This window comes from Oreochromis niloticus, linkage group LG2 (assembly GCF_001858045.2).
Source record: "Oreochromis niloticus isolate F11D_XX linkage group LG2, O_niloticus_UMD_NMBU, whole genome shotgun sequence".
Classification (NCBI taxonomy): Eukaryota; Metazoa; Chordata; class Actinopteri; order Cichliformes; family Cichlidae; genus Oreochromis; species Oreochromis niloticus.
This window is the reverse complement of record NC_031966.2, coordinates 30,196,779-30,485,136: the sequence shown is the minus strand read 5'-3', so window position 1 is coordinate 30,485,136 and position 288,358 is coordinate 30,196,779. Positions and strand designations below refer to the sequence as shown.

Here is a 288,358-nt window from a genome sequence, read left to right as displayed (position 1 = left end):
TACTAAAGTATAGTAGTATTGTAGTATTACTACATTCTGTAAAATACAGTCTGTAAAAATAAGTAAAAGTACAAATGGTCTGCATTAAAATTAACTTCAAACTCTACATAATTGTTAAGTCATTAAAGTGTACACCACAGCTGGAGATAATTCACTGTAACTAAATGAAATCATAATTTATTAGGTGATTTATTATTTATATTCATCTAATTCTGCTAAATAGGATTAGAGTAAAATGGAGTTCATTGTGAAGTATTTGCCTTTGTATAGGTAATTTTCTTTAAGAGTAAATCAAAAATCACTATGAAAGAGTTTTCAAAATAATGAACAAAAGGCAAATATTAATATTATTGTTGTTAGTAGTGGTGGAAATATTTAATTTGAAGAAGAAGTCACTTTCAGCTGCTCCCTTTATTCACACGGGAATGCCACAGCGGGTAGCTCTGCACGTCTGATTTGGCAGATTTTTACACTGGATACACTTCCTAATGCAACCCCAAAGGGATTTGTGCATTCATTTTAAGGACTAATGCTAACATTTCCTAAGCAGCTAGGCCTTCATTTGTTTGTATAAATGGCCAGAGGCATTTCTAACTTTGTTTGTAAAAAATATGAACAAATTTGGATGCGGAAATATTGATAAATCGCTCATATGTGCATGAAATCTTCATACACGCGATTTACAGCCATGTTTAACCATGAGTTGGGCTCAAAGAGCAGACTCAGACAACTGAAAGCAGTTTTATGGAAATTATTGCAAACGAGGAATGAATCAGCAAACAGATACGTGACACAGGAAGCAGTTTTCACTACTGGAACGGGACCACAGAGACGTTAGAAAAGTCCAAGATGAGTTTGATTTTGTAGTATTTGCAATCAGCCCTGAGATTGTACTTGACGGTATCTTGAACAGGAGATTTAGAGGTACAACTGCATCCCAGTCAGTGGATGAATGCGTTGACGAGCGATCAGCTGGAGGGCTCAAGGAACAAGGAAAACAGGAAGTATTCGTGAAATGCCTCAAGGCAACAGGAATCTGGGAACACAGATAACGCCACCATAATGGCAACAAAAAAAGCAGCACAAGCTGGTGTTTAAACACCATGAGCTTATGAAACTCTAGCCATGGGCAGACCAGCAAAGAAACGCCAGTCCACAGCTCCACCAGCGAGAGGGAAAGAAAGAGAGACCACAGAGAAAAAGAGAGGCAAGGACACAAACATGGTCTTGTGTAGGTTTTTGTTCTTTCTCAAGTTGGTAATTGACATTCATTGGATGTCCTTGAGTGTAAAATTATGATGAGAAGGGGTTCTTGACCAAACATCAGCATGAGACAAATTGGGAGTGAGAATGTGTTACATTAGGAGTTAGTTCATCGCTAACAGCTAAAGGCACAAATTCTCCAGTCATGTGCAATTAGATTATCACAAAAGAGGAAGGTGTAAGATGACATGATTAAAACTGTACCAAGCATTTACAGAGCATTTTCACACCAGTCAAACATTAAAACTGTCTCTCTTTTGTTCTTTCCTCTTTTTTTCCTCAGGTTTTCAGATTTTTAACATTTCCACTTAGATTAATTTCTACAAAACTGCAGGTGCTGGTACAGTAGAAAAATAATAGAATCAAATGTAATCACGTCTCACCATAAACTAAATTCAAATCATGTTAGGCAGTCCATTATAAATGTGAAAGTAAGAACAGTGTGTGTTAGCAGGGGCACGACATAGACGTACTTTATACTGTTGTTTAATTTGATGATGTCTCTGTGAGAGATGTGGGTGTACTGCAGCACAGTATACATAAAGTCAAAGACCCAAGTTTCACACGCTCCAAGCTCCCTATATAGTTAAAGTCTGCAAGACTGAATTATACTGAAATTTCATTAAAGTCATGTCAGTTCAGATCTAAAGGTGAATTATACTTTTAATTGATTTCACAGGATGAGCAGTACTGGCACGACTAATTAACTGAGAATTTACAATTCGAGCATTGCCCCCTTAGAAATGCTGCACTTAGTGTATTTGCTTCCTTTATCAAGGCCCAAACTAATGTAATGTAGCAAAATTACACCAAAAAGCTATCAAGACAAATTTCTTTCTATCCACCCAGCCCTTCCAGGAGAAATCTGCATTAAAAATGGTTGAAAACAGCTTTTCAGCTTTAAAACATGTAGGATTTTTGCCAGGTGAAAAGAAGGGGTTTGTAAATTACTATATAAAACAATTTTGGTGAGCAGAATAAAAGTTTTGTCAACATCACATCTAAGTTCTTCCTCTCCATCTGTGAAACAGATGGAGAAAAAAGTTTTTCCAGGTAAAAAAAAAAAGTTTCTCAAGTTTGGGCAGGTGTTTAAGTAAAATTAGTTTTGCCTGTAAGAGTTTTTAAAGGTATACATACGTACACACATACAACCCAAGAAGCATTCTGACTTTGAATAGCCATTATCTGATGGTGTTTTCTTGATGAATGCTGGGACATTTGAATATCTCTTGAATGCTGTCTTGATATCAATGTTGGTCTTCTTAAATAAAAGAGTTTAAGAATTATTTTATATGATCTTTTATCTAATTAGGACAAAACAAACAAAACATGGTTAATTAAAAGAACCTTTTAAGAAAAAGAAAAAACTTCAGGGGCAGAGAACCTATTTTCTTCCGTGATCCAGGCTTGCAGACCTTGAGCCTGTTTTAGCTGTTTTGGGGCAAAAGGTAGGATACACCCTAGACCAGTCGCCAGTCTGGTCTGACATAGAGAACCAAACAGAAGACATTCATACATATATTCACACCCATGGCCAATGTACTCTTCTTTGGATTGAGGGAAGAAGCCAGACAACCCAGAGCAAAGAAGTGTCATTTAAGAGTCTTTAACACAAAAATGTTACACAAATCAATTCATTTCTATGTTTGGCTTAAAAAGTGAAAACATCTGTGTTTTGTGAGAACCAGTTAAAATGTTATTTGACATCACCTACTTTCCTCTGGCACTGGGATGAACCCCTTATTAAATGAGGCAGGGCATTTTACCGTTCTATGGATTGCATTACCACTTTAAGGTTGCTTACAATGACAAATACAGAGAGAGGTAAATGAATTCAGGTGTTCCAATCACTTTCACGGCCACAGGTGTATAAATCAAGTCAGTGGTACTTCCCAACTTTCTGCAGAGTCAATCGCTACAGACCTTTGCTCAAGATCAGTGAGTAGAGAGCTTCATGGAATTGGTTTCCATGGCCAAGCAGCTGCATCCAAGCATTACATCACCAAATGCAATGCAAAGCATCAGGTGCAGTGTGTGACGCACACCACCACTGGACCCTAGAGCAGTGAAGACATGTTCTCTGGAGACAAATCACACTTCTTCATCTTGGAATCTGATCGACGACTCTGGGTTTGCCCATGAGAACGATACGTGTCTGACTGCACTGTGCCAAGTGTGAAGTTTGGTGGAGGGGGGATTATGGTGCGGGGTGGTTTTTCGGGAGCTGGGCTCAGTTCCTTCGTTCCAGTGAAAGGAACTCTTAATGGTTCAGGATACCGAGACAATTTGGACAATTTCATGGTCCCAACTTTGTGGAGACAGTTCGGGGAGGGTTCCTACCTGTACCAAAAGTCTGCCTGTAGTGACTGGAGAGGAGATGTTACTTTAAACAATTTACCTTATTTGCTAGATGATAAAGGTTCAAATGTTTTTCAAAAAGCAGTTGCAGTATGTTTAAGGTATACAGAGTTGAAAGGTATAATTCAGGTTAGCTGTTGAACCCCATCAATGGATACCAAACAGGATCAAAATTCCACCAATTTTCCATGTTTGAAACCATCTTAAGTTCAGGCAACACTGCTGTATGACACGTATTACTCATTCATGACAGACATTGCTCGCTTAATGACATTACATCAATAACTGACAGGAATTTACAAATGCACAAAGTGTATATTGATGTTATTTGAATCCTTGCAAGTGAAGTGGGTCTAGTTAACGTATCCGAGGGGATTTATAATTCATTAATTCTCTGTAGCTCCAGTGATTGAGGCTTAGTATTAAGGATGTGCCAGGAGAAAGCAACAGAGAGAGACAGAAAGACGGAGAGCACGGAGTCAAAGGTCAATCCACAGAGGCATAATATAACATGCACAAATGAATGATCTCTCTCTCTTTTAGAAGCTTGGATGGATTTCTTTAATCAGGGGGATCAGAGGGACTTGCGAATGTCCACTACTTTAAACAGTGTGCTGTGTGTGTGCAGATGAGCTAGGCCTTTTCTTTGGCTTGGCTTGTAGGGTTATGTGTGTAACACTGTCCAATTAAATGGCACAATGCCTGCTACAGGTTACATTATTAATTTGAGGTATCTGCAGTCTTATTAAATGGCCATGAGTATTCATCCTGTCTGCATACCTTTGTGTATTTGGGGATTTTGTTTTCATAATTTGGGCAAAGCCACTTACGCCAATTAGAAGATATTGTGGCTCTATGTTAAATTTGAATTCTAAGTCCTTATTCTAGAGGTCCAGCGAAATGAGGACTCGTGCAAAAGAGCATAACGCATATCAGGACAGGCAGCAGGCTTTCCACGTGAGCACAACAGACTGTAAACTCTTAGAATGGCCTCTGTGACTTTTACCAAGCCAATTTGCACTGCAGCTCTGATCTTTTTTAAACATTACCCAAAGGAGGTAAATGTAAGTATGTCAATTTATGCTCTCAGTCATCCAGGCCATGGTCATCTGAGGAGCTTAAAAAAGGCAACTGGAGTTCTTTAAGTTAAAGTTTAAAAAAAGTCCAGTCGCCTTGCAAATGGATGCAAATGTTCGATGCACTCAGGATATTAAACTGTCACTAACATGCCATGTCCATGTGATGCCCTACGGCACCTAATATGTGAAAATAGTGCAGTTAATTATCAGTGAATTCAAAACGAGTGATTATGCTTCATGTGTCCAACCCCCTGCAGATACCAGGCAGCATGCATGTGAAGCATACCATCTCCTGTTGTGCGATACATGGCAGAGGACAGCTTCTGAAAAATATCTTGATTTTCATCGTGTTGATGTTGTACCCAGTTTGCATGTGAAAATGGCATGAGACTGCAGGTGCTTTTCCATTTATCATTTGTTAATGATAGATAAATAGTATTAAGCAAGTGCCTGCAAGTATTCAAACTGCAAAAACATACTTTAAAAAATTGCTGTATGTGTACCAAATACAGCAACAGTCATTTACTGTACTGATGATATAAGCAGGTCAAGGCCTCAATGTTCAATTTCCATTTTTGGAAGGACGGTCCTTGTTGGAAAAGTGTGTGAGGACAGCGATATCCCAAGAGCTCTTATCAGCCCCCCTTCTAGCTGATAGACACTGACATACTTGCAGGCATACACACAGATAGACACATTATTATCCACAAGAATTGCCTTGGGTGAGATTTCCAAAAAAAAGGGGGGGGGGAGAAAAAGCTGTCTTTATGCTGCCTAGTCCACTGATGCCACATCATTTGACATACCCTGGATTTGGGTTCAAGTACACACTCTCATACTTAAATGCAGACAGATACAAACACTTGAACACAAATGCAGACCGGCACACACTCACAGGTTGGTGTTCAAAATGATGCAACATGCAGGTGAAAAAGTGAAAGAAAAGAGATAAGTGTACAGCTACCACTGGCTGCCACTTCTTCAAATCCACTTTTCTTAAAGTCGCTGAAAGCTTTATTTAGTGACTTTTGCTGAACAGCTGATATGTCGCTTTTACTTCGGTGTTGCATGGGGCGGCTATCCATTCAACAAGATGCTGGAAAACCTTCCTTACAGATTTTTGTCCATATTGACATCATAGGATCAGCAAGTCACTGCAGATTTGCTGACTGCACATCCACAATGCCAATCTCCCATTTCACCTGTGCTCTCTAGGATAAGGTGAGAGCAACTCTTGTGACTCTGGAGCTTAATGGAGATTCTGCCTATGGCGGCTGAATTATAGGTCTAAAGGGTGAAGAAGATGCAAAGAACACTGTGCTGATTGCTGTACTGATAGGATAACAGCTTTTGTTGGAGGCAGTGTGATGGTGTGAGGTCACCCTCACTGGGAAAACAAGACTTGTCATCAATGGAGGCAAGCCCAGTGCGGAGAGATATCAAGATGAGATTCTGCAACTAGTGGAGATTCCATATGTCCACGGTGTGGGACCAAACCCTATCCCCCATGATGACTTGCAATCACAGAGCGGAGTTTATCAGACACTACCTCCAGAATTTAAGAGTGGAGAGGATGGAATGGCATGCCTGCAGTCCTGACCTCAGCCCCACTGAACACTTCAAGCAAGACCACATTAGCTGACTTGCAACAAATGCTTGAAGAATGGGATGCCATCGCCCAGGAGTGTGACAAAGCTCGTGACCAGCATGAGTAGGAAGTGCCAGGCTGTTATGCCTGTGTATGGTCCTTGCACATATTACTGAAGGCCCAGTTTGTTAAATTAATAAATCGTTCAATTTATTAAAGTTTGATGAGCTTTGGGGTTAAAGGCGAGCATAGAGCAAATTCTGGACCACATGCTGGTGTGAGACTGCAAAGCAGCCAGAGACTAGAGAGAAAATAGAAGCAGTATTTGATATTTAATTGGAATTGATCCTGTGGAGCAGCTGAAAATTTTAACAGTAGCCAAATCCATAGATTTCAGGTGAGGGGGCAAAAGTGTGCACCTGCATGTGGTAAGACAAGGACCCCTGAAACAGAGAATGGAAAAAGAAAGCACAACCTTGGTGAACCACACATCAGAGGAAGGCAGACAAGCAGAGGGTCATGAAAATCTGTAAAAGGAAAAGAAAAGTGGGAAGAGAGGCAACATGGAATCAGAGCAGACGGGTGGGAGGGAAGAAAACAACAGACAAGTTTTAATTTTTCTTCAGAGATGATTTATTTATCCACCTTATGGCAACACCACCCATCTGGACCAAAGAAACTGACAAAGTTCTTAATAATGGAGGCAATGGAGGCAAAGTGAAGAGATGATGTGAAGAAAAAGAAAACGTGCACTGCAGCATAGGCCACGTGTTTTTCTACAGTATATGACGATATATTAGGAACAGCAGCATTTCACTAACTTTGCACTCTTCACCTCTGTTGTAGAGATCTGGCTAAACAAAGATACACATGAAATGGGATTTGTAGAGTTTGTGTCAGCCTGAAGTTATCCCTAATGCAAAGTTTCCATTCCAGACGGCTAATTTCTGTGTATACTTCAGGTAAGACTTGAAAACAAATCAGACAATTTGGGGGTTTTTTTTGGAAAGCTCTGGAAAGCTTACACTATAGCCACCTTAAAATGAGCTGTTTACACTGCCATGCTGTTTTTGTTTCCCAAAACCTGTACAGGCTAAATTGGAAAAAAGCAAAGTTAGCATGACCCATAGAGTCAGAATATACCCATTAATGGGAAATATACATGATAAAAATAAACCATATTTGTCCTTCAACTGCTCATCTGAGATGCACATGAAAGCATCAGTGAAATATGAGAGAATTTGTGCATTTTGAAGCGTTGTAACAGAAAACCCAGCAGTTTGGCAAAAAAGAAGCATTAATTGGCCCAGATGAGAGGAAAACATAAAAGGAGGAGGGATACATTGCAGAGTGTGCGGAAAGGGAAATGTGCATGACGTCCCATTCCTTCCCACCTCTATCCTTGTCTAAGTGCTCACATGTCAGCATATATGAATGTTCGCACAGATGCCAACACAAACACAGGCGCACAAACAAAACAGGGAAAGCCAATGCCTAAAGACAAAAGCTGCGCCGCGGAACAAAAGACGACCAAAAAAGCCATCAAGACACCCGCAGCAGGCACCCATTGTGATTAATGAAAACAAATATTGGGAGAGAGTGGGGCACAGGCACAGAGAAACAGCACAAACAATGGAGCAGACAGCATAATGCATTCAGGGTTCACTGACGGCCCTCTAGTGCAGAATGAGAATAATAGGAGGAGAGAGGGTGTGGGATAGAGGGACAAGAGAGAGAGGGAAGGAGGGGAGAAAAAGGAAACAAGGGCACTAATGCAAAATCCATTCTCCCTAAAAACATCCAAATACATACACACACACACACACACACACACACACACACACACACACACGCACACACACGACCATACCAGCCAGCTTTCAAACCCACAGTGCTGTCAGCGCGTCTGTGCTTACACCTGCTACACTGAGCAGTCTCGGTGCAACTGTCTTTTCTACTATAAGAGTGGGTGCGCACACACACACACACACACACACACACACCACACACACACACACACACACATACACACACACACACACACACACACACACCAGCTACACATCTCTGAATGCATTCAAGGGAGTTTAAACTGGTTAAATATTGCTATGGCATGTTTGTGAGTGCTGAGTTCTCTTTGCCATGGATTACTGTGATACTGAGCCATTCACTGCATAAACTGGATGCATAAACTTGCATATATGCATCCAGTATGACTGCTTCTTTTAGGATAATAAGGTCAGATGAACTTTGGTCCTAAAGAATAATCAGATTAGTGAACAGGTTGGTACACGAAGAAAAGTTTCTGCTTTTCATAAGAGACCACCGAGTCCACAGATCTCACGCTCAGCGGGAGAGAGTCTCAGAGCTTAGGGGCCACTGTTGCAGATGCTCTGTCACCTTCAGTTCTCAGCCTTCTGTGATGCACAGCCAGCAGGCCCTCATTGCATGACAACGTGATGTGATGTCCCGGAAATCTTTAGTTCTGATATTCACACATCTAAACATTGTTGCAGAAGAGCCACATCTCTGACTGGGTTGAGCATCAGAATGTGTGGAAAAAAAAGCTCCAGAGGCCCCACCCTGCAACCCAGAGGCCCCAAATGATACACTGCCAACAAGATATGCTGCCTGTGGTGCCAGACACGACAGGACACCCTCAGTGGTCCCGCGTCTATGTCCCGATGGAGCTGTTTTAGCATTTAGCCTTGTGGGAGGATTCTAGAGAGCAGACCGATTTATTCACTTGTCTTCATCAGCATCCAGTTTTCTCAGTCCCCATAGAGCTGCTAATAGTGACTAAAAACGAACATTTTTGAGCACATGCAGAACTTCCAGGCAGCTGTAAATGTGTAAACTTGAGGTTTCTCTTTTCCCACATCTTTAAAAAGTCCAGAGTGAGTCAAAGGTGATTTGAGAGCGTCTAGAAGGAACTGTCAGGCTTCAAGAACATGTCTGTTCTTCTTCCGTATGTCAGTGACCTCACCTTTGTCTGAAAAATATTCTGGGGCATTTAGCTTTTATGATCTGAAAAAAAAGGGTTAAGGGTTACTCCTGGCAGTGATTTACCAAATATAAAGTGAGATCAGCTGTTTGCTTCATCTTCAGAAAGTTCCTTAAAGACATACAATGCATTATGTGCCTTGTATTTTTCTAAGATGAGCTATAGTGGTGACAAACATTTTTTCTCAGTAAAAGTAAAACCACACCTTTGCTTGCTTCTCTGCAGTGAATTAGACCTTTGCTGATTAGATTCTCCTCTTCAACCTTGCGTTCCTCGAAATGTACGGACAAAATCTCGCGATCCCACATGGCTTCTATTAGCCTGGGATGATGAAACGCCAACTGATGTTAGACGTGATTGTTTTGCTTTGAAAGTCAACATTTGGCTTCCACTGCTTAAATTTTCCCTACTTGAAGCAGGTCTGCGTGATAATACAAACACAGGGCGTCCGGGGGGGGGGTTCGACTGCCCACTGGGAATCGGCGCAACTTATTTTCTTTCATCTGTGGTCGCTAAACAAACAGAGCCAGCAGGACAGGGATGGAGGAACAAATTTATGTTGTGAAACAAAGAGAAATGGAAGTAACAGTCAGGACTGGCTGAAGCCGGAGGCTTCCTTTGGTGGTCTGTGTTATTCCCATCTGGCTTCATTACAGACTTATCTCTAGGTGAGCCACACAGCCAGCCAGAGAACGGACCAGAGCATCACCGCAAAGTTGTGGATCCGACACACCTGCCACCTCAGATAAAATAAACATTAGAATTAGGACGCAATTTAGGCCCCTGATTCCCGGTGTTTTCCAGTCGCTTTGTTCTCTCTAACCCGGCTTCTTTGTTGATTAATCCCTCTCTCCCTCTGTTTGTCTCTGTTGTGTTTCCTTTCCCCCACCCTTTGCCCCACCCTTTGCCTTTCTCTCCAGTCCTTCCTGACAGTGCTGCGATAATGGGACAGTAAATTAGGACAATCCCGTTTCCCACCGTACCTTCCTCTCAGCGGTTGATGTGATCTCTCACCTGCGAGGTCAAAGGCTAATCGCTGTAAACCAGTCAGTGCCACGGTAGGAATAATCAATCACTCCATTCTGCGATATTGCAGATTCCTGCAGACGGCTGTAAACATCACAGGGAAATCCTGCTAACACAAACACACCTGCTGCTTCTTTGTGTATTTAAAAAAGAAGAAACCAAGCAGCAGGTTTCACTCAGTGACACAAAGACTGAACGATAGCCACATTTAATGCAATTAACAGGCATTAATTTTGCAACCTATTTCAAGACCAGCCACAGTAACTGCACTGCCAAATATTTCTTATTTCCCAGTCAAAAGCTCCTTCTGTGATTGTTGCAAGTGTTTATATGATTATTTTTTTTTGCCTTTCACGTTCCATGCTTTGGTGGAAAATCTAATCGCTCTCACAGGTTTCACTTAATCACATGAAAAACAAAACCTGAACTATTGAGTCTCTTTAATCCACTTTGTGAATACATATTGGAGAACACAGCTTTCAAATTCCAAAAGGGATTAGTTCTAAACGGCAGAGACAGAGAGGCCTTTGAGGGGAGCTAAAATTACAGGTGGAGTGATCCCTTCTAAAATTATCCAACTCTTTTATATTGCGCCTCTGAAGAATTCATGCTCATGTTTAATTCCCAAGCTCTGATAACGAATGTCTCCTCCAAGCACCTGAAGATTAATAGACTTTTACCAGGTGCTCTCTGTCTTTTTATAACACACTCCAGCTATTTAAACGCTCAGCTGTCTGGCTGTCAGCTTACAGCATGAGGTCATTTAGAGGAAGTCTTAACCCATGGATACACTTATAGGGTGGTATGGCAAATACCATCTGACACAAGGGGAGAGGAAAGTAAACTCAGTTACAAAAACAGCTTTGATTTTTTGAGTGTTTGCAAGTGCGCCGGTATGAAAAAAGTCATTTGAATAAAACCGAGACTCTACTGTTGCCTCACAGCAAGAGCGTCCTGGGTTTGAATCTACTGGTGGTTTCCACCAGCTGGAGTTTGCCAGTTCGCATATTCTTCTGGCGCTTGTGTGGGTTCTCTCTGGTTACCACCCACAATCCAAAGACATGCATGTTAGGTTAACTGGCTATTCTAAATTGGCTGTAGATGGGAGTGTGGTTGTCTGCCTTTGTATGTTAGCCCTACAACAGGCTAGCAGCCTGTCCATTGTGTATGCTAACTTTATGTATTATGACAGCTCGGATCTGGAACCCTAAACTGAATCAACCTGATGGATGGATGGATGGATGGATGGATGGACGGACGGACGGACGGACGGACGGACGGACGGATGGATGGACAGCCACACTAGTATCATTGTAGCTATTTTCAGGACATTGTCCACAGTAACCCTTTCTAACTTGTATTACACAAGACGAGATAGGTCTGATACACTCTCACAATGGAAATACTGGAATGGAAGCAGGCATGGTACATGACACATGATATGAACTTTCTTAGAATTTACTGGACAGTTATTCTCACATGTGGAAAACTGTACATCTTATGGACTTTGTACCCGGTAGCTGGCAGGTTAAAGGCTCCCTAATCTGAGTTGAAGATGATTTGGACATTTGCATTTAGCTCCTTTAGGGAATATCTAGAAAAGTTCAAGGCTGTGGTCACAGAGGTGTTTTAAGGTAAATTTCACCTCATTGAAACTGTCATTGCTCACATACTGATGTTTAGATGATCTAATGTTTACCATAGTCATCATCTTAGCTTACTGAACCACCATACTAATATTTGTGAACTGAGGATCGAGGGTGATGAGGCTGTTAGATAAAAAGCTGCAGATCTTCAAAATTGAGGGGATTTGCTGAGGGTGTTGCTCAGATTTGTGGCTTTGAGGATTTGTAGTTTAAACCTACCTCAAGGTGCCACTTGAAGGAAAAGACATTTATTATGTGATGAAACAGTTTCATCAAAAAATATAATCAGGAGTAGACTTTTCAAATAAGAGTGAACGATCCAGATCCTCAGTTAGAGTTCCTGTGTCTTGTAGAATCAATACCAAGTTGCATTTCTAAAATTTAATTGTTTTTCCCATAGATGTTGAAATATTTTAAGAGAACCAAAATCAGCATTTTAGCCTCTAGTTACAATTGATATCTAGGAAAAATACTTGCAAGACTATAAGTTCAGACCGAAAAGGTCAACCAACAGTGTCTTTCCTAGAGCCTAAAAACTTGAAACTAATAAGAGACCATCAGTTCAAACTTCCAGCTACGAACATCATAAAACCAAACACTTTGCTCCTACTGCTGCACCTCTTCCACCAACACAAGGCAAAGTTTGAGTGATGAAAAAGCATATTCAGATTTCACACTCCAATAACAACAAGTAATCAAGGCCAGTGGTAGAGCCGTGCCGACAGAGGCAGCAGACCGAGACAGAGTGACGCTGCCGCAGCCCTCAGTCACATCTAAACACCTGTCTCCAAATGGACACATCAATCCCTATTTCACAGCCCGCCTAGCCTCCTACACTTACACACATAAATGTACACACGTGTGGCATACATTATGGATGTGAGCGTACGCATTTTCACATATCTGTCCCAGCAGATGTTTTTGGATTTGTTTGTTTTTTTAAGTCAACAGTGGGTAAAGACTTTTTGGACAAATTTATTTACAGGGAATAGAAGACGAGACACCAGAAGGATGTTGAGTGGGGTGGGGGAGATGGGATGGAAAGCAGCAAAGAAGAAATCAATCCGTTGCAATGCAGCATACGGTAATCTCTCTCTTCTGCAGGAAGGACTGATTCACAGCCCCGGAGTGGTGAGGGATAGGTGTGGCATGTGAGAAAATGGTCCTGGACCGAAAAGAGGGTAGTGAGAAGCACTTAGCACCTGGTCTGGGATAATACCCATTCTCTCTCTTTCTCTTTCCATCTCTCTCAATCACACACACGCACACACACACACATACACACACAAGCACTTTGCCTAATAGAGTAGCAGCAGTAGTCAGCGTTTCCCATGGCAGGCTGTAATCGCATGGCTGGACTCAGTGATGGATTTTGGGTTAGAGGCAGCATCAGCACCACTGCAATAAACACACACACACTAAGGCACACATACTATTCACATGTGCATAACACTTAGGTATTTGCAGAAAGGGTTCTGTGTACAAAGGATTAATGCTGATATGTGAAAGTTAAATGGATGCGGCCCATGTAGGTAATGGTTTTTTGGGGGGATGTTTTTTTTATCTCCTCCATACACTTCAGGTGAATTTCTTCAGTATGATAATGATCAAAACTCTGAAATTTGCATGTACAGGTTTTTTCCTGTAAATGCAAGCGTGTTAACAATGCAAAGAGATGCTGCCTTCCTTTATTTACGCATATTTGAATAAAAAAAATAACAAACCGATGAATTATTTATAATCATGTGATTGCTTTGAATGGGAGTCCTTTATTAAATCTTTACAACAAGTATCCAATGTTACAGTTTACTGACAGAGGTGAGCTTCAATTTCCCCTCAAAATAAAAAGCTGTTTATCACTGAAAAAACATGCTAACAGTGCTAAGTTTTACTGTGGAGGTATTTCAAGAATATTTTAAGAAGGAATTCCCTTTCCACCAGATAAGCTTTATTATAGGTTAAATTATGCAACAACACAGTAAAAAAGTTACAGCATGATATTATGTTTTAAATTTACAACCCTTTTGTTTCTCTTTTTATGTTTGTCTCTTGTGAATACAGTATCTTTTGAGAGCGCAGCATTTTCTAAGCGAACATAACTGGGGGTCAGTAAACCTGTCATAACCGTGGATAGGCTGATTGTCAAATGGCTCGATTTCCCTTTCTGCACATTAGATTCAATTCAGATTCCAATTTAACTGTCAAAAATCATTTTAACACTGTGATTAAAATGGAAAATTTCCATTCATCAGATGATGCAAGAATATGTAAAGAGTGATTCTGAGGTGAAGAAACTAAGATGTATACCATCTGGTTTCTGGTGCAGTGAGAGGGGAAGATAACATGTGTTTGCTTAGTGAGCTCTATGACCAGAGATGGCTCACAGACAACTGAATTATTCACAGACCAGCAAAAGGAAATCCAGACAATCAAAATACAGTTCACAGATGGATGCACAATTCCAATTAGATGTGTCTGGAACACGCTTTATATAAAAGTTGGACTTGATTTTGGAGATGTCATCGGTGGTTTTGGGTTTGTGGACTGCTGTTTTGATGCTTCGAGTTTAGCATTATTAGCATTTAGCACCTACCAAGAGACTGACCATCTGATAACCAGCGGTCATGAGGAAAAAAATGTCTGTTCTGTGAGCAGTTGCGAGGGCGTACTGTAGGTTGCTGGTGTTTTAAGTAAAATTGATTTCTTAAGCCACATTCACACAGGCTAAGAGAGCAGTCAGTGACTTTCTGGTTAACTATGTGTTGCTAGGGAAAAGTGTGTGTGCAAGGTTCACTGGTTTGTGAACCTTGCAGGAGATTGCTAAAAGCTGCTACCGTTAAATTGTTTGCAAAAAGGTATACAGTACTGTTGCTTTGGTTGCCAACAGTTTGCATGTCAGACACCGAGTTGTCTGCAAACTCTTTGTCAAGGGGTAGTGGAACATGTAATGCAAACCTAAAACAGAGAATGTTAACTTTCAGTGTAAAAGTTGTGCCTTTTGAATTGTGTTGGTTGCAGCTATAAGGCACAACTTTTGCTTTGAACATACTCCAGTTATGATTTGCTTCACACTTTTTCTATTTTCCCTACAGCTCAGAGAGTAAATGGTGAGCTTTTTGAACACACGTACTCCAGGCAGTTCCATGACACTCACCACAGTGAGCTTTTTAATAAAATGTCCTCTTTGTGTCCAGCAAACCCTACCAGCCCCTCACAACCAGTTGGGCAATACACATTTTCCATTGCAACTGGAGGTTGGTAAAGGGTTACCTGCCAGTCTCTGGGCCTGTGTGACTCATCCCTAACTTTGGAACTAGCCAACTAGTTTGATTAATAAAGTGCATCTTTAATTCATCGTTACATTCACATGTAAAGAACAGGCAAGGTTTTACCTACAGAAGTAATGGAACAGCCGATGCCTTTTTGGTACATTTTTGTTTTTTTGATAAATTAAACAGTGTTTAAACATAGACTAATGCCCTCTTTGGTGCTGTGTCAGTTTGGGGATCTGCCAACTCCTACCCACTATGACAACCACTTTGTATCAAGGGACTACACTACACTACATGCAGTGCTTTAGTCTGAAGAGCTTTAAAAGTGTTGTCATGAACAGGAAACTACCTAAATATCTGTACACACCAAAGCCAGACTGTGCTGTAAATCAAGTGTTTCTTGTTGAAAACTGCAACTTTTTAACACTGAAGCCTATTAGGATTGACTCACTTTTGGATCCAGCCTCATTAAAGTGGCCATAAAAGGAACTGCAGTTTTCAGTACGTCACCATTTGCTGAGTTTTCAGCCCTGGTGATTGGAGTTTGGTCTGGAACAACACACATACAGTATGGTATGAATTAAATTTTGATATTAAAAAAAAAAAAGAATGAGAGCATGCTGAGAGCACCATCATCTTTGGGCAGATGAACAATTTTAAAGAATTCAACTAAAGTCATTTTGGTGTCTGAGCTCCTGGAGTATTGCAATGGTCCATAAATACTGGGCGAGGGTGACGATGTGAAAACCGGTTATGATATAAAAAAAAAAGAGGTCATAAAAACGACAAACAGAAGCAGTCATCTCCATCTTATTCACTCTCACTTCCATTAGTGTGACAATTTCATTAAACAAACATAATGTACAAAATCATTTCCTCGACTTGGCTGGCTCCGAGAAATTAACAGCAACATGGAAGTCATGCATAATGAATGTGAACATTTGCCATCTACAAGTCTCCCACAGTCAAACATTAATTCAACCTCGCGCAGGGTGTGGAAAGGGAGAAGGAGGACAAATGGTGCACAGGGAGGTGGAGAGTGAAAGTGAAACCTGTGGTGGTGGTCTGACCAACAAGATACATATATATACTGCTGGGCTAAAGTTACCCAAGTCTGGATTGATTACACTGCTGCCTTGTTAAAAACATGAAGGCTAAAAAGACATAAATTGACTGGAAATGTGTGGTTATGTCTAAATTACTCAGTTTATTAACATTAAAAATAAGCCATTATGCTTGCCTCTAAAAGTTAAGCTCTGGACACTGATAGGAATGAAAACCTCAGAGACAGGAGAAAACTGCTTTCTGTCGCAGCCATTAGATTGTGTAATGCCCTGTCTAAAGTGCGTCAGCAAGACCAATATTACAGTTCGTATAGGATAAAAAAAAAAAAAAGACAAATAACAAATAATTAAATCCAACTTGACAGGGAGTTAAAAGTACATGTCAAGTCAAATGAAGTCAACTTACTGCTCTTTTCTCATTGATCAAAAGCTGGAGAGTTTGACATGACTCTCATGACCGTGCCAGAAACACTTGGCATCATCTAATTCTCTTTGCATAAATCTTGCAATCATTTATCGAGACACAACACAACAAAATGCTAATGGTAACATTTTAGGGAGGGGAGCTTGAGGAAAAAAAAAAGAAACTCTCATCCTTCACAAGGAGTGATTTATTACCCAGTACAGCGGGGTCACACATTAATTTTGCTCTTTATATAAAAGGCCCGTTATTTCTTGCATGCATAAATAAAACACTCGGATATACACACATAAACCAAGCACGCGCACCGCGATGCGCATTTGCATCCTTCACACTTAGCTTGCATTGAGGAAAATGTCACAGTGTCTAGAGGATGTTTATCTTGAGGGGACAGAATTGATGGCTTTGCTGGGCTTGCTGCGGCTCCGTTCCCGTGTTCGTGATGCAATGTTACAAGCGCGTATGTATTTTTGATTGTGATGTGTGTTGTCTTTGACTGACGCCAGACTATCGGAGATGCTAGTGTACGGGCGCCGCGCTTAACCAGACGCGCATCGGATGTGACACTGCCGAGCCAGCGGTGTGACAGGCATGTGACAGGGCAGAGCTGGTCCTAAATAACTTCTTAGGCTCCATTACCCTGCCAAAATACTGGACACGCCATCTCCCATTTCCCGTTTCCCCTTCATGGTCACAGAGTCCTTTACTATTCGCAAATGGAGCGGTGATTGCACCCTACCTTTTGCTCAGTAGATTAATCACACATAGATGCAAGCTTGCACGCATCCAGATAAGACAACACACACCCCCACCTGCTGCAAATAAAGGAGAGAAGCAAGAGTGAGTGCTAGGAGCAGGCCAGCAGCGGTGGTGATTATCCTGAAGAGAAGCATCGGTTGTTGGTATTTACACTGCCACTCCACCCAGACGTTTTTGACACCGGCGGCCTCTAGAAAGTGAGAGCATCTGTCAAGAACTGCTTTGAGAGGCCGGGTGTTGAAGGTGACCGAAGATGAACGCGTCATTAGCCAAGACAAAAATTAGTAAAGGGGGCGGAGGGGGGGGGGCTCTGCAGCTCTGACACGATGTGGATGTAATTTTTTTGAAAAAAGATAAGAAAAAAAAGACAAAACAATTCTGCCACTGTGCAAAAAAAAATGACGCTATAAAAGCCTAACACAAATGCAGTGACACCCTAATCCTAGACAAAGCTCGAGTGACATGCTGGAAAAGGAGTACCATAAGGAAACCTGATCTTTCTTTTAAAATGCATGACCCTCACCAGTACGCACTCTTTGATGTCAGAAAAGAGATGAAAAAAACACACCATCTATCACTTAATATGGTCATGAGAGTTTATGATCTGATTTTTACCCTTACCCAATCACTATATCACAACAGACTTTGATGTCTTGCCAATTTGCCCGGCGAAAATGTTCGCATTAGCCGCCCCCTAATGAGGAGCGCGAAGTGTACGTTGAAAAAACCCGGATTGCCTGTTAGTCTGTTTATCTGGCAGGGAGAGTTCTTGTCAGCCGGTTTAGCTCGTTCGAGTGTGGTGACATTTCTGCCTGTTTCCTCCCAGGCTATCCCGCGATGCTAGTAATTGCGGTCTTATATAAAACAGCCGCATCACATTTAAAGTGGCGAGGACGAGCAAACAAGGATATGAGTTCCGCCATCAGATGCAAAGACACATGAATCATTTATGGCGACAAAATATTTGCAGACATGTGTAAAGGGTGGATAAGATCTCGGAGATGTGCGGGCTTGTTGACAGAACGGAGCCCTTTCTCTCGATTAGTGGATGATGTGTGATAACTAGCAAACAGGGACTATGAGAGAGGAATTAATAAGGAGGTTGAAGACAGAGATAAAGACAGGCAGACAGAAGAAAGTGCGTGGGGGGGTAATTCTTTAAACTGTTTTTGGGTTATTCTCTCTAGTCTGATGTAGCAGCACTCCTGCCACATTGTTTAGAATGAGTTCTGGCTGCCGTGAATGAAAATGAGATTTCACTGTATCCCGTCCGCTCAACAATGCATGAGTCTCAATAAACACCAAAGCTCCTCTCATTTCATGCTTCCCAATGTGTGGCGGCAGACAGCAACACCGCGGCAAGCAATCACAAATTCAAATGAAAAGGGAGAGGGAGGAATTTCTCCTTCACAGCCTTGTTTAATTTGCCGCCTCCTGGGCAATTGAAACGTGCCTCTGCTGTGCTGTTGTCTGAAGGTGTGCGAAGCTCGGAAGAGGATGCCTTACAGGTATTTAGGGGGCTGAGGAGAAGGAGAAAAGAAAGAAGCCGAAAAAGAAGACAAATTGGATAAACTTGCTTGGTTTTGTACCTGGAGCATCGCGCCGAAGTTGAAACACACGCCCACACATGTAGACCCCTCCGCACACAAGCCGAGACTGAGCGGCGTGCGTTAATGCCTGGAGCTCTCCAGCCGTGCACTGGCCCCAGGGGAGACGTCCCCGATAACACAAACTAACTCTGAGCTCACGGTCCCAATGGATGGAAAAACAAAAGGCGAGGTTTTATCTACTTTTATCTCATTAAACAGTCTATAACTTCCCTAATTGTTTACGGAGGGATTTGCAAGAATATCCCACCCAAGGTTTATGACTTTGGTGTGCTTGAACCCACACATGTTAAGGGGGTGCATTTGTGATTCATTGTTGCCGAGACTTAAGATGGGTTTTAATTAGGATGTGAGTGGATGTGCAGCCTAATAAGATATAGCAAGAGATTGGGAGACAAAAGGACCGCATTTTAATTCCCCTTCACTCCATCCATCACTTCGTGTTTGCTGTAATGGAAACAGTGTTAAATTTGCAAAGGCCTAGCGCGCACATCTGGCTCCGAAACAGAGGCAGGCCTCTAAAATGTTTCATAATTCAAACATGATATTTTCCCCTTTTGCAGCTGAATCATGTAAACCCCCTTAGTAACAACCCCCCCCCACTCCACCTCTCTTTCCCGCTTTTTTTTCTGCTTGTTAGATATTCAGCCAGCAGCACCCTCCTCTGCCTTCCCCGACCCCGTGCTTTTCAATCTCTCCATCGTAACACTTGAGCTTTGATCTTCTCACCCAGGCCTACTCGTCGCAGCCCTGCAGCACCACTTGCTCCCTCCCTCCTAACTGTGCTCATCTTTAATACCTCCTATATCCATCTCCATCCCTCGTAGCCCTCACCCCGTTTCTCCGCTCCCTCCATCATCTTTCGCACCGGCTCCACTCTCCTTGCATACGACAACGCACGTGCAATGGCTATTGCTCCCAGGGCACTTGCTAATGCAGCGCTTTTAATTACAGTTTGCACATTGATCAATTGTTGCATTACTAGTTGGTCCCCGTCGACCAGTTACCATAGTGATGGATCACCTGCGAGGTTCCGCGGTGGTCATCTGTGACACTCAGATGCAGATTGTTGGGAGTCCCAGGAAAGCCTAGCTCATCTATGATGGCGACAGCGCCGGCTTTAGAGTTTAATGAACAGTGTACATAGAAAAAAGTGTGGGGTGGAGACAAGAAGGAGCAAAAGACACAACCCTGTTTGCTAACAAGACCAAGCCATCCACTCCACCATCTGTGTTGCTGCTGCATTCCCATAGTTCATTTGAAACGCGCTGATCTGCATTAATGAGAGATAATCTGGGTGCCTTTGAAGTTTTATTCTGTCCCCTGGGAGCAGGGGAGAAGCTTGCTTACGCACATATACGCCAGGCTGCTGGATCTGATATCTTTGCACAGCATGCAGAATATAAGCTGTGGAACATACTGCCACGCACCCCCACCTCCACTCCCAGCTGAATCCTGCTATAGTCTGACCCCCCACCTACCACCACAAAATTAGGATCCCTTTCTTCATTTATTCAAGTGCACACACGCACACACACACACACACACACACACATAGTCTCTCTGCATTTGGAATATGTTTAGCAACTAGAAACTAGTTTCCTAAAGTCTCTCTGCACTGCATTCTCCTCGAAGTATGTATACAAATGCATGCAGAAGTGTGACAAATTAAAGGAAAAGTTTGAACTCTTGACCCCGTGCAGTGCAGGTACTCTATATGTTTGAACCAATTTAACAGAAGGCTCTATTCAAATCAATGCAGCATTACCGAGTGATCAACTTTACCCTACGCTGAAACATTTCTATCCTGATGGGAGTGTTCTCATCCAGGATGACAAAGCTCTCATGCAAACAGCAAGCGGGGTCACTAAATGGTTTAATGAGTATGAAAAATGTGTGTTTCATATGCTGTGGCTTTCTCATTTATCACGTTTCAACCCAGCTGAACACAGCACCTATGGGAAACTTCAAACCAGCAGCGCTCTCCACCACCACCATCATCAAAACGACAAATGAGAGAAAATCTTTTGAACGCACACTGATCCACACCCCCTGCTAGAGTTCCAGAGACGTGTAGGATAAATGCAAAGCGATGCATATACATATATTAACCAGATGGTGGGGCGCACATTGGGATCAAACAGTTCAGGTGCTGATGAATGATGAAAAGGCAAATCCTAGTTGACAGCTGTGGTTTGATTATTCTAGTGGTCTGATGGTAGCAACCTTCTCTACCAATAAACCATAGCGACAGTGAGCTCGGGTGAAACATACGGAGTACTTTATTGAGTCTAATTATTTGGGATTAAATAAAGGACACCATGTGTTATTGTTTTGTTTTGTGGTATTTCTTTCTGTCATCTGAATCAGCTATTCTGACTCACCTTATTCTCCCTCACAACACACAGAGACAAATTATGCATGCCCATCCAGATAAAAATAAGTCAGAAGCAGTGAGCCTCATGTCTTGAGCCAACCCCCGTCTATCAAAGCAACGTGGATTATCGCGGAGTTCATTAACATGCAGAAAAGAGCCAGGAGTCGGATGCATGGAGAGACAGGAAACTTTAAGAGTCTCAGGAAGATGAGACTGGGGAAAGTTATAACAACACATCAAAGTAGCACTCAGAGTGATCCTCTCTTCAACTGAGACACGTCAAGAAAGTGCCACAGGTAACCAGCAGCCCCTTTTAGAGAGTGGGGCGTGATGTAATAGTAGTGCGCGGGCTATGTTTTTGTACTCAGCCAACTCATTTGAATGTCCTTCCAAAAGCTTACAAAGGCAGAGTAGGGGAGGCTTCCCCCTCCCACCTATGCAAACTTAACTACATGCAGTGCTTTAGTCTGAGTGTAATCTCATTACCTCTCTTGTTGTCTAACCCAGCCCATGACGCTGTGATGAGCTGGCATTACTTTGATTAAAGCAGGTGGGGAGGGAAAGCTGTGTGGAGAGAAGCAAAGAGGAGAAGTTGTGGACAGAGTTAACAAAAATGTGTGTGTGTGTGTGAGTGTGTGTGTGAGTGTGTGTGTGTGTGTCAGAGGTCGCAGGAATGACATAAGCACTTATTGGTATTAAAGGGTAAACTTTCAAAGGCATCCATCTCCAGTGTCGAGCAGACTTTCAATTCAAAGTTATTCCCGTCTTTGACTTTGATGTGCCGGTGACAAACGATCCAACAGGAAAAATGACTGTTTTTTAAAATGATTTATTTCTTCTTCTTTTTTTCCAAGGAAAAAAAATGGCCCTTTAGCTTGAACCTGAGGTCAATAAGAAGCAAATAAATAAACACAGAAAGTTTGCATATTGGAAAGCTGTCAGCTTCAGGCCAGCGTCTGCTCACTTCCAGCTTGATGGAGAACCTTCTTTCCCGGGCAAGCCCCCGGACTCAGGGTCAATGAATCAGCACAAGTGGACACATTGGCAGTTGTCATGTAATGATATTGCCTGAATGTTACTTGTGGTCGAAACAGCAACACACATGCATGTCACACCAACGGATGCTGTCATACTGTAGTAACACACAAAGTACACACGCTTACCAGAAGTGCTGAGACGAGGCTTCAGCTATTGCAGATCTGACTGCATACACGCAGAATTTAAAATTACCTAAGGTGTAAATCCTAAATATTTCTATTTTAGCGACAGCTATTCACAGAATGGCCTTTTCTGATGCTTTTTAGTTTTATTTTTAGTAATCAGATCAGGATTTTCTGCCCAAAATCCAAAAGGTATTCAGATGTTTAAAATTATATCTCATTGAGTTTTTCCTATATTGCTGCTGGAACACAGGATGGCTTTGTTTATAACATGCTGAAAACAGGATAACAGTGATCTTTCTCAAATTTTCTCTAGTATACATCGCCCTTTTTAAAAAAAATTTTTTTCTGTGCTTCAGAAGTGAAATAGAAATTGAAAATTTCATGACTGACACCCTAATTTCCATCAGTCAATAATAATAAAATATGATCGGTGGAATGATGGTCAGCATGATAGCATTAATGATGTTTGTTTTTTTGTTTACTTTTCCTGCAAAAAAATATATTCAAAATATAATTATATTATATATTATATTCATTCATCTTAGTTTAGCTTCACTCTGTCCCAGCTGCAGTTCTTTTATTCCCCACCAGTGGAGATACCTCACACTTTGAGAACCACTCATTTCGATAGTGGATTATCACATCACACCCGATTTTCACCTAAATTAAAATAGCTCAAGCTGTTGGTTTTAGTATTTATCGTCACACAAAATTTGATACCTTGAAAATTGGATGCAAGACTGCTAGCAAACAGACAGACAGACAAGCAAATGGAACCAATTGCACAGTCCCTCCCTTTGGGTGGACAAATACTGCATAAACAGTCTAACTCACGCACCAATGAGTCATTACACAAAGAGTTGTAACGAGTAGCTTGCATATCTAAAAATCAAGGAAATTTTTATGCTGCTTTCATGACTTGCAGAAGACTGTGAAATCCTAATATCATAACAATATTGCAGCTATTTTTGAGTGACATTTTGCTAGAATGACAGTAATTAGAAATAATGACAGAATTAGCCCAGATTGGTGACCTGTCCAGGGTGTACCCCGCCTCTCGCTCTATGGTAGCTGGGATAAGCTCCAGCTCCCCCACGACCATGATAAGCAGAAGAGAGTGGATAGATGGACACTACTGTCTGGCTGTGCTGTCAACTGGTGTGCCCGTTGTTCTTTGGACATATTTCTGACAGAGGAGAGGCTCAAATAGCTGTGTACATATTTTGGTTTGTGACTTATCACTGGTATTTGTGAACTATGAACAGCTGTTGTAGTGACAAAACCCTTGGATGACATGTTGAATTGAGAATATGGAATATTATTATTGATGTATTCAGTTAATTATTATCATTTCTAGTTTGCTTGCTTAAAAATCAAATTGCCCAGAGAATAAATTCCAATACAGAACTAGAAAATGATGGCGTTATAATGTTCTTGCCTTAACGTACCCAACAGTGTACTAAAGAAGGCAATTTATGGCAGACTAGAAATAAAAATGAATGTAATTTTGCACAATTTTGTAACATTTTGACATCTAAAGGTGATTTCAGTTCTATCTATTTTCTGTCCTTATCATGTAATTACAAGCCATCACTGAGTCACTAAAGTGGTTTGGTCTGACAAGGCAAAAATACGATGGTGTAGTAACATACATTACGTTCTTTTGAAAAATGGCCCATGCAAATGTATGCACACTCACCATGTGTCTGCAGACACAAACACACACGCACATGCGTGAGGAGGAGTGATCTGTCCCATCCTGTTAAGTCTAGCTTTGAGTTGTCGTGATGACCAATTTCTGACGCACATCACTTCCAGTATCATCCCTCTTCTTTGACAAGATGAATTATAAATGAGTACACAGAGACATACTGTACATATGGCACAGACTCGCACTTGCTCCACTTCTCAGATGAGTCTGTTGTACGTGTAAACTGTTTATACGTCTAAATGTAAAGCAAAAATAAATCATGTATTTGAGGCAGTGGTGAATGGTACTGCATCAGACCGAGTCAGACTGCTATCAGTCTACAACTGAATGGGGTCAAATTAGTAATTACATGCAGTCTGTTTCTGATAATACAGTAATTAACTGTGATTAACCACCAAAAGTCACATATCTGTTGCTATAGAACTATTATATTTGCATTCAGCAACCTTCCTCTTCTATAGGAATATAACCAGAATACAAGCAGCTGTCAGCCAGCTGAGTCGAGTCCCCCCGAGTTGTGCTCATTGACAGACTCATTCAGACTGATGGCAACATGTTGGCAATCTGTCTGCATTTATGAATTTGATTGCAAATATTTGCAAACCTTCCAACAATCTCAGACAGCAATTGCAGTCAGTCCAAGTCAGACTGCAACCTCCTTTCAGGCGACCTGTGCAACCGCCTTGTGATCAGAAGTGTTCGTGAGTGTGCAACACCCTCAAACTCTGGGCAACAAGTCTTTGCAAGTTGCAATGTGAAAAAAGTTCAGTCTAATCACCAGGCAGCACCGATTTGCTTTGTGGATACCTGGAGGTTGCTTCCTAATTTTACTCTTTAGACTGAGTGATTGCTCTGCATTAGAAGTAGCTCTAATTGTGTTGAACTGTTCTGCAGTTGAGCTGATTTAAAATAAGTTTGCTAAACTAACATTATCTCAGGATGGTGTTGCATGAGATAACTGCTCTTGCTTATTCTATTCCCAGAGTATTTTAACGTATTTGACAAAATACTCATATTTGGTGCCCCTGTCTCGATACAATATTGCCATACAAAACACTGTGATAGTATGACCAGGAAGCACCAAGGCTGCCATGAAATATAAACTGCTGGAATATCAGTGTCACAGTCCACAGTGAAGTGAGTTTTTATATCACCATAAACTGAGAGGGTGCCAACTAAGAAAAACATCCTTGTTCCAAAATTCACACCTTCAAGCTCGACTGTAATTTGCAGCTGCCCACATAGACAAGCCAACTGCCTTCTTGAGAAAATTTGTATGTTGATTTGAGAAAGATATTTGGCAACAAAGGCAAGAGGTAAGTTTGGAGGAGTAAAGGCTTTCAAAGTTAAATACCAACTGTTAAGCATAAGATAGCAACATAATCTGGGGCTGTTTTTCTGGAGGTAATACTGTTATATTGCACAAAGTAACTGAGTATGAGGACTACCTCTCAACTCTTCAACTTCATCTCAGCAGCTGGATGGTTGAAACTTGCACATAATTGGGTATAGGTCAATGAACAATGGTCTCAAACACACATCAAAACTGGTTTTGGAATGGATAAAACAGGCTAACATTTAGCTTCTGGAATGGCCTTCCCAAAGCACTGGCCTCAGCCGTCTTGAAAATTGGTAGAGTATGCTTAAAAGCAGAGTATTTGCCCCAAAACCAACCAATTTAAAGGAACTCTACCAGTTCTGCTAAGTAAAGTGGTCAAATGTTGTTGATGGCTATCTAAGGATCTGGTCGAAGATCCCGAAATTACCATTATATTCACGCCCATGGTGAACGTGAGTGAATTTTTTTCAACGTTTTTACAGGTTATGATGTATAGCAATACGCGACTGTTGCCAGAAAGTGGTAACATTGCACCTACAACATGTTTTCAAACAACAAAATGAAAAGGAAAAAGCACTACTAACTAGGTAACAAAAATGGCTCCAGCATTAAAATACCAATGACAATTCACATCAAAAGGGACTGAGAGCTGAACGCAACAGATCTGGGGAAAAGACAATTAATGAGGAGCTTGCAGAATGACAAAACCAACCTTTTTAAGCTTTCTTCATGCACTGATTAAATAAACATTCTGGACTGGCAGCTGTTGAAGGTGCAACCCTGAAGTATCTGCAGGTATATTTGGGGTAAAATGAGAAGGAATTGACTTTGCTGTTTTAACAGTCAACTCAGGTTTGATGGAGTGCAGTGAATTTGAAATTAGTTCAATGTGTGTAAAGAGCTTAATGCCTTTAAAAACCCAGCACAAGGATATATGGCCTAGCCATCTATCATGTGTGTGTATTTGGGTATGTGTGCTTGCTGTTAGGACAAAGTATGTGTGTGTGTGTTTGTGTGTGTGTGTGTTAGAGAGACAGAGAGATAGAGTTCATGAAAATGCGTTAACCTAGAGTATGGCAATATAAGTGCATGAGCACATATACACAGACACACTGGTGCACACATACCAGACACCCACACATGCACACACACACACACTCCTTCAGCAGACCAATATATCACAGCACTCACAGACCAAATGAGGCAATCGCTCAAAATTATTTGCATATAAACTAATGAAATATTACTGGGTGAAACTCAGTTGAATGTTAATTACAAAGGTAATGCACTATTTGCTGATTAATGGATCGTCTCTCTTTTGGGCAAGAGATGCGACGAGAAAGTGGATGATCAGTGTGGGGTTAAAAAAAAGAAGAAAATGAAAAAAGGTTTCCAGTCAGTGAAAGTGTGCAGGTATGGAAGATGCACTGCTAGGATGTGGGGAAATCTACAAGAGGGGGAATCATAAGAGGAGGTGAGACAACCCATTGTTGGGAGGCAAACAGTTGTTTTAAGTTGAGTGGACATAGTCACCCTTCACAAAATCTTGTTTCGCTGGAGTGGGTGAAATGAAAATGCATTATTCATTTATAGATCATTAATTATGAATCCACCAAAAACCAGGATGGGAGGCTGAGGTGTGAAGTGCTCAAGTCGAAGCAATTTTGCTGAGGATACACGTTACATATTTCATCTCGCCGTTTGACCTCTGAGTTTGGAACAAGCTCCTTGTGATTCCAGGACATTATGACAGAAGAAACAACTTACTAACTGCAGACTTGAGCGCAGTTTACAAAAAGCTGGGACAGGACACAATGTGAAACATCAGTGAAATGAATCCCTTTTTTTTGTAACTCGATATTTAATTGATAATAGTACAAAACCAACTAACAAGCAACACTTTTGTCCTGCACTCTAAGTTATGCTTTTCTTGTTCCCATGTTTTGCTTACTGATTACTGCAGTTGTTAACTGGTTTTATGTGTACTGACCTTTTTTAAAATTGACTGTAATTTTGATTTTTTTTCCTCCCTTTTTTTGCTTCTGAGTCATTTGAGTCCTTGATTGCCTTTGCCAGTCGCTACACATATAAAGTGCTCAAAATGAGAAATTTACAGTGTTTTGTTTAGCAATACACCCTTAATAAGCCCATCCTTACAAAGACTCAGGATCTCTGGGATTCCACTACTAACCTGTTGCCAATAAACCTAATTGGTTGTGAGTTTTTCTGCCAGCTATTTTTTCAGCATTAAACATATTTGAAGCATCTTGTTGCTCCCCAATTTTTGAAAAATAAGATATTAGTCTGTAAACAATTCAGAATATGGGAAAGACATTCAGATTGTTATCCCTCCAAAACATTCACAAGTCTGTAATTAAAGTAAACCTCAGGGAGGAAAAAAGGAAGCAAAACTGACGTCACAGTGCAAGTAATGCCTTTTAATTTTAGTTTACTTTTTCTGCAGGGACCGCTCTAATCGTCTTCTGAGCTGTACAAAAGGTAAAAGACCTTCAGTTATGGACTGTCATCCTGAACAGAGGAACAAAGAAAACACAAGGGAAAATCCTCTGATGGTCTGCTATCTGCCAGTCAAGATAGCTGCTCGTCGCTCCATCGGAAAGATGAACCCTCTCATGCAGCTGCTGTCTTCCAGTTAGCATCACCAAACCTTAACGATTTCTAAACTTACCAAAGGTGCTTCAGAGCGCTACACAAACGTATGCATGTGAAATGAGCAGCTCATCTCCCTTTTCAGAATAACAGACTATGCATAATGCATAGACCCAGTTGGAGTGACTGAAAGATTGATAGGTTGATTGATTGATGATGACAGTTATGACTAATTCATTAAAAAGCTAAAGCTGGCTGTGCATGTCACTCATTTGGGTTGAGATAGTCCACTGGCCATACACAATCTGTGTGTGTGTGCGTGAGTGAGTGTGTGTGTAGTCAAGTGAAACGTTGTTTTGATTTAGGGTGGGCAAACTTTGGTTTAATGCTGACCACCACACTCTTTCTCTTGACAGAATATGCAGCCCACTTATGAACAAAGCCACAAGCTACTCTCAGAATCAGCAGCAATTATACCAAAAAATAACACAAAAAACACAAACCTATACAGCTGCCATGTACATGCAACTGAGTGTGATTTTACTCTGTGGGGCTCAGTAAAGCGCTAAGCGCTGTTTGCACAGAAACCACAAGACAACACACAAGCAGTACTAATGTGTTCATCCCACAGAGATCCAGCGTGTCTCAGTAGTGTAAATTCATAGAGTAACTGAGACATATTTGAGCATGACAGCACGGGTATGCTTGCATATGCATCATTATAGACATCCCTATAGCGGGATGTGTACAAAGGAGCACTGTACAGTTCTGCTGTGAGCAAATATTGCATCAGACGCTGCCATGTTTTATTCCACTTACATTTATGCATGCAACAGCGTTCACACAGAGGTGTTTTTCTCTGTTTTGTCTGGGTCTTCTCCGTGACCAGTAATTTCCTTGCGTGCCCGCAAGTTGCCTGGCAACTGTTTTCCCCTTGTTATAATGCAACTGGTGGTTGATTAAAGTGCACATAAGAGCAGTGTCAATCTTCTTGCATCAGTGAAAACCAAAGTAACATTTTTCTTTTTTGTTCTCTTTGCTTTAAGGTTTGGAGAATATTGTGAGTTTGACCAAACTGTCATTAAAAAGCAGACAGGTCAGAGCGTTCAGTCGCAACGTTTTCAATATTTTACGCGGGATGCAATCTTTCCCTAAGCCATGCGTCCGAATAGAAATATTTTTCAAAAACTGTTTCATGCTGCAAAAAGTAGACAAAGACGAGGAAAAGAAAAAGTATGACTAATATATAAAATAAAAGTAACTTTTAGAGATGGATTTTATACCAACTTTTAATTACTTTTCTGACTATGTAAATGAACTATTTTAGATAAATAAAAATATAGCCCAGACAGTGTTATTTCCATCAAAACATATTTACTTTTCCAAATTAGAACACAAAAATCATTTCTAGAGCAGTATTAATACATGGCTCCTCAGCGAAATAACTTTGAACTATAAGCCATCTGGAAAATTAGATGTGTGACCAACAGGCGGCTTCTTTGACATTCACTCTGTGTGAGGCTAAACCTGTAACGCGCACAGTCTTCACTCCTCCACACACACATATACCAAAGCTTTGTCCATGTCTGCAGACTGCTAACTAGCTCAACTGTTTGCCAATAAATCAAAGTGTGTCTTTGTCAGTTGAGTAGTTACACACTAAACACACACCCATGGCTAGAAGCGGCTGGCAGCTTCACACACAATTAGGAAGCCAGCAACGGGATGCCTTCAGGTTAAAAGCATCAACTGGCGCACTCGTGGCACGATTTGGAATTCTCTTTAAGTACAAAAACATCTGCATAAAAGAAGGATGTGTTTGTTTACGTGCATGCGCGCTTGCACATTTGCATGGAAAGGTTTCTTCTGCTGCCTTCAAAGGAGGGACTGCAACAAAGCAGAGCATACCTAGAGGGAGCAAAAGAGCTGCAGTGTACCAGCCCTTCAAGCCTGCTCTGCATGCTTTTTGTGTCCGACGGTAACAATATGTATGCATTCCCACATTCAAAGAGACCAGTGAATATTTGAATAAATTGCTAACTGACAGACCTTGCTTCTGAGAATCAGAATGAATAATGTGCAAGGGATTTCATTCTTGATAAGTTCAGCTTGTTCTATAAGATTTCTTTATTTATTTTTTGGGTTTAAAATGAAGACAGGAGACGCAAGTAGAGCACAAATGTACGAAACATGTGGAAGAGAAAAACGCTGAATAATGAATTAAAACCAAGGAGAACGTATTAATATAATAAACAAGGTCAGTAGTGTGTTTATCTGCTGAATGAATGCATTCAACTAAAAATCACAACAAAAGCTGTACTACAGACTGAACATTAAAAAAAATCTATATATAAGGTTGGCTCTCCCTGAGTATGTCAGATGAAATATGTGGTGATGCATTAGTATCACAGACAGCTTTTCTGCTTGATAGCTCCAGACATATCAGTGAAACCTTGCCTCCAGCTAGATGGAGAGAGAGCAGAATCTAACCGCCCGATCTGCTGAGCCTCTCCAGGTGAGCCGAGCTCTGGAAACCTGCCTCACTGTTGTCTGAGTCACCGGCTGTTGCGTTCGCGCACACAGCTGAATCTATCAGACACAGAACTGCTGCCTGCTGCTTCAAAGACCTTCTTCAAAATGTTCCCCTCCGCCTCTCCATCTCCAGCGATCTCCCTGCCACTTTGTACCTGCAACAGTAGGCTGAAAGCTCTCCCTCTGCCTTGTCAAATGAAGAGAATGAGCTTTGAGATCGGATCTCGCTTAACGCACAGTATTCTGAATGTAACACAAAAAGGGTGGAATATATAGAACGAGGTTTTGTTACTTAGACGGGGGTGAATTGCATTCACGTGCAGTCTAGTGTTTAGTTTTAACTGATGATGATTAGGAAGAGTGACATTTAGTTTGGTAAACGCCAGAATTAAGGACAGCTACTGATATCTGGTGTGAAGCTGTCACCGACTTAGTGTGAAGACATCAGAGAGATGGCAGGAGGACTGCCGGGTTAGGTGCAGTGGAAGGCAAAGATCCTGGCACCTAAAAGCTCTAATGATGTGCCCACTGTTTCCTTTTTGCCCCCCATTCCTCTTTCATTCCTATTAGTTTACTATTTGTGACCTCCTTTTTAAAAAGCTGACTTCCCACCATCAACCTCCTCCGTCTTCGCATTTCCTTCCATTCGGACTAGGCCCCCCCTCCCCCATCATCCAATCGTTTCCTCCCCCAGTCGCACTCCAGCATAAATCACCTCTCTGCGATAGTTTTAATGGCTTTTTAATGAGCCTAATGTTTTCTGTTTTAATGAACTTCTTACGTCAGCTTTAATCATTTTAGGGGGATGAAAAATGATTGAGAAATGGCCTACATTAATTTAATTTACTGTTCAATCTGCACAGTCCTCTTTACAATCCTGGGAAGGCCGAGACAGGAAGGAATGAGGGGAAGGAGGAGGAGGAATCACGAAGGAGTTGAAGCCGGTCCTATCACTGAGAGCAAGAAAACAGATTCAAGAGTTATAAAGACGAAGATGGGTGCAGAAACCAAAGAGCGAGGAGCAACGATGCTTTGTATAAAGAGGTAAATTGTATTTCAGATTGGGTTTCATTGCAGAGAATAAAAGAAAGAAAGAAAGAAAGAAAAGAAATGGGCTGGGTAGTAGGAGCTGTAATTTATGAGGCCAAGCTATAGGCTTGTTGTTCAGGCTTATCTCCAATTAGGCTGCATTGTTGAGGCCTGCCAATGGTGGTTTCTACCACTCTGTGAGACCAGCAGATTTACACAGCCATTAACACAGCAGGACGTGAATAAATGAGAGCAATATTCAGCATCTGTTGCTTTACGCCAGAGTTTCCTATCTGGCTTCTGTTGATTTTTGCTCATTGCTACCCAACTTTTCCTTTCTTTCCCCATCGGTCTTTCTCACGAACAACATTCCGCGCTGTCATTTTGCCAACTCCAAATTAACAAATCCATAAACTAAGTGGCAAGGCCTTATAATCCAGGCATGGAATGACATCTCCTTCTGTCTGCAGTTTGTACACTGGTTTACCCAAGGACACCTTACCTTGCCAGCACACTGTAAGAGTCAGCCCCCCATTTCACTGTGTTGATAGTAAAAGGCTGCGAATATGCCAAGGCTGGCTGCCAAGATTGCTTTGCACTACCTGAGCTAAGTCGTCCTTTACGGTTTGTGTGTGTGTGTGTGTGTGAGTGCGTGAGGGAGCGTATGGCTTGTCTGTCCTCAAGGCTGGAAGCATTACCATGCATCACTGATTATATGAAAAATCACAGCTGTGCCTGATAAGTGCTGATGTGTTTAATGATCCATTGTTGGATTTGTGTGAGGGTGGACACAGGTCTTGGTGGGATTGAGAATGTTAATGTTGAAACGAAACATTTACCATTCTATCAAAATCAGATTGCTGTCACTGGTGACGTTTTTCTCTTTTTTTAGCATATGGATGTGTATTTCCTTGTGTTGTGTCTGACAAACGCACATGTTGACCCTCTGCCTTGAGACTAATTGAAAAATTAGATGGGATGCAGTCCTATCCCACCCTTAGGATACAGACCAACTATATGTCTCCTTGTCTGCTTAAGATACTCCACAGGCAGAGCTTCCACAGTCCACTGCCTTCACACCAATCTTGCATTTGTATCCACTTGTCTCAGATCAACAATCACTCTGCTATTTTTTCCATCCCTTAGCCGTCAATCTCCTCTCTTCTGTCCTTCAATCACTTTCTCTTATAATTTGCTTTTGCTGTCACCTCCCAGCATTATTTCTTAACCTGCTTTTTTTTTCTTTTTGTTGACGCTCACTTCAGAGTGAAATAAAAGTATCTTTTAGAGGCATGCTATCATTGTTATAAAATGAGCTATGATTTTGAGCGACTAAAAGATTTGACAAAGAAAAATTCTGATTAAAAAAAAGTTTCATCGTCACCGAGCAGGAGGTTTATTGTTTTTCACGTTCATATATTGTGTTGTTTTTGTTGGTATTCTTTTGTTGTTTTTGTCTTTTTTTTATGTGATCTGAAAGCAAGTGGAATTGTTTAAGATTGAATTACCTGCGTTTCAAAGTAGGTAAGTGATGCAGCGCTTCTCAAAATGCTTGAAACATTTCATGAGTGGTGGCCTGGAACAGACTGTGTGAGATGTTGTGAGCAAATGTTTCATAGTTTTATCATGTAGCTAGGTGCATTTTGAAGGTTATGACTGTAATTGGTTGCAATTGTCTAGATATGTGATGTGACTTCTGTAGTTTTTTTGATATTCAGCAGGTGGCCAATGGCAAAAACAGGTACTAACCGCCAACGCTTAACTGCCTGAAAATTATGCTATTTACGTGTCTGTGCAGCGGTGTTCAAATTAGTGCTGAATGTAACCAAGGGCATTACCACAACATTTTTTAACACCTATCTACACACATACCACAACATTTCACAGCTGCCTCAAGCTGGCCTAAGCTGATTTATCCATGTCATCAGGCTCAAAATGAAACCACTGGCCGCAGGCGGGGGCGTTGGCAGACTATTAGCATTGCACGGCCCCGGGCACTTGTATGACACTTTTGATTTAGAGCTCCAAAGGATCACAGTGCTGTCAGAGCGCTAAATTGCTCCAAAATGTTAGAAAACAGTTTGTTATTGTTTTAATGTCTATAAGCCATATGCACAGTAAATATGCTTCAGATGGTGAGAACACAGAATTTGTTTGCTTGCTTGTACAAATTAGGCTCATGCATTTCCTAGGGAAAAGGTTTCTTCGTTGTTTAGCCCGCTACCCTATACAGCAGGGGCTGCCATAAAATTAAGTACAGATATTTGTCATTCCTACAGAATGAATTGCAATCCCTTTAGTGACTCCTTATCCAGGAAAGGCTGACACATGAAAAAGTAAACAAAAACTATGAACTTTCTTTGGACCTTATCCCAAAAGTTATATTTTAAAAAGTGCTGGATAAAACCTTGGGGATGTAATAATCTTAATCTATTCCTACCTTTCAGTCACATGACAGACATAGAGACCCGAGGAGCAATGTCCATAGACACTTCCTCTTGTGTGCCTCAGTCCTGGGGCCTGTGATTCATTCTCTTAAACCTATAAAGTTATGGAAACAGATTACAGAAGACCAAACGTCAGCTTTAAACACTACAAGTTCTACCAATGGTTGCATAAAATGAAGTTAAGATGATTGGTATGGAGTATTACAACAAGCAGTCTCTCAACACAACATGCTACACATCATGTACGGACATGAATGCTGGGGTAAGAGCTGTTAACACCGGCTGTGACAGAGCTATGCGAAGCTATAAATAAGAATGGAGAATGTCTTGTTGTATTCTGCCTAGACAAAAACTGTGTTATTGCTGGCACCATCATCCCACACATCGACAACATCTGCAAGCACACATAGGAATCTCCTCGTGGTTACACCGTCAGTTATATCAACCACATCTTGACTGGAAAGTTGGGCTGGTCTCTTCTAGAGTTTGCCATAGTGCTACTGTCGACAGTGACACCCGCCTAGTTACTTAGTCCATCAATTCGAAACTCAGACAAGGGGTCAAGTAGAGTGAGTGCAACTAAATTGCCCAAACACCAACAAAGAGTTTACAACGGAATAGACAAATTGTTTTGATGGTCTGGCTGATTAATTCCGAGGCATTCAGTGAACTCCCTTTTCCCAACTTCGAGACCTGCTGATGCTGATAACCTAACCTTTCTCCCTTGAAAAATACATCACTTGCAGTTGACAACTGACAAGCTGAACAATTGTCAGTTGTCAACAAGCTTAAATATCAGAGGTGAAAATATCAGCAGCACTCCTAAACCAGTGATGTGCATAAATGCCAACCCATGTTCACCCATTGCAATAATCCACTTGACTACGTCCAGGACATCACCTTCTTTGGCAGGTTTGTCAGCCAGAACAATGCAGCACACAAGGGCATCAGTGCAAGGCTTGGGAAGGCACTTGGAGTATTTGCAAGACTCCAGTCCATCTGGGAGTCAAAGCAATATAACCTGAAAACAAAGGTCAGAGTTAATAACTGCCATGTCAAGCCTGGTCTCCTTCATCGCTCAGAGTGCTGGCATATAGTAAAAGGGGATATGAATAGGATCATTGCTTTTCAGGATGGGTGTCTCAAAAAAATATGCTGCATCTTCTGGCCTAAACAATCTCAAATGAAGAACTCTATGAGAAGACCACAGTGCCACAGAGTACAGTGGCTTGGACATGTCCTTAGAATGGACAAAAGTCACATACAGTACCAAAGACCACTTCGAAAATGCAAAGAAGACCCCAAAAAACATGGCAGCAAACTGTGATGAACAGGCTGAAAGGTATGGATCTGACATGGAAAGACAAAGAGGACCTATTAACTATCCATATACAGCAACTACAGTCAAATTTCAATCACTAAACACAGCAAAGTGCTCCGGAGCTCCATTTTGGTTTATATAATGCATGTCTTTTGGAAATTACCTCTGTTTTCAGTGCCACTGGGATAAAAGCATACAAAAGTAAAGGAAGTCTCAATCTATATGCATCAATAATGCTGCCGTTTGTAAAGTGAAGAGCAAGAAATTCTTCACTCTTAAATTAAATATGGGTGCTGACAGTATATACAGGCTTTACAGCAACATACTTTTTCTGGGAAGTCCCTGAATATTTCACCTAAAAAATATTAAACTGCGTGCTGCATCTATTATAACAGCATGGCTTCATACCAGAAGAGCCCAGATGCTGAACTGGTCAGCTGGGTTTGTACATAAATTACTCATCAGTTTTTACTGCACTGTTGCTGATAGCAAAGTAAAGGAAAACCACCTCCCTATAGGCCAATTCAATGCCCATAATGTCAGGTTTATGTACACAGTATTCCCCTAAATGTGTAAAACCTGTCATGTTCATCAACTTGTTGTCTTCTTGAAGACATCACCCTCACATTTGGCTCTCCTCTCATGTAAAAATTTTCAGACCTGGGCATGAGCCCTGACCCATCAGTCAATCTCCAGACCTTAAAACGGACTCATTATGTAACCATCTCCACATAGACAGGCAGACCAGACATGTCACAATCAATCCACTCCCTCAAGACTATAACAAGCTAAAGTGGATGGACAGGCCATTTCATAGACTGACCCGCCTGCACTCCACCAAAAAGAAAGCAGCTCTGGACAGGCTTGTGTGTGCATCTTTGTGCATGCGTGTGTGTTTTGAGTGCCCACATCTGTGTGTATTCATGCCTGCGCACATACTGTATGTGCAAACACACTGATCTCTCCTCTGCCTTAGGACACTTACATAAGACTGTCAGAGCAAAGCTAGTGATGAGATGGTGGAAAGGGCAGAAAGCAAGGTAAAAGACTGTGAGAAAGTATGTCTGTGCTCGTGTGTGATGTATACGTGTTTGTGTGCACACCGGTATGTCTGTCTAAGTATGTGGGTTGCTGGAGGGTAATTAAATATATTTTTGTCAGCTAACCAATGGCTCCCGTATCAGACACGGGAAACCACAGAAGTAGAAAGAAAGCAGATGGGTAATGGCCAACAGGGGTGTTTGAGTGTGTGAATTTATGTGCAGGTGGGTGGGAGTGAGAGAAAATGAGATAGCTCTAATTCCCAGACACCACCCCTTGGGGGGTTGGAGGTGGAATTGAACATAGTCTGGAAGGAACAGCTTTGACAGCTTCCCTAAATATGCCTAGTAATGTTTTCACCACGCTGGACTGAGAGGGATCTAATCTTAGCCAGGGTGCACATTACTGGCCCGAAAGCCCTCACAATCTTTGTGATTATCAAACCCGAGAAGAGTTGTTGTTTTTCCGAAGCCGTCCTGCATTGAACAAAGGAACATGTTCACAGATAAAGCAGATTTACAGTTTGAGAATGTGCTCAAAGTATTGCAGGCAGTATCTCACCACATCCTTTTTCACCTGGTTTAGTCAGCACAATTTGTGGCAAACAAAAGGAAACTGATGTGATACATGAAATTTTTGCCCCTAAAAACTTTGCGATTTGTAATTCACCCTCTGTCCTTCCATTTCTTTGTTTTTAGATTGTGCTGTGGCTGTCATAACTAACAATAATGTATTTTCAGCAAGTATATGTTTCAAGGAACATGTTAACAGAAGTTAGAGGAGCTTGATTGTAATCAGTCCAGCATTTACCCAATGTAGCTATTCAGGACAACTCTGTCAACAGTTTATTGTAACATCTTCTGGACTCATCACAAGCAAGAATACAACCACAGCAGCAAATATTTGTTTATTTATACCCAAGCACAAACCCCAGTGCTTTACTTCAAGTCTCATATTAAAGTGAAACCTTGCTAGCCTAATGTGGGCAAATCTAAGTGACAGCTAAGTAAGCTGACTATCTAAACTTTTGAGTTACCAGGAGTTGCATTACTTCATTGACAGTTGAGGGTGATTGCCTACCCTCAGCTTTTACTGTTAAGTGCCTTGCACCTTTGAAACTGATTTCAACCATCCATTAAACTCCCGATAAGAGAGAGAAACAAGTCAACCCCCAAATTGCTGAAGCAATGGAGCATTACCGGGATTAGTATCTGTAATGTAATTACTGAATTTCAAATTGAAATCCCTTGTTGTTAAGTGTTTTTTATTTATTTATTGGAATGTGGGGCGGGGGCTTGGTTAGTATTTGGTGATAATTCTAGTTATAGCAAATAGGTGGGTATGTATATTTTAGGGACCCCTTTGAGGGGAAAATCCTAGTGATAAGGAAAACCCCCACTTTTGTGGAGTAGTACAGAGTAGTAGCAGTCTATAACAATTTTAAATTACTCAGAGTTGAAACAGAATCCAGTCATACTATTCTTCAGACTGCACCCAACCTAAAAATGTGATTCGCACCTACCTCAAACACCTTTGTGGCTGTATCTCAGTGCAAAGCCTTTTTAAGTGGGGCACACTGATATCAACACCAGCCACTGCTTTAAAGCTGGCAGAACCAGAGTCATCATTAATGCTTGTTGTTGGAGACTTACTAATTAAGGAAGTTAAGAGCAAACTTAGAAATGAGCCAAGCGTCATAGTTTGTGACTCAGCCCAGAAAATGATGCTGAACCATCTGGGCATCAGAAATATCATCATTCAAATGTGAACTAATGACATTTCAGTGACTCAGTCGCCTCTGATGAGGAGTTTGGAGCTATGTCCTTTCAGTGATCATGAGCTCTAGAGCAGAAGCTTCATCTTGGTACTGGCACTGCAATTAATTCTAAAAGAAGACTGGCACTGCTTATGACTTTGCTGTTAAAAGAGAATAGTTAAAGGAGGTACACAGCCCTTTCCTTATATGCAAGATCTGTGGTTGTCAGACTGTTGTCGGTAATGTACCGCCTCAAAACCTTTTTTTTTTTCAGTATTCTCCAATCAACAAAACCTATTTAGGTGAAGAAATATTCATATTTAAAATGCACTGATCCATCACTGTCCAATTTATTAAACAACAAGCTTGATATTTAAAACAACAGCATGCTATATTTCAAAGATGACGCTGTGCTCACTCGTTTTGATAAATTAGGATTAGGGTTTAGTCAAAAACATGGCCTTATGCTTCATTGAGGATCTTTGTCATTCATGATGGCAGCTGTGCAAGTACAGTAATCAAACTCTTTTCCAGGTTCAGTCTTTTTTATTGACTTGTTTTAATCAGAACAATGACGGCCTTAAGCACACACAGAAGTCAAACTGTGGTTGAGACAGAGAAAAACAGTTGGAGTCAGCCTGTTCAAGATAAATCAGGGTTCAAAAACACACGTTGCCTTACCTAAAAGAGCTAAATGCGCCAGAGTGTAATCGTGCAAGTCTGATACATCTTTAGAGGAAATTTTATAAGCACCAAGCCCAGCGTTGATGAAACCTCATACAGCCTGGTGTAAAAACCACTTTTTCATTCATGAAACTGACCGATCAGCATGTTGAAACATATTTTGCAGGACTGAGCAATTAATTTTCCCAAGAGGCCACATGAGAAATTGAGCTGTGGTGGAGGGCCATACCAATGAGCTGAACTCAGTTCTGCTCTATACTAATTTTATTTCTTTATGAATTAATGCAGCTAAGCGTTGATGACATACATTAGACATTAGACATACATTTAGCTAATAGCTATTGCTATTTTGCTTGTAGCTGACGTCATCTGCAGTTTTTCAGTTCTTTTTTCTTCTACAGCGAGAGAAACCTAGTCTGTTATTGGGGCTTGAACACGTGCATTGAAGTCAGGTTCAGTGTGGTGAGAAATGCAAAGTTTAGCTACATCTACAGCAAATGCAAGATCTGCCTTTCCGCATCTGAGAGCTCCGTAATGTCCTTGCCTTTGTCATCACAAGACTCTTGGATTTCCGCTCTCAGGTCCCAAACTCTTTTTATCACTTTGCAATAGCTGAGCCACCTGACAGATGTGTGGTAGCCTATGTAGGCATACTCAGGCTCGTGCTTCATCAAAAGTGCAACAAACTGTCTGTGATTCGGTGTTCTTGCCCTGAAGAAGTTAACTATTTCAATTACATCATCAGCAACATGCTTCATTTTTAGCACTGACTAAAAACAACGCCCCCTGGTGTATAAACAATGTAAAATATGAATTCCAGTTCTGGGTTTATTTCGGTCACTCTAATTTTTTTTTCTCGGTCATATTTGGACAGTCATCAGTTTTAACACCAGCCAGTTTATCTATCCCATTTCAGCCCCAGTCTATCCGGCATGCCCTAACCCTTACAAACAAGTCACTCACTGTGGTATTCCCTTTCACTGAGTGAAGGTCCTCCATAATCTCAAAACTCTTTTGTTATCGCACATACAAAGGTGAGTAACTGGGCTCTGTTGCAGACATCACAGCTCTTGTCAAGAGCCAAAGAGAAAAAGTCAAAATTGTCAACAATGTTTTGGAAATGAAGCTTTGGCCGGGATGTCTGTTTCCGCTCTTCATCAGTCAGGAAATTCTCTGCTTGTTTAGGTGATTCAAACTGTAATCCTATACACAGCCATCTGCTCTCCACAAACCAAGCAACGCTTTACCTCTGACTTCATTAAATAAATATGTGGGAGTCCATGTCTTCTTAAAAAACAACAACTCTACACTCAGCATCAGATGTTCTTATTTCTTTTTTTAATGTAAGCTGACATGTAAATTCACATTTCTTATGAATACTGGTTCTGGCACATTCACAGTGAAGCTGCATTCACTTGCACACACATCTCTCACTCTTTCTTAGCATCTTCCCAGCTGCGTGGCTCTGCCTTCTCCATTTGGATCGGTCTTGGGTGTCCTCTGGGGCGAGATCCACTTGTCTTCAGTGATTGTATCCATCCACCGCTTCTTCGGTCTTCCTCGTGGTCGGCGGCCTCCAGGGTCAAGTCAGAGGGCTGTTCTTGACACCGAATTCTCCTCACTGCCCATGACGTGTCCATAAAACCGTAGGTGCGCTTCCCTCCTTTCCCTTTTGATTGGGGCAACTCCGAGTCATTTTCGAACGCCTTCATTTGTCACACGATCCAGGCGGGTTAAGCCCACCATCCACCTGAACATCTTCATACACACACATCTGTATGTTAATTATAAAAGTAAAAGATAAATAGACACCCCCTTTAAAATAAAAGCAACAAAACTGTATTGTAATTTAACACAAAACTGCAAAAACCTGTAAGCTAATCTCTGATGGGAAAGAGTGTTTGGTGGCCGGGTATTTCAGTCAAACTGGATGATGTATACTTGTATGTCTCTGAATCCTAATTTCCCATTGACCTCACGCAGGCCCTGAAATGCCAGATTTGACCTGGAGGCCATACAAAGTGTAGGTGTGCTATAGAGAGAGGTACCCCAGCACAAAAATGCTCAAAAACATGAAAAATTATTCATAACCTGGCACAGCAGTCACATAACACCACACATGTGCACACCCTTGGGCACACACACAGAGAAAGAGTGAGGGTGGCAGACTCAGCAACGCCGGACAAATTGGAATTGTGCCTACGTTACAAAATTTGTACCCAGAAATAATATTTATCTTTACTGTCTGCCTAAAAACCACTGCTCAAGCCCCATTAAAAAAAAAAAAATAGTGATAATTTTTCTAAATGCATGGTTTCAGATTAGGGGCTTCCTTTGCCATTCGAGGAGTCACATATGGACAGTCGTTCTTACTTAACAGTGACACTTGTTGAGCAGAATCTGGTAAATGAGTAGGTCTCGCAGATGAGAAAAATGGAGGCTGAGCTTGTGCTGAATTCCTTTCATCTTCTTTCTCAAGACATCATTTAATGAATTATAGGTCTTTGTTTCACCATGATTTTCATCTTGACATAAAGTCGGCTTTTGTTTCTCACAGGAAAGCGCAGCTGTTCAAGAGGAGGTGCAGCTCGCAATCTGGCATTTGTGAAATGAGCTGCCACTCAAAAAAATACAAATATTGACCTATGATCATGTGGTAAAGAAGAAAAATTCTTTTTATTTTTAATTAAGCCTCTTATTGAATATATATTTAATAATTGCATACCATCCATAGAAACATCCTAGCTGAGAAAAAACCTTCCAACGGGAAAGTGCAGTGGTGGAGGGGACAAAACTTGCACTTGTTTTGTGTGTGTGTGACGCATGCACCTTGCAGTCACTGAATTGATCATGTTTTTTCTACCCTCAGTGTTCGGTGCATGTATCACTCTGGTCGATTTAACTAAATTTACAATAGTTTGAATGATACAGCTTTAAGCAGAGCATGAGTTCATTGCACTTCAGCTCACGAGCACTGTAACATCAAAAGGCTTGCAATATGTATATAATCTTTTTATTAATGTGGTTATACTTGATATTTTTATGCTAAGAACTGCAATAATATATAAAGATTCATTCTATACCTCATACATTTATACATAGCAATATAGGCTTTAATATATCTCGTGCAATTCACATCTATACTGTTACCTAATATTGTTTTTCATACCTGTATCTCATATTGTTTTTAGTTGCATACCATGGGCCAGGGGAAACAACATTTTAACCCTCTGAATGTCATGTACATACTGTGGAATTGACAATTAAGGTGACTTTGACTTGACTTTGATATAATTCATTCTCTGCAGAGAATGAATTATATCAAAGTCAAGTCAAATGGGCCAAAAGCATGATTGCAAATTCCTAATAGGGATTTTTTGTCTACTCAGTCCCCTGATTAGATCACAGTGGTCCAGCTATTAGTTGGCAATAACATACTTTATCAATATTTTTTCCTTTTTAATTGACTTGTTCTGCAGTAAAATTGAGTTTAAAAGACCTCTCTATTCCATATCCTCTCTTTCACATCGCTGTGCTTTAGAACTGCCAGATTTCTTATAAATTAATGACTCCATTTTCTCCTTCTATGTATTTTAGGGGCACTGAAAGTTGAACAAAAAATGTATAATGCAAAACTGTCTTCATAGAAATCAGCTATATGCCCGCATTATTCAACATCCAATCTGACTGACGTTCACCTGAGCTTGTACATGTGCATGCGTGGGTAGATGTGTGCTTCCTGCTATTGCCTGTCAAGTATTAATGAAAGGAGAATATTGAGTTCAGCACCGACTGTCTGGCCATATTAAAACAATATTCCAAAAAGCTTTAAAATGGAAATTTAAAAAATTTGTAACATTTGTAAGGCGGCTTTTTAAGTTTGTGAGTGCTAACGCACCTTCGGTTCCAAAATTCAAACAAACTCTAAGGCACCACTGGGAATTAAAAGTGGCCCAGATTCTATTCGTTTCAGTAAAATGATTGCGGTTCTCCCAGTTGTTACAATAAAATTTACCATACAGCACTGGCATGTGGCTAGCTGACATATAATGATGTGTTACCTGGTGGCTAGCTATGGGCCTGTATGGGACTAATATAAACACATTACCACAAGGCGGATGTATATTGAGTTAAACTGTTCTCAAATATCTAAAAGTTCAACTTGAGGGACCCTGATGGGAGAGACAAACACCATCATATGGCAGGAAGAATGTGCCTGAAAACTGACCAAACTTCAGGAAAGAGAACGTCTGAGATGATCCCATCGACAGCACAAGGTTAGTCCTATGTTGCTACACATTTGGTGACTGGGACCACTGTGAGCTCAAGAGTTATAGCTTATGGAGATCATAAAAACTTAGCTTAAAGAAAAGCTGCACACGAATAGCTGCAGTGGCTGAAAATGTCCAATGATTGTTCCTGGGGAATTGTGATTCCACTTTATAGACACAAAAGCATTACAAAACATTAAAAATGCTTGGATCCGAATATATATATATATATATATATATATATATATATATATATATATATATAGTTGCATTTCTAGACTATATATAGACTATACATGGTCTAGAAATGCAACTGACATTTCAAGCCTACACATGGTGTATGTAGTGAAGTTCTTAAAGGAATTCGGGCCATAATGATTACTGTCCAGCCAAATGTGAAATTTGCTCATTGTGTCTTCTTCTGTTTCTTTGAATAATGGCCAAAAAAGTTTGTGTTTGTTTGTTTGGTTTTGGTTTTTGCAGAACATTATGACTGCAGCTGAACCTGAACTTTAACCATACTGTAATAATTTTGTCCTTCTACACATTCATTGGAGATATTGTCAGAGTTAATGAGTTCATTCTTGAGGTCCTAGTGTTTTGTTTGTCCTTGAGTCAAGGCCTCAGTTCTTAGAATCAGATCAGCGGACAACTCGAAAACATAATGCCGGCTAAGGATTTTTGACACAGTGATATAAAAACACGTGCCATAATATGTTTGGGTGTAAAAAGAGCAACCATGAGAGCCTAAAACTTCCTGTAGTAAAGACACAGACAGACACTCTGAAAATCTGCAGATAGTCACACAATTTTCGAATATCACGTTTGAAAATTCATTTTTCTATGTACAATTATAAAGATTGCTCTCTACAAGGGCCCAAGCTGAAAGTCAAATCTGCCTGGACTCAAAAACATTTCCCAAAAAATCTGCCTGTTCAAAGAACAACAACAAAAAAAGATAAAATATCCAGAAATGTGTCGATGTCTTCTGGGCCACAGCTCATTTAAAATAGACTGAATTGAAGAAAAACCATCCAGGAGTCTGAACAATCTGAAAATCTTTTTAGAAATCAGGGACACTGTGTGCTGTGGGCTAAAGAACAGAACAGCTATGCAGCTATGAATATGCACACAGTTTAAAAGCCAGGATCTGTAACGATATCTGTGAGTAAATGCACATTACGTAGGTAACTTGCATATCAGTAAGTGCATCTTTAATGATGATCAGTATATACAGGTTTTGAAGCACCATGTTGCCATGTCTTTTTTGGGGAAGGTCTTATTTGAGCAGGATAATGCAAAACCAAGTTATTCATTACTTATTACAACAACATATCTCTGTAGTGAAAGAATCTGAGTGCCAGTCTAAAGGAAAAAGACAGAAATGACAGAAAACTGAATTTAAATAAGTGCTGAATAAATTTGCACCAGGATCTGCCTTTTCAGGGACCATTTTTACAAGCTTTTCTCATTTCCACAACGTCACGTACTTAGTATGGACCCAAAGGCATCGGATTGTAACACACAACCTCTTGTTTAATTTTCCAACATGCAGGGAAGTCCGGTAACGTTATTGGGAATCCATTAACATCTGAAACAGACACCACGGAGCAAAGTGCTCTGCTGATGTCATAGTCATAGGATACGAAGCCATGGTAACCAATGATGTGCAAATGTCATAACCAAGCAAATGTCAGAAAAATTGTGAAAAGGTTTTTTCTGCCTGAACTTAAATAGCAACAGAAAATGATAAGTCAAAAATTTAAATAAAAAAAAACTTGTTAGAGCCATCCATGCAACTGTGTGTGTTTTGCAGATCTGAAGGTTGTACCCTTGAATTAAAGCAGACATGAAGGAGTTCCTGATGAGCATCAGTATTTCAGCAGCTGGCAGTAACAACGTGTTGTTCTTTAGTGAAAGGCTAAAGCTAACTGCAAAAAACTATATCCAGCACATAACAAATAAATATTTTACCATAAAACTACCACATTTTAGGACTAATCCTTGAGTCATTTTAGATTTTACTCCAGGATATATTGATTTGACTTTTGCATTGCATTCACTGGCACAGTGGGTAAGAAAAGACAGTAATACAGTAGAAACCTTGAACTAAGAATCAGTGCATAAGTATTTTTCTTTCCCAATTCACCTATTAATGTCCCGTTGTCAAGGCTGTGAATTGTTTCTGGGCGGTGTACGACCACAGATGGATCCACTGTGGGGTTCTGCTGATGATTCATATTAATGGACCTGACCCCAATCCCTGATTCCTTTTTCTTCCTCCAATCTTTCTACCCCCTGCTCCTCCCACTGTTCACTCTCTTTCTCATCCTTTCCAAACACCTAGGAGACAGATGGACCAACACTCAACTTCACACCATTTAGCTTTTCAAGGCTGCAAAAATAATGTGTGTGAAGGGGTGGAGTGAGCGAGTCGGGCAAAAAAGGATGCGTGCGCTTGTCGATGTGTTTGTGTGTGTGTGTCAGACAGACAGAAAACGACGTGAACAGACACGCTTCCTTCATAAAACACGTCTGTGTGGTTGCACGGTGTGTTTTGTGCATGAAGTTGTGTATTTGAGAGCATGTTTTTGTGCACAGGAGGTCACTGACGTGAGGCTGGCAGACAGGGGAACGCGGGGAGTAAATGAAGGACTTAGTGCTCTACACGGCTGACTGGTCAAATCTATGATGCTACCTTGAGCTTCTTTGGCTCAAGTCAGCCAGTCCTGCTCTTCCAGTAATAGAGACTGAGTGCTGTTCTCTATCAAGCCAGAAACCAGCACTGCATAGTGAAGTACACTGTTTTAGTGCTCTTGTTTTTTGGGATTATTACAACCTCAAAATTACATTTCCTTTATAAATATAGGCAGACCTTTGTCACAGCAGACATTTACTCTGTCATATCACAGAAAATCATAGGTGGCACTAGAATAACTAATCATGCATCTGTTCTATGAAATTATCCCAGTAACCTGTAACCATATGAATGAAAGTGACCAGTCAAACAGAAGCAGCTTTTTTATGTGTGTGCTGTAGTTACCTTATGCACCAGTTGGCAAATGGTTGCTGAAGGATGTTAACAGTCGCAGTTTGGTCAGTAGCAGGCTGCCGTGGTTGCCAGTAGTTTGCGTGGAAGACGCTGACTTGTCTGTAAACACTGGCTTAACAAGTGCTGGTGAAATTGTGATGCAAGCCAGAAACAGAGGTCTGGTGGAGCCAGCACCATCTTTGCAACTAATTTCAACTGGCAACAGAAAGCAACCTCCAGCAACCTCTAGCAACCTCTAGCAACCTCTAGCAACCTCTAGCGACTAGAGGTTGCCATGAGATTGACTACAGCTCTAGGACTGTCACACAGGCCACACATACACAGGTATGTTGGTAAATACACCTTTTTCTAGGAGTTTGGCCTTTTTTCCACACATAAAGAGTGTTTTGGATCACTGTAAAGTGACCTTTTTAAAAAAAATCCTTCCAGGGTGAAGATGTTGTCATTTTTTGATGTGTTGTGTTATTGTTTGTATGGTTTTGATTGGCCAGCATTTGGCAGCGCAAAGTCACTGAACAAAAGTTCATAAAAACATCTTTCAGTATGTCATGTTAGCAAACGTTCAATGCTCTAAACTGACCTCAATTTTAATTTAAATGCTGAAGAGACTTTATGGTGGCTTTACAACCTTTTCTCTTTTTTTCTACCGCTATCGATGTCAGAGCTGAGCTCAGACTTTAAGCAAACATGGATAAAAGGCCCTGAAGATGGAGAGAAAAATGTATTTGATCATCGGTCTACTCCAACAGCTCTAAACTCTTTCTGCCTAAGAACGTGATAGGATTAGAACCTAGAGAACACCTATAGACATGTTGTTGCAATGTGGCTGTTATGTTGTAAATTTCAGTGTTCTAACAGAGTGCAGGATAAGGATCAGTTTGTGACTATTTCAGTAATAACTTGTGTAATCGTGTTTTTGCTTTCATGCACTCCCGACTGCACTTTCACCTTCAAGGTGGATGACGTCACTGAATCCTGTGACTGATGTAAGAAAAATAAGAAGTATATAATGCCATAATTCCAACCTAAAATCACTGAAATGAAGAGTAAACCTTGCATTGTCTGTTACATGGTGAGTGTGTCTATGTGGAGATGATGTCCCTGTTCTATGATATATGACATCACGATTGTCTCCTTGAAATAGATGATGAAACTGACTGTCACTCCTGTGCATAGTAACAGAGCAGCTGTACAGGGCCACTGTGACGAGGGGGCCGAGCCACAAAACCAAACTTTAAATTTTTTTCTAAATTCTTTGATCTGGCCCTCACCCTGTGGTCGTGTGTTTTCAGGAAGAGAGATTAAGATTCTGGACACGAAAACTCGAAATTAGTTTTATCCGGGACCTGAGAGTACAGCAGGTGAGGTGAATCAGTGACTTGGCAAAAGCACCTACTGGGACTGGTGCCTTGGGTGTGAACAGACCATGGGTGACTGCTGGGAAGCGACCACCTGGGCAGAACAGGACATGCTCGAGGAGCTGCATGTTCCATCTGGTGTAGAAGTGTGTGTGGCCACCCAGAGAGCAGCTGAAAGAAGTTTGTTATCTGTTATCATTTTGATACTAAAGTGACAAAGCAGATGGCTCAGAGGACGACTTCACTGCTGCTCCTAAACTCAAAGCCGTGTAGATGTTACAAGGAACATGTACAGCTGGTTTTCTTTTCTTTTCTACAATGCATTTAAGGACTTCACTGCAATGTTAATAACTTTGATACTGAATACCCCCTAAAACCCCTGAATAGATGTGACAATTCTCATGCAGTCTCTAGCTATCATTTAAAAGTGCAAGTCACAAATTGTGAATTTTAAAAAAAAAATTATTGTCTTTACTTCGCTTTTTTAAAAATTTATGGTCCAAACTGTAACATCTAAGGGTATCTGCATCCTAGCTGACGTTTTTTCCTTTTCTTTTAACCAAAATTAGAAGTCCATAGGAGTTAACTGAAATAAGAAAAACATTTAAAAATATTCATATTCATTTTCCCCATCCTTCTTTTCCAGAGAGCAGCTTTCACTGATGACAGACCACCTTATTGCGAATCTATCGGTGCAAGGTGCTGTAGCAGCATTATAGTGGTAAAGTAGCGACACAACATTAAAGGAAGATTTTAAGTAACATATAACATAATTATGACATAACTGCTTGATGCTTTAAATGTTTTACAATATCCTTCAACTCTTCAGGAGCTGCACAATATTTTCACATATTAAAATTGAACCTATGGGTTATTGTATGTTGTATGCTGGACTATGCTTTTGAACTTGTTCCTTAAAGCCCTGTTTTATCAGCATGTAACTACATCAGTAGTTTCCACCCACTGTCTAATCTCCTTTTCATATATAGTGTAACTAGCGAGTGCCCAGTAATGCTCTGATGAGTCATTTATTTACTTTTGGGTCTCACATCACCACCTGCGTGTATCTCCTCCTTGTATGCCTTCATAACTTAGTGTTAGGGTATGGACAGACTGGTGCTGGTCGGTTGTTGTTGTTTTTCTCCTGTAAGCAGGTGTTTCCTGGGTGGAGCAGCCACAGGTGAGGCCGTCTCCCAGTCGTCCTGGATTGGCTTCATCAGCATTCTTAAGAAGAGATTGCTCTACTTCTGTGGTAACACTTGGTCGTGTTAAATTAGTTACTTACAGTCTTCATTTTGCTCTTGCTCTCAGACATGTTTGGGCTTGTGTCTTTGTTGTGCATGCTAGGAAACATAAACACATCGCTATATCATTGATATTGTAAGATGACACTTTTCATCCGGCAAACATTTATGCTGGTATTAGTAAGGACAGCCCCAATTTGGAGGTTTGCTTTTTGTTTTCACAAAGTCTCTTTTGTGGTTTTCTGAAGAGTAAAGTTTCAGCTCAACGTCTGTCTCTAAATTATTAAAAGAAATGCTGCTAGTAACAGAAATGTTAACCACACTGTGCCTGAGCCCAGTTCCTGACTCAATAGGCAAACAGCTGGCATCTTCCCAGAATAGGTTTTTACCACAGCCAGAGGTAGGGTAGCCTTTAACCCAGACATGACCAAGCACTCGGTATTTTAGAATCTGTGCAACTTCACAGTACGTACAAGAGGGAAGATATGAAATCCATAGATCCAGGCAAAGCTTTAACCTATGTTAACAGCCTTGTCAGGGGGGTTATCAGGGTAGGAAAGTCAGCCAGAAATTCAACAGCTTTGCCTTGATACTCAGCTCTCTCGCTACAATGACAGACTCATACAGCATCAGCATTACTACATACGTAGCACTGACCAATCTGTCAGTCTCCACTCTTCCCTCGATCGTGCTGAGTAATTATTTTTTAAAAGACAGAAGAAAAAGTTTAATTTTTTCTAGTATTAACTTTAAAATGTTTCATTTTATTTGACCACACTGTATTTTTGTATTTCCTGTCTGTACTTGTTTCATTTTTCTTTTACTGCGTTTTTATTTATGTGTATATTTTCATTGTTTTCTCTTGGTAAAGCACTTTGAGTTGCCCCAGTAGTAAGCAAAGCTATACAAAAACGCTGCCTTGCTTATTTTCATTATTCATAAACACACACACACACACACACACACACACACACACACACACAGTCTGAGACTAATACAGGCATACAGTTGATACCCATAAGGGGCTGATTAAAGAAAAAGTGTGATGCCCATTTCTCAATTCCAGGGTCAATGAATACCAATGAGCGACAGATACTTTATACAAGTCTGTAGGTGTGTGTGTGCGCGTGTGTGTAAATAACAAAGAGGAAAAAATAAGAACTTTCCCTTTGATGCATCCTGGCAGCACTGCATACGCAGCTTTGTGGATTTATTTTCATCCTTTTTATCTTCCAGGTTCATATGTTTCAATGACATCTGGATCTTTATTGTTCCCAGTCCATAGATCACTTATTAAACCAAGTAATGAGGAGGTCATGCATAATTTCATTTGCTCTAGCGGTACCTGGGGACATTTTCTTACTTCACTAAAATCTATGATAGTTTCCTTTTGAAGGGCCATAACTCTCCTTCAGTAGTAGGCATCGGGGTCACAGATGCTAAATGGGCCATTTATAGATTCCTGGTGGAAGGAGAATATTGTGTTGAGTCATTTCAAACCTCTTATTGAGGCTATTTGACTTCACGTGGTTTAATTTGCTCCCGGTGATATATCTGATAAAGGACCAGGCTTTCAAATCATTCTTGTAGCATTGCCTCCTATACACACACACTTTTCCATACCGAGTGCAAAGCAGGGCATAAAGGATGTTATTTAAGAAGAGAGACTTCAGTTAGGCAAATCGAATATCAATATTATTGTCCAATAGATATTCTTACCAGCAGGGCCCCATGGGGATTTGTAATGATTACTGGTAAATACAATTATGTCCCGAGCAACAGGACTTCAGTCAGCGCACAATTTTGATCACAGCAGTCCTGTGTTTGGATTTGCAGTTCAATAGTCACAATTTAAACCCATTTCCATTTTCATAAGACATCTGCAGGCATTATTATTTAGCCATTGCATTAACTACCGCCAACTGCATTGTTTACATTGGAGAGAAAAACATTCATTAGATATTATTTCTCTTCGTTTCCCTTCTCTTTATTCTGCTTTGTTTATGTATATATAATGCTCACGATAACCACAAGTCGCTTGCAGACACACACCCCCACAGACTTTCATATGGAGAAATATCAAATCGCTACAAACAAATAACATCAGCGCAGCATTTGTGAAAAATTAATGTCCTTGGAGGCGGCTCATGTATGACAATCTGAGACTTTGAAAGATAGGGAAGGCTGCCCGAGTGATGCGGCGCATGTTTTTCTCCCTGCCCTTCGCAGCTTGAGAAGTGTGCCACCACTGGTCAGCTGTCCTGCAGGGACGGTTGCCAAGCTTATCGGCCTGTTACAAATCAGGCAGAGAAATTGCAGCAGGAACATCTCTCCCTTTTCTCTCTGCTCTCGCTCACCAGGATCACTCGAGGGGATTGAAGCGCTAAGAACACAGCACAAATCTTTACTTCTCTCTTTGGCTTGCATCTACCTCTGACTTTTTTCTACTTTTCTGTCCCTGCGCTTGAGAAAAGTTACATTTTGTAATAAACTGTTCCAGTATATGACTAAAGTGTATGATCTAGCATAGAGTGCTGTGAAAAGATATTTGCTCCCTTCCTGATTTCTTCTGAGTGTTGGGCACATTTGTCACATTTACATGTTTCAGATCGTCAAACAAATTTTAATATGAGACAAAGATAATCAGAGTAAATACAAAATGATGTTTTTTTTAAATGAATATTTAATTTACTTAGGGAAAAAACTATTCAAACCTATCTGTGTGAAAAAGTAGTTCTCCTGAACCTAATAACTGTCTGTGCTACCCTTGGCAGCAACAATAACTGGCAATGAGTCTTTCACATCTCTGTGGAGGAATTTGTGCTACTCTTATTTGCAGAATTGTTTTAATTTAGCCACATTGGAGGGTTTTTCGAGTGTGAACAACCTGCTGAAGGCCACGCCGAACCATCTGAGTCTGATTTATGTTCAGGCTTTCACCAGACAACTCCAAAACCGTAATTTTGTGCTTTTGAAGCATTCAGAGATGGACCTGCTGGTGTGTTTCAGATCATTAACCTGCTCATTAACCCAAGTGCTCTTGAGCTTCACAGCAAAAACTGATCTCTGGAATTTACATTTCCATCAACTGCAGCAAGTCGTTCTGAAGCAACCATCACACTACCACCACCATGTTTGACTGTTGGTACAATGTCTTTTTTTTTAATGTAAATACTGTGTTAGTTTCACACCAGGTGTAACCAAAATCAAACCTTCCAAAAAGTTCAGCTTTTGTCTCATCAGGGCACAAAATGTTTTCCCCAAAGTCTTTGCGATCATCAAAATATATTCTGGCAAATATGAGGCGAGCCTTTTTGATCAGCAGATGTTTCCACCTTGGAACGCTCCCATGGATGCCATTTTTGCCCAGTTTCTTCTTCACTGTTAAATTGTGAATTCTGACTGAGGAAAGTGAGCCCCGCAGTTCTTTAAATGTTGTTCTGGGTTCTTCTGTGACCTCCTAGATAAGTCGTGGATGCACTCGTGGAGTAGGTTTGGTAGATAATAGCTGTCACCCTGGAGCGCAGGAGTCCCCAAGCCTTAAAAATTGATTTTTGAACCCTTTCCTGACTAATAGATGTCAGTGATTTTGTTTGTCAGCTGTTGTTGCTTTTTGAGATCTTTTAGCCTACTTCACTTTGTCAGACAGGTTCCATTTAAGTGATTTGTTGATTCATCAGGTCTGGTAGTAACCACGTATGAGTGTGACTAGTGAAACTGAACTCAGCTTTCCAAAAAATGTTGTTAATAACATTCAATTCATGTTTTAAAAATAGGGTAATTGCTTTTTTAAAAACTTTTTTATTATTTATTTTTCAGGGTCACCGAGGTTTGGATAGCTTTTTTCACTTAATAAATGAAATCATCATTTAAAAAATGAATTTTGGATTTACTCTGTGTAATATTAAAGTCGGTAGTCTGGAGTCCATGTTTCACAAATTTCAATTCGTCTTACCACAGAACAGTTTTCTACTTTGACTTTATCACTTTTAAATGTGCTTTGGCCCAGAGAAGTCTGCAGCATTTCTGGATCACGTTCACATATGGCTTCTCCTTTGCATGATCGAGCTTTAACCTGCATTTGTGGATGGCATGGTGAGCTGTGTTCACAGACAGTGATTTCTGGGAGTGTTCCTGAGCCCATGCGGTGACTTCCATGACAGAATTGTGCCTGTTTTTAATGCAGTGCCACATGAGGAGTTTCAGCCTTGTCTTTTGTGCACAAAGATTCCCAGAATCTTTTGATGATATTATGTCCTGTAGATGATGAAAGATTTAAAGTCATGATTTCATGTTGGAGAACATTATTCTGATATTGTTCAAAAATTCGTAGACAGCCTCTGCCCATCTTTACTTCGGGAAAACTTTGCCTCTCTAAGATGCTCTTTTTAAAAGTTGTTGCTTGCTGAGTTGTTGGTAGTTAGTTACAAAATTTACAAAACTGTTTCTTTTAGTACCACTTAATCTGCCATTTGTGACGTGAGTGAGTTGGTGTGTGGAACCATGAGGTGGAGTACAAGTGTGAGAGAGCCTTTCCCTTTCCCGGACTTCCCTTTCGGACCCTTGGAACGCCGCATTTCCCCCACTTGTATCACACCTGGTGTCTGTGTAAATAAAAATCTGTATTGAACTGTGAATCCCGGCCTGCGCCTGAGTCCACTCCACTGCCCGTGACATTTTATCAATTTAAATATTTGATTTGTCTTCTATGTTTGTGACCACAACATTAGTTACATGGCATTCTGATTTTATTTCCATTTTACACAGCGTCCCCACTTTTCTGCAATTGGATTTGTATTTTCAGAACTGCACTGAGTTTACAAATAGCATGTTTTATGAGTGTGGGTGTAGCTTTCACTCAAATATACCTGAAAATATGATGAAAGAAAGCCCGAAACATTTAATAAGGTTGGGCAAAAACAGCTCTTGGGGATTTAACTTGCATTCATGGGTCAAATTTGTTTAATGATGTATTTTCCTTTTTCATGTGGATAATTGGCTGCATGAAAGAGGCAGATAACAGGCAGATACCAATTTCGCCACTGACAGTAGCCTCAGTAGACCATAAAGCAGTCACATGCAATGTTATATTTTGTGTTAAAGGAAGGAAAAAACGGCTGGATGGCCATTCCCTGCTGACAGATATCATTATTTATAATTGCATAAACATATTTTATGAAATAGAAGAAGTCGTCATTGGTGTGATATATTTTTTAAAAAGTGACAAAAGTCACAGACAGGTGATAGTTTGGGCTAGAGCATCACAATGTATTAACCAATATATATGTTTTATAATTGTGTTTTAAAATAGATATTCTCTCAGACTGTTAGGTCTAGTGATACTACAGTAATTGTACCTGTAAGGAACTATATTTAAAATCAACCTGGGAATATCACAGGGTTCCCCAAAAACCATCTTGCAAATTAATCTCCTCTTTTGTGTCAGACCATGCAGATTGCATGCAGAGATGGATCGAGGTAGGGAGAGAAATGGGTCATACGTGACACAAAAACCTGATTTTGTTTCATAATTGAATAAATTCATCTGATATTCTGCTGTCTCATAAGGGATAACTAGCAGTTTAAGTTTAGCAGGGTTCCCTGTACTCAACTATGGACCGAGGTGGGAAGAATACTTTGTTAATGTACTTAAGTAGAATTTTCATGTATTTGTACTTTACTTGAGTAGTTCTGACAGCTTTTTACTTTTACTTCCTACATTTTTAAACAAATATCTGAACTTTCTACTCCTTACATTTTCAAATCTTTTGGTTTAAGGCATTTGAGAGGACTTATTTCACATCACTGCATTCCTTCAAACATCAAACCGATTTGAGCCTAAACACAAACACATGGGTGGAGCTCTCAATAGAATTTTTTGTCAGTTGTAATACTTTTCTCCATGCTGAGCTATTACAGCTGATTTTAGGGTTCGCCCACCTGCTGAATCCCACGTTAACCTCTTCCATACTCATTTTCCTGTCACGCTCTACAATGGATGCAACTAAAAATAGAGCTTTTTTTTATTTTCCTTGTTTTTCTCTGCTCACGTTCTGCTTACCTGTTTCAAACTAAATGCTTTTGATATAAATAAAGTTTAAAGTATCCCTATCTACCAATATAATAATGTTATTACATTATTGTAGCACAAGGTTCAGTTAACTTTGCATGAAAATAAGTGGTAAAAATGTTCTTCAAGGAGTTACTTTTACTTTCTTACTCTGAGTACATTTCAGAGCCAGTACTTTTTCATTTTTACTTCATTAAAGAAGAGGAATCGGTACTTCAACTTTTACTCAAGTATTTTTTAACACTAGTATATATACTTCTACTTAAGTACAGAATGTCTATACTTTGACACCTCTGACTACAGAACTAAAAACGGTTCTCCAAAATTCGCAAAGTCGCAGTTACACAGTCAATCAATCGGTCCTTTTGAACATCACGAATATCCACAGAATCTTTAGCCCACAAAAGTAATGGAAACACCAACATGTTGCAAAATGATCCGAAGAATTATACAAGTTAAAACTTTGTAGCAGAAAAATAACACACATGATGGCAAAAGCTATTCCGAATGGAAAAACAAAGGTGATGTTTTTATGTCACGCAAGGGAACGTGATCAAAATCTGGGGCTACAAGCACACAACTGCTGCAAAATGTATGAAGGGATCTAACTGGGATAAAAGAGGTCTTGAGTGCCTGTGTCTTTTTCTTCTGAAGCGCTCCTGCTACATCTAAAATATGAAACCGAATGTCAGTTATTCATCGTTAGAATGCAACGCTAATTATGCCAATGTGTTGCACAGTGACATAAATAAGTGGATTGCAAACATGGCATTTCAGGCGGCTCAGCAACAGTGCTTTCTGCAAGTGGAAAAATAACTTGGTCTCTGAGTTACAGTCTGATCATTATTTGTTTTTAATTTGTAAATTAGTCTCCTTTTGCAGTATTGTGCCGTTCCTATATTTGATTGAGACACGCGGAGGAGTGCACTTGCAGAAAAGTTCTACTGTCATCTTCATCTCGCATACAAAAGTTTATTATACTTCAAAGGCAGTCTATAAAATCACATCTATCATAGACCTTTTATAATATGTTACTACCATTTGGTGTTTGCAACTCTGAAGCCACAGAGCTCATTTTTGGATAACTGGGAACTATCAAAACTGCTATAGGGGAATCCTAAAATGAAAAATGTTTCCTGGAAGTGCAAATAGTATGTCCCTTTAAGGCTTTATCCCACTCATACACAACCGATATAAAGACAGAGTTCATACTTCGTCTTTTCTGCTGCTGCAGGTGGTAGTGGTGATGGTGATGGGGGGGCTTAAGAACCAGCAGCATTTCATATTTCTGATTCTGGTAATGCACTGCCATGCTATTAACAAATTACCCCAACGCCACACAGGCAGTTAAGTGAGTGAATTAGCTGGTGTTTGAAAATGGTGGCATTAGCACTCCTTCTGCTCAGAAAGTACGTGCATGTGTAAATGTGTGTGTGTGCAAGGGCCTCTGTGCTTGTTTTTGCTAACTTTTCCACCTCCTCGCATGTGCCACGAAGACACATTTCAGCTTACATTTGCGGTATTGAATTCATAATTGCCTGTTGGCCGTATAAATTTCTGCATAATGAAATGCTTTCATAATAATCAATAAAGTAAATAGAGCGGGTCCATTTAAAATGTTGTAGCGAGAGGAATAAAAAGGATCGAGCTGCTTTCGGTGCTGCAGTGTGTTACCGTATCGCTGCTTGTAGCACGTAGAAGAGAAGCCGCGTGGATTCCAGTTTGGAAAAAAATCCCCACTTGGATGCTGCTATCTTTCTTTCTTGGGTGATGACATGCAGGAGGCGAGGAAGGATGGATGTCTGTCTGTGGTGTTGGAACCAGTCCTGGCACTTAGGTGCCCCCACCCCCCACCCCAGTTGTCCATTCTTTCTAGCCAGCTCATAGTGGATTGTGCTTACTCTCATTTAGTCAGGCCTATTTGTCTTTCCTCTAAAGCCCAACCTGCTCCAAAGATGTAATTCCATAAAAGCATTCAATCAATACACCAGAAACTGTACTCATCTATCATTTGTGGAGAAAAAAAAAACAAATAGGGAAAATTGTGTGTGTCTGTGTATTTGCAAGTGCATGTATGATGATGTCTGTGTCCAACCCAAATATTTCAAATCAGCCAAAACAGGATTGGTCAAATGTGCTGGCTCAGTCATGAGTGCTGTAACACACAGGTGCACAAGGGAAGTGCGTCCACTGGATGGCACTGTTATGAGTTTGGAGGATTTCTGGGGGGGGGGTTGCTTTTTACAAAGCTGAGGCAACAATCAATTGATGTGTGGTATTCTGTGTCAAAAATGAGGAAATATTAATTTCTTTGCTCCTGGAAACCTTAACATTTCCAGGAAAGATATAAATACAATATCCACACCGACACACACACACACACAATCACCCACATGGGCTTCATTAATCTCCTCTGTAACAGGACTCTATCCTCTGGCTTCAATATTACAGTAAATGGTGATGCTTATCTGCAAGCAGTCCTGCCCTTGAAATAGGTGCTGTTCCATTCCCGGCTAATTCCACAGCCATTAAATGGCTGGCACATTTTTCACAGGTATATAAATTGCTTTAAGCTGCGGCTTACTCTCAGCACATTGAAATACAAACACGGATGTTCTCCCCTTTTTATCTCACTCTGCCCTCTGTCTCCTTAATACTTCCAAACCCCGCCGCAGCCACCACCTTCCCATCCTTCTTCTTCTTCTCACCCCTCCCATCTCCTTACAAGTGAAATGAGCATGGATTGACTTCTAGCTTGCAGCAAGGTTGAGGTAATAGCTTATTAGCAGCCAATAAACATCAGTCATTTCCATTTAAGCTAACACTCCAGTCTTGTTCATAATCACCAAGACATGAATTGGGCTGGAAATCAATACCACATTTTAGCAGGGTGTCCCCACATAGTGTTTGATCTTACCTGATCAAAGATGGGGTGGGTTTTTTCGTCACGTGAGTGTATGCAGACGCATTAATAAAAATAACAACTAACCCTCGCAGGGAACATCTGTAAGGCATAAGGCAAATACACTGTACTTATTTGAATTTGCTGCACCTCATTCATCTGCAGGTGCACTGTATTAATCTACTGTAATTTTTGGACCCGGCCCGCTATCATGCTCTGCAGCCAATAAATCTGAATCTACAAAACAAGCTGAAGGTGGCCTCTGTTTCAAAAGATGGGCTGCGGATCAGACATTCAAATCACTAGCCTGCCCATCCAGACCTGACAGCAGGACACCTGCAGCCTCACTGATGAGGGGATGAAACACTCCACCCCTTTGTACTCTCACATTCTCTCATCCATCCATCTTATAATTCTCTCTCCCCGTTGTGCCCACAGCCACCGAGCAGCTGGCGAGTCATTTGTGACCTGCCAGTCTGCGGGTGTAACAAGGTTTCGGCACAATTAAGAATACATTTCCAAGGTAGCAATGCAACAAATCACAGACTTGAGTCCCTCGATACACACACACACACACACACACACACACACACACACACATCCAAACTTTGCCTCAGTAGCCTCACAAATCAAACAGTACACAAATGGCAACATTAAATAACTAATCATTGTTGGAGAAGAAAAGGCAATTATTGGTAGATTCCATTTGTGTAGGACTGAAAGGGATGCAAACAGTCCCATTCTTTAGGGGAAATATTTGCAGTGGCGGCACAGCTTGGCTAGTGTAATCACCACCTATTATGTGTGCTGATTTGAAAGTAAGAAGCAAAGTGTTCGAATGCATCACAGCCAGTTATTACTGTGTCAATTCGCAGACAGTAAAACAATCCATTGCATGCAATAAATCAGAAACGTGCAGCGAGCAGGGCGAACATGTTGATTTTTACAGCCCCAGCAGAGGCAGGTGAGAAGAATGTGCTCCGGTTTAACAGGGAAATGGTACACTGTCATATCAGAATTACAGCCTGGTGTTTCCTGTCCGGGCTGTTCTTAAAGCCCAGGTGCAGTAAAAGGCAAACAAGCCGAGGTGGAGGATAATTTACGATTATTAGGGTGTCATTTCTTTTTTCTTTTTCAGGGAAGTTTGACCACCTTCCATTTTTTATTATCCCTGTTTATTTGAAGTTTCGCTTGAATTCGGCCTGATCACTCGCAGCTTCGCAGGATTCATTTGAACTGGTTCATTTTTCATTTACTCAGCCCTGTCCGCTAAACTCGCTAAACTCTTGTCTTTTTTCCCCCTTGCACGTCAAGATGAATAAACAGCAACCTTCACGGATCCGTCTTTAAAGAGCTGAGCAGTTAAAATAATGATAAACGATGATATTATTTTTAATTCAAAAAACGGCCCATCCCTTATTATCACATTTACCATGCTATCTTTTTTTTTTTTTTTTTTTTTTAATTTTAAATGCAATGCTTCCAGATGAGTTATTCAGGCCAAACAGTTGTTTGTCTGCTGTGATCTGAAGTATGACTCCATTAATTAGTGGTCAACGCCAGACACAAGTTGTAAACTTAAGAGTCAGTCATGTGTCATATATCTTATTTCACTGGCATACTTATTATTAATGTGTCTGTCTGGAGCTAATCACTTAGCATACAAGTGTATAGGCATCTGAATATCAAATTCAGCCGCTGTCAGCACAGAGGAGTAATCAATACAAGCACTAATGATGACGCACAGAAAAGCTTGTCAGATTACTAAAAAAAATCCATAAAAATCAATACGCATTCCATCATATGCGTAGTCCAAATAGCAGATGTGCTACGACGCGTTTTAACTGACGCCGATGCTCGTGTGCTGTCAAGTCGTAATTAGCTGTGCGCCGAGGAAACTCTGATGGATTGGAGATATATCTTTCTTTTTTAGTCAACGGTTTCCTGGTCTGCAATTTTTTGGGGGGGGGGATCTTGCTTTTATCGCTGATAAGAAAACGCACGCTAAACTTTGAAAATTTCACAGCTTGAAGTGAAAGATCCCTCTGATTACTGATTACACATTGTGCATCATGCAATTTACAACTTAAAGTTTCCCCTGGTTCTGTTTATTTATCTTTTAATATGTACTGCTGCAGGGCAGGGATGTAAATTCTGAGAATACACATACCCATCAGCTACAGCATAAAAATTCACCTCCCTGATACAGTGAAGGTCCCCAACTTCATTCACCCATTGTGACATAGACACAGGACCTCTGAGACTACCCTGTGGTGTCTCGATGCTGACACTAGTGGCGGATTCCTTGATTTCTGTGGATTGTGGGATGGGGCCTCTATAATTCAGACGTGTTTAGGTGCAATCCCTGACATGCTTGACTGGATCTGGAACTGTAGAGTTTGGACGATGGGTCAGTTTCTTGTGTTCTTTATTGTGTTCTTGAAGCAGTTTTTGTTAATGTCCTGTTCAGGGAGGCTCGGGGAGAGCTGGTCTGCAAAGGTGCTTAGCTAGTATTAAAGTCCCTGCGAATGCCAGGGCCCAAGGTTATCATGCAGAACACTGAATTCTTACTATGTAATCACTTGTGAGCGGTTTTAATGTTGTGGCTTAAAGCTCACAAAGACTGATGGGGCGAAGGTGTTGGAGTGCATCTCTCCTGCTCTTCAATCCCTTCTTTTCCAGACTATTCTAAGCAACACAGTTATCTCTGCCTGATGTGGTCTCACTGTAAGGAGCACACAATAAACCACCATGCACCATTTGTGTGGGCGTGTGCTGTGTGCATTCACAACATGTGTGTCTTTTTCACAGTGTGGGCATGACGCAGAGACAGAGGAGAGAGGGGGGCTGAGTTCGACATCTGCAAATTGAATTCTGCCCAAACGTGACAGTGATGAAGTGTTGTTCATAGCAGCAGTGATTGTCTCTATCTTCACTCCTGTCCATGGGCATTACACCAGGCCTGCCCGATCCACAGGCCTCAGCCCCAGCCCCGGCTAGCTCATCTATTAATGACAGCATTGGAAAATCAAATTCATACAAGATACATGTTTTATCAGACGGAGCTGGCTGGAGAGAGGGTTGGTGTTTTTAGTGTGCCTCTGTCTGTCTTTCTGTGTGATTTTCTCCCCTCCCGTTTCTTCTTGTAAGATCAGGTCTCCTTAGCCCTCAGGCCAGCTTTTAATAATAGGATAAGGTGCGGAAAATTGATCTGGCTTCACAGGCGCAAGCTTTTAGGATTATGTCAATAATAAAACAAAGTTTGGCCTTTCCCCATCCTGCATTTCTCTTCAGGCAAGCTGAGGAACTCTGTGTTGCACTATGACTCTCTTTGTGGCTCATACCTTTCAAAAGGAGCGAACAGGCGGGGGAGGACAGAGGAGAAGAAGGAGGAGAGGGTGTGGTTACCTAGGGAGATTAAAGAATTTAGAAAAGTAGCCGAAACTCGGGCATCTCAGCGGAGACGCCTGTCTCCTGCGGGGTCTGAAAGAGTGGCAGGTAAGCAAAGTAACCTTAGGGGGAAGAAGTCAAGAGTAAAGAGGGATGCGGGAGTACAGTCCTGGAGAGATAAGTGGAACAAAAGCTCAGAATAGAGGTCGTGCTGTACCGATTGATCAGATGTAGGGAAGTAAAGAACGGAAGCATAGGACGCTTGGTTAGATGCTTGGCTTACATATGTTCAGCCGTAGAGCTGGATGCCCTCCAGGTGTGCTGGAAATAGTGCAGCAGAGGAAGAATTTCAATACCCGCTCTTCAAACAAACACTTGAAAAGGTAAGTGGAAAAATGTGGCTCCCCATATCCAGTTCCTCGAAAATCAAAGCTCTCTTATGTTTGGGTAGCAACAAATAGTATAGTTCTCGATACAAGCATATGGGAGACTCTTCTTCCTCTGTTCTCAGCTGCCATTCTTGATTTTATTTATTTTTTGGAGTGTTTGGGTTGGTTTTTTTGGTTGGTTTTCTGGACATAGAAACACTCGGGCCTCAGCTCCCTCCTGTGATATGCATTGTACTCCTCTGGTTCTTTTTTCCTCTGTGCCTCCACAGCTCACTAAATGGCAGGCGAACACAGACAAGACTCAGCTGCCTGACTGACTCCTTCAGCTCACAATAACACGTCGTGCGGTCGATGGATACAGCCCCCCCACAAACCAAGAATGATTTCTTTCCTCCTCTTGTTCCCTCTCTCCATACATTGCTTCCTTTTTCTCTCTTAGCAGAGAGCAATGCTGCTGTCAGAGTTGGAGTGATGTAAGGGTGAACTCGCACTGACCTCTCTTCTGGTAATAAGGATAGAGTGACAGAGCCTTCATCATGACACAAGCCGACAGTGAAGGAAAGGGAGATAGACTGAAAATGGGTGGCGGGAGCGGTCCCTACATCATAGTTTATGAAGGTTAAGCAACAATGTCTCTAAATTTCATCATTCGCAGTAAGAACATAAGAGGCCAAAACAAAGAGAAATAAACCTCTCAGCAGCTGGAAACTATTGGCAAAGAAGGAACACCAGAGTAACTGGACATCCAGGGTAAACGAGTACAGTTGCATTGGTCAAGTCCAGCAATTTTATCTTGTTGCTACGCCTGACATAGAGCACATGGAGCTTCCCAGTAGGGTTGGGTGGGGGCTTTTAATTCTCAAGGGCTTTCATTTCTGTGAGGCCTCGACTTTTTTTTCTCTGCCTTTCACCTTAATTTGGCTGTAGCAGCATTCTGTTATTTGTGGAAAGGCTCGGAACAAACATAGCGAGTACAGACCGGTAAGCACGGGAGCTAAGCATTAGGGTTGGCTAACAACATTTTCACATGTTTTTAAATCTGCTCCAGAGAGCTCCCCCTCTAAAGACTAAGAGCCATTAGAGACAAATGAATGGGCACATCAGAAACAGCACTTTGTCTTTTGGATTCATTTTAATGATTACATGCAAACATAACACTAATCATATCCTCGCATGATACAGGTATATAAAAGAAAGTACATATTGCTGTATCTTTATTTTTAAAAAGCAGTCATTTAGTTTGGAGAATTTGAAGCTGATGTTATCTTATAGAAAGCCAAGCTTGGTTTTTTATAACATTTGGCTTGCCACAATAGCTGTCAAATGGTTGGTTTTTTAAATTGATTTTCAGTCATTACTATATGTTTCTATTTTTAAGTTTTTTTATTCCTCTACTTATCAAGATTTGGGCAAAGAAATAATAACAAAAATGTATCCATCACCATATACTGAACTGTATCCTATTATTTTATGCTTTTTTGATTCATCCCCTCAACTGATTATTTTTATTTACTAGGTCACATTTATAGGAAATTGAGCTTAGCCTAAAAATTAAATACAGAAAATTGGGATTTTACTGGGAAAATATTGCTTTCCAGATGTATAGTATTGCACTTGATGGTACTTTTTTGTTCTCATAATTCCCTCAAGATCTCCAACAGCACTGGCTTAAAAGCAGCTCCATGCCATGACAGAGCCTCCGCCATGTTTTACTAATGGCTGTAGACACTCACTGTTGTAATTCTCTTCTGACCTCCTCTGTACTTACCGATGACAGTTTGAACCATACATCCATCCATTATCTTCCACTTATCCTTGTAAGGGTCACGCCAAAAATTGTTGCCAGTTTTGTGTAATTTGGCATACCTCAGCCTTTTCTCTTTTTTAAGAATGCCTTCTTGACAGCCACCCATCCACTGAGACCGTTTCTGATGAGGCTTCAATCAATAGCAGATGAATTAAGTGAAGGGCCAGATCTCTCAGGTCTGGGTCATCTCTTGTAGATAATTTTCTAGGTCTGCAACTTCTTCTTTTGTCCTCCACTTATCCAGTTTACTCGAAGTTAGGAACACATTGTGCACCGTTCCTATATATGGCAAGTTTTGAGCCTATTTACACTCATCCTCCTAAGACCCGAACTCTTTCATGGCATGCATTTTTAATTTCTCGTTGCCATTTGTGCTGATTAGGACCTGATGAATGTAAAAACAAAGAATTATCTTTTTACCTGATTCTGCTCTACAAGGGCCTGATATCCACATATGAGGACATTCATTTTAAATTTCTATAGAACAGTGGCAGTATAATGTCCTCGTAAGTGGATATCAGGCCCTTGGAGAGCAAAATTTAGTATTGTGGTCTAGACAACCCAAAATGTGAGGTCCACATATTTGGAGCCACGTCCTGGGAGGCTATTTATAGGTCAGTGTTCCTTCAAAAGAAAAAAACCCCACAATCCTCTGAAAATGGTCCAGTACATGGACTGGATCAAACATTGATTAAAAAGCAGCCAGTGTCCAATGAAAAACATACAAAAAGACCTTCAGAAGGCCAGGAGACCTACTGCTCAAGAACACTTCTTTTAAAAAAAAAAAAAAAAAAAAAAAGTCAGGCTCCTTGGAAGCAAAATATAAGGCATTGGAGGGTAGCTCAAGACTTTTGCACAGTACAAGTAAAGCCACTGGAGAATTGCTTCAGACCTACAGTGGCCAGCAGAGGGTGATTCCCCTGGTTGTAAAATAACGTGGATTGAATGGAAGTCTAATTAGAGAAAATTACCCTGCTTTACACATGATTTATGACCTCACTGAGCACTTTTCTGATGAGTTTGTGGTCACGATCTTTAGTTTCAAGTCTTATTTAATAAATCATGATTTTCATTTTTTAAATGAGGTCCCATTTGAAGCAAAAATAGACAATGAAGCAGATTACGCTGTAGGGCGTGAGTACCCTGTAATTGACTTTATAATGTCCACAGTTTCTTAGTTAGATCGACCGCTCACTTGTTAACAGTGGTTTAGAAAAAAAGAGTCTGGATGGAACCTCACAGTTCAATGTATGATGCCACGTGACTACTTCCATCTTTTATCTACAGTCTCTTCCAAAAAGCTACTGGGAAAGCAACTGAACAGCCACATTCACAGTAGCTTAACATCAGTCAGGTAGAAGTATTAGGATGAACTGACTGATGAAAACAGTTTTGATGTTAGACAGAGAAAAGCATCTCAAAACTAAGAGGAAAAGTGGCATCAGTCATTTTATCTAATTTCCTGAGAGAACACGATTAAGAACATTTCTCCTAAATTTTCAGTCATCTCTTTAAGACTCATTGACCATAAAAGTGTCACCAATAGCTGATGAATGTCTCTGGTCTTTATTAGTGGAAAAAGTGCTTGTTGTTGTTGTTACTGCTGTTGTGACTTCGAGCTGACTTGTCCCTATGTCCAACTCTTGCTCCGCTGAAAGCAGCTGGAATGGCTCCTCCACATACACACACAGAGCCATAATCACAAACACATGAAAGCTTTTATCGCACACTCCCACAGGTCAGCAGTAAAGAGAGTGAATGTGGGGGACTGACCTTTACAGACACACTAAATACCTGTGGCTTGCCTATGCACATGCTTGTGTCCCTACTTGTGCGACTGCACTCCGGGAATGAAGGAAAAGGAGGGCGAAGGAGAGACAGAGAGAGAGGACAAAGTTTTCACCAGTGGAGCAGCTATCAGCACCAATACGCATCAAACCTAAAGCAGCCGAGCCCTGATGTCATGGATGACCTTTAGAAGATCAGACCTGCCACTTTAGTTACAGATAAGTCCGTGAAGAAGCACAGACACACACCTATGCTGCTTTCCATTCTGTCTTTTCCCCCTCTCTTTAATTTTCTAGTATGCCCCAGCTGTTAGTGTTGTATGTTTGTATTTGTTTCAAAGCAAAGATCCTCTAGCTGGCTCTCTGATTTTGAAGTGACAGCTTTATGAATTTATTGAATAGCTCTCTCATCGTTCCTTTACACCTGTAGCAAGTGCTCGCACGGGTACTTGAAGAGAACTGGATTCGCGCACTTGTCATTAAGGGCGGTCAGGACTAAGAACACTTTTAAGGGCGGGTACGTTTTGACAAAGCTGCAGGTTTTGCCTTAAACGCAGGTTACACAATCGAGGTTTTATCCAGCACACAATTTTGCTCAAGCAGCTCTCAAAACTCTGCAACTACAGAGGAGCACCGCTTTGAGGTATCTTCCAGGGAGCTTTCTGTGATGCTCCTAAGAGATACAAGTTGGGTCTGTTGTGTTGACGAGAGAGTATGGTATAGCTGCAACAAGTCTTGCAACACTGCCTAGCCTACGGGGGATAAGAGAGCCAAGATGAAAAGAGGTGGAAATCAGAAGGAGGAAAGAGTTTGCAACTTTGCTTCCATCTGAAAATTGCTTGTGTGAGTGAGTGAGTGACACAGTGGCCTTTGAGTTGAGGATACACCTCTTCCACCCGCCCCACCCTCTGAGAGTGAGAGAAGACAGGAAAGGAGGTAGGGGAGGATCAGAGGAGGATGTAGCTGTGCACCGCAGCCTAGCTTGTTGACAGGTCACTGCCTCGGCAGGCTCAGAGATGCATTGTTTCATCCCCATTTAAGCTTAATCACAAAGATCCAGACAGCTGATTCCATTCTTCTCATCTCCAAAAATCTTGGGAGGGAAACAAAGCCCGATTTTCACTATATCTTTTCTCTTTTTAGTCGGAGGCCGACCTAGCACAGACTGAAAATCCTATTAGAATTTCTACAGCCTGCAAACTTTCAAAGAGGCATGAAAGCAAGAGACCTTGTTAATGGTGTGAGATTGCAGGCCTATTTAATCATAATGATGAGAGATTATGAAACAACAGTTTTCTTGGGATGCACATAGCACACGATGGCAATTACAAGCTGTTTTTTTAGAAATTCACAGAGGCATGTTAGATCGTTACCACAATCCTCTCCATTATGAAGCAGTTTTCCTTGAGGTCTTTTCTAATGTATTGCAACATAATCCTATGTGGCCGATGCTGGATCTCAAGGGCAAATTTATTTGGGAACTTCCACCACAGGATGTTATCTTCTAAGAACCATCTCTCTTCTGTCCCCCTCCTCTGTCATTAGCATAAGCTATGCACAGCAGTGTTTGCCGCATATGACATCAGCTGCGATAGCAGTGAAGCTGATAGCTCTGTATTAGGTTCCTCTGGGTAATTTCTGTGACTTTCTGCGGTTGATTTTGATGAAGTGGTTGCTGTCTGGTCCAGGGGATGACAGCTGCAGAATATAGAATAGCTAACTGGTGACCTGCCTCACATAGAGTGGATGTGAACTTTTATTTAATAAAGTGCAAACCAGTAGAAGGTTCTAATTGGCACATGGAGTATGTAAGACTGACCATTTGTGGATGCTGTCATGTTTTCAAATTGTGACTTAAATTGCCTTTTCCCCCCTATTTTCTTAAAGCTGGGCATTATTTTTACACAGCATAAAAATATAATACATTATTTATCTGTTATAGTTTTAACTTGTTGTAATAACATATCTTAAAACTGCAATCTTGGTTTCATTTTTACACTACACAGTGGTATTTTTGAGCTGTTTCTGTGTCCACCTCCACTGCTTTTTCACTCTTGTCTTATCTCCCCTAACTCCAGAAGATAGTATCTTGCTGTGAAATAATGTAACTTCATCTAGATTCAGTGAAATCATCCAGCTTTTCCATGGATAAAAATGATGTTGAGAACTTGGGAAATGAGATGAAACAAATTCTTAGCTGTGAAACCAAAACACGGAGCTTCCAAAAAATTCAAACACTTCGATTAGCTGAAAAGAACAAGGCCTTCACCCATAATAACCTAAGCTTCGGGGTTTTGTTCACCAAACTGCGTGTCCTCACATAACTTCTGCTTTTTAATTTGGTGCCACAACTTTAGTTCCAAATCATAAGGTGAAGCATTTTGTTTCTTTTTAACTGCCTGTAGCTGGTCTGTTTAATAGTGTTTTAATGGAAGTTGTGTTTTTTTCCTACCTTATATCAATACTCATTTAGACATGCCTTGTATTAATAGGAAATTCACTATTTTATACACGATGAAAATGGTTTATATGTTGTTTTGTGGGGTGGGGAGTTGTGTGTCCATGAAGTCTTTGAAAATACTACCAAATTGTTTTTGACATGTCCAAAACTGACTGAATTTACTTATGAAGCCATATTTGTGGGAAATTAAGATCAGCCCCAAAAAATAATAAAATAAAAATTAAAAATTAAACACAAAAATAAATTAAGCAAATAAAAGTTTGACCTGGAATGAATCAAACAGGAGCGCTACAGTGATGTGAAAATGTTTTGAGCCACCTCTCAATAATTTATATTTTACTGGGAAAAGCGAAAATCAGTACAGCGATTTCTTGTAATCCTAAAAAAACAAAGCTCAGACTGGTTTTTTTGCTGAGGTTACAGGAGAGGGACTGAAAGTGAGCAGGCAAAGGGTTACAAGTGTGCGGTGGAGAGTGGACAGGCAGGTCCGATCCAGGTGATTTATTGCCTTCAAAGGTAAGTAGCTTTCTAGAAGAAGCTTCGGTCCAGCTGTGGCTGGTACTTCCAGAGGAAAGAAAGATTGATCTATATTGATAGTGAACAGAAACTTCAGGAAACCACTGGGAAAGACTGACGCAGAAATTCGAGGTACTTTACATGAACTGTGCAAAGACTTAGTCATACAAAGGTTGGTGAGGTTACCACTGTAGTGGAGACAACAATCTGGCGGAGAATTGCTGCCAAAGCAGCTCCTTAAATATCCAGTCTTGTTGAGGTAAAAAGAGAAACAGATGCACAGCTCCTCACTTCTTTGCTTACTTGTCTTTTATGTGTAGACAACACTGGTTCATCCCTTGAGTTTGGTACGTTTTTGAGCTTCAGTGATACATAGGTCAGCGTTAAGTTAACAAACTACATTTCTCTGACAATTGTCAGGTCCAAGAACTGGACTAAAACTGAAAAAAAAAGAAAAAAAAAAAAAAAAAAAACAGCCAATGCCCAAAAGAAAAACTTAGACCTTCATAAATCCTGAAGAGCTATTGCTCAAGACCATTTTAAAAAATTACAAGAAAGTCAGGGTGAAATGAGGGGTGGATCAAGACTTTTGCACAGTACTGTACAAATATTTTACAGATGGGGCCAGGCCACATTCCCTGGATGAGGCGGAGCGGGGTTGGATTAAGGTGTAACTGAAAAATTCAACTTAAGCAAGATATTTATTAAAAATTCCACATAACAGCACCTCGCTGCCGCAGCTGCAGCAGCCACCCTAAATATTTTATCAACTATAAAAGTCAGTCAGCCGGTGGCTGGTAATGTGTTTGTTTCTTTATTCACTAAACCCAAAGGATTGCTCATAAAAAAGGAAGGAAAAACAAGATGAAATAAAAACTCAAACTAAACTTTTGAGCATCCTTTTTCATTATCTGCCAGCATTGCTGTTTTTTTAAATTTTATAGTACAGATGAAACATATTTCATAAACAGCAGTGTACATGTTTTTTTGTTTTTTTTAAAAATGCCAGCAAATCCCAAGCATGCCAAGCCACATCCATAACTCTAACTTCATGCAAATGAGCTGACAGTGAGCTGAATTTTCTGAAAGATGCACACAAAATAAAAGTAGACACAAAAAGCCATTAGCGCAGCCGACACTACAGGGTAAACAATTTTACAGTGTGTACATAACTTTATTTTAACATTTCACAATCATGCCGTGTCCTGAGGACAAAGTCTGTTTGTAGCAGAAACAGAATTTAGAAAAATGATGATGATGGTTGTCCTTCTGCATGACTCATCGTGGCCTAACACACTTTAGCACCTCTTGAAAACTGTTATGTGAATTTTAGATGGTTGCACATTAATCATTTAGGGAAATGTCCCTCTCTTCCTGTTTGCTTGTGTGTGCGTCTTTGCCAAGGGTGCTGTTAGACCTCATTTAATGGGCAGCTGCGATATATAGTTTTTGTCCCAGAAAGAAAGTAAGTAAACAAATAAATAAATTGTCACTGAAACAAAATCCCTTCTGATTGAAGGCGCAGGGTGAAGAGGAGTGGCAGTGCTGAGTAACAGGGCAGGTGCACACTGGACATCTGAAACACTGCGAGTTTTCTCAATGAGTCCAGCAGCACTAGAAAATCTCTTTGGTAGTCTTGCCGTAGGCTGGCCTGCCAGCTCCAGTGTTTGTGTGTGTGTTGTGCATGTGGTGGAAACATAAATTCATCACATACTTTGTTGACATTTTTTCTTCTTACACCAGCTTAGATTTCTGTGAACTGATCTGTTTTTTCCTCACTGAGAATTGTACAAAAACTGACCTGGACAGAAATGTCCTTCAAAGTGCTCCAGAATTTTGAGTTGTATCTCAAATGAAAACATATATAATAATAGTACATTGCTGGCAGAGCCTAGGAGACATCCATGTAAACACAAATGCAGACTGGGTGTTTTTCTTTGTATCTTTCGAAGCAGGGATTATACTTTCTGTCTATGAATAGTCATTTCTGTCATACTTCTTTGTCTGTCACTCAGGGAATATGTAGTTGGTTCATTGTAATGTAAAGTCTCCACGGACGAGTCCATGTTGTCACAAAAGCAGACGTCATGCAAACATCTGCATGGAACATTAGACTAACTGTCTGATGACAAAATTTACATCATTGGGACCTGATTGGAACCTAACAGAGTTGAAGACTAGAGGCGGGAAGATTGATCCAAATATCGATAATATCAGTACCAACATTGGTATAACTATCAACAATTAGTAGCACAATAACATCAATACTTTGTTTTTGTTTTCTAAGTTCAGTATGTAGCCCAATGAATTGTGTTCGACACATTATTTTCTTGGAAATGAAAAACTATGCCTCAAACATGTACCAAACCTCACACTACATGTCTGAACCTTTTGTGTTTAGAACAAAATCATCTTTGTAATATTGTGTAGCGGTCATGTTGTTTGTCAATAAAATCTATGTCTTCATCTCTTTCTGCTTTTCTGAGTTGTTTTTTTTTTTAAATTGCAAGGAACATTATGTTACATTTAAGTGTTAGGACCAAAAAAAAAGACAGATTTTTTTTCAATACCATTGATCATTTTGAGAATTAAGTTTAAATATTGAGATTAAACTTGAAACGCAATTGTGAGAATAATGTTGAAATGTGGAGATTAAAATCTGGTTTCAAGTCAAAATACTGCCACAGGATCTATAACCTCCGGGAAAGCCTTTAGATAGGTTAGTGAAATAACTTGATGAGCTATCTTATTGCATCCTGTAATATAGCATACACCCGCTGTACCGCAGGAGGGTGTAACCACCATGGAACCATCAGTATCCTTGCATCTGTCTACTGCAACTATATCACTTTGCCCAATTCTGGCCAACTCTTCCAAGTCTGGGCTTTTGCTTCTTATCAGATGTAGCTGTCTGCATCATCTCTCCAGTGTCCCTATACTTGTCGCGACAGTGTGTTTATGTGCTAAAAGAGAAATAATTACCTTGTTACTATAACACAAAACAGGCATTTCTGGCAACCAGCTGCATTCAGGCTCCTCCTGCAACAAGATGCATCGCAGACGAGTGGCGCTCAGCAGCACAGACTGACTCAGGTTGCCTGCAAAGTTTTCGCAGTCTGTTTGTGTTTTCAAGAGAGACTGCAGCTATTTGCAAACCTTTGAGAATCAATGAGAGAGATGGCAGTTGGACAGAGTGATACCACAACTGTCTAGTGGCCTCCCACCAGGTTACCTGTGCAACTGTCCTGCAGTGGAAGAGGTCACCCAAAATTTGAAGGTGTTTCACTCTCGACCTCAACTGGGTGACCAGTTGGTTGCCGCAACTACCTGCAATCAGTCAGCTGCTCCTTTGTGTGTTTAACTGTGTTTGCAAGCTAATTAGTATGTGCGAGCACCTGCGCTAGCTTGTCTTCCTATTGCTCCTCCTCAATTGCACAGCAGGGCAGCTGTGATTTAGAATGAGCAGTAGGACCCATGCCTCATCTTTTTGCTTATTGCCAGTATTAGTGGCTAGTTGTTGTCTGACACTAAGGTTAAAATTGAGTATACCTAAAAATAGGGTGGCCATATTTTGATTTCCAAAGAAGAGGACACTTAGCTCAGTCATGAAGAACTTGCTTAAAGAAACATATTTAACATATTTAAACGATGCCTTCTCTGTGCGGTTAATGAATTGTGAAATAAAATATGTCATATACGCTTTTACAAGTCAACAAGTGCAAAAAAATAACTTAAAAACCTCGGGAATTAAATAATGGTACAGAAATAATGCCTCATCTGCATAAGAAAAATTACCAGTACTGGGTCGGTATGAGGGCTGGACTGGGACAAAAAATGGGCCCGGGCATTTTGACTAGAGACCGGCCCACCAGGTATTATAGGAAAAGCCATAAAGCCTTTGAATGAAAACAAACACTGTTGTGACAGTGATGTACACTGTCTTGTTGGTATATGTATGATTTCTATACATTTTACATTCAGATAATTATTTATTAAAGCTAGACATTTTAAATGAGAATAAGAAAGAAAAGTATTTCTTTGTGCCCCCCTCTCCCTGTTAATGCCCTACCTGGCCCCCTGGCAAAACTTTGCTAGACCCACCCCTGCACAGTTACCAGCTGTCAGCCACTTAGAAAAGGACCCTGGTGTTATTTGTCTCTCAGAAACAGCTCATAACTTCCCTTCAACTCATTTACGGTTCAAAAGAGGACGGTTGGTCACCCTACCTAAAAAGCTTTGTGTTCTGCATGATGTGTGTGCACTTGCTTGATTTTCCTTCTGATTGAGATTCCCTCCAAATCCTGGCTGGGCCGAGATATAAGTAACCTTACATCTCTTACTTACTTTCGGAGTTTTGGGGCTTAGGGGTACTATTCCTGTCTGTAATTGTTGTTGCTATTCTTGTTTTTAGGCAGGCAAGACATGTTTTTTTTAAACCACAAGTACTACATTTTTTAGTAAAGTAGCACCTGGCACCAGGGTAGCATTCTGTTTTTTCATTTACACATGCATGAAAAAATAAAAAACCTACTCATTAAACTTGTTAATTCTCTCAATCTTTGGCTGACGTTGCTTCCTTGAAGGAAGCTGGAGTGCTAACAGTTAGTCCAATATTCACTTTCCTTTCAGCTAAATCTTTCAGGCTCCACCACCTCCAGACAAAAATATCATCGTTGCAGCTGTTAAATGTTTCACTGTTTTATCCTCACAGTCTGGGTAGGTAGGGTTATTGTGGATTAATGAGAGCTTTTCTGCTGGAAACTTTGATCTGCTGCTACTGATGAAAACTTTGAAACAGTTAAAGCAGATATTTCTGAGCATTACTGAGCAGAATTTTCCCTCACAGGACACAGCATGAAGTATATATTTTGTTTTGTGCTCTTTAAATATTTCAAGTATGTGTAGTTTGTGTGGTTCGCAACTCAGGCATTGATTGTGTAAGAGTCAAACGATGTGTGCAGTGCGCGGGCAACATTAACACAATCAAAAGCCAAAATAACTTTGATCTGTCAGATTAGCTAGAATGGTCATCACATTAAAAAAAAAGCTGCTAGTTATAGCTGTCCAAAAAGCCCAAAATGTATAAGATCTATTACAATTAAGTGTAATTAAAAACAGAAACTAAAGTCGCAGTGTTGTGAACACAGAGACAAATCAAATTAAAGACATGTTGGGGTTTCCATCTGTCTGCATAATGCTGTGTGCCTTACAGTGTAAAGAGCATAGTTTACAATGCGAGTTAGATGACAGCATTACGGTTTGTGTGTTTCCAGAGAGAAAATTACCGCTGCGATATTCAGAGAGAATCCAAACATTGTACAAAGCTGCAGTTATGAAACAACCACATGCTCATATTTTATGTATGCAGGTGTATGGATTTTAAACAATGTGCTTGGAAGTACAACTGTTGCGTGCACTCGGTCAATACGGAGAGTGAAAGCACTGCATCGTCAATAGCAGATATGTTAGTATTTATGTGCGCGTGTCAATGTGCATGTGCTGTATGTAAACGTATGTGATTTATGAGGGCGTGCATACGTTTGTGTGTGCATATTGAACCCATGCATGCAAGGTGCGCAGACTACAGAGTGGGCCTAGGAGCGGGTAATTACTGCACTGTGGTGAAACATCATTATTCACTCATCTGCCCACTAGCACCATCTGTCCGGCTGAGAACCACCTCATATACAATCAGCACCATACCAAGGACAGCTCCACCCACCCACACACACACACACACACATACACTCACTCACACTCACACACATACCATCCATCCATCTCCTCAAGCACTGGCTTATAGGACAGCACTCCTCACCTCACCTTTCCCTCCATCTATCCTTGATCATGCTCTATTTTTCCATACTCCATCTTTCTCCCAGCCATGCGTGATGTTAGCAGGTTATTCTGGTTCTCATTAAGTAATTGAATTTGGAAATGATCTTGCAGGGTTTCATGTATCAGCCTGACATTAATAGCAAGACAAAAAAAACACGTTTCATTGTGCAGATGAGCCTTTCTGGATGCATAAGTCATGACGAGATCATGAACAATCAGCTTGTTAACATGCTGATTGTTGTACTCCAGCTAGTGTTGGTTAACTCTTGTGAAAAATAATTTCACAAGAAAATAAGACGTAGGAATGAGGAGGAGGGGGAGAGACAGCAAGCCGTGACAAAGTCAGAGCAGGCAGCGAGGTAAGTTAAAACAAAGCTGGAGCGATGACTTCAAAAGAAAAGTTGAAAGCCGGAGGAAAACCACACCTCACACTCTGATACTCTAGCATGCGTAGGAAAATTTGAGGCTTCAATTAAAACCATGAATTGACAGAATCTATCCTAATGATCTGCCTTATTATGAGTGTCCATTACTCTCCACTTGCTCTCCTTGCTCAAGTAGAAAAAAAGGAACTTTAATAGCAATTTGCAGTAATGCACCATGCCGTAATTCTGACTCTGTCTGCTCGCTGCATCGATGGCTGGGTGTAATTGCCGTTTTACTCAGAGCTGATGGATTAGAACATAAAGTAACAAGAGAGGAACAATCATGTCAAGGAGATGGATGGATGGGCTCACAGGAGTGAGTGAGTGAGTGAGTGTGTGTGCGTGCGCGAGTGTTTTTGTGTGTGTTTGACTGCTTGTAGGGGGACGGGGTGGTAGACAGTTGGATAGATAAATGCAAGAGGCATTGAGCTGAAGATGCGGATTGCTTCTGGGAATTTAGCCCATTTCCCAACCTTTCTAGCCCTGTGTCATACTGGTGTGCAGTGTGAACAAACACACAGAGCGCACACAGACACACACGAGCACATACACACAAAATAATTCCTTCAACATCAGAAAGAAAATCTAACTTAAACAGATTTTATAATTTTTCAGTTAATCAAATCGCTTTTCAAAGCCAGCGTGGTCGGCAAGATCAAGGAGACGACACTTTTCTAAAGTGTGTTTCGTAGGTATTCAAGTGTCTCCCATTCTTTCTCGCACTCAGAGCCTTGAACTAAAGGCTAGTCTGCGGCAGAGCTTTTAAGTTGCTTCCCTGTCAAATAAATTTGATTACCAAGGCCTTCCTGCTTTGCTGTTTCCCCGAGGTCATAACTGGAAAAAAAAAAAATGTCAATGCAGCCATAAAATGCCATCAAGGCCTCATAAGCTGCAATATTCAGTATTTTTCCGAAAAAAAAGTCTAGCTGCACAAAGCGTTGATAATAAGACAGCTATGCAGAGGCCAGTCATTCATCACTGCCAGAGATTATAAAACGCCGTAGCAGTTCAGTAAGAAAAGACCCTGAAGCCTTAAAGAAGATTGTTTTGAAACAATTATTTTACTCTTTTTTTAGAATATGCTTTGAATATTTTGCCTCCGTAATGTGCAGCTAACCACCTTGATCACATCGCAGCGCGGTTACTTTCCTCTTGCAACATCTAACTGAACAATCTCCAGATTCTCTGGAGCAAATCTGGACTAACACCCAGCCCCGTCGATCCCCTCTCTGACTCACTGAGACGATTAATGCTGTTTTAAAATCTACGGCTAGGTAAATAAATAAGAGGCCGGGGTAAATTAAAACTCTGATGCAATTACACCACCACTTCCAGTTAACCCCCTGGCAATTAACAAGCTGTCAGCTGGGATGGATAAGAGTGTGCATGGCAACACGGGAAATGTGTGCTTGCTGCCGTGTGCGCATGTTTGTTTGGGTGTGTATGTGTGTGCGTGCGCGTTTCCAGCTGGCCATATAACACCCTGCTGCTGATGCAAACTCAATACGCTTAATTAAACTGCACAGAAACTTTATCAGCATACTGAGAAGAAGCAGTGGGGTGCTGCCACAAGTGAAAAGCGCTCTTTCTACAAAGGTCAAAAGGTCATGATTTAAGCATATTTTACATGATTAAAAACAAAAAGAATTATGAACACACTCTGATAGAAATGCACCTTGAATGGGACAAATCGACACATTTGGAAGACTAACTGGACTAGAGGGAACAATAAAAAGAGCCATGAAATTTCAACTAGAGCCAAGAAGAAGCTGGAATCACAGAATAACACTGATGCTCTAGCAATAGTCCTTTGCAGTACATCAAAGGCTCCAGCTATTTGGCTACAGATAGGAAGAGAATGAGCATGGGTGAAATAAAGAGAGGGGAGATGAGAGCAGTGTTTTGGCTCAGTTTCAGACACCCTGCAGTTTTTGTGTGGACGTATAAGCGTGTATGTGTATACCCTTCCCTGGGGCCTGGCTTTAAGGAGCCTTTAAAAGCCAGATACAAGCAAGAGTGACCTCCTTGCACTCTTAACGATTTTTGATACCAGTGGAAAAAAAAGCTAAACATATTATACCCCCCTCACAGCCATATTGCTATCATAGCACTTTAATGAAAAAGAATGCAGGGTAGTGTCCCAGGGGTGCCAGACAGATAGAAAGGTTAGAGTCTAAAGTTTAAGGGGAATTAGGAGAGGGAAAGGCTCACAGGACTGATGACACAGGACAGCATCAGCTTCCTCAGGGAAGTCCCAGGCAACATTTGACCTCCTAGGGCCAATATTTAACACTGTTCAAATGTCATTCGGCGCACATGCCCGTAAAAGGTGTATGCACACAAATCCGCATGCGATCGATATCAGCACAATCATGCAAGGAGTAGCAAATCAGTCCGCAACTCAAGTGCAAGCACGGGCGATTCTCAAAACTCTGCGGCGTGGAGGCCAGCCAAATATAATAAGTATGTTTTCTATTGTAACGTGCGTGCAGATGTGCAAAAGGGCACAGGCACAAACACACACATATACACACAAACACACATTCTCTGAACTCAGTCTCCCGTCCAATCAAAGCAAAGCTAATTACTGTGTTTCAGTGGTGTTATTCCAGCGTGGAAGTAGCTTGCCTGTTGATGGCGTCTAGGCTTAAATTACTGCTTTAATTACTGATGCTAATGTTTTCCCTGCTATTAAACATTTATGCAAAGTGGCATCCGGAGATGTTCAATCCTTATCTACCCAAATCCCCAGGGGATGACGAGGCTGAAGGGGAGGGGAGGGAGGGCTGAGGGACCGAGGTGGAAAGTGCCACCGCTGCAGTTCTGCTCATTCGGCTCATTGTAAAACACCAGAGCTGGCCATGGTATTTTACAACCACATGGGGTACATACTCTCAGTAGCACCATGGGAGTTAGACGCCAGGGGTGGGAGGGCAAAGAGGTTCTGTGGGTTGTCAAGACAAAGGGCAAAGAAAGAACGTGAGGTGGGAGGCAAAGTACAGAGAGGAAGTAGATTAGTACTTACTGTAGGCTACGTTACGTCGGCAGAAAGGAGCTGTTGAGGAGGACACAGAAGACAGCGAGAGAAACCAAAACATAATTACAGTAAGCCTGCTATTACAGTAAATGCTAATCAGAGTTTTAAAGACGACTTATCTTGGCCGTAGGTCTCCCGTAGTGATACTCTGACTAAATCAATAACTCTGGGATTCAATTACTGTCCCCTACTGCTTACTGTACTCATCCACTTCTCTCCCTCTCTGTCTGTCTCTGCATAAGAAATGCAGACAATTAATTCATCAGGGGTGACATTGCAGCTCAGCGAGAACACCAAGGGGGGGGAAAAAGAAAACACCCGTGGAGTGCCGTGGCAAGTTTGACAAACTTGATAAATGCATGCAGACACTTAAATTCTCTGGATATCTCCAAAAACATAGTTTGCAGCATATTCATTTCTGATTCCTGTCTGCGTAAAAGCCAAAACAAAAACAGTCAGGGTTGTCTTATTGTGAATAAAATATGAGAACTCCCCTGGTCAAACTACTTGCTGTTAGGAAAAAGAATGCAATGAATCAATGTCCTCGTGGTAACCTTTCCATTGTTTCATTCTATCTGGATCAGTTTTAGAAAGAATCCATTTATTTTTTTCCATAGTTCACGCCGTGTAGTCTGTGGTGAATACGCTTTATGTTTGCAAGGTTCTTTGCTTTCAAAGTACCGTGGGATGCTTATCATTTGGTATGAATGCTATAAAAAAAGATAATGTTATATATTAAAAAAGATAGAGCCGTATGTATGATACAAAATGTTTCAAAGCATATGCACTGCTTTACATTTGGCTCTAGCAGCTGTAATGACAGTTGCTAGGTCCACTACACAAAATAAAACTGAAATACCTCTTAGATCAGTTACATAATTTTAACAAAACATTTAGTGACATCACTGGGTCATAATTTGAATTTCAAATGGAAAGCCTGATCGGTGGAAGAGCACAATTTATTGGAATACTTTTGATGTGAGAGGCCATTACACCCCACCCCCGTTCCTGTCTTTCTTCACCATCTTCCTTATGAGAGACGACAGCTAATAAGCTGCTACAGTTTAACAGTTTTGTAGTATTTGCTTGCAGTTACGTCCCCGTGTCACTGAACATGAAACATGACATTTCATTTAATTGTATTAAATAATACTTTAGCAGCGCACATTGTGCTTTTTGTGTGTCATTCCGTGCATTTTAGTACCCAGTGAAGAGATGAGCTGTCATTACCAGTTTGGCAGCAGTAGCTTAGGTGGTAGAGTGGTTTGCCTTGGGAAGAAAATGTTTAATAGTTCACTCCCTGGCCACAACATTCATCCATCCTCCCACACTTCTATATATATATATATATATATATATATATATATATATATATATATATATATATATATATATATATATATATATATATATATATATATATATATATATATATATATATATATATATATTATATATATATATATATATATATATATATATATATATATATATATATATATATGTGAGTCTGGCACCCTTGCATTACATCGTTAAATGTTCTGCTCAGTACGCCAAAGTTGGCTTTTGACCTTCAAATACAAGATGCTGCCTTAATTAGAAGTCCAGGCGAGCAATTATCAAATCATGTAAATCTAAAATATTTAACAGTATTTCATTCCGCTCACTACTGGGAAGGTTCAAACAGCTACGCCGAGAAATCTCTTAAATTCAGCCAGCCTGCCTCTCAATCACCCGCCCTCCCCGAGCCGTTAATGCTTCTTCTCTGTCCAAAGAGCAGGATCCCTCCAAGTGTCCCTGTTTGCTCTTTCTCAATTGAGAATGCATTCATTTTATGGAACATATCTCCACCTCACTCAATGTGTACACTTACAAAGACGCGAGCACAAATGTGCGCTGAGCGACATGATAGATAATAGAACTCCACTCTGTGCTTTGTGTGTGTATCCATTCAAGGGCTTTTTCAAACCCAACAAAGAGAATTATGCTGACAGAAAGGAAATCTCCTTTGTGTTTGAGTGCCACAAAGTTTGTTTCCACGTTGCACTGGGTATTGCTGAGCTCAGAAAACAAGGAGCCTCTTTAGATGGCCTCCAGCACGCATAACCGGCATCCTACCTGTCTGCATCAATTTCTTCTTTCCTCGGATTGTGCATGTGGAAGCAACTGCAACACTCCAAGGGGGGATCCAGTCCAGTCTGGTCCTGTCCAGCCTTATGTGGCTTGGCAAAAACAGCCACACTCTTCTCAGCTCTGCACAGCTTGGCAAAGAAATTCTGCTCCCTCACTCTGTGTCAGCAGTGCTGGGTCAGAATACAGTAGGTTTGCATGCAGATGAGGAGAATTTGAAATTGTGCAGATTGAGTGAAATTGCGTTTATGAGCAGGAATTTCTCTGCTCCCGATTGTAACTCTTTTGCTCGCAGGTACACGATTTGCATATACGTGTGGGCAGAGGGTGCGGTAAATTAGGTTGTTCTGAATGGTAGTTTATCTTCTATCACTACCTGCAAAATCTATTACTTCTGTTTTCTTTATTGCATTTTACCCGTGTCACTGTTTTCCTGCCTAGCTCTATCAATTACCCCCCAGGTATGATTAAATTGGATTGCACTGTGATATTACATTATGTCCTAGTGTTGTTTCATGTTGTGTCATTAAATGATTGGTGATCCGCTGCAGTCCTCAGTTACCACTTATGAATCTGCACCGAGCCTCAGGTCTGGTCAGCTGAGACCTGGATCGCTGGAGAAGAGAGAGAAGAAAAGAAATAACTTTACGCCAGTGGTACATGATCAGAATACTTCTGTCCTCTGTCTACTGTTTCTGAGTGAGCCAATGAGGTTGCTTTCTTATGAATCCATTTGCATCTGTGAAATGTAAAGGTTGGCTTTTCTTTTTATCCAGGGACTCCCTTATCACAATGCAGCATACTATGGCAAACCTCACTAAGTCCCACGTCAGTGGATGCTCTGAGAGGATGTATTGTTGCCAAAAGTGAGTATAGCAAATAGTAGATCTCTATTCTAAATCCCTTCCCTGGTGCTCTTTACCTGTCAGCTACAAACGCGAGGACAACCACACACACACACACACACACACACACACACACACAATGTGTGTGGAGGCCCTGTGCTTGCATTTACTGTATATTTCTGTGCGTGGCGCCGTGATTTTCGTGCTGTCGCCCCCGTCTAGTTGTGTTTTGAAGAAACAGTCTCTCAGGAGAACTCAGAAGTTCACCAAAGCATCTGCAAATAAAAGCGCTCCCAGTCTTCCAACTTGAACACAAAAGATAACAGAGACATGGGACACGTTAAACTGAATAGGACCTTAAATGAGGAGAAACACAAACAGAGTAGGTTGTAAATTTCACTATGTGCACCCTTCAAGAGCAGGATTTCAAAACTTTTTTTCCCACGAGACAGTTTTCATCAAAATAGACCAGATTTACTTCAGACGGCACTTTCGCTCCATGCACCCACCCACATGGCTGTTAAGCTATACAGCCCGGCGGAGTACTAAAGCTAGAGTCAAGTCTGTTATCCCCCTTCCCATTCAGAACTTATGAAACTGGCCTTAACTAATGATTTCTGCTAACCCCAAGTAAATGTCACCAGGGAGTGGACTTCTTTTAGCGACAGCTGGATCCATATTGGTGTTAAATGTCAGGAAAGGTACAACCGTACACATGAGGGTAAATGTGAATGTGTGTGCTTGTGTGTTGGCGTGTGTGCATGCTCTGTAAGACAGTGACCTCCTGCAGCCCTGAGCTGAAAGTGCATCCTCAGCAGAAGCCCAAGAATGCCGCAAGAAGCCGAGTCTGCAGAATGCTCATAGTTTACACACACACACATTTGGGCTCAAGATTTAGAGCATTAAATAACACACGGGCGCACACACCAGCGTACACGTGCAGGCCTGCATTCACACACACACACACACACACACACACACCAATATACTGTTGAAAGCCCTGTGTTTTACATTTTCTCAGCAACATTTATCTCTGCTTTATTTCAGGTGATAAAGCCCCTGATATAACTCAAAGGGGCAGACTCTAGGACAGCATGTAAATGCAGCCATGAAAATGAAAACTGGGCTTCTGCACAATTTCAACTGCCCCCAAAAGAATTGAGGTGCTCTGCCGCAAAGAGATATATAACTGCCGCTCTTCTAAGTCAGCCTCTGCCAGCTTGGTTATGCAAAATGCATGCAAATAGCCACAGTTACTGGATGGTCTTTAAAAAAAAGTGCTAATTGAGCATTAACAGCGGACGACTGGTGTTGACTCATCGTTTTGACTTTCAGAGAGAGCACTTTTGTACGGACCAGCATGGCTTGGTGCCACCATGTGGCTTGTCAGGTTTGGGATGAAGTTCCTCGGGACTCGGTGTTTGTTTCCAGCAGCATATGTCACTTTGTCAACGGGAAAATGTAAAATCATGCAGCCATTGAGCTCATAAAAGCCTGCCCCCACAGGTGTTCTATAAAGTTGTTGTTGCAGAGGCTGAGCGTTTTATACCAGGAGATAACCTTCCATCAAGACATTAACAGTCCCCCTGAGAATCACAAGGACGAGGAGGTCACAAGATGAGCCAATAAACACTGTCTTATCTTCAGGCGAATGCGCCAATAAAATCTGTTCAGCTGCACAGATTTTTGAGATTTCATGAGGTCGCGACCTGTGTGTTTACACTTAAAAACCAGTTCATATTCCTGATTGGTTATAGGCTCTTATTTTAAAGTACTCAATTATCTGGGCAGATTATGTGCAGTTTTGCAATATATCCGCCTTTCTCTCTGACCTTTGGCTACAGGATTTACTAAATAAACTACTCAGTTGCATAATGACAGGGTCCAATAAAGCTAATCAAGCTCATTTAATGCACACACTACCAGGAAGTGTAACAAGCTGATCCGAGCCTTTTCCATTTAACTCTTTCTAACCTTGTGGCTGCTGTCAGCATAATGATGTAAGGATGAAGTAAGCTTATGAGTCGGAGCCATGCTTGTGAGCAGATGGCATCACCAGACGAATTAGGATTAAATTGTGAGGTTTTCAACTAACTTGCTTTCAAAGGGTCACAAATTTCTAGGTTCAAATAGCGAAGGGACTGTGGCTTTTTGCTACCTAAATCTACACTCTTAAAAATGAGAATAAAACAAATATTACAGGTACTGAACCATGTTGCTTATCACATATCTCTACAGCTCCCTTCAACTCCACAAGCTCGTTTCCTGTTTGCTAACAGATATAAGGGAAAATAGTTAGTCATGTTAAAATGTCCAATTTTGCAGCAGAAATAAACATGTTAAAGGCCTGTTTTTGGTGTCTATAGCTAGTTTAACTGTTCAATAAAGCTCTACTGGAGTGATTTTTAATGTTACCTGTCACAATGTGTTCTTCTGGACTATTGTTAATGCATTTAAATAGTATGGTTTACACCAATATTGTACGAACAGCCAGTCCATTAAGTCTGTGCTCCAGTTTTTGTGAGTTCTAGCTCATCCCTCTCAGGGTCGCCACAGTGGATAATTTGTCTTTTCTTTACCTCCTGCCTGGCAGCTCCATCTTCAGCATCCTTTGTCCAGTATGTGTCACAGTCCCTGAGTTGTGGAGCTTTGGGGGTTTTTCGCATTCTGTTTTGGGTATCTTTGTGTTATAGTCTGTTCTCCTGTTCTATAGTTTGTTTGTGTTTTGATTCTAAGTTATGTCTTCTGCTTTTTCTTTTGTCCCAAGTGCCCCTAAGTTTCATTATCTCTATTTCTGGCTCATGGTTTCTTGTTTGATTATGTTAGTTTGCCTTTTTTTCCAGTCGGTGTTCCCTATTAGGTTAGGCAGTGTTTAGTTATCATCTTTTCTGTTCCCTTTGTCTCCTCCAGTCAGTCATGTCTTTGTGTGTTTATTCTTCAGTCACTCTGTTGAGTACACGTCTTATGTCTCATTATTTCTGTGTCTCTTCCTGTTTTATTTTGACAGTCTCTCATCCTGTATTCAGTGTGTTTAGTTTTGCTTCCCCTGTCCTGTTTGTCTGTATTAGTTCCAGCTGTGTGCCCTCCTGTTTCCCATCCTCTCATTATCCAGTGTATATTTAAGTCCGCTGTCTGTTTTCATGATCTCTCTCATGGTATGGCTCTGACGTTCTGTGTGCCTTGTGTCAGATTAGTTCCTGTTTTCTTGCTTCACCTGTTCCAGCAAATAAAGCTGTGGTTTGGAAATTAAACCTCTGTCCGATGAATCCAGCATCTGGGTTGACCCTCTTCCTGCCACATTCATGTTCCTTGACAGAATGTCCACTATCCTTCCTCTTCACATGGCCAAACCATCTCAACCTCGCCTCTCTAACTTTCTCCCCAAACCGCTCAGCCTGAGCTCTGCCTCTGATGTACTCATTTCTAATTCTGTCCATTCTGGTCACTCTTAGTGAAAATCTTCAACTCTGCCACCTGTCTTTTTTATCAGTACCACGGTCTCCAAACCATATGTAACAGGCCCTGTTACGGAGGCGTGAAGACAGATTACAATCCTGTAAAACAGGAGAGATAATGAACAGAGGAAACACGCTGCGGTTCGCCTGGTCAGCCTTACCAGAACTTATTCCCATAAACACAAACATGTCTGCTTCTTTTTTTGTCACCTAATTTCACCACAACTGACTGCTTCTTCATCAGTATATTTTTACTGTCAATCAACAGCATTGACATAGAGGGGAAAAAAAGTTCAAACAAAGTTCAAATATTTGAACCAAATGAAAAATGCACCTTTTTCCACGAAAAAAAAAAAAAGAAAAAACTATCCGCAATGTCATGTTAGTGTGTTATTATGGAAGAAGAACTCTATATTCAGTTCTACTGTACTTGCAAACATTTGTGTTTGGCAATACTCATATTAGCTTTCTGGCTTTGTATGTTTTCAGACAAGCTAGCTTCTGACAGCATTACAATGGAGACAAAGTTACCCAATTATACAGGAACTGAAAACATAACTCAATCAGAGCTTGATGTCCTCTGGAAGCGGGAATATATGCTAAAGGACAAAAGCATCCACCATTACTCAGGCACGTAGCATTCTTATTCAGTGTGGCAGAGCTGGAGTAGCTCAAGTAAATACAGTGAATTACACTGCATTGTTTTCGCTCCTCCACACCTGATGGTGGCATTGTTCATTTTCGCTCCTGTTTTTTGCTTATGTAAGTTCCAGGTGGAGGCTGACCATGTAGTCAGTGTCAGAGGTTGACCATCTCCTTGGTCCTCCTAATGACCTGCGTGTGTCTGATGTATACCTCGATCATGGCTAACCAGCATATCAGTCGCCATGACCTGTTGAAGAGGGACCTGCAAAGTGCTTCAGTAAGGTCTCCTAGCAGCCTGCAGTGTTCGCCAAATGTGTTGGCTCAAAAAACTCCTGGCAGTGAAATAGGACTATATTTTGAGGGAACTGAGCCAACTTCTTTCAGTGTTTTGGACCCATTGAGAAGGTGTTGGCAGATTCCACAGGCTATTCCTAATCATTACTATGGTATGTGGTGAGTAGTATATTTAAAATTTGGTGGTGCAATGACCAAGCAGGTATAATTGATTAATTGGTTTACTCATTGCAATGTGTAGGACCCTCTGTAACAAACCACGGGTTTGTATTTATGGGAGGGCGTGTTACGGCCCTAGCAGGTCTTCCTATGAATTTGACCCTGTATGGGCGTGTCCTGCCTTAGGTGCTACCCTTTTTGTACAGCTGACTCTTATCAGCAATTAAAAGTACTTAGCTGATAGCGGATCTCTTTTACTTTAATTAGTAACAGAAATATTGATAACAACCTTTAATTTAACAGTTTTGCCTTCCTGTCTCCTTTTTTCTCTGCTTTTACACTGTTTGTTACTTTCCACATCCCCTGGACCTTTTAGGGGAACATAACAGTAGCCAAAGTGATGAGCCAAAGAAATGACACCCTATTTCTATAATGATAAGCTAGCAAGCTGTGTCTGTACAGCATGACATGCATATGCAGCAAAATTGTGCCTGTACCGCTGTACTGAATGCAAGGTTAAATCAAATGTATTTATTTTCTTTTTTTTGTATAAAAACCCATCATGCACTTTAATGGACACACAGGAGAATAATTAAGATCCACCACATATGCTGTGCAAAATCTCAGATTTCTGCATCTCCTGAAATACTTGTTAGAATGAACTGATAATGGATTTTCACTTTTAATGGGATTCATTGATAACTGGAAAGATTTTTGCTCTGTGTCAAGGCATTTAAAGTTTGCGTTCACAGTTCCGGTTCACAAACAAAGATGCCCTTGGTTGACTTTGAGAGAGAGTTGCCAATAAGCCATTCAATTATCAAACGCTAAACTTTTAATGTTTCTCCTTACTATGATACTAAGATATCCCCCACACACCCTGCTCGCATAAATTGATATTTGCTTAGGCGGGAGGGATCCATCTCCTGCGGAAAATGGCCTTGTATTCTTTAATTCATCTGTCAGACTAATTGTCTACTAAGACAGCCAGGAGCATAATGCATCAAACTGTTTTTTTCTTTTTTTTCCCCTGGCATAACATTACTTTGGCAAGTCCAACAGAGAAGGCAAAATAAAAGTCACAATTTACATTAATAGGGATATCAATTGTGTCCTTTCCAAATTTTAAAGCTCATTTGCCTGAGATTACTCTTGCTGTTTTATCACTGGATTGTTAAAATGAAAAGCTAGACGAACAAGGAAATTATTAGTTGCTCGACAATCATCTGTTTTACAGTGAAAGTTTGCATCTGAAGACAAATGTGTGGCCAAACTAGCTACATAAGCCTACAGGGAGAAAAAAAATAATAAAAGCTTTCCTTTTATGTTGAACGTGGTCATTATATCATGAAAACTTGCATCAATTGTCATCTCCCAAAAACATCTAAGTGCCAAAATGAGATGTTTTGCTTCTCTCGTTTGATGAGTCCTCCATCCAAGTGCTGCTATAGCGTCTGCATTGTTGCACATTACACGGTGCACAGACAAATGCATGCATGCGCACAAACACACACAAATTGCATCTCGAAAATTACATCACTTCCCCGCCGTTGTCTGAAAATTACATCTGTCCCCCACCGTTACACCAATCACTCCCTGGGTCTCCTTTTTTTCCCCCTCCCCTCTTACCCCCTCTTTCGCCTTTCCTCACTATTTTAGGCTTTTTCCTCCACTTTACTCGGCCCTAAATTGCCAGGCCTGAATTGCCCTATGAACAGCGTGGGGTGGACAGGCCAGCAGGAGGTGTGTGTGAATGCATGAGTCTCTGTGTTATCACCATCTCTTTTCATTTTCTTCTCCAAGTGATGCTGTCAGGAGCCAAACAAGATATCACTCTCCAGCCATCCCCCCCCAACCCCCTCGACAGGGAGTCACAACACAACGTTGAGGAACTGGAATAAAAGAATAAAGACAAAGGTAAACAAAATGGTTGCCTTCCAGACTTTGGCACCTCTACCGTACAAAACTAATCCCATGATTCTCTTTGTTCCTTAATCCCATCAGCCACCGGGGTCCTGCATGGCTCTCTGGGTGCAGATAATGGCGCCATGCTGTGTGTCTTGATGAAGTTCAGGACCTTATTAAAGAGAATTTGCTCACATGTGTAAATGCAGGCACACTCACAAAAAGAAAAAGCGCCTCATGATCCCGAGATGAGAGCACGGAGCTTTCTAACCTTTCTCCGCACGATTCTGCAATCGCGCATTTCCAATTTTGCCAATATCAGCGACAACAACTTTACTGCTTATCTTGGTTTCCTTCTGTGTCACTGAATATTTTATTCAGATCAAATAACTCGCCTGCTCTTTGTTTTTCGGGTAACATCATATAAACGCGACAACGTCTGATGGTTAACGGTTACGGTCTGTCTTTGTCGCTTAAATAAACCTGGTGGGGGGGGTGTGACCATTACATTTGCCCGCACTATGAATCAATGTGTTTAGTCCTCTGAGTCATGTTATAGCAGCAGTCTTACACAACAAAAAACAGCCTTATACATAAAAGGCACAAGGGATTTGTACTTTAATAACTCCGTCTACTGCAAATCCAAATCCAATGTCCAGTAGCAGCATTGTGCTTAGAGATGATTCAGGTGATGCATTCCTCCAATTATAAAGAATGTCATCTTCTTCAGTCTGGTGTGTCAGGGTGGGATGCTTATAAAAGTGTGTGATTTAAGCTGACTGCTACATCTATCAAGGTTGTGACAATCTGAGCTAGTAACAGCTTCTATTCAGCATCAGGGAGTTTAAATGAGGGCACAGCGATGCACAGGCAGATCCACTGAGCAGGTCTCGTCTCACTTGGGAGCCCACCCAGAAAGAGAAAAGAGAAAAAAATCCAGCATTTTCAGAGGGAAATAAAAAGATATGTCACAATGAAAATGGCTGCATTCATTATTTTTGATAAAGAATCTGCACAAAAATGGCAAGCTGGTGCATTTATATATAGACTCAGACAGACGCCGTTGTGTACTGTAATCGCAGCTGCCCCTGTTCCATGAAGTTGTAAAAGCCATTGTAAGTAAAAGCGTGATAGGTTTGTCACTGAGGCGGCAGCAGTGTTGACATGTGTATTTTGGGAACAATGGTTTTGGAGACCTCCAAGTGCCGGCAGTAGGTTAGAAAATCAGAAGCTTTCTGGTGCCACAAACAGCTTGAGTGGTGTAATTTTCATGCTCAGAGCAAATAAAAACATTTCTGAAATCAGCACCACCATCTACTAATGCCTCTGACTTGGCACGCCATTTGCAGATGAGCAAACAGTCTCCATAGTATAGTAAAAGCCACTGAACAAGCTCTTATGCTATGTTCTGTATTTATAGGGGTGCAAATGGTCCGGTGCTTGACTGGCCACCTAAGTCTGGGACATTTGCGATGACCTTCAGAGCGTTCCGGTCGTGCATTCACACACAAAGCAGATTAGGCCTCCGGGTTCTTTAGCTTTGTAAAGACACATGTTACATGGATGCACATACAGATGTGCAACCTCGAGCGCTCTCGCTGCTTTCTTAAGGCAGCATCCATCTCTGTAACTCAGTGCGCAGAGGTTACCTTAGGGGCAACCTGCTCATTACTCCCAAGTGTTGTTACACAAAGTATACACGCAGCAATTCATCAGCACACACCAATTTGTCAGAGCCACTCACTTCTGCTTGTTAGCAGAGTACTTCATGTCTGAGAGTTTGCTAACTCTAGTGCGTATGCAAATTTACTTCACGTGTGTGCGTGTGTGTCTAAGCATGTGAACGTGTACATGAATGCCTCCCGTGGCTGCCACAGTGTGTGTTTTCTTTTCTTGTGTGTGTATGAGTGTGTTGTTGTGAAGAGGGTTAGGGAAAAAAATACCAATCTGTGTGACTTTACATCTGCAGCTCAGTGCTTCAGCCTTTGTCCTTCTGTAATTCTGTCTGTCAGGTCTGGCGATTTTCAGCAGCACAAAATCTACCCGCAGGAAATAATGTGTGGCCATACGTGGAGACTCCCTAATCTGTTGCAGCAGAGCTACGGTGGAGGGGGCAGCAGAGGATATCCTTTATCGGACTGATTAGAGTGGAGGAGAGGAGCGATGGATGGTAAGGGGGGGAAGACAAGAAGGACTGGATGGGGAAGGGAGTGGGGGATACAGCCTTCTCAGGTAAACACACCCCAGGCGCCGTTCGATTCCAGCATTTAAACACACACATGCTCAAAGCTGCAATCCAATTATTCACCACGAAATCCCGCTTTCAACAAGCTCTAACCCCATTTAAGAGGTCCACTCACCCAAAGGATTCTTTTTAATAAACAGTAGTAAACAAGTGTTCAACAAACCATCGCTCTGTGCTTTCACTTTTACCTACTTTAATTAATCAAGCGCCTCGGCAATAAGGACCTGAAGTCCATTCATCAAACTAACTATTTAGGAGGCAATGTGACAAAATAAAATAAAACAAAAAAGGAAAAAGAAGAAATGTGCAGATTATTAAGTATAAACCGTGATTTACTTTTGTTTTATATGGGGACTTTTTTTGCCTTTATTTGATAGGACATGATCGGACATTTAGGAGACTAGACAAGAAAGTAGAGTTGGGGGGGCAACAAGCAGGAAGTGATCTGGGCTGCTGTGGTACCCATGGGTGCATGGGTTGACCGCTAAAAAAAGGGTTATTTTTGCAATAAATACACAATTAATCCTTTGCATAATAATATTGTAGCCATTCCCAAAGTCATGAGTGCTGTGGCCCACTTAAAAAACATTGGGCCCACCCAATCTTAAATCTTCAAAGTACAAGAGAAAGTCATGTATTACCTTTAAAATTGTATTCAAAGAATACAAACCACACAGGCTGTTGGCTATGAATTGCTAATGCTAGCAAGTCATATGTAAAGTGTTTAGGTGTGTGACCCAGCTGCCACTGAGACACCAACTTCAACAGAAGAGTAGTAAATTTAGGTCAATGTAATGAATAATATCACAAACTAACCACCACATATCATACTTTTATTTATATAGCACTAAAACAGTTGCCTCAAGGCACTTTATATTATAAGTTAAGGCCCTACAATATTACAGAGAAAACCCCAACAATCAGACGAACCCTCTATGACCAAACACTTGGCTCATAAACAACTATTAATCAAAATACAAGATAAAAGGATGTATTTCCTTGGAAATTTTATATTAAAGAATAAATCACACAGACTGTTAGCTACAAAACGCTAATGCCACCCAGTCAAGGCCAATGAGTGAAATAAATACATTTACATAAATATGTAACTGTATATACTTGTGAGGCTAATTTCAGACCAAATTTCTATTATTACTGCGTCCACCTGCAGTACCTTCGTGGCCCACGCTTTGGGAATCACTGTGATAGTGAGTGTGGGTAAATGCGCCTAAGCTAACACCTTGCATGCTATCATTGTTCCTTAAAAAAGAAGATTCATGTATCAGATGTGATTGAAAAACAATACTTTCTTAATCCTTTTCCTTTTGTCGAGTATATAAATAGCATCCGCTGAGGCCAGACAGAGGCAGAGTAGCGAGTCGGCTCTCATTTACATAAACACTTACTGTTCAATACACAGAGCAGGCAGGCGCAAGTAGATTGACTCTCATGTACCCATCCTATTAAACATTTATTAAACATAGTTAAAAGGGAGATGGGTTCATCGTGGGAAAGCAGAGTTAAAAAGCCATACAGAGAAACTGGAACAGGCGCAAAAAAAAAAGAAAAAGAAGAAAAAATGAATGTGAGTCTATTTTCGAAAAGTGGAGAGAATTGAATTTCATCAACCTCTACTTGCATCACACTTGCTGATATGTTGACAAGTAGTAAATAGCAGTAGTGTTTAGGCCTCTCCAATTTCTCTCGTCTTTTTTTTTCTTCCCCTTTTATGCCCTTTGCTTGCCAACAGCTCTCCTGTAAACTATGGCATTGTCAAGCCAGGGCCAGAGGCCAGTCATCATCTTGTCATTATCTGATGGGAGCAGCGATAACTTCCTTACTGCTTCCTTGTTGGGGTGAGGAGGGTCAAGAAGTCGGCCCGTGTCAGAAATGGAAGAGGAAACTGTAGAGCTCCAGCTGTGAGATATTGAAGGCACCGACATATGTAGCAGACTGTGATTTGAATTCACAAATCCTCATTATAGCCCGAGCCTGTCTGAGGACAGCATTATTAACATAGAGAGAGACACACGAGCCCCCATGAATACTAAAGTCCTGTTTGCCTTCAGTGGAGGATTTTCTCCCAAATCGATTAGGAAAATATGTACTCTGCATCAGTATGAGTTTGAGAACTTGACAGCAGTGTTTTTCACCTACTCAGCACATTAGCAAAAACGCTAAACTCAAGGTTAACATATTCATATAGGCAATCCTTTTACTTAGTCAATGATTTATCACCTTAATTTTTTTATTTTTTTTTGATCAGTCTATTCTGACTTGAGGTCTGTCAAAGATCATGATATTTTACACCAAATGATAATCCAAGAGTGACTTTGAGTCAGCAAAGTTTCACTCATCACTGTCTAATTTAGAGGGATGTCATTATGCATGCGCACGCACCCGTTCACAGACACACTCAACCCTGTGATCTCCTGCTTTGGATTGCCCTTGCTTCTCTCAGTGTTTGCAAACAGAGCTGCCCTAGAAGCCTCTGGCTGGCCTCTCCACTGCTAATCAGAGCTCCCACACACTGGCCTCTCTGATTCTGCAGCTGCCGCAAACACAAGTGCAGTATCCGGTATTAAAACAGACAACCTTTCCAAAAAGCTTTTGTTTGTTGTTGTTTTCGGTCAGTTGTGCCGTGTCCCGTCGTTTCATATTGCATAGATGGCTGTTTTAATCAGTGCTGGAATATGTGTGCCTCACAGAGTAAAGGAATAATGGGGTTTTTCTTATTGTTTTGTCTAGAAGGCATAAACCACCATGTGTATATCTATCTATCTATCCATATATATATATATCTATCCATATATATATATATATATATAAAAATTCCCCTCTCTCCCTGCAGGTGGTCATTATCCTTCAAGTTCAGGTTCTGCACCAGTGGCCTGGAAGCTTGAGCATCCTGCACAGTATCTTTGCCTTTCCTAGCACTGGACAGAGATCTCAAGTGCTTTTCCTGGGATCTGCTGGAGCCACTGCACCACCAATTACCACTGGGACCACTGTTACCTTCACCCTCCACATCTCAAGCTATTCATGTTCCTTTTTCCTGATGTTGCTATCATATCATATATCATATTTAGCTACATCTATCACTACGGCCATCTTCCTCTGCATGTCCATGACTACTGGCTTGTTCTCAACGACCCATGGGGTCATGTCCCATATTGACCTTGGGACTTCCAGTCTACACTAGTTACAAATGTTCCTATATGTACATACAGTATATATAAAATCAAAAATGAAGAAACTGTCCTGGCTCTGTCCAAAGGTAGTGCACAACACTTGCAGAAAACCCACCCAAATCACACAGAAAGGCCACAGCAGACCTTCTGCCCACTGCCATCTTGTTGTGAGGCAGTGCTAGCCGCTGCACCATTTTGACACCCCCAAAGATAATCCAAGGATACAATTTCCCTTTGTGCGAGTGTGTTGCGAGTGTGTAGACTTGCAGGTCTCTGTATGATCTGTTGCCCTCTGGGCTGTAATTAATTAGAGCTGCAACATGGTCTGATCAGGATTCCTCTGTGATTCACAACCTCAGCGACCTTTCCATTCAGCCTGCAGAAGCGATCCTGACCTGATGCAATTGCTTCTATTTTATGTATTGAATATGTGTGAAACTCAATTAGCTGCTTGTCAAACATGCACCGTACAACCTATGGGTATACAGTAGGCATGGAGACATTACTGGGAACGCAGACTAGATGCTATTTAAAAGAGCACGACTTTCTAAAAATAAGTATAAAAGGAAAAACATGAGCATGACTCATTCAGGAGTGTTGCTGTGGTTTAATAGGTACCAGGTTTACTAATGTGATTTAGCAAAAAGCAGTAAATCACATTTTAGCGTAAAGCTGCCACTGAGAATATCTTGAACACCACAGCCTCTTGTCCTTGGTCACTAAGGATTACCACTACTAGCCTCCCATTAAAATAGTTTCTTTTGATGTCGCTTTTCCAAATTAGGATTGTAATTCGGACGATGAAAAATTAATTACTAGTTTCCAGGGTTTCAAAGAGAACTGGGCATGACTAGATTCACACACGAGTGGTGTTAAACACGTCAAGGCTTTCTTTTCATTCTTGGGAAGGTTTTGTCGGTTGGTCAGGGTGCTGACTGTTGCATTTGCAGCTACCCTGTCTGTGTAAAAGTCTATCAAATACCAACCCTATGCTGTTACTGTTAGCTGTGTTTCACTCGTCCAGCTAAATCTGAACAATTTGCAGACTGGCCGGTCCTGCTGTTACATTGGAGCGTGGGATTTTTTTATGTATAAAAATGCAAAGCGTGTTGTTGGCAAAGAGGGAGAACACGGTCACAGTATCTGTCATAATGGTTTTTTTTCCTCCTTAGCATTGGAAGGATACACTCAGCAGTCCATGTTACTCACGGAATCTTAACATCTTCATATCACCCTGCTCTGACGGGGAGGAAAGAGACACTCTTTTCATACAGAAACAGACTCGGATATGGCGCGACTCCTAACATCCGGTAAAGTGATGAAGAAATTATATGACAGGCTGATTAGCATTTACAACCACATGAGCACAGTGCACCTATCTGTGGGGCCATGTCTTTCAGACAGCTGCACAAGAACATATGAATGGGCCTAATTGTACAATTTTTATCCATTATTGATGGAGCTGTTAATTTAAGTGCTCTCGTTTGATCTGAAAGACCAAAGTTTTGCTCGGCTCAAAAGCTTTGATCACAAGCATATGCCTTTACCCTTCACTGTATCCTTCAGACAACTGCTCTTATTGTTCTTGCTAATTAATGATGTTTCATTCAGCATTTCATTTATATGACAAATGAAGTGTCTTTCTGTCTGGACTGATTGCCAAGTCTTTAACTTCTTTGTCTATTTCAATAAGCAATATTTAGGTATGTAATTAATTTCTTTTGCTGGAAACACAATTGATTCATTAAAAAGAGAGGATTCTCCTTATCATTTTCCCAGAAGGTTTGCACACGCAATTTCCTGTTTCATTTCAAGCATATAAACTGTTCAGTCGAGGCCAATCCCAATCAGGACACATTTAATGATAATGGTGGACTCCGGCTAAGCTATTCAAAGTTAGCTGACCTTACGAAATTGAAATGAAAGGAAATTAATTTTCATTGAAATTAACAATATGCTTAACAACCAATGGCAATTTAGCAAAGCTTGAAAGGTTTTCCATCACCTTATGTATGAATATTTTGACACAATGGACTTATTCACACTGAGGTGTATATTCCTTGATTAATGCAGCCAGCGAAGAAGCCTGCATTTGATTGTGGGGTGTTTCAGTACACAGAACCTTATTATTTTAGATATGCGAGTGAATAAACATGCTTTGTCCTAGAAATGATCCATTGCTTGTTGTGTCAGAGTATGATAGCTTGAGGTTTTGAGGTTGGAGGGTTTGAAATAAAGGGAAAGAGAGAGATTCTTGTCTCTTTTCTGCAGCCATTACTGGACAATAGATATTGATCCCCGCTGCATCATTGGAGTACTCTATGGTGATCCATTTATCTGTTAATCTGTCTGCGACCAGAGGTGGAGAGCCAAAACGGACGAGAGCCAATACACCAAAGTCTACACAACATTTTATAAACTAATTAATCAACGTTGGGCCTCGGCAGAGGCCAGGAAACCCGCAGGAGAACTGCAGAAGAGCAACACTGCCACCTACTGTGGCTCTGCTCCAGTTCATCAAAAAAAATAAGTATGAGCTCTCTGGCACCCACAGTGGCATTAAGATGAGGACGCGGGCTTTGCCAAATACTGTCATATTGTGTTTTCTGGTTAAAAGAGACGACCACTGATTCAGCTGCTGTGAAGCCTAGGGAGATGAGCATATGGCCGTATTAACGAATACAGGACTTGTCGGCAATGTTAATTATAATTTACAGATTTAATAGAGATGAAATGTTTGGCTCGAGCAACATTCAAGGTTAGAGCATGATTTATGCAGGATGCATGGATTAAGTCCTGTGGACGGTAAGGCTGGAATCAATTGCCAGCAGCCTTTACAGCAATCTGTTAGTAGAATTACTAGAAGAGTTAGACATATTCTTTTTCCCAGGGAAAAAAACAGACATTAAACCAATTTAAATATATGGATATGCAACATATTGGACTGAGCTCATTAGTCAGTTTTCAGGTACAATTTTTAAAAGATCTCGTTGTGTTGTTTTCTCTATGTAATTTCTATAAAGCTGCCATTATTTTGTGGTGCTTTTCTAATCTGCTGAAGCAGTTTCTGAATATTTCCCATTTGCCCTAGTTGCACAGCACCTAGAATGAAAACCGCTGAACTTTAAAGGAAAGTTTTATTATTACTGAAGCATTCCATTAAAGTTTCATTCAGTCCTTGTCTTGATCAAATTAAAACAGAGTTCCACCATTATCAAACAAAAGCTCGCTTTTAACAATGTGGTAACTACTCAGTATTCCCCGACATATTTCAGAGACTATACGCCAGGAAATCCCAATGAAGGAATCATTCAAAGAGGTCCATCTCCAAAGGTAAATATGTCAGACATTAAAAGCTTCTTTTGAAGTGAAATGAAAGTGAATTTTAATGCGGCGCCATCCTCCACCTATTTCTGCACCTTATTGCGGGATAAATTGATTAAAGATCAGTGGGAACTTTATGTGTACTTCATGTGCCTCTCGAGGCTCGAGGGAACTTCAGTAAAATGTCACACATCTTTATCAACAATAATGATATGATTACCCCCAAATCCTCAAAGCATTTGTTGATGTTTACAGCAGTGTGTCATCATAATACTAACAAACCAATAAAATATGTTTAGCTTATCCTCAGTCCTGGCAAAGGTTCACGTATCTCTATCATACCACCCAGGCCATTGGAAGGAGTTTATGTCCTACAGCATCCAGCACTGATTAAACGGTAAATTGCTCTAAATTAAAGAAGGTCACTTAAGTTTACATATTTATGTATAGATTAAAGATGTCTTATAAACTATAAGTTCAGGTTGTAAAGTTACTTCGCATTTCCTTATGCCACACCCCCCCGCACAGCCACCGTCGCTCTTGCTAAATGGTGATAAAGCTGTTTATAACAGGTTTTGGCTTTGCTTTATTCCCACCTGTTATTATGCATGCACTGAAAGTGAATTACTTCTTCAGCACACCTTATAATGCCCAACTTTAAAAGGTACTTGGTATTCATTATTTGTAGACTGCACTAGTTCGGGGATCTGGCCACATGCTGATCCTGGAGCCTGTTGCATCTGCTGTTTTTCACATTATAGTCTCTTAAATACAAATGTATCTCCGTGTGCATTAAGTGTATATACTGAAGATGTGTTTCACATCCAGATTTAGAAAAGAATGACATTTAACAAGGTCGCTGCTTACTGCGAGAAAGCGTACTTAGTGTGACTTCCTCTTATTACTTAAGACTTTCTATGAGTTTTAATAGTTCATCCCTGATTCAATAAATCAACTTGTCTGAAGCTGGTATATACTTAAAGACTTCGCACACATAATCCACAGTGGATTTATAAGAAGCCGGTGCAACCCAATTCACGACTGGCTGGGCTACAATAACTGCCGCACTTCTTGGCATAAGAGCAACTCTGGAACTACTTCTGGCACATTTTTCTTATAGTACAGTAATGGCTTTGTTTTATAGATATCATTGTTACAATCCCCTGTAGGTGAGAAAGAAACCACACAGAATGATTCCAGACAGATCCCCGTGGCCCAGTCTACCCCGTTCATTTCCTCTGGCTTGAGGCGCTGGTCTGTAAGTGGTGTATAAATGTCCTGTCTAATAACTTTGCCCGGCAGAAAACTGAAGATACTGAAATGCTCACTGTGTCTTAAATGCTCTGCTTTTTGTTTTCCAATGGCTGAGGAGACGTGCGCATGGGAAGTGGCTTAGTATTTATTATGTGTCAACAAGGGTTAATTGGTTAATAGACACCTCACTTTGCTAGCTTTGCATAAGAGTGATTAATGAGTTTTTAATCATTATTTTCAAAACCAGTGGAGAGTGTTATCATAAAAAGGAAAGTAAGATATTAACGACTTCTTGGTGGAGCTTTGTTGTGCCAGCTTAAATGAACGAAAGAACACAAATTAAACAGCTGAATATTTAAAGAGACTAAGCACTTGCTAAACTACTGCAGAAGTACTTGAGAACATTTTAAGGCGCTATAGGTTAGATTTTAAACTACAGTACTGTGCAAAAGTCTCATTTAGGATTCAACAATCCAGATCGACTTGTAGAAGTTATTATAAATGGTCTTAGGCAAAAGTTCTCTGGGCTTACTGAAGGTCATACATTTTTTTAACCACTTAACTCTGACCTGAACTGTTCAAGCATTAAAAAGACACCTAACATAAGGAACCAGTGTTGCATCTACACATAACAGGCAACTTCAAATCTACTTTATTACTAGCACAGTGTGACAGGCATAACATAGCATTTTGCATCATCATGGTGATTCCCAAAGAGCTATTAGCCAAAAGCATGCATGGTGTGCATTCTTAGAAAATTTGACAAATGTCAGATCTAAAAAACAATACAGACACCAGATGAACATTATCTGAACGTCATGTCCTTGAGAAATGGGGTGTAAAAAAAGTCCAGCAAAGACCTGACACAGATGAAGGGCGTCTGGCTCTTCAGCTGCTCTGTGTGCTTTTTACCTGCTACAGTAGCCTTAACTCATTCTTGGGAATCAGGGAAGGGGATCAGATGGGGAAAAAGGCCGATATGATATCTCAAATTAAACAAGAACTAGACTGTTGATGGCAACTGGTCTTATTAAGTGCAAATCCAAAACTGAAATTCTTTTGGGAAAAATCATCTGCATGGTTTGGAGTTCCATTTCAGACAGCAATGTTGGGGGTTTTGACAAAAGTGATGGAACTATAAATGCAAAAAAAAAGTACCAGAAGACTCTGATCCACCATGCAGTACCATCTGGAAAGCATCTGACTGGCAACAGTTTTTTTTTCAGTCAATCCAGTAAAAGCACACCTGAATAGAAAAAACACAAACAATATAACACTATAAGTCATGGATTTGCCTCCCCAGAGCTCTGACATCAACATCATTGAAGCAGTGTGTGCTGAGAGCAGGTGATTTAGTAATCAGAAGGATGGTGGTTCGATCCCTGAAGCTCCATTCTGCATGCCAAATATCCTTTGACAAGATACTAACCCTCCGATGTATCCACTGGAGAGCAAATATGTATGAATGTTCCAACAGAAAGCACTTTAGTAGAAAAAGCATTGAAAAAAAAAAAAGTGCTTGTGTGAATGAGGCAAGTTGTATAAAGTGCTTTGAGTGCTTGGGTAGAAAACCACTGTATAAGAACCAGTCCATTTTCCATTCATTAGAGGTGTACAAACTCAGCTTTCCATGCATGTTTGCAAGTTTTTAAAAAATCTCTTCACCTATTTCACATTTTCCTAGCAAGACATAAAGAAATGAGGTGTGGCTCAAGACTTTTTTTTAACTTCATCTACGCTTAAGGAAATAAATTATTGCAGTTTGCACCGTCTTACACATCTGTTAATTATGAAGCAACTCCTCAAAGGAGGATGTAAAGCTGCTTTAAAGCCCATGCCTACTTTTCGGATATTTCAGATCATCAAACAAGTTTAGATATTAGACAAAGATAACACAAAATTCAAGCCTACGTGGCTCTGAGTGAAAAAGTGATTGCCCCCTAAACCTAATAAATGGTTGGGCCACCCTTAGCAGCATCAACTGCAGTCACGTGTTAAATGGCAATGAGTCTTTCACAGCACTGTGGAGGAATTCTGTCCCACTCATCTTTGCAGAATTGTTGAAATTCAGCCACATTGGAGGGGTTTTGAGCATGAACAGCCGTTTTAATGTCATACCACAGCATCTCAATCAGATTCAGGTCAGGTCTTTGACTAGGCCACTCTAAATTCTTCATTTTGTCTTTCTTAAGCTATAGAGAGGTGGACTTGCTGGCGTGTTTTGGATCATTGTCCTGCTGTCCCTTGTCACTTCAGCTTGGTATCACTAATAGATGGCTGGACCTTCTCCTTCAGCACGTTTTGGTAGACAGCAGAATTCATGGTTCTATTGACCACAGCAAGTCTTCCAGGTCCTGAGGCAGGAAACAGCCCCAAACCATCACACACAGTTTCTGTGTTCCTTTTATGCCAGATATAATGGGACACACATGTTCCAAAAAGTTCAACTTTTGTCTCGTCAGTCCACAGAGTATTTTCCCAAAAGTCTTGGGGAATCATCAAGATGTTTTCTGGCAAAACTGAGATGAGATTTTATGTTCCTTTTGCTCAGCAGTGGTTTTCGTCTTGGAACTCTGCCATGCAACCCATTTTTGCCCAGTTTCTCTTATGGTGGAGTCATGAACACTGACCTGGCCTGCAGTTCTTTGGATGTTATTCTGGGGTCTTTTGTATAAGTCGTTGCTGTGCTCTTGGGGTCATTTTGGTCAGTTGACCACTCCTGGGAAGGTTCATCACTGCATTTTTACACAGATGAGAAATTATACACATTTTCAATTATTCTATTTCTATTATTTGATCTTAGGCATTGCTTAGGGATTACTACACTGGTACACACTTTGTCACTTTTATTTGACTTTCCATGGAGGGTTTAAAGCAAGGCTTCCCACAACTTCAACCACATTTCATAGGAACTCTTTATTTGCACAGGGCAGGTTCTTTTTAAATTCTGTCAGTGGAATTCAAACTAATTTCCACCATCACTGGACCTGGTGAAGTGAAAAATAAATGAAGCTTCTGTGTAAGTTTAAAAAGGAAGCTCTGTAGTCACTCATCTGTCTACTTCCCAGGTGTTGGCAGCTAATCTAAGCTTTACATCACTTCCACTTTCCCACGCTGTCAAGCTGATTGCGACATCATGCATCTAGTCCAATCAGCTATCTGCTGGCCTTCTTCAGGCCAATCAACCTTCACTCCGTGTATTTTAAATCTCCCTCCACATCTTTCATTCTTCCTTGCATTCGTCATTGTGCAACATCTTTATCTCCACCACCAGTGTCTAGACTCCAGGGGGTCCTGCCCTAATGCCCATCACTGCTGGGATTCCATTCTGCTGTGTTGGGCCATCGGGGTCTAACCACAAAATACCTCAAATTATATTCTGTACATCAATAAATCATGTTCTATTCCTTCTAATCATCTCTCCTTATTGAAATGAATTTCATGATAACAACCATAGTTTCTAATTGAGACCAACTTTATATTCTGATTGGTTCTGTGTGATCTTCACTATACTTGCCATTGTTCACCTTGTTCCTTAGACTTTCCAGTGTCACCATCTTGCTCATCATCCTTCTAATGATCGCCATTGACACTTTCATCATGTCAATGGAGGTCATCATTCTTCATGACCAAGCACCTACCTGCTTTCCCACTATACACTGCCTTCTAGGCCCCAATCCCAGTGCTCCTTTACTCCCTGCTGTTTGACCTGCACCGCCTGCACTCTCCTGCTGCCCTTTAATCACCTCCAGAGGCTTAGTTTTAAAATAAAAACACAATTTAAACCTATCATAACATAACAAGATATATTATACAGTTTATTTATAGATTCCTCTCCCTCCATCCCAAATGTAATATCTGACATCAGAGGGAAGATATTTTTACAATCTAAGTAACACTCTTGGTACAGAGGGTTTGTCAGTACTGTAACATATACTAACAAGAAGTTTACTTCGAATGACCAGTTAACGTCTGTCTGTGATGTTTTAAAAGTCTTTATCTGTTGAGTTCCGGGATTTATGATCAATTTTACTCATGAGCACAACTGCAACAGGAGGAACCAAATAACAAATAATCTCAGGTTATACAGACCTACTAAAGGTAAAGGCACGTTGATTTCCAGCCAGTTTACTTATCCATTTATCTGATGTCACAGGTTGGGCTTTTCTCATTTCTCAGTTGTGTGCCTTCTCTCTTTTCTGAGTCTTGAGACCCAAAAGAAATGTGTCCGTTGGCATCTTACAGAATGTCTCTTTTCCTACAATAAATCTGGAGGACATAAGAGAAACTGGTGTTTGTTCCTGTTAGTAGTTTTACATGTGCTGTATAGAAGAAAACAAAAAGTTGGAATACACAAATCATGAGGACTCAGCATTTCTTTGTATTCTTAAATTTTAGTTATTTAAGATGATCAGGTACGTGATCTAACTTTCTGCCTTTCACCATTTGTAAGTGTGGCAGAAATACAATGGTTACATATATGTTGTTCAGACTGAAAAGCCCTGAGTGGCTATAGCCGAAGTACATAAAGCCGACCTCCAGTTTCGCCCTGTTTTGGCTGAAATAGACTTCAGATAGATGAGCTGACTTGTCTGGACTCTTAGTTATAGCAGCATGTGAAAGAATCCATGAATTTTTCAGGAATGTACAAGTTTCAATGAATTGCCTTTGTTCCTGATTACTCTTCTCTGTATAGGGTAAACTATGTACTATAGCTCAATATCATTGACTAATAATACTATGAAGTTAATAATCTTAAATAGGATTTCCAGCAGAAGAAATATGTGCACTTTAATATTTTAAAGTGTTTTCTGTAAGCATTCACCAAATAGAATATGCTGCAGCCTGAGTACGTAGCAGCAAAATGAAACATTAAAAGTCAGGCTGGTTGGAAAGGAAATTAAGCTTCAGATTTGGTAATGTACCAGAAACTGCTGTATGTGTGTGGGTTTGTATTCTCTCGTCTTTGTGTGGGGTGGGGTGTAATGAATCGGATGCCATTTTGAGAGATGCTGTTTATGAGTGTTGGAGGCGACAAGGGAATGCGGGGAATTAAGGAAGCAGTATGAGCTACACTTAACACAATGTGACAGGCACAAAATGACAGGTTTTGGCCCAGGAATCGGGATGCCATGTTGCTTGCGCGCTCGCTCGCTTACACACATAATCTTCAAAACACACACATACACCATCCGGCATGGGAAAGTAGGTGAAGGCATGAGGGGACAATTTGATCTGTTCCACCAAACACAAATCAATGTCTGTGTGGCTCAATTTTCATCGCACACACAAATCGCTCTACTTCTATCTTTGTGAGGACCCTTGTAGCACTTTTTCCTATATATTACAACAAAATGTAGAACACCATTTCAAGTCTAAGCCACACCTGATGCATAAAAGATCTGTAACCAAAGGCAGGGCGGGGTGAAGGACAAAACATCCCATACTTTAAAAGTCAAACTGGTCTTCACTCAGACAGGGAAAAGTCATCTGAACCAGGAAAGTGACTATTTTACCTGGTTGTGACAGTGAGAATGGCTGCTATTAGACAGATTAACCTAAGGGAGTTCTGACCAGCCTCTACTACCAGGCAAGGACAAAGCTTTTTCCATCTTTTTAATGGCATAGTGGCAGTTTAGTGCCATCACCTTTGGTCACAATAGATATTTTTACCATGAACAAAAGAAAAAAGCTGAAAAGTTTTTTCACAATAGTTTAATAGTTTTGTTATTTTCTTATATTTGAAGTCACACATTACATTAAACATTAGATGACTGTAGAAGTCAGTAACCTCATGAACAAACACATTTAAATTGTCTTTGTTTTCGGACACCTGCTGATACCATTTCACATGCAATATTATTAATTTCAGATACTTTTTTTATATTGTTTATTTCTTCTGCTGCTGGAGCGATTTGGCTACAGTCCAAAATACTGGGAATGCCAATAAGGTCATAAGTGTCTCCCACATCTGGGGATTGGGAATACTCCCTCAGTCTGTTGGCAAGCATTGCATTAATTCAACACAACATAACTAACTGCTAGCAAGTCGTTTGTTTTGCAGTTAATACGTGTGGTAGAATCTGTGTTTTACCAAATTTGTTAGTTTTGTGTTGAGTTTGCTGCGATAGATAGTTATCTGTCAAAATGAAATCACAGTGCCCTAATACTGTTGAGGTCCAGCCTCCAAGGAGGCCGATCCATGACTGAGAGTGCTCCATTATGTGTTTTTCTATCCAGGTAAGCTTTTACTGCATTGGTAATGTGTTTGGGATCGTTTTCATGCTGAAAAATAAAGGAGGTTGCCAATCAGACGCTTTTCAGATGACATTGCATGGTGGCTCAAAATCTGATGGCGCTTGTCTTACAATCATAATTTAATACATTTTGACAAGATCCCCGTTTTACAGATTCTTTCTTGTACTTTTCCTGCTTTTGTCCTTCACTTTTGAAGGACACACTACTTATTAAGCGTAGGTCCGTGTATCTGTGTGTGCTTTACTTAGAGGTCTTTGGGAATCACCTTGTTGGTGGAAAAATACCATTTTGTGCCTGTCAAACTGTGTTATCTTTGGCACTTTTTGTAGATTAAGCTCAAGAAATGGGAACAAATAAAGCTGTGTAGACAGCACACAGGTGCATTCCTTGAGTTAGGTGCCTATAAAGTGTTACCCACCAGTGTTAGAAAAAACGAAGAACTGTATAATAGCAAGGCTGTGCTGCATTAAGGGATCTGACTCACAGTTAAAAAGCACTGTATATGTAGGACAACCTAGGCCAGCCTAGGCCAGCCACTATTGTAATGCCAGAAGTAGAGTCATGGGTAAGATTTAAAGAACATCTCACAGCACCTATTTCTGGATATCTTAACAACAACCACCCGTAACCACAAAGCCAAAAATCCAGTGAAACTTGTTTCTTATATAAACACAGAAGAAAGTATTGGTTGGCACATAGCAACCACTCTTAAAAAGAGAGGAGATATTCATTCAGAGATAAGCCTCTGCTTCTTCCTACTGCCTGTCTGAGTCAGTCAAAATAATGGCTAGAGCTGAGTCATTTCCCACAAGCTGAACATGCCTGTTGTGACACATTGAATGTAAGGCAATGCATCTGAAAAACAGAACCAAAGGTAAGTAAATATCTCTTCACTGGGATTTTAAAAAGGGGTAAAAAGACTTGAAGAGACGTATGATGCTTCCCAACATAAATATGTAGTTGTGAATAAGTAATAAGGGTTCACAAAAAAGAAACAAGCGGAGAAAGACAAATAAGAAGAGGAGAGGGAAAAGGTGAAGTGCAGCAGGATGACAGTGACATATGAGAGGCAGAGCTGACAGAGTGCTCAGTAATGGCAGTTTATCAGCATCTGGTCAGCGGGGTCACTTCAGCTTCTGGGCTCCAATTCTCATCTGTCTCCATCGCTCTCCTCCTGCATCTTCTCACTCTACTTCCCCCTCCTTCCACGCTTCCTCCCTCACTTCCTCTGTCTTAAACTGACAGTTCTGACAGAAAACCAAAATGTGCAAGCAGTTTTTTCCCTTTCATACACCCACATATACAACCCAGACTGTAAGTTTTTGCAGTTTCACATTCTGTTGTTCAGAGTCTGTGTCTCAGTACATTTAGTCCTAAATAAAACACAAAACTGCATTAAGGTGCCAAGTATGGTATGCAGTCCTATAGAAAGCAGTATGTGTGTGGGAAAAAAAGCCTGTTTAACAAACCCACTCAGAGTACAAAAGTAACTGGACACATTGCCGTTATAATTATAAAATTGTAGATTAATACCGAAATACCAGTTCCTGATTTGTAATTTTGTTAATTAAGTCAATAGAACTGGATCCCTAAACTATATCAGTTTCCTTTTCTCCATTTATGAAAGTTAATGTATCTGGCCTTCTCTGTCTCTAAAGTTATGGGGTTTAATTATGTTTTGGAACCTGACATTTAACTGACAAATTGCAAAACAAAAACAGTTACATCTTAAGAAATACCAGCCAGACTGCAAAACCCCTGAGCAGGAACGTGCCAGTGCTTTAACCTGCAGGATAAAACCGACATATACTCTGTCTACTTACTTTTGAACAATTGCAGTCGGGTCTACATGAGTAAAAAGGTCTTTATTTCACACACAGTATTTCAATATTGATGCAAGCTTACTAAATTAAAGCTGCGACTTGGCACTTTAATGCAATATCCATTATTTCATTTCAAAATGAATGCACAAACGAAGGCTTTAGTGTACTGGGTGGTACTTAACACACAGCAAGCATTGTGTCCACAAAGGCATATCCACACACCAATTAAGACAAAGAAATACCACTAACAATCTAATAATAGTTGTCAATAACCTCAGCAATAGATTAAGCAAAGACTTTATTGCTTTGACATTAACATATTTAAAATGCCAGCCGCCTTGTGTGAGTCCAGTGGATTTATGCTGACATCCCCAGTCGGATTAAATGTGATGTTTCAGGGTAAAATACAGCCTTGGTGAAAGGAAGAGGAGAAAGTCAGGGGAGGCCAGGCTCACACTGCATGTGTACGACATCTTAATTGCATCAATGATTATCCCTCCACATTTACGCTTTCCCTACTCATATTTATAGTTGTGTCCAATTTTCATTATGCTCTTCATTATGGAGCATAAATAACCTGCGTAAATGTGCCGGCACACTACGACACACCCTATAACATTGCCAAGTGATATCCATCTTGTCCCCCAGTGATCCAACATTACCTGGCTGAATTATGTCTATTAGCTGCATGTAGCCCCTCCCACTCCATCAAGACAGCAGTCTGCAGATGACAGCATTAACTTTTAAGGCTTTATAGCATCTTCTTTACCCAACACATACCATTAATCCGCTTAATGGCCACCATGACCCCTTTCAATGTGTTTCATAAAATAAAAATATGAATAAAGCCCATTACAGTCTCTATTGTGGAGAGTTTCAGCAATAAATCATAGCGGTTCTATTAGAAGGATTGCCTCTGTGGCAAGTCAGGTTGCCTTCTTAAATTATCAGTGCTGTTTGCGTTATTTTTGCATGTTATAATGCCTAAATCAGAGAAGTGTAACTTTCTATTCAAATCTCTTTCTGGCCTTCAGTTGTTAGTGTGAGGACTAAAATTTAGTGTTTTTTACCTCTCTTGACTTTCACATTCTTTGCTTGCATAAGAAACCTTTTTCTTTACATCCAATGAAGCAGAAGATGTTAAATCTGAATTACGCTGAAATTTTAATCATGTAAAAAAAAAAATAAATACAAAAATACAAAAAAAAAAAAAAAAAAAAAAAAACATATTATGTGATTTTTTTTTTTACTACAAACTTTTGGCAAATTTCTTCCATTAAATTTTGGATCAAATTAGGAATTTTTAAAAGCTGATTTAAATTTTTTTTTTAAAATAACAATACATGTAATGACTATGTCCTTATCAAAGAATACTTCCCAGTTCATCAGTTTAAATCCATGTATAACTACAGTGCATAACGCATTCATTAGACCACCACCCACTGTAAGCTGCGCTAAATTAGACTTTGGTAATTACCCGTGCTATTTCTGAATCAGTTTCTCTAATGGTTAATCCATCCGTATGTTCAAGCTCTTTAACTGAAATTATTTTTAATGCTAAAGTACATCATTTCTGATATTTTTGAATTTTCAAATGTACACCAAAAAACAAAAAAATCGTAAAGGACTTTAAAATTACACTTATTACACTTCTGACTTCTCAGGGAAGTCCAGTGTGCTGGCTAAAACTGTAGGTATAAATATATGGATTGCGTCTAAAATTCCTCACTCCTGTTCAAAAAATGTGAAATGTAGAGAACTCACTGAAAAGGAAAGAGTCTGCAATAAAGCACTTTGTGATGATGGATGATCTTTGAGACAATCTGAGCAAGACTAAAAGTGTTCTCACAGTGTGGTCATGCTTTGGAGTCAATTGCTGAGACTGGTACTTACAAAATGTGCCAAGGAAGAGGCAGAATATGAAAGCTGATCACAAACACTGAGCTGTAGATAACTGGAAAAAGGTACTTTGGACAGACAAGTACAAATTTCAGCTCTTCGGTCAGTAATATTGTGTTTGTCCACAGAAAAGCTGGAGAATGTTAGATGGATTGCAAAGTGAAAAAGGGGCAAGATTCCTTTATGGTATAGTTATTATAGAAGCGGCATGGACACATTAGTGAAGAAGGTGGTCTACCACAACATCTTGGATCCACCAAAAAGTTGGAATCCCTCCTGAACCACCCATCCGACCCCTCCATCCATCTATCTTCTTCCACTTACCAGGGGCCGGGTCAGCCTTAGTAGAGAAGCCCAAGTGGCTAGGGACCTCCCTCTCTCTAGCCACCTCTTCCACCTTTTCTGGGGGAACACCGAAGCATTCGCAGGGTAACAAAGAGATATAATCTCTCCAGCTTGTCCTGGGTCTGCCCGGGACCTCCGTCCAGTGGGATATGCCCAGAACACCTCACCCAGGAGGTGCATGAAGGAGTAGCGACCCTACTCGGAGCCCTTCTTGAACTCCTTACCCTATCTCAAAGGAAGCGGCTAGCTACCCTTTCAAGGAAGCTCCTTTCCGTCACTTGTATCCGCAATCTTGTTATTTCTTCACTTCACCCTTTTCAGCTGAGAACCATGGCCTCAGACTTGGAGGTGCTGATTCTCATTCCTGTCGCTTCACACTCACCTGCAAACCGCTCCAGTACAAACTGGAGGCCATCGCCTAATGAAGCCAACTGAACCACATCATTTGCGAAAAGCAGAGATGAGATTCTGAGACTACCGAAGTGCAAGCCTCTGCCACTTGGCTACACCTAGAAACTCTGTCCATAAAAACTATGAACATTCTGAAGTAGAGCTGGGCGATATGACCCAAAATTCATATCTCGATATTTTTTAGCTGGATGGCGATATAAGATATATATCTCGATATTTTTTAAAGCCATAAAGTAAGAACAAAAAGAGAGTTCTTAGTCAAAGCTGTGTCCCAGATGTCACACAGGCACGTTTATTAACATACAGCATAGATGTACATGAAAAAAACTACTCAAAAATAAATTATGAGCATTTATTAAATAATGATGCTCCATAAATAAAAGAAAACTATGTTGTTTTTGTGCATAACAAAGAGCTCACAATTGTGCAGTCAAAATGTAAACTAACAGACGCTGAGCATAATAACAAAGACAGATTTCACAGCTGCTCTGTTCCCAACTTCTACTGCGTGACTGACAGCCTGGAGTTTGAAATCCGCTTCGTAACCATGTCTCTGAACAGGTGCCATTTATGGTCCTTATACACACACAATACGGTAATATTACGTTGAAGCACAGTACGTATCACCCCGCGAGGCTCCTCGGTAGCCGTAATGCTCCGACAATCCATCAAGAGGTGCAGCTCCGTAGCTTACCAAAGTCGTACTAAAACATTTTTTGACAGATTGCTGAGCGCTGTGTATCACATAAAATCGGTTCGGGGTCATCAAGCACAACCAGAATTCATACAAAAGGCGCGCAGTCAACTTTTGAGAGAATGAAAGGATTATAGGCCGATTTCTAAGCTTCCATTCCTGTCTAAAATACTGGAGAGGATCGTTCTTTCACAACTCCAGCCATATTTGGATACGAATGCCATCTATGATAAATTTCAGTCTGCTTACAAACCCTGGTATAGCACTGAAACGGCCTTGCTCAGAGTCCTCAATGATCTCCTTCTGATTGCCGACTCCAGACGCTCTTCAGTCTTGGTCCTACTAGATCTATCCTCGGCCTTTGATATGGTAGATCATAACATCCTATTAGCGAGGCTTGAGCACACAGTTGGCATTGGAGGTGCCGCCTTAGATTGGTTTAAGTCATACCTCTCTAATAGGTCCTTCTCGATTAATTTTGGCCCTTATTTCTCCTCTGCTGCACCTGTCTCCTGCGGCGTGCCTCAAGGATCTGTCCTTGGCCCCCTGCTCTTCTCATTGTATATGCTGCCCTTAGGCACAATCTTTGAGAAGTATAACATTGCACATCACTGTTATGCCGACGATATACAGATATATTTCGAGCTAACTGATGATCCCTCTATGTCTCTCCATGGCTTCTTCGAGTGCATGCGTGAGGTCAAAAATTGGCTCGCAGGTAACTCTCTTATTCTAAACGACAGGAAAACGGAAATTATTGTGTTTGACAGTAGAGTCCCCCGTGGCCAACTTTGTGACGCCCTCGGTTCCTTTAACAGTTTCCTCACCGACACTGTTAGTGACCTGGGTGTATTTTTGGATAGCTCGTTTAAGTTCAATAAACAAGTGTCTTCTGTTGTTAAATCTTGTTTCCATCAATTGCGTCTTATTAGCAAGGCCAGACATTATATTCCACATAGTGACCTTGGAAAGCTTATCCATGCCTTTGTGACATCTAGGTTGGATTATTGCAATTCACTTTACTTCGGTCTTAACTCTACTCTCCTCCATAGACTTCAAATTGTTCAGAACGCAGCTGCTCGTCTCCTTACTAGTAGTGGGCGGCGTGTCTCTATTACCCCTGTCCTTGCTGATCTGCATTGGCTTCCCGTTAAGTACCGCATTCAATTCAAAATCTTGCTGCTTACTTACTGAATTGCCAACAATATAGCACCAAGCTACCTTACCGAGCTACTTAGATCATACACCCCTACTAGAGCGTTAAGATCATCTTCCCAGTCACTCTTGGTACTCCCGAGATCCCGGTTGAAGACTAGAGGTGACCGCGCGTTTGCCTTGGCTGCACCCGTTTTATGGAATAACCTCCCCATCGCTATACGCGAGTCTGATTCCATCCATTCCTTTAAATCGCGGTTAAAAACCCACCTATTTAGCCTCGCCTTTTCTACCAGTTAGTCCTTGCTTGATAGTCAGCCTAACGCTTTTCTTATCTTCGGCTTATTCTTAATTATTTTAAATTCATTTTTAATTTTGACTGTTTTATCCTTCACATTTTGTTTTGCTTTCTTTTATGCTTTTATATGCAATTCTTTTGCCTTGTGTGTTTTAATGCCATTCAACCTGCCAGCTCGTTTTGGTACCTTACCATAGTCCTCATTCTCCCTGTTATTTCATCTCACCCTTTTGAATGTTAAGCACTTTGGAACACCACTGGTTTTTAAATGTGCTATATAAATAAAGTTTGTTGTTGTTGTTGTTCAGGCCGTGCATAGCGTTAGCGTGGCTAGCTCGTTAGCGTGGCTAGCTCGTTAGCACGTTGACGCCGTCCAGCCCCACGCACGGGGCGATGCGCAGTAACTCATTAACGGAGATTTGCCGTGTCCATCTTGTCGCTGCCTGCAGGTGAAGCGATGGGGGAGGAGGGGAGTTGTGTTCAGTGAAGGAGAGGCGAGGTCGAGTAACGTTGCGGAAAGACAAAAGTGGACGAAAGAGAGGCAAACTTGCGGCTCCGCAACTATAATTATAACGTAACATAGACTATATCGATATAAAGGATATTGTCACATCTTATATCTCGTATAAAAATATATCGATATTTTTTTAAAAAATCGATATATCGCCCAGCTCTATTCTGAAGCAAAACTGATTAATTGTGTGTTTAACAAGACAATGGGCCCCAAGCAAATTTCAAAGCTGTGCAGAGACTGTTTGACCAGGAAAAGGGAATCTGGAGTACTGGAACTGATGGACTGGCCAAGTCAAAGTCTGGGCTTGAATCAAAGTGATTTGGGATTTAGTGGAATCAAAGGCACAAGAATTTAATTCAAATCAGCTCTCTGGGAACAGCTAGAGGAGCATTAGTTATGCAGCCTAACTTTATATTTCAGTGGTAATGGACGTGCTACAGAGAATACAGTCAAAAACTGTTGCTTTCCCAGTGGTGCACCTGAATGAAAGTACCCTGTATAAATGCATTACCTCAAGTAACTACCCCCTACAATCCAAATGTCAAAAAGTACAAACAAAAGGAGTAAAGCCTCTCCACCCACTAATTGTTAAAATAACAACTCTGACAAAAATAACAAGTAGTGAACATGTAGGTGTTCTTTGCTGTTGACTCACAGTGATTTTCAGAAGTGTTTCTGGAACCCTCTTTACTTTTACTAGACAATCTTGACTGCTTTAAAGAAGTGCAAAGTGGGGCCCTAAGGTTCAGTGAGATTCAGCATTGGTTTTTGATCTTGTCAATCACAGAGAGGGAATTCTCTGATAGTGTATGTAACATTGTATTGTTGAATTATTTCCACAAAGTAGCACATTTCTTTGAAGTTAACCAATCAGTTTACAGACCTGTTGCTAGCTAATTATGCAGCCATCAATCATCCATTATCTTCTGCTTATCCAAAATTGTCTAGCAGTGGCAGTAGGCTAAGCAGGGTACTCCAGATGTCCTTCTCCCCAGCAGCAATTTCCAGCTGCTCCTGGAGGAAGCCCAAGGCATTCCCAAACCAGATAAGATATATAATCTCTCCAGCAGCTTCTGGAGATACCCTGAGGTCTCTTCCAAGTTGGACTTGCCTGGTAAACCTCCATAGGGAGGCACCCAGGAGGCATCTTATCCAGATGCCCGAAACGCCTCAACTGGCTCCTTTCAACACAGAGGAGCAGCAGGTCTACTCCCAGCTCTCTCCAGATGTCACCCTATCTCTGTGGAAGAAAGTCATCTCAGCCACTTTGCAATCAAGGCTACAACAGCCACATTACTGCTGACACCTCACCAACGAAGCAAGTTACTTAATTAGCTCATATATTATACCATGTATTCATGTTCACCCAATAAAAAGCTGCAATTAAAGAACCATACATTTTAGGTAATAGAGGACCTTAAAAACAAACAGAAAAACAAAAATAGAACAAAAAGGTGAATAAATATGATCCTAAATATATCTTCTGTTTTGCTCAGTGGTTAACACTATTGCAAACGGGCATGCTATATCATTGTTTTTTGTTGTTTTACACCGGTGACGTGTTTTTATCTTTTAATCACGTAGCCACAAAATGTGTTTAAAATTACATCAATAAAAACTAAAGTGTCAGCATTTAAGGTGTTCTGTGAAGTTTTACTGTAGATAAAAGCTGTTTTCATTTTGTGTAGCACTCACTGCATTTCTTTCCTCGAGAAACATTTCCAAAGTTAATTTCTCTTAAAGTTGAATCCCACTTTTTTTTTTTTCTTTATCGCTTTGCTCTTTGGCTTGGTTTTCACATTACTGTGCAGCTGCTGTCCAATAGTGTGAAACCACTTGGTGTACTTTTCATCTGAATTCCACTGTATATTTACGTGCATGCATAAGACAAAAAAAGAAACAAAAAGTAAATATTTGAGCCTAAATTGCTCTACAGCTCAACTGGAGATCAAACACACTGAATATCTTTCTGTTTGCATGTTTTTGGTTCTTGTTTTTGTAAATGTAACAAAAGGTAAAATAATCATTTCATGTTCGCATTGGCTGAAAAGTTCTGCTTCTTGAAATTCGTACAATTAACTCTTGGTTTAATCACCAGAGACCCTTCAAATGTAGTGCTGAGTTAAAAAGGAAGCCCTTTAACCTCATCCAAAGGCATAACTGCCAGACTCTATTAGCAATGTCTATATTTTATTATATTTGCGGTCCAGCATGCAGAATCTGCATTCAGAACGGCTCACATCTCGAGGCAACCATCTTCTGAGCCAGGGCAAAGGCCAAGAAAGGTGATCGTGCTTGTGCATGTGTGTATAGTGGAAATATTGAGTGGATGAGAAACTAAGGTCCAGATAGTGTTGAATTTATGAGCAACCCCTGCCTGGATAAAATTAAGTATGCTTGTGTGGTTTCAACAAAACCGAAAACAGAGTCTTCTGCTTCACCTTTCTCCATTCCCGTCCTGCCTTCTGTTTCTTGAAATTCTTCTTTGTGGAGACCTCTGCTTCCACTTCAAAGAATTATCTGTTTTCTTTCTACTTCTTTAACACTGGCTTTAAGAAGGAAAAAAAAACAACTTCCATTAATGAGTAACAACCCTTGTGATTGAGCGTCACATATAATTTGTTGTTTGGGTAATACAAACCAGTTTGTGGTAGGACACAGTAATGATAAATGGAATTATCCTTAACAAAAACGCTATCACTGGCGGTGGTACAAAGGCCTTTCAGTAAATTCTCAATTTGAGGATCTAACACTGCCCTTGAATTGTTTAGGCACAACTGGGACGGGTGGAGGAATTAATTTCCGATATTACCAAACAGCGGGGTACACAGCTCCCAGGGCACCGCAGACAAAATCTTTCATCCCTGTTAAAAAAAAATTGAATGGGGATTTAAGGAGAACACAGATAATTCAATCTTTATCAGCGGCAAGCCACAATGAAATGTTAAGTTTCCATGGGATCCTCTTACCTCAAAGGAGGACTCCGGAATGAAAGGACAACACATCTGAAGCATCTCCCTCCTGCTCTTGAGCAAAAGAGTAAAACACATGCACAGACACACACACACAGTCTCTCTGAGACACAAACACGCAACATAAAAGGTTCTCATCAACATATCAAAGCTCGTACTTCCTGTTCAACATGCTATATGTGAACCCAGTGGATGCCAACGAGTCAACGTAGCTACACATCATTTTTTTTAATATATATATATATATATATATATATATATATATATATATATTATATATATATATATATATATATATATATATATATATATATTATAATATATATATATATATATATATATATATATGTGTTGCACTGACAGCTCCTGCAAAAAGAAGACAGTAACAGATCGAGATAACTCTCAAGTGTCAGATATACATGCACATACACACAAACGTGGACATGTTTGGCATTCTGCTATGTAAGCAACCACCTCTCTCTCTCTTTCTCCCTATCTCTCTCAGCCACATATTTGAGAGAAAGTTTTAAAGGAAGCGATAGCGCAGAAAGGAGTGAAACGAACAACTCTGGCTTAGTAATGTCAACTCAAACTCCACGAGATACCCAATAACGGCACATAGATACTCTTGCAGAAAAGCTCCACTCCAGCATTAAAGGTGTCAACACATACTAATCCACCAGTTTGGGGACTGTTACAATGGGTCAATATGCAATTTGAGGCAGGTTGACAGAGAACATTGGATTGATTGATTTTGACCTTTTCCTTGACAGTACCTGCTGTACACATTCTCTACAAAATAATGAAAAGTGTTGAAATCCTTATATCTTTAGCTTTTGCCTCTTTTCTTCTCCCAAATAAGCGCCTGTTGTTAATCCCACTCATACGTCTGGCTGGAGGTCTGCTCTCTCTGCTTTATCTCTAAGAGCAAGGAGACAGACTCAGGGGGGGTGATACCAACCGTATCGATTTGTGCAAACATGCAGACACACATGCACACACATACACACTCTTAACCATTTGTAGAGGCTGTGAACAACATGGCTATAATCAAAAAGCTATTCCTCCATCTAGTCTACTCCGCAAAGTGATATTACTCTCAGCTACATACTAGTTCTAAACTTGGTCATTGTAAAGATTCAACAGACTCCAATGAATTTTAGTTAAAATGTGGTTAAAAGTGGAGTCCCACATGATGGACTCTACTGACTTTTGTTGATCTTTTTACTTCAAACTTGTGGCTTTGCGTCAAAACAACTCTCAAAACAGCTGTTTAATGGAATACCATGAAATCTGATGCAGACTTTTATGTTTGATTCTGACAGAAGTTATGTGAAGGCTTTATGGGGACTTCTTCTATTTTGCAGATGCTAAGCTAAAGGGTAGCATAAAACAAGAAGAGCCACCTTACAGGATGTTCCCTGTCTTTTTGACATTGGTTGTGATGACACTACACAGCTACAGCGTGGGCATTATCTTTGAGCTTATCACCAAGCTAAACTGCTAAAGACAGACATGTGCTAATTTAACCGGTGTGTTCCTGCGTTGTGTCTGAGAGGATGCGATCAGCCAAGACGCAGCCTGCAGCCACACCCGTCTAGTGCCCGGCAGGTGCCTGCGCAACTACTGTTTCTGCGACTTGCTAAGCCGGGAGCAGTGGAGGGGCCGGGCGGTCATCACCCTGTCGCTGGACCTGGGGCTGGGGGTGCTGACAGTCCAGGCCAATTCCCTCTCCCGCCCACAGGGTGAGGGGAGTAGGTTTGGCGATATGGCTCCCCAGCCTCAGTTGGGTGATGGGGGTACGTAGCGGGACGTGGTCTGCGGTGCCGTGCAGGGAAGTTGGACGCACCTGCACGGCACCTGCAATCGTGCCCAGTCTTAAAATCTGTACTGGGTCCTGACTTGAGCGTTGTTGTTGGAGTGTTCGGCTGAGCTGGGAAGCTGCAGCCGTGTGTGTCTGTGAACAGCCACTGAGTGTGTAAATAAAAGTTAATGCTGAAAAGCATGTATGTGTCGTCGGGTCTGCTGTGGGTTCTTTACACACACAAAAACAACTTGCAATGTCACTGTATTCTCACACATCATGACTTCCGTGTCTTTTAACCTGTTGAACCCCAATGCCACCAGTACTGGGGGCGAGAAGGAGAACAGGTGGTTTAACAGGATGTACTGCCAGATCTGTTATTCAAATTTGGACGTGTGCTATCCACAGAAAAGTCAGAATCTCAGTTAAAAGCTCACAAAACCATTTCAACAACCACCAAAAAGCTAAAACACCAAACAATTGAAGAGCAGGTAAGCAGATTCTGCAACAAGATGTAAACACAAAGCACATGTAACCAGAGCTTCTACGTACCCTCCAGTTGACCAGTTCTAGACTCGTGAGGTAGTGTTAAAGGGAGAATCATTTGCAGGAGACAGGTGAGTTGAGGAGAACACTGTATTACCACACAGATGATAACACTGCAACATAGACACCACTATAGCCGGCAAAACAATTTATAACTTAAACAATCACACATATATAATCTGCATTAAGTGTCTCTGAGTCTCCGCATGGGTATGGTGTCAGTGATCCAAAGTCTAAAGTCAAGGGTCAGAAGAGTAAGTCAAGTCAAGCTCGCTTCTTCTTGGAGAAGAAGACGAGAAAAAAAAAAAATAAGAAAGATGATTTACTGGGTGCACCCTTATTTCTTTTTCTACTGTCAGCGCTGTTATGTGGTCTGGGGGGGGGGTTCAACCAAACCATGAATCTCCAAAGGAACAAAGGATGATGGCTCGCCATCTCCTCGTGGAGGAGAGTTCCAACATCAAAAGTCAATGAATAACCATCAATGGGATGGGAAAAAAACCCAGTCTGCATGACAATGAAAACCCTTATTGCATACAGCTTTGGAATTCATCTCACACACACACACACACACACTTGTGTATTCAAGTATGTTTAACATATGAACATTGCATTATTTCAATCCTTATGCAAAATGCAAACACACCATTGAACTAAGGAAATAGTACAAGTCTGCATTGAAAAACACATAACAGAGGACTTTTCTTTTCCAAAATGAAAGAATGGATTAAGATTTAACCATTGCTTATGAAGTCTGATCATCTTTAACCAGAAAGTTATCAAGTTTTTCTGAAACAACTTGAACTCACCTTACATAAGTTTTAATCAACATTTATCATTAGAATGTTTTTATGTACAAAACCATATTTTTATCTCTTTGAAATCAACCTCTGAAACAATAGAAACAATCTGCATAACACTCTTTATACAACTACCTAACTCCAATCACATTTTACACATTGCCCGCAGCAGCAGTAACCTTCGCAAGTGAATAAAGAGGAATAAAAGTGGAATAAAGAGCATTGGCTCAAGCAGGACTATCACACTGTTAACTTGAACCTAAAATATATTCTTACAATATTAATAAGAACAACTAAATACTCCAAAACGCTATTTTGAAAACTTCATCGGTGCCTGCCCGACACACCCACACACCGATAGAGTTGGGAAGCAGGTACCATGCTCGCTACTTCAATGCTAACTTTTACGACACTCACCAAGACACTCGGAAGTACTATAATTCCTGTAGAAACAACATCCGGTCTTCTTGGTGATTCCGTTCTGCTCCTCCTCAACCAAATCCCGGTTACAGGCTGTTACCTTTTCCACTGCAGAAAGTACTTTTCCTGACTAATCAGGATTTCTTGCTCTAGCATTTGACCCTTGCTACTAGCATGCGCTGTAGCCTCACCTGCATTACACGCGTGAAATCTCCCTCAGTCAGCATGAGGAGGCGGAATCTACTTCTCCTAACCAATCACAGGCAAGCATGTATGGTTTAAGCCAATAAAGTGAAAGATGGCAGAATAAACTTGATAGGGATGCAGTTGCGCCAATAGAAAATAGGTTTAGCAAAAAAGAGCAAATAAACTATAGTTAATTATATATATATATATATATATATATAAAAAAAAGATTAGGCAGAAAAGAAAAAAATAACTATGGAAGCTCAATTCCACTGGGCTACACACAGATCACCTGACGGCAAGTACACAGCGACCAAATCTTAGTGTCTCTCAACACTGGAAAACCTACACATTACATCTGCAGAACTACATGAGCTACTGGGCCATGGAGACCCATGCCATAAAGGCCCCAGTCCACAGTTTTTATGCAGATGTTAATAACAGAGGAAGTTTGGAACTTTGCAATTGCTGATTCAGCAGAGCATTAGGAACTTGTAGGTACCTCAGCACTCAGTACCCCCACTTTGCCTATTACAGTATAACACTCAAATTCAGTAAGATCTTTAGAATGTATTTTTGTCTACAGAGGCTAGCAGACCCTAAACTGATATCAGCATGTTGGCATTGCCACTGTGCTGATAATAATATGTTTCTAAAGCTTGGAGAACATCATGTTGGATCATTTTTAAGTCCATGTTATGGTACTGCTTCAACTCTGGTGCCTTGTTGGTGTCTTGTAAGCCTATTTGGGACATTTGGCTTCTTGCATGAGCCTCACACTAACATGGCCGTAAACATAAGACAGATGCGACCTCAAAAATGGTTCCGAATGCTGTCAGCACCAACAAGATAAAAACTACACCCTGCCAATCCCTAGCTGAAGTGACCCCCCTGCTTTGTTGAGAAATGTGAGCGATCAAGCACATTTCAAGCTGATGCTACCTCTTATTGGTGCATTGAAGGGTATAATACCCATTTGGGAGGGTCACAATTCAAAAAGTCACAACATCCTTTTCCCTTCAGATTTGATAAGGGGAGAAAAAATCCCTTCAGAGAAGAAGCAGAAGCTCCCATATCAATCCATCAAACCAAAAAGTAGTAAAATGGCACTCCTAAATGAAATTCTCTTGTCTTGCGCTGAGCTCAACTTGAAAAGGCCAGTCACATGAGGGTTTAAATAGATATCTATTTTCTGGGCTGAAAATCAAACTGGCCATCATTCTGTCCTGCATCACCTCTCTCTTGGGGGCTTGTCACATTTATAACATGTAGTCATTTTCTCAGCTGTCAAACCATGCTCTTACCAAGCTCGGTCCCCCAACCCATGCTGTCAGCTCCTAATTCTAATCGGCTCAAACGTCTGTGTGTGCACAAGTATAGTTTTTGAGAAATGTCTTTGGAATTGTAAGGGGATTCATTTCTTTTTTTTCTTTTTTAATATTTCGTGTGAGTGTGTGCACTTGAGTGTGTGTAATGTAAGGATCTGGACAAAGGTGGCATAGCAAAGTAGGTCATGACAGAGGTTAGTACTGCATTAGCAACTGTCACCGGCACGACATGAGAGTTCAGACACCAGGGCAGCCCTCACCCTCTCACTCACAGTATAGACACACACACACACACACTCCAACCAAGGATTTTTGAAACTCTGTGGCGTTCTGTCATGGATCTGAGCCAGCAGGCCGTGACACACATGGAGGGCAGTGTCTGGAACAGGAGGACGTGTCCAGTCTGTCTTTTGTGTGTCTGCACACACATGCATGACACAATGTTTGGATATGACAGGGGCTTTTGACCTGCCAGAATCCAAACTCTTTGCCCTTGCCAAACATTCAAAAAAAGAAATTCTCAACTTTTTTTTTTGGACACTTCTTTGATGTTTTCCTTATTTGGCCTGGAGTCGTTTTAAATAGAAGTTGTTCAATATTCAAAGATTTGCTCCATTAAAGCACAGATGAATCCTCGCGAAAGGCTTTGCGTCAGTATCTGCTTCTCAGGGTTGACTTATGGAAATCTCTCTCATTACTTCTGCCTTCTATGGTTCAAAATCTCACATAAAAATATAATGATCCAAGCTGTTTCTGTTGTCTGCTGTGTCAGTCAACGATTTTTTAATGTTCTAAGTCTCTTCAGTTTCTATCCTCAGAAAGTCTGGGATAATTATGGGAGTAAAAAGGCTCCCTATCAGAGCAGATTAACAACATCTCACTAGCCTGAACTCCTCACTCCCTTTTATCTCCTCAAACACAGTAGAAGAGAAGAGGAGTTACGTAACTCCCACCTTAGGGACCCAGCCGACTTTCCACCCAACTTTTGTCTGTCTCTGCATGTCTAGGGCGTCTGCTAGTTCTCAGCTGTTTGATGTGCATGTTTGAAGCAGCCATGCGATTGGGGAGGAAAGGATGTGTCTGTTGTTCGCAGCTCTTGCCGCTTTGCTCTGATCCCTCAAGGAACGAGTTTCAAAGCATGGCAAAGTTGGACCTTTCCTGGTTCTGCATTTAACACCTTCTCGATTTGCAGAGCTAAGGTGCTGTATAGCTTCCCTCCTAACCCACTGTGTAAGCATTCCTCAAAAGACCCTCCCTTCTTTAATGTCATTTAGTTATAACGCCTCTTTTGTTGAAATCTGTTTCAAATTATTTCTGAGGTCCCTAAAAGCCGTGTTAACACACGGAACCCTTAATGTGAGGTTCTTTTACTGATTAAAAGAATATTAGATCATGTCAGCCATGAAAAAAAATTAATTATATATTCAAAATGGTAAAAACCGACAAGATTATTTCTGTCTACTCATTAGAAACAGCTTTCATTCCCCTTGTGGAAAATAAATGAACAACAAGTTGAACTTTGGGTTAATTAGTCTCTGGCAGTTGGTGAAAAACATGTAGAAGAATTTCCAGGCTGTAGCTGTCTTGCTTGTTTCTATTAAAACACAAGTATAGGCCATATGAATCAGCGGTCAAATGTGAGCATAAACTGTGTTTGTGCGAATGGAAATTAAATTATAACATTTCTACCATGCAAACAGTTCTTAATCTTGCTTTTCCCTTGTTTGGTACAGTACAATAGCTAATAAGAGATCATTCCTGTTTTTATAATTTCCATAAGGAGCTCCGGCTCCTTCTGCTATTCATAAGGGAAAAGCAGCACAGAACTCCTTTAAATAAAAATAACGAAAGCAAAGATGAAATCTTTGATTGAACACATGTGCTTTCAGGATAAAAACTAATTACCAGCATCAGATTTACCTAACATGAATCAATTAGATTTACACAGAGAAGAAATACTAAGACTTATGGATGCTCTTTTGAGTGGAATGAGAAATCACTGCACATTAAATAACATGATTAAGCATCTTTTGTGGGATTGATCTATGGAGAAACATTAATAGAGGACAAATTCTGCTTCGGTTGTCACTGTTGTATTTGTTGTGTTTGTGTATGCTTTAGGACTATAGCATTAATAACATAAGCATAAATGCCCATGGCCCATTAGAGCTGGAAACATAATGTATAAATCTGTCTTTGGAACTGCAAAAGAATAGTTACAAAAGGCTTAAATAAGTAACAATGTTACAAAAAAAATTGTACAGATATTGCTGTTAAGAATATTTATTTATTTTAACAAGGCAAGACATGTGAAGGAAACAGTGTCGGAAGTGCTACCAGGTATCTTTTATTCATAAATCCCATTTTACATTGTACATTTAGGCACTTTGTTGCTAGCAGCCTATCACAAAAATACATAAATTGTTCCCATTTCTTTAAAATACCAAAGGTATCGCGTAAAGTTGGCAAAGTGATTCCTAAAACTCGGCAATGCCAACACTCTCAGTCATGGATTGGCCGCCCCAGAGCCTGGACATCAACATAATTGAAGCAGTGTGGGTTCCTCTTGACAGAAAACAGAACAAAAGACAGCCAACATCCAAAAAAGAGCTTTGAATGTCCTTCAAGAAGCCTGGAGAACTATTCCCAAAGACTAATTAAAGAAATTATGTTTCCCTAAGAGTGTTCTGGCTGTGTTGAAGAATAAAGGTGGTCATACTAAATATTGACTTTCAATAGAATGGTACGTCTGTAAATGTTTCATTAGGAAATGTTTTGTATAACCCCATCAAGTGTTAAATAAAAATATGAAACTACATTGTTGAAGAATTGGAGACCCCTTTTTTAGATCGTTCCTCTATTTCCAGATGCTTGTTAAAGTCCCCCACTGCTTATGCAATCGTCTCGTCAAGTTCAAAAAACACACAAAGCTTTGAAGCTGCAGATTCCTCAGCTGCACGGAATAATTTCTGAAGGTTGATGCTACATCATAAGTCATACACTCAAATAATGCTAATTCTTGAATAGAATTGGGAAACAGTATTAAATGTTAGGTTAACTGCAAGATCAGTAATGTAATAAAAAAAAGAAAATATTTCCAGTCCATATCACACAAAGACGAGTTCATATGATATCATAGAAAAGCTATATAATAATGTAACTACTATGAACTGTAACTAGATTAACAAAACTAATGATGAATATATTTACTGGTTGCACGCAGTGAATGGTAAACATGATTTTACATTATGAGAATTACTTGTCTTTTTATGGGTCCAAGCAGTAAAGCTGTAGGAACACAAATGCAATTTGTTCATTTTGTGTTATCATTATTATTCCTCAATAAAAGCGCAACAACACTGATAAGACCTGGAAAGATAAAAGTTTGTGACATGGTGCCAAATTCCCTCCTAAACCTAGAAACCGTAACCATAGCTGGTACTGTAATAACCAGGTTCATGCTTTTAGCAGTCATCTTATAAATATCTGCATCTCTTTGCAAGTTTTTCTAGTGTCCTTTTAAAAATACATTTTCTGAGTCCACATCATCTACAGCATTTGCTGAGTGTAAGTTGTTTAAGAAAATGTCAGCAAACTATTAATCCACATGTCCACAACATCTAGAAATGTGACAACATTTCTAATTCATAATTAGTTTCATAAAATACATTTGGACAAAATTTGATTGGAGTATTTTGAGTATTTTATCATTTAGAGCAGTGGTTCTTAACCTTGTTGGAGGTACCGAACCCCACCAGTTTCATATTCGCATTCACTGAACCCCTCTTTAGTGAAAAATAAAATATGATTTTTTTTTTCAAATTCAAAACATAGACCTTTTTTTCTCCTGGTGCACAAAATGAGCCGTGCATGTCATGGCGGAGGCTCTGCTGAACCCCTGAGACCGACTCACCGAACCCCTAGGGTTCGATCGAACACAGGTTAAGAACCACTGATTTAGAGTATATTTATTATTATTATAAATTTCATAAATCTATAATATATTTATATATATGTGTGTGTGTGTGTGTACTGTATATATACATATATATATATATATATACATATATATATACATATACATATATATATACATATACATATATACATATACATATATATATACATACATATATGTGTATATATATGTAATATATATATGTATATATATATATATACATATATATACACATATATGTATATATATATATATATAAAACCTCTTTGCTCAAAGTGACATCATTAGCACATTGTTATTTTTTGATTAGATGCCAAAATTGCTAGTATTCAGCTTTTAGTAGTAGTCAGTCATTTTTATTTTTCAAGTTTTTAAGAGATTTCTATAATATTTGTGTGTGTGTGTGTGTGTGTGTGTGTCTTTTACATTGTGATATGGGGATAAAGACACGATATAATACGATATAACTTTTTTCTTGACTAAATAAAAACATCCATATGGACTTGCATATATACATCTGTAACTTGGACTTGAATGACACAAACATTATTCTCATGAGTCCTATGTGACAGTACCTAAAAACACCAGCAGTGGTCACTGGCAAACTTGGAAGTCCATGGCTCTTGTGATCAGAACATGACATATGGTGTTTGTCTGTCATCCTGTTACCAGAGCAAGTCAGGACAACACACAGCGGGGGTTGAGTTGGGCATCACTGGATGTCTGCCTTCTCAACTATATCCCGTTATTGCAGGTCCACACTCAGTTAAATGACGTAGTGCGACTGAAGAGCAGATCAGCATGCTTACAGGTCAGGGTGTTAATGAGAGGACCTTAGGGTTTTCCGCTGAGGCTGACAAAAGCCAGGTGGAGAGTTATAAAGGGGCAAAGGTAGCCAAGTAGAGATGTTCTCTACCAGTATAGCCCTATAGGCCTAGGCCCTTTTCATCTTTAACTACCAGCTGCTCTGCTGCACTCAGGCCTCAAACACAGGTAAGCAAGTTTCTCTGTATTCCCTCAAGATTTCCGCTGTTAAAATTTATGTGTATAATAACCAGGATGAAAATAAAGTGTGGGCAGAATCTATAATTCAACCCATCTACTGTGCCAAGGAGCCTGGCACAAGGCCAAGAGGGATAGAGGAGTGGCGGACCCGATAGAGTGCTCTGCCAATGCTGTAATGTCTGGCACAGGTGCATTGTTAAAGACACTGTTAAAATGATTTATTTTCAATCCAATAATCTGCAGTACATTATATGATGTCCACAAAAGGTCTATATAGTTTCTAAATGACTGCTAAATATGTTTTTCACCTTGAAACAGAAGCTGAACTTCAAACGTGCAAGAATATCCATCACAAATGGGATTTAACTAATATCACTTCTGTAATACTGGACAAATCATCTCCACTCTTGAGCACTGTAACTGCTAAGCTGGACAGCAAGGTGTGGGCTGACCTTGAGGATACACTGACAGTATCCACATTGGTGATTCTGGGGCATATTCTTTCTAGCTTTGATGGGGCCATCATAAAATCTGGCTCAACTGGGGATAAAAGTAAAGCAAACGGACTGAGAACAAAATCAATTTTCAATCTACTTCAACAGAGGCTGTGCAGAAGTAACATTAGGCTCAACTTTGGGTGACTGAAATCTAAAAAAACTAAAAAGAAAAAAAAATACCTATGAAATGTAGAACATTACAAAAATATTACATTTTTAGGGATGATTTTCTATTTATCACTATATGTTGCATTAGCCTTGTGAAAAACAGAGTAAAGACCAAGTGTGTCATCAAGATGTAACATTTGGAATGACTGAAAATTTGGAGAATACGACTCTTCCACAGACCTTCTTTTTCACATGACATTTCCATCAAAGAATGCCGTATTTGCTTTTTTCCCCCCTCTCTCCTTTATAAATTTTGAGTTGGGGTATTGCATGTGCCTCATCTTTGCAGCTATTAGGTAGAATCTCACAAGAAGTTATTAACAGAAAATGCCAGGAAAAGTCATCATTCGGCATCACTTCATCTCTAACTTTCACTCTTCCCAACCTTGAGACGTTATGTATTGATAACTGAATTCAGTTTTACACTTTTCTTTGAAACCCAACACAATAAAAATCTGAATAGCTTTCAAATGTTTGTGTATGAAGTCCTCTTTTTGTCCTTTGTTCAAGCGGTCTCCCTCGTATGGCCAGGGTATCATGGGCGGTGTCCATGCTGTTACTGCTGATGCTCTGCTCTCCAGGGGGGTCTTCGGTCCCCCTCAAGCATCTGTGTGGTTCCCACCTGGTGGACGCCCTCTACTTTGTGTGTGGAGAAAGGGGCTTTTTCTACAATCCGAGCCGGACCCACAAGCGGGATGTGGAACATCTGCTCGGTAAGACCACTGTTCTGCCTCTTTTTTGTTTGACTTGTGTAAAATAAGCTCTAATTGTCCCCTTGATGGTGGGAGTTCAGAAAGGAACAGCATGACATCACCCCAAGACCCCAGTCGTGCTTTGTGTGTCTAGTCTCTGAACACAGTGTTCAAAGTTCAGACTCAGTCTAATGAAAATGCCAAATTGGATGCTAGCTGGAAGAAAAATGTTTAGGGACAACATGCTGAAAACTTTACAGAACTATATCAATGTATTGAGTCATCATTAGTGTGCAAAGCCTAACTCCAGGCTCCTTTGAGTTCAGTGGTGTGGCCAGGCTTGTGGTTTGTAGCTTTCAACATCTATGCTGTGACAAAACCAGTTGATCAAAATTGTGAAATCCCTAAATTATTCATTATGTTATATTCTAGAAACTTTTTTGGATCTTCCGCATCAAACGCTCTATTGATGTTTCGACGTTAACATTAGGGGTGTAAGCTATGATATGCCTCCGTTAGCGCTCCATCATATCTCCTCTTGAAGTACAGACTAACAAGACTAAATGGATTGGGGAGATCAGATTAACTAGCCATTAAGTCTCCATTAAAGTGTGAACAGTAAATGGTATTTTGCGGAACTGGAGATTTGCACAGCAGCATCAGGACTTAACACAGGGCTGTGGAAACTTTCTCCACTTCAAAGGGTTCCTGTCTAAAAGGGCCAGACAGGACCAGCGACTGTGGAGGGCTTTGTCGGGCCGCGACGAGCCCAAAGTGAAGAGAGGGATCGTGGAGCAGTGCTGCCACAAGCCGTGCAGCATTTACCACCTGGAGGGCTACTGCGACTGACTCGCCACTTCACAACGAGCACCACTCATAGCCTGTAAAAAGGTCCCGAAGTCAATTTCTGGCCTGATACTTGCTGGCTATGTCTTATCAACTGAAGGAAATAAAGCTTCCTGACCCATAACCCAAGGCTCTTTTCTGCAAAGATGTGAATTTGTGTTTTCTTTTGTCGCTTATATATAGTGCAGCTGAAACATGGGCTGCGGTAGCCTTTTGCTGTACTCCAACCTGTGGCTGCAGTCCTAGAGTGCTCTCTTCTGGCTGAGGATAGACATGGCCAAAATCATCCAAATGAGAGAAAAAAAGAAAGAAAAAAAAAAAAGTCTCCTTATAAAGCATTTTTACACCTAGCATGTGAATAAATCTCAAGAACCATTGGGTGCAAGAAGAGTATTAAAATTTGTCTTTATTTACAGAATAAGTCAGATTTATTAAGAGCTTTTCCCCATGAGATAATTACTACAACCCTAAGAATAATTAAAAAGATTAAAATTCAGTTAACAAAATCCACCTTAGATTTTAAGCCAGTTAGACTTTTGATCTCCAATTGTTAGCATCTAAGACCTTATTCCATCTTTTACCTCATTAAGTTTACACAGTTTTTGTAAGAAAAATAAAAATAAACATAAAAACAAAAAATCCAAACACAAAATGTACACATTAAAACAATCTATTAAAACAAAAGGCTGTAAAACCTCAGTTTACACTCTCATAACCCACAGATACTAGATCGCAGAAAGTCTCTTGGCAGCGCTGCTAGCAGAGTCCTAAAGCCTAAAGTCCATAATGGTTTCCTAACAAAACAAACAGAGAATCAGAGTTTTAAAAACACTTTAGGAGTTACATAAAAATGAGACTCATCCACAAAAATTCAATTCTTATTTCATCTCATCATTCCTTCAAAGTTCTGGCTAGATGAAAGTGCTTACCGTCTTTAAGCGGCTCAGATGTTTCAGTTTGCCTGTTCTCCTTATCGTGTTGGAAAGCTTTGCTGGGGTCAAACCTGCGGCGAGGAGCACCAGGGAGCTTTGACTTCACTTGCTCCAGATCAGTCTTTAGCCGGCTCACCTGAGAGCGAAGCTTAGACACCTCCTACACACACACGAAAAGAAGGGAAAATAAATAAATAAAAAGAAGGTGGGGAGGGTGTAGGGTAGAGGCGTGTTAGCTTGAGATGATGTCTGCGTTTTGGAAGGCAGGCGATTCTGCGTCACATTTTACCTGTTTTAGAGAGATGTTCTCATCCTTCAGCTTCACCACGTGTTTGATCTTCTGCTTCTGGTTCTGGTGTCCCAAGAGGCGAGCGTAAGCGTCAGCCAGTTTGTTTAATTCCTCCTGGTTTGCCCCGTTCTCATTAAGTAGTGCATTTCGCTCTGCTGCAAAGGCATTGAGCTGTTCCTGCAGACACACATTAATTAGTTTTCACTATGAATGTGATAACTGTGTGTTCACAGAAATGTTATGACTTCAACATTCATTTCGATTTGACCACTTGATGAATACACATCTCTCTACTCTTCAAATCTTCACCAACTTCTGGGGGGGAAAAAAGTGTCTTGCCTTTTAGTTGCTTAAAAGCACTTGGAGCAATCGGTAAGACTAGAAAAGTACTGTGCAAGTACTACTCCATTCACCGCTAAAAGCCTCCACTTTTTCCCCCCCAATCACTTTCTTCACTAACTGTGTCTATGAGCCATTTGATGCTGGGTGAATAGAGTAAAGTGGGATTATTAGAACTCTGGAGCTCCAAAGAGAGTGTGTAGAAGGACTGAAGCTGTTAATTGAGCTGGAAGACACGACTGAAAGATGGCCTGAACAGCAGAGGTGGGTGAGAACTGTCTGCGGGTTCATATGTGGCAGTTTTATTTTGCTGGTAGGATAAACATAATGTGCATGCACCCTGTCAACTAAACCAATTAAACGCGGAAGGGTTTTGCCATTATTAATCTAAAAATACTAATTAATGCAGCTTTAATGAAAACACGTGTGGGTTTCTATGAGTTGTCATTTAAATAAATCACAGACCTGGAAGGGCTTGACTTTGGCAAACAGCTCCTCATATTGTTTCTTCCAGTGCTCGGTCTCTGAACTTGAAGAGCTTAAAAGAAAATGTAGGATGAGTTAAAAATGCACAAATTTTAACAGCAGAAACCTCAAGAGGACACAAAAAGATCAACCTCTCTCACCTGTTCTCTTGCGCTTCAGTTATTTGTCTTTGCAGTTCCTGCCGCTGCTCCTCCAACTCCCACTGCAGTGTAACCTTCTCCTGAGTCAGTACTTCTACCTGCTCTCTCAGAGCTCGTCCGTCTTGTCGCACCTCGTCCAACTCGCGCTGCAGGGCTTGTGTTTTCTCCTCTGCGAGGCCTAATTGGACCTGGAAGCTCTCGCTTTCTTGCTCAACCTCATCCAGGCGAGACTGAAGCAGATTTCTGGCCTGCTCGGCTGTGCTAAGTTGATTTTCAAGATCCACCTTAGATTGGTCTCTGAGCTCTACCTGAGACAGTAGACCTTTCCTTTCCTCCTTTAATCTCTCGAGCTCAGTCTGTAGTCTGATCACCTCTGACCTTAGCCGCTGGTGGTCTTTCCTTTCAACCTCATATGCTTCCTTCTCGTCCTGAAGGGCGATCTGAATTTTAACCTTCTCCTCTCTTTCTTGTTTGAGTTGTGTCATCATTTCCCCCTTTTCCTCACTGATCTCCTCCAGCAGTTTCTGGGCTTTTTCCCTCTCTTTTTGGAGCTGAGCTACACTCTGACCTCTCTCTACCCCCAGTTGTCCCAGTGCGTCTTCTTTCTCCTTTTTCTGCAGCTGTACCTCCTGCTGTAGCTGACTGATCTGAACAGTGTGGCTCGCCTCCGCGGCCTTCATCTCATCATCTTTTTGTGCGAGGCAAGCCTGCACCTCCAGCAACATTCTACAAAGTCAAAGAGAAAGGTAGAGAAGTGACAATTATTTTAACACAGATACAAAAAAAAGAAAAAAAAAAAAAAACGTGCTTTTTTTGAGGATACCTCAAAATCTGCTTGCTGGCTTTCACTCCAGCTAACTGTATCTCCTGCTGCTCTTTTAACCACTCCCTGACTCTCTTGATCTCCTCCTCCTTCTGTTGAAACCCTGTGAGCATCACCTCCTTAATTTCAAGTTCTAGCTCTCTCTGCCTTTCCTTTGCTTCCCTTAAAGCCTCTCTGGTACTGAAAATTAAAACGAGCATCCCGTGAAACCCACGCTGTGGCAGAATTCTACGTTTAAAGCAAGCACAAATCAAACTGGCTTTTCAAGAGACACATCCAAGAACCACAGACGCTCGAGCGCTCACCTTTCCAGCTCCGTGACAGTTTCTGCCATCTTGCTCAGGGAGTTTCTGTGCGCCTCTTCAAGCACTCTCACAACCGCTAAATGCTCCTCTTTCACAGCTGTCACGTCATTGCTTTTACTTAAAAACAAACAAAACAAAAAAAGACACATCTTGAGCTTACGTTCCTAAAACACCCAATCCATTGTAACAGTTGACAGAAGTATCAAAAAATATACAAAATCAATCAGTGGTCACATAATGCATCAAGTAACACTGCATTTAGAAAAATAGATGAGACAGTTTTTTAAACTTTTTCTTCCTCAACTTGCTAAAAACATTAATAAATTAATAATACTGTATCTTTGGGTTTGGATTTTTTTTTTTGTTTTTTTTTTGTTTACACACCAATAAATAAATAATAATACTGGAAAATATAATGGAATAACTGTGCTTGCAACAATAGCAGTGCAAACTTTTTGATTTTATACATCTACAGTCTACGTAACAAGGTGATTTGGGGTGAATACTTCAACTTCCATAAAATATTCGCTTCATGTTGCCTCGTGAAAACCCGTCCGCTGGGATTTCCTCCTGATGCCACTGACTATCAAAACTGGAGGAAGAGCTTACTGATGCTATTTGAAGAGAACTGCAGCTCTATGGTTTAACTTCACTTTTATGTAGTGTTACGGAGTGAACGTATTGAATAATAGGACTTTCTGTTTACTCATGAAACTGCTTCTTTAATTTCATTCCAATTATCTTCTCGACTGCGGCGAATATTCTCGTGTTACCAAACTTTTATTTGTGTTTGGTGCAAACATACCATAAGAGAATTAGACTATGGTATGGAATAACCTTGAGTCGTAATAAAATCCTCGCTTGCAGCCCTAACTACAAGGTGCACATCATCAATATTATAGTGACATGGCCCTCCAAACCTCTTACATTTACCAGACTCTCAAAAAAACATGGTCACCAAGTGCCCTCCTTCCTTTATACACCAAGGATGAAGTCAGTACATTTGGAAACTTTAAATTGGTCAAAAACAGAAATAGACAGTGACCCACTGACTCTGTCACGCTTGTGATGGACTGATGCACAGCAATTATTTTCTCCCCGCTTTATTTACAGTGCATGCCAGGACATGCTGCCAGTCTAGTGGGTCTAAATAGTAACACATGGGCAGTGACATCCATCAGTTTGCTTGCCCTTTGGTTGCTCACCTCTCCAAAAGTGTTTTTGTATCACTCAGCTGTCTCTCCAGCTCCTCATTTTCCTCCTGCAGCCTTCGGAGGGTCTCCCGACTCTCTGTCATTTCCTGATTCTTCTGCTCCTGTTCTTCCATAAGGGCAAGCTCTCCCAGGACCTCCTCCATCTCTTCCTTTAGCTGTCTGAACCGATTCTCAGAATCCTCTCGCTCCTGCTCCACTAGCACAGATAGGGAGTCCACTAATGACTGCAGGGAGAGGTGAAAAGAAAAAAAAAGAAACAATAAGTTACAGCTTAAAAGTTACTGCACTGAGTTTTGGTTAACAAAAAACAACAGCAAACCCAACAGACAGGAAAAAGTTTGTCTCACCCTTTCCTTTGCCAGTTCCTCAGTAAGCTTGGCATGTTCTTCCTGGAGCTCAGTGAATCTCTTTGTCTCCTCTTTTTTAGCCTCCTTTAGCAATCCCAGCTCCTTCTTCAACTCTTCCACCCTCCTTAGTCCCTCCTCCTGAGTCTTGCCTAAGATATATAAAAACAAGAATTTCACAAACCTGGAATTATTTTCTGTACCTTGAATAGCCAAAGCCACTGGCTCAGGATGGACATACTTCTCTCTTCCTCGGAGAACAGACACCTCTGTTCAAGATGCGCCACTCGCTCATCCAGCTCCCTCTCCGTTCTCCGGAGCACCTCCCTCAGTCTAGAAAGCTCTGCTTCCTGTTGGCGTACTGTCGCTTGAGATTCTTGAACATCTTGGTTGGCTAAATTTATTTGCTCCTCCATGGTACTCATAGAAGACTTCAGCTCCTGCTCTTGTTTCTCCAACTTCTTTTCCATTTCCCATAAAGCATCCTTTGTTGACTGCAGATCTTGCTGGAGTTTGCATACCTCCTCCTCTTTTTGCCGCAGCGCATCTTGAGTGGTTTCAAGCTCAGAAACACGCCGCTCTAGTTCGGACTCCAGCTGCCTGTGGAAAAATGACAAATGAACACATAAGACACGCAGTAAAGATAAATCTAATTAGATATACATTAAGCGTTTGCTCACTTTAGTTTCTCCACTTGGGAACCAGCAACAGTGTACTGTGTCTTCTCTTGAATCTTCAAGCGGAGCTCCTATGGCCACAAAGAAGGATTAAATATGACTTTCACAATTTATGAATAAAAGATGGAGGAAGTAAAATTAATAAATACATATTTGCAGCATGTGGTAATGTAAACCTAGTGTATACCTGGTTTTCATCATTGGCTGCATCCAGGTATCCCTGCACTACACGGATCTCCTCCCTGAGCTCCCGTATCACAGCTGGCAGAGAATGCAACCAAAGCATTAAAAAGAAACACAGTAAAGATGATGCTACTTGCTTACTAATGTTATTCCCAAGTCAAAGATGGTGAAAACGTGCATTTGCCCTCCACTTCAACTCAACACACTTTGTGAAAAATCCAAAAGAAAACTCACCATGTAATCGAGCGTTTTCATTTTCCAGCTCTTCATTCTGACTTTTTGTCACCTGATGGAGGTCCTCTAGAGAAAGGTAACATCCCTAGTTAGTTCACCTACACATTCTACATATGTAACAGATAGATATATAGTCATAAATCTTACCCAAGTCTTTATTCCTGTCCTTTAAAGCTGCGAGTGTAGCCCTTGCAGCTTGTAGGTCAGTTTCTAAAACTTTTATTTGGCCTTCAGTGTTAATCTGAAGTACACTAAATTCCTGAAGACACACAGATGGACACAAACATTAAGGATAAGTACAGTTTCCTTCAGTTTAAAATAATACATTTATTATTGCACATGGGTTAATATTAAGATAGGATTTAACAAACTGAATGAATCATACCTGGTTTTTAACATCCAAAGTGTTCCTAGCTTCCATCAGCTCCATGGTAAGGGAATTGATTCTCTTTTTTGTTGTATCAGCAGACACCTTGAAAATAAATAAATAAATAAATAAAACACCCAGCATTCAAGTCCAAACACATTCATGACGGTATTTCTAAATACAGTAAAGCCTAGATATCGTCACACCTTGTTTTTTAGGAACTCGTTGACTTTCTTGAGTTCAGCTCGCTGTCTCTCAAGTGTGGTAACACTGGCAGTGAGCCCGGTCCTTTCCCTGATTGCAGCCAACAGCTTGGCTTCTACCTTCTTTAGCTCTTCTTCCAGGGAGAGTAGTCGACGATCCTGCTCCCCACGCTGTTGCACCAAGGACCGGATCTGGGAAGAATCAAAACTCAAACTATCTTTCTGGTACAGGCGCCAACAGGATGAACAGCAGCTTGAACACTTACTGGTGCACCAGTTCCACAGTAATAACTAAGGACACAAGCTGCTGATTACAGAGGACTATCAATCTTTGAGGTGTACCTCCTTCTCCAGTAGTTTCTGCTGCTTTCTCTCCGCAGTCATGCCATTCCTATCCTTCTTTGCACTTGACCCTTCAGGCTAGTTTTTGACAAGGGAAAGACAAAGGAAAGAAATGTTGTATATCTCAAGCAGCTCTATGATCAGCAGGCTCTGCAGAGTGGCGTTAACAATAACATTAAACTCACAAGGACATCAAGCGACAGAGTCCTGCGGACAGGAGAAACTAAGGTATTTCTGGAAGGCGATGGTGGTGGCGGCGGCATTGCAGCTCCATCAGCTGAAGACACAAAAGAAAAACAGTGGTACTAACGTTGTGTTACCAGTTACACCATTTCCTGTAGCATTATATGTAGCAGAGCCACTCACCCGCTTTAGGAGGTTTGAATCGATCAGATTTGTCAAAGGATGCCGCTCCTTTCAGGTCCCCAGTTTTAATCTCATAGGACCCCGGAGGAGGGGCGCAACCTTCGAACAACAAGAAGACGTTAGCTGTAATGTCGATCACCACAATCAACAGCGGTATCATGAACACCATCAGGCCTTTGTTATGTAAACAAATAACCACCCGTGGCTATGTTTTATTAATTTATATACGTTAAACAAGAAAGCCAGCTAACCAAATGTGCCTTAACGCTTGCTTAGCTTTAGTTACGTACGCCAGCTAACATAAGCTATTTAACGTTAGGTGGTTGAAATTGGCAGCATGCTACAGCCGTTAGCTTTTTCTTACCAACGTGTTCGTTGAATCTCTTCAAAGGAGCTCGTGAAAAAGACATTGTTTCCTACTGTATGTGACCAACTTTGAATTTCTAGAAGTGTCGCAAAGGCTGCAGTGCAGCTCTCACTGACAAGCAACGCTCCGCCGCTGAAATTTCAAAATAACGTCATGCGTAGATTTATCTGCCCGTGGCCAATAGGAATCCAGACCCCATGACGCAGTTCCGGATATCGCGAGCGTCTTCTTCTCACAACAAATTCAAATAGCCCTCAAGTTTACTTACAAAGTGTAGTTTCGGATTTTGTGTAAATCCGTTACTGCAGAAATTATATATTTTACTTCTTTCATCGGTGTACACCTGTACAGACCTAACATACTCGTTTTTGATTTGTTTTGTTTTTTTGTTTTTTTGGGGAGGGGCTTCCCCGGGTCTTTTTAAATGGCCTACCATGGACGCTTGTTTCTCCATAGCTCGACTTTTTTAAAATAACTAAAAGTCCAAAAATAATTCAAAACAGTTTAACTGGCATAAATTGCTAAGTAAAATAATTCTGTTTAATAGAATAGCAAAAGTCTAGTTTGGCTTTGGTCGCTAACCCAGTTAATTTTTAAATACATTCAGAAAGCATTCCAACCTTTGTTATATTGCAGTTTATCTCAAAATGATTTTTTTCTCTTTAATATGTACAGATGTGCTCCACAGTGAGACAAAAAAAATGTTTTTTAAAATGCTTGGTATCTATTTTTTCTATTGTTCTGCAATATGATAATATTGTTACATAAGTGTTCAGAACCATCTACTTAATATTTTGTTCAATCATCTTGTCTTGTAGGGTTATGGTCCTACAATATTGACAACATATTATTTTGTAATTTTCTATCATTCTTGACAGAATCCAACCCAGATAGGGTTGGATGAGAAGAATGGGTGCAAAGACAATTTTTGTTTTATTTTTATTTTTTTCCACAGATACATTAGGATAAATCCTGGTTAAGGCAGTGCAGCACATTTAATTTTTCCATTTAAGAATAACAGAGGTTACCATGCTCTTGGTCACTTTAGGAGGAGAAAATATTTTCCTGAATCCTTTCCCTGATCTTTGTCTTAATACAATTATGTCATAAGTCTACAGACATTTCTCTTTGTCTCATGGTTAGTATGCCACTGATATACACCCACCAAACACACTATCCTTGATAATATTGTGTTGGGCAAAAGTTTCTCTTCAAAACTGCCTTAATTCTTGATACCATAAATTCAACAAGGTGGTATAAATCATCGTCAGAGACTTTGGTCCCTATTTACATGGCAGCATCACCAAAGTGGCAGAGTTGTTGACTGCACATTCATGACACAAATATCCCTTCCACCATACCCCAAAAGTGCTCTATTACATTGAGATCTAGTGCCTGTTGTCCATTATCTTTTTGTAAGTAAGCAAGAAGATGAATGCACTGTAGTCCTAAAGGGATGGAAATGCTTTCACTCAGGCTGTAGCATTTAAATGATGCTCAACTGGTAATAAGAGTCCCAAAATCAACCAAGAAAATTTCCCCACACCATTACACCACCATCGTCAGCCTCAACCATTTATACAAGGCAGGATGAATCCATGCTTTCATGTTTTTATGCCAAATTTTGAAGCTATCATACAAAATGTTTCAGCAGAAATCAAACTCTTTCAAACCAGACATCTTCAACCAATCTTCTGTTGTCCAAATTTGGTGAGTCCATGTGAAATGTAGCCTGAGTTTCTAGTTCTTAGCCGACAGGAGTGGCACCCTGTGTGCCCTTCTGCTGCTTTTGCCCATCTGCTTTAAGGTTCAACATGTTGTGTCAACAGATCTGCTCTTCTGCATACCTTAGTTGTAACTAGTTTTTCTTTTTTTTCTTTTTTAAAATTACTGGTCCCTTCCTATCAGCTCACAGCAGACGGGCAATTCTTTCACGTCTGACATCAATAAGACATTTCAGCCTGGACAACTGCTGCTAAGTGAATATTTTCTCTTTTCCGGGCAATTATCTGTAATCCTTGGGAAGGTTGTTCTGAAATACTCAACAACTTTGCCACATCCAAAGTCACTTAAATCACCTTTTTCATTGAGGTTGATGCTTGATTTGAACTTTACCATGTCTAAATGAACTAACTTGCTGTTATGTGATTGGCTCGCAAGAAATTTGCACTAAGGAGGTGTTGAACAGGTGTGCCTAATGAAGTGGCCGGTGAGTACACATTGTGTCTTTGTATAGGCACAATCTGACATCATGTTGGTGTTGTTCCTTGATCAACACAACTAACATTGGGCCAGTATCAGCATTGCAAGTGACCAGTCACATTGTTGTGATGTCATAGTTTTGTGAGCACCCTAACACTGTAACCTTAGCCACATCCCTAACTATAGCCCCAAACCCTAACCGCCCCCTTTTTTGGATTTTTTCCCCCTTGAGTGAATGTGGACAATTTTTTTTTCCAAGTCGCAAAGGTATGACATAACAATGTGATTGAGATGCTACGTTGATCCAGGTACAACACCAACACGAGGATATGAGAGACCCTTCCTATAGGCCACCTTGCATATGTAACAGATGTAGTATGTACACAAGCTTCATTCTACAAGATTCTTAAAACAAACAAATTTGGAAAACTCAAATCTGAAAACATCCTGGATGTGCAGGTGTAAATGGTAAATGGTCTGTATTTGTATAGCGCTTTTACTAGTCCCTAACGACCCCAAAGCACTTTACACAACCAGTCATCCACCCATTCACACACACACACACACACATTCACACACCGGTGATGGCAAGCTACATTGTAGCCACAGCCACCCTGGGGCGCACTGACAGAGGTAATACGGGATGCTGCAAGTAAATGGCAGAACCCACCGAAAAGCAAACATGCTAAATACAACTTCTTTTTTTTCAGTTAAACATTTTTTATTTCATGGAAATACAACATAATTTCAAATCCTTTGCAGGAACATTGTTGTACATTTTATATTCTTTTTCTCCACTTTTTTTTTTGTACTTCAAAACATGGTCACTTGTACAACAATATCATAAACAAAGCCTCATGTCACAAATGGAGCCATTGATGACAATAAATTACATTTGCCATGCTAAGGTTTCGAGATGACGCGCCGGTACCCTTCATTTTGACGAGATCAACCTTTAAATGAACCGCAAGTCAGACTTGAATAAATACGCTAAAAAGACACCGGAGTTACAAAAGAAACTTTCTTCATTCAAAACGGAGCAGAAAAAAGAAGGCTGCTTTGAGGAGGGTTACTTCATAATCATTTGTCTTTCTTCATAAGAAAAAAATAGGGACTAATTTTTTGCATATTTTGATAACACTGCTAAATCTAAAGCAAAGAGTCCCACAATAGTAAATACTGACTATATTTAGGAAACTGCCCTTTAATCATAACTGACATTTTAGTTTATTACTTCTTTTTTTAATTATTTGTTCCTTCGCTGTATGAGGAGAATATTTCATCTTCACCCATTCACACTCAAAACAGGTTAATCTAGTACAGCACTGTCTTTATACAACCTAGAGGTATTTTCTAATCTTTTTGTTCCTTTTTAACTCTTGAAAAAGCAAACACATTTACTCAGATGACTGTGTCTTTTTGCAAACTGTAAATAATATCACTGTATTCATATACAGAATATAAAAATCTTTCCAACAGACAAAAGAGGAGGAGGGGAGGGGACAAAACAAAATTTTAAAAAAAAAACTACTGATGAGGTTTTCCAGTCAATAGAAGAGAGGCAAGTATTCAAAGGATGGTTAAATTAAAATGTTAATAATTAAAAACAAAGAACAATTACGACACTCAACACTTCACTTTGTTCAACGGTGAAATTTACAGTGGAACTGGTACCGAGTAAAAGCGTGTCAGGAGGCCGACGAAAAACCAGGTAAACTGAAGGCAAATCAAAGATGCAGTGTACCTCCGCTCCTCTGAAAAGCAGGCCGTGTGTGAGAGTAATGAAAAGTATATAAATGCGTCATGGCAGACGCCTTGTATCATGGACAGTGGGTAGATTATTATACAGATGCATCACGATGAACAGGTTTGGGTCTTAATAGAGGACACGCGTAGAGATCGCACAGGTGTACTGGTGCCTGTGCGAGTACTGTTAGGAGACGTAGGATCACGTAAGAGCACCATGTTGGACTTAAATATATTTATATATATATATATCTATATAATTTGGAAAATTTGTTATTTGTTGCGCCGTTTCATATCGCATTTTTTAAAATCAGATAGTCTAATTTTTGTCTCTTTTGGCATATGAATCAGTGGTCCAGCGAACAGGTAAGCAACTGAAGGAGTAAGAGAAGGCATGCACGAGTCTTGAGTGGGAGCCACACAAACGAGAAAATAAAAAGAAGAGACGTGAATATACACTTCCACCTCTGGGCTGCTCCGCTTCTCGTAAGAACCCAAAGACACTCATTCGTTTTAAATAGAGGAACAGTTTGAGGAGACGTGTCTTTGGATTCTTACAGCCAATGGGGAGCTATTGTGGTACCTTACACCTCACAAAGAGCAGTAAGAGGCAGAAATTAGCATCACAGCTAAGGGGAATGTGTCTTCACTTGTGTGTGTGTACAATTTTCAAAGGTCTTTTCAGCAAGTGGTAGCCAGGGATTGGTGTATAGGAGGCTGGAAACAGCGAACATGCTCCACAGTGGAACTGTCCGTCTCCACTGCCTTCATGTACTTGTTCAGGATGGCAAATATCTCATTGTTGAGGATCTGGTACTTCCTGATGCGATCCGCCATCTTCTTCAGCGGCTACGGAAGACAACATGAAAAAAAGGGATGTATTTTTTGGACTTATAATTGCAAGTCTTCAGCAATGAGGCAAAATTGAGGATACGCAGCAGATAACGTGTACCCACCACATTTTTGATGATCTCGTCCTTGCCATCCTGCCTTTGGACTTTGAGCAGGTGGTAGCAGAAGTCGAAGAGGTCAAAGCGACGCTGCTGTCCCAGCAGCACGATGATGGCACAGCCGGCCCAGTTCAGCCCATCCCCAAAGCACTGCCTGTAAGGACGAGCACAAACAACACGGGGAGGGGGCGGAGGGGTGCGCTTTCATTATGTGATGCACAACTCTCGAGATGTGACAAGTCTGCAAAACAATGATGCAACTCTGATGCAACAACGCTATAATGTTTCCAGCTGCTCTGGCGACACAAGGGAGCAACGCGCCATGGAAAAATCCTCCCTCTGTCTGCGTCCAAACTGCTGTCACATATACACAACCCGCCCCTTTCAACTTATTTATTTTCAGCTCTCTTATTCAAGGAGGGTGATGTAAAGGATGTGTAGCAAAGTGATATAAAAAAATAAATTAAGGGGAAGAAACCAAAGAAGTCACATAGTGTGTATTGAAAAAGTTTTCCCCAAAACTTTTCCACCCCTTTAACTTTTCTTCTGATTTGCCAACTTTAACCTTTTTATCAGAAGCAAAAAATACTCCTGGACCTGTCATATCAACATTTGCACCAAAATGGACCCCAAGAATAAAACAAAGCTTTTAGCTTAAGAAAAAAAGGAATCAGAAGCCATCAACACATGGCTGTAGGGAATTTAATTTTCACCATAGAGCAGCCGAGGACAACAGACACTCTTGGAATCTACCATTAGTTTGCTGATAACTGCAGACTTCCCTTTAATGACTTTTCTACTGTCGCTCGCTGCTGTGCATTTCCTGCAAGTTTTCGCCACAAAAAACGACTTTCTTTGCCAGGCGTCACTTACTCTGCCGTGAACTCGTGCGTGCCCACAGGGATGCAGTAGACGAACTGCATGGCGCTCCACAGGCGGTGGAACTCCATACACTCGTCGACATGCATCACACCGTTGGTGGGTGGAGGACCGCGCCACACCGGATCCTGCAGGAAGCTGCGGATTCGTGTTAGGATGACCTCGAACATGGAAAGGCCACAGCACAGGCGCTCTTTGGTCAGCAGGTCTCCCTCCCGCGCAATGGCAATTTGCTGGTAAAAAAGAAAACAGGCAGAATGCTCAAGGGTGAAAATCTCAAGAGAGAAATCAGATCGTTCACTTCCTAGAGAATTTGCCGGGGGATTTTTGCCACTGCTATCCTCCTCTGTCGCTTGCTGCTAGAAACTTAAAGCTTTTTTTCCTCCTCTGAAAATCCGCAGGCTTCTAGTATAAGTCAGTCGGCTTAAAGGATAACGTTAGGAGAGAGAAGAGAAACTTCCCCTCCAAAAAAGCCTAAAAAGTCTTTAGAGAATTTAGAGAATTGTGGGGAGGAGTGGCAGCAGAAAGAGAAAAATTTTTGAAGACCAGCTATGAAAATTCTGCAAATTCCCTTGAATTTATTTATTTATAATCAATAAAAAGTTAACAATGAAACACGCCTGAGAAAAGTAGGAGGAGGGGGTCGCATGATTAAACTGCAAGACTGTGTACAAAAAAAATGGCTACCACGTATAGTGCACCACCACCTCTTTTCTCCAACTTTTTATATATAATAAAAAAAGTATAAATATAAATATGTCCTTTCAGGTCTGCTTTCATGCCCATCAGAGGGGATGTTGAACTCACTTGCGGGGTTCCCAGCCTCTCAATTAGAGGCACGAGGTGGAGAGGGGCGTACTTCGCCTCCAGCCGCTTCATCCTCACCTCCAGACGCTCTCCCTCTGTGCGGCACACAAACACCAACAGTTGCAGACGTATTTCAAAAGAGAAGTGCTTCTCAGATCATCCCAAACTTCAAACTGCGAGTAATGTAATTTGCACCCGTCTGCTTTTTAATTCACCGCTTCCAAACTCGTTGTATACCTTTGATGTAGACTCTGGGAAGAATGTTCTGGAAGGGAGCGGCGTGAAGGAGGTCACACACTTCCTCCTGGGACTGAGATTTAAGCACAACACAGACAAACAGCTCATTTTAATCCAGGAAGTCGCCCGCTATTATTCTCTACGGACGCCCTGACAAAGCATGCAGACAGCCATGAGGCGGGTTTTTGCTGAACTTCTTAATTTTAGTGTTTTAAAGACATATTTTTGAATGCCTAACACGAGCTCCGAACCACAGGTCTATGCTGACAGATTAGTCAACACAATGTCAGGCTTAGGGAGAGTGGGGAGATAAGATAACTGAATTAGAGTTTGGCTGTGTGGATAATGACGCTACGATTATCAAGCAATGATGACAGGCCAATTTTAAAAGGATTATAATTTGTAACACTTTAAGCACAAAATCCCATCTAGTCGGGTTTAGCGGCTCGAGGTCAAGTTTACAAACATCTTAATGAATCGAAAATGTCACGTGGCTCAGTGTGCGGTTTTTTTTTTTGCCATTAGAGACTAAGGGGCAATTTCAAGCGGTCAGAGCGGTCGTCGTGGTGACTGTTTGTCAAGACGACAAGGTACAAATCAAACAAAGAGCAGAGAAGCAGCACCTCGAGACCTCGGCTAAAAAACAAAAGAAAGAAACGAGACAGGCTAGAAGAAAAAGCCATGCAACACACACTCGAATGCACGCACACTTAAGAGACAAACAACACACAACTAGGCTTTTAGTAGACACACAAGTAAGTGCAGTCAGACAGAAATGGTAAAACACAAAAAAGAGTGAGATCTGGGCAGCGTTCAGGCATTACAAGTGCCCAGAAGTAAAAGACAGTCATGGAGGCAAAAGTGCCGAGTTTAGCACAGGAATGTGCGATCATCTTTTAAAGTAGTTATGATTCAATGTAAAAAAACATTTCCTGTGATCAGTGCAGCTTGATTGTCTGTCTCACTGATTTCCTGCAAGATTACCGAAAGCTTACAAGTTGAATATCATGAAACGTGTCGGAGAGGTGAAGCAGGAGCAACAAAAGCAACAAATTGTTGCATTTGTCTTAGCTGCACTCTTCAAACACTCTTTTAGTTCCACCTCGTTCTTTTTTAAAAATGAAAGATGTCTCAGTGCTTTTGCTTCCATGGCTAATTGAAGGTAAACTGCGTGTGTGCCAAACTAACACGGAAAAAAAGAGAAACAACAGAAAAACAGCAGCCCAAACCAACAAGAGATAAAAGAGCAAACATATTTGGTCGTGATGTCATTTTCTGGTAGCCAATAGGAAGACCTAAATCCTTACCACCTGTGGTAGTTGCCAGCATGTAATGAAAAATAGAATTGTATTTCAGAGAAAAAAAACCCTCACACACAATCAAAGATTAAACACACTTTGGGGCGAGTGGACTGGGAGCCTGATGGCTTCTGACCGTGGTGTTTGATTTAGCAAGTGAATCAACACCGCAAATTGGGTGGAAACCTTCAGGCACCCAGGTTTGTTGGTCACCCACATTAAAACAAGGCAGTCAAGAGAACTTCATTTCAGTGGTCCTGTTTACTGAGCGTGCTCGGAGACCACAGACAGAGCTATCAGAGGAATCTTTGAGAAAGCAGTAGTAAAAAAAAAAAGAGAGAGAGGGGGGCGGGGGTGTGCAATAATCACATTAAAGCATTATGGGATTTTGACACTTGTAAAGAGAAAAGTCCTACCAGAGCTTGCTCGATGAGCAGGCAGAAGAGGATGGCGTTTCCCACCTCCCTTAAGCTCTGGAAGACATCCGTCTTTAGCTCAGCATACTCAATGATATCCTTAAGCTGGTGGTGGAAGAACTCCAGGATGCCTGGAATGGCAGATGGAGGAAAAGACAGGTGTGATACGGTGCTCCATCTGCATTTTTAAAGATACGCTGATAAAATCTATACTCTCCTACAGTCTAGGAAGCAAGCGCCTGCTAATATCTCGTTATGTCATTGATAATCTATTGCTAGCAGGATGAAATGCGGTGATGTCAGCAGGTCCGCATGGCCTCTCTGACCCACATTTGGTCTGAGCATCAGGGCCTCGCAGCAGAGGACAAGAGGATCATTAACTGCTGTCAGTGAGATCACAGGCAGTAAGCCAGGTACAGAACTCAGGGTACAGAACATCAGTAATCTACAGATTACTAAGCCCTCCTCATAGGGATATTCCATCTGACTGCCTCTAATCTGCAACCACAGCTCTGGCTGAAATGCATTAAGGCAGGTCACGGAGTGCACAATGATGTAAAAGAATTAGGCAGGTAGAGGATTTTTTTTGTGCTTTAATGGGACATTGTAGAGCTGCAGTGGTGTGAAAAACTGTTTGCCCACTTTCTCACTTCCTATTTCTTTCTAACAATATTAAAAAAAATAGGAAATCAGAAAAGGGGAAAATACTTTTTCACACCACCGTATATGTCTGTGTAGGCTCTCAGTCATCCAGCTCATGGTAGTGCCACTTTCCTCCTGGTATCCTAACTGTATTTTGTAGTGGTTCATTTGTTGTTATCTAGTATTGTACTGCTTTCTCCAAGTTATGGCTGAATCTTATTCCAGTACTGTTGAATGTTTCCAAGATCTGACTGAAGCCAGAGGGGCTGTCTGTGCAGGACTTGCTCCAATAGTGAGCGGCGATATCTGAACCTGAAGGAAAATGTGAATAAAACTGCTGTGCTATGGATCAAATAAATAAAATATCTGCATTACCTATAACCAGCTATGAATAGTTAGTGCACATTTGTTACAGCACTTTTGTTTTATATTTGTTCATTATGTAAAGAATACTGTGCAAAAGCCTTGAGCCATGCACGGTTTCTTTATATTTTGCTCGAAAAATAGGAAAATAAGTGCAGTGATTAATTGAATCACTAATTAATGAAAATTTACTATGTGAGGCAAAAACACAGGGTGTAGAACTCTAACAAGCTTGAAAGCCAATTTTTGGTTTGACCACCTTTATTCTTCAACACAGGCTTCAACAGTAGATGGCTCAACTGAAAGGCCAGGCGCGTCTCTCAGCTGCAGTGTCAGGTCTTTGCTGGATTTTTTCTCCACTTTTCTAGTTTCCTCATTTTTTTAACCACACACCATGTCAAGATATAACAAGTTTTTGGATAAGAGCTTTTTGGAAATCAATTAGTTCGTGCAAAAACACTATTTTATGCCTGTCAAACTGTGTTCTCTTTGGCAACTTTCACAGATTCAGCTATGAAAGTGTCTTTTTGCCTTTTTGTGACAGGCAGCTGGTAACAAAGCGCCTGAAGATACAGTTTAAAATTGGTTCTTCGCTACGCTCTCTGTTTTGCGCCTTTTATATTCTTGAAAGTGGCTCAAAAAACAAACAAAACATGTCCAATGTTCAAAGCAAAACTCTGAAACATCCTCCAAAAGCGTGCAGAACAATTGCTCAAGAAAGTAAATCAAATAATTTTTTAAAATGAGGGTTCTTTGCACAGTACTGTAGGCGCATTAAAGTAGTGTGAGGTTATTCTGACGCTGTGGTTTTCAAGCTAAATGATCTGCGCTGATAAAAATCTCATACTGAATGTGCTAATCCGGAGCCTGTTTATCATATTTGACATATAAACTCATGCTTGCTGCTACACAGCTTGATTAGAATGGGATTAATTTTTCAGATATATTTCAACTGAAATTGTGGCATGCTGGTGGTACCAAAGTTCACAGCAATCAATCAGGTACTGTTCAAATTTCAGGTTTATGTCGGTCAAAGCACCAACCAATATGTAGACCATTTAGTTACCTTTTCTTTTTCTCTGATTGCCTCCTTATTCAAAAACGGCTTAATTTGACTTACCTGAAGTCAAATAAAGAATTATTTTTAAGCAAAGCGGACAAAGACAGCTCATGTGTAAATGTTAACTCAACTCCATGTGTGCTCCATTCATTGTAATTTTGGGGATTATAAACTCACCTGGGGAGCCGTACTCGTGGCGCGGTAGGCGGCAGATCTTGGGCATGACTTCTATCAGGGTTTTTACATACTGCAGTATGGTGCCCTGTAACTGTAAAGTGACAGAGAAGATGGATAGTTCACAGCAGGCGAGGGGAAGAGAGGCCACAAAAAGGAAGGAGAATAATAACTGAGGATCCAGCACACTGAGGGGGAGGACAGCATGCTTTTCAGGATGGAAAATGAAGATAAATACCAGGCTCTTGACAATCTTAAGCAGCTCCTCCATCACCACAGCGATGCCTTGGTAACCAAGGAGGTGGCAGATGGTCTTGAAGTGAGGCGGGCCAACAAAGTTTCTGTAGGAGCTGTATATGTGGGAGTATGCGATGTTGAGAGGCTGAGAGGGAAAGAAGAAACAGACACAATGTTATTCTGGAGCAAGAGGAAGTTTGCTTTACACAAAAAATGACAAGTCTTTACTATAATATCGCAGATGGTACCGCACCTTAGACCCATACAGGTAGTAAGGCTGTACGTTGGCTGGCTTGTCTCTTTGAGGCTCCTGGGTGAAGGGAATAGCCGTCCGTACAAAGCTGAACAGAGGGAGACGAAAAAAGGTAAAGAAAAAACACAAAACGTAAAAGCAACAAATCAAATATATTCCTGCAAACCAACAGCGTGAAACTGACCGGTTCGTGGACCCGTTGTAGCAGTAGTTGGGGAGGAAATCAAAGTTGAGTTCCCAGAAGACGTGGAGAGTGATTCGTCCGTAGGGGGCGGAGACATTGTGGTTAGCCTCGCGGAACATGGCGTCAAAGCTGTCCAGCGTCATGTGCTTGGACAGGAGGCGGTGGGTTAGCCTGTTAACCTCCAGCAGCCATTCCAACTCCTGTCCAGACATTCAGTGTGAGAAGGATGGACACAAAAATAGATTGCCAATTTTCACTAGTTTGCCTGATGTTTCAGCTCACCACTATAGAGGTAAGATCCTCGCTCTCAAAACGGCTGATGGCGTGGTCCAGGGACTTGTACATTGCTGCAGAGATCCTCTGGGTAATCAGACGGTTCAGGTCAATCGAGCGACCCAACAGCTGCGTGAGACAACAGGGATGGATGAAAAATACAGTGTGACAGTCAGATTGGTGGTTAAATAAATATCGATACAGCAGATGACCTCGAGCAAGTGTTTTCATGTTTCTGCTACCTGCACGTGTCTCTGTTTGAGCAGCGTCTCGTAGCGGTTTGATGGAGGGTACGGGATGATTACGCCGTAATTTTTACACTCAGCTCTGAAGCGCTTGTCTAGGAGGACACTGCAGAACACATGGCATAAGAGTTTGTAAAAGTCTGCAAAGAGTGCTTCAATATCTGCCAATAACTCTAAAATACTTTTTTTAAAAGTCACATTTTCTTTTTTACCTTCCAGCCATTGCTTTGTAGTAGGCAAATATCTGATCTGCTAGCTTGTAGACAAACTGATCAAAGCAGAGGTTTACCTGAGAACAAAGCAAAGAAAATATTATTAGATACAAGATTCAATTCAAAGTATTTATTGTCATGTGTCACTAGAGAAAAAGGCATTTCTCTGTCCAATGAAATTCTTGCTTTGCTGTCCACCCACAGATGTGCATTAATATATACAATAGAAATAGAATATAAATAAATGAAGACAGAAAAGGAGACAAAATATGGAGATTTGAAACAGAGTTGTGTGCAAAAGAGCTATATCCTAATATGCTGGCTTAATATGTAAGATGACCTGATGTGCAAAAAAAAAAATATTATTACTGTTCAAAAATGGGTCAGCTGTTCAAGAGTCTGATGGCAATGGGGAAGAAGGAGTTGTTGAGTCTGGATGTTCTGGATTTCACACTTCTGAACCTCCGCCCCGAGGGCAGAAGTGTGAACAGTCCGTGTTGGGGGTGTGTGGGGTCTTTGAGGATTATTAGATTAGATTTATCCCTTTAAATTTAAATGAGAATACTTCTAATGGTGGCTATTAGACCTTACCTCAGCCTCGATTTCATCATAAAGGAACTGTTTCTTGAACTTGGTGAGAGCGTAGTAGCCACTGTCATTATACAAGTCTAGAGGGTACAGCACATACCTGAGAAGAGATAGTGGGAGTTAAAATACTGCTCTTTTTTAAAGTCATAAACACATTGTGTTTAACTGATCTACTTCTTACTCCATCATGGAAGGCTCCTTGGTCTCCAGGATGTGGTCAGTGAGGATCCACGGCATGGACATCTCAATGGGGAACTGGATTCTGCGGCCCATGGTGAGCTCCAGGAAGAATTCTCTGAACCAGAGCTGGGACAGGTCACAGCACTGCTGCAGGGCCTCTGGGTGACAGGACAGTCGCAGGAAGAAGGAAAGGAACAGCAGAAAAGATTGGCAAGCATTAGAAATGTTTGCTCTCATTGGTCTCTCATTGCCTCAAAGGAAGCAAGAGTAAAAGCTGTTATTAATGTTAGCTGATGCTGTGGAGTATTCATTCACTTCTCTTCTGGTTTTTCCTTTGAAAACTTGGTCTGTTTGAACTTTCAGATTTTCAGCTCACCACTAAAGTTGAGCAAATGTGTGAAGAAGAAGGACTGCTTGTGGAAGTCTTCTATGGCTGTGACTATGGGTCCATCAAGGCTGCTCCGCAGAGTCTTCTTGGATCCACTCTTGTCTGCTATTAGGGATTCCAGCATGGTGCGTACCATGTACAGCTGCGGAGGAGAGAGACAAAGGTTAAAATATAACAAAGTGAAAACCTCCTTATTACCAAGCAACAACCTGGGTGAAAAATGAAGCCAGTGTAGAAGTGTAAAAGGAGCCACTTCCACAGGCACTAACGTACCGCCATACAAACAGATGAAACAGAGATGCAGGCTTTACAGCCGAGCGCTCATAACAAGCCAGATGGCGTCTCTCCTCTTTAGTCTGGAGGACGCGGTGTGCGTGTTTTCAAAAAACGAATTAAAAACTTCGATGAATCTGACCACAGAACCTTTATTCAGTGATTATGAATGAACTTTGGGGTAGAGAACATGCTTCTGGATCGTGCTCTTCTTTTTGCACGATCGCACTCTAACCTGCGGTTAGCAGGTTGCAGATAGCAACTGTGTTCACAGACAGTCATTTCTGGAAGTGTTCCTGGGCCCATGCGGTGATTTCCATGACAGAATCATTCCTGTTTTTAATGCAGTGCCACTCAAGGGCCCAAAGATCATGAGCACCCAAGAGCAGATGGTCTGCCATTTTTGAGACTGGTGATGGCATCACATTCAAAATATGCTAATATTTTTTATGAAATAATAAAATGTTTCCATTTAAACAACTGATATGTTTAAACAGTGGTGTATATACATTTTACATTCATTGCATCAGATGAATATGACTGCACAAAAGCTCATGTGACAAACCATTATTACTCATTTGAAACCTTTATGAAACACGACTGTCGCCGTCTAATTTTTTTTGCTTGTTTTGCAGCATGTGTTCAATTCACAAAACTTATTTGCAGTACAGTGGTCCCTAGTTTATCGCGGGGGTTGCGCTCTAAAAATAACCCACGATGAAGTAGTAGTCAGCTTAATGTTTTTTTGGCTGTAAAACTCTCTCACTACACACTTTATATGCTTTTCTCGGGAAAGGTATGAACATTTTCACACTTTTCTCTCTTGTTTAAACACTCTCGAAGTTCAAACCTTCTTAGAAAAATAAGTCCAGTATTATAGAATGAAACCAAAGATCAAACCCTGTTTTCAGGTCCACAACACGGGAATAGAGCAGCTGTGAGATAATTCAACATTAATGACTCAATGGTACGGAAGTAGAGGAAGCAAGAAGAATGAGTTGAGGAAAGTTTGACTTATCTGACTGTTTTGTTTCACTTAATGCGCCTTATAATCCGAAAAATACGCTAACTTCTACCTTCCTGTAACATGTCCAGAAGTATGACTTTTTGTGCGATGTTTAGCTTTTTCCTCTGCGTTTGACGGTGCAAAACGTTTCGTCGACATTTTTGCGTTTGTTGGGGAGAAAACTTACAAACATATAGTACAGCACTTCAGAGTCACACTGCTAGCAATCGAAGATTTATGTAAATTTGACAGGCTGAACGAATTCTGTACTGTACAGGAGAGACGGCACGGAGGAGATTGATTGACAATGGTCTACAGCCAATCAGGACGCAGAACACACACACACACAAAAAAAAGCATGAAAAATTGCACAAAAAAAAAAAATCCACAAAACAGCGAGGCTGCCAAAGGTGAACCGCGTTATAGCGAGGGACCACTGTAATTTGAGAGAAACCCTCATTTCTAATTTAAAGATAACACCTTTACTCAAACCCACACTCCAAATCTATGTATTTTAAAAAGTCATAACCTTCATGAAAATATATGAGACCCCAAACAGTTTCAGTTTCATTTAACTGTCCTGCTGATTACGCGGTTTCCCCCTGGGAACACTCTGCAGCATAACTCACGTAACTCTCACACCATGTGTGTATTTTCAGGTTTTGCAACTGCTAATAAGAAGTTAAGCTACTTTTAAACTGTAAAAATCTCACTAGTTTCAAAGATAATACATGCAGATCTAAATGCTTTCACTACAGACTGAACACCATTCCTTAAGCACCCTTGTTTCACGTCTCACCTGTGTGCTGGAGGGTCCGACGGCTCTACGAGGCACCTTGATATCAAAACCGCCTTTCGGGTCCTTCTCACCCCTCAGACAGGGGTCATTTGGAGGTTCCCTGGCTCCTTCCCAGTCACAGACAGTTTTTCGAATGGCCTGGAGAACACTGCAGAAAAATGTAACAGTACTTAGTCTGTTGTTTAGTCTGAAACAAAAGAAACAGATGCATTTGTGATTGCAACATTTTTTGTACCTGATGAGAACGTTCTTCTTCTTGCGTACAGCCTGACGCAGAGGTTCTCTAAGAGTCATTTGGGCAAAGTCCTGCAGAGCTGCGTAGATGGTATTCCTAATGGCCTGGTTAAACACCGACTCCATTCGGCCCATCAGAACCTTTGGGACACACAACATCGTTTATTGCATCACCTAATTTTTTATGTCTTAGTTATTCTCTATAAATGCAACTATAAATCAACTATATATGAATATGCTTTTTTTTCCCATTTCACTGCTTTAATGTCACTTGTGCAAGCTGCATTTTTGGAAATAAACTAGTGAAAACTATGCTTGTGGAAACCATGCAATCAGCTAAAGTGCAAAAAAATACACCGACAGTGAACATCAGTGAGAGTGCTACTCATATTTCAATAATCTTTTACCTGCAGCCCTTTGATCATGGCAATGACCTCCACCAGGGCAAACTTCTCTTCACTGGTGTAGTTGTAACGTGTGGCTCGCTCATACTCCTCCGCCGTGCCTGGACAGTCCTTATTACAGAATTTATCCGTGGGATGTACCAGTTTCCATGAGTACTGAAACAAAGGAAAGCTATAATTAGATCAAAGCCAGAACAATCAATAGCAAAAAAACAACCCCACCAAAGAGAAAAAAAAAGTCACATCATACGTCCAAAACCCACACATATTCACACTGACGGCTCCACAAAGCATTTTCCCTACCCACACAGGGATGCAATCAATCCCACGCTTTACTCACAACTTCCATGACGTGTGTGCTCCACTTAGACAGCAGCTGCAGACCCCTCAGAGCCAGGTCGAACAGCTCCCTGTACTCCTCGTCTGACTTCTGGCTGTCCAGGCCCGAGCCGGTCACCACTTCACTGTTGCTGTAGCGCGCCAGCTCGGAGATGAAACGGATGTGGTCATCCCTGATCTGCACCATCTGCTCGCACAGGTTGTACTGCGGAGAGATGCTGCTCTGAGTGCACGTCCACCTGGGCACAGATGGAAAAAGAGGGTTGGGAGGGAGTGTGTGGGAGTTTGGTCATCAAGGAATTTTACTTCGGCCTGTAGTTGTAGTGGTGGAAAAAAAGAAGAGTAACATCCAGATTTCTGTAAATTACACCGGTGGATGGGTTTGCTTACTTGGACTTGTTTTCTTCATAGTGTGCGCTCGTCTCAATGTAGCGTGACAACTCGATCTGCATGTCTCCAAACAGCGGCACCACTTGCAGCTGAGAAACAAGAGTGAATGCCTCACTTCGGGGATAAACACAACAAAGCGTGTAATGGGAAAAAGAAAATGCTTAAAAGCCCTTACTTTGAAGAACTTGTCGATCTTGCTCAGGTTGATCCTCTTTTTGGCATCTAGTTTATAGATATTACTCACATTCCCATCCATCAGGTACAGACCAAAGCCCATAACCTGTCAAAAAGAAACGGAAGGGGAAAAGACAAATTGGCAAAAAGACACCAGAAAGAGATCGTTTTGAAATGTTGCGAGCTGGCGGGGGATAACGATGTCAAACACGTGCTTACCTTAAGCAGCATGTGTTTCTCGCTAGGCGTCAAATACATTTTGTTCTCGTAATAGTCTACACAGATGTTGACAATGTCTGCCAAAAGCTCCTCGTAGCCGGGAATCACCTCCAACTGTTGATGCAGGCACTGCACGGAGAAAGGCACGACACAACAGGTCACCTTTAGTTAAACAGTAATGCACTGACAACACAAGAAAGGAGGACTCGCTGTACCCTGCGCGTACGTGGGATTAAGCATCGACAACAAGACAAATAAAACAAATTCACGAAGGACCTTTTGAACTGTGATCGGACGCGATTCAAGAGGACCAAAAACCAGCAATACGCTGAGCCGTAACACCGGCAGCTGTTAAATCTGAATAAGCAGACTTCCAATGAGAAACTTCCTGCCGGGTCAGCGTTCAGCAGGTTAAAGGCTGATTTAGGTGAGAACAGCCACACTAATTACATAACAGCTCATCTGCTCTGACTAACATTCAGGGAGCAGCTCTGTGACACCTTGAGCACAGCTGTGAGTCATTCATTGGCTGAAGTCATTATCCTGGAGCAATCCAGCTCAGCTGCTGTACTATCATCAGGATATTTCATTGTATTTGCAATAAACCCCCAATTAAAATGTCTATTCTCACAAAGATGCACTAAAAAAAACAAAAGAAAGATGGAATCTAAGTCATATTCAGTCTTTTATTAGCCACGCATAATCCCCGCACTGACCTGAGTGATCCTGTTGTGGTTCGCTAAAAACATGGAGAGATTCTGAGACTCCTGGATGGACTGGGGATCAGCCATCTTCCTCAAGAACTGAGCTGCCCTAGAGGTAGAAGAGGAGAGGAAAGTTAGTTTGGCTCTGTAGCGTGGGAAAAAAACTAAACAAAAAACGTACATTTGGATCTCTTTACTTAGGGTTCACTACCGTTTGTAGGCAGAGTGATCGTTCTTGACGCTACACTTCATATTCTTCAGTTCGTCCAGCACTGCGAACATGTTGATGAATTTGCCCAGAGTGAGCAGATAGGCCTCAGACACAAAGTCTTTCCTCCTCTCGGCGTGGCACAGACGCTTCACTTCGCTACAGAAGCGTTCTATGGCTTTCCTCTGATAAAAAACAAACAAAAAAAAAACTGATTAGCAACAGCACTATTATTAACGAATACACATGCATAAAAAATGTTTAAAAACCCTCCTGTGTCTCTACAGACATAAACATATGTTGGTCTGTTTAGTGCTTTATCAGACAGTTTCATTGATCCAGTTTATATAATCTTAAAGTAGGATCTTACCTGGAAGTACATGAACTTCATGAGCTTGGTCACTTCGGGCTCTAGCACTTCCACCGTTTTCTCGTAGATCTCCACTCTGTTGGGCTGCTCGTTGCATTTCACCTAGCAGACACAAGATGGTGCCATCACACAGCCTGATCTTGCAGCAACAGTGCACCACATGTACTTTCACCCAGTCCAGGTAACATATTAGCTGCTCCGATCCCCCGCGACCCCACCCCACTCCCATCTTTTTGCGCAGTTTTCCCAAAAATCGAGATTACTAAACATTTTCACGTTTAAAACTGTAAACATCAGTTTTGGGGAACTTTGTTACATGTAACGATAAAATCATCGAGGTCACACTGCAGACCTGAGGGGTGTACTAGGAAACAAGATTAGTAAGGTATGCCCAGTTTAAAGTATGAGTTCTTTCTCTCTTTTTTTTAAACCCGTCTACATCACCATGGCAACTAACACTGAATGCTGACCAGGTCCAGCTTGCATGGTCCTAATTTGCTGCTCAGTCCAGCAGCTGACAGGACACAGATGAGTGAATCGATCAGCCAATTTGTAGACTTTTAATGCTTGAGAATATTGAATCTGTGAAACTGATTTCATTTTCATCTGGCCACAATTTCCACATCTCCAGAATACGGGACAGAGTGAGTCCCGACTGTAGCGAGAGCGACTTAGCAGGTTAAAGTTCATCGGTCACATTAGATATAAACAGCACTAATGAGGGCACACTGAGTAGGACAATACGAACATACTAGTTCTCTACATTTTCTACAGCATCCTCCACCCTTGATTTATTTGCAGTGTTTGAGGTTTGATTTTTTTATAGTCTTTATATTTCCTTTTGTCACATGTTCCTCTGGGAGTTAAGTGGACACAAGAATTTCACTTGCATGTACTGTACCAGTGTACCTGCACATGTGATGTCACAATAAAAGTGATTTGATTTGATTTGATTTGGGTAGCACTTGAGGGTCAGTTTATGTGAGCGTGCACAGAGAAAGTCTGAACGAACAGAAAAAGGCGATAACCACCCGCTGTGACGCCTCTGACTGGGGTTTAAGGTTTTGTCGAGCCAGCTTATGTAAAGAAGGCCTGACTGTGTTGAACTTGTGACTACACCCCTTTGTTAAGGCAAATGCTTTGCAGTCCAATTTGATTTGAATTATTTACGTAACAGGGTGGTTTCTGATTTTTTTCCCCCCCTTTTTATTTATAGCTAAAAATACAGCTGTCAAGTGAACCAGAAGCTCAGCTGCAGGCGGTGTTGTTTCTGCTCTGTAGAATCACCACCGCCTGCAGCTGAGCTTCTGGTTCAGTGGCTAAAAGGTGCAAAGTTAGGCAACCCAACTACCAACCCACAACGCAAGCTTGGCAACGTCTGCCTTTCATACGGCCTTTCTGGGTAATTGTTGCTTACAGTGAAAAGGCAGTATTGCAGTTTGAATAAAACTCTGTTATGATGGTTTTGCATTAGATCTAAAGGTTAAGATGTGAGGACAGGAAGGAAGGAAGCGATCATTAACCTGGGGAATGGCTCTGGAACAGCTTCTCCATGTGTAAAGCATCACAGCATATTCATGTCCTTCCTCCAGCATCTCATTCTGTAGAAATAAACAGAACAAAGACTTATTTAATTCTTCATGCACAGCTGAAGTCACGACAGGACTAGATACCTCAACAAGCTCAAGATTATATCTACACTGCTGTGAAAAACTATTTCCCATCTTCTTTTTTGCACATTTGCCACATTTTTTTGTTTTATCATCAAACTAATTATTTTATTAGACAAAAATAACCAGAGTAAATGCAAAATTCATTTTTTAAATGATGATTTTATTCATTAAAACAGTAAAAATAAAAATGACCCAACCGTACCTGGCCCTCTGTGAAAACCTAACCTCCCCCATTAACTGTTAACTCATTAATTAACTGTGAATTCAATTTCACTCGCCACACCCAGGCCTGATTACTGCCAGCTCTTTGAATCAACAAAACACTTAATTAGAACCTGTCTAACAAACTGAAGCAGGCTAAAAAAAATCTCATCTAGCAACTCATCAAGCTTTGATCTCTAAAAAAGGAGGAACCGATGTAAAACACTGAAGTCTGGACAGGGTTACCATGTCATCTGTAAAGGTTTGGGACTCCAGTGAATCACAGTGAGAGCCATTATCCATAAATGGAGACAAAACTTTAAACCAGGCAACCAAAATTACTCCAAAAGCGCATCGATTCACTCATCCAGGAGGTCACCAAAGCACCCAGAACAACACCTGAAGAACTGCAGGCCTCACTTGTCTTGGTTAAGGTCAGTGATCATGATTTAAAATTCAACAAGAGGAGACTGGGCAAGAACGTCACCTGTGAGAGAGTTCCAAGGTGAAAACCACTGCTGACCACAAAGAACACAAAGGCTCCTCTTACATTTGCCACAAAAAGTCTTGATGATCTCCGAGACTTTTGGGGAAATCTTTTGTGGGCTGGCAAGACGAGAGCTGGACTTTGTGGAATCTTTGAGTGCCGTTACATCTGGTGTAAAATCAAAGAGAGAATTTCATATAAAGAACATCACACCACCAGTCAAACACAGTGGTGGAGGTAGTGTGATGGACTGAGGCTGCTTTTTTCTTCAGGATCTGGATGACTTCAAACCATGAATTCTTCTCTCTACCAGAAAATCCTGAAGGAGAATGTCCAGCCATCAGTTTGTGCTCTAAAGCTTAAGCACATTTGGGATATGCAACAGGACAATATGCATCCAAAACACGCCATGAGAGCACCTCTGGGTGGCTCAAAAAGCAAAACAAAAAGAATAAAGGCGTTGGAGTGGCATAATCACTTAAACCCAACTGAAATGCTCTGGCATGACCTTAAACAGGCCGTTCATGCTTGAAAACCCTCCAATGTGGCTGATTTAAAACAGCTCTCTAAAGATGAGTGGGCCAAAATTCCTCCACATTGAGGTGAAAGACTCATTGCCAGTTATTGCAAACACTTGATTGCAGTTCTTGCTGCAGCACACTTAGGGGAAGTTTAGGAGAATTGCTTCTAACACAGGGCCAGGTAGGTTTGGATAGCTTCTTCTTCCCTAAAAAAACTGCAGTTGGTACTTACTCAGGTTATCTTTGTCTAACATTAAAATCTGTTTGAACTGTGACAAATAAGCAAAAAAATAAAAGATATCTAAAAAGATATCTGGAAGGAGGTGAATACTTTTTCACAGTACTATATCTTAGTCATAGACATTCTGCAAAGCTACTAAACACATCACACATCTCAGATTAAACCCACATTCCAGGAGTTGATAAATATTTTAGCAGGGAAACATTTCATCCTCTCAGAAATAGGAAAGACAGATTCCTCCATCCCTGCGGCTAAAGGACGAGTGCCCCCAAATAGCCTCGCCTCAACCTCAATGGGACTTCCTCGTTGAACCGGTTAAATAAAGCTCTACTTCCCCTCTTCGACAGTCACATCACATTCTCTGTTCATTCACAATCAGGGGAGGGATGTTTAGTGCTCGGCTGCCTCTCTGATTCACCAGCGTGTGAGTGGAATTTGTGTCTGCAAGAGTGTGCGTGCGTTATTTGTATGTGTGTCCCGCCACAGGCCGAGCCAAATCCTAACAAAAGAGCCAAATGATAATCAATTCACATGAAACAAGGCTCTCTTTAAGGGCACGAGGCTGCTTCCCACAGTCTGCTTTGTTTTTACTGAAAGAGGAACAAAAACTACTGAGGTGAGACCACAAAAGACTGAATTTCACTAGTTAGCTATTAAAGAAAAAAAAATAAAAAGAGCGGGATGGAGAGCAATGCCGTGGTGTTTATTTTAGTAAGCAGCGCCGCAGGTCTCACCATGCTGGAGTGGACTGTGGCTTGCTCGATGTAACGGGCGATGCCAGTCACAAAAGCATTCCTGTCTTCAAAGTTGGTGTCAAAATTCGCCTGCCGAAGGAGAGACAAAAAAGGGGTCAAAAGGCTGTACACTGAACACGGCCAATCAGCTGGGGGTGATGGTGGGTGGCGGCAGCGGCGCTGTGAACGAGTCGGTACCTGGTACATAATAGAGGAGGGAGGGGGTTCAATGCACGGCTGCTGGTCCGGGAGCGGCAGCTCCTCCAGCAGGTCCACGTTGGACAGAGCATCCTCCAGGGTCACGTGGGTCGTCATGGTAACGAGGTGTCACTCAAACAACGCCCCAGGCTGACATAGACAGAAAGAGAAAACAGAAGGAAAGATATGAGTTAAAGAGGCACCGCAAAAAGGAGGAAACGTGCTTTGTGATTCCCGAAACAGAAGGTCTCACACGAGGACTTCCTACTGGAGTTTTACACATATACGTCGGCAAACGGGTCAAAAAGTTACAGGTGAAAATGACTTGGTCAATCACAACACAATACTTTCTGCAATAGGCTCTGTATTGCACTGACATATACTGCAATTTGGGGTGGCTGTAGCTCTCATCTACTGATGGGAAGGTTGGTGGTTCGATCTCCGATCTTTGCTCCGCCAGTCTGCATGCCAAATATCCTTGGGCACGATACTAACCCCAAGTTGCTCTCTGGCACATCAGAGCACTTACATAGAAAGAGCTTAGAAAAAAGTGCATGTATAAATGGGTGAATGAGGCATGTTGTATAAAACACTTTAAGCTCTCAGTCCATTTATCACCTTTTTTCAAATGTAAATTATGTCCTTAAAGTTATATTTTGTCAGTATCTGTTTTTTTTTAAACTGTGAGTAAAACCTGCCATAAATGCTGCCATAACAAAGAATCAAGTCTGCTATCAGTCTGTGATTGCATCAGGTCAGTCACACACTCTGTCAAGCTAAATGTGTCTTTTCTGGTTGGCCCGATTTATTTAAAGTTTGCTCAGCTAACATTATATCAGGAGGTGAGAACACCAAATATCAGTATTTGGTGTTCTCGATACAAAAAACCAAACCGATACATGATACTGTGCAGCACAATGAACCTGGGGTGCTTGTCTCAATCGAACAGAAACGTCAGGGGACAACTGATCAAGAAATTAGTGAATAAACAGATAAAAATGAATGAGCAGGTTACACTCAAGCAATTCAAAAGCATTCTATAGTCAGATACTGCAGGGTTAAAGGAGACATACACCAGACACTGTCTTGGCATGTCTAGACAACTTCATTTCCTCCCATGAAGCCGTGTTTTGGTGCAGAAAGTGTGTGCATTCACCCTGCACCTGTATCACTTGGGGGGAAGAAAGGAGAAGAGGCCCCTTGCAGTTTCCTTTTTGGCTTTTTGCTTGACTAGAAGCATATCTGAAGAGCATAATTCATAAAATGCCAAGACCTGGAAAATGCCACTGATCTGCCAAAAAGCAGAAAACGCTTCAAAAAACAGTGACATTTCGACAGCAAACACAAAAATGCGTTATCTTGTAAAAGCGGCATTGGCAAAATCTGCTTTCCTGTCAAACTCATAAATTGCTGGTGGCTTTGTATTTTTTTTTATCAACTCAAATAAATATCAGGTGGTATATATGAATGCATGATTACGATTTCACACCAACGTTAAAAACTGCACAGTCTCAGTATGGCCCTCTCCTCATTATAAACCCTCGCTCAGCCAAAGCAGCGTGCGCCCATCCATAAATCATGTGCCTCTCAGAAATGTGTGCTTTACGTCTGACCCGGCTGACAGCACAGATAATCAGCTTAATATTCACAGCCAGCACAAGCAGAGAGGAGAGGGTGAACACCAAAATACAAGAGAGGGGAAATTTTTTTTTAAAAATCCTCCAATAGTTACCAATGGGAGGACGGGGCAACTTTAAAGGAAATAAAGAATCTGCAAAACCGTCATTTTGTCACGAAAAGCCAACATAATGAGTACGCCGGCTCTTGGTCATCGGTCATGGTTGAATGTGCAGTTCTAACTAATGATCACAAATGATCTGAAAAGAAAGTGGGTGGGGTTTCCTGTCGTATCAGACTGTGACATTTTTTTCACATGGTAAGCCACCAGTCAAACAGCACCGAGTTCTCAGACCTCACCCAGCTTCCAAAATATATGCACACACAGTAAAGATACTTTATATGGGTGCTGCAACTCTGTATACAGTTTACACTGCAATACAAAATGAAGAAGAAGAAGAAAAAAAAAAGAATGTGGCACAAGTGGGTAAACGGTCACTTGGCCTCTTTAGTTAGCACTTGTGGATCAGACCACACGGGCTTTCAAAACTCAACCTTTATTTTGATCTGAACTAAAGACCCATAAAGTTTCGTGAGTGTATGTTGTGGTGTTACAACACCACAAAAGAAAAAAAAAAAGAAAAGCAACTACCAACCTTCTGTCACTATTGCAGTACTTCCAGCTATCGCGGGTGTCACCAATATCAGATTTTACCATGATCAACACACGTAAACACACACGTACACAGATAAGTATAATGATTACTGGATGCTAAATGTAGGTTGTTCCACTTCCCGTTTCTGCTATGTGAATAACAGCTTCTTTAGTTGATTATCGGTGACATCATTTTCCATTATGGTATAGCGTACCACTCATTTGCTGAGCGTTATTGCCCTTTAACTGCTCTTTTTGTTTCTGTTCCATTGTTTTAAGTATGACGTTCAATTTGGACACGGCGGTTGTGAAACAGATAAAAGCCGGCAGTTTATCAAGGATGTTGTGTGTTATAAGGTGTGTACCAACTTATACTCTACACGTGTGTGTGTGTGTGTGTGTGTGGGTGTGTGGGTGTGTGAGAAACCCTTTTTTTTTTAAAACGTCTGAGGATTTTGTCATCTTGAACAGAGTGTTTCCTGTATTCTTTACACTGCTGTGCTGCTTTACAACCTGGATGCGCACACTGTCTGATTCTTTTAAGACCCGGTTGGTTATTTATAACCGTTCGGCATACAGAAAATGAAACACGCAGCTCGCTACAGGGGCTTTGTCGGGCAGACAAACGCGCTCAGTGCAGCTAAAGTCCCATCTGTGCATGCAAATACAGACGCGCTCTAAAGCCTGGGTTGGCTGAACAAACTTTCCCACCCTATACCGGGCTCTGTTAAACAGTTGGTTTATCTGTCTGTCTCTGTGTGTATGTGCATCTTCGCCCAGCAAAAAGGGCCCCTTCATTCCCTTCTGGGCACTTGGAAACCTAGTTGAACAACCAAAGAGGGCCAAACGAGGCAACGAGACAACAACTCGCTTCACAAAACTCACACAGTAATATTCCCTCCCCCCCGCCGAGTTCACGTTATAACTGCAGCCTCTATACATGAAGAGCTGTGGTCTGACATCCTCGTGACAGCACTAAACCATGAGGTGGTGAGAAGATCCCAGAATATCATGAATAAAGCAGAGGAAAGCAACGAGATGCAGTGAGAACATGGAGCATGATGTAACAGGCAGAAAAAAAAAATATGATCACTCTACGCTGCTAGGCCTTTGTGTAATACATCTTGCCTGAGAGGAAGACAGAAAGTGAGAGAAAGTGTGTCAACTCCGGCCTCGCACCACTCCATGGGATCTCCCACCCAAGGCTAGCTTTGTAATACACAGCATATTCACCCACATGCAATAAGATTATATGTGATCAGCATCAAAGGCAGGCACAATACCGATCTCGAGCATTTAGTCACGCATGCGACCGTTTAGAAAACGTTCAGCGACACCAACTAACTCTGCGGCTAAATGTGCGTTCCAGCAGCGTCTGTGCAGAGCATCCTGTGCAGGGGACGGTGTGTGGCTGAGGTGTTTCACAGGCTGGTTGTCATTTCTGAAAGCAGCACAAGAAGAAGAAGAAGAAAAAACCTGCTTTCATCTTATGATTTCTGTGATGTCATGCTTGCAGAGATGAATACAGACTAGGGGAAGAACAAGAACCTGCCTCGCATAACCATCACCAAGCTTGGCAAGTACAGACAGCAAACGAAAAGTAAACCAGGTGTATTTAGTTGTATTTATGTTGGCAACTTTATGAAAATACATTTGTAAGTGGTGATAATAATAACTTCATCTGACTGCTACAGTTCCACAACAGCTTATGCTGCTTCCCTTTTCTTTGTCTAGTTCGTTATTTATATCTAGACTCATTGTCTCACTGTGCTTTTCAAATCAGTCAACTGCAAAATAGTTGTACTTGTACCCTGAATCACTGAGCTGTTTTGGGCAAGTAACAGTTGTGAGGTGGGACCTGCACAGATTGTTTTTTCCTCTTTGGACACGTCCCACAGGATTTACATCTTGGAAATCTGAAGGCCTAATCAACAAATCGGACTCTTGCAGAGCAAATTGTTCTGCTAAAGGAGAAAATGTGCTGAATGCTGTTGTCTGCCACAATGTTTAGGTAGGTGATAAGTGGAAAAATGAAACTCACATGAATGATAATGACCCCAAGGTTTCCTAGCAGAATGCTTCCCTGATGATCACACTGACTTATTCCAATATTCTAGCTTATGTACCTATATAGCTTTCCCAGGTAAACACTGCACACATATAGCCGCCCACATGATGATTAATCAGAGCAGCCCACCATGGGCCACTTCTAATGCTCACATGCTTGCTGTGAGCACAAACAGGGGTCAGCATCATGGCCAGAATTAAGTTTCCAGCGATTTGTGCTTCAGCTCTTCAAATAAGTAAGCCTTTCCTTCCAAAAAAGCATTAACGAGCCTTAGTACCTGACAAAGAAACTGCCGTTTCACCAAGTGGATTACGTTGCATCACTTTTTGGTAGGCCCTAACTAATGCATACCAGGAATACCCCACAAAGCCCTCTGTTTAGGAGATGCCCTTAATTAGTCTTCTAGCTATCACAATTTAGCATTTGCACAAGTTCTTACTGTTGACCAGTTTACTGCTTCCAACACATCTTTCACAACTGACTACTCAGCTGCTCCTTAATATACTGTGTGCTGAAGAACTCTGGAGATATAAGGATGTTTAAATGTTAATTTTAACCAATATAATAGAATGGAACTGGTATGAAAGCAGCACATTGGCATTGTGGTTTGCACTATTGCCTCAGTGACAGAATGTCTGGTGTGAACTCCAGTCTGGGGCTTTTCTGTTTGGAGTTTGCATGTCCTCCTATGGGTTCTCTCTAGTTACTCCAGCTACCTAACCCTAACCCAAAGGCATGCTTGGGTTTAGGTTAATTGGTGATTCTAATATGACTGTAGGTGTTTCATATCAAGAATCAGCCTTAACCTGTTTCTTGCCCCATGACAGCTGGGATAGGCTCCAGCCCCCCTCACTACCCAAAACATAGCAAAATAGATAATAAGCTAAAGGATGTAATTCAATCTTCCCTTTTAACGTTGAACTGCCTGGTTGCACTCACAGCATAGCTCTTAAAAGGAGAAACGGGGATGAGACGAATTCATGAGTCAAGTTTAACCACTCATGATTTATTCTCAGCCGATGTATTAAACAGGGACATGTTAGACAGCTCCATTTCTAGCTTTATACTGGTTTAGACCACATTAGCCTGACATACAGCTGGTAACTAGCCTTAGCAGTCCAGACGTCTCTCCGTGACAATAATAGCGGGATGCTGTGGTGGTGTTTAGGTGTGTTAGCTAATTGTCTTTTTTTCCTTCTAATTTTAAAACATGACAAACATGAACATGACCGACTTCATGCTTCCTCACAGTAAATGATTTGATGGTTTTTCACTTCAGATGGCTGTAAGCCAACTTTCGTAGAAACCAACGTTGAATTCACTTCAGTAATGTAAATAGTACTTGAGTTGCAACTAATTATTATCTTACTATAATGATCGTAGCATATGTACGTATTGACCCTTAACTTCTCTTAGACACAAATGAATCTGTAACTTACTATGTAAACTGTCTATGTTACCAGGATTATTAACATCTATGTAGCTTTTGGGAACTTTTTTTTTTAATAACAGTCAAATCTTTACAAATTATAAATGTACGTGAAGTACCTGACCTGAAAAATGAACACCATTATATGTATGTTGCATGTATGTTGTTGACATTTCGTGTATGTTATGTGTATGTGGCTGACATTACGTGTACTTGTTAGTCGTTGACATTAGATCTACACTACATGTACGTTGTTGACATATGTGTATGTTACATGCATGCTGTAGTTTTTGGAAATACATTTTGCTTAACAGATTTTAGTGCCATGGTACTCTGGGTTCATTGGAATGTACATCTGTAAATAAGTGTCAATCGAGCAGTGATGCTACTAATACGAGTAATTGATTACTTTATCTTATGCAATGAATATGTATTTTGCAAAGAAGAAGAACAATAAACCTATGTATTTATTTATCTATATTTTAGTGTATATGAAGAATACTTTTTGCCACTTGACTATATACAGTGCTATCATGAACATAAAAAATAACATCATAAATTAACGTGTGTGTGTGTGTGTGTGTGTTTTAACACATGAGCGAGGTTACGAAGCACCGCAAGCTAATATTAACAACAATACCTGAATTGCAACAAATTATTCTTATTAATACTACTGCTTCTACTAATACTGACAATAATAATAATTATTATTATTATTATAATTCTTAGCAAATTACACTTTCAGTTAAAGAAACACTCATTTTAGTCAGTCAAAAATGTGAAGTTTTCCCATAAAACTATCATAAACCTAAACAAGACTTTAAAATAATCCTAATTTTACCTGACTATTAATGGCACCAGGTTTCCTTTTCATTGTGGTTTTATTTTGCAATCCTTACTATTAGCAGAAGCAAAGCATCAAGATTCAAGCATTACATCACTGCCTGTGGGTGAGGGTCTGGCATACAGATTTACAGCTCAGAGAGTCTGCAGCAATGGCAGGCTCATATTTCTACCCAAACTGGCAGGTTCGTCTGTAGGAGAGAAATGGAAAGGAAAAACATCTGGGTTTACACTAAGCCTGTCTGAGACGGAAGTGGGTGAACCTGTCATTTGAGCACCAGTAACGGGCCTGCCTGCCTGCCTGCTGGTGCGATAGCTGTGAAACAATCCTGTGCATCTCGCCATGCTGTGGCCCGTTAGTCGATTGGAAAGAGGGGAGAGGACCTTTAAGGAAAAATATTAAAAAGCCAGAGCATCGTTGTGAATCCGAGCAATCTGAAACACCAAAACGTTCTTTTTTCGCTCTGTGCAGCGAAACGGCTGTTATCAGGTCAGAAAACCGTGGAGCCTTACGTGCTCCATCATTCATCAGTGCACTTGCCACACAGGCACCCTCTCCTCACCCCACCCATCTCAGCGTGAGCTACGATGCCGATGTAAGCTAACGGGGATCCCATTCATGTGCCACAATTATCCGCGATAAAGCGGGGCGCTCGATCCCAATCAAGTCCCTCCTATTTACAAGGATCCCCCTATTGTTACATTTGCGCACGGACAGATAAGTAAAGGGAAAGGATGTAAAATGCGAAAAGGAAGAAAAATAAAAAGAAGGGGGGAAAACAGCACTCCAGTCTCCAGCCATCATCACTACCCAAAGCACATCACCAGCCCCGTTCATCTTCTTCGCTGCGTCTGCATCCATCGCTACTTTTTGCCACATACCTGAAAATTGCATGTCCGTCCGGCGACAAACTAAAGCGGGCGGACCGTGTCGCGGTCTGCGACGGCGATCCAATGTTTCCTCGGTTTTTATTTTATTTTTTTCCACGTCTTCTATGTCGACTGATGCTCTAGTTTCGCCCAGTACCAACCCGGTGCTAATCCACCCCACACAAAGAGCAGAAAATGGCTGCAAGTGCATTTTCTTAAAGAGACAGTCACAGTGGAGCACAGGCGATGATGAGAGGGGCCCCGACATGTTGATTCCGTTCATTTGAGCTTCTATTTTTCTGCTTAAAAATACTTTGGGTACAGATAAATACATAATGCGTTTCAGGCTTTTAAATTGATAACATCAAAAGCTGTGGGTATATGTTGTATGTATAGGGAAACTGAGGGTAACCTCATTTAAAGGAGGCGGTTATAAATTCTCAGTTTTCTGTATGAATTCTAATTACATGATAAATAGGATATAGAAAAAAAGTAAAGGGCCCCTACTTCACCCAACTTGTACTACTATTTAGAATTTAGAATTCAAGTTGCATGTAGTAGACCTATACATGTTAAATATTATTGTTTATTATTTCAAATGCATGTGTTGAATACAGTACTTTATAATGACAACATGCTATAACCTTGATTCCAGAAAACTTGCGATGTTGTGTGAACTGTTTAAAGACCACAGAAAGCTATTTTCACTTGCAGATCTTATAAACCTATTTTTTATTCACACGACAACATAGAAAACATATAACATGCTTAATTTGAGAAAATGGACAATTTTAAGCAAAGAAATCACAAAAATTGAATGCTATAGGATTCTAGTTGCTCGACATTCCTGGGTTTGATTTGTAGTATTTTCCATTTCATGAGATGCCAGATGTTTTCATATGGAGAAAGGTGCAGTTCTGCACCCAGACTCCTCTACCATCAAGCCATATGTTGTAACTGAGTTGTGTTGTGTTGTGTTGTGTTCAGTATCGGCTTGATGAAATATGCAAGGCCTTCTCTAAGAAAATGCTGTGCAGAGGTCTTTAGTCACTCTTGATTTCTTGACTTTCTTGTAACCTCTTAATGTGGTCTTGAGTGATAGTTCTCCAGGCTTTCTGAAGGTCTTTCAAAGTTTTTCTTTATACATTGGCTGCTTTAACACTTCAAGCATTGAAAAGCCACCAAGGCACTCAAACAATGAACCAACATTCATTCTATCTGCAAATAACACACAATTTAGCAACAAATCAGTTTTAAATGGTATCTTTAGAACCTGAGAGATGTGCCTGACCCTTCAGCTGATCCATCTACTGTTTGCCAAAACCGCATCCGAAATGGTGTCAGTGGGTGTCAAGAAGACATCCTTAGGGAAGGGAAATGGAAAGAAAAGGCCGAGGTATGCCAAATTACACTGGATTTCCATGCATGTTTGCACATGTTTAAAAAGATTTCTGCACCTTTTTTTTTTTTTCCATTTTCCTATAATGGATATTAAGAAATGAGTGGTGGCTCAAGACTTTTGCACATTACTTTATGTCCCAGCAGGAAACTGCAGTTCCAGGTCTTGCCACTATCCTCAGAAAAGAATGCGTTGGCTGACATGATACAAGAGAATTATTGATCACCTCCAATCACCTCCATATTTGATGTGGGGAAAACGGAAGTTATTGTGTCTGTGCCAGAAACTGCAATTCTTTGACTGGCCACTGGAGTCTGGCTCCAAAAGTGAGTCATTCCAATAATGTATGGCTTCTTTGACTGAAAAATTGATGTGGGTATAGACCAGCGGTCCCCAACCTTTTTTACGCTAAGGACCGGTTTAATGTCAGACAATATTTTAACAGACCGGCCTTTAAGGTGTTGCTGATAAATACAACAAAAAAGAAAAGACAAACCCTAACCCGAGACAAAGGCTACGTTCACACTGCAGGTCTTAATGCTCAATTCCGATTTTTTTGTCTGCTTGTTCACACTACAAATAAAATGTGACAGCAAACGTGCTCTAGTGTGAACGATCAAAGCGGCCCGCATGCGCAAAAGAAGACGTCACACACAACGCGCTCTGTTTAGACCCAGAGCAAACAATATTGTTTGACTGATGGCCCTTAATATAAAGACTTCGGACTTTACGTTTCCCAATTTTTGCTTTAAGTTATTTTGTTATTTACATAATAATGTAGATAACCTAATAATTATCCTTATTGCTGTTTTAGAGAGGAGCGGTGCTTCAAAGGATAGTTGCAGATTTCTGTCAGAATCTGCAGATTATACAGTACAAATAAAATGTTCACGTTGTCTTCCCAACAGTTTCACTGACATCTACACTGGATGGCCAGGAAGCGTTCGCGATGTCTTCTCGGGCGCTTCTCCGGCGCTGATAACTGGTAAAAGACGGATTTAATGCGACATGACCGTTCAAACAGCAGTCGCTTTCTAAAACATCGGATATGTATCGGATTCAGTACCACATACGAAAGTGACCCAGATCGGATTTGAAAATATCGGATTTGTGCCGTTCACACTGTCATACCATGATCGGATATGGGTCGCATAGGGTCAAAAGAATCGGATTTGATGCGCTTTCGCCTGCAGTGTGTACGTAGCCAAAAACTGTGGTATTTTGTAAATATAATAATAAATGCAAATTCACTGTGTAATTGTGTTACTTTATTAGCAACGTCCTCCTGAAATGCACCAACAACATTGAGAGTAACATCCTCCTCTCTGCCCTTAGTGCTCTCTGGTTGCTATGGTAACATGTAAATATTTCTTTCAAAATAAGACACACAACTACAACACGGGAAAAGACCCAGGGAAACCAAGTTAATGACACAAACTCTGAAAACCATAAATTTAACACCGGAGGCTCAACTCTCGTGGCCCGGTACCAAATTTAGCACAGTTTCAATGAGTCAAATTACTTACCACATATTACAATGTATCCGAGCAATGAGTAATAAATAAATCTTGACCAAATGTGGTCACCTATGACTCCAAAATTAATTCATAAAAAAAAAAACATGACTCATGACTTTGTTGTAGCTATGTCCATCTTATATATACAGTATATGGATGATCATCAAAAATATGACTATTGTGACTCAGTGATCTCCATAAAGCAGGAAAGCCTTTTGCATGTATTTCTAAATATATGTAACATCTGGCAACTTCAATAACTTCTTCATGTAGAAACAAACATATTTCTTATGCCAAGATTTCATTATTGTAGTGGAGGAAACTAGAGAGTCAGAAGTGACAAGATGTAAAACATTCTGTTTAATGACAGTCAGCTGACTGAAAAGCAAACATCTCACTTTTATATGGCTTATAGAATTACTCAAACCTTTACATGATTCTGCAGGAAGCACCAGTAGCTGTGTGAATGGACTGTGTGAGCCCTCTCAGGGGAAACTTACAAAGCTACGAAAGAGATAAAGTGCAAAATCCAGGATATAAAATTGTTTTGGAATCATCTAACTTTACAACTGACAAGCAACTGGTTACAGTCAATAAATAAAATAAATATTATATATAAAAATCACAAAATCACATGTTGGTTCAGGCGTCTGAAAGGGAGGCCAGCTCGTGAAAGAGGAGCCCAAATGTTGGGCGATCGTCTGGTTTCTAGGAACAGAACAGAAAACAAACGACAGTCAATCGTTTGCTCATTTTATGATCAGCAGAAGTTCTGCTTGAAAAAAGGGTAATGTCCTCACCTCCTTCCAACACCACTCCATGAGTAGGTGGACAGAGTCCGGGGCCAAGCGCGGCTTCAGGAGCCTCAGGCCTGCGTTCAGGGAGTCCACCACTTCTGCATTAGTGCGGTTCTCATAGGGGAGTCGGCCTTCGTTGTACACCTCCCACATGAGCACACCTGAAGAGGGGCGGACACGGAGACAGCACTTGTTAAACAATATGGAAGCATGTTAGTCAAGAGGGTAGGAGCCTTGTATCGTTCATTTAACAGTGAGCTCCTCTAGTCCAGTGCAGTGTGTTTTTATTTATTTATTTTTTTTATATAACTGAAACATATTTATTTTTAGCCTCATTTGAGGGTAATTTGCTACAGATCAGAATTGGCCAAAATTGTTGCTACCCATTAAAAACACACACACACACCTACACATGAGACACACACACACCTAAAATTTGCTCTGCTGTAAGGTCTTACATTAAAAGTAATTCATCTTGCTTTCATTCAATACAACAAATAAAGTCGTCTAGCTAAAGTATTTGATCCTTAATTTTAATATTGTGCAGCTGAGCAGTTTTTGTGATTCTTCACAGGAGGACGCCCACCTCCCTTTCACCTACTTACCTACCCCCACACAAACACCTACACACACACTCACACATCTTTGTAGGTTGTTTGACTCTTCATGTTCAAACCGCTGCGGTTCATTCAGGTTTGATGAACACGTTTTCCCCCCACTGTGAGTTTCAGCTTTTTCCACACTCTGCTCAAATGATTTTGTTTCAGTCCATCTTGTTGGAAGTATGTTTTAGATCTTTATACTGTTGGAAGAAGCAGCATGGCCTGTGACTGGCACAAAGCTCTGGCACAGGTACATAAATGTATTTCACTCCAGATTGGCTTGATGAAATCCGTTGTCCCCGGCGTTCTTTTCTTCAAAAGCTTCTTTTTTTCGCCAAACTTGGAAACTAGTTTTATATCCCAAACTTCATCCACCAAGAACCGCTTTGACTTGTCTATTTGTATTTTATCAAACACAAGTTTAAGGGTTTTTTTTTATAATCCTCTTTCAAAAGCGGGGTCTCTTTTTTCAACCTTCATTCAGAAAGCGACGTATGGTGTCGACAGACGCTTTTGCACTTTGATCCTTTAAATCAGCTCTGTTTAGTCTGGAGTTAATGTTCCTCTGGTAGCCTCATCCACTGAAGCTGGCATGAAAGAATCCAATGAAAGAGTTCCTAATATTCTTAGCAGCTGCAGTCTCAAGAACTTCACACAGCCTGTAGATGGTCCGACTGTCTCTTTTAGTTTAAACCATTATTTAACCAGGAAGTAAAAATCTTGACATGAAGAATCTTTTATAAGATGGCTCAGACAAACTTTTTCCCTCTTTCTCCTGCCCATGATCAGTGTAAGAATGATACTATACAGCTGAATTATTACTCTTTTCCCATTTGAATGCATAGAATCATGATTGAAAACACTTGTGTTACCAATAAAAAGCAATAACCTGCTTAAACTGTCACTACAGTTCATTTGTTTTTCACAATTTCTAAGGGACGTCAGTAATTGGATCCAGACCCTTTTAGAATAGGTCATAATTCAACTCTATTTAGAAACAGAAGTAGTAACCCCTTTTATAGAAGTTATAATATGTTTTATTTTTACTTAGTTTTAGCACATCCGTTTTACACAAGCAAGTCATAACTTCAAAATACAGAATCTTTTTTTTTTTCCAAAGATCACGTCAAGCTAAAAGCTTTCTGTCCATTTAATCTCCTCTCGGCAATTGTCTGAGCTTATTGTGCATCCACTAATTGTCACCCAATCATGAAAATGGCTAGCTTTTAAGCTATTTTATATAAAATTTTACCAAAAAATGGCTTTGTCCTGGATAATTGCAGTAATAGCCTGCCCAAGAAAACTGTGCTCCAGTTCGAGCACAGATCCTTTTTTTTTTTTCAAAAGATAAAAAAAATTGTTTAATATGTAATGTCTAAACCACTGCAGTTATTTAACTACAGTTGAGCACATGTGCCATCAGGAAAACAAATATGATTTAATCTGCTCTAACCAAGCCTGCAAAACCGTAACAGCTCTGACGAGTGAATCAGAAATGCAAACCAAACAGCTGAATGGCAGACGAGCGCCCAAACTCACCGAACGACCAGACGTCAGACTTGGTGCTGAATTTGCAGTATCTGATGACCTCTGGGGCTGACCACTTGACAGGGAACTTGGAGCACTGTGAGCTCGTGTACTGATCATCAAGAACAAATCTAGGGTACGGACAGTGGACACGGACCACATGCTATGACTCACTGTGACATTAATGTGATGTAATAATTTAAAAAACTGATCTTCATGAACATACCTGGTCATTCCAAAGTCCGATACCTTCACCTCGTTGTTCTTTGAGACGAGACAGTTCCTGGCAGCCTTTGGAAGAAAGACAGAAGGATGAAGTCCTCTAACAAAGCAGGGATATGAAAGTGTATCGTGAAAGAGCACTTTATTTATTTACTAGATCTCTGTGGATGAAGTTGGACATCTCTAGGTAAGCCATCCCTTCGCTGACATCCAGACACATCCCCAACAATATATCCTGAGACAAGGAGCCTTTCCTTTCTCGCAGGTAGTCCGTTAGACAGCCGTTGTCCATGTACTCAAACACGAGGCAGATGGGAGAATGCTGTGTGCACACGCCATACAGCTGTACCAGCTTAGAGTGAGAGAGTCTCCTGTTAAAACACACACGCACAGATAAACTGAGTGGTTTCAAACTCGTTTTACTTTGAAGAATACAGATCTCCACCATGAACTGTACTTACATCATAATCCGTGCCTCTTCTTTAAATTCTTCGTCTGACATGCACTCTTCTCTTACCATCTTCACCGCCACCTTGCGATCCCTCCAGCTGCCTTCCAGCACCAGTCCAAACTGGCCGCTGCCTATCTCCTGACCCAGTATCAGCTCCGCAGGGTCCACTTCCCATTGATCTGTTAAGCAGCAAACCAGCAGTGAACCAAAGCATCCACACCATAGCTCAGTTAAATAACCATAGAGTTAGACTGCTTCATGCAAGTTTCACAAATAAAAAAAAGGAAGTTCTTTTTCTCACTTTCACTCTCTTTTTTTCAGCAAAGATTAATTTGTATTACATTGATTTACATTAACAGAGACAAGGGTGGAGTTATTTAACAGCCCTGAAGTATGATTCTGTGCAACCCACCAGAGGTCAGCAAAAACAAGATTCACTGCAATAAATTAGGACTGCTTGCAACTTTAGTTCAACAAACTTCAGCCATCACAACAAGAATAAAACCTTTTGTGATATCAGTAGCATCCTGGGAGCAGCGTCCACCTTGAGAGACGGGGTGTCTCAGCCGTGTTATTAGCCCTGCCACAAAGAGAAAGAGACAATGGGAAATTTAAAAAGCAGGACCAAGAATTTAGCTGTTTCATAAGATGAACTGCATTTTTCCTTTGAACTTTTTGAAATAACGCTGTTGCATGCGAAACGTTGGCACACTTACCTGCAGCATTGTGCTGGTGGTAATATATGAGCTCAGGAATGGTGCTAAACAGGTACTTCTCTGCCAGGTAAAAAGAAGCTGGGCTTGTTTCGGTCTGTCTGATTTGGTAATGCTTCACTCTCGGATTCTTCTCCCCGTTAGACCTGATGATCATAGAATATATGTTTAACTGGAACAGATCATATGCATTTCTAAAGCAAATGTTTGCCTGAGCAGATGATTACACATAAAGATTGGAAGATCAGAAAAATATCACAAGTTTACACTAAACTTATACTTATTTCTCATTGGTTACATCTTTAATGATGACTTAAAATGATTGAAATCCTATGAGCCATCAAATTTTTTTTTACTGATATAAGTAACCATATATGACTGTTTTAATTATAGAGTTTTTTGATAGATATTTTTTTAGTAAATTCATAAGAACACTATAAATAACAGTTACCCTGGTGCTTTGGTGAAAACAGACACCGTGTACACTCCCGCCTGTCTTGAGTCCCGCACCATGAATGCACCTTCCTTACCCTAAAGACAGAGTAACGAGATCCCATAAGATTTCCCACGTTCGGCGGCGCATTCTGTAACACATCTGGCGGCCGTTTTAATTCAGAGACGACGATGGATAACCATTCTCCCTTCCTGCTTGCAAAACTTAGCAAAGCAGGAAATTCAACATTGGAGGAAACTTTGTGGTTGTGAGAATTTTTTTTTTTCATGTTCTATGTCAAGTCGAATTGTTGTTGTGCAGGTGCATATGCAGCGATTTTGCAGATGCAACATTGCTCTTGGCGGCACAGTCGCATCTAAATGCACTGTGTCATACAGGGGCTAAATCTTGCCTGTCATCATCATATCAAAATCATTATTTGGAATTTTTATGGCCAAACAGGACTGACTTTTTGTTTTTACCTCTTTCATTAACAATTCTTCTGCTTGCGCTCTGCTAATGTTTTTGTTGTACCATCTGTTGAGAACAAATTAACAACAATTAAATCAGTTTTGGAGGGAAAACAAAGTAATTCATTAGCAGAAATGAACACTGCAAATTAAAAGCATCGAGTAAAAGAAATGAATTCAAACTCACTCAAATCTTTCAAAGTTGTTGATGGATTTTTCAGCTACGAACGTACTGGGCACAAAACCCGAGTTCCTAATGAGTGACAGGAAAAGGGATTTAGCTAATGGTTCTTATTTTATAATATACTGCTATTTTTTAATGTAAACAGTTCAAATGAATTAGGTATTGGCTGTAATGCGCTTTACCCTCTTTCATCCTGTACAAGCCACCAGATGGAATGGGAATTCTTAACCAGGAGATACTCCTGATCTTTCTGAAGAGGTAAGTCATTGTCCCCCTGTGGCGTGTAGTTTTGCAAAGCAATGACCTTCTGTTGCCCCGAATCTTCCAGCTCCATCTGGAAAGGGAGGAAAAAATCAGATCTAAAAACCATTTGTACAGGTATGGAAGCTGAAAAAACATTTTTTTGGCAAACATAAGTCAAAATTTCGGGTTACTGCCTCTAAATTTCGACATACTGTCTTAAACTTCTGAGATGAAATGAGAAAATAACTTGATATTTAGAATCATGAAGCTGAAGTTTTGCGATAATAACCCCAAATTTTGAATTTAGCTCTGCCAATCAGGAAAATGTTTTTTTTTGGTGGTGGAAATAACCTGGTACAAATTATTGAAAGCCTGAGTGAACCCTTCCCACAAAGTTCGTACACAAATACGAAATCTAGCGCTTTCAAATGAAATTACATTTTCATGGTGCCATAGGAAAAAGTATCAACAAGGATTTTCATTTGACAAACTTTAATGTACTTCTATTACTTTCTATCTATCTATATATCTATCTTTTTAAGTAAACACTCAAACACATGTGCGCTGAAACAACTATAGAGCTGCTGCCTGAACCAAAGACAGTTAACAGAGCAGTGATCACACAAACTCAAACCACAGACATAGTGGTTAAAAGCCAATGCATGACCTAATTATTAAATATGTAGAGAGAAACTGTGTTTAAAAGCATTGCAGCCAAACATGTCAGGCAATAAAACTGAAAAAGTGATTTGGTCTACCTCGCTTGATTAGAATATCAGTAATAACCACAATAACATTTCAAAAGCGTGTATCGTTTGTGTTTTAGATGGTGGTACCTCTGGCTCCGGGAGGCTGGGAAGCGGCTTTTTAGAGGCTGTAGGGGAAACAGAAATGTTAAATTGGAGAGCTATTCGGCCCATCTAAACTCACAAAGCAACAACGATCTTAACTGGATTAGGCAAACTGAAAGCATTTAGTTCAAGTTTACTCAAGCCATATGTGCGAAAGCCATACAAACATCTGAATTTAAATGGAATCGCTTCCACAAATCATTGGATTCACAAAGTAGAAGAGAAGGAAAAAGAAATGCTACAAACCATAGCCCACTGGGTCGTACACGTTGCACCCACTCGCCAGTTTCTCTGTTTGCTGGCAGCATCTCCATTTTCCATCCATCCAGAAGTTTGGGTGGTATTTTGGAACTAAGTTGTTATTCTTTGTCTCTACACCAGACAGAACAAGGGAAATATTGTTTGAAATATCCATCTGTATGTGTTTGCAGTTCATACAATCAGCGGTTTATCATCGACTTGTCATAGTACTATTATTATTATTTGACTGGTGATATATGGTAATGGCTTACCCTCTTTAAGAGCTCTGACCCATTTCTGACGGCAATCATTGTCTGGTGCAAATATGTAGAGGTAATAACTGTCATGAAAAACCTGCAGAAGAATTGAGATTTTAAAAAAAGGTTATATGTGTTGTCGTTTTCAGTCATACTTCACCATACACTGTATATAGTGTGTATGACGCAGTGTTTAGTAGATTTTAATGCAGTGACAATTGAGTTGGTCTCTAGGAAATGATGAATCTTACCTGAAAAGGGTACTTAAAGCTGCATGGTATGGGCACATCAGTACACACAATCTCCACGCACTTAATTCTGGACAGCTCGATACAACCTTTCAGCAAAGGCTTTTTCTGGAAGAAAACAGCTTAGATTACAGCAAGCAGCCAAGAGTCTGCGTTTCTGAAACAGCTCTACAGATTAACCGCACATACTGTACTTACCCCGGGACGACGTTCAGAATACTTCAGGTCTTGGGTATCCAACACAAAAAATCTCTCCTTATAGTTACAGGGCGACACTCGCTTCTTTTGTTGGGATTTTTTGATCAGATTTCCTTTCAAAATCACCCTGGGGAACATTTTACCAGCTATGAGAAGCACAATGAGAAACACTGCCTTGTTTTGTCATACCAAGAGAGGCGGCATTGCCTACAGCATGCAGAGACAGAGTAGCAGTGAGTGTACAAGAAAAAAAATTGAGGATGATAAGTTGATAGATGTCGTAGCGTTTCCGGCATAGGGTTGTTGCACAGCAAACCACATCCTACGGCAACAAATGCGTTGTGCAAGCGAAAGACTCGCGTGCACGCACATACACACAGTTCAGGGTGCTCGCAGGCACTTTCACTCACTTAGTGCACATTGCAGTCAGCCACTATGAGTAGTGCGATCCACAGAAAAAGGATGACTCGTTAACCTTTACATTTTTCAACGCTTTCCATCAACATTCACTTCAAAGGTCACGAATGTGTCCCGCTAGTACAGTGAGGTTAGGGTTATAATATCAGCATTGGGCAAAGGGGGGGTTCAATCTAAGAGGGCAAAAAATGGCACATATCATTTTAACTTGAAACAAGAAAGTAATAGGGGAAAAAACAAAAGTTTTTACTGAGATTGTGAGATTGCAAGAAACACACACACACACAAAATCTGTTTTTTTCCTGCCATAATTAATACATTTAGAGTTTGGGGTTACATGTTTATGATGTCTTTTAGGATTTGCCCTGTTTTTTCTCCATCACTGCTTTTTTCTCCCTTATATTTTACTTGTTTTTTGGGGGTTTGTGTAGGAAAAGAAGGTTAATAATAATACAGGTTAATAATATAGTAACAATAATATTGTAACAGTAATGATATGGTAATAAGAACATAGTTGGGCTCCATTAATGATTTTAAAGTGACTGAAAGTTTTCAAACTGCCGAGGTAGTGCTGTCAACTTAGAATGGAAAAAAAATCTAGTTAAAGTTAAAATTTGAAAATATTTTTACGGTCACACTGAAAGGAAGATTTAAAGGATACTACAGCACCACCACCAGGAAAGTGTACCACCAGGAAAGTGTTCCAACAGTTTGGTGTGGATTGGATGAGTTGGGATTGCCACTTCATTTTTATTTAATTTAATTTATTTATTGTCAAAAAACAACAACAACAACAAAACAGATCCAAAAAGCCAAAATTACAAAATCGGCTTTGACTGTATATTTTTATACAGTTTGAACTGTAAATGTAAATGTAAATGTCAAAATTCAAGGCTCTTTTTTCTTTTGTCAACTAAAAAAATTTCCAGAAAATACCTTAATTTAACATTTTTAGGAGTTAACATCTGTGCTGTTGAATGGGAATTGTTCAGCAATTTTGTTCCATATGAGTATTTAATAAAAGAGAATATTTGTCATGCTGTATGTAAATAAGTGTAAAATAAGTGTAAAAGTAGATGTGAAGGACTGTGTCACACTAAATAATTTATTTTCTAAATCTAAAGCTCCAAACTAAAAATGTGGAAAGTTTTCATTTGTTTTAAAGATGTGACAGAATCAGAAGGGTGAACTTCAGATGCTCGATAAACTATAGTGTTTAAAAAAATTCAACTGTATTTTACTCTTCTTCTTGTTTTAAGCCATACATAGGTGACAATTGGGGGAAAAACAAAAAACAAAGGAAAGTTTAGAAAATTGTGTTATACTGACACAACCTTAAGAATAGATCCTTGCATTTTTAAGCTTTTGTCTCTTGTATTCCTAATAGTTTATATCTATTGTAATTTTCTTCCACATTTTATTTACCTCTTAAAAGTATTGGTGGCGTTGTAAACTGCTGGTTTGCTTTAACTAGAAAAATATTTGACATTACAAAATGATAACAGGTGCTGGAGATGGTCACTATTGTAAAAACACATCAGTCCTGTACAAAATAAGCTTCAAATTAAGCAATTTACTATCAAAAACTACAAGCTCAAGCGTGGTATCCTCGCACCCAATCGGTGTTTAGTTTGTTTGATTGCTATCGTCCAATCCGCGGGACAAAAACCAATGACGTCGAGCCAATAGCTTTGGGACTGAAACGAAAATCTTGTTAGTGTGGAATGGAAGGAGCTAAACTAGCTACAAGCTAATAGTCGGACCTAACAGACGTCTATCGTCTTATATCTTCAGCGACTAAAGAGTTATTTGAAAGGTGTGTATAAATATCGTAAGTCTTCCCCTTTTTAACGGTATTGTGGGTTAGCATTATATTTGGTGTAGCGATTTCACTCTTTAGCGGAGGTTAGCAGTTAGTTAGTCAGTTAGCTGGTAAGCTAACGACTGCAGTTAGTTGGCGAGTAAAGGGCTAACATGTTGATAAAACGAAGGTTTGCGACAGTAAATGGTAGTCTTCACTCAACTCTATTCCCATCCAGACAGCGTTTAACATAAGTCTTATATGCAGATATTTACCTTACAGACAACTGGCTGGGCAGTTTGTGCTAGCATAGGCCTCTTAGCACATCTTCCGAAGCGATGGTCTCAAACAAACACTGAATTTGTTTGGAGTTAGTGCAAGCAAGCTATTTAGACACAGCTAACGTCTCTGCAATTAAAAAGCTATGCCGTCTTTTTGCCGCAAACATCCTGCTCCTTGTCTACTTGTGCCCCCAATAGGGAAGTGAGAGAGAGACCTTTTCACTACACTATTTTTTGTGTGTAACAGTAGGTAAACCGGAGACTTACTAATGACACTGATGAACGTTCTGTTATATTTAGGCATATAGCCTAAATTAACGTTTGTGTTCATCTACTGTGAACTGTAAACACTGTTTTGGTTTGGTTTGGGTTTTTTTTGTTTAATGAATATACATTAGGTTTTGCAATTTGGTATGTTGTGTTCGTTTTTTATATATATTGAAATGGATCCTTGTGCTTTCAGGTCGGCATCATGGGTGAACCACAGCAGGTCAGCGCCCTGCCTCCTCCACCGATGCAGTACATCAAAGAATACACAGATGAAAACATCCGCAAGGGTCTGGCCCCTAAGCCACCTCCACCCATCAGAGATAATTACATGATGTTTGGCAACCATTTCCAATGTGATGACCTCATCATCCGGCCTCTGGAAAGCCAAGGCATTGAGAGGCTTCACCCTATGCAGTTTGACCACAAACGGGAGCTCAAGAAACTGAACATGTCCATTCTTGTGAACTTTTTGGACCTTCTGGACATCCTTATCAAGAGCCCTGGTAGTATAAAGCGTGAAGAGAAGCTGGAGGACATAAAGCTTCTGTTTGTCCATATGCACCATCTGATAAATGAGTACAGGCCGCATCAAGCCAGGGAGACACTAAGGGTGATGATGGAGGTCCAGAAGAGACAGAGGCTAGAGACAGCAGAGAGGTTCCAGAAACATCTGGAGAGGGTGGTGGAGATGATCCAGGGGTGCCTTGCCTCCCTGCCTGATGACTTGCCTCAAGTGGAAGGTCAGGATGGTGCTTGTGATGGGACAAAGAATGCGCCTCCTGCAGCTACTGTTGGCTGTTCCTCTGGGCAGGCCACCAGACTGAAAACGGAACCTATGGATATAGAGGAAGCAGCTGCCAGCTGCATGGCAACGAGTCAGCAGGAGAAGAGCATCCCTACTTCAAGGAGTGACAAATGGGACAAGGACGCTGCCATGTGCAGCATTATTGATGAACTAGCATAGTTTAATATTATGTTCTTTCTTTTTTGTCGTTTCTTTGCTGAACTCTGTGTAAATATGGCCCTTTCGTACATGATATACAGAATATTTTTGTTCTTTGTTTTTATAACTGGTTATGTCACTGCTCTTTGTTCCATAAGTCTTCAACATGACTGCATTCTGCTGTTGAGTTATGCTGTATATGCTTGTAATACATCTCTGTTCTCATGGTTTCATGCACAAGAGTGATTTAGAGAGTGAACATGTTATACCTGTGGTTTTTGCTATACACATAAAAGATGTGCGCCTGGGGCCTCAAGAATTATCAGTAGTAAATCAAGATGCTCGGTGACCTCTCTTCTGACTTGGGGAATTTCAAAACGCATCATTGACGAATGTTTCTTACTGTTAGCTTGAAACAGAGCTGATGAGATAAAATGTTGGGTGCAATATCTTGGCTGTTTATGGTTTTCTCAAGTGCATCGGTTCTCAAAGTTTTTCTAGTATGTTTAATGTTAATCCCCAAACTCCAGTTTTTATTCAACCACTAAGAAAAAAAGTTTTACTTAAAGGTCACATTAAGAAAAAAAAAATCCACTCAAGTTTCACTTCACCTGGTTGATTATACCGCACCAGTGTTTCCCATCATGCAGGTAGTGTGAGAACTGCTGGTCTAATAAGATGAGCACTTGAGCAAGAGAAATGCACAGTCATGCTCTTGTCCATGTGTGTCAGTTAATGTGACCGCATTCATTCACGTTTGTGCTGTTTTACTAGGTACCACACAGTAAGGCTGATGCCTAAACCTTTATTTAGAAGTGACCAGTGTACTCGTTCACCCACGAAACTTGAAACTATGACAATAAATGCTGTCAAATTAACAGAAAAGGTGTGAATGTCAGAAATGGACATGTGAGGGTGTTAGCTGTGTTTTCACACGTCCCATTGAATGTTATTTAAAATGTAGAAATTCTAATTCCTGAAAACGTATTCCCAGAATAGAAATATTAACACAGTTAGCAGGTAAGCTAAGTTTGCATTATTGTAATAAACCCAATAAACAAATTTGCAGTCAGAGTGCAGTAATGTCACAGAAACATAGACGGCTTTATTAGACCCGTCAGAGCAGAGTCGCATGAAAGCTCATGTAAATGCTGGACTGCCTTTATGTTTGCAATGCATGATTCTTGTCACTGATTTGCAGGTTGTGTAATCCATGGAGAGTCGTCACACAAAAGTCATCATGTATATTATGTAAAATGTCGAATAATTCTGACCCCCTCCCCTTCCCCGTTTTATAGGTTTTCATAAGCATACCTAACAGTATAACCAGTTTTGTGTTGCCTTGCAGCAGATTGCTCTTACACAACTGTTCGGGGACAGAAATGTGAGCATTTCAACTGGCTGCTTGTAAAGCAATTGCAAATGCACGTTTGGTTGTTGAAACTGAAAATACACTTCAGGCTGGTGATTGCAGCGCAGATTTCACTACTTGCGTTTCTGTGATGTTAGCTGAGGCGTCTATGTAACTTGCAGAAGTTCAATAAATCAGTGCGTGATACACAAGATGTGTTTTGGCCTATTTTTTTTTTTTTTTTTGAAAAGATGACAAAATGTTGTTTCTCTGAGAATTCATCAAGGATATCCGTTCTAACGTCTGTGCTGTTTTTTTTAGGCAGCCAAGAATCGTAATGTGTGTTGCTCCGAGACAGGGCTAAAGAGTATGTGTATTTGGCTAGTTGCAAATGCTCTGCATTTTATGTAATGATGTAATGGCACAAACCTTATGCAAATTTTTAGCTGAGCATAGACTTTAAACTGTGTTTGTGTTGACCTTTGTTTTTAAATGTCAAACAGGATGGACATGAACAGGTAATATGCACTGATCCTTTCACCGCACCCCCTCGGAAGTTATTACCCTCAGTTGGGATTCCCGTTGAGGCAAGGTAGTTTCCATAATTTTCTCCACCCTTGGATTTATCATATCCACCATTTTTTCCTCTACTCATACTATACCATCAACTCGTGTCCTGGGGTAGTTTAAATGTACAGATGAAAATAATGGGAAGCGTAGTCGAAGGAATTATGTTATGAAACTCGGCATCGTTGGGTTTCACAACAGGGTGGAAAGCCATTCACTTCACCCAATCGGATCGCTCGCTGCTGCGTCACGTGATCTTTATTTATGTAATGCAATGGTGTTACACAGTAACCTAGCTTCGTGGCCGTGGAGAAGTAGGCTACAGGGGTTAATAGCGGACTCGGATTACTAAAGAGAAATAACATTAATGTGCGGATTTACCGACCTCGGTCGTGCGGCGTGTTTGGACTTTTTGGAGCATCGAGGAAACCGGCGTATTGGACTGGGAGCCGAGAGTCTTTATTGAAAAGGGGAGATGGCATTTGTCCCAATACAGAGACTAAGTTAGGGCTGGAAACGAACAATGTCACTGAATGTGTTGAACACGAAAAGAAAATTTGCCAGGTGAGCGTATGAGGACTCAGTTTGGCAGCAGGACGGAAAGCGGTGTGCTTTAGGCAGATGTGTGACACTATTATTAGTGCATCGCCAGCTGCCAGCATGTAATTTAAAGGGTCCTTGCAGCAACAATACCCCCAAACCGTCTATCTGCAGTGCTTTGACGAACAAAGCGACAGTTCTTCCCGTGGGACACTGTACTAGTGACATAACCAGTTAAAAAAATGGAAATGCTGGAGTGCCCCCTTTGCCTCTGTCTGATGTGCGAGCCGGTGACCGTGTCCTGCGGCCACACGTTCTGCCGGAGGTGCGTCGGGGGCTACCTGCCTTCCAAATGTCCGCTGTGCAAAGACAGGCTAAAACAAAAGGAGGTGAAAAACACGAAGAACAACGTCCTGCTCATCGGCGTCGTGGAAAAGTGCTGGCCCGAAGAGAAGAGGATGAAGTGCCAAATTCAGGAGAAACTCAAAGCCACCGAGTTCGCGGAAGCGTTACGCATCGCGAACGAGGGGCTGAACTTAGGTAAGGGACACACGTGAGACGCTCTTGACAAGTGCAGGCATACAGAAGTGTGTGTGTGTGGTGTGTGTTTTCTTTCTTTCTTTTTAATTGTTTGTTTGATTTATAAATAGTATAATCAGGTTCCGTGGAATCAAATTAGTCTTTTTCCTCCTTTTCTTCCACTTTTACGCACTGCATATACTTTTTGAAGGTGTCCAGTGATGGTGCAGCCCCCCTAATAATCAAGTACCCGGGTTAGTAAGAAGTCACATTGTTCCTCATTAGGTTAATAGAGAATGAAAAAAGATCAAACATATTAAACCATTTGATTGAAACAACAAAGTAATTTGTGATTTGTGCTGAATAAGCAAGATGCAGTGGAAGAAACATCTGTCTCATTCAGCTGTATTACGCAGTTAAGCATTATGACATAAGGTAAGATGTTGATTGGATAAACGTATCTGGCACAGACTCAGTCGGTGTGTGTTGCTTCTTTTATGCACCTCTGCAGGAGGAGGGAAATTTAAAGATGTTTTGTAAAATTTTAAAAACTAAACAATTGGAGCCTTGCAAGCTGTTATCTGTGCAACTGCTTACCTTCGACGCCTTTTGCATGTGCGGTTGGTCTTTTTTTTTATTTTCTTTTTTGGTTCATGCAGCCACAGGGAAGTAAAAGGGTCTGCTCCTGCCTTAGATGTGTCGATCAAGTCAGCAGGCGCCCAGGGGATCATGAGAGTGTTTGTGCTATGGGGAATCAGCTGAATTAACCTTCATGTTCGCCTCCTCTGCCAATCCAGTTAAATACTTCTACCTACCTTGCTCCAGCATTGCGGGCTCTTGTGTAACGAGCTCCCTGCAGATTTGTGAACTAGTTTTTTTCCCCCTTCTTTTTCTTTGTCTTTTCTTTTGATGATTTCTCATGGCACCTGTTCACTTTCACTTGTTGTTTCATAGGAGCATTACCAAGAACTGACTTTGTGTTTGCAAATGCCTATGTGCGTGACCTTGTAGGTTCTTTTGTAATGACTAGTCAAACAGCTTTAGGTAACAATGTCACCAGGAACCTAGAATGCACACTAGTGTGTTAGCTGAAGCTAGAAAGTCTTGAATGGACTGGAATAGGAGGTGACTGTGCACATATGTGAAGCAGAAGGTGCAGATACTGTCAGCACAAGGGGGGTGGAGGGGCTCAATCAAATATTAATTATCTTTATATAGCGTGCCCATGTGTGTGTTATGTCAGTGATTGAGGAGTGGCATTTAATTGGAATGTTTGTTTTATATGGTCAGTAGTGGTGTCAAAAGCAATTATTTCCTTAAGGCGGCGCATCATAAGTTCTTGGATCGATTTCCTCAGTGCTCCAGAAAGCAGAACTACTTGTTATGTGGGCCTGTTACTACCTGATGCGTGTTTCCGTATTTGAATGTTTGGATTGTTTTAATTTTGGCCACTTCTCCTCAAAAGCTCCACACACCATCATCCCTCACCTATCTCACCTTTTCTCACTTCCTCTAGTCCCAGACGACCAGAGTTTGAAGGTGTTCAGGGCCGAAGCGAACTTGGGCCTGAGGCGTTTCGCCGACGCTCTGATGGACCTCGACTACCTCTGCTGCCTTCGCCCCAGCTGGACAGAGGTGGGAACGGAGCGGTGCCAGCCAGACGCGCTGTGCCTTTGCTGTCTGTGTGGTTCTTTTGTCCGGACAACAAAAGCTGATCTGTTGTAGGGAACATTAACAGTGCCACATTTAAAGCATTTCACTGCACTCTGGTGTGGGAAAGTTTGCCGAATTTGAACCCGCACACCCGCCCACTGTTGACTTGGTTTTGTAACATGCATGTTATGGCACAACCGTAACTGCAGGAAGAAGGTGTTACCTCATTTCATAATTTGTCTTACCATGTCGACCTGATACATTTGAAAGCAATTTCCCCTGCTTTTATTGATGTTATGTCATTCACAATGTTATGCAAACAGCTACTTATGTCATAATGTCATTTAATCACTCCGTGCCAGTGGGTGACTCACTGCTAATGCAGAAAAACATACTGTACAGAGTCCATTATTGCATTGTTTCTGTTTTTATATCTAAATTCAGACAAAACTGAGGTTATTGTACTCAGCCCTAGAAATCCTAGAAACATGGTTTCTAACAAGATGCTTACTCTGGGTGGCATTACCTTTGACCTTTAGTAGCAGCATGAGGAACCTTGGAATGGTTTATGACCAGGATATGTCCTTCAGCACACATATTAAACAAGGATTGTCTTCATTCATTTGCACAATATCTCTAAAATTAGAAACATCCTATCTCACCTCTGCTGAAAAACTAGTTCATGCATTTATTACTTCTAGGCTGCACTATTGCAATTCATTATTAGTATCAGCTTGTTCTAAAAATTCCCTGAAAAGTCTTCAGTTGATCCAAAATTCTGCAGCAAGCGTACTGACAGGGACTAGAAAGAGAGAGCATATTTCTCCCATATTAGGTTCTTTTCATTGCGTCAATGTTAATTCATAATTAAATATAATTATTTAAATAATTAAATCCTTCTCCTCAGTAACAAAACTTTGAATAATTAGGCCCCATCTTATCTTAAGGACCTCATAGTACCGTATCTCCCCATTAGAGCTCTTTGCTCTCAGACTGCTGGCTTTCTTCTGTTTCCTAGGATATTATTGGGAGGCAGAGCCTTCAGCTTTCAGACCCATCTTCTGTAGAAGATGGGTCCCTTCAGCTCCCAGTTTGGATTCGGGAGACAGACACGGTCTCTGCTTTTCACATTAGGCATAGAACTTTCCTTTTTACATATAGTTAGGCCTGGCTCAGCTGACCCTGAACCCTCCCTTAGTTAAACTGTAATAGGCCTAAGCTGGTGCTTGTCTGATTGTTAGCGTTTCTTTCTAATATTATGGTCGTTACCTTACAATATAAAACACCTTGTCATTGTGATGTAGTTTAGTTATATTTATATAGTTAAAACTGAATTGAACTGAATATCCAGAGATGTTATTTTACATAAAATGTTCCGTAACACCATTGTTTTACAATTTGACTGACTCCGCCTCTACTGCAGAAAAAAAATCTGTAATTCTGCAACATACTTCATGTAAAGTTTTTGATGGTTGTTGAAATGCTCTGGAGGTCTTTGCTTAAACAGACATCAGTGTGCTGATTGCATCATTCTGTTTGTGCAGGGCTCCTTTCATAAAGGGAATGTACTGCTGGAAATGGGTGAGCAGAAAGAAGCCCTCATCCACTTCCACCGTTGCCTAAAACTTCAAGCTGATTTTGTTCCCGCAAAGAGCCAGATTAAGAAGGTCTGTTAAACCTCCCGAGAACTCGTCAGTGAGAAATGTAATGTAATTCAAGTTAAAGAGCACGTGTGATTCCTTATGTATAACAGGATGTAGCACAGACATAGACACTGCTAAATGAAAGGCTGGAGTCATAGAAGGTTAAAGAAGCACCTGCAATAGCATCCTGCGCAGAGTTGCGCAAATCATTTAAAGAACAGGTGATCTTAAGAGATCTTTTAGGATCTGACCTAAATCTTTGATATGTGTGAATGTATGATTTTTTTTTTATTATAGGTCACATCATGGGTCATATGTTCAGAAGGCAAACATACCTGTTATTAGAGAGCTCATTTTAAAGTTTGAACTTCCAAATCAGTTTAGATTTAGTTTGTTTCTGTGTGTGTGTGTTTTTTTTTAAATCAAACAATTGAATGAATGAATAAATAAATAAATATACATGATAGCACTGTATAATATAACTCATGATTACAGGCATAATTCCCCTGTAATTAAAAATGGAACTTTAACGTATTTCATTTGAAATTACAATATGGTTGTATTTACCTACAAATACAACAAATACTTAAAGTTATCCACGATAGAATAAAGAGGTAATAAGTCTTTTTTTTTTACAGGAAACAAAGAAATAATTATATTGTAAATACATGTTAAGATGGGCATAATTTCATAGAACCTTTGTGGAACGTAAGGAATATGTCACTTGTACAGGCTGTATTATGGTGCAGGTTAATGAAATTATGTGTGCCATACTTAAATTTACTTAAAGAGTAATTATTTCATTGGAAAAAAAAAGACTTTTTACCCCTTTATTCTAGTGTACCTACCATAAAATATTTGTAAAAATACTTAAAATTAATGTTCACGCCCTCATTTTAGCTTTATTTGCATTTCTTCACTTCATTCAGTCTTCTTGCAGTGAAACCTAACGTCACTGTGACGACAGTGACGTTAGGTTTCATGGCACATTTTCTTTTTAAATTGATTTTATTCTTACAATGGCAGATCCTGGAGGCAGAGGGAGTGGAAGTGCCGGAGGATGTGCCCTGCATTTTGCAGGCGGTGTCCGAGCACCTAAAAGAGCCCTGTCCTATCACAACCCTCGGCGGCTCGCAGGGGCCGGTTCATGCTGAAGGCTTCAAACATCCTCATGGAGATAAGGGAGAAGGAAAAGGGAGGAGAGATACACATCAGGTAAACATTTCATATATAGTTAGAAAATGCATTTTAAAGATTAAGAAAAACAGAAAAAAAACCATGAGGAGTGTCAGAATTTGCAAATAGATGACCGTAGTCCTGGAATCTCCTCTGTTTTAAGGTCCTCCCATGAAGTGAGTATGGGGAAGCTTATATACCTAAAAATAAATCCTAACAGATAAAACCTAATATCTGCTTTCTCCAAGGTGAAGCATGACACGGGTACTGAATGCTGCCTCAGCCTCTGCCAAGCGGTTTCCTTCCTCCCCGCTGCTGACGAGGATGAAGAGATGATGACGAGGAAAGAAGACTGGCACGGCAAGTGTAAGTCAATATATCGGTGCTCGCATTTATAATGATTTGACTCTCATCTTTAACATCGGTGTGCCCAGTAGGGATCATTTTTGTCTTTTGCAACTGCAAACAGCTTTCTCAACCCCCGCCACCCAGCAGATGGTTTGAAACTACACGATGATCGTGACCTGTTTTCCAAAAGGCCAAACTCACTGCAAACCTTTCAAGGGAATCTGTTTTTGTGTCTTTTCTCTTTCAGTCTTAGGTGAAAGTTATCATCAGAGGAAGAACGGCATGGTTGTTCTCACCGTGTCAGACTTTGAGTGCCCTCTCTGCATTAGGTGAGTGTGTTGGACTGCTCGCTGCAATCAATAATGCACCACTGTTTGTAACGGGGTCATATATCTGGCTGGTCTCGCTTTCCTTGCTTTGTCTGGTTAGTGTTTAGCACACATGCCAACACTCACCAGATTTAACAGCTAAATCATACATAGCATAAACAGGCTACTGTGTTATGTCTGTCCTCTAAAGGTTATTTTTTGAGCCAGTCACAACTCCTTGTGGGCACACATTCTGCAAAAACTGCATCGAGAGGAGCCTAGACCACAACCTCCGCTGTCCACTCTGCAAACAGCCGCTGCAAGAGGTAACTAGACTGAGTGCATTTAAACCCATTGGGAAGAAGGCCAAACAGCTCCACTTTAAGTAAAAAAGTACTTTTATTATTATAAAAGCTTTGTTATTGCAACCACATTTCGGACTTCAGGCGCCAGATTTAGCTCAGGCACTCTGACATGAATCTTTTCAATGCTCTACTTTTCTGACAATTATTTACTAATAGAAATGTTCTTGTTCTGTGCAAGAAAACTAAGCACACTCAAAATCAATGTTGGATTTATGTTGGCCAATTTAATTCTTAATACTGTGAATGTGTCAGTGAGTCTGAATCATTCTAAACCAGTGGGCTCTGGCTTGCTACCTGCAATCTGCAACATACAACATGCTATCAAACTCTTTTTATCCCCATTTCACTGTTTATAAGGAAACACATTTAAATCTGTACCATTCAAACAAAGGAAAGAGAAGGTCTGGCTGAAGACACTGAAACAATAGTATCTGAAGAGGAAGGAAGAAAAGGCACACTTTCCAGAGTTTTTCCACAGGGGTGATCAAGCTTTAAAAGTGGGCTGGAATAAATAGCAGTTTTGCTGAATATCGTTGAACTTAAAAAAAGCTAACTGTGGCTGAAGTAAAAAAGGAAAAAAAGAAAAGTTTTGACATAAAAAATACTAGCAGACCATAAGAAAAAGACACTTAGAGGATATAGCGCAGCTGGTCTGTTAGCCCAAGATGAAAAACTTTAGGGAGTTTTTGAACAACACTCATATCAGTCGCTATATGTGGGACTACGGAGAAATGACACTGAAACTGAAGGTGGATTTTAGTAAATGGTATGATGAGATGATACCTATAGGGCATGTTTCCAAGTAGGCGAAGTAAAATAGCCAAAATGAAGTAATCACACAGTTATATCAGCTCTATGGATTTTTCAACAGTAGCTGTATATACAGCTGAGACAAGACTTTAAAAATGTACTATATTTAAAAAAAATAATCTATATTTTAAGGGTGGCTTCAGGAGAAATTACTTGTGCTGCTAATTTGCTTATTTACATATTGTATGCACACTTGCACCCAGAACCAAGGACACATACATTACATACTTACATTGCTGCACTACTGCCACTGGAGTATCCTTAATCAAACACAGACAAATCAGTCACAGACAAATATATATCTATGAGCACCCTGACACTCACATTAATGAGGTAGCATAACAGTGCAAAGTATATTTTTTTAATGGTTGCAGGGTTTTTGTTTGTTTTTTGTTTGTTTCTTGCAGTACTGTAGTATCTTTTCTTTTTTCTCATTTCCAGTACTTCAGAAACAGGAAGTACAACCCCACAGTTCTGCTCCAGGACATCATGACCCAACTTTTTGCCCCCCAGTTGGCTGAGAGGAAACAGGTCCACGATGCTGAGATGGCTGAACTGTCCAAGTAGGCGCTTCCCCGACACAGTCTACACCTAATTATTGTTGCAACTTTAATAGATTGTTTTGTCACAAAATAGCCTGTTGTCCTTACAGTTGTGGTCTTTTCTCTTTCTTCTAGTCTCACTAAGGACATCCCTATATTTGTCTGCACCGTGGCCTACCCTGGAGTGCCCTGTCCACTGCATGTGTTTGAGCCTCGCTATCGGCTGATGATGCGCCGCTGCATGGAAACCGGCACCAAGAAGTTTGGCATGTGCAGCTACGAGCATGGCAGAGGGTATGCAACAGAATCTTTTACCTATTTCCACACGTAGCATACTGTACATCAAATTATGATGATGATGTTGGGATGAGAACAGTGGCCTATATGATTGCACGTGTATAGAAATGTATGATTATTTTCTCTAGGCTGTCTGTGTGTGTAGAGAGATTTTGGGTTTGACATTTTCCCGACTGTGAAGCTCACAACAGGCTAGGTGGAACCTGATGGGAATGTCAGCAGGGCACCGCAAGTAGACAGCGCAGGGGCAAAGTTTAAATCACTGATCTGTGACCCTGGGGGGATGGGAAAATAACAACATGGTCACAGGTTTGCCATGAGATCTGCTGTGCATTTTCATCTGCTTCTGAATAGCGTGCCTTTAAAGATCACGCCACAACCTCCAGGGCTGAAAAATAAAGCCAGCACAGATGGGGGAAAAAAGAAAAAAAGTCTGTAGTTCCTTGAGTGGCCACTGGACTCTTGGCCCCAAAAAGCAAGTCAGTATCCAGAGACCATAAACACTAATGTTGAGGCTTTAAAATGTGGTCCAGAAACTAATTTAAGCCATCTTATCCATCCGATATATACATATATATATATATATATATTCTATATGTATATATATATATATATATATAGATATATATATGTATGTATATACAGTCTGTGCTGGGTATACCATGTTCTAGCAGGGAGACGGCAGTCATGGTGGGACTTTGATGACCTTAATCATTTTGTTATCCTCATCTTTGAGTCCAGTTACGTTCTTGTGTTCCTTCAAACTAATAATGGCTTGAAAACGCACAAAACAAAACTAGTTTATGTACATTACCATCTGAAAATAAGCTTTTATTTTAAAATGTTGAACGTAAAGAGTGCTTTTTATCTCTTGTGCATCAGATTCGCAGACTATGGCTGTATGCTGGAGATTCTCGATCTGGAGCTCTTGCCTGATGGACGTTCTTATGTGGAAACAATTGGTGGCAGCAGATTCAGGGTGCTGAAAAGAGGCCAAAGGGATGGTTACCACACTGCTGATATAGAGTACCTAGAGGACATCAGGGTGAGGGTTTCTGAGATTACAAACAGCAGCATTTTTTCTCTGTCTCTCTCTTTGTGATTGTTAATATCGTTGCATCCTCTTTCTCTTAGGTTGACGGCAGCGAGTTGGAGCTTCTGCAGCGTCTGCACGACAGCGTGTACCAGCAGGCCCAGGATTGGTACCAGCGCCTCGGCAGCCGCATCCGCGAACAGATTAACAGACAGTATGGTGCCATGCCGGATAAGGAGGACAACATTCAGGTTTGTGCTTTAAGTGCGATGTTTGCTTTGTTAACCTTTTTAAAACTCATTTCCCTCACTCTGCTCAGAAACCACTGCCTTTACCCTTTTAAATGTCAAATAGTGACCAGTTTTATCATGAATGCAAAAAAAAAAATCTAAAAGATTCATTTTTTTTGTTTAGTATTCTGATCTATGTCTTACATCAGCTGAGAGAATTTAGGTTTAGAAGTTTAAAGCAACTCTTTTGATTAACCCTTTGATTAGCATCACAGGGTTATTGGACTGGTTTGGCACTTAATCTATTTTCATGATTACAGATGTGAAACTTTGTCTTTTAGGCTTCGCCTAATGGTCCAGGATGGTGCTGGTGGCTGCTGTCTGTTCTCCAGCTGGACCCCGCCTATCAGACCACCGTCCTGTCCCTGAATTCTCTCAAAGATCGCCTGGGACACCTCCGCCTTGTCCTTGAGTACTTCTCTCAGAGCTAGACCCTCTGGCACAGTGGTACTGAGACCACAGCTAGCTGACACCAATACTACGCACAACACATTAAAAAAGGAGTGAAATCAAACAAACGCACGCACGACACATTTTGAGTTTCGAGGTTGGGTTCGGGACTATCCTGTATCGTTTCTAGGGACTGTACTCGAGTCACAACTGAAGGCCAGATCACCTGGCTGCTAGCTAAAAGCTTGTGATTTTTATCACACAATCCAGTTGGTCAGAGTCAGGTTTTTGCTGTTTTGAGTGTTTCATATATTTCTTACACCAGAATATTCTTCTGCACACACGCTGTACGTGCTGTACCAGTGAGAACTACAGGGTTGACCAAAGATTGATCATGAATTGTGGGGATATCGATAACATTGCAGAAAACTAACACTGGGTGTCACTGTTTTACTCCAGTTGTTACACATAGAAAATCATGCAATAGCATCAGCCCAACTGTTAAACATGCATATATGGTCTACTTCAGCCGCACTTGATGCATTGTTGCAAGTAAGCATAAACAGCAATCTGCACTTAATTTGTAGAGATATTTTTGCAAGACTATGAACCTCCAGAGGGTGAAAGTTCATGTGCCAAAATATTTTTTGGGGAAATTCACAGCGATTGTCTTATGCTATACAGCACTATTTGTAATGCCTGCATGTTAACTGCATCTACGCTATTGACTATGACTAAGTTTTTACTATTAAAGAATATTCTAAGATCCCTATTTAGCTGGTGAATAATCCAGTAATTTATACTATCACATGGCAGCAACCGGAGTATCACTTTTTAAAGAATAAAAGCTGCTGTTTTTTTCTTTTTCTTTTTCAGTGAAATGATGGCATTGAGATAGCAGCAGGTTTGCGTTATGCTACGAACCTGCGATTATGCATGCTGATGGTCAAGTAGCAGCACAGCACTGCATGTAAGTGTGTCAGGTGTAGAATAACAAGTCACTCTTGTCACATGTCATTTTTTCCCCTTCTTTCTTTTTCGTGTTTTGGTTTTTTTTAAAGTAGATATGGTGTGCTGTCTGCACTGATAACAGTTACTGTAAAGTTTGACGTGCACGGCAAACGTTCTGTGCTGGGACGGCTGTAAAATCATTTGGTTATAACAGGAGTCTGTGTAGGAGGTGACACCTAACTCTGGCCCACCTACCACCAAAGTCGTGGTGCCTTTGAGTGCCTGGGCTGACCCACCAGGAGACCTGCAAGTCTTAGTTTTTACATGGCGTTGATGATGAACTGGGTGATCTTTTGTGGATATAGCGCTACATTCCGTGGAATGTTGAAGCTGTAAAGTAACATAGAGCTAATTTACTAAACACTACAGGCTTAACTGGGTGATTGTTTTTTTGTTTTTTGTTTTTTTTAAATTTGATACATGTGCCATTGATATTTCTATATTAATTGCTTTATAGAAATAGCTGGACAACTTGTCACTGTGTTTATGTCTGTCTACATCATGGATGCTGAAGCTAGCCTTGATTCCTTTTATGCCTTTTGTATGGTGGGCAGCAAACTTTTTTTTCTAACATTTCTTGGCTAACATATCATTTTAAATAATAAGAATTAGACCAGCAACACACTTAACAGATAGAGTTTGTGTGACAGAGAGTCAAAACCCCGCTACAGAGACCGTTTAGATATAGCTTAGGCTCAAAAGAAAAAGGCTGTTCTTCAATTTCACGTGCACGGTTGAGAGTTTTGAGGTAATCTGAAGATGAAGGTAGAATCAGAGATGACAATGAATGTGCTATAAAAATAAAACACGAAAGTCAGTTTCCTGCTTCCAGACAATAAAGCTAATTCAAATCAGAAAAGGGATTTAATTCCATGTCTACAGAGGTGATTTTTTTTTCCACCTCTCTGACTCAATTTCTAACACCAATACTTTTGCACAGTAAAATCATTTTGGTGGGGCTTTGTTTTCTGATGCTCACCTACAGTCCCTCACACCTCTGGCATGTTTCTGTTTGTCAGTGTTATTGTTTGAAGAGATTTCCATGAATAGAATAATAATCTCGATCATAGCCAGCTATGTCACGTTAGTTTACCCTGCGCCGCTGTGAGATTACAATTCACAATGTTTTGTTTTTTTTACAGAACAACTCATCCCAGTCTAACTCTTTGTCAACTTAGTGTTTAGCTGGTGTCCATTCATTGGGTAGGTTCAAACGTCTGCTAATGCATGCCCCCCTTTACACCCTGTTCATTGACATCGGTGCTACTGGACTGTCAGAAAATGCCCACGAGCACAGTTAAACCAGTTTTCACTGAATCCACGCCGTCTCCGATGCTGAACACGAGGCATAATCAGCGACCTGTTCTTGGCAGCAATTGCCCATGAGAATGAGCCGTACAGTTGTCTGCTCAGGAAAAAATAAAAAGGCTGTGAAAAGCACCATGGCGACTTGTTCCTGCTATGTGCTGCAGATCTTACAGGAAACGTTGGCCGCTGTGGTTGGATGGTCAGTGGTCTGTGGGCTGCGTGTGAACTGAAGACATGCCTGTTTTAGTACCACTCTGTTAGCAATGGGTGCATGCAAATCTGCCGAAAGCGAGAACAATGTCCGCCAGATGACGGATTTGCTTTTAAATTCCCCCACCCTTCAAGCCAAGAGCAGCGAATGATCTTGATCTGAATATTTCTTACCTGCTTGCCCACCCCCACCCCCTCCCTCCCAGATTTAACTTTTTAAATGTTGTTATAAATAAAAAAAAAATTCTCACATTCTGCGTTATCTTCCTTTAATTTTGTGTCTGAGTGATTTGAATGTCACGCTGCCAGTTTTTCTGGCTACATTTCACGCCAAATGGGAGCGCCAGGGTCTATTACAATTCACAGCATGACAGAAACCGACACATAGGAAGAATTGATGGGAGCGAAACATGCCTCACATACTGATAATAACACACTTTGGCAGGGAAACTGTTATAATTACTGAGAGAACTGTGAAGTGCTGCAGCTGCAGCAGTGTGAAAGGAGTCTATGATTTCCTCTTGTGGATAGAAATTTAAATTAGAAGAGGTTGAATGGGTATTCCCTGTGAATGTCCAATTGGAAGCTATTTCTAGATTAACTACACCAGCTCTAAAGAAATTGCACGGGTTATGATGACTCACAACCTTCAGGCATTTCTTTTTTTAATGGTGCATTATTCAAAGTTGGTTCATTTTAATCCAACCCAGACCTTATGTGTTGAATTGGAGGAAGTGACTGCAGCAGCACAATAAAAAATATGTTAATACATTTTTTTTTTTTGTTGGTTTACATAAATTGTAAACCTGCAATAGCCAAAATATATGTAATGAATCAAAGTTCCACCAGGGGGCAGTCTATACCTGCTAAAGAATAAGGCATGGAGTCACACTTAAACGAGGAAGGCTTCACAAGACTCTTACTGTATTTTATTTTTCTCATTATAATCTCAGTCCCAACCTGATCACGTCCCCGAAAATAGGGTCAACGTGAGATTCTCCAATACAGAGATGTTAATACAAGAAGATGAATGTAGATGTCTTTGAACAATAATAAGAAGGGGAAAAAAAGCATCTGTGCAGCAGAAGTGAGGTATATTTCCTGCCGACGTCCTCTGCATAGGAAACAGACAGATAAAAAGAGGTTTCACTGGCTTCAGTGAGGTTCTGTAATGCAGCTCAGCGTCGACATCAAAGCCCATTACATTTGAAGAATGCCACAGCTTTTCTCTACTAAATTGATCCATCGGCTTGCGCTGACTCCCCGCTTGTGTATGACTGAGTAAGGATGACAGGCGTTTTGTAGGAGTTATCGCAAAGGGGAGAACTCGCTGTGGCTCTGTGCGTGTGTGCATGTGTGTGTGTGTGCTAGTATTTCTGCTGTTAAGAGAACCAAAATGTCTTGACGGGGAAAAGAGAATCCTCTGGATATTTTGGTTTGATTATAATATATAAAAGTTGGAATTTTCTGTTAGGTAAGAGTCTCGGTGCAATGCGACAGATAGAGGTAAAGTTAAGGCCCCGAGAAACAATATTGATACAAACAAGTTGTATGCGCATGACTCCTTAATAATTATCCTCCATGATTGTGGAACAACCCGCAGGGGCTTCTACTAAAATAGACATAGCCATACAATATGGAACAACAGCAGAAAAAGAGCATCAGAGGACGCATGCATGCTTTTGTTGTCCTGGGAACAAAACCAAGCTGGAAAACCAACATGTCAAGAGCAGGATTATCAATTAGGAAGTAGAGAAACTTTCTCTTTGAAGAGAAAAGCATTTTTGTGTACCTTATACAGCATGAAAGACAACACGCAGGGAGCTAATTCCTCCAGATATAAGTGCAGTGAATTGAAGCAGCTTGGAGGGGAGTGGGAGATAGAGGAAAAGAGCTCAAATTTGTGTGTGCGTATTTTCTTGCTGTGAGATTAGTTTTTTTAGTGTGTGTGTGTGTATGTGTGTGTGTACTCGTGCTCTCTTGTCGGGCTGAAGCTGATAAACCTAGCTTGTTTCTGTCTTTGTATAATCCCCTTGAGTGTCTACATGATGACAAACCCATGAGTACGCTGTTGTGTGTCAGTGGCTGCGAGAGCCAAGGTAAACATATTGACTACCACCCTCCCCCAAGGCACATATTAAATACTTTGGTGGAGAGAAACACAAGATTTAAAAAAATAAAAGAACAAGCGAGAGACAGCCTGGAAAGGAGCATCGCGTCATAAGGTTAACCAGCCACACTCTACTTTCTACAACACCTTATGAGTCAAGGCCTAAACTTGTTATTTGTGAGAAGAACAAGAGAATTTGACTTTGGACTTTGGATGTTGTATGAGTGGATGCTAACATGTCAAAAAAATAAAAATAAAGATGGATTAGATACCCCTCGGTGCCACTGTACATCTCTAAGGAAACACTGGCTCAGATTGAGTTGGTTTTATTGTTGTGTGTTCTTTACATACTGCATAGGAAAAAAAAATACAATACAAATGAAGCAGATTGGGATCACCTGCTGGCAGATGAAGGACAGGAGAAACAGGAAATGGTTGGGGCACCGCAGGAGATGTGATGTCATGCAACTGGCTCACTGATTTGTAGAGCTAACCCCCACAGAGTCACACACCTGGCTGTTGGGCTGCTTTTGTACGGTCTGCATGCATGGCACGTTGCCTCGGTGTACGAGGACAAAGAAAAGGGAGAGCCGAATATAATAATAAGAGGTTGTTCTAGGGGATGGGTGGAATTAGTAGGAATATGAATGTGTTCGTGGTTGATTCTCCACTGGTGTTGTGTGAATAGATGTTCAGAATTGTGTTTGAGGGTCAAAGGCCAGCTGCTTGCTCCAAGGTAAGGTTAATGACTGTTTTTGTGGAAGCTACTGGGAAGCTGGGCTACACTGTGTTTCTCCTATACCAGCATGAGCATGTCAGAGGAAGTTCAGCCCAACTTGACTACTCTGCTATGTGGATCTTTAAAATTCCTGAACTCTTTCTACATAAAGACTGCATTCGATGAACTGGCCACTAATATTTAAATATTCATTTTGACGCCTCAATAAACCTCTTTTTTGATGACCATTAGAATAGTTTAGAGAGGCACAGACAACCCTCGCTAACTGATGCACATCCAGTCATTTTATTTAATAAGCAGGCCTGAAATATGACACAATCCGCCGAGAAAAGAACTGCAATGGTGACTCTTGGTCGGCTTTCAAGGGGTAAAGAGATGAACCTTGCCTGTAAAAACTTTCGATGTATAGCCAGACACAGTTCAAACTCTCATTAGTTTATATTATAGATTAGATTAAAGAATAATACAGGAACAGGCAATTGGATTTAAAAATGATTGATAAGAAACATACAATATTCCAATTTAATCGATGGATGTTGCTGTAAACTCCATGCTTTTATTTGCTTCCATTATCTGGTTAACCTAAAATACACAAAACAGCCATGTGCATTATATGAAATGTATTTATTGTGAGGACTTTGAAGGAATTTGATAGATGGGCATCCAAGTGTCACTAAATAAGTGTGTGCTGAACATGCAAAGTCTCAGCCACTTCAACGATGTCAGTCTGGCATGCACTCAAGGCTGTGTTCAGTTCAAACAGATCAAAGTTGCATAGATCCCTACCTTGATTATAGTACAATAAAGACATTTGTGTTTGGTCGATTATTTCTTTGTTGCAACAATGCTTCTTGGCAATAAATCTTACACAGCTGGAAATCCTTTTTATTTCCCCTTAAATGGTGTCAGATTTATAAGGAAAATACATTTGTGGGTTGAGCAGCAGAGTTTAGTGTGTGAGTTGTACCCATGAAAAACTTGCCAGATCTTCTCTGCCAGTGCCAAACAGCTTAGTCTGTTCTTGACTCTTATTTTGAGCTTCTGGTACACCAGGTGCTGATAATCAGGTGCCCAATTGGTATCTGATTAGTTGCACCTGTGAGCATGGACCCTGCTGCAGCGGTCAGTTGGTGTCTGCTCCAAGCATGACACGTTTGATTGATCTGGATAGTGCCCATGCCATAGGGCAACTTCTAGCTGGTGTTCAACAAAACCAAGTTGCAGACTTATTTGGGGTGAGGCCTAATACAGTCTCCAAGTTGGAGTGCCAAGTTCCATATAACGGTGCAAATCAGAAACCGGCTATGAAGTAGGCATCTCAAGAAGATGACACCATCAAAAGACTGTTTCCTTACCCTACCAGCACTTGTAAAGCGTAGGTAGTCTTCTACAGATTTCTAAGTCAAGGTTTGCAGCATGATATGGCCGACGGCTCTCTACACAGACAATCCAGACTGGCTGCAAACAGCGAATCTCTGGTTTCATATGACTGCCAAGAGGCCTGCCATGACTTCCCTTTATCATCAGGCCTGATTGTGCTGCATGCACACTGGAATCTGAGTGTGTGGGGTAACTTTATGTTCATAAAGTAGTCCTGATTTTGCCTACAGCAATATGAGTGTAGGGTCAAAGTGTGGAGAAGATGTGGAGAACATTATGCTGATTGCTGTACTGATAGGGTAATAGCCTTTGTTGGAGGCAGTGTGATGGTGTGGGATGGCATAGCTCTCACTGGAAAAACAAGACTTGTCATCACTGGAGGCAATCTCAATGCAGACAGATATCGAGCTGAGATTCTGCAACCAATCCCATATCTCCACAGTGAGGGAAAAAAACTCAGACGCTACTTCCAGAATTTGGGACTTGAGAGGATAGAATGGCCTACCTGCAGTCCTGAACTAATCCCACTGAACACTTGTGAGATCAGCCTGGCCGTGCTGTTCATGCCAGAGTGACCAACATAACCACACTGGCTGTCTTGAACACTGGTTCAAGAATGGGATGCCATCGCCCAGCAGTGTGTGACCAAGCTGGTGACCAGCATGAGGAGGAGATGCCAGGCTGTTGTGATTGTGTATGGTTCTTCCACATGCTACTGAGGCCCCAGTTTGTTAAATTAATAAATTGTTAAATTGCCAGTACATCTGTATATTGTTTCTTCAGACTTCAATGATTCAATCCAATACATGACAACAAACAAGAGTCAATAGCAAAATAAGCTGTTTGGCATTGGGAGGGAAGATTTGGCAAGTTTTTCATGGGTACAGCTCACATACTAAACTCTGCTGCCCAACCCATAAATGTATTTTCCCTTTAAATGTGACACCATTTAAGGGGAAATAAACAGACTTTCCAACAGTGTAAGATTTACTGAAACAAGAACAACAAAGGAAGAATCAACCAAACACAAATTTCTTTAATTCCTGTTCTAAATTTATGTGTGAAATTTCATTCTGTTTATATTTTATTTTATTCTATTTAACATTTGGGTGAAGTTTTCTATATAATTATGATATGATATGAGCGACAGCTAAATATTAGTACTGGGTTTTAAGATATTGCAAACTTAAGCTAAATTATCCAGTTTTCCAGCTTAGTTAAAGCAGTCCAGTCGGCTATACCGCTGCCCTTTATTCATATATCGGCTCTCATACATTATAATTAACATTCAGCTGTCCTTCTTTGCTGCCAACGTAGTGCTAACAACTGAGCTAAAAGCTTTACGCACCATCTCACATTCTGGAAAATGAGGGAGTTATTATTCATCTTTGATGGATTCAGCTGTATGTGGAGAGTTCACCGTTTGAATCCATATCCTCCATCTCATCTGTTTGGATTTTGACTTCAGAGAAGTGAAATATGACACCTACTATGAGGATATCTACTGTCAGACTTGCATGTTCCAGACAGCAATATTTTCTCCTGTCCTGAAAGCTCGGCGGGTGTTCTGGTTGTTCTGGTTGCTAATGTAGGATTAGGAGAAGCTGAGGTTCATTGCTCTCCAGCCCTTCCTTAAACAGTTAGGTCCGAACATATTTTTTTTGTCTATGTACACCACTGTGGTGGATTTTAAATCAAACAGACTTTAATTTCAACTTTAATTTAAGGGCTTTGTCAAAACTATGTTGTTAACATTAGGCCTTTTGTTCTACATTTTCAAAGGCGCAACAGGTGATACCTGTTCTTATTGTGTCATAACAAATTAAGCGAATAAAAGTAACGAAGTCGATTCCCAGTGTTGAGCTTGTATTTCACATCTGTTTATGGAAACTCTCAATATGAGATCGATGCAAGTGAGGCAGGTTGTAGCAAAAACTTAAATACTGACCAAATTACCAATTTATTATATTCTTAAAATGAGTCACCTGATCTCAAACCAATAGAACTTCTCAGTTAATGAAGACAAAGCTGAATGCAGAAAGACCCACAAACAAATAGCAACTGATCAAGGAGATAATGCGGCATTTGGGGTCCATGGATTCTAGACTTCAAGTGACCTTTGATTGCAAAGAATTTTCCATTTATCTGTATATTAAAAATAATGTTGATATTTAAAATGATATTAGTTCATCGAATTACTTTTGAGCCTCAGAAAAGGGATAACTATCTAAAACTGTCCTAAACTGTTAATGCCATACTTTTGTGAAACCCATGGAATAAAATCTGAAAGTCTGCACTTCAGTGACTTGTTGACTTTAAAATGCACTGTGAGGTGTACAGAGGTAAGATCACAGAAGTATAATACCTAAAGTTAAAGGAATGGGATGATATCAACTAAAACCTGCATGCCCAGGAGCAAATGGCAAATAGTTGATTAAGAAAAATACACTCGGCAGCTAATAAGCCATAAGCTTTTTCTTAGGATTTAGTGAAAATGAAAACAGAAGAGAAAGCAGAGTGAATATCATATATCCAACGGTCACTGGAAACCAACCACAAATCAGTACATATTTGCCTACGTATAAAAAGTTAGAAAAATTGTTAATACCTTAACTATATAAACATTATAAGCATATTAACTGATGATTGTTGACCAAAGTGGCCAAAATGTGGACTAATGGGAAAATGGTGTTTAAAGAAACAAACGTCTGACAACAGTAAGAACCTGCCCATGTCATGGTTCGGGTGAGTGGCTGGGTTTCTCCGCCTATGGGTGGAGCCTCGGTAGCCCCTCGACACGCCCTTCGCTAATTCCGTGGTTGTATTTAAGTCTAGCGTTATCAATGAATCATCGCCAGATTATCTGCTAACACTCGTTAGTGTCAGACCACCAAGTTCAGGTTCCTGGAACTAGTGAATTAACTGTTATCTCCTGTGCTTTAGCTTTCCTCGGATCATCCTTCCACGTCTGACTGCTGGTAACACTCACCTGGACGCTGCACTCGCAATCCACCACAACCACCATCCTTGTTATTCTGGTTCACATTTTCACCTGCCTACCTCCCTGCCTCCATCTCTCAGATCCACCGGACTCTCAGGATTAACAAACTTCTCCCCAGAGCAAGCACCAGATTCCAGTCATGGCTTTCTCATCACATTTAGTATCACTGAGTATTGAGTTTTGTGTAATAAAGTTTTCACGTCCAAGCCACGTTAACTCTGCAATTTGGGTCCACCCTCTCCCTCCGGCGTCTCCTCCATAACAGCCCATGCATTAACAGCACTTAAACTGTATTTAAAAAACAGTCCTGGGGAAACAAGTTCCAGAGGCACTATGAAGCTGAACAAAAGTCAGACAGGGATCACAAGGCTTAGCTTTCAGTGAAGGCAAAAGACAGATATTTCTGCTTAAAGAAGTGTCAGGATGGTAGGAGACTTATGGGAGAGATAACGTTTGACTAACGACCATCTGAATAATGAAAAACAGTGTGACAGATCATATCTACAACAAGGTCCAAGGCAATGGAGGGGATAATGATCACCATAAAGATGAGGAAAGGAAGAAAGAAGTTGCTATACTTCTGACTTAGAAAAGACAGACATGGGGGAAAAAAGTGATTTCGCGACCACTTTGATATGACAGATACAGACATTGGTTTATATGATCAAAAAATACACTCATTTGATTATTCTATTTGATCCTATCACCTTGTGGTCATAATTTAACAAGACGCCATGACGTGATCACAGGAAAGCATTCCCAACCCCCACAGAATTTGGAAGTTAAGCTTGTTGCAAAGGAGAGATGTCTCTGGGAGATAAAGGAATGTCTAAACAGGAATGGCAAAAGGCAAAACCCTCAGTCGATGTGAACGTATTTACTGTTGAGCCTTCAGGTCTTATCTTATCATTGCAGTAAGTCCCATAACAAGTCCTGTGACAATATGCAACAGCACAACAAGGTGAAACGTCAGACGTGATGAAATGGAAATGAAGGGGAAAAAACAGTAGTGTTTTAGTAAAGAGTTGGCACCTACAGGTTACCATGAAACAATGGCTAACTGCTCAGAGAGTTAGGCAGGGAGTTTCTGAGAATTTTATGTTTAGTTGCCATGGAGGTAAAGCTGTCAACCATGGTTTGTGTTACACTGATAATCTGCTCAGTGGGCATTTCTTAATTAGAAATCACTGCTGGAAGCAGACATCCTGTGTATTCAGGCACAATATTTAAAGTGTGTTCATACAAATATATTAGTGTCTCTAACTCTGCATAGATCCTTCTATTAGTGTGTTTATTCAGCTGCTTACATCATCTCTGAGGCTTCTGCCAAAACACCGAAGCAGTTTCTTTAATAGAACATGAGAGAAAAAGGTCCACTGTGACACCAAGACTGCTTTAAAAATCAAAGTGTCAACAGTCCATGTAGTGATGCCTAAAAGTGATCCATCTTAATGCTGAGTGACAGTAGCCTGGACCACTACGATCTACGGCCGCGTCTGTCTTGGTTTTAGACAGATTTAAAAAACTGGCAAAAAGTTAAAGCTCTATTTCATTAGCTCACAAGATCATACAGTTTAAAGAGAAAACTGCTGTGCAGTGTGAAAAATCATTCAAGGCTCATCATTGGTGCATCCTGCGCCCTTTGCTTTTGATATTAAGACTTTTGTGTTGGGGATGCTTGTGTTTCCACAATATACTCTTTGCAAGATCTGAGGGATGTTTGTCTTTTTTTTCTTAGTCTCCCACAAAGAGATGTAAAAGTGCTGCAGAGCTACTTCTCACCGAGATGGGAAAGAACAAAGGAGCTCCTTCTTCATATGTGTTTGTGACGCTTGCATGTGCACATTTGTGCCCGGATTCATATTCCACAGTGCGTTTTGCATCTAATATCCATAATGCATCATTACAGAGACATAAGGCAACATTCACAAAGAGCGCAAAGATGAAAAATGATTCTAAAGTTACTGAAATTCTCCAGAGGAGACACCCAAGCACACGTGTAGCCATATTTATCAGTACCGAGTGGGAGCACACACTAATATCTACATGTGCACATGCACCCTCATCAAAACTCGCAGACGCGCATGCACACAAAAGCATGTGCTGAAGCTTTGCGAGTGTGGATGTCTACGGTGAGGGATTTGCAGAAGATAGCAGTGAACATAGCGCAGGATTTCTGTCATCATTGAACACATGGGGAGAGGAGTCTGCCTAGACAGCAGCATTGACAGATTGCATGAATAATTTAGGAGCAAAGTGAGAGGCCTCATAGACCTCTGAATCACTACCAATGACAGCTGCCTGCTCTGACTTTAGCTCCTCTCTCATCTTTTTTAATGCATATTATTTCCATAAATTCTTCCCCTTACATCTCTAAGCTGTGTCCAGATGCAAAGGACATAATGCCGAATCCGACATGCAAGCAGGGGCTATGGCCTGAGGGACAAGGCAGCAGAGCACTTGGAATTCGACCGAAGAAGTGGCCTTAAGATTTCTTGAAGCACTTAAACTCCATAGCGGTTTACCTTTTGTCAAAATGTATCAGGAAGACGTGGGAGGGAGGTGGACTGGAAATAAATATCATAGCAGTGTTCGTGTAGTTGAAAGTGGAACATTACAGAAGAATCCGACTTAGATCACTAATATTCTGTTGAGAGTGGCAGACAGTCTTTTTCTGTTTTCCACTCAGATATAGCTAGTGGTGATCAGAATGTTTCAGAGGGAAGGTTTAGCGGGACGGGTTGGAGGGGAGAAGGAAGGAAACAGAAACAAAAAGGTGGTGCATTGCAGAGGTCCAGGACGAGTCAAATAGGAGCAGCTGTGCATATAACTTTAATAGAGCAGATATTATCCCAGCTACTGTGGTGTCTTCCTTTTCACAGTCATTGAGAAAAAAAAATCTTTTTTTCTGCTCTCTTGCTGGATCATTATTTCCATTTGCATAATCATCACTAGTGGGAAACAATGCCTTTTCTTTTCTTCATCCTGTCATCATTAAGCCAGCAGCAGTCCTTTTCAAGGAGATGCTAAGCTAAGCAAAAGTTTTTCTGTCCTTTCATGTGCCTCATTTTTTCCAGGGTTTACATTGTTGCAATTACAACAGTGCACAGTAAAGATAAAATGAGACCGCTTCTCAATATAATGCCAAGAATTAGCCTTTGTTTGCCAGGTAACGCCTCCCTCCCTGATGGCAATAGAGCCAAATATCTAAAGTTCCTGAAAGCTTTGCACAGTTTATAGAGTTACACAAATGAAATATGGCTTACTTTTGTTTATCCGAATGTATTTGCTTTATTGCCAGTTAAAAGCCTTTACTTTTACTGAAAATTGTAAAAGTACATTTAGATCGGTTAGAGATTCTCATTGTCAGTAAATTTGATTTATTACCCAGTCCTACACACACATATTTATATATATACTTAAATACCGAAGCTGTTAAGCAGCTGACAAAACTGGCCCACTTCACTGCATCATGTCTGAATTAAAGCCAAGCTGCAGAGGTTGATATATTCACTTGAGCTGATGATTAAAGAGGGTTTAAAACCCTATCTGGAGTGTGTGTTTGTGCATGTGTGTTTGTCACAGAGAGAGAAAAAGAGAGAGAGAGAGTGAGAGGGGGGATATGGTAGTCAAAATGGATTGCGGGCTGCAGCATCAATGCCTGGCAGTGTTTGGCTTGATTTTAACTTTGGACAACTCCAAGAACAGTGACTTGAAAAGTGTGCACCAAGTCACTTCTCTAAGGCAATCAAAAACAATCGAGGTACACGCCAGCCAAATCCCACTTGGCACTCCATAATCCTTATAGTCTTTATTAAAGAGTGACCTTTTACATTGTGGATATTAAAAAAAAAATCACCAAATCCAATGATTTTTTTTAAATAGCCATTTTGCACAAGAAGCGATTGGAAGCAGGATTCCTGTTCCACGTGTCACGTACAGAGGCGCTGGCAGACAGACCTACTGTAATCTGCATTTTCAACCCCCCCCCCCCCCCCCCCCCCCCCACCCACCCTTCCCTCTTTCAAAGAGGAAGTTGAAGGTTTATTAGAGTTGGTGGCCTGTGATTGTGTTTTAATGAGAGAATGACTGTGGAGGGCAGATAAGGCACCCAGTTCTGGCTGAGAGGTCCTCGGTGGGATTAGAATAATCATTAAAAAACCGCCATGTCTTTAAAAAACGCACAATGGAATGGGGCTGCTCCTGTCATCCTCCACTCCTCCGCCCATTCATCCAGCCGTCCCCCCCTCCACCCCTACCACCTCTTCCCTCCACCTCCAACACTACTTGGCCAATTGACATTCCAGTGTGATGGTCCACTGCTTTGCGCTGGAATGTGACATTTCCTCTCATCGCTCTCTGTACCGAGCCAAATGTGCGGTTTTACAGATTAGAGAGGGACAGTGAGAAAATGTGAAGATGGGGTCGGGGTGGGGGGGGACTGTGTGGAGAGACGACGTGATAGATGCGAGAAAGAGAGTGAGAGGGCACAGGCAAGAGATGGATGGAGAGAGGCAGAGGGAGCAATGGAGAGAGATAAAGAGGCATTCAAGTACTGAATTCATGCTAATGAATGATAATGAGGCATTCAGATACAAGCAACATCATTAGCTATCGTGATTTCACAATCCCTTTCTTCCCGTGTACACTTTATTTGCATGCTCCCTATTTTACATCAACAATCAGCTACTGGCCTTGAGTTTCATTATAAAAACCAGCAGTGTGGGTGGGGTAAATATCATAAAACCTTTGATTTAGGTTTCCTAAAAATTGCTGTATGTTAATGCGACATTTAGGCTTGTACATCCACTTGCTGAACACGGCGACACAATCGCATTAAGTGGGGTTTTTTTTCAGCCACTTGGGCTAGAAGTGGCTGGATCGATCCAAGTATCTATAGTATCGATACTAATGCTGGTATTAGTATCTGACCAATACTAGCCCGATAGAATCGATACTTTGTTTCTATTAACTTCAATATGTAGCCCACTGAATTGTTTTAAATATTAATTTATTTTTTTGGAAATGAAAAAATGGATCTCAGACATGCACTATAAATGTGTTGACTGTCAAGTCTATTTTTTTTTACAGCTTATAGCACATTTAACAAAAGAAATTTGTCCTTTAGAGACAGGCGCATTTACATTCCAGGTCACCCAAAAAACCCAAACAAACAAGTTTCAAAATACATGAAAAGTTGAAGGTTGTGCTTTTATGTATTAACTAATTATTGCGCAATGTAAAAAAAATGACACTGATTTAGTGGTCATTAAAATTTTTTCAGAATTTCAAAATTGATGATGCTTCAACTCATTAAATACGACACACTGCTGTCCTCTATATAACCTGACTTTATAGGTTAAAAGTATGGGCATTGGATCGATACCAAAATTTACCTTATCGCACAGCACTAACTTGGGCCAGTGGAAAGGGAACTGGAAGCACATCATTATCCTATAGCCTTCAAGTCAAGCACACTTAAGGAAATAGATGCTTATTTACACATCCAGCAGACAGAGCAGCATTATCATTCATTAGGCATTGTGTTTCTGGCCAGCTGATAAGCCTAAAGCCCTTTTCTTTTGGCATAACTCGAGATCTTAATAAAAATCTGAGAAGCATTTCAAAGTGTCAGCTACTGTATCAACAAGTGGTGATTTCACAGCAGAAAAGCCCTGCAAACAGAATGGGTCACATGAGCTGGAAACAGAAAAGAAGCCACGCGGGGCACCGTGTAACTTTAATTCTAATGATCAAACAGAGAGAACCTGAGTGTGATAAGGTGACAGAACCCTGTGGGGATGGGGATATGTGAACTCTGTTGAACTGGAACTCTCCCCTTATTTACTTCTCTTTAAATGCTGTTTAAATCACACCAGCTAATCTGAAAAGGCTTTACCAGCGTGGTGTGTGTGTGCGGTGTGTGACAGAAAGAGAGAGAGAGAGAGTAGGGAAGGGGATGGAAAGAGAGAGAGAGGTAGAGTTTGTTTGGGCCTCTCTCTGCAGGGAGAGGGGATTATGTTTCTCTGCTGTCATGTGTTCTGACATTCAGAATGTTATTAAACTTCAATAGGCTGAGCTCAGGGTTCACTGATTACTCTTACCGTGGCTGAATCCATTATTCAGGCTTTACTTCACACCATGTGTTTACCAAAATTACAATCCCACCTGCTTCACACGCCGATGTGCGCTAACCTGGGCATGCACTCGCACGTGTAGCCTATACTTGCATAGGCGCATGCTCTCTCCAGTTGTTTCATATAAGCAGTTATTCAAATAAGTGCATGAGAAGAAATTTGCCCTTACCGCAGTAATGCTTTTTAGATAATATGACTGTTATGGTAAAATTTCATTTGTGCGCCTGCTAAATATACATTGGGCCTGGAGGACGGGGGTGGGGGAGGCTGTAATTTAGAGTTAGCAATGTTTATAAGAGTGTCTTTAGAGTGAACTTTAACATTGAGAATGAAAACAGAAAGAGATTGCCCACTTGCAACTCGAAGTAAGCAGCTACACCATGCACTGACTGGGAGAATGAAAAATACCTGGTATTTCAGGAAAGCAGTTCTTTTGCAAATAATGGAAACAGCAATCGAAGTATTACTTTGCAGTGCAGGGACTTAAGCAGGGAATTTTGCACTATGGAGTGAAATATTACATTGAAATGGGAGGGTTATTTCCTGCTTCTCTGTTTTTTGACCCTATCCACCAAAACGATTGGCTCAGACTATACCTGGTTGTAAAGGGAGGCCACCTAACTTTGATCACTGTGGAAAGTAGCCGTGCTCCATAATCCTATCATCTGTCATTCTGTCTGAGGTGATGTGGGCTACCATACATCTCTCCCTCACTCCCTCCCCTTTGCACTCCCGTTCCTTCCGTCTCCAGCGCCTGTTTACTACCGCCATCCATCTTCCCCACAAGGCCAGCATCTACTTTTTTCCGTTAAAGATGGACAGTTGGGTAAGGCAGTACAAGAAACGAGGTCCAGGGTGTCAGTTTCCTCCTAACTTCAGTGGGTCTGGCAGCAGAGCAACTTTCCTGTTCCCACAACAATGAGAGAGCACACGACTCGAACAGGGACAGTTAATCTTAACAGCATCAGACTAACAGGCTCAGTTGTGATTGACTGTCCCTTGCAGCCAGTCCCTGAGTGACCCTCAACACCACAGAGATGTGAGAGGACCAATAAAACTCCAACTGGATAATAACTCATCATAACCTCATACGTTTTCATTTGCAGAGCAATATAACCACATTACCAGTAATAAATCAAGGGCTAATGGGATAAGTGGAGCTTCAGACTGTGAGCCTTGATGTGCGTACTGACCACTGAAGTGCTTAAGTAATATTTAACGGTATCCTCCCTCAGGCCAGCATATTTGTTTGCCCATATGTTGTTGCTGTTTTCCTGGCTCTAAAGTCTTGGCCTTATTCTTTTACTTGGAGTCCTTCTTTCTTTATTGTAGTTTTCTTAAAAAGTAAGTGTGCACATTTTAAGCTAACGCAGCCTAAATATGTAAGACTCATATATACATCATTGCCTTAAATCAGGTCATTACATCTACATTTTTTTGGGAGATAAGCGCTAAATTTGGTCTGAATGTTTTTCCAATAAAACTGATGTGGAAAACCTTAATAACCAATAATTTTATTACTGAGCAAAATGCTGGTAGGAAATTAGGGCATCCAATCACAGCTGCAGAACTTAAAGCAGCAGCTTGATCGCAACAGAGTGTAAAAAGTTTGGCACCTCAAAGAAAAACGGTTTGTCTGTTATTGGCAGATGGATTTGTTCAAGCCTATGATTTTGGCCAAGACGTCCAATTCTTTGCTTTTGAAGAAAGGCAAAGATCCCCTGCTGTGTGGTTCACATCATCCTATAATCCTCTCAAATGTTGATTTTAAATTATTGTTGAAGCTATTGGCCAAGAGTCCTGAAATCATCCTTCTATCTGTTATGTCCCTGGATCAAATGGGGTTTATTCATAGCAGGCACTTTTTTTTTTTTTTTTTTTTTTTAAATCTCAGGCGAGTATTTAACATCATTTACAGCTCCCATCAACATTTCCTGAGGCTTTGATATCTTTAGACACTGAGGAAGCATTTGATAGAGTGGAAAATCTTTTCTTCACTCTAGAGAAATTTGGCTTTGGGGGAAAAATATTTCTTGGAATAAACGACTTTATTCCAAGAAATAATTAGCCTTTGTTAGGGCCAACAGCATACTTGTAGATCGTTTCCACTTTTATCATTCGGCTAGACAAGGATGTCCCATGAGTCCAGTTGGTGTGGAGCACCCACATTTTCTTTGTATAACGACAATAAAGGGCTATTCTATTTGCCACTCTAATGGAACGCCCATCTTTTTCTTTTGACTTTTTTTGCAGTCCTTTTGTATATGACCCTTCTTATCTCCAGCTCATCTCTTTCACGGAGTCTGTTGAATATTTCTGCAAGATTTCTGGATATGACTTGAATCTTAATAAGAGTGAAATTATTGCTATCAGTAAGTCTGCCAAAGAATACCCACTGTATGATTTATCATCTTAAACTGCTGGTTCAGACTTTCTTCATCATGATGTAGTGTGTGTGAGAGTTTGTGTGTGTAAGGTATGCTAGATAATTAAAAAAAGACTTCTCTCTCTATATAACATGTAAAATATTATCTATATCTATATATGCCTCTGCTAGAGGACCTGAGCTTGAAGGATAGACCACCCGCAGGGGTGAGAGGGAAATTTTTTTTGCACATATACAGATCTATCTATCTATATCTATTTTTTCTTTTTTTTGTATCTAATGAATGCAGTAAGAATCTTACTGCGGACCTAAATCAACTATTTCCTTACTTAATGTTCCATCCTTTTTGATTAATCTGTCTTCCTCCACAAAAGATATAAAAACATTCACCACTTTGGTGGTTACAGAAATTATGATGATCAGTCAATCAATTACTGGCATAGTCTTTGACGATGAGACATTATCTCAGGTAGGCATGCAGATAATGGTCTGCCAAATCTGTGCAGTAGCTGAAATCCTTTAAATTTTACAGCTTCTTCTGATGCAAGTGAAAAGTAAAGTGTATCTAACCACCAGAGGAATTAATCAGAAAACGGGTCCCAAAAGGCTAAAATATTGCATGTGGGATTGGAACGATAAAAAGAAAACATGCACATCTTTATGCTTTATACGTTTGTGTTAATCAAGGGAAAACTAAGTCCGCCCGAGGGCTGTTTCTTTGTATTGTCAACGTGTCATTAGATGTTTTCTTCAGATTTCCTTCAGATTCCGTCGTGCTGTGAGTGTCAGTCACTCAAATGAAAGAAAGGGCCGGAGGGCTAGATGGATGAAAGACGAGAGGTGCTACATGCTATAACAGGGCTTCAGTCTTGCAGCATCTTTGTGGGTGTAGCGTGTGTGCATGTGCGCTTGCTCGGGTTTATGTGCACCCATGTCCATGTCTGTGTGTCTTTGCTCATGGATAAAAGCAGAGAGAGAACTCCCACACAGAAATGTGTGCAGTCACTGCCTGCAGCTGCTTGTGGGAGTAAAAACAGCACACACGAAGAAACAATGGACAGGTCCAAGAGGGCGCAAAAAGAGAAACAGGTGAATTACAAGTGACATGAAAGGTAAAGATAATGAGGAAGAGGCAACAGGCGTGAAGCTGTGTGTGACGGTGCCCTTTTATTAGAGACAGAGTCAGTTTATTCAAGCTGCGCCAATGAGGAACAAGCGTTGCCTCCTTGATGGCTGTGAGACTTTACTCCGTCCCTCCAACATGGGCTGACAGCATCGTCTTCACTGCTATTGATTTCCTTTCTTTCTCTATTTGGAAAAACATGGCTCACACACCAGGTGAAGGCGCTCGAACAAAACCCGATTTACAAAACAAAACACACACAGTGTCACTGTGACACACAAAAGCAACATGTTCAGCCAACTTAAGTTATGATTGAATTAAAAATATTCTCATGAGCAGAAGAACAGGTAGCATCTACTAGGAGTATAAAGAGTGGTTAATGAAATGTTGATGCCTTTACAGTCATTGTAGTTGTCCAGTCTATTATTTTTCGGCCTTATACAAGACACAAGCCCACCTGTGTATTTTTAACTAAATCACCCAAATGATTTTGACAAATAAACTAGAAAATATTTTAAAGGCCATTTGCTAAATCCTTCCCCCAAACAGGTATTATACAGCCATTTTGATGTGTATCTATCCTGGAAGAATGGAACGGCACCATTCCAAAAACCATAAATCTAAGAGCAAAAGTCAGTGGATTTGATATTTACTATCACAGGTATTGAACTCATGAACCCACCTATATTCCAATCTTCACTTATAGTCTGAAGTCTGGATAATTAGCAAAAAAGTAAGGTCACAAATAGAAGCAGCTAAAAGGAGTTTTAGAGAGTTTTGGAGTTCTTAGACTAGACCTGCTGCTCTTCTATATAAAAAGGAGCCAATTGAGGTATTTCAGGCATCTGGTTAGAATTCCTTCTGGGCACTTCTGGAGGTTTTCCAAGAACAAGTACTCGATAGTATTGATACCAACACTGGTATTGGACTAATACTTTGTTTCTATCCTCCAAGTTTACTATGTAGACCACAGAATTGTGGTAAATACATTATTTATTTTGGATATGAAAAAAATATTCATGATTATCGTGCTGGACTCAAACGCAGGAATCACTCTGAATGAAAAGTCAAATGGTGGTTTATTTACACAAGTGTCACAAGGTGACAAGGGAAGGTCCAAACTCCTCTTCACACAGTTTGTGACTCCCGACAATCCGCACACTAATCCAGTCCAAACTCGCTCTGACACATGCTCATGCACTCGGGATCCACAGGAAGGGAAATAGGCCAGGGTCCAGGGAAATCTATACATAAGAAGAGAGGCTGACGTTAGTGAGGAGCACTAGGGGAACACAAGGAAATCGCTAGGTGATTTCCACTGAGGCCTTCAGTAGCATGGGAGCATTCCAGGTCTCCAAAAAACCTGCTCTCAAAATACACAAGAAGCTGAAATTTGTGCTTTGCTGTGTTCACTAATTATTGTGGAAAACAAAACCCACAGTGATTTAGTGGTCATTAAAATGCATTTAGATTTTGCAAATCGATGATGATTCATCTCATAAATCATGACACACTGAAGAAGAAAGAAAAACCTGCTGGAGAGATTACAGTATATATCTCATCTTGCCTGGCGGCATCTCAGGATTCCCCAAAAGGAACTAGAAAGTGTTGCTGGGAAGAAGGACATCTGGAATTCACTGCTTAGTCTGCTGCCACCAAGACTTGACTTCAGTTAAGTGTAAGGTAAAGCAGGGATGTCAAACTCATTTTACAACATGGCCTACTTTGATGTTAAGTGGGCGGGACCACTGAAACTACACGATAAATAATAAAAAATAAAAAACATGAAAAATTATAGTAGCGAAATAAACTGAAAATTCTGACATTTAATTATTTATTACTTCATTACTTAGATCTAGTCTGAACAGCAATTGAGGAGGGGTTCTTTATCATCAGCTGTAGAACTTATGAATACACTGTTAAAAGTTCAAGACCTGGACACTCTTTCATGTTTTCCAGACCCGTCCAGAGGGCCGGATTGGAGTCTTTACTGGCTCGATCATGGCCTCCCAGGCCTTATGTTTGACACACGTGCTTTCAAAAACCAGTAATGTGCAGGCTTACTACTCCCTTAACAAACCAGGACATCAGGCTGTTACTGGTACCTGAGGATCTTTGAAGCATCTGTTTCTGAAACTAGAGACTTTGTCCTCTGATCACTTGTGAACCACTTCTTTGTGCTTTTCCAACCAGCTCGTGCCTTTTATTTGAGAGTTGTACACCCTGCTGTACTATATCATCAGTGTTTCTGGTCCTTTTTAACCTGGGACATTTCTTTAAAAACAGTAACCTCAGGCATTTTAGTGCTTCTGTAAATATTCTCTTACAAGAAAAAAAAAATACTTTGAGTGACTTGTCAGACACATTCATCTACAAAGCTGAACTATTTCGCGAGCCTGTGTGTCCACATCTGTGTTTGCCTTGGTCTCTTGGCAAATGGCCCCACTGCTAATCAACCATCCCTATTAGAAAATCTGTGAATATGCTTATTAGTGAGAGTATGCGTGCGTGTGTGTGTCCACTTGTGTAGGTATGATTCAGCTGCCGCTCATCAACAGTTCTCTAATGAGGGATAGAAAGTGTGGGGAATCTGCACCTGGACACAATTAGCTAGCATTCACTTTCAATGACTCTCCAGGCTGGAACAAGATATTCTCCCTGCCCCCTACGTTCGAATGCCTACTTCTTTCTTAACCAACTCTTTTCTTTACCCGTACATAATATTACTGCTTTCTTTTATCTGCAAGTTTTCTCTGAGAACGTCATTAATTTTTTATGGTGCACTCATGAAGAAAGTAAAGTAAGGCTTTACAGGACAGCCTAAATTATGTTATTTACCCATCCTCCAATATACAGGACAGGTGGCACATCCAGATTTAATTTTAGATAAAGTCTGACTGTTTTGGGCTCTTGAAACCTTAGGATATGATTTTATTCTCCTCAGATAAAGTTCATTTGAGCTGTCAGACTCTTTATGTCTATTAGACATTAACAGTCACATATCAGATCTAGTGAATACAGGTGGTTAGTTCAGGCCCGTGGCACTGGAAATCACACTGAGATGTCAGACAAGTTTCTTCAAACAGCCCTGTTTCAAAGTCACAACATGAATTTAGAAAGTTGCCAGGTCAGAGGAGGTAAACAAAACTGCAAAAATCCTGTGACTGCTGAAAACACCTCACTCAGAAAAAAAGCAGACAGCGACAGAAAGAGAGACAAAAGAGATGTTAATTATACAGTAGGCCGCTGGCTGTCACAGTGAAAAAGAGTGGGGCCTCTCCGGCGGTTGATGCCACTAATCATGGGGTGTGACACAGCATGACACCCTGCTATCTCTAATGTAACACACAAGTGCATACACACACAAACTCAAACACACACACACTCAAAGGCGCGTGTGCTCAGCGCAGCGCACGCTGGTACATTCTATATTTGTATCTTCATTATAATAATAATTTCTTCTTCCAGGCTGAACAGTGATATGAGAAGCGGGTGTTGCATGAAATGTTTATCCCGAGAAATGAAAACTATTTCTTCTTTTTTTTTGTTTTCACCCCTTATGCATCAATAGGATGATGCATCAAGTCTAAATATATGCAACATACCCGGGGAAATAGATTAATTAGTACGCTAAAAAGAATTTGAATCGTCAAGGGGTAAGATTTGTACCCAACCATCAGCAGCTTTACTGACACAGCATGAGATCTGGTGACTGTGGAAGCCATTGGGGTACGGAGGACTCACTGTGATGTTCAAGAAGCCCGTTTGAGATGGTGTGAGTTTCGTGTCAATAAAATATGGGCAACACAGGATGTATTAGGGCGTTTTTCCTTTTGCACATTCAAAACTTTGCTCAAGTGTAGAAGTATTTGTTGTCAAGAGTATATACACTTTCAAAAATGACACTTCTGTTGTCCAGTTCTGGTGAGCCTGTGTGAACTGTAGCTTCAGTTTCCTGTTTTCAGCTGACAGGAGTGGAGCCTGATGTGGTCTTCTACTGCTGTGGCCCATCTGCTTCAAGGTTTGACGTGTTGTGGATTCAGAGATGCTCTTCTGCATACCATGGTGGTAGCATGTGGTTATTGTTGCCTTCCTATCAGCTTGAAGCGGTTTGGCCATTGTCCTGTGACCTCTGACATCAACAAGGCATTTTCTTCTAGAGAACTGAATATTGAAAATACTGGATATTTTCTCTTTTTCAGACAGAAAAACCCAGTAGATCAACAATTTCTGAAATACTCCCACCAACAATCATGCCACATTCAAAGTCACTTAAATCAACTTTCGCCTCTATTCTGGTTCAGTTTGAACTGAGTTGCTGCCATATGATTGGCTGATCAGATATTTGCATTAACAAGCAGAAGAACAGATGTACACAGTGAAGTGTCTGGTGAGTGTATTACTTTGATCTCTTTTAATCTTATTCTCTAAAAGTGCACACAGGTACACAACACCCATCGAAGTCCTTGAAAAGCAGGTTTTCAGAAGATTTCTGGGCATTCAATAAAGTTGGCCCCTAGTAAAAATTAACAGTTTCTGCTTTTTAGAACTACTACTGCTTTTTATTATAAGACGAGCTTAGTACCTAATTTAGCAGAAGTGAAGTAATAAAATCTCCCACAAGCTTGGTGACAGGGATCTATTGTATTGCAAAGCGTCCCTTGGGCATATCATTCCAAGGTTGTTCAAAGTTGTTGAGCTCTCATTGACAGATTTTGGGATGCATTTTGAAGAGAAAATTTCAGAAAATAGGTTAAGGCTTTAGGGGCTAATCACTGCGGAGTATGAAAACCGTCAGTGCTCTGCTGGATCTTTTACTGCAGCGCTGTCTCCTTCGAAAGCTATGGTAACACTTGTTATGACTGTTCATACAGAATTTCTCAAAAAGCACTTCCAATCAGCATCCACCTGTACGCTCTGAGTTTACATTCACCAAGGGGGGAAGGGGGAACGCTATTATCACGACTCCCCTGCTGTGCTGATCATGCTGTTTTTGTTGGGGAGTGATGAGGTGAGATGAGCCAAACATAGAACATAGACCGCTTTCACACAATAGCTTCGTTCTAAGCGAGCTGAATTGAATTAATTCACATAACAACAGCTGAACAGGTTGGAGTACTACTGTGTGTGGCAGGAATGATAACAGCCTAATGCAGGTACTTCATGTCAAAAAAATAACAAAGCTGCATGGAACAGAAAAAAACACTATCTGACTGCTGGCCTAATAAACTGTGTTAATAAAAAAAGAGCCGTTATAGATTAAATATCTACAATGGGAAAAATGACTGCCAAGTCAATTTTCGCATAGACTGAACAGCATGTCATCACCATATTACACTCCTCTTATTTCCCACTACATCCACTATATATATATATGTATATATATATATATATATATATATATACATATATATATATATATATATACACATATATATAACAAAAAAACCCTATTAAACGCCCTCTGAAATAGTACACCCGTCTCTTTCCTCTTTGGTAATGCATATGCACTTGCCTGTTTTTATACAAGCAAATGATGCATATTACAAAATCCCAATTAATTCAAGTGAGTTGCACACTGAGTTGCTGCTTGATTAAGTGTCTGTACTCACTAATCTCTGTGACCCTGATTGTTTCTGTTCACTTGTAGCAGCTTATGTAACACCGTCTTCCTTCGTCCGCTTTCAAATAAAACAGACTGCCTCAGATTATTATTATTTTTTTGGATCAGCGCACTCCTTTCAGACCCGGGCAGCGCTTTATCCTTCTCTGCTTGTAATATCTAAAGTCATATCCCATTTGCCTAAGGCACGGAGTGAGATTTATGACTCTAGTGAAAATAATAACTGAACAAATATCCATAGTTTATTCCTTTATTCAGTTACAAAAGCATGATGACTTCTTTCCAGGACACTTTGGTTAGAAAAAAAAGAAGATTTCTCAAAAGTCTGACTCCTAACAGTGTTCTGTATTCTTTTATATTTATTTAGTTTAAAACTTTGAACCCATTTATTGAACTTTGCATGAATTTTAAAACTCAATTGTAACATTTGTAGAGTTAAAAAAAACATGACAGTGTTTCTGGTGATTAGATTCCAGTAGTAAAAGTACTGTGAAAAAAAGAAAGAAAAAGAAATATTCACATGGTGGTAGATTTTAAGCACTTCAAAAAAAAAAAAAAAAAAAAAAATACAACAGGAGATTAAATTAAAATCAACTCTAAACTGGCTCTGAACAACAAAAAGCGTCTGCAGATTATTTAACATCAGTGTGTGGTTTACTTTTTTTTATAGCCTTCAAAGTGCCACCTAATTCTCCTTTACAATACAAACACTGAATGTCTCTTTAAAAAAAAAAACTTTTTCATTTTGTTAAATTTTTTTTTTTTTTTTTTTTACAAATCCTGTTATGCCATATAAAACATATTTCCCAAGATAAAGCCTCCACAGAAGAGTGCTGTGCTGTCGTAGTAATTAATACATCATCAGAAAAAAGAAGACGCATATGAAGGAGGAACGAAAAAAGTATTCACACGGCAGGTAACTAATTCTGGTACACTGAGGCTTGATTTAAAGGAGAACAAACATTTTCACTGGGGAAGAGAAAAATCCTTTTATATACATAACAATGTGGAGATATGTATGATTTTTGCTTGCCCACTTGTTTTATGAACATATAGCGGAAAGAGAGGTTCTACATTAGATTTGGTACCCTTGAAAAAGGAAAAAAAAAAAGGATACAAACTCAGGAATAAAAATAAAAGCACATCCATTTGTGGAAGCAGAGGATGAGTGCTGCCTTTGTACAGGCGCTTGGCTGTAAAATAAGAGGTCAGCTAGATTCTGCAGTACATAATCTAAAGCTGACCTCTGGCATCCAACAGCAGTGAAAATCCCATTTCAAGCGCTTCGACCTTCCAGTCACCTTAGACTAAAATCACCCCCTTGGACACTGTTAAAGACACGCAGATATCAAGCCAGTGGTGATGGTTGATGCATTTTAGGACTTCTCTTTTCAATGACTATAATTTTGACCCACTTTAAAAAAAAACCTTTAATTTTTACCCACATTTCCCTCAACTTGCTTCATCTGCTTAAACTTCGGCATTTCCTATATATACTTGAAAGCCTTTTAACAATTTGGGTACGTGAAATTGCTGTACTCTGCAGTGGAATATTTGTGGAGGTGGACTGAGGTGGAGTGATAGCTATGTAAGAGGAAAAGATGTTCATGCTGGCTGAAGGCACATAATGCATCCTTTACATAGCTCCAGGCTCTGATGTGTTATGAAAAAACCCCCCACTGTTAGCGATTTCTCTCCTGGTCTCACATTTTTCAGTTGTACCAATACTTCATTTAAACAATCAGTTTGGCAATAGTCTCTATATTTTTTATTATTGTTGACAATAAAATCCAATGAAAAGACCAAAACCAGCTATGATTACCAATCTTTCAAAACAAAAACGAACTAGTCAAAGTCTGATACTGTAACTTATTGCTCTGATACTACCTAAAAAAATATCAGTGAGTCACCTGACCCTGCTGAAATTTCATTTCAATACAACAAACCAGAATACTGCATATTTCCTTCACTTTATCCTGCACTTTTGCTGTACTAATACTGTAACATTTAGAGAAACTGGGACTGAATGCTTCAGAGAGGCTGGAAAAACACAAACTTCCTAAGGATGATCAAGACATTATGCATTTGTCGCAAAATGTGCAAGCCTGGTGGGGAAAAAAGGAAAAAGCTAAAGCACTGGACCCTATCCACTTATATGCTTTTGTGCATTTATGATAAGTGCACAACATTTCTTATCACCATGTGTATGTTCTCAATTTTTCTAAAATAACAGGTTCTCCCGTTATTTGCAGTCAGCATAGTGCTACCAATCATTTCTATCTATTTCTATGTAAAGAAAATGCAGAGAGGGCTATCATAGAAAAAGTGTAGAAGTTGTTCAGAAAAATAAAATAAAACTGAAAGATTACTGTCTGAGGTGAAAGCTAAAAAACGGACACGTGATTCCCCGTAGTTACTGGATAAGTGGGAAAGCAACATTATTAATGAATGAACTGCTCTAAGGATTATTTCCTAATAAACCTTTAAAAATACATATAAATTAGGTTTTAATATGTGATGCACTTTGTGAAAAAAATTACAGCTGACTGTCATTTGTTGGTACATGGTTCGAGGCAATTCATTGGTTTGCATATATGAAAACTATTTTCATACATGAAAACAAATGTGTGCTATTATTATAATTACTACTGTTATGAGAATATTCATGAATATCTTGTGTGTAAAATGTTGGTTTGAGGACAGACGGGATTTAAGCAAAAGCTGTTTCGGCCTGTTGTGATTTATTGAACAGAGCCTTGTGAGAGCGACGGGGGTCAACGCTGTCATCACGTTTTGATTAAAACATCTTCATACTGAAATATGTGACAACACATTTCTCCTGGCTCTATCAAGCAAGTAAACTAGTAAAGACAGCAGCAAAACACTCAAATTGTTCTAATGAAAAAAAAACAAAAGTGAAAATTGTTGGTATCCTCACATCTCTGGAATTATTGTCAATAAACGAAAAAAATAAATTATAGAATCATGCCAGTGTTTCTCGTTTTCCCTCCTGTTACATCATCTTTCCGTTTTAAATCACAGAATTAGCTAAAGGTTTGTTTTCCGCCGTTGGCCACTTATTCATAAGAATATAAATTACCATAGTGTGTGACAAAATGGGCCCAAGAAATGCAAAGTGCATCACCGACAGTCGTTTTGTGTTAAATGTACCGAAATGCTCTGGTATGGAATCTTCCTTTAGGGCCTAAATGCCAAACCTAGGATGTCTGCCCTTTGTCACATCTCCCCTCTAATGTCCCAGGCCTGTCACTCTGATTCCTCAATACTTGATGTGATCTGAAAGGGAGAACTCGGAGAGCCAAGCAATGCAGTGATCACCATAACCTTGACTTCCAATAGCAATACTGACTCCAAATCTGTCAGTCACATCGAGTGTATCAATCGCACCCCCTCCTTGCTGTGCTAGCTAGCAACAGCGAGGAAGCCGGCTTTCTGGCTTTTTCGCTCAGTACCGAACAATATACATCAATGCTGCGACAACTCCAGGTAAACTCTAAATTTGTCTTCAAACAGACTGTCCAATGTATCAGTGATTATGCTATGAATGTCACAACAGCAGAATACAGTGTAAGGTCACTCAGTAATGTACATACAGAATAATGTGTCATTGTGTCATCTCCATTCACTTTTTTACGTAGGTTGAGGTGAGCATTTATGAATGTGCCCAATGACTGCTTTGATGATCAATGTAAGTACTCAAACTCAATCTGTGTACAATGTTCCGCATTTGAATGGTCATGTGGCACTAAGACAAGGCATGATATGTTCAATGAGGTCTAGCAGCAATGCTTGTTTGTCGTAGCCTGGAAAGCTTCTGATTTGAACATCATTAACCGTCATCGAAACACAAGTCAAATCAAAAATACGTGAGACAATCTAATCTGCGCTATCACTCCAGCGTAAACCACTATCTCACAAAAATTGGCCATGCTACTCTGAGCACTTAGTCCTTCAAAAATGGAGTATAAATGTAAGAGTGAAGGAAGGTGGGGACATCCCGAAAACAACATCATATCATCGTAGCAGTCACAAGTGTTTGTCCTCCTCTGCCACATCTGTGCAAAGACATGATCCATCAGCCATCAGAAAGCATCTAGGTAGTACAAGGTCAGCAGTGGAGGTGAAGATATTGCACAAGCAGACTAACGTCAACAGCTCCATCGAAATGGCACAGCGCAGGCGTCACACTGAAGAATAAAATTCTTTTTTTTTTCCACATAAATGAACACGGTAAAAAAAAAAAAGTCCAAAAACACGCCCAGTTGACGACTTCTTTATTGCAGCACGTTTCCCTTCTTTTTTTCGATATCTATTTTTCAAACACCCACTTATTAAAAAAAAGGAAAAAAAAGTTGCGATTCTCTGTTCATCATTTGCGAGGAGCGGTTTTTAAGAGTCCGTTTTGGCAGTAAGTTTTTGTTCAAGTTGGGAAAGCCGGGAGAATAGATGGGTCAAACCGGACAGCCATGGGTTTTGTTTTGTTTTTTTTGAGGTTATTAGAGTCCTGTGCTCTTCTTCTTCTGCCCCACCCTGCCTATCCCCTCGCCGCCAGCACAGTAATATGATGATCACATGCCGGAGGCACCCAGTCCCATGCTGGCGGTGTGGCTCATGCAGGGCAGCGTCTGAACGGTCTTGGGGAAGTCGTGGGTGAGGATTCGTCCGTTCTCTCCGCCGCTCCCATTGCCACTCATCCTGGTCAGGGTGGAGCAGCGCATGGCGTCGTTGATGGATTGCTGTTGGAAGCAAAAACATTGCAATTAGCCCACAGATCAGATTTTGGTGAATTTGTGCACACATGCGTTATCTTGTAATCAAAACAGTGAATGCAACAGTTTGAGCTAGCAGCACACAGATAATGTCTGCAGAGAAGTTCGACATTTTTCTAGTCTTTTTTTTATTCTAATTCACGCACAAAAGAGTCTGCTGCATGTACGTATGTTCCTTTCTGAATGTTGTGTGGGCACGCCAAAAAAATCTGGAGCAAGTAAACTGTTAAACATTCCTTATCAGTTATATTTGCTGGTGTTAAAATTGGGGTACCAGACATTGTGCATCAAATGTCCCAATTTGTAGCAGGAGGAGCTGAGTGAAGGGTGGTCAGAGAGAAGGGAGCTGAGGCTTCACTCATTGGTTTAATAGCTTCATTCTCCAGTCTAGCGCAATAAAAGCCACTGGGATCGAATGCTGACTTAATGATGTGTGATGCTTGTGTGTGTGCGTGCACGTGCCCACGCGTGCCACTTCGCTATCTGTCAGCATTCTATAGCTGATTAAATCGGGCAAAGCAAGTGCGATCTGGAGCGACCAGTAAGTGCTGCACGGGGATTGGAGAATTACACCGGCCTCTAATTGGAACGGTGTTGTTGTTTCTTTCAAGTCAAACAGCATAAAGGCACCGCTGGACTAATAGGCTCCTCGCCATTCTCTTCAGCATACTGATCAGGTGGCCCCTTTGTGGGCTGATTAAAACATAAGAGATTTCATGTAGACGATCACTCCTCGCACTCGGCCTGCCTTTTTTTTCTGTTTACATGAAAACGATATCAGTGCGCCCCCGGGGGGGCTTTGAAGCTGGAAGAATAAATCATAGGCTGTTTGTTGTAAATTGATCCACGAAGCTGATAACTAACAGCTGCTGAAGACGAAACCTCACATCTACCAGTAAAGTATAAAGCAACAAGTCCTGCATTTTAGATCTGTGAACATAACAGCAGTTTGAGTTAAGACTTTTCGAGGTCAAAGCAGTGATGGAAGACATGCGAGCCGCACCACGTCTGCCTTATGGTATACATATAAACGATGTTCACCACAATGGGGCCTGCGTTTGCGAGACAGTCAGCAAAAAGAGAAGAAGGAGTAGGGCAGAGAATTGCTCAGAGGGACAGAAGTAGATAGATGTACCACTGTGATTCAAATTGCCTTTATACCTGTGCTGTGGTAGATTATTGTAATGGGTTAAATAATGGGTCTTAACAAAAGGCCTGTGAGGAACATTGTGCAGTGTGACATCGAAAAGCAACATGTGTACTTAACCACACAGTCAAGAAGGAAATATAAGTTAGAGAACAACATATAGTGACAAATAATCCATCTACATGTAACTTCAAAGGCAAAAACTAACTACATCAATCAAAAAAAAATGCTACATTCTAACAATCCTGCCACATTAACACATGAAACTCTAAGTGACTGCTCTGAAAACTTACTTCTCAAACGTGACGAAACAGGCATAAGGGCAATTTTGGAATCAAGTGATTGAACAACACTGCAGGAGATCAGTGACATAAAGACTGAGCGAGGGAGCGGCAGAGGTAGAGAGAAGTACAGGAGAGCGTTTGCACTGGAAGCCGTGAGAGGCCCTACTGTGATCACGGTTAGATGGGCGGGGAGGGGGTGTGGAGGCAGATGTCATCATCATCATCATCATCATCATCATCATCATGGCTTGATCACAGCGTTTCCTACCCCGTGGCTGTGCTCTGCCCTTATATCTTAACAGTGTTGTTGGCGTACAGGCCGTAGCTCTGCAGCTCTGTGTAGGGGGCGCTAGCACCACTGTCTAAGGCTGAGCAGTGAAAGGCCTGAGCGGCTGAGGCAGCAGCAGCTCGCGCGGTGGACACCTTCATTCGGCGCGACTCGGTCCTGGACTTGTAGCAGAACTCCACCAGTGCCACCAGCATGGCCAGGCCCAGGCCTCCAATCAGGATGTAGAAGACTCCCGCCACATTGCTGAGGCTCAGAGCGCTGGTCTTGTCCTGGAGGAAGGAGGGCGGAGCCAAGTCGTGAGGAGGCAATAGTGGCAGCAGTATATGACATCTAATTGGACTCTTTCTCTCTCTCTCGCTCTCTCTCTCTCTCTCTCACACAGACAAATTTAGCTATAAACTAGTTTCACAGACAGAAATCATAAGTGAAACGACTCAAATGGAGTACATGTACAGCAAAATGACAAATACAGACAAAAATATTGAGCCACCCCTGACTTCTTTACAATGTTCTTAGTAAAACTGGACAAACGGTGCAATGATTTATTGAAACTTTTGCAATCACACTTGGAAATACTATGTATAACATTTGCAGTGTGTTTGGTATCGTTACTGTGCTAAAAGAAAAAAAAGTTGACTTTGCACATTGAATTAAAATCTTCTTTTCTTTTCTATATGTCAAGATATGCCGAAGTTTTGAGAATCACTGTGCAATTACAATTTTATGCCTGTCAAACTGTGTTATATTTGCCATTTTTGTAGATTCAGGTAAAGAATTGGAAACAAATTATGTGTTTTGGCTAAAGTAGTTCTTTGATAACCTGTCTGTTATATATGTGGATCTGGACTTTGATGTCTTTTTATAATTGAATCATTCATAGATCACTGTTCAGCAGCTTCAGGAACAGATTGAAAAGGAGTGAAAGAAAGGAACAAAAAAGCCTGAAGAACCATTGCCCAGGAAGTCTGAACAATAATTTTGTTTCTTGGAAATAAAATGTTAAGAAATGTGGGTGGCTCAAGATTTTTTGCACAGTACTGTTTAACCCACACTAATCCAAACCTTCTTACTTAACAATAGAAACCCACATTGTAAAGAAAACACCTCAACTATTTAGGCACATGAAGACAAGGTAACATAAAAGTCAACAAGCGAAGACACACATAGCCACACAACAAGAAGATAGCAGGGATAACAATATATTTCAGAGGCCTGGCTCACAAAACAGCTTTTAACTTTGGATCTAACTTTGGCTTTCTTATCTTGGTGAACTTGGTGAGGAGATCTAAGAGGGGAGGGGGGAACCTTCTTATAAGATCCAAGCAGCAGCAGCAGTAAATACTGCAAGTGTTAAAACGACAAGTGCAAAGGGCACAGAGTTATTCTGTGAAACTGGTTCAGTGACTTTGCTTTTCTGAGAAAGTTAACTCATAAATATTTGAAAGATCTTTGTGCGCGCGGTTACAAAATAGAGGCCCTTACAAAACGGGAGGTACTACAAAAAAAAAAGTTCGGCATGCGAAGGTAGGTCTCAAAAGGCAGCTTGAAGGTACGATGAGTCAAAGTTAGAGAATGGTGTTCCAGTCAGAAGGCCCGAGTGAATTTATGTTGGCACAGACTGATACCCACTGCAGGCTCCAATGATTCATCAAAACATCCTTAAGCATGAATCGGGCTTAGGAACGCTCCCTCAACATTTGGCTCATTTTATCACCTGTCCCTATAAAAAGGATAGCATGAATAATTTGTAGTGCAGCTAGTCTTCTAACAAAGCCAGTACTTACGAAAGCCACAAACAAAATCTGCCGTTGCAAGTTAACTACAATGATGAGCTTTTAGTGACTGCTTACATTAACATAACTTACTTATTCTGTCGCTACAGGAACAGAAAATATGAGGCTGAACTGTAACATCTGATGACACTATCATATACAGAAGACAAACTGAAAAAAGCGTCAAACTTTACAGAGACATCATAATAAAACACTTTGAAGTTGCTCAGTCTTAGACTAAGTTGGGATTTATTGTTGTCTTCATGAGAGAGGAAGGCAAAATTATTATTTCCCACAACAGACTTACATAGCACATTAAAATGTCAGCGATGATATTGAACCCTGTTTAATAACCCTATGCGAGTGTATATTCTTTTTATAGTATTTCATACTCTACCTGCCTTCAAGTACCGTGTATCTCTAATTCACTTCCTGCCACTTTGTGCGAATGTCAAGCCAAATTTCACACTTTTATTAAATTGTGAGTGGCTGTTTGCGTGAAACCCCACCTCTTGCATGTGCTCTGTAACAAAGCGTTGCTGTTTATCCACTGTTTACTGGACTGAATTTAACTTTTAATTAACGTTAAACATATTAGAGGCTTTCTTTATATGGAGGCTAATATTCTGATTCTATTAAGGAAAAGTCCAAATAAAGAAAAAGCTCAGAATAAGCAGGTGGAACTGATTACGCCTCTTCACAAACCAATCAGAAAGAAGAATTTGATCATGTAAAGTGTTCAGTCTTAGTACTTTCTCGTTTTTTTTTTCCTGCACACGTCCTCTGTTCTGACGTAAATGCACGAGAACCAAGAGCTGTATCAGTCGTGTGCTACAATAAGATAGCCACTGAGGCATGTGTGACATTTTCATTTCTTCTGCATGTCACTCCGCTCTGATTAAGTGCACGTGCGTCCTCACGTAAACACCAGACCGTATTAGGTCACGTTCCAGCTTCTGACCCCAAATTTTCAATCAGAATAAAGCGTGCATGACTACGTGCGACTCGCTTTGTGTGGCAGGCCCCAGATAGCATTTAACACTGACTTACATTTTAAACAATGTGAAGTCAAAAACATACAAATGTTTACTTTTTTGTGAGGAAATGGGTACAGGTAAACACACAAACACGCCCCATAACACATGCATTCATGCGACAACAGCACAAACAAGTTTTTAGTTTGACATTATTTCATATTATGGGTTGTTTATCTCTGCTGCAAGGGCCCCTAACATTACATCTGTGCCTGCTGATAATATATACAGGGTATTAATTATTAAAGCTAGAAAGAGTGAACCTACCAAACTGATATTTTCTGTATATTAAATATTCTTTTTCATGAAATTATGTGGGGAATGTTTTTTGTCACTCAAATAGACACATGGGAAGTTGAGTGGTTTTTAGCAACTAAATAAAACTGAGGCATTAATTTGTTTGCTCAGTTAAATTGACTTTAATCCAAAGGACAAAATTGAATTTAAAGTCTCTCCAAATATGTAGATATACTCTACAGCAGGTGACGTGTGCCAAACTATGTGCTAAGGAGGACTGAGTCTGCTGTTTTTCCCCCCAAACACACTAGACTAAATCTTGAATTTGTGTTCAGTCAGCTGAATTTGAAAGTCTTCCCAGAATTGATTTTTTAGTTTTGTTATATTAAAACTGGAAGAAAATTTTTACCACTACCACTAAGCCTAATGACTAGCGAAAGTGTTTTACCACTCCACACAGTAAAAAGCTGCTCGCAGAGGGGAGTTAAAGACTGAGTTTTTCAAGCACGCGATTAAAGTGTAGTGAAATAAAAACCTGAATAAGTACTACAAGTATGCTGTATAGAGATAATGCTAAATAATTAACACTGGACTATTCCAGTTTATTTTGTGGCCACAGAAAACAAATAAAGTGTGACATGGTTAGTTAGAAGCCCCTTTGGGTGCTACTAGGATTGTTAGCTTTGGAAAGAGCATGCTAGCCTAACTGCTGTTAGCTCTCGCTATATTGTTAGCACGCAGATCTGAGCACAGCATCAAACTAATCACTGAATTCAATCAAGCAAAAAACCATAATTACTTAATTTAAGTACATATGTGCATATATTACAATAAAGGCTTAGTCTGTTAGATATATGGTGGCAAGGTGGTGCGGTGGCTGTCATCTCACGTCAGGGTTTGATCGTGTGTGGGGGGTTTTCAGGGTGCCTTGTTAGAGTAATTGCAATCTCTGTCTGTGAGACACCAGCAACCTGTTGAATCTGAACCCTGTCCCTGACCCAATGTCAAACTGGGATGGTAGACTATATAAAAGTTGTATGTAGTCACTATGAATGCACCCAGTGCTTAGCAAAGTCCCACTGTGAATCTTTAAGCTTAGCACTTTTGCTATTTCTTTGAAACCAGATATACAAGTGAGGTGGGGATTTGACAGAGGAACTGGATGGATATAGGCTTGCAACATGTTAGTCACAAAAGGTAGCATACCCTGATTTATCACCCACCTGGACGATGACTAGCATATAAGCAGCTAAGAAAATGAATGGATCATGATGGCTATTTAAACTTCAAACTATCGACTGAACCTATAATTCCATCAGAACAGTTTTTACTAAGGTCTGTTTTCAACCAGAGGAGACGTCTCCTGCTGGGGGAATGCAGGTTTATGGCTTTTCTGCAATGGCGTTACTTTACTGAATGCACTCTTCTTTATATACAGTTTATGGCTGGGATAGGCTTCAGTTCCACTGTGAACTCTACAAAAAGCCTAACCTCAAATGTAACTCCTTGTAACTATTCTGATTTTGTTTGTAACATGCTCCTTGTAGACTGAGCTCTTCATGGCACATAGTTTGACACTTCTGCATAAACTACTAATAAAACTGTCGGTACAAGCAATGGGAGAGTTCAGTGGGCCACACAGAGGTACATATCTGAAGTAATGCGCTAAAGCTTTTCTGTCGGGAGAAACTCCTTGTTTTTTACAGTAGATAACAAACTTCTAATGCATGCAAGTGCAGTGGGCAGACTTGATACAACTCCGGGTTAATATGAATTGACATGGGATCCATATATGCATACCTTGCATTAAAAGCGTTATGCCAGGATTATTATAAAGGCTAATATATAAAGGCAAAGGCCAATAGCTCATGTTTCATCTTTCTCACTTCATGCCCTTTTGTGTTTCTCATTCCTTTCGACAGAAAAGATTTATGTTCAAAAAGCCTGCTTGAGTAATTCATATTTGATCCACTGCACAAATATAATGTTATCCAAACACTGTGTGTGTACATTTGTTTGCAGGATTGGACAAACCGTTTTATAAGGATTCCTTCTATCTAGATCCAAATGTTTAACAATTAATTTTAACAGTCCTTGCTAATCCACCACACATTGTTTATTTACACACTGGGAATGAACAATAAATCTCTGACAACACAATCTCATCAGAGGGAAGAAATAAACAGCAGAGCACCACCAGAGTACTGGCCCAATTATAAGACAGTGTTTCTGGTAAGTACATTTTTCAAAGTTGTGGTGGTGGTGGTGGTGGTGGGGGGCGGTCATTTCACATTTGAAGATTTACTTTTTGTAATCAAAACAGCAGATGTTTTTTTTCTTTGAATAATGGAACTATCGATGCACTTGCACAGTAAGCTGTATTGAGTTCATTTGCTTTGGTGTTGCTGAGAAAGCGAGATTGAAATTATTCCTCGGCATATATCTGCTAGTATTGATCAACACCCCAGCCGGCCTGTTTCAAAGTGAAAATATGTATATTTTGAAACAAACAAAAACAAACTCATTTCTCCCTTTGCTAATCAAATGCTTTTTTATGCAATAAACAAAACTTTTGATCAATTCAGTAAACTTAGTAGCAAGACCACAAGGTGGTCTCTGATGGGCGGTCTGGGGATCCTATAAGAGCTGTCAGTATAATCATCATAAAATGATGACTGTTGTAAAACTAATCCAAACAGGAATTCATAAAATATTTACAAAAGTATTGGGCCACACCTCTTAATCTTTGAAATCGCCTGTTCTCAGTACCTTTGCAACAGGTGTATAAAATCAATTACCTAGCCATGCAGTGTGGTGCTGTAATAGGAGACCACTGTTGCAATAAGCCCATTCATGAAATCTTATCCCTCCTAGATCCACAACTGTAAGTGGAAGTGTAATGTAACTGTAATGCTGCAGTTATTACAAATAACTGCAGCATTAGCATCAGCACAAACGCTGTGTGCCAGGAGCTTCATCGTATGGGTTTCCAGATCTTGGTGGCCCAGTACTTTTGTCTGTATAGTGTAGCTAATGAATTTTCATATGGTCTAAAAAAGATCTGATTAGTTAATGCGCGTAAAATGAAGTCATCTTGTCCTCCTGGATACACCTTTACATTAACATTTACATCATGTTTTTTTTAAGTGGAGCAAAAGTCTAATAGATAATGCTGTGAACCAACGTTAATGACTCACACTGCAGACTTTATGACCCTTTTGTGACATTAAAATTACCATGCCATTTCCCTGCTATTCATATATGTGCACAGGCTTACTTTAAATAGTACAATCTTTCTTTGCTGGCAAAGGTTAATGTTAATGTTAGAGTAGAAGTGGATTGGACAAGTGGTGCCTCTTTTGATCACGGCCAGCCCATAAAGACATTGTTAGATATTATTAAACTACAAATGTAACAGTTTAGCTGGAAGAAAATGAATGGATGGACAGATGTAACAATCTCTTCACTGTCTACTTACATAGGAGCAAAGTGTTTAGAATTCATTCTCCAGGGTGAAAGCTGAAGTAGTTAAACTTTAGAAAAAGTGCCTTTCATTCACTTTGATTTGTGCATTTTTATTGGTTTCCTATTAATTCAAAATTAAAGTAATTAAATCCAAATATTTTGTTTCTGTAGAGAGATTGTAATAACAATTCTTTCAGGCTGAACTGAGATTTATTATATTCTTCTTTAAAGGTAATGATGCATGGAAAAACATTGATAAGAAAATTTTGTTTGTCTATTTTAATGCATTTTTAAACCATAAACAGATGAGAGTTATCCTTAATGATCATCTTATATTTGGGCCAATACAGTAGAGCTGCCAGAGCCACATGGGGAGTACTGCTAAGTGCAGCGGAGCCTAATGGCTCCACTTTGGGCTGGTCTAGTATTAAAGGAGGGTTATGCTGCGAGGTGCTGTGAGGTGCCAGGTTCGGGTTGGAGACTAACCTTTCTTCCGGAGTCCTTGCTGCCACACTCCCCTTTATCGTACCACCATTTGTTTTTCAGTTTGTCTAAGACGGCTTGCTCATTGAGCTTCAACACCGCTAGGTTTACTGGGATTCTTCCAACCATAAGGGAATAACATAAATAACATATTATACCATGTTATTTTATGTTATTAATTCAGAGACATAAAGAGCAGCAAATAGATACACATGCCTGGATTTGCTTGTTGGCAAAAAAACAAAAGAAAAATGTCACACAAACCACACCCACGTGCACACAAATACATTGCAGAAACATCATTAGAAACATCAGTCAAAGTGATATGAATTAATACTCCATCTAGCTCGGTTGGTTTGCTCCCTAAGGCAGTAGATGTGTATTACTATATCACTTTGGGTAACCGGCATACTGCTTGCACTCACTTATGCCATAAGGCTCTCTTAATTTGATCTTTTCCTATTTGAAATCAACCATGTTGTACAGCTAAACCTATAGTCCCAGAATGGATGTGTGGGAGCCACAACACGAGGAACCTTGCTGTTTTAATTAGCAGGCACTGATCAATTTTAAATCAGTGCTATTTTGTTTGAGCAGGGAGACATGATGCAAAAATTCCCCTCTCTATGGATTTCAAATTCATCCCCTGCCGGCCAAGCAATCACCCCCCTCAGTCCTTTCCCTTTGCTCTTCCCCACACCACACAGAGAGATTAAGTGTTGCTGGAGTGGTGGTGCAGCGCGGGCCTGCCGGTTACCCCCTCTTCCCCTTCCCCCACTTCCCACCCCACCTCCCACTCTCAGTGGTGGTGGGTTTACCCGCAGGGTTTATCAAACTGGCTCTGACCTTGGAGTCCCCGCCCCCGCTGCCGCACTCTCCCTTGTCGTACCACCACTTGTTTTTCAATTTGTCCAAGAGGCCCTGCTCGTTCAGTTTTAACACTGCCAGGTTTACTGGGTTTCTTGAAAATAATATAAAACGATAACCATTAGGAGACACTCTATGGGACAGATATAAAGAGATTGGTCGTATGGTGGTGGAGGTGGGGGTGATTATGACAATGCTGACTTAGAATTGGAAGCACTCCTGCGTTTGGCTACTGGTATGAAGCAGGTGTGCTGGCTTTAGGATGCACGTGTTAGTCGCATACCTGCAATGAGGCTTAAACACTGAGTGCCAATACAGTCGGGTTTTACCAAGCAGGGGCTTGCCTCAGAGAGAGGCAGAGCAGACACTATAAATGGAGATGCTTTTGGATGCGGAAGTCTGACTACAGATGGTAATTTCCTTTCAGCTGCACCAGCATACAAATTGCTATGGCAACTAACCTATCAATATTCAAGCCATAACAGCATTCTTGTGAATAGAAGCTGATGCTGATTAATTTATAAATAACAGCAGAAACAAATTCCAGCAGAGGCTTTGACGGTTTTAACTGCTATGATCACTTTCACGATAGCTTTATTTCTCTAACGGGCTGAAAAAGACGTCGCGTGACCGACTGCAGACACATCACCCAAAGCACCTCCCCATGGGTAGCTCTGTCTCTCTCTGGTCACTGTGTATTTCCTATAGCTGCAAGGCTGAGGACAAAGACTCTATCCATCCAAAAATCACAAGAATGCCACAATCTGCAGTCAGAATTTGCATATAAAAGTAAAGATTACAGCCTTTACGTGATTGCCTTTTTTTTTTTTTTTTTTTTTTGCTCAAATCAGCACCAATTCTTCTGCACAGGAACAATTTAGTTTGGTGGCATCCTGCCTTTCTCATCACTGAACACAGAAGAATCTCTACCCCCAACCTGGAGGACATCACACAGCTGTAGGGAAGACAGTTTTTTTGGAGCTGGTAAAACCTCTAAATTCTTTCTTAGTCACGAGAAGAAGTACACGTGGACATGGATGTTGTGGAGAGCCATGGTTTGGTTGGTTCAGCGTGAGCAGATGTCAGGGAGGTTACTGAATGTTAGCGGGATGGTGCAGACTGTTGGGCTGACACTGGACATTGTATATGTCAGAAATGAAGATCAGAATTTACACAGAACGTCAGAGCAATCGACAAGAAAGGGATCTCTGAAGACATTCCTGCAAAATGAAGAGTTATGTCAGTTTTTTTTTTTCAAAAGTTCTGTTTTCAATCAGGCCTGCAATGCAATATTAGCGCTATCAGCGCTATTAGTCTCATTTGCTGCATAGAAAAGAAATCTTGACTTATGCAAAAATCTAAAAAGAATGACAGTATATAAATGTCTAATTAGGAACTTCTATTGGAACGGGTATCAGTTCTGTAGTTCTGTACAGATACTCTATCAAATTTAAACACGATGAGAAAAAAAGAGTCAGATTAATGCTTCTCTAATATCCAGTGGTCCGTGCAAACTGATTCATTAACAATGCATTGCAGGTGCGATTGGACTCAGCTCTTTGAATTCATGGGTAACTCATTCATGTCCCATTCCGGATGAGCTGAATACATTTGAAATTTCCTCCTTAAAACCCCCAAAATTCCTGAGTCATTCTAATTGCCATGCTTTAACACCACTCATGCAATCGCAAATGTTTGTTATCTGTTAATGGAACTCCATATCAGACATCTGTGACCACAATGACAACTTGGGAATAAGGTACATCGCTTGGTTAATAATTAACACAAAGAGAGCGAGATCAAACGGGGGCCACCCTTAGCAGTTCACCACTCTGTCCCACTGCTATGTTGTGGTCTGGGCCAATCCCGACTACGTGACTCTAAAGCAGATTTATATCAACCTCTTGTCTTATTGTCCATGCAGCATTAAACTTCATTTGCGGAATCTAATTTGTATGAAATTTTAAAAAGGAGCATCTGATCGAGGCTTTGGAAGCAGTTCTACTCAGCATTCTGACCTCTGGCTGTCAACCAAGGAGGAAACCCATATGAATCCACAGCGAGTTTGAATAAAATCTTCCCATATGGCTCCTTTCATTAAAATGAATGAGGCCTATTAGAAATAGATTAAAAGCTTCAGATGCCACCAGCTTCTGCACTCTCTCTGTAGTTGCGGGAGAAATATAAATGGGAAGTTGGTTAAGGTGTTAATGTAATGTGAAATGACAGCTGTTGCTCTTGGACATCGATGGCAGGAGTAAATCCGGGATGAATTATCCTTCATTATGTCAATTATCACATTAAATGTCGCAAAATACAAATTCCACTCTGCTGACTTCACATTCAAGGTGTGAGCTCTGGCTTAAGTGGTAAAGCAGCTATACGGGATGTGATTCTTTAAGTTGTAAAATTGCTTTAGGGGCTCGGATTTTTATGATTGACACGCTTCTATTTTTTGAGTGTGTGTTTGTGTTTAAGGGGGATGATTTGAAGAATATAAAGAGAGTTTGAAATATAATTGGAAGGCAGCAAGGAAGCAAAGTGCTCCTTAAAGAGGATAAGAGATCTCATCGTCCTGCTTTATACTTCTGCTAGTGCTCACAAGTCAGCTGGGAATAATCTAGCTGCATACGTAGATGTGCAGACACAAATAAAGATGATCAGAAGTGAAAATGGGAGGGGTCGAGCTGTAAATGCCAGTGCAATATGTGCAAAAAGTTGGAGGATGACTGTGACAATAATGACATGCCTTCTATATCTGATCAGAGCATTTAATACTTATAAGTAATCTGGTAATGCGTGCACAAAGCATTCAGAATGCATGAAATGGCACAAAAAAAATCAACCAAAGCACATAAATATGTTCATAAATGAGCAAATGCAGAGCTCCAAATAAACAGGTGAGAGGTAATGCTCATGCACAGGCACCAATAAAAGCGCATGAAGGCTTTTATCAAACAACTGCAGTGGCAAGGGTTTACCTGAGATGGGAGCCCTTTGGTGTGGCAATTCCATAACCTTTGGAGTCCAGGTTGCCTCCCACCTTCATAGTGTCACAGGGTTTCCTCTGCTCTATGTACTCATTCATAGTGGACTCCAGCAGGTAGGCATATTTGCCCTTGGACTTCCTGACTCGCATGACACCCTCGTCTGTCGTTTTGACAAACACAGACGGGTCGGCCGCCTTCATGTAAGACCACATCTTCTCAAACACGGCGATCTTAGACCTCTGACAGCCAGAAATGTTAATAAGAAAAGGAATGGAAGTACAGGGAAAGGGACTGTCAGTATATAAATACTTTATTATCTATCTTTAGAGTGTTAAAGGTAAATGTTAAAATCCTTGAAAATGTCAGCACTTTACTCCCAATTTAACTATTTATGCTCTTTTCATTCAACCCGATATCACGGCAAAATGTGTAACAGACACGCAGATCCACTGTGTCCATTTCACGCTTTGCCTCTCCAAAACATGAAATGGACACACATGCAGACGTTGCTGCACTACCAGCACAGGGAGATATTTAATTTCAAGCCAATGTGAAAATAATCATGGGAAAGCGTTTAAACAGACTCTAGTAACACATTTACATGTATGTACACATTAGCTGCCTAGCCTAATTGATTCCGGCGATTAAGGACCCTGGAATGTCCTACATACATTTTTTTTCTCACTACCAACTTTGTGCCTTTAAATATATTACCCCCCCTTCTGGTAAGCAGTGTAGGGACTAACCTACCTAACCTAGCCTAGCCTCGTCAGAAAAGTCGGGATTCCAATATGGCGACGCCCTCGAAAACTGTTGTTTTGCTAGCCCTCTACAAAAACAAATTACTACTAAACACATATGCAACTCATCTGCAGCCTGGAGTTACCTCATCTTCCTACTCGGAAGGCAGAATTTCCGAGTTCTGAGTACAATCGGAAACACCACGACTGCAGTTTCCGTGTTGGACGTAAAAATAGCACGTAACGCTGTGACGTAGGCTAGAATCATGGCGGCAGTCGACGACGGTCCAGGCGTGGGATTTCTCTTGTGGAGATATGCACATTCAGTTAGGGAAGCAACACATTAATAAGAGAATTCTGAGTAAAACCAAAGTTACTTTCCCTGGTAACTAGTTACTTTGAAAGTAACGAGTAACTTGAAGTAACTGATAGAAGTAACTAGTAATGTAACTAAGTTACTAATTTAAAGTAACTTACCCAACACTGCTGGTAAGGTGAATTCTGCATGCAGTAATGCAACTTGCATGCATGTACATTTCACGTTTTAGAGAGGCAAAGCGTGAAATGGACACAGTGGACCTGCGAGTCTGTTACACGTTTTGCCGTGATACTGTGTCGTTTCGTCAGTAATTACTCACCATTAGATTTCTGGCAACGTCCACAGCTGTGTTTTTGTGATTCTACATTTGCTGTGCTCTTATAACACTGTAAAATAACTATAAAATACTTCCCAAATGCTGCTAGCTCACAATGAAAATGTTCAAACCCTGGGTGTGCCAGGTTTTGTTCCTCACCCTGAAGAATTCTTTGGTGGAGCCAGCATCCAGCGTTCCATATGCAATCTCTGTCTGCTTGGCCAGATCCTCGGCACTCTCTATAGGAGACACCATCCTCTCCACAGTCAGGAAAGCAGCCAGATTCGCAGTATAGGATGAAATGATGATGAGAGTGAAGAACCACCAGACGCCTCCAACAATGCGGCCTGACAGAGAGCTAAAAAGAGAAGGACAGGATGTTGTTAGTCTGTCAAAAATAGGTATGCAAAAGATGCTGTTCACACATATCTTTCACAGACAGAGCCAATTCTGCATTAAGGTGGGGGAGAAATAAATAGGTGGCATCCATCTTTCTCTTTATGGAAAATTCTGCACGCAATCAAGAAGAGCTATCTAAAAGAACCCGGTGATGTTCGCGCCATTCAAATGATCCACATTACATCACACTCACTGTATCATTCCTCTTTCCACTAGGCTTGGAGATCATACCCCGGTCTGCTAAGGAAAGATAACCAGCTCCACAAAGGCCCACTCAGCTTTCTCCCTGCCAAATTAATCTCACTTTAAGAAAGTCGCCAATATGGTTTATGCCATACACATTAATTGTTGGGGATTAAGAGGCAGACAAGAACACTTAGCCACTGCTCTAATTGCACTTCCAATAAAAAAAAAGCCAAAGTCAAATGCCTGCACTGTGCAGTTCGTTTCCTTGTATCTCTTCACCTCAAGAGAACCCAGTTTGAACAGCAACAGTAAAAATCATGTTGCATTACATATCAGACCCCCTCCCAAAAAATCACTGAGGCACAGGGTGGCAGAGCTTACGCAGTGAAAATGACACAAATCTGAAACAAAAAATAAAAGGCTTTCGTGATTCACCTTTGTACCCACGACTCAAATGGAGCATGAACATGAAGGCAAGATTAAGTATGGAGGGAAAAAAAGAGACAGAGAGAGAAGCCGAAACGTAATCATTTAAGATGCTTTTCAGATGACGGGCAGATGATGAAAGAGCAGCCATGGAGCGAGCCGAGAGCAAACACAGAACGGTTGCAGAGCCTTTGAAAAATCAGTCGGGAGAATGCAGGGCTGTCTCTCTGTGTGTATGTGTGTGTGTGTGTGTGTGTGTGTGTGCGCGTGTTTTGACTTGTTCACTGCTCACTGCTCAAATGGGTGTAGGTGAGGTTAAACTTTGACTGCACAATGAAATCTTGTGCACACAGCATGTTTGTTGTGTGATGCAGGATTATATATATATATATGTACTTGCAGCTAGGTGAGTTGGGGACAAGAACAAGCCCCTCTCAAGCTGAAGCAATGGTTCTCAGAGAGAAAAGGGCGGATTGCTCGCTCAGGGTTGCTGCCTTCAAGTGAAGCGGTTCAAGTATGTCAGGGTCTTATTCATGAGGTGAAGTGTGGCATGGAAGACTGACAGATTGCTGCAGTGTCTGCAGCGATGCAGATGCGATTTTATCCCGGTCTGTCCTGATGGGGAGAAAGCTGAGCATGAAGGCAAAGCTGTCCATTTACCGGCTGATCTATTTTCCTGCCCTCACTTGTGGCCACAGGTAGTGACCCAAAGAATTATGGATACAAGAAAGCAATGAGCTTCCTCTAAAGGGTATCTGGGCTTATCCTTTGAGATAAGGTGAGGAATGTGGTCATTCATGAGGGGCTCAAAATAGAGCTGCAGTTCCTCCACATTGAAAGGAGCTGGCTGATGTGCTTGCATGGAGCTGTTTCGGGCATGTCTGACTGTGAGGGAATTTTGGGACATATCTAGGTACAGCTTACGGATGCCTCAGTGTCCCCCTAGAAGAGCTAATGGAGGTGGAAGAGAGAGGTCTGTGTATTTATGCTCAAACTGCTGCTACCAAATAAGCAGGAGAAAATGGAAGCAATGATGGATGATATTTTTATGATTTACAGATATGTCAACACACTCATATATTTAACATACACAATACACACAAATATTGAGATACAGATAAATAACTTTCTGCACATGTCTGCAAATAATTCTCCTACAATAATATGCTAAGGTTCTTCAGGTGATTAACCCTTTTGTCATTTATATATTAGTCAAGAAGCAAGCCAGCCAGCATCCATACATCACATTATGGTTACTGAAGTGTCTGTATGATTCCTATCTTTTTGAATTTTCACAAGAAAATGTTTACTTAATTTTTTTTTTATTAAGCCTTCTAGAAAGCTGAAATGTTGCTATTGTATGAAATATACTGCTTGAAAAAAAATTAAAGAAGCGGTGTCAAACATACACCCCAGAAGCCAGAATCAGTGGAAGTCTGTTTCTGATTGTCTGGTCAGAGACATTCACAGCAGTGGCCTGCTGGAGGTCATTTTGTAGCTCCAGTAGTGCTCATCCTGTTCGTCCTTGCATGAAGGAGCAGATACCAGTTCTTGCTGATTTGTTAATGGCCATCTACAGCCCAGTCGAGCTCTCGTGGATTAACTGGTTGTCTCCTGGAATCTGGCAATGCCATGTATTGATTGTGCCATCCTGGAGGCATTTGACTACCTATGCTACCTCAGTGGGCTCCAGGTATCACCTCAGCAGTGACACTGACACTAGCCAAATGCAAAACTAGTGAAAAAACAGAGAGAAAAGATGAGGAGGGGGAAAAATATCAGTGTCCTCCACCTGTAAATCATTCCTGTTTTTGGGGGTTGTCTCATTGTTGCCCCTCTAGTGCACCTGTTGTTAATTTCATCAACACCAAAGCAGCTCAAACTGATTAACAACCCCCTCTGATACTTAACTGACCAGATCAATATCCCAGGAGTCTAACTAAATGGGTGTTATATCTCGAGCAATGTATTATGAAAGAATTTACTATTTGTATAGGTTAATAAGGCAGATCAGTATGGTCTAAAAAGTTAATTGATAAAACAAGAAAGTACAAATCTCAAATAAGCCCGCTAACAAGTATATTCAAGATCGAATATTCCACCAGTATGTTCCCAATCAGCCGTTTCCTTTAAAATAAATGAAAGCTCTAGATTATGGTTTGCTGGGATCCACCGTATACCTATAAAACTGGCCATCTGCTATTATTGGTGACAACACAGAGAAGCACAAGGTGTGAGATGTGAAACTATCGCCATAAAGAGCAGAAATGATGAGAATAATGTTCAAGAATTCCAGTCCTTGTAAAAATAAGTTTTTTTCAATCCCTTATGTTAGCATTCAAACTACACGGCACACATTTTATGGTGAAAAGAAGAAGTTAAATCTGTTATTTTAGGCTGAAACAAGTGAAACGATGTGTGTGTGTGGGGGGGGTGGGGACAAATGGCATAGACGATGAAAAGTAAACTGGATAGTACCACCAGAGGCAGACAAACTCCTCAGCTTTGACTGCTGCTGGCCTCCAGAGATGGCAGTAAACAGCTGTCTAATCCTTCCCCCTCAGTTGCCCTTTTTTTCTCCTTTCGTTTTTCTTTCTCTCGCCTCCTCTGTTCCTCTCCATTCTTTTCCCTTTCGCCTCCGTTCACCCTCCATCTCCGCTGTGCACCCCTGCCTGTCTCTTCATGTGCTGAGAGGGATGCGATTGGAGGGGGGGTGACAGGGGTTTGTTTTGGCCCGAGACAACAATAGCCTACACCTTGGCACTGATGCTGACAAATTCAAGTATGCACGAAAACACACATAAGTGCGTGCACACACGACACACATATGACCCACATGTACATTTGCTGCCTTCCCGGGCATGGTTTGCTGGCATGAGTGTGTGTGTGTCTGAGCAAGGGAACAACGGGGTCACCATTTGGACGAAGAGAAAAGGGCTGTGTGTGTGCATGCATGGATGTGAGGGTCGTTTGTGCGCCTCAGTGTGTGTGTGTGAGAGTGAGTGGGTGTGTGTTGGTATCTTGCAGCAGTCCTCCCCATTTGAGCAAAGTGACTGGCAAACACAGACCTGTTTGTCTCTGTTTGTTTCCTTTTGAACTGCCTTCCTTTGAGCCTCCTTTCCGCCCCTCATACATTATTGCACAGCAGCCAACCTTGGCGCCTCAGTAAAAGATTAACTAAGCTGTCCTATTACAGTAAAGGAAATCTTCCGAGCAGCACTGTAATTTCATAGTCATGTTAAGGCAACGATTAATCAATTATTCACTCCGCCTTTAATTTTTTTTATTGTATTGAGAGGAAAATGAATGTTAATGGAAGCAGCAGCAGAAGCACAGGCTCAACCGCAGAGGCACAGGCAGAAATACAATACTTCTGTGTATGCACATCATTAGTGCTGAAATGATTAAACGATCAATCAAAGTGTCCAGCTACTGACATGTGATCGAGCAAATATAGCGCACATACCTACCAAACTCTCTTAACCTTAAAGATCGACTTACTTTCTTTGGCTTCTCTCACCATTAGTTTAAGTATTACATTTAAATAAATAAAAAATATAGTAATCAAATGATATAATAAGTATTTTAGAAGAGGAAAATAGGAAACAGGTCTCATTTGTGTTGATAAATTCAGTATCAAATCCAAACGAGCCTTTCGTTCTGTTTGTGTATTTTTCTAAAGTCTTTCTTGGAGCGTTTTGCTTCAGCTTCATAGTGATGGAGAGAAAGGATGTTATGCAATCAAGAACTGCACCAGGTCTGTGGGAACACTGATTACACAGCTTCTTAAAGCCCCCTTGGCCACCAGGACCCCCCACCCGACAGCTAGATTTAGGGAATGCTAAGTTTAGCATTCCCTAAATCAGCTTCTTGCTTAGAGTGATGGGGTCCCTCAGGTTTGGCTCGTACTGGTCGGAAGAGGATGGGGCTGTGACCTCACGTACAGTATTTACCTTTAGAAAGCAGATGTTAAACTCTCTTGTTAGAAAAAAAAACATCTTAAAAAGCTACACACGGCAGACCATCCAGGATCTCCGGCTTTGACGTTTCCTACGCGATCTCCACCCACAGTTCCCTGGGAATCTGCTGTAGCGCTAAACTCGCATTAGAATTCCCCTGGCTGGCCTCCTCTTTTCGATATGGTAATTAGCAATGACTAATGACTTTAGCAAGTGTAAAAAATGAGCCAGTAATGGCCACATTACAATGGATTAGGAATTACAGAGGTTTAAATGAGAAAGAAAATGGTCTCTAATTATGGTGTGATTCTAAGACAAATCAGGGATGGTACAGGAGTTTTCTGATACGCAGCTTTTTTTTCTTGTTTCCTTCTTATAAATTAGTAGCCGTATGTTCTCAATGACTGGGAACGGCCACTCCCAGTGTGTTTCCACAGGCGAGCCTTCTTACATGCAGCTCGACAGAAAGGGAGTGAGAGAGTAGCAAAGTGGAACCGGTGAGGTTATTGCGCCACTAAGCAGAAATATATATATATAGATATAATCCGAGATAGAGTGATTATATCTGAGCTAATCAGCCTCTGCTCTGGTGAACTGCGAAAAATATCCTTAGCAAAAACAACTCATTAGACGTGGAAATGAAGAAAGCAGTATAAAGAAGAAAGGACCACTATTCAATCAACACAATGAGACCGCAGAAGATAAAGTGGCCGTGTTTGTGTGTGTGTGTGTGTGTGTGTGTGTGTGTGTGGTGCAACAACCAAGTCAAGGGTTACTCCATTAGTTATTCTAGCATAATATAGCACACAGGGCTCTACAGTCGTATTTCCAAGTTGTGCGTAAACATTATTTGTATTCTGTTTTGAAGGAGCTGAAGGTTTGAACAGGCCATGAGAACTGAGGTGAATCATTTTTAATACCTTACTTGATGCGTTTGTCACACAGTGCTGGCACAGGATGATGGCCTGCATTACATTTGAATGAAATTAGAGAAGAAGAAGAAAAATAACAACTCCATAATTTTCTCTTTTATTTGGAGGATTAAATGATTCTACTTATATTTCCTTTAAAAGCCCTTCTACTCATTTACTGTATATCACAGGGATTTTGTTAATGAACCTTTTCCCCAACTATGCCTCCACTGCTTGTAAATGTTATGGGTTGATAAAATTTTATTAAGCTTTCTCCACAGTCTCCTTAGCAAATTAAAAAATCAAACCAAACTAGGTGGCTAAAATCATGCCTAATTGCACAGGTATGTCGGGATAATTAACCAGAATAGTATATTTATGAATGATGAACTTTTTTATGTGAAGCTGCCTCAATATAGGTCGCTGTGGTTGCAGAAAGCACACGCATGACCCCGGTCACGGGTTCAGAGCTCAGAGCAGACGTGGCGACTTTGGCTTGATGTGCCACACACGATGCTTTCAGTGCACAGAAAGACAACAGACGTGCAGTTGTCTGACGCTTTTAGTGTGTTCTTGATATTGCCAAAGGAGCCTCGGGGGAACAGCAACACACTACGGCCAATATTGTTGCAAAGCCGCAGGTTTTGCTTTTGTGTGCTTGTGCTTTTGTTGCAAAGACCTCCCAGTTGTTAAGCCTGTATTATTTGAGAGCGCTTTCATCTCCAAGGCCAAACTAACATGTGAGCTTTAAGCATGGAGCACAAAAAATAATGATTTATTAAAGCTTCTCTCTCTATCTAAAGGTCAGTATTACCATGCCATTGAGCTGAAAAGAGAATATTATGGTAATGTTACCAGCCTGAAGCAAACACACCACAAGCTTGTAATTATACTCATTCAAGTAGACTATGGGAAAAAAACCAAAACAACACTGACAAAAGCATTATGATTTCAAACGCTTCGTAATTATTTAATGCATGTTTCTTTCATTAAGAAGCAGCAAAGTTAACAGGCTGCTTTGCAGCATATGGCTCATTTTGGAGCGGTCGTGCGTGAACGCAAAACAAAACAAAACTTCAGCTTGCAGCCACCGCACGCTGCCGGTGCAGGGGAATCGATATAATTGAGATGCAACTCTAATCGTTATATCTGTGTCCGCACACTTGTTTGCTGAATGATGCTGCGGATTGCTGTCTTAGCCTCAAGTAACCTGAGAAAAGACAGTTCTGGCAATCTGTGAGAGCGCTCAGCTCCGCGCCCACACACATACGCAAAGCCTCTTAGTCACTCCAGCTAGAAAAACAGGCAGATACATCACAACTGTTTCGCGCAAATCAATGCCATCAACACGCGTGTAAGCGGACTGACAGTGCATTCAGGCTTTCTGAGCATTAATACAAAAAAGAAAAAAGAAAAGGAGATGGTATATGTGTGCATTTGAGTGAAGTTCTGCACATCAGAGAGACTTGAAGTGAAACTGCTATGATTTTTTTTTTTAAATCTCTTGACGGTTGCCATGGTGACATACTCTGCACTCCAAACAGTACAGCTGAGCTGAGAGAGATTTTAGTCATCTCACTCCTCCTCCTCTCACTCTTTTTCCTCTCACTCCATATATAAGGGCATCCACCCCTATAGTAGAGTGGGCCTGCCATCACAAAGAGAAAACTCTCATTAGGGCTCTTTTCAACTTGCAGGCCCTCTCATAAGCCTCACAGCGTCGCATCTTTCCAGTCAAATAACTGGCAGTGTTTACACTGGCCCAGGTAGATTTCCCATGCGGCCTCGAGCTTGGTGTATTATTCATGGTTGCAAGAAATATATCCGTATACTGTCACAGCTTGATTACAGCAAAAAGAAAAAAAAAGCCCTCTCTGCATGTGGAAATGTATGTGTGACTGATGTGACAGAGTAAACGCCTTGGAGGGGATGGTGCCTTTGTCTGTGGTACAAAGTGTGATACGCCAGTGGGGAGTGTGTATGGGCTCGGGCGTGTGTGTGCCTCCGTGGTTTCTGTTGGCGAGTGTGCATGCATGTAAGATCAAAAAGTTGCCTTCATGCGATCTCCGAATAAATAAAACATAAGTTGTGCCGTGAACTAAACCGAGCCGTATCTTTATGAATAAATCATCCCTTCCTGCCCCCCCCCTCTCTCTCTCTCCAAAAAACTGCTTTATAGCAGCTAACTTATTCCACAATTATGTAACTCGGTGGCGTGTAACACAGTCTATTTTCTCAGTGCTCGCGACATTAATAACAACAATAAACACACTGTGACATCCTGCTTGATCCCTGTGCAAGATCAATAATTTCTTTGATCACAAGAGTTCACCTGGTTCCTCACCGAGGGTTTGGTTAGCAGCCGAACAATAGCTTTCATGTCAGAAATAATGGGTTTGCCTGCATTATGTAGGAAACCTTTAATTTCAATTGCAGTGTGCTACGGGTGAGTCTGTGTTTGGGTTGAAAGGAAGAGGAAAGGAACACGTACAATATTCAGTTTGAAGCGTGAGCCATTTTGAAAGCTCTTCTTAAAATGAAATGAAGACAAACCAATAGGGTATCTTTATCTAAACAAATAAAGTGATCACATCCTAAATGTTCCGGGAAAATGTGACCCAATGCTAAATAAATGTTGAGTCAATGTTACAATAATGTTAAAACCTGACGATGTAATAGTAATGACATTAAAAGAACACAGCGGTTCCTGTTATAATTGATCGATGATGATCTTTCAATAGTTGATCAGGTGACAATGAGGTTGAAAAGTCATGGATTTATAGCTGACCGGGAAATTATATTGAAATGTGGTGGATTGTATAGTTTAAATACCACAGAAGTTAAGTTAATTAGAAGTCATAAATTCAACATTGTGTCAATGCTAGAGTGCAAAAATGATCAACACTCAAAAGTAGAATTCAGGTTGACAGTATAATGTTGATGTAACATATTTTTAATTATTGTTTGCGATCTGGGTCGGGTTTCAATGAGACTCTGATAAAAGTTGTCTGTGCTTACATAAGTCAACAAATAAATAAGTAATGGAGGCTTAAGTTGACACATTGCAGGCAGAAAGTCAACATCTCAACAGATGATCCAGATAATCCTCAGAAGGCAGGGAAATAATGAACACTATGCTTGTGTTACACATAGTACCAGATCTGACTATTTTACTGTTATGTTTTTGCTTCACGTAATCCTGGAGAAATGCAGAACGGAGAAATCAAAATTCCCTGAGAAAACTGAGTGTTTAACCTCTCCTTTTTAGTGTTGTAGCACAAAAAATAAATACTGACCCTGCAGGGGTTACATTATACGCCTCGTATACAATCCATTATTGAATGATTCTGACCGCCAGCCTGAGACATTGCTGCTGGCAGGAAGGGTGTGAGTGACAGGGTTGATTTATTTCAGTCTACAGTCATATAACAGAGGGAACGCAGACACCTGAGGACTGGAGACAACTCCGCGGGGCCGTGCATTTCAGGCAAACATGCACCTATGAGGAGACTCGGACGACAGATGTCGACTTAAACATATCCAAACACATTCACCTGAAGAACACTCTGCGCCGTTTTACTCAAATCCACTCAATATTTCCCTCATTGCGTCTTCTCTGCTGCGCTTAAAATGTAGTACAAGGAAAAAACTAGCTCTTCACTGTAACACAAGTATAGTGTTCATTATTTCCGTGCCTTCCATGGATTATTTGGATCATCTGTTGAGATTTTGACTTTCTGCCTGCGATGTGTTAACTTAAGCCTCCATTACTTTGGCAGGGTTCATATAAAGAGCGAGGGCCAAGCCTTGCAACAATACTACAGCTGAATGTGGATGCGATTAGCTAGTTTGATTCTGTTCGCAGAAGGCAGACAACTGCAGGGTTAACCAAAGCCATGTGTTTTATTCACATTTTATGGATGTGCGACTGTTTAGGATGGGAGAGGTGAGGGTTTTTCACCTCTGAAGAACGGCGAACAGAGTTGATTAGCGAATGCGGAGGACTGAGAAGAAGTAAAGAACGAGGAACTTAACAAATGAATGGAGAATATTTTGGGTGTTTATGTTTGTGTGTGTGTGTGTTTGTGTGTGGTGGGGGTGAGGGTCACTCTTGGAATCCACCTGTCTGCAGAGATAAACACAAGGAGGGCCCAACAGCACAGACTGGGGCTTATGGGAGGGCCTGACTGACAGTGCTGACATTTAGAAAGAGCACAGTAAACACGGCCTTGCACAGAATAAATAGCAGGGGGAGCAGTTTGGCCAATACACACACAATCACGTACTGTACGCATTAATGCATCGCATCAGTTTGAAGCATAAATGAATACAAGCATGTGAGTCTATGCATGTGCACAGAGAAACAGAGCTGCATGTATACCTTGATGCACAGGTACACTGTAGACTGTTCCAACTCGATAGCCTACTATTAGAGCGCTGACAAAGAAAATGGCAATAAGTGTTTGCTTTAAATAGAACCAGGCTACACACACCCACACACACACACACACACACACACACATACAGGCTGACGGGAAAATTAAACACGCCTACTGATTAATCCAGGACAGAGTGGATCATCAGTGTTGTTCCTTGGCCTTTTGTCTCTGATTAAATGGAGAAGTATGAAGAGAGAAGTGCTTCAGGCTGAATACCACAGAGCTGAATGCACCTCTAGAACAATCTGTTCTCACCTATTAGTAATAAAGGCACAGTGATGAGAGGTTTACAGGCACTGACTGAGAAATGTCAGCAAATTCATAAACATAATATCTTTTACATAGTTTTATTCTGAAATGTATTAATTAACCATCTATCTATCTATCTATCTATCTATCTATCTATCTATCTATCTATCTATCTATCTATCTATCTATCTATCTATCTATCTATCTATCTATCGGCATGTAGAAGTGGTCAAGACGACGGACTCGTCTGAGTATTTCAGAAGCTACTGTAATTTTCACATAACCACATCTAGGGTTTACAGAGCATGGTCTAAAAAAAGAGAAAATATCCAGTGAGCGGCAGTTCTCTGGGTGAAAATACCTTGTTGATGTCAGAGGTTAGAAGAGAATATCCGGACTGCTTTGAGCTGATAGAACGGGAACAGCAACTCTGTTATTAAACTTCTTACAACCAAGCCATGCAGGAGAGGATCTAGGTACCCCTCCTGTCAGCTACGAACAGGAAACCGAGGCTACAGCCAAACTGAGTATTGTTGGTGACGATGCACATCCCTTCATGCCCATCTTCTGACGGCTGCTTTCAGCAGGATAACGCACCGTGTCAAAAAGCTCAAATCATAACTAACATAACAATGAGTTCCTTGTGCTCACATGGCCTCCACAGTCATACAAGTCATATCCATTTAACAGATCACCTTTGGAACGTGGTTAAACAGCACAGTTATGGATGTACAACCAACACAGCTGCAGCAACTCTGTGATGTAATATGTCAATATGGACCCTAATCTGCTTTATGTCACATATTATTTCACATAGTCATATATATCCACATAGTCACTTTCTATATCAGCTGCTACCAAATTAACAAGTTCTTAATTAACTAGTTAGAGCAGACAAATCAATATTAGTTGACACTTTAAAAAAAAACAACCTAAGATCAGCCAATCAGCAAGGATAGCTCATGTGCTTACATAATAACCAACAAGTGACTATGCAGGATTTCATAAGTGGTATTTGCTAAGACATCAATAACATTGCTCCAAAAAAATACAGTACACAATTCTGAGTGAGAAGTGTTATTTTGTACTTTAGCAAAGTTTTGAATGTACAAAATGTTAAAAAAGGGACTTGTGCCTCACAAGGTATCCTCGCTCTAAAGCACACTCTATTTTATTGTCTCTTTCACTCTAAATGGCACCATAACACACAAAATGAACATAACGCCGTATTGAAAAAGACCTGAAGGTAGTGCCTGAGAATATAAACTGTTAAGAGAGAGAAGTATGGAGGTTTAAGGCACAGCCGCACTAGCTTCCCTTTTCACACCGACAGGACATATTCAGTCTATGAATAAAGTGGAAAAAGAAAGACAGGCTGCAGCCAGGCAAGAAAAGAAAAAAAAATAAAGAAGATGGTCAAACACTACCTTACATACAAGAACAAAATCTTCTCGAGAAAGCATTTTTTTTGATAAAAGTAAAACTGCGTACGCTGTGGCATACTCTGTTCTCGTGAATTTGTGATGTTACAAGCACTGTTGCTTTCATCTGACAAACCGTAGCTGCAACAGTATGTCCTTTAACTCTAGCAGAGGAACTCATAATGCTTTAGGAGACACATCAGCATGCACCAGTGTGTGTGAATATGCGCTGTGCTAACTAGAGCAACTAGGTCACCCAAATTTTCAAGGGGAAGATGTTTCCTTCAGGCCAGTATTCAGCGGGGTGAAACATTCACTGTGTTGGTTTTTCAAGACACCAAGCAGGCCGTGCTGATCGCTACAGCATGTCCTGCTGCACACGCTGTGACATGTGCAGTTTTTTCTTTTTAGAAAAAAAAAGTTTGTGAATTCCCCTGACGCCCCCCCCAAAAAATTCTTTTACCAAGAACCAAAAATGAACACTCAGACTCACCTTGAAAGGACACTCCAAGACAAAGAGAGGTATTTGACTGAAGTCCTTAGAGGACAAGCGCCCTTAAAGCCCAACCTCACTAATGACACTAATGAAATTCGGTTCCACCTCAAACCTATTTTGCAGAGAACATAAGAAAGTAGAGAGGAATGGCCTGTTTTGTCCTTTTAGCCGAAGTCAATGAAAGGTCTTGCATCGGCAGAGGTCGTCCCCCTCCCTCCTCGAGCAAAAGAAATGCAAATACTCTTAATTTTGTTTTTTTAAATTGCAAAGTACACACCATTCCACACACACAGCGCAAAGATGGCTGTGCATACAGAAAGAAGGGACAATTTTAAGGAAGCACCGTGACATTCCCTGGCCCCCTCTCTTTGTGTGGCATACAGGAAAATCAATAGTTATTCCAAATGCATTTTCTGCCTGTAAGAGAAGAGCATTTGGACAATAGGCTTCATCTCGCATGAAGCACAGCACAGTCTGCAGGCAGAAAACAGTAAATGTCAGATGAAGGCCTGTGGGAGGAGGAATTCACTACCTACATTATGTACTGCTGAGCACCTATGTGCCGCATGCAGGCCCGTGGGTTGCAAAGTTGTTTTGTTTTTTTCCCTTCTGTTATTTGTGCAGGGTGAGGCCAAAGTGAAACTACACCCTTTAATTTGCCACAAGAAGGAAGTCGAGATGGGATGCAGCGATGCTTACGATTACCCTTTCAAGACAGAGCGCCGGGATCTCCAACTTCACGGTAGCTGCTACATAATGTATATGTAGCTTAATGTTTAAAGAGACAAGAAGCTCTGTCTACGAGTGACCTAACCTGTCTCTGCTAGTTCAGAGCTTACAGTGATAACACTGACATTATCTTCTCATCTCCTCCTGTTAGCGCCTCTGGAGAGCTCAGAAAGTCGACCTCAGTGTCTCTAATTTCAGACACTTAATGAGATTTTTAATTGGTGACCTTTTGAGAACGGTTTCATACCACAGCTCATGAGAGCACTTGAGGGAAGCCAACATATACCACTCAATACTCACACCAGGATCCTTCATAGCAGCTTCTTAAGGCTCTGATATTCGCACAACCGACTGGCTAATCACTTGTGAGATGCAGAATGGCAGGCCGGCAGACTGACAGTTGGATTTGAATTTTTAATTTTATAAAATACTAAAGCTTTCTACTGACTACCAGTTTTTACTGTCCTAGATTTGTGCCATGTTTTTAGCACTATGGGAATTATCTGGAGACAGAATGAGACCACAACAGTCTGCAACATGACCACATCATAAACTGGCTCTTCTGCTCTTCATCAAAGTTTTATCACTTCTTTGTACGACAAGTGGCTAAGAAAAACAAAACAAAATCTCAATAAACAAAACTCAAGTGAGCTGAAAAAGAAAGCAAGTCAGCATGCTGAGGCGTTGGTGTGGCAGATAGATATGTACTACACGTAGGTGGTACTGAATGTCTCTTTGTGTACCAACAAATAAAAGCAGAGACTCAGAGGACTATAAAGCTTCAAAATTTGTGGCCTCAGCTTCTTACCGTGGTGAAATATCACAGCCCTGCTGCATGAAGGCGCCAAGCGAAAACCAAAGGGAATTGAAGATGCCAAATTCATTGGTTTGCTCTGGACTCTGCTGGGTGGTGTTCTGCTGCGTCGGTGTCTGGCCCTGCTGCACACCGTTGGAAGCTGCCGCTTGGGTGGGAGTCTGCGGCTCGGCTCCCTCCTCGTAGTCTTCGGCGTGCCACTCGTACGGGCTGAATCGACTGACCAGGAAGAGGACGACGCTGACGCCAATGTAGGCAAACACAATGCACATCCAGATCTCATAAGCCAGCGGGTCCAGGAAGGAAAACACGCCAGGCTTGGATTTGGTTGGTTTCTTGATCATTATAGAGATACCCAGAGACATGAAGGGCTTGGAGAAGTCAATCACCTCTTCACGGACCAGGGTGATAGTGAGCGGAGCCACAGCCACGTCTGCTTTCTGAGGAAAGAGCACAAAGACAGGTGTAAACAGTGCTGGATAAAGTAGCATTTCATTGAAATTCTGAGGTGGAATCATACTTGTGTTTCCTTGTTTGCAACAGAGGTCTGAGAGGATCACCGCAACCACCCAAAGTGCACTACACCGTGTCTAGATATAAATGTATTCTTGATCGTTATCCAAGTGTATTGCACAACGAGAAAGCAAATGAAAGATCAGTTCTTTCAGTTTTAAGATGGTGTCTTTATCTTCCTCCCCCTTATCACAGCACAGTTGGTACACACAGCAAAAGTTAGTTGGTAACGATCCAGGTCAAATTAAAAACACAGCACAATTTCAGACTTCTGAAGAACAAAGTGGTTAGACTGTCGAAATTGCAATTCAGAGGAAGCTTTAGTAATCATATAATCCCAAATTATTCCAGCAGCAAACTGTGAGGATTTGTTTCTTGCAAAGGGAACCCTGCCCAAACTCTAACATATTACAATTATAATTAATTAATTTAATTATTAAATAAATAAGCAGCGCAGAATACTAATAAAAAGAAATGGGCTTGGGGGCCAGTGAGGTTTTCAATGTGCTAAGACCTTCAATAATCAGTATTCACAAAAGACATTTAATTTTCCATCTTTCACTGTGGGGAAAACAAGAAGAAGCTCCACCGACTCACCCCATACACCAGCTCTCCCACCATGCCATTCCACATCTTGGTTTCGGGGTCTCGGGCTCCGTACTTGCCATCTGAGACGATCTTCAGTTTGTACTGGTAGCCCACATGCTTTGCTATCTCTGCAGCCAGCTCCACGATGTAGCCCTCGTACTTATCATTCCCCACAAGCTGTTCGTGGTTCTTCTTCAGCATCACGTACGGAGACTCCTGTTGGATGAGGGGCAGCCATCAGTAAAAACTGATTTTTTATTTGTTTCTTTTTATTTTCCTGAAGTTTTCAAAAGCACTTGCAGGAACTCACTCAACAGCTTCTGAAATGATTTCCCTGAAATTAGTGTGCATTTTGAAAATGAAGTGCTATCTCTTGTTCTAAACCGAGGCTTTGGAACAAATAAAGGAAAAAAAAGTACTGGCCCCCGGATATAATTGTAGGTTTAAAGGTTGAGAAGAAAAGATAATTAAATGGAACTACAAGGCATTATTTTGGCTTTGTTCCCTGAAGGTAGGTATGTAATTCATCCACAAAGACCCTCTGAGTAGGATGATTGCGACTGCATCGTGCACCAAAAAGCACATAGCATGCAGCAAGAAAACAGGAATTGGGCAGCATTGTTAGAGCCGAAGAGACATGAGGTATGATTCAAACGAGCACCTGTGTGAGTGTGTGGATGAAGACAATGAAGCTGACAGCTCTCTGAAACCAGGATAACCTCTGCTCCGGGGCCACACTGTTCTTCTTGTTACATCGACTACTGCACATCTCACACTGATTGACTTGCCTGAGAAACTGCAGCTGACACGACACCTGGGGCTCCACTTTCAGAAATATGTATTTCATGCAGAATTAAAGTCGCCTCAGTATAAATTGTCCAGCAGCACTTAGAAGGCCTCAATTCCCACAAGTTGTTATGTGTTCCTGTTTCAAGCGAGAGTTTTCTGCTGAGCTTAGCAAATCCTTCCATTGTGTTCACCAGGGTCTAAATAAGGAGGCGGGGCGTAGGGAGGAGAGGGTTTCCTATATGTGTTACAGCTATCTGTGTTCTCCCGCTCTTTATGGTCCAGGTGAAGGTAATCATTGTTGCACATAACTTGAGGCTGGTAGACAAATGGCATCCTGGGGAGGCAGTGAAGAGAAAGGACCGGCGTGCAGTGCTTTCACAGTGTACGCACTGGCGCACGCAGTCATAGACAAAGACAGGGCACACGCAACTGTGAGCATGCCCACCACACACACACAGAAAAACACACACACATGTACAAATGTGCACATGGAGACGTGGAAAGGCATACAAAAGGTCCTCCAGGACTCAATCACATTGACCTCGAACAGCTCCACTGAGATCTGCTGTCACTCAACCACATTAAATACAATACTCAGACACATTCGCTGCACATTTATACACAGAAGAGCACTTGTGCATCTGAACAAATGCGACTACACATGTAGGAGTTCATATTTTGAATACGTTTTAAAAATTCAATCATTTTCTCTCGTGTGCTGACATTACCCGATATATTTTAAGAGTTATACACACTAAAAGCGACAAAAACACAAAAATCAGGCATGCTAAGATTAGACACATTTCACTCTTTGTCTGGTTTCAGTGCAAAGCTGCAGTCATCAGCAAAGGAAGCTTTGATGCCCCATTAAACCAGTTGTGCCTCATTTCTCCACATCTCCAGGCCTAGTCTGTGGGCACAGGCTTGGACAGCAGGGACTACAGTGAAGAACTATGTGATATCAACACAGCAGCAAAACAACACCCACCCTTAAGCAACGAATCAGAGAGCACAGAAGTTAGAAGGTGTAAAAACTCCTGCGCCTGTGCTCCTCACACCTTATCTCTTCTCTTAGCTTCCAAGACAGAAAACTAATTTATCTTCCCGGAGAAAAGGACACTGATAGGAGATTATGTCAGAGAGAGTTATTTTGGGGGCTTACTCCGGAGACTCCAACTCTTGGGTTTAAATAAGGATTTTAGGCATACTTTCGAAAGTAGCTGTCAATAGACTACATGTCAGGATTTGCATTTGCAGCTACATTAGTGGCTACTTTCTTATATTTAACTCAGTAATCTTGTTATAGTAATACTACAAGAACCACTTGATTGGCTTTTCAGTGAAAATGATTCTCACAGGATCTCTGGTGTTCCAGTTGTATTGCAGACAGTTGAAGTGGCAGAAGCTACATGCATGCAGAATGTATTCCTGGCACTTCACATGTTCCACGCTGTGTTATGTTACAGTCTCATTCCACAAAGGATTCAATTCATTTTTACCTCAAATTATAAACATATTACCCCATAAAGACAAAGTTTTCTTGAAATTCTTGTAAATGTATTAAAAATTAAAAACTAAAATATAACAACTACATAAGTATTCACAGCCCTGGCTCAATATTTCAATCTTCTCTCAAGCTATGTGAGGTTGGATGGGGAGCATCTGTGCACAGCCATTTTCAGATCTCAAGTCTGGGCTCTGGCTGTGACACTCCAGGACATTCACAGAGTGGTCCTGATGCCACTCCTTTGTTACTTTGGCTGTGTGCTTAGGGTCGTTGTCCTGTTGGAAGACTGGGACTGAATCAGAACATTGTGGAGCTTGTTATATCAAGGATACGTTGCTGTGTTCATCTTTCCCTCGACCCTGACTAGACTTGCCGATGACGCACTGCATCCAGGCCACAGAATTCAATCTTTATTTCATCAGAATAGAGAATTTTATTTCTCGATATTTCAGAGTCCTTTAGGTGCCTTTTGGCAAACTCCAAGTAGCTTCCCTCTGGCCTCTCTCTCCTGGAGTGGGGAGTTACTTTCAAACAAAGAATGTGTTTAGTTAACTATGTCTAATCTCTAGGCCTCGATGCTTATTTGCTAACTAGTTTCTGAGATTATGCACTCTGTTTTTCTGAAAAATAGCCTAAAGGCTTGAAAACTGGGTACAAAAAAAACATGTAAGCTATCAATCTCCTTTTCTCGCAGCTGAATGGATTGCATTAGGGTTCACTTTGGGCTTTATTTAAGCTGAACTGACTACTGCAGCCATTTTGCACCAGTTTGTTTAAACATAATTATATCTGCTAAGTGGCAGAGATAGTTGGCTTCTGAAATTTTCTTTATCTTAATTACAACTTGGAGGCTGACTGGAAGAGTTTTTCTCCTCTCACTGGCAATGATTTCTATATTTGCAGCCAATGCCTCTGAAAAAAGTGCACGGGTTGATGTGTACTCATGTTTTTTCTGTTATTCTACATTGTTTCTTGCCTTCATCAACTCCACTAAGAATCTTGTATCTGGTGAGCACTGAAGCCATCTGAAGGAAGGTGCACACAGTAGAATTCATGTGTCCCACAAAACCCCACAGTCATGCAAAAAAGAAAGCTTTCACAGGATTCTATACAGTCCGGTAAAAAATAAGGCTTATCTCATGATTCAGTAGCTGGTAGAACCACCATAATTTTAAATTACTATTTTTTTCTATTTCTTCATCAGTCTCTCACATCATTGAGAAGGAATTTTCACCCACTGTTATTTATGAATTTGCTTTAGTTCATAAAGACTTGTGAGTATTAGTTTAAGTAAAGCTCTCTTAGGTCTCACCACAATATTTAAATCAGGTTGACGTGTGGACTTTGACAGGGTCATTGGAACTACTTGATTCTTCTTCTGTTGTACATTTGCTGCTGTGCTTTGGAACAATGTCCTGCTGAATGATCCAATTTCACCGAAGCTTTAACTGCCAGACAGATGACCTCACATTTGACTCTAGAATGCTTTGCTATAAAGAGCATGCAAGGCTCCTAGGTCCTGTCTCTGCGAAACAGGCACAGATCATCACTCTTGTCACCACACTGCTTGACTGTTGGTATGATGTGTTTGCGCCTATATGCTGTGTTCAGTTTGTAACAAACATAGTGCTGTGCATTATGGTCAAACATCTCCATTTTGGTCACATCTGTCCAAAGGAAATCATTGCAGAAACCTTGTGGTTTGTTCAAATGGATCTTTACCAATCTAAGACATGCTGCCATGTTCTTTTTAGAGAGAAGAGTTTTTTTTCCTGTCAACTCTTCAAAACAAGCCATACTTGTTCAGCCTTCCTCTAGTTGTACTGTCACGAACTGCAAGAGTCTGAGATGTCGCTCTGGAATTTTTTGCAGTTTCTCAGTTTCGCGTTGCACTGTCTGACCTTGAGGTGAGTTTGTTGCGACGTCTACTCCTGGGAGGATTGGTAATCTGTCCTGAATGCCAGCTTGTCAATATTTTTTTTCACTGTTGAATGATTGACTTCAAACTGTTTGCAAATGGTCTTATAAACCTCCACAGATTGATAGGCAGCAACAATTGTTTCTAGATATTGCTGGTGTCTTCCCTCCTCAGAATTGTGTTAACATGCACCTGAATGCTCCAGAGCAGCAAACTGCAGAAACACCTTCCTTCATAGAGATGCTGACACTTGCTGATGTAGGTTGTATTTTTTTACAAGCCTGAAGAAAGTCATATAAATTAAGCTGCTTAATTGCATATACCTTTCACACATACATTAGATAAAGCCACTTTTCACTGCAAAAAAAATTTTCACTTTAAAAATATACCACAAGTAAAAAAAGGGAAGTAGTTCATAGACATAGACAAGCTACAGAGAACATCCTGTACCTGCAGAGATATATTGTACTAACTGTAATATCCTCTACTGTACTGTAGTCAGATATTATCAGCTATGATTACAAAATATAATGCTAAGTGTCACAAGAATGGATCAGGTCGAATCTGACCTCACTTGCAGACCATCTGTGTTATTGCCAATAAATACAACCTAAGACATGTTGGATGACCTAATGATGACATTTATGGTAAAAAATTGAAAGAAATTTATAGGATGCACTGACATACCACAGCCTCATATATAACAGTTACTTTGACTATTTCATGACAAGTTCTAATGCTGCACAGACACTTCTGCTGGTTCCTTCTACGCTGCCTGTTTTTTATGTGTGTTGACATTACCACAGAGATTATGTTGACCTTTTGTGAGCTTTAAAAAGTGCAATAAATGTGTACTATACTAACTCTAACAGTCATCAACACTGTATGTCGGGCATAAGATTCTGCACTTCAGATCTACACGGAGCAATAAAGTTATACTGATACTCATTCTTATTCTGAGCAGGCTTCAGTCAGAGTGAGAGCAGTTAGATAATGTAGCTGGGAAAAGAAACGAGAGCGAGATACAATCACGGACGCCTGCTGAATTCTTTCAGGGGAGTGAAATTTGTGCCTACCATGATAGAAAATATGTTACTATTACTTTATCTGTTTTAATCTCTCAAATTAAACACCCTTGTCCCCTAAAAAAGCCCTTAACCCCTGTTTGTTTGGGTTTTCTTGTTTTTAACTCATACTTACCAAGATAGTGGTGACTATGTAAGTTCTGTTCAGCAGTGGGTAAGTCTCGTTGCTCCCTCTCAGGCTGGCTGTGGTCACGTACTTCTCATCTTCATTCCAGTAGCCGACCTAAGGCAAGGAGAATGTGTCACAAAGTAGGGCCCGTGTTTAATTAACTGCCTAAAGTGAAACTCTGACTATATGAGAGAAAAATAACTTTTACTCCCACTCAAAGACTCGAGCTTAAAGGCAGTTTATCATATTTCAGCTTATATTTAAGTCCAGCCCAATGACCTATCAAGCTGATTTAGCAGCTCTTACTGTGAATGACTGAAATCCCAAAAGAGACATGTATGTGGAGTGCACAAAATATAATTGAAATGATGAGCTGTATTTAATAAAAAAATGTATAATTTATCAGGTATTTCAGATAAATTCAGGTACTTCAGTCTCCTCACTGTATAGCTTCTCCAGCGCAAAAGGAAAATATGAATTCCTGCTATTTCAAATAAACATTCAGTTACATTTGCAAGACTGAAAAAATACCAAGAAGTAAGGTAGATCCATGTCTCTAATTTACCTTTCATCCTTAAGGTATTTGCAGCAGTAATGATGTACTCATTTGGGTGCTGCTCAGTGAGGTGTAAGAGTAAAAAGCTACTCATACACCTCACTGAAGGTAGAAGGAGATTGCTTGTTAAATGTGAATCTTAACTTTTTAAATTAGAAACTGGCTCTTTGGAGCATTCACTCATTTGACTACAGTACAAGGTTTTAAAATAAGCTACAGGGTTAGTCAGACACATGTAATAAGACTGCATGCATATTTTCTTTTTAGAAAGGGGGCCCTTGAGCAAGAATGAATATCTTACATCAGACCATCAGGCTCACCTTCTTGGGTCCAGAGGGGGCCAGTTCCATGACACTAACAGTGTAGTTGGTTCTGCGGCCTTTCTCATTAAACTGAATGTGACCAGTCAATCCATCTATACGGACCTGTAATGGAGTCAAAGATATCGAATAAGTAATTCAGATCCTCTCAGTTGCCTGGCTGGTACGGCTGCCACGTAGCGTGATATTCAACCAGCGTTTCAGTGCTAGGAGCGAGCACTCGCACATCATGCTAACATGACATGCATTCTAAGCGCAACTCGCATGTTTTGTGTCGTTTTCATTTGTGAGTGTCCGCTCGTCCCTGTGGACATAAATGACAGACGGTGTGCACGTATGTGTGCAGAGTGCACCGTGTTTGTCTTGGCTGTGTGATGGAATTAATTGAGCGAACACGAACGGCTTCAATCTCCAGTCTATCTGCAGGCAGATGGCGAGACTGATTCGGAACAGGCCTCTGCGCAGCCACTCTGCAGACAGAGCCTTGGGCAGCTCACTCACACACGCACTTGTACTGTACGTAAATCCTCACGAACACAAAAGCAGTTTTTATGTTTCCATACTTTGCATGAATGGTGTTGAATGGCTTGAATTTAAATTTTCTTTTTTTTTTATTAGCGTTCTAAATTTAATCCAAATAACTGTCCGTGTTCCTCGATGCACATGCGGGTCGGCGTTCGTGTGTCTCTGTGACATTAAGGAGTCTCACAGCCAGTCCAGCATTTTCATCGCCAAATATTACATTTCTAAACTCAATTGCTGATGTCATATTTCATGATAATCACAGTCGAGTGTTATTGCCTGCAGGTTGTGTTTACTAGCTATGATGTCACATTTGATACTGGAGAGCTCTCCAACGACTTAATGTGAACTTTACACGACAGAATGAGACCTAATTTGTTCAGCCAGCCCAAACTCAGGAGCTGTTAGCCAATGTGCCACTCAAGAAATTGTGTGAGTGTGCACGAGGATCTATGTATGTATGCGTGTGTGCATTAGCGTGTTCCTCTCCACGTGTGCAGACCTGCTGCAGGGCTCTCTGGATGTCTATGCCCTGTCCCCAGGGAGCTGGCGGGTTGGCTAGGCATTCTCCAGCGTTGCCCCTGCGAGATATGTCTATCCTCTGTCTCCTTAAATTCTGGAAGGCTGTAGACATGACTTTCACCCCGTCATATGTTAGAGCACCTGTGTACTGCAGAGAGCAAGTTTAATTCAATTACATTTCATGTCACAAACACTAGAAGTGCTTTGCTTAAACACCAGAGACTTCATTTCTATAACTTAAACTTTAGGTTATTTTCTTGTTCCTGTAAATGGACAAATACCTTGATATGGAATCACTCCCAGCTTGGTATAGATACATAATTGTTATAGCAGAAATCCAAAAAGCATATTCAGATAAGAGTTATCTATTATATAGACACTAGGCTTAGAGACTTATGGAAGAAGAAGAAAGTAACTCAGAAATTTAAGGGGTAGTACTTTGAGTCCAGGCTTGGGCATTTTGGAGTCCTTATTATCAAACTCCATCCACTGCTGGACGATGCGGCTCACACTCGGCTCTGAGTTGTTGACGAGCTGGAAGCCGGTTATGTTTGCCCCGCCTTTCCTCAGATCTGTCAGATCAATGTCCAGAAAACCCTGAGAAGAAACCAGACAGAAACAGATTACACACACATACTCACACAGGTACAGAGGATATATTACCTCCCTGTGAAATCCAGATTGATATGTTCTTCTAGACCAGTGGATTGCAAACAGGGGTTCTGGGTATCCAAGGGTCACAAGAAAAAAAACCTGCACGTAAAATGGATCTCGCCTCTACTTTTGAGCTTTATAAGCAGTTTAGCTTATAAGCAGATGGATGAATGGATGGATGGATCATCATAACTTGTTAAAAACTGCATCAAAGGGTTCCAAAGGTTTTGGAATCAGCAGCAGGGCACCTAACATTAGGTGCTGCTGGTTGGGTAATTTAGCCAACTTTATTACATTTTAAGTACTGCTTTAACTGTGCCATCACAAGTTCAAGTTTTAATTTCTTAATAAAGAAAAAAAAATCTTTCATTTTTACATAGGGTGATCATCCCATTGAGCAGACTTCATTTAGGTCTTTCCTGAGGGACAGAAGTAGTGAGAAAGAAAATAGAAAACCTCATTTCATGGAAGGAGCAGTCCGGCACTAATCTGTGATAGACGGAGTCCTCATAGGCTACTGTTAACAACAGCAGGATCAAAACCTTATAGGCTACTGTGAACAATGCAAGGCGAGCCTCAGGCAAAGAAGAATGGAGGAAGAAGCGATTTACTGTAATGGTATTTCCTTCTTGTATTTTTTCCCCCCCTGACTATTATGTGGAGAGGGCTGTTTTTCAGAGAGGTAGAAAGTAGGAAAGACAGTTTCGGTCTCTCAGCAGGCTGCCTGTCAGCGTGGGGAGAGGAGGAGGTAGACAAGAGGGACCGGGTGGGAGTAGAGACAGAGCAGGAGAAAAGATTTGTCTGTGATTTGTCTGAGGTTTAAAAGCAAAGTTTTGACTGATGAGGAGAAAAGGTGCCTCTCTCTGGATTGTCTCCAGCGTACCATCCGTTTTCTTTCTTCTCTGCTCTGATGTTGTTGTTGTTTTTTATCGTGCCATTTGAAGCCTTGGCTCTTTTTATCACATCCGTTCCGAATTCGCGCTTGTTTACTGTGTTTTGATTTTCATACAGTCAAAACAACTGAAGAAAAAAAAAGAGGACTTGCTGTTCCCTAGCCTAAAGTTATCTAGAATTGTTTTTTTGCCCTTCTTTATTTAAGAGAAGAAGAAAAATACCCTAAACATATGTGGGCAACCAAGAGGGGCAGCAGTCTGCCTTAACAGCCGCATTTCCCTTAATGTACCTGTATGTGTTGCCAGGTGTCCATATTTCTCAGCTCAACAGACAGACTTATGTCTTTTTTCTGCTCCATGAATGAGCTAATGCTGTGCAGTCAGCTGAGGAGGTTACTATAGAAACTAGCCTTTGCTAACACAGGACGTGGATGGGGGGTGTTCCCGACAGAATTGTAACCACAATTTAAGTACTTACTGAAATTCAGTCTGTGCTCAGAATCAAAGCACACAAGCACACATGTGCACTGAGGTAAGTAAATGAACTAAAAGGTCCAAGGACGTATAAAGTCGTTTTCTTTCTTTCTTTTTTTTTTTTTTGTAACATTTTAATGGGTCCATTATAAATGACTGTGGCCACTTTGCATATCACCTGTTATTACCGTCTAAGCTTTATCATTTAAAATTAAATCTGGCAAACCGGTCGGACAAGGGAGATTGAGTCAATCTAAAACGCCGGCAGTGAGAAACTGTTCAAGCCAGCAGCTGCATATTAATGTTGTTATTAACACAGCTTCTGTTGATGCCAGTTTTCTTTTCATTTGGCCGCATTTATCGAGTGTTGTCGGGGTCTGCATAACATGTGTGTGGCGAGAAAAAGGCCGCAGACAAAGAGAGCTAATGGATGTATGCTTGCATACACTGGCTGCCTGACCTTTTTCTGTTGCTGTGAGTCTGCACAGCTTTCTGTCACTGACTGTCACAGGTCTCCCACTTGTGTTGCTGTGATTTCTATAGCTGTGGCAGTGAAAGGATATTTGACTAAGCTGAGCTGCAGATGGAATGAGGGTAAAACCAGATAATTCTATTGGGTAAACACAACTACCGAATTGGCAATAAACTACTGAAAGTTTGGAATCCAGTTATGAAATGAAATATAAGATAAAAGATACAATTTGCATAAATTTATATAAATTCAAATAAAGTGTGAATGCAGAGAAGAATAGTGCCGTGCAAAAAGTCCTGAGCCACCCCCGATTTCTCTATTTCTCTTAGAAAATGAGAAATAGATACAGTGAGTTACTGAAATGTGCCAACATATATGAGCCTTTATTCTTCAACACAACCTGAACTCTCTAACACAAGCTTTCTTGTAACTTCATTTTAAGTGGTCTTCATGCCTGATTGTATTCCATTCTGTATTTTTCTATTCAAGTATGATTTACTGTATTGGCAGCGTGTTTGGAATCATTGTCGTGCTGAAATGTTACGTTGTTTCCAGTCAGATGCTTTTCAAATAATATTACATAGTTGATCAAAATCTGACGGTACTTCTCTGCATTCATAATTCCACCATATTTGACAAGATCCTCAACACCACTGGCTGCAATGGAGCCCCAAATCATGATAGAGCTTCCACTGTGTTTTACGGATGGTTGTTAACCCGTCTACTTAAATAATTTCCGATCAGTTTTCATTGAAGAGTAAACTGATCAACTAAGGTGTCAGATAGATCTCTCGGGTCCCGTGACGGAAACTTTTTGCTATAGACAACATTTTTTGGGGACATGACACTTCTTCTGTTGTCCTCAACTCTTTTAAGTAAACACTGCACACCATGCCCAGATAGTTTTTGGTTAATAACTATTTAAGAATCAACATGCTAGTGGAAAAATACTATTTTATGCTTGTTAAAGTGTTTTATCTTTGGCATTTTTGTAGATTCAACTAAAGAAATGGGATAAATTCATGTGTTTTTGTGTGCTAGTAACAAAGTGTTGAAAGACTTGATTTAAAATAGATTCTTTGCTAATGTGTCTGTTATGTGTCGGCACATATGCTTGGATGATTCATAGGTAAGTGCTAACTGTGGTTTTAAAAACATCCTTTGAAAATGCTCAGGTACAGGAAGTGGACTGAAAATGAGTGAAAAAGCAACCAAAGAACTAGGGAAATGCTAGCTCAAGAACTATTGCTTAAGACGTCTTAAAAAATTACAAGAACATCTGGCTCCTTGGAAGCAAAAGATAATTGGTTGTTGGTGGTTATGAAGAAATTAAAAAAATGAAAATAGTCTTTCTTACCAGGTTAGCCAGAATGTAGTGGTAGCTCTTTGCATTCTTTCCTTGATCTACAATCTGAAAGATAAGAACAAAAAAGAGACAGAAAATAAAATGCGTGCCACGCACGAGCACACAAGGTTGTTTCGAATATATTCATGTGTGAGAAAGTGAGGGGAAGGATACGACACTCTCTCGGCATCACACCACAGACAGGACAGTGTAAAGCATTTGATCTTGTGCAGGACAGGCAGAAAGTAGGTTAACAGGAAATCAGAGCAAAGGGACTGGCCTTTGAACATGTTGGCTTTGAGAAAATGACAGTTCTGGAGTCAGAGAATGTCCTTTCCTCCCTTTCCTTCCAGTGATGAATGGCTCTGCTGTGGAAGAAGTGTTTCTACAGCACTGCTGTCTTTATGCAGATATTTGCTCCAAAGAAAATGGCACAATATCTGCCAAGCAAAATGTGTCAAAAGAAAATTTTGATACATAACCCGAAGAGGGAACAAGTTAAAAGTTAAATATCAAAAAAAAGAAGCAAAGATTGAGAAATATACACAGTTTGAGACATGAGACAGACTCTTCCTAATCCTACTAGTCTTCTCTCTGCTCTCAGTATTGTTCCCTTGTGAGCTCTGGTTTGATCTTTGATCTGATATTTAAATATTTTACAGAGTTCTACTTCCCTGGAACTCCATCAAGGTCTAACAATACCATGAAATAATGCAGGCTGTTAGTGATGAACTGTGCCAGCCCTTCTCCCACGCTTACACTCTGCATCTCTGTCCTGCCTGCGCTGTCATAATTCTTTCACTGCAGGCGTCGCAGGTCGGCCAATCGCAAAGGGCCAGGACACTTTAAGAGATGGTTTATTTATATTATGAGTGGAGCAGGTAAACCGAGCGTCACTTTTACTTAAATCTAAATGTAGATTAAGTATATGATTAAAAAGAAAAAAATGTCATGCTTAGCTGGTGGCTAAATTCTTTTTTTTTCTTGGCTAAATAACGAGCCTGCTGTTGTGTATAGCCACAGCAAATTTGGTTGTGTGTGTCCTGACAACAGTCGCATAAAATAAGGCCAAGTGAGCAGCATTAATTTAAAGCTTAATAACAGCCTTAACCCGGTGGATATGAAGTTTGCTTCATGCTCTCCATGCAGGCAGTGTGGTAAATATGTTTTTTCGTTTCTCTTTCTCTTTGCAAGCATTTTGCTTTGTGTATACAGTGCAAAGTGCACTCATTTGTTTGTGTGCTGTTTTCGTGTGCATCTAATGATGCCGTAGGTCATGACAGAAGGTGGCATTTGTTATTAATGATGACCTCAACACGAGGGGAGCCCTGCGGCCAAGCCTCAGGCAAGGAAAAACAAGAAGGAGGGAGGAGAGACACGAACCAGTACTGACACCAACACACCGTGCAACAGGGGGAAACACACAGCCACACTGGACTGTCAAATGGAAAAGTTTTGGCTTTGAGAAGCTTTTTTTAAATTATGCATACAGATTTTAAGAGTCATCCAGAGTGCAGCCCAAAAAGAGCAGGCCACCCTTTTTGTCTCTCTGTTGGCAAACCCACCGAAACATCTCTGCGGTGGCTTTTCTATGAAACTGCCTCTACACTCTGTTTATGTGATATACTGTCAGTGGCTGTATTGTAAGACAATATCTGTACAGTATGAGATGAATTAGATGCGATCAGTTGTGAGTTTAAAGGGCAAACCAGGCAGAGGTGTTGTGTATATATGTGTTTCTCGCTGGATGGGTGCACAGGCAGGGCAGCGTGGAGGCAGGGAGCAGATGTCGGTGATTGATGGTGGCTGTCTGAATGGAGAACTTCTCGGGCTCAGCTTCTGTAAACTGGTGAGAACTGATGCAATAACCTTAACTGTAGACACCAGGCCATCAATAACATTCACACAGAGCAGTGATAGCCTACAAATACAGATGGGAATGTGTGTGCACTTTTTTTTCTCCTCTGGAACAAACATAAAGAACTATTACAGTCTGACTGAAAATCATAACTTGCGTGGAATCAACAAGCAAAACAAATTACACCTTGGTGCCTTCATATTATGCCAGAATGCCTGCTTGTAAAAGGCAGTAAAAAAAACCGAAAACACAAAAAACAACAAAGTGAAAAAAAAGTTTTCAAAATAATGGGTTCTTGGTTTCAGACAGCAGTTGAATAAAAGCAGCTCATTTTGAGTCAGCAACCACTGATTTTGCTGATTGAAAGACAGCTGTCCTTAGCAGCTTGGTAATTAAACTCGGGTACTGTACATGAGTTGGCTGAAAAATATATTTTAATGTTTCCAGCTTGCTCATTTTAAACTGAGAACCCTGTGAAAAGGGTCTCTTGAACCTAAGTACTTCATTCACGATAATGTGCATGATAAAAGACTGTCCATGGCAAGGCATCCACAGAGGTGATGTTTAATGTGGAAGACTAATAAACAGAAGAAGTGTCAGTTTAGGATTAAAGTGTAGCTGTTGTATCCTAAATTAATGGTTTAATGTATCTACTGCTTCCTATTAACAACACTTAATAATCCGGCCTTACAACCCTTAAGAGTTAACTGTCACCCGAGGCTGTCTCCAAAAGCAACTAATCCCCTTAAGTATTAAAATTCGAAACTTTACAGCAAAAAAATGTTTATATCCTTTTACAAACAGTTTCTGGTCTTTTTAGCAGACTTTAACAATGCTGAATGTAAAACACTGCACACTATAACAGCACCTTCATGCCACTGATTTGGGGTTATAAAACTAAAACTTCAACATTGAGTTGAATTAACATTGTTATGGAAGTCTGCTCACAGTCTGCTAGGCTGCATTTGAGCTAATTCCAATAACCAAACAGGACCTCCGGAAGAGGGATGAGCCTGACTAGTCAGCTAGATGTTTGAACGTTTGCCAACTTTGCTAGTCTGTGTCAGAAATAATAGTCGGTTAAATGTATTATTTTTCTTTAATTAATGCAGAAAGGCAGTTACTCGCTCAAAGATGGTTCAAAGATGACACCACTGGTGACCTGGGGCTACAGCCCTAACACACAGCCGGCACCCCCCTGCCTCTCGTTCTTTCTACCAGTGGAAACAAGCTGGGGAAAAATAAACTGAACTGACAGCTGTTCTAACTAGCACTGGTGTATAAAACCTGGAGAATAACGGGAACATAAACAAACATCCAAAGCCAGGTGTAATCATATTCTGAATGTGGATGCTAGCAAGCGTAAACCAAGGCGGCTGCTGTTAGCATCACAAAGGTTAGACATACTCTGCCATCTAATCTGATGCTGTGTGTTTGCAACTTTATAAAGGACAAAATAGGGCACACATTTCAGCGGCCTCCAAAAAATATTGAACAAGGAACACGATTGACAGTTTCATATTGCTCCTGTAGAACACGTGACATATTTGTTGTAATGAGCACTCAGTTTAAATGTTTTCTTAGGATCTTTTACACTAGTCTAACTTTGTTTCTCTTGGTTAAACGACTAACAAATTAGTGGTTTAAACAAGAGAAAAACAAACTGTAGCTACTGTCGGTGAAATGCACCCATACAGCTGTCTGTGGACTTTGCTAATAAAACTAGCTAGCATTAGCCCATAATGTAGCGCTGTTCCCTCTCATCCAGCTATATTCATTTATGGCTCCAAACAACCTAATTGCCAAAAACGCCATTTCAAAAACCAGTGGGTGATGACACAGTGTCTGTGTCCATCACAATATTCTTACAAGCGTATAAACATCCACTTTTCATATTTTTAACCACTATTTTTAGCAGTTGCTAAGGAAACTGCCAACATAGCATCCTAGTAGTGCATCATGTGTAAACTGCAGTGGTTACTGTGATATCTTCCTTTAGCCAAACTACTGTTTGTGAATAATTAGCCAGAAACATTTTCTTCATATTATCTCCTTGTTGTGTTTTTAATCTTCCTTTATAAAGGTAACAACAAAGAGACACCACCTTCATGATATAATCTGGAGTTCAAGGGGCCTGCTGTGCCTAGTTACAGTTGCTAAGCTATGATTGGACAGTCTGTGTTTGATGGAAGGGGCTGCTGAACAGTCAATTGTGATGATAGGATCCTTTTCCTTTTAACAATGTGGAGGTGAGAAAGTGATGATCCTATCATGGGAGAACTGCTGGCTTCAAATGCCAAAGCTGTGTTATTTATCTTTTACTGTCCTTGATGCTCCAGCAGACGAGACATCACAACAGACCAACAGCCAACCACCACATTAAATTTATATCCCCTCCTTTCTTTATCTGATAAAAATGTGTATAAATTTGTCCTGAAATGTTTGTGGCTTTTTTTTGTATGTCTGAGGAATTCTTTTAAACTTAAGCCACATACATAACTAATACTTAGCTTGACATGTGTCTAAAAGAACAGCTGTATGCTTTTGTTGTGCTATGAGGCCACATTTTTATGCTAAAATTAGATTATACATTGTGAAAACATCAAAAAGAGTGAATGTTTTTACCATTTGCAGTATGTTGTTGAGTCTCTCAGTCTCACAGTCAATGATAATCTGGCCCTCCTTTCGCTTGTCCAAATCCTGGAACACTTTCGCAAAGGCATTACTCGATATGGTCTCCACATTGACTGAGGTCACCAGCCAATTCCTCTCTGCTGCCGTGTCAAGAACCTTCTGCAGCACAGACAGACCTGGAAGAGAAGCAAATGAGAACATGTGCTTTTGCCAAGTGTACGGAATAACTGAAATGCGCAAAGAAAGCTCTGGAGGTAACTGTGTGGGCACCTGTAACAGAACTTCTGCAAAGATGATGAATGACTAGTTGGTATTCATCTACTGGGAGCAATCCAACAGTGTCTACATCTTATTAGACAGCATGTGAAATAAATTACATGCGGGGTAATCTCATGCTTTGTGTAGTTATATTATGAACTGCAAGATAAGACAACTTGTGAGCCAAACAGAAGCTGCGCAGAAACCCAAACTGCCCCTGATAAGCTTATCCATCAGAATCTCCCCTGTAGCTCTGGTGATAAAGTGTGACGAATGCGATAGTCCATTAAGCACACTGACATATACAGGTGCACATTTCCAACTCGCACACCGCCGGGCTAAATAATCACCATTTTCATGGTAACAAACAATCAGCTAGACGACACACTCACAGTAAGCTTTAAGTCCTCCAAGCCCCAATTACAGGTGGCTCTACTCAATTACACTGTCACCAATACCCTGCTGACTCATTCGAGCATCATAGAGAAGCAGGTAGAGCAGCCAAAAAGCTAAAGGCTCATGCTAAGACAGGATATAAAAGGTGATTATGGAACACATTGATCTTGAGCTCTGATTTACAATCTGAGTCACTGTTGTACTTCTTTGCTGCTGGCAGCAGACCAATCAGATTCCTCTCAAGCTGGCAGCCGCAGTTGTTCCACAGAGTAAATAAAGTAATTTCACCCACGGCAGACTGGCAGCCATTACCCAAATGAATTATAGCAATCACAAAATTTAGAATTCCAAACTGATACACGACATAGTTGTGTTTGCTTCTATGTCACTTAGCTGGCAAGCACTGTTAAAGACTCCTTCTTTCTGCACATCACGCGTTTTACATATATTCTACGACAAATGCACGCAAATACATTACTGGCTTTCCCACAACAACAGCAACAGCAGCAACAAAACAGACCCTGTCAAAAGAAGAATGAGAAATGAAGTCACAGCGTCTGAAAGATGATTGCTTGGCCTTATTAGAATGCACACCAGCTGCTCTCCAGGCAATTCACGCTGCTTTTTTTGACAACAGGTCATTAAGAAATAAAAAGATGGATGGTGTTTCACCTCTATATATGACCACAATATAGCACATGTAAATAAATTAGGCAACCAGACAAATGTGAGGATGCTGAATGGAAATGATACAGAGGTGTTGGTACATGGCTATTCCTTTTTACCTCATGGTGCCGACACATTTAACAGAAGAAATGAATGATAGAGCGATGAGCACGGGGAGACAGGAGACAGTGAGCCGTGGCTGTGAGTAAAGTCACGAGGGCGGCTGTACTTTAATGGAGTCGAGCTGTGGCGCAAGTAAGGGTTTCAGCACCATGGACAGCACCAGTCATTGTAACCAGGACCCATGTTCCCAAATATGATAATCCTCCCAGAGAGCTCGTCTAAAACTATAAAGCAAACTGTAAATAAAACTATAAGTAAAGAGTTCCAGCTTAAGAGTGATTCAGCTCAAAAGACAGAAAGTTTTACCTCAGGAAGGCAGTGATCCTGCCGCTCGGTATGACATGACGGGTGAAATTGGCAGACCTAATCATATAATTTACTCTGGAAATGGTTTAAACATGAATTTGAAACTGTAATAAATAAGTTAGTTGCATAAATCTGAAGCCACACTTTAGTCTACGAAATATTTGAAAACACGGACCTACCAGTTTATTATGTTGGCATACTTTGCGCTTAATTATTAACAGTGAAAATTATTCAGCTTTTACAAATTACACCTACAATGCCGGGAAGTTCGCCATGTCTGTGAATGCTTTTGCAAGTCTGAGATGTGAAAAATAAAATGAACTGAATCATAATACGAGACCGTGGAAGAGCTGTAATTGTTTGTGTGATCACTCGGCTGATGAAAGCTGGACCGACCAAACTCATCACTGCTGCACTGCTGCGCTCTTTTTCTTTTTCTTTTTTTTTCAGTTCAGTGTTATTGCGTTGGCTGGAAGATGTGAGCGAATTTTAAATGAGATCGACCACAAACATTATCTTAGCTCAGCATTTGGAGTTGACACACATGCAAATGCACAATTTATTATTATTATGCAATCACTGTTATTATGGTGGGAAGTTTAAATACTCAAAAGTCACACCATCTCCAGCTTTACCTATTTCCATCAGCCACTGTGTAAAACGTTTGTATAATCCTCACTTTAAGAGAAACTCTGTGAATTTACTCATTATTTTCACTAGCAGCTACTTTTAGAAGTTCATTAATTTTCATCTTTTCATTCTTTTTTTGTTTATTTTAAATTCTTCTATTTCTTCTAAAAACCTAATATGCTTATTTAGTTCTTAATCTGATTTTACATTATGTTACAGCACTTAAGAATACAGCTGGTTAGCAGTTAAGGTGTGCTAAAATTAGTTCAAAAAAATGTTTTCTTTTTTCTTCCTTTGTTTTGTTACAGAAGTATTGATTGCTTGCTTCATTGACTGATTGATTTACCTCAAATATCCTCTCGCACTTTTAAATGTGCTTGATGCACTCCTCTAAATCAAAGTCAGTCTGACAGGAGAACTCACAAAAATGTTCCCTCAAAGGCATCCTGAGAGAATGATATCATAATGGAATCTGGCTGTCGTAAGCACCCTTTTGGCCAGAGGCAGTACATGGGCGACCAGGGCAACAGACAATCAAGAACAGAGAAAATAACACTTTAGCAAACTATTTCCTGAATATTGTTTATGATAGGTTTAATGGGCTATCAAATTTGTTTTCCCATTCTTGGCTTCTGAAAATAAAAATGAGAGGCACATTTATTAGGGTATGCTGTAAGAGAGCAAGACAAATGGTAATAGAAAAGGGGGGAAATACTAAAGCCTCTGAGGTGGCAGGAGCGTGATAATGCATGTGATATATTTGTATGTCCTTGACTGCTTTGGATAATGGATTAAACACTGGAAAAATGCTAACATAGATTGACATTTAATATGAATATATTAGACTAGAAATTAGAGAGCTTTTGGTCTTTTAAATCAGAAAAATGCAGGTTTACACAGTAACAGTCTGGTCTGAAAGTACATCTACTAAGTGAGCAACACAACAATTTTACAGTAAAATGCTGTATTTTTTTTATTCTTAATTTAATAGTGTTAAAATGTTAAATTTAGTTATGCTGTGTTTAAACTTTGATTCCTGGCAAATAACTGAACTTTTTTAAACCAGAAGTGAAACTTCACATTAAAATGCTTTTTTGTGTCCTAGGTCACTGTAGGCAGCAATAATCTAGCATTTTTGTTCATTTGTTTGTTTGTTGGCTTAAGAAAAAGGAGAAAATCACAGAAAAAAAATACAGGAGTGCCTCCTCCTCACATAAAATCCACACACAGTGCTGACCGTACAGCCTATGCTATGATGGCTAGCCCTGTTAAGCTATGTTAATGTTTAGCTAGAAGTGGCCAAAGCTCCTGAAACAAAGTAAAGGTTCTGGCCAGTGTTCACACTTCAGTGTTGTTTCATATAGAAGACATTCTCACAAAAGCTGAGATCTTGTTATAGTTCCAAAAAAAGGACACAGAGTTTAGGGTCCATAGACTATCGACATATGGTTGCACTTTGTTCCTCATAATGAAGTTCAAGACAGAGTACAGACTAATGATCACAAATAGTTTTGTATGGTTGTGGTAAACCTTATATTTTAAATTGTACTGTACCATAATATGTTGTTGTAACTTACAAGAGATACACTGTAGAGTGTACAAGAGTTTCATGCTAGCAAATTCAATTCAGTTCAATTCAATTCAATATAGTTTTATTTATATAGTGCCAATTCACAACAGTCTCCTGAAGGCACTGTCAACTTAACTGATGCAGTGTACCTAATAAAAGATAGTTTGATGAAACATTTAGAAGAGGCAAACACAGCCGCTCTATACCGTACTACACAAACTGATCAAACTAAATACGATTTCTTTTAAAGGCTTTAAATAACCATGTAGGAAGAGTGACTGCAGTGTAGTATCCAAGCAACAGAGACGACTGATATGGATTCTGCTGGCTCCATCCCACTACTCACAGGGGTGACCCTCTCAGACACAAATACACACACACACAGGCATATGAAGAATTCGTGAGTAGTTAATAAATGGATCACAGAAGATAAAAAAATAAATCTGAGGGGCATGTGTGGCCGCTACGGTCATCATGCATTGACAGGCCAAAGACTGCTGTGAAATCTCTACTGTCACTGCTTGATTGTGTGCTGTGTGGAATGACATAATGGCATCTGTCTTTTAAAGCTGACTTAAATCTGCTATTTGTCACACACAAGTCAAACACATAAGCAGATACAAGCTGCAATAAGCTGTCATACTGCCTAAATGTATTGAAGTGTGCCTGCTTTTGGGCATACACAAAAAATACACAAATCATGGTCATGCTCCAAAACCCACAACACCTGGGACAGATGGCCTGGCATTATGGGGAAAGCTATAGCTGTTTGGCTCTGGGGGAGATGGAGAGGAAGAAGCAGGAGGCTGACAGGTGTGCTACTTTATTTTTGTCTGACTATGCAGGAGTGTCATTAAAATGTTCAATTTAAATGCTACAGCACTCGTTTTTTCTTTCATGGGACCGACAAAGGAACTGCAGCAACCCTGTTCTCTGTTGAGGAGCGCTCAATAAAAAGCTTAATTTTTTGTACCATTGTGCGATTTATCTGATAGTCAGTGCAGGTCAATAGTTCTTTTCTGTGTTCCCTGTCTGTAAAAAAGTGGTGGTCTAAAATAAGCTTTCTGATGACTGCTCATTGCTGCACAATGACTAAAATTGACCCTACTGCTGTCGCCATGGCAATATAAAGATGACACCTGGTGGCTGGTCTAACGACTGGTACTGGCTGTCTTCGTCTGCACGCATGCTCGTTTTCATGAGAGAAATTCCACCATCAGATGTTGACATTATTTTTTGTAATGATGTAGGCAAGCCTAAACATTAAGTTAAACAGAGAGCGAGCAGCTTTCCTACCTGAGTTGGAACTGTACATGTAGACAAACTTGGACCATCCATAGTGTTCGATAACTCCCACCAGTGCATCCTGGAGCTCGGGCCTCAGCTGGATCACAAATTGATTGGCTGTTTCGATGGGGAAGGATGGTGTCACAAAGCAGACGTGCAGCGCTCCACAGAAGGACATGAGCATGTTGACTGTCTTCCTGTCATACAGGCCAATGATGGCATACACACCTTTGGAGAACTGGGAGCAAACTGCAAGGGACAGAACAGAAAAACAAGCAGATATACAGGGTGTTAGTCTTTGAACTTTTTTCTAGTTTAAAGATTTTTAGGAGGGAACATTTGCATCCAATGTGACGGTCCGGGGAATATTTGATGTGAAAGTGATCCACGGTGCAACATCCTTTCTGCACTCTTCATCGTTTTTTAAAGTTAACCACATAATCTGCACACCTTTCCTAAGAAATTAACACAAATTTAAAAAACACACACACAATGAAATCAGCAAAAACATTAATTTAATTATTTCTTCATTGCTGTTACACAGCGTCTATTAATCGTCAAATTAAACTTTGTCGCCGTCCTGCCTACATCCGCTAGTAGGATAAGAGTGATATGGTCCAATAAGCATTGGACCATATCATAGCCTGTAGAGCTATCGTGTGCAGATCTGCAGCTTTTCTGAGTCTAAGGTTATAGTTAGATGAATATCCAGGAAATTGAGAAAAGATCAGGCTAATCGAAAAAATAATCATTTCATTTTAAACTGAATTAACCACATCCCACAACAGAATTTTGTCTGAATTAAAATCAACTTAATCCATGGTTTGGATTTAATTTTGGTTTTTAAAGTGGGAGGAGGGAAAGAAAGAGGAAATAAGTATCTGTGGCATGCTGGGCGCTGTGAAGTCTTTAGAGCCTGAGCTATTAACTAGTACTCAATAGCATGTTTATGCAGGGCTCATCTGTTGGTCCAGCTGCATAGCATTAATCTGTGTGTTTTGCCTTCAGTGAAAGGTGGAGGTGGTGGAGGCAGATTAGGAGTAGAGAGGTTAATCAATGCATCCCCAGGGTTCCACTGACATTTTACTAGCAGCAGGAGGCGGTTTCCAGCTCTCATTTGCCTTTCTCCCTCAGTCCCTTCATTTTTCTCTCTCTCATTGTCTGTCTGTCACTCTGATTTCTTTCACACCCCCTAAATTCTTAAAATAGCTAATTTATGTTCGTGATCTTCTCTCAGCACTGTATATCCTCACCGTGCTCTCGGTAGAGCATGGTATCTTTGCACTTCCAGGTCTGGTCTGGGCTATTTTCTGCTATGGCGATGGGTGGGCCTTACTTATCTCAGTATTTACCAAACAGATTGAAGACGGTGCCTGTACCCACACGGGGGCCAGCTTGCAGCTAGGAGCTGAGGGAAAGACAGAGAGCGAGGATGGCCCATACCCAAAACGCCTAACCTGTCACAGACCTGCACCCTCCGGTCAGGCACGTGTGTGTGACGGAGATAGAGGGAGAGTGAGGAACCGAGAGTGGGAGAAAAATCAGGGATATCACAGAAAAATACACGCGCGTACACGCCATGAACATGCACACACATATGCAGCCTCTAGTGCTCCAAAGCCTGGTGACTCACCCTACTTAAAGCAAGCCCTGAAATAGACATTTTGCGCCTCGCCACACTGACTCAGTAACAGAACTATCTTTTCTTCATGCTCTTGCTAATAAATGGACACTCTCTCAGCTACTGCTTTCCACTAGCACACATTATATATATCCCCTTACAATTTTCTAGGACCAATTTGATGCGGTGTCCTCCATGTTCTGCTTGAATAAAAGGTAACGGGAGCTTGTTTGACTTTTTGTGCAGTGCCCCATTACTCTGCCCTACAGCAGGTTACAATGTTTCACCGAATATGAGTCATTTCTCATCACTTCGGCGCGTGCGTTTGGAAAAAAAAACCAACCATGTGACACAGACCTCCTGCTCCGAGTTGGCAAGACAACCATGCGCCTGTCTAATTCGACATAAGCATTAGCGTAGCTCAGCAGTCCGAGTCTTGATAGCAGTACACACCGGTAGCATGTTGAGTCTGTTTGTGTGTGAGCAGCTTGTTAGTGTTGCTCCACATGTGTAACAGCACTGGATGCAGGGCTGAGAGACCTAAACTGATCTCAAAGACCCCGGCAACACCTGTCCACTCTGGCACTCCGTATCTCCTCGCCACAGTTACAGCTGCCATGGTGGCAGGACTGGGGTTGCCCTGGCAACAGTCTGTTTCTCTGGCAGGGATTACAGTAGCTCAGAGCTGCTAAAGGACTTTCGTAAGATGGAGTGGGAATTGTGGAGTGTTTGGACATTTTGTCATAATTAGGTTTTTCACCTCGAGGAATTAGCAAATTTGCAAAACTGACTTGGTTTTGCAAAATCCTTAGATAATTTGTGAAATAATGAAAGACAGTAGGGCTTCACTGCATCCCATTTTTATTATCACTCAAAACGAGAAACGGATAATGCCCAACAAGTTCTAACTTGCTATAACTGCGAGGCAAAGCTCTGCTGATTCTCATTTAGAAGCTATTTATCCTTTCTGAGGTTGTTATTATTGGTTATATAAATAACCCCAGTTCCAACATCTCCAGCTTAGCTCAGCTCAGGCTCTCTATACATACAAATTAATGCCGGGGGGGGGGGAAAGCAATTTAGAAACACCAGCACCCAGAAATCCAGGTGCTACTTGTTACACTTCCTAATAATAATGTCACTTTTAGAGGTGTTTTGTGACATTATAACATTAAAAAACATACAAAATTGCAAAATTACTGCCATTAAAAGGGAATTTGTAAAATTAAAACATTTATGCCATTAAAAATAAACGTGAAACAATAAAAGTTTACTGCTATTGAAATGGACCTTGTTACATTACGAGGTCCATTAAAAATGAACTTGTAACAATAAAAAATTATTGCTATTAAAATGGAACTTGTTACATTACAAGTTTACTGCCATTAAAAATCAACTGCAAATGATAATAAACATTACAGCCTTACCTACAGAGAATTACTCATTAACATATTTTTGCTTTATCAAAAGTGAACACTGTTTACATCAGGTTTTGCAGTTTCAGTCAGAGTATCGAATATCCTATCATCTATGCCATGTATTAACTTTAACTTGTTTCATATCAAGCTGACACTGGTAGCATTTCCTTCCAGCCAGACTAAGAGCTAGCCATTGCTTTTTCTGAGCTGTCTGTGGCCACCGGTGTGTAAGTTTAGCTAGCAGATATCACAGTGATTTGTGTTTACTCGTAACTTTGTTAGTGCCCATTTTAAAACACTGGAATACTTCTACAATGTAAAGGCTGTTCTCTCTGAATCTCCTTGGCTGAGCTACACAGTCATCTTGACACTGGGGGTGATATGGTAAAAATTTTTACTGTGAGGGATGATACATCTGAAAAAGTAACGAAACTATAAAAAACAAAAGAACTAAAGGATACTTTTCTCTCTGCTCCATCTTTCCTTTTCGTCCATCTATCTATTTTGGCCTTGTCTGGACATTGTCTGCATTAAAGCAGTTAGACAGTGAGCTCCTGTGTGTCAGGGATCATACTATGCAAGTGAGAAATATTCGTGACTTTTTGCTCGTGACGTTAACTGTTCAAAAGAATTTAAGGCTCTGTGCTCCTGATCGGCTGCCCACCACTACTAACGCTACAATTATAATATTTCAACAGCCGTGTATAAGCCGAGCATCCATGTAACAAATGATTTAACTGTACAACTGCGACAAATTACCTGTGGTGTACGATAGTAGCCTTTGTGATTTCTTTATACTTTCTCTTTTTGTGGAATAAATAATTATGAATAACTGATGAAGCCCCCATTGATTTTGCAGCTGTAGCTGAGTTAGCAGATATTTGATAAACTCATACACACAGCGGATTGCAATCAGTCTCTGAGAGTTTCATTACTAACCTCTTAACTTACAGTTAGGCCTGTGTGTGTTTACTATTGAAAGCTTAACATTGTCTAATGATGCCTATCTGTAACTGTGCTTCATTTTAAATGAATCTAATTAATCAACCTGATTATTATGAGTGACTATCATTTGCCTGTTTTGGTGGCTTTTCCCTAAGTAGGCAGCACTGTAAAAAAATATATGTGAGAACGCCACAAAGTTACGTTTAAATGCATTAACACCAATTAACCATAATAATGTCCAAAAAGTCAGCAACTAATTGTTTACTGCATACAGCTGCAGGAAAGCTCGTTGGAGCCGAGCTGACATTTTCATCCATTCCAGGCTTTTCCTATGAATGAACAAGATGTTGATTTGCATTTGTTGTGGCCAAAGAGCTTTGGGCGGCAAGAAAAAAGGAGAGAGAGAAAGAGAGAAAGAGACAGAGAGAAACTCAATTCCTAAAGGGGCTGATACTCACGCAACAGGAGGAACTGTCAGAAACAACTCACGCACTCACGTCTTCCCTGTTCTCTGTTTCCTATGCCCTGCAGCTGTTCCTCTGCTTAGCATGAGCCAAATTTTAAATGACAGACGTGTCTGTGCTGGCTGCACAAAAGAGGGATGTTTGTGACAGTTGCTCCTGCATCTGAAGGGCTATTGGGCGGGTGTTTGGAAAAGGTGCCTCCTTAATAGTGACCATAACCGTTTAAGATAGAAATATGGATAGACGACTTGATGGCTAAAAAAAGTACACTTTAAGCATTAAAACAGCATCGCGTTAGTTTTGATGGATAGGAAAAAAATATATTTGACAGATTTTTGGGAAAACAAAAAAATTCATTTAAGGATATGTCAGTATTCGCTGGAAATATAGGGAAATAGATATATAAGTCAGAGGTGTCAAGGTGCCCTTGTGCATGGCTGCCTCCCAGCAGCTCCACATCAGCTGTTCCCTAACCTGTGTACAGAAACGCGGTATTAAAAAATTGCTTCTTTGTGTGGGTGTATGTGATTCTTTTTTCAATAGTCCTGGTTTGCTTGACATGCCAAAAATAAATAAATAAGAAAAAAAAATCAATGCAGCTGAATTGAATTGTACCAAGAGCCCTCACAAATGTATTTTTAGGGCTTCACACAAACAGGTTTGAAAGAATCAATACTGTATAACAAATGTCATTTGAGTGCTGTGCCTAATGCCAAATCAGTAATTGATGTAATCTGGACTCACAGGTTTACGGAGACCATAGACAAACCACAAATTCTGATATGCTTATCAGAAACACAAACACACACAGACACACACAGGAGGGACACACGTATCTACTATTTTCCTCCCTTGGGTTATACATGCTATTATAATGTGCAACATTAAGGTCAGCGGTAGAGAGGAAATTTCACAGCAGCAGGAAGCTGGGTTTAGCTGGAGGGCGCATACTGATTGGAGAGTTCTTGTTCAGTCATCCATAAAGATCTTTTTTTGATAGAGCCTCACTACTGAGGACTGACATGCCAGGTGACTCCATAAAATAGGACATCCGATTTGGTTGCTCATCTTATCCTCTGATCGACCGTATACCGTTCTCAGTTCGGTGCGTTATTTACTGTGAAACTTCAAAGAAATCTGTTTCAAATGCTATGAAATCATGAATTTTTCCTGCGGGCATCACTAGACTAAGACTGAGCGCTGCAAGCTTTCAAATCCAGCTTTCTTCTAGTTCAGCATATTGTTGCTAGACTGATTCATAAAGTCATTTCACCCAATCCTACACCTTTAGGTCATCACGATTTTCCAACTAGTCCCTTTTCAGCCTATAGAACAAGGAAAAACAAACACATTATTCAATTATTCATGAATTCTTGAAAAAGGAAATTAAAAAAAAGAAGAAATTAGGAAACAAAAAAGGCCCAATGTGAGAAATTTAAAGGTCCTGTCTAATTTGTTTTCCTCACAGCCCTGGAGCAACACTATAAAATCAAGGGACGAACATCAAGATCTGTTACGAAACGAGCTCCGTAACTACTGCACGAATATGGAACTGCAGATTTCCTGTAGTTCCTGAAAAATCTATATAAAAAACATTTCACATTTCTTGTTTGCAGAAATTTACACTTCCTTGACTTGGCTGGCTTACACTGATAATCCTAAGGTTTGGTACTTTTCTGCACTTAGTTTAAAGTATCCTTTGGAAACATGAGAGGAATGATACCAGCAGGGAGGTAGCTTTGACATGAGGCAGCAAAATACACCACCTTCACAAGGGTGAAGGGTCACTCAATCAACCACGGAGCACTTTGAGGGGAGATAAACACATCTGACACCAGACACTGCTAGGCGCACAGTTATCCTCCACTCAGCCACCCATGGCTAATAACTGCCAGATAATGCATGTAATAAAAACAGAGAGCATGTTGTGGTCCCTCTGGTCTCATCCATCTTCAGGAGAGCTAATCAGCTATGTTAATGAAAGGACGAGCAAAAGAAGTCAATAACCGATTCAATCAGACCACACATTTGTATGCAAGCATTCAGACCTCATTTTTCTTTTAAGGGTAAAAAACAATACCCCTTCATAAATGCTAAGCTCTAGCTAAAAATATTTCAATAAAAAATAAAAATAATGTCTCACTGGGTTTGACAAGACAGCGTATCACACACAGATCGTGCTTGTAAAGAACCCCTCAGGTGATGGGGTGGAGGTGGCCTACTCTGCGAGCCCTCCAACACAGCATGACTCACACAGTGCAATCAATCTCCTTCTGCGCAGAGGACAGGGACCCAGGGGACCAAAACACAGCACCAACCCGGATCTGCATGAAAGTCTCCAGACATAACTGCGTAGGAGGGTTTCGCTGTCAAAGCAGTTTTCAGTTGGATCGCCTTAAAAATCCTGAAAAATCTGCCAACGAGTATGTTTAGTCATAATGCGCTGTAGTGGTAATTCTTTGATCAATGTATGTTCGAGAAAATCTATAGTTAAGAGTTAAGGGATCCAAAACAGGTTCTAGAGGTTTTAAAAAGGGCGTTGTTTTTTTGACAGACGGCGATTTGTTGCTCCAGAGATTTGTTGTTTCCCAGGTTAAACAGCGTTACCTTCCCAAGCTCAAAAGAGATGCACTTCCTCAACAAAAGCAATAAAATTGTGTTTTGCAAAAAAGAAAAAGGGGAAATTGAGACAGAGGATAAAAAAAGTAGTGGCTGAAGCAGTAAGAAAGGGGGCAAAATAAGGAAAATATCGACTAAATCCAGAGAGGAAGACACTGAACTCTGGGGGAGATTTGGGACCAACAGCTGACCAACCAAACAGGACTTAGATTGTAAGTCAGGGCGCACTGGATACTCATGAGAGTTTATATTAGTTGAAAACGGGGCCACGGAAGGTTAATAAGGATGAGCAAAAAATGAAGTGAGTCTTGAAAATGTAGGTGACAGCAGACAGACGGCAAAGAAAGAGAAGCACGGGTGCCTGTGAGAGGAAATGATGAGGAGAATGCTGCGAACAAAGAGAACAGATGCCAGCCTAGCAGTGGGAAATAAAGGGACCACACAGTGAAATCTAGATCTCTCCTATTTCCTCTAAGTAATAAAACAATGGCACCGCATCGCCTCATTAAATGGGTAATCGAGGGTGTGAGAGCACTCCCCTCCGCTCCGAACATCTCTCTCTCTTCTGGTGTCTCACTTTCTAACCCTTTCACGCCAAGCCATTGTCTCTCCTTCTTACTGTTTCTCACCACGTCTCCAATCTGGTTTGCCGCGGAGCCCTGCCGCCTGCTGAACAAATGCTTACCTGGGCAACGGGTCAGAAACATAGCCCAGACCAACTCCTGTCAGGGGGTATGGAAACTCCAATTATCTCCTTAACAATTATCCCTTCGCAATTATCTCCCCATCTGCGTATCAGTGTCGACAGGTGCAGAGGGACGGTCCCGCTCACACGCTTTCTATTCTCTGACAGGGGAAGTGATAGAAGTGGATATGAGGGGCAAGAAGAGCCAAACTCACAACCTGCAAGCTAATTCATTAGGAACCTCTGTATGAATTAAAAACCTTCTTCAACAAATTCCAGCCGAGCTCGTGGGAAATGATTGCGGTCACCTCAAACCTGAGCAGAATTTATGAGCACTGCAAAAAAATAATTTCTATCCAGAGCTGCAAAAGTACAAAATGTATTTATTTGAAAAAAAAAAAAACAACCCAGCAAACATTTGACTGTTAGTGCTTGATAAATGAATAATGTTATAGCCAGTTTTTTTCTCAGTTAACTAATTGAGCCATTGACTCAAACTTGCAGATACAAGAGACAATCAATAACAGTGCAGGACAAGGCACCTATGGATAATTCATGGATTGAATCCGCTACCCTGATGTATTTAAATCTTGATATCGATAACTCCGTAGAGTGGATTAGTCTCAGGCGTTTGAGAAACTGTGTACACACGCAGTTACACTACAGAATTTATGCAGCTCACAGGTTTGACAGATGAGTTCTATTATTAACACAAGAACACAAAAGCAAAAGGAAGGAAGGAAATTAATTTGAAAGTGTAAAAAGGAATAAGCTGAACATGAGCCATATAAGGAGATCTTTTGCATTTGAGTGAGTGTGGGAGGGGTTGAGGACTAGTAACAGGCATCCAAAAGCAAATCTGAAAGAGGTGTCAAGAAGAATTTTGAACACCTCAAACTCATTATTAAACTCATTATCTTATTGTATATTTTATTCTATTTTATTCTACTGTATATAGTATTTTATTTTATTCTATTCTGTACAGTTGTGTACTGTATTTATTCTTATTTTATTTTATTCTAATTTTTGCATCATAACTTTTGCACTGTCCACTTCCTGCTGTGACAAAACAAATTTCCCACGTGTGGGACTAATAAAGGTTATCTTATCATTCCATCATCTCAAACGGAGGCATTGCAGAGGTACACAGAGTAAGGTGCTGTGTTGGTTATTACTTTTGAAATGTCACTGAATGTTTTTTAGAAATTGTGGTGGATGTGTCTGATGTTACCATGTGAACCATGTGAATCTTGTGTAAAATGGCAATTTGAGCTTGTATAGGCTAGACAGCTCATGCGTATTTAGAGATACTGCAGTGCTTAACAATAATAAAGTAACGTCATTACTAAGAAAATATAAAGTTGTGGTTGTGTGTGTTAGGGTTGTCACAATATTGGAATTTTAAACTTGCTACAGATACTCAGGAAAATACTTCATATTTGATACCATGGGGAAAATGTTAAGATCCATTTTTTATAAAGATTAGAAAAAATACAAGCAAAAACATTATTTTTAACTTGCCTGACATAAAGTTCTATACCTGTATGGTATATATTTGTATATACATATAAATGCTTGGTTACCACTATCGTCATTTGGTCGGCACCTATAAATCTCCCTTTCACTCCCCTTGAGAGGTTGATATGTGTGTTCGTCAAGCTCAGCTGGGAATTTGAGAGTTCTTCACAGTATCTTAGCTGGTACCAGGACTGCACTGCACCTACAGCTTGATTCATCCATGTACGGGAGGTGGGTGACGGCCACTCCACTCCTGATTCTATATCTGTATCAACTCTTAGTGAGGAGCTCACGTAAGGGGTTGAAGGCTATGCAGAATGGCAGTGGGGACAGCGTATCCCCTTGGTATATTCTGCACATGATCGTCATTCACACTCCACAGTTCCAGATGAATGTTACCGGCACACTATTAGCCTTGTATACTCCCAAGAACTCCTGTATCCACATATGGGGCAATGAGTTATAGGATTATGTGTAGCCATGTGGTGCTCAGGTTAGTTTGGCTGATCTTAGAGTCCTGGTGTACTGCTCTGTCAACCAGCAGCTGGTGCTTTGACCCTCTGGTATTATTTCCAATGCTGTGCTCATGTCTTTACTCAGCTTGGATATTATGATGCCTGAGAGGATGTTCCATGTTGTGGAGAGACAGGTAATTGGACAGTAGTTTGATGGTATTTTATGCTTGTGGGGATTGTTTTGCCCCGTGTTAGCCAGTAGTGGATGAGTACCTACTGTTAGCAAGTCCCTTATTTGTGCTGCCAGGCTTTCATGACGTGCTGTTAGCTTCTTAAGCTAATAGAAAGGGATCGTTTCAGGTCCTGGTGCTGTCCAGCTCTTTATTCTTTAGCCTCGTTGTTAGAAGTTTGGTTCTTGGTATGGAAGGTTATGATGGTCTGCTCTTAGGTCCACCAGTCACTTAGCACTGGTATTATGAAACCTTTTCCTCCCAGATGTTCTTCCAGTATGTTCTTCCAGCAGTACGCAGGCAGACCCACCTAGCTCTGTGAGAGTACATCCTGAACGGATCTTTAGAGAACAAGGCATTTATTTTCTTGGCCTTTGTTTCTCTTGCTATATCTCTTTAGCTTACTGGCTTTGGCTTTGGCTTTGAGCCTGTGTTTGGCAGTTTCTACAGGCTCGGTTATATCAATATTAATAGTGGTATCATGTTGTTGTACTTCTTATTCATCGAGGACCTATCTCTCATGATGCTCTTCTACACGTCTGTTAGCCAAATGCCAACAGACATCGTTCTGGGCTTCCCTGATTTTGGCATCCAGCCTTCTTGTTGGTGGAGGACCTTCTCTACATGTATTGTTAATCTTATACCCAAGTGTTTTTAGGATTACTGTTTCAACAACATATATGAGGGTATCTATCTATCTATCTATCTATCTATCTATCTATCTATCTATCTATCTATCTATCTATCTATCTATCTATCTATCTGATGGTGCTGCAGATGTTTCTGTTTAGCTGCTGCTAGTCTTTTCTCAGAATTAATTCTCAGACTTTAACAGAAACATAGATAGATACACAAATTGTTTTATCCTTTTAAATTAACACTGTAATGTTACAGACGTGCAGGACATATAACGCTACATAATGATCAACATAATGATCAACATAATGATAACAGGTGGTTATTTGTATCGGATAATTGCTAATAGTTAATAGCGTTGTGAATATCAACCACATTTCATGTGTTTAGCTGCTAGTGAGGGGAGGGGCTATGTGCCTGCCCGTCTGCTGTGTAAAGCTGTGTGTCAACTGGAGGAGACAAAGACGGCATGGATATCAATACTTGCATCAATAATGCTGCAAATGCATATCCATTCCAACAGTAGTTTTCAGTAGCAATTATTAGAGTCATTTGTTTATTTAGATACTTTTTTTAGTATCAAGTTTGGCATCCATAGTACCAAAATTATTAATGTTAATATGTAATTACAATTACATTATCTTGTGGGTTTTTCACGCTTGGCTAAGGTTGACAGCCATGACTGGCGGGCATGATGACCAGCTAATCAATCCAGGTATCAGTTATAATGATAATTTGTTGTTTATGCTAGCTAAAAGTTAAATCTAGTATTGCAATGCATTTATCTGTCTGATTTGTAACACTTCAGCCACACAAGTTAATGCACCTACACATAAGGAAATATACACCACAGTCTAAGCTGTAAGGCAAAATGTGTGATGATGCATGATTTTCTGTTTCATTTCTTGCCTTTTCTGTTTCTGCGACTTTTAACAACTGTTGCAGTTCTTGTGTCACTTTTGTGTAATTTAGTACCACGAGCATCTGCGCAACTGTGCCAACGACAACAGCAGTTGCAGTGTGTGACACTGGTTAATATGCTTGTAGGCTTTGTTCCTCATTACAGTACACAGAGGCTCCTATAATGCACTGTATGACAAAAGAGGGACTCCGCTTCTGTCTTTGCTGCAAAAACATGACAGCTGCCATCATCAGGCGCTCGTCCCTCCACCCCGCAACACAAATCCTGGTCCTCATCCGCGAACACATTGTTTTCTAATTGCCAGCCCCAGACGTCTCAGCTCAGACCTCCACGTCCCAGCTCCCATTACCTCCAGAGGCGACAGATTTGTTTTAAATACTTGGTGAGCTTGCATGAATACAGAGGAGGATTTGGAGTTGGTTTAGAAAGACAATGAGGGGGACAAACTGAAACAGGCTGGACACAGGCATCAGTAATGTGTGCGCGTTTATAGGCTAAATGAGATGTGTGATAAAGGCTGTGGTCTTGTCTTCACAACAGAATTTGGATTGCTGCAAATGGCTGGTCAGTTCACTTTCGTATGGCAAGTCTTTCTTAGAAAAAGTCACATGAGGGTGAAGATATTAAATGACAGGTTGCTTATTTTCTGTTTCGCAGCCATTACTCTCTTCTTGCCTCCCTGCCCCATGTGTACATTCCCTCTGTCTTTCTTGTACAAAGCAACACAAGCGCACACACACACGCACAGAACATGGAGAAAAAATCTACCCCCCTCCTGCTCTGCATCCTATCACTCTGCTGCTCTGGGAGAGGTTTTGGCTGATCTGCATTGATTGCTATGGGCCTTTCTCTATCCCCGGTGCTCTGGAGCAAGAAAAAAAAACCTGAGTCTTCTCATTCATCAAACCAGCACCTGCCAGACTCTAGCCCAAGAGAACTGCCACAAGTTTTTTTTCTTGTTTTTTTCCTTTTGTTTTCTTCTTGACAAATAACTGTGATGTCCCAAACAGTCAGAAGGGAGCAGTGATCTGCTTTTTGTCTGCCGTTTCCAATAGCAAATTGAATACTCTGTAATCCCTCTGAACATGCATGCACTGTGGAAGTCAGTCACCACAGATGGACCTCAACGACTGATACAATTGCTACAACAGGAAAAAAAACTTGAAATTGCAGCTTAACCCCCTACACCCCCACCACCACCCTCTTCCACTCATTGCTTTCACCCCAACTGAGACATGTTGGTTTGCCCCTGGAAAAGAGAGAAGGATGCCATCTTTTTTTTTTGAAGTTTCTCCTATGGAAAGCCGGACATTTCTAAGCATTATAGTGTTTAACAGAGTCGGTTCAATTCTCTTTTTTCTGTCGGCTTATTATTACATATTTATGCTTATAACTCCGCGGAGTGATAGCTTTGGATGTGCTGCATTGAATAATACATTAAATGCATCTGCTCAAGCTCTGTCTCTTGTTAGCTATTGTGTGTGCGCGCAAGGGTGTGAACAGAGGATTTCACAAAGCAGTCTCACATGCTCACACACATTTCTATTTTATAGTCAGACCATGGTACTACACTGATGGGGAAAACTTGAGCCATGTAAATGTGGCAGCAGATACACATGAGAAAACACAACATGATGGCAAAAGTTATCTCAAGGTAAAGGATTCTGTCCACCAGTTTGGTTATTGGAACATAAATCTTATTGATATAAGTGGTTTGATAGATTGGGGATTGTAGCCCTACTGTTCTGGATCATAAGTTAGACTTCAATTCTTTTAATTTACTTTGTTATTTAAGGGGTCACAAGCCAAAATATTTGGGAGATATTGATCTATGGTTCCATATTTTGCATTTTGCACTGAGGCAAAAAATGTTTACCCGCACAACGATGAGAACACGCACTAAATTTCAATCAGTGAGTAGATGTGGTTACAACACTCAGAGTTTTCCTTTTGGTTTTACTTGACGTGCTTTCTTTATGGCTGACAGACACCCCATATTTCCTCCCACGCCAGACTTCTCAGCCTTACTTCCATTAAAGCTCCTATAGTGACAAATTCAAGAAGCTATTTCACAAGCTTTCACTTCTTATGGTATATGAAAAGAAATTGTCCACATGAACCTTCTGAAAAAAAAAACTTCTCCAAAAACAGCCCTCCTTTTTGTTTTAGTCCACTTTAGTTCAATTTTATTGATATAGTGCCAAGTCACAGCAACAGCTATAAACAGTTGTGTGACTATATCGTAAGGCAACAATAGAGAGAAACCCTAACAATCAGATGACCCCCCTCCAAGCCAGCAAATGGTAAAAGTGGAAAGGAAAAACTCCCTTTTAACAGGAAGAAACATCCAGCAAAACCATGTTCAGGGAGGTGCAGTCACCTACCATGACCAGTTTGGGGTGATAGGAGAAAGACAGCGATTAAGGATAAACTAATAACAGTCAATAAAAGAATAACAAATAACCAATCTTTGATGTTTTTTTCTGAGGAGTGGCTGCTACAATTACATAAAACTTGCTCTTTTGGTAAGTCCTTATTATGTACATGTCAGACTGTTACTCCACGACCCGTGTAGGTACCTGTTTAGATTCTTCCCATAACTGATATCCTCTCTGATACTGTCTATGTGATACTATTTGATTTACAAGCAGCACACGACCAGTCCCAGTTTTGACCAGTGCCCCCGCAACCACCACCACCCCGAGCCCGCACCCCCATCTACGCTCTATTGATGAGCTAGGCAGGCTTCCGTGGAGCGCTCACTTCATTGATCATTGCCGCCTCACACTCACTCTGTTTAGGTTTTTAACTGACCCTCAGAGAGCTGGGGGAAATACTGCTATCTACATCACACTGACAACGCATATCGTGTTTTCCATGAATGCTAATTAGTCCTAAAGAAAGGTTTATTGTCAAGATGGCTGAAGGTGACACAAAATCAAATGTAAGTTAGGTGCTGCTGAAGCAAAACATATATTATTGGAAATTCCACAGTCTAGCTTTGCTGCTAAGTGCAATGTTTTTAATTCATTTATTCTTTATTTGATTTATTTGCCCTCTTTTTTTTTTTTACATTATTAACCAAAAATAGCCAAAGATTAGTTGTAAGTCTTACCGCACATCAAAGTGAAAAACAGAACATATAGGCGGGAGCCTGCAGAGACTTTGACATGAAGCTAGTGAATCAGTGACATCTGCATTATAAACCAGTAGCAGATTATGGTAATGTGATATCTAACTGATGGGTGACTAACATTCTCTATCTACGCTGAGCATCCCTGGCAGCTATTTTAAACGATGCAAACGTATACAAGGAAACAGTCCAGCAAGCACTTTTACTGGAAATGTGAAAACACTGCAGTAAAAAGGCAATATTGCTAATTCTGTTACTTTTTGACTCGCTTTTGCCTGTCAACGTATGATGGAAGAGGAGAGAAATGCAAATTAGCCTCACATTATGCAGACAGAGATGCCATCGTTATTATTACTACCCCGATGACTCCACATGCGGGAAATAAAATGAACCACTTTGCCCATAACATTCAGCGTTTTATGGCTTTCTTTATCTCTTCTCATTTTCTCTGTCACCTTTGCCCTACTTCCAGCCACCCGCCCCTATTCCTTTGCTCTTTAGGCAGGTGCCAGAGAGTGTGTGTGCGTGTGTGTGAGAGAGCATGTGTTTGTGGATGCTGTGTAGACTTGCTTCTGGAGGAAGTGGCTGGTCATAAGAGCCAGCTGATGAGCATCACCCTCATCCGGAGCTCCATTCATCCCCGTGCACAAGGGCCCATTCACCCTTCTGCTTTTCACACTCACGGACCCCAAGAGCCCCGGGCACATTCCCACAGTCGCACACTTACAGAGGTGAACTGTCAGTCACTCAAGACATCCTAAATAGAAAGGGCACCCAGATGCAGATTCACGCAAACACAAATTCCTCCACGTTGGCACACAAAATGGAAATCCAGGAATAGGCTGCATTTCTCATCTGACTCATTATAAACAAGCCCCGGAGCCTTTCCTTTTTCCTCTCAAACATGTCTCTATAGCCTCCACATCCAAATACTTTTGAGAGTAAGTGACACACAGCAGGAAGAGGTGTCATTTTCATTTTTGTCATCTCCTTCCACTGCGAATCTTTCTGACACGCTTGTACCGTAGCCCATCATCATACCCATGGACTGCAATGATGTGCATGACATGGGAGGTGGGAGGGGGTCAAATTTAAACATCAAAGACAGGAAAGGATGTGTAGATAGAAAAGAAAAAGAAAGTCTGTGTGTATCATCTGCAGCTAAAAGAGAATAGATCTAATCAACCTCTGGTAAAAGTTGGATAATAGCAATGACCCTTGACTGAATTATTAGCACCAAATTACCAAAAACGTTAAGCTCTGGGTATTTGTGTTGTTTGGTAGGATGTCTGTGGATATCTAAGATACATATTTTTAAGAAAATATGTACAATTTAATGGTTTCTGGAAGCAATTCTGGCAAAAACAGTAAAAAAAAAAAACTAAGAAAATCTAAGAAAAAAGGCAGACGAGAGCCATCTTATTGTCCATCTGAGTTGTTCTTTGTGCTGATGTCCCGCCACTGGCTGCACGCTGTGACAAAGACGTTAATGTACCACACCACCACCACCACCACCACCAGCAGCAGCCTCCCTACTGCGATAGGATCCATGTTTGATCCACTGGAGAAATCCCTGCAAACATTCAACAGCAGCCTGCCTCCTATATTTTACATCACGCTCCCTTCTGAGCAGAGGACAGTCTCTTTAATGAGGGCATCTTGGGTGTGTTTACATTTCATTACACAGCGCTCCCTGGCTCTGTGGCCTAAATGGCTGAAGGGTGGGGGGAGTTCAGGGGGATGATGGTTGAAATATCTGCTGTGGACTTTGCAGGTTTTGCAGTATTTCCCACAGGACACGCTGCAGATGGACATCTCTGTATAGGTTGTGATTCACAAAGCGTGTGGTCTTGAGAACAGGTCATAGCATGAAGCTTAATGATATATTTTGTTAGAGTCTGACAGATGAGGGTAAATTTCCTTTCAGTGGTCGTGCTCAGCCTTCAGCAGCAGCCAGCACCGGATGTCTATAAATCTACATGAGTGCCGCTGCACGTAATGCTTTATTTCCAATCCAATTTTAAGCTCATAACCGAATCTCATAAGAACGACTACAACCACATTACATTAAAACTCTGAGTCAGAATACCATTACACTTGCATTTCGTGTCTTTATAAATCAACATTAATTTCTCTTCATTTATATCATTGCTGCATACATTCTGGCAGGGAAGTCATAAAGACCAGTTTTTGAATTGCGGGGAGGGTTCAGAGTGAAAATGCAACGACTCAAAGTGGGAGCAGGAGTAAATGTCTGTGGATGAAGCAGTGTCACACACCTGCCAGACAGACAGACAGACAGACACGGTTGTCAAAGGGTATCTCCTGGAAGTGTGCGACTTCACTACAGAGAGCGCGAGTGAGCCACGGGCAAATTCAGAGGAGTCGAGGATGAAATGAGAAAAACACAGCTGAAGAGCCTCAAGGGCGACAAAATCTTGTCAGAATACAAAGGAGGGATGAGAGCAGGGCTAACAAAGATGAAACAATTTAGACTGACATTTCTTTTGCACAGCTCAGACACGGAGCTATTGTTGGTGCTGGCATAATGACACACATTATCACCCACAGGAGAATGGCATTCACACTGCTCTGACTATTGGGTTTCACAAGCAGGACTTTTAAACTTCCTTGATGACCATAAATCCTGCATCCAATTGTCAGAGAATCTGGCACACTGTTTCTCACTTGAGTTAACCGAGGATATGTCTGCCTGTTCCAGATCCATATTAATACAAAAAAGGAGGAGGGTGAAGTCCCAAAAGTTAAAACGTTTATTTTGTGTGCTGGTGTTTGTGAAGCTTTCAGGGTGGGAGGGTTTAATAGTCTGTGTTCTGCCAGGAAAAGATAATCGGATTGTGATCCGTGGCTAATTAGAAATGCATTTGGAGTATTTTTTTTTTTTACCCTCCTCATTGTTTGGAGAGCCATGATCTGCGCTCTGACTCCTTTTCTGCATCGGTGTAAAGAAGCACAAGGCGCACTGGGATCATTGGCAGCCGTTTTAGAAATCATATACGAGGAGCCGTAAAAACAAAAAACCTGTTGTTACATGACTGAAGGAAAGCTGTCGCCGTCGCAGAGGTTGCTTTCAAATCCCCGCGGCTTCCCCAGAGCGCAAACCACGCTGCAATCATGTAGAGGAAAACAAGTCCTTCGCGATCCCACGCAACAGTTAATAAGATAACCTACGAACACACGCTTTGCAGTAGGCCTGTAATAAATGCAATTACAGCCTACACAGGCTTTTTTTTCTCTTCTCTTCTTTTACAAATGGAGTTGCAAGCGCTCTTTACAAAGTCAATAAACGGATTTAAAGATTTAGGTTCAATAGGTGGACTACATGCACGCGTATGTAATCAGTTTCCACTGAGATACTTACAGGCATATGTCATGGAGAAGCTATTCCCCATCATGACCATATCCACCTGCGGCACCAGTTTGGGGATGTCCTGGTGGTGAGAGAGGGCGAACCGAAAAACCTCATATTCGTGGGATCCGCTTGGGAACAATCCTCCTGTTGAGAAGCAAAGAACGAGGAGTTAATGTAGTACACAGTGGACACGAAAGGGAAAAAAATTAAAAAAGAGACACCGACTTAAGTTGAATCAGAGGTTGTTTTTTTTCTCTCAGACAAAAGGTGACGATGTGTGTGCGCCATTCTCACCTATATTGATGTTACTTGGAAAACTTGAGCTTGAACCCAAGCACATCCCCAGTAAACTGGTGTAGAGGATGGTGAAGCTTCGCTGCATATTTCCTTTTGCATTGGCGAAGGGAAAAAGAGCCGAAATCCAAGCATAGGTTTTGTCCGTGTGTGAAGTTAAATCCCCCCGCTTCTCCTCCACTCCTATCGCCTCCCCTTAGAGCAGCATTTGCACCGACATCGATTCAACAGCGAGACAATTATCGCAATGGCGAGAGGAGGCACCTTTCTCTCTCTTCTTTTCCCTCTCACTGCTGATGCTCTCTTGTCCTTGGTTGCTGCTGTATGAGACGGAGAATGACTTCAGCATTAGCCGCACTGCAAAAAATAAACCCGTTTTGAAAAAAAAAACCCTAAAAAACTGTTGAACCTAAAGACAATTTTAATTTATTGCCTTTTACCCTAAACAAGGATTTCCCCCATCCACGATATAGCGAGATAACTTCAGTTATTTGATATATAGAGCAAATTTTGGCTTTTCAAAGAAATATTTCGAGAGCAAGTGTCACTGCAACAAGTCTGGGCAGCGCGCAATAGTAAAGGAAATGACACAAGGACAGAAGCGAGCATTACTTAAAAAAGGCTGCTTTGGACAGGAAACAAGTAGCAGTGTCTCACTCGATAGGAGGATGTTACAGCTGGAAAAGAAAATGGAAATTTTCACACTCATTATTTGACTAATGACCTGCGGGTAAATATTTTTTGCAGTGTGCGCCTTTGGAGCGCACACACAGGTCCCCCAAGAGACGCACGGGGTTTAGATATACGTTCGTTTCGTTGTGGAGCAAATATAGCCACACTGACAAGAGAGTGTTTTTGTAATGTCACTTTTATTTTGTAATAATTTTTGTAGCTGTAGATTTGCATTAAAAAGTAAATGTATAACCCATATAACATCTAAAAACAAGCGTATTTCAAAGATTTAAGAAATCAAGTTTCACTTGGATGAATGCGAATAAGAATGAAGTTTATTTGATATCTGTCTGCTTTTTAAAGAATATAATCTAACAAGG

At 40.7% G+C, this 288,358-nt stretch overlaps 7 protein-coding genes and 3 long non-coding RNA genes across 33 annotated transcripts; 5 read left to right on the top strand and 5 right to left on the bottom strand.

Moving 5' to 3' along the window:
- The first annotated feature begins 84,825 nt into the window (after positions 1-84,825).
- On the top strand, positions 84,826-94,285 carry LOC102076769 (uncharacterized). 2 transcript variants are annotated; one of them, XR_001224452.3, is made up of 4 exons: positions 84,826-85,165; positions 86,976-87,089; positions 89,090-89,247; positions 92,174-94,285. It is a non-coding gene; the product is annotated as an uncharacterized LOC102076769 (long non-coding RNA). The 2 variants fall into 2 exon arrangements; XR_269058.4 differs by lacking the exons at positions 89,090-89,247; positions 92,174-94,285 and adding an exon at positions 87,177-87,970 and having other exon boundaries at positions 84,837-85,165.
- A 3,446-nt stretch (positions 94,286-97,731) lies between these two features.
- On the bottom strand, positions 97,732-117,250 carry LOC102076668 (uncharacterized). Of its 11 annotated transcripts, XR_003213677.1 has the most exons (7): positions 117,028-117,250; positions 113,458-113,509; positions 113,301-113,352; positions 112,930-113,037; positions 101,184-101,360; positions 99,722-99,826; positions 97,732-98,337 (listed from the first exon to the last, which is right to left on the bottom strand). It is a non-coding gene; the product is annotated as an uncharacterized LOC102076668 (long non-coding RNA). The 11 variants fall into 11 exon arrangements; XR_003213672.1 differs by lacking the exons at positions 99,722-99,826; positions 101,184-101,360 and adding an exon at positions 111,372-111,728; XR_003213686.1 differs by lacking the exon at positions 99,722-99,826.
- Positions 117,251-123,254: 6,004 nt separating this feature from the next.
- On the top strand, positions 123,255-125,834 carry insb (preproinsulin b). The gene is made up of 3 exons (XM_003445823.5): positions 123,255-123,495; positions 124,683-124,885; positions 125,568-125,834. The coding sequence occupies exons 2-3, from the start codon at positions 124,696-124,698 to the stop codon at positions 125,711-125,713; spliced, it is 336 nt and encodes a 111-aa protein (XP_003445871.3). The 5' UTR covers positions 123,255-123,495; positions 124,683-124,695; the 3' UTR covers positions 125,714-125,834.
- A 256-nt stretch (positions 125,835-126,090) lies between these two features.
- Positions 126,091-133,544, bottom strand: hmmr (hyaluronan-mediated motility receptor (RHAMM)). Of its 2 annotated transcripts, XM_003445911.5 has the most exons (20): positions 133,319-133,544; positions 132,955-133,053; positions 132,774-132,865; positions 132,589-132,666; positions 132,250-132,438; positions 132,062-132,148; positions 131,824-131,935; positions 131,677-131,742; positions 131,447-131,520; positions 131,263-131,330; positions 130,824-131,182; positions 130,586-130,734; positions 130,230-130,462; positions 129,025-129,141; positions 128,720-128,899; positions 127,897-128,622; positions 127,736-127,808; positions 126,932-127,108; positions 126,640-126,802; positions 126,091-126,504 (listed from the first exon to the last, which is right to left on the bottom strand). In XM_003445911.5, the coding sequence occupies exons 1-20, from the start codon at positions 133,362-133,364 to the stop codon at positions 126,485-126,487; spliced, it is 3,108 nt and encodes a 1,035-aa protein (XP_003445959.1). In that variant the 5' UTR covers positions 133,365-133,544; the 3' UTR covers positions 126,091-126,484. The 2 variants fall into 2 exon arrangements, with proteins under 2 accessions (XP_003445959.1, XP_005468073.1); XM_005468016.4 differs by lacking the exon at positions 128,720-128,899 and having other exon boundaries at positions 133,319-133,542.
- A 4,406-nt stretch (positions 133,545-137,950) lies between these two features.
- cyfip2 (cytoplasmic FMR1 interacting protein 2) lies at positions 137,951-163,509 on the bottom strand. 2 transcript variants are annotated; one of them, XM_003445825.5, is made up of 30 exons: positions 163,325-163,509; positions 155,831-155,980; positions 155,633-155,722; positions 153,299-153,376; positions 151,776-151,877; positions 151,409-151,590; positions 151,210-151,306; positions 150,494-150,622; positions 150,276-150,380; positions 150,101-150,189; positions 149,712-149,949; positions 149,375-149,527; positions 148,969-149,108; positions 148,734-148,881; positions 146,644-146,797; positions 146,269-146,425; positions 146,091-146,187; positions 145,500-145,576; positions 145,285-145,393; positions 145,052-145,171; positions 144,770-144,969; positions 144,586-144,673; positions 144,334-144,477; positions 144,099-144,189; positions 141,857-141,987; positions 140,143-140,215; positions 139,906-140,000; positions 139,093-139,331; positions 138,226-138,373; positions 137,951-138,118 (listed from the first exon to the last, which is right to left on the bottom strand). In XM_003445825.5, exons 2-30 carry the CDS (start codon positions 155,945-155,947, stop codon positions 137,951-137,953), a joined length of 3,759 nt encoding a protein of 1,252 aa, XP_003445873.1. In that variant the 5' UTR covers positions 155,948-155,980; positions 163,325-163,509. The 2 variants fall into 2 exon arrangements, with proteins under 2 accessions (XP_003445873.1, XP_025753634.1); XM_025897849.1 differs by lacking the exons at positions 137,951-138,118; positions 138,226-138,373; positions 139,093-139,331; positions 139,906-140,000; positions 140,143-140,215 and adding an exon at positions 140,649-141,452.
- Positions 163,510-166,344: 2,835 nt separating this feature from the next.
- Positions 166,345-173,802, bottom strand: itk (IL2 inducible T cell kinase). Its single transcript, XM_003445827.5, has 17 exons — positions 173,665-173,802; positions 173,470-173,574; positions 173,234-173,315; positions 172,968-173,093; positions 172,707-172,744; positions 171,810-171,961; positions 171,631-171,696; positions 171,456-171,510; positions 170,992-171,071; positions 170,544-170,686; positions 170,333-170,407; positions 169,838-170,006; positions 169,531-169,747; positions 169,381-169,445; positions 169,167-169,285; positions 167,029-167,186; positions 166,345-166,936 (listed from the first exon to the last, which is right to left on the bottom strand). Exons 1-17 carry the CDS (start codon positions 173,800-173,802, stop codon positions 166,871-166,873), a joined length of 1,854 nt encoding a protein of 617 aa, XP_003445875.1. The 3' UTR covers positions 166,345-166,870.
- A 1,937-nt stretch (positions 173,803-175,739) lies between these two features.
- On the top strand, positions 175,740-178,939 carry med7 (mediator complex subunit 7). 2 transcript variants are annotated; one of them, XM_013271751.3, is made up of 2 exons: positions 175,740-175,912; positions 176,627-178,939. In XM_013271751.3, the coding sequence occupies exon 2, from the start codon at positions 176,636-176,638 to the stop codon at positions 177,395-177,397; it is 762 nt and encodes a 253-aa protein (XP_013127205.1). In that variant the 5' UTR covers positions 175,740-175,912; positions 176,627-176,635; the 3' UTR covers positions 177,398-178,939. The 2 variants fall into 2 exon arrangements, with proteins under 2 accessions (XP_013127205.1, XP_003445876.1); XM_003445828.5 differs by having other exon boundaries at positions 175,742-175,897.
- A 604-nt stretch (positions 178,940-179,543) lies between these two features.
- lonrf4 (LON peptidase N-terminal domain and ring finger 4) lies at positions 179,544-191,690 on the top strand. Its single transcript, XM_003445912.5, has 12 exons — positions 179,544-180,374; positions 181,870-181,988; positions 183,551-183,673; positions 184,676-184,864; positions 185,074-185,191; positions 185,421-185,502; positions 185,693-185,807; positions 187,098-187,219; positions 187,334-187,492; positions 188,378-188,540; positions 188,630-188,779; positions 189,100-191,690. Exons 1-12 carry the CDS (start codon positions 180,077-180,079, stop codon positions 189,247-189,249), a joined length of 1,788 nt encoding a protein of 595 aa, XP_003445960.1. The 5' UTR covers positions 179,544-180,076; the 3' UTR covers positions 189,250-191,690.
- A 2,592-nt stretch (positions 191,691-194,282) lies between these two features.
- On the top strand, positions 194,283-199,177 carry LOC106098278 (uncharacterized). Its single transcript, XR_001224461.3, has 2 exons — positions 194,283-194,583; positions 198,910-199,177. It is a non-coding gene; the product is annotated as an uncharacterized LOC106098278 (long non-coding RNA).
- A 15,295-nt stretch (positions 199,178-214,472) lies between these two features.
- On the bottom strand, positions 214,473-287,866 carry gria1a (glutamate receptor, ionotropic, AMPA 1a). Of its 10 annotated transcripts, none has more exons than XM_013271749.3 (16): positions 287,307-287,865; positions 287,022-287,156; positions 269,003-269,242; positions 263,749-263,933; positions 259,278-259,331; positions 255,866-256,024; positions 255,408-255,575; positions 254,384-254,488; positions 253,514-253,621; positions 248,109-248,315; positions 246,993-247,438; positions 233,129-233,327; positions 231,586-231,833; positions 227,741-227,855; positions 220,881-221,015; positions 214,473-218,993 (listed from the first exon to the last, which is right to left on the bottom strand). In XM_013271749.3, exons 1-16 carry the CDS (start codon positions 287,392-287,394, stop codon positions 218,826-218,828), a joined length of 2,760 nt encoding a protein of 919 aa, XP_013127203.1. In that variant the 5' UTR covers positions 287,395-287,865; the 3' UTR covers positions 214,473-218,825. The 10 variants fall into 10 exon arrangements, 6 of the variants coding, with proteins under 6 accessions (XP_013127203.1, XP_003445877.1, XP_025753622.1 ...); XM_003445829.5 differs by lacking the exon at positions 227,741-227,855 and adding an exon at positions 228,584-228,698 and having other exon boundaries at positions 287,307-287,863; XM_005468008.4 differs by lacking the exon at positions 227,741-227,855 and adding an exon at positions 228,584-228,698 and having other exon boundaries at positions 218,855-218,993; positions 220,726-221,015; positions 287,307-287,863.
- Positions 287,867-288,358: the final 492 nt, after the last annotated feature.

Coding starts and splice junctions, on each gene's coding strand:
- insb (XM_003445823.5), top strand. CDS start 124,696: ATGGCCAGGGTATCATGGGCGGTGTCCATGCTGTTACTGCTGATGCTC. Junction 124,886..125,567: donor GGATGTGGAACATCTGCTCG/GTAAGACCACTG, acceptor TCCACTTCAAAG/GGTTCCTGTCTAAAAGGGCC.
- hmmr (XM_003445911.5), bottom strand. CDS start 133,364: ATGTCTTTTTCACGAGCTCCTTTGAAGAGATTCAACGAACACGTTG. Junction 132,439..132,588: donor AGAAACTACTGGAGAAGGAG/GTACACCTCAAA, acceptor GATTCTTCCCAG/ATCCGGTCCTTGGTGCAACA. Junction 127,109..127,735: donor CCAAAGTCAAGCCCTTCCAG/GTCTGTGATTTA, acceptor GTGTGTCTGCAG/GAACAGCTCAATGCCTTTGC.
- cyfip2 (XM_003445825.5), bottom strand. CDS start 155,947: ATGACGACCCACGTGACCCTGGAGGATGCTCTGTCCAACGTGGACCTG. Junction 149,528..149,711: donor GCACACACGTCATGGAAGTT/GTGAGTAAAGCG, acceptor CCTTTGTTTCAG/TACTCATGGAAACTGGTACA. Junction 145,394..145,499: donor TACAAAGCAATGGCTGGAAG/GTAAAAAAGAAA, acceptor TGTGTTCTGCAG/TGTCCTCCTAGACAAGCGCT.
- itk (XM_003445827.5), bottom strand. CDS start 173,802: ATGTTCCCCAGGGTGATTTTGAAAGGAAATCTGATCAAAAAATCCCAA. Junction 169,748..169,837: donor GAAGAGGCACGGATTATGAT/GTAAGTACAGTT, acceptor GTGTTTTAACAG/GAGACTCTCTCACTCTAAGC. Junction 166,937..167,028: donor TGGAGTGGTGTTGGAAGGAG/GTGAGGACATTA, acceptor TTCTGTTCCTAG/AAACCAGACGATCGCCCAAC.
- med7 (XM_013271751.3), top strand. CDS start 176,636: ATGGGTGAACCACAGCAGGTCAGCGCCCTGCCTCCTCCACCGATGCAG.
- lonrf4 (XM_003445912.5), top strand. CDS start 180,077: ATGGAAATGCTGGAGTGCCCCCTTTGCCTCTGTCTGATGTGCGAGCCG. Junction 181,989..183,550: donor TTCGCCCCAGCTGGACAGAG/GTGGGAACGGAG, acceptor CTGTTTGTGCAG/GGCTCCTTTCATAAAGGGAA. Junction 184,865..185,073: donor GGAGGAGAGATACACATCAG/GTAAACATTTCA, acceptor GCTTTCTCCAAG/GTGAAGCATGACACGGGTAC.
- gria1a (XM_013271749.3), bottom strand. CDS start 287,394: ATGCAGCGAAGCTTCACCATCCTCTACACCAGTTTACTGGGGATGTGC. Junction 247,439..248,108: donor TGGGAGAGCTGGTGTATGGG/GTGAGTCGGTGG, acceptor CTCTTTCCTCAG/AAAGCAGACGTGGCTGTGGC. Junction 218,994..220,880: donor CCGAGTCGCGCCGAATGAAG/GTGTCCACCGCG, acceptor TGCTTCCAACAG/CAATCCATCAACGACGCCAT.